Source organism: Cupressus sempervirens, chromosome 10 (assembly GCF_028749045.1).
Source record: "Cupressus sempervirens isolate cs-2001-9-10 chromosome 10, ASM2874904v1, whole genome shotgun sequence".
Classification (NCBI taxonomy): domain Eukaryota; kingdom Viridiplantae; phylum Streptophyta; class Pinopsida; order Cupressales; family Cupressaceae; genus Cupressus; species Cupressus sempervirens.
The window spans coordinates 224,968,368-225,256,725 of NC_143127.1; the positions used below are offsets into that span (position 1 = coordinate 224,968,368).

At 36.1% G+C, this 288,358-nt stretch overlaps 3 protein-coding genes across 4 annotated transcripts; 1 reads left to right on the forward strand and 2 right to left on the reverse strand.

Moving 5' to 3' along the window:
• Positions 1-63,083: 63,083 nt before the first annotated feature.
• LOC149533445 (protein OSB2, chloroplastic-like) lies at positions 63,084-223,938 on the reverse strand. Of its 2 annotated transcripts, XM_089807299.1 has the most exons (6): positions 223,384-223,938; positions 199,692-199,815; positions 179,898-180,008; positions 112,593-112,716; positions 63,668-63,750; positions 63,084-63,542 (listed from the first exon to the last, which is right to left on the reverse strand). In XM_089807299.1, exons 1-6 carry the CDS (start codon positions 223,734-223,736, stop codon positions 63,360-63,362), a joined length of 978 nt encoding a protein of 325 aa, XP_089663425.1. In that variant the 5' UTR covers positions 223,737-223,938; the 3' UTR covers positions 63,084-63,359. The 2 variants fall into 2 exon arrangements, with proteins under 2 accessions (XP_089663425.1, XP_089663426.1); XM_089807300.1 differs by lacking the exon at positions 179,898-180,008 and having other exon boundaries at positions 223,384-223,931.
• On the reverse strand, positions 67,930-69,265 carry LOC149533446 (uncharacterized). The gene is made up of 2 exons (XM_089807302.1): positions 68,799-69,265; positions 67,930-68,669 (listed from the first exon to the last, which is right to left on the reverse strand). Exons 1-2 carry the CDS (start codon positions 69,151-69,153, stop codon positions 68,584-68,586), a joined length of 441 nt encoding a protein of 146 aa, XP_089663428.1. The 5' UTR covers positions 69,154-69,265; the 3' UTR covers positions 67,930-68,583.
• On the forward strand, positions 166,461-167,199 carry LOC149533447 (uncharacterized). The gene is made up of 2 exons (XM_089807301.1): positions 166,461-166,793; positions 166,912-167,199. Exons 1-2 carry the CDS (start codon positions 166,476-166,478, stop codon positions 167,182-167,184), a joined length of 591 nt encoding a protein of 196 aa, XP_089663427.1. The 5' UTR covers positions 166,461-166,475; the 3' UTR covers positions 167,185-167,199.
• Positions 223,939-288,358: the final 64,420 nt, after the last annotated feature.

A 288,358-nucleotide genomic window follows, 5' to 3' on the forward strand; every position in this document is an offset into this window, starting at 1 on the left:
AGTGTTCCTCTCCATTTCTGTATGCTAGCTCTACCCGATTGGGTGGGTATGTGCATTTCCCTATTTTTTAGGATGAGGGTTTGGGGTTAGGCACTGTTATGATGGTTGGTTTTGCATACGAACTCCAAATATAACTTTTATTGGATTTTTCATGGCTTTTGTACCCTAATACCAAATAGGTTTTTATTTCAAAGTTTTTGAGTTTTAAGGTTTTTCACCTTGATTTGTGTGCCACCCAATTTTCTTAGGTTTTCTTAGCATGATGTTGGTTGTGGACATGGATTATCTATAGGATGTCATTTAGACCACTATTGCACTTTTATGTTTGCATTGGGATGTGTGCCACATATGTACTCCCAAATTTGTGTTCAGTTGAGTGAATTTATAATTGGAGTTATTGATTCTTTGGGACAAAGCTTTGTTTTTATTTCATGGACACTAGGATTCATGTAGAATCCATACTCCTAGATTGAGGTCAGTTGAGTGAGTCCATGATGTTTGGTCTTGTTGCATCATTGGGATTAGTGTAAAATCTATACTCCTAAATTAAGGCCAATTGAGTGAATTCATGATGTATGGTTTTATTGTTCCTTGAGATTCGTGTAAAATCTATCCTCTTGAGTCTATTTTCAGTTGAGTGATATTTTGTTTGTGTTCTCATCCAGTCCTTGTGTTATGATCTTCATGATGGTGGTGTGCCACACATGAGTACATGCACGTACACTTGTTGGGTGACTTGTGAGGCTTGATCTTTTGTGGACTTGCCAGAAGTTATGATCATTTGGGGTTAGGTTGGGAATATGCATGCCTACGGGCACTCATCATTGGATGAGCATGGGTAGGTTAGGATAGCACATGGAGGGGCCTCTATCTTGTAACCTGGTGACTATTTTTTGTTAGTTGATAGAGGAAGTTTAAGACAAGTGATAAATAAAATTTAAGATAATTAAAATTGGAATTTGTGCACCTTCTATTGGGGAGTATGTTGCCTAGATTGTGTGCCTTCCATTGGGAAGTGTTGTTGCCAAATTGGCTTGGGCTTTTGGATGCCCAGTGACTCTCCATGATGTCATCCCCTACTTAGTAGCCCATTGAGTGTCTGACTAGGACTTGTTGTACTTGCATTGTTCATGTTCTTGGTTTCAATCATCATTGCTATCTGGCGTGAGTGTTAGCCATGAACATTTTCTTTTTGTGTGTTTGTGGTTGGATCATTATCTCCATCAACACAAAATGAGTGGACCTATGGGTTTCACATGGTTGGGAGGCATAGCTACCTAGACCACTGCTGGGGACCAGTGTACAAAGATGGTTTTTTGTCCTAGTGTGATAGTTGCTAGATGTTTTTACATGATACTTCGAGTTTCAGTGTATGCTTTCTCGTGATTTATGCTTTCAATGGAATGTTTGGATATTATATTTGGATGATGTTAGTTATTTGACATATTCCTATATTATGAGGTTTAGCATATGATTATATGATGTGATTGGATTAGTTGGAATATCTATTACTTTATTGGTTAGCATGTTAGATTCCCTATTTGTATGATGTTTAGCATATGATTAGATGATGTGATTTTCTTAGTTGGAGTATCTATTGCTTATTGGATTAGTGTGTTAGATTTCCTATTCTTATGATGTTATTATGCTTTAGTATGACGTCCTCATAAGACAACTCTGACTATCTAGTTGGTAGTTTTGGATGTTATGCATATGGGATGGCTAGGGCCTTCGAGGTCTCATGATGCTATTATGGTTGGGAGGAACTGTGCACTTAGTTTGTTATTTTAGTACATTGTGATGTTGCTTCTGTACACTATTATGTTGCTTTTAGTTATTTCCCTTTTAGATGGTTAGATGTAGTTTTCATCTTTTAGTTATTTCGTTCGAGTGTCTTTGCCCTAATTATGGATTTGATACTCTTCAATGTGGAGGAGATTTATTTCCCATCTTTTTATCTTTATGTTTTCTAGCTTGTAGTTTTGTATCCTCATGTGAAATTGCCCTTTCTTGCTTGAGAATGCAAAAGCTCATGTGGTGTGTTGGGTTTCCTCGCGCAGCTTATAGTGCATCCTTGTGTGAAACCCAACACCAGTTTGGGGTGTTTTGGTTGCTAGGCCAAGTATGTCCTCATGTGATTAGGTAGATCCTCATGTGGCTTGTTGTACATCCTCACACAGAGAAGTACATCCTCATGCAAAAATCTATCGGTTGTATTTCCTTGCATGAAAAGAAGGGGGCATCTCCACTGGTTTTCAAGGAATGCAAATTGGTTCTTTAAGTACCCTTTGGGTTTTCTTAATTTTCCATGCTTTGGTAGAGTTTTTACCTTTGTTCTATTGTTGTTTTGGGTTTTCATTTCATAGTTTGAGTGTGCTAGTTTGGTTGTGGCATCTAGAGATTCGCTGTTTAATGGAATTGTTGGTAAAGTCTTCTATTGTGATCTTTACACTCTTTGTATGATGTTGTCATGTGCATGCATACTTGTAATATATATATATATATATATATATATATATATATATATATATATATATATATATATATATATAGTCTTGTATTGAATCCTTATTCCAAGGATCTCCGGGCAGGGCATTACATCCAGTATCAGAGCCCATGTTCAAACATTGAGATCTTTGTGTTTATGTTGCCCATATGGTTAATGCTGCGACTGTGTGAGTGCAAGTGTCTTAGTGATGGCTCGTGAGTTTTTTTGCTTTGGTATCTACTTGTGATGGACTTACTTGTCTAGTAGATGCAACTTGAGAAGTGTGAGGAGAAGGAAGTGAGCCTTTCGTTGTTTTGTAGATGGTATCGATGTGCCTTTTTTGGTTGGTTGTGTGTGTGACCCTTTTCAGATGGAGTCACTAAGTGGTATCCAGGTGTTGGCTTTGAGTGCCTCTTTTTGTTTCTCCTCATGGAGTACAATGCATTGTTTCCCTGTTTTCTCCTATTTGTAAGTAAATGAATTAATCTTATTCGTGATTATGTGTTATGTCAATATAGTAATGAAATGGTTCCTTTCATGGAAAAATGAGTGTTTATTGTAAATCATTGCAAATAAGTAGGTTTTGCATTAGATCCTTTGGGTTGAAGACTTAAGTCCCCAATCTAATTGCTTCTTAAAATTATGAAAATTGTATTAAAATTGATGGATATCTAAATGTTGCATTGCATGGAAAATAATTAAGGAAATTAATGTAGTCTACATATGTAAGACGGTATTGATGGTATACTATTTGATGTGTGTGAGTGTGTTTTCTAACGCTGCTAGGATGATGTATTCCTTAGCATCATGTGGTGGTTTATCCCTCTTGTGTGACTATTCCCAGACATCACATGTAATGTGATTTGATTGGTGCCTTATTTTATTTGGATGGATAATTTCCTCATATTGTCAGGCTAGCATTGGTTTTCAATATTTTTCCTTCCTTGGAATAGTCATCAAATTTTCTCTATTGCTCTCTTTATGGCTGTTGTCATACTCAACTTATTGTTGAATTGATAGCTTTTGTGATTTACTGTTGGAATTCATGATTTCCCCTTTGGGCTTTTTGTTTTAGTTCATGGTGACTATTCTGAATGTGTTTTACTGCTGTCTTGTTGTGTGTTGTGACTCTATCACGTTCATCTCAAACTTCTGGTAGTATGTACAAGGGATAATATCACAGAGAACATATTAGTGTACTTGTAATAGATTTAAAGTTTTTAATATAATTGGATAGTTTAAATGGTGATTAAACGTAATGTATTTCTAGAAAGAGATTTGAAGAGATACATACTTGTTTTATGATAAGTGACTCTTGAACCCTTGCATGAAAAATCTTTAGTTTCATTATGCATTAATAGTTTTGTTATGATTAATGGATGAAATTATGAAAGAGAATCAATGATGGTTTCATTGTGTGAATTATCTTTCTTTTCATGTCTTATGTTGTTTTCGGCATGTGTGCTCTTTGGTTGTTTTGGACATTTTGTCTGTTGCTTATCTTGGTAATTGAGATGGTTTGAGTTGCCTATGATTTTTTATCTTGAGTGGTGATTCAAACTCTTAGGTCTCAGGACTCTCTAGGCTCCACCATATTTTAGTTCTCATTGATATCTTTCCAACACTTTTCAAATGGAGTCAATCGAAGTCCGAACATGAAAGTTATGGCTTCTAGAGTGAAGGCAATTTTTGTGCTGATTTGGAATTTTGTGCAAGAAACAAGTGGTCATGCACTTTCTCGCTTGGTTCATTGCATTTTATTTCCTAGTTTGGCAAGAAACTTCATGCGAGACTGTGCTAATGCAAAATTTCACCCAAGGAACAACAAACAACTCTTTCACACTTTTGAAGGTGTAGATTGATGTTCTGTGTACCCTTTATTGAGTAGAGGCCAACACAATCATGACATATCACACTTATGGCCGTTGGAGAAGTTTAACCCTTCATATTATTCTTAGGGAGGTGTTAACAAGCCTTCATAATCTACCAGGTACTTGTTGGAATTTATGCTTAGGTTTGTGTCTTTCCTATAACATCGTCCCACCTTTGTGAGAAGAAATGTAGATTGTGAGCATTCCTTGCTTGAGGTGGATGTTTCCTTATAGTTTGAGAGTAACTCAGTCTTTTTAAGAGTCTAGATCTTCCTTTTGGACATTGATTTTGGTGCATCTCTATATTCTTTTCTCTCTTGATAAAGTAGGATAGCATGGTTATGCCACTAGCTCAGTTAGTGTTGGATGAGTATTTTGATGGTTGGTGGAATTATGAGTTTCCCTAACGCATCTTGGGCTGATTTAGTGCAAAGGGTGAGAGTGACTCCCCCTCAATCCTAATACTCTCTAGTTTCTTTATCCCTAACCTTATATCTTCAAGAGGATTGTCTCAGTCAAGTGTCTCATTGATTGTTGAATTGAGGTTGGAGATTGAGTTTAGCGGTAGGTTGGGTGCAGTATTCCTAGCATGTTGCTAGAAGGACATGGTATCGTTCGACACATGTTACCATCTTATGAGTTGCTATGAAGTTATTACTTGGTTTTGTCCATTAATGAAATTCTTTGCAAACTTGAGGAAAGGTGATATCTTGTCTAGTTGAGTTAAGTAACCCTAGTTACTAGTGATGGTTGAGCTTTTGTATCATAAAGACTAAGTGCTCCTATGATTAGTGGTTAGTAGTGGTGAGTGTCATTTGGAGTGTGCATTTTTGTTGGTAAACCATCATCCTCTTTGTTTAAAGGGTGAGTTTATGTGGATTCAAGGATGCTCGTGTGTGACATGTTAGTATTTTTGGGAGTTTTGGGATTATTTTCCCCCATGATTCCAAATCTTATTGTCAATGTGTAGTGTTTTGACCTTGTTTTGTGGTCACATTGTAGGTGCATGTTTAGTTGGGCATCTCTTGATGAGGTAGAGTGGGTTTTTCTTTACCTTGTATTGTTGACTTTATGGCTAGATGGGTTTTCATAGTGCATAGGAAGTTCCTTGTTGGAGGACCTTGTGTCAGTGTGACACCTATTCTTCTTGTGTTGACCTATTTGGGGGTTGACATGATGGTTTGAGAATGTTGGAGTGATTTGGTTGGACTTGTGAAGGAGTTAGTGAGTCATCCCTATTGCTGACTTTTAATTTTACTCTTGGTGTGTTTTGGTTTCTATTCTTGGATTGCAGGCTTCTAGGAGTTAGCCTAGCCTTTGGAGGGGATGATGTAGTGCCTCTCCCATTTTATTTCTATAAGTCATCCTGATGGAGGCAACCTTGTTGATCTATTGCTATGATGAGATCGTGATTGGGACCATGAGTGGTCCACACCCTTGAGGTGATTGGATTTATGTTATTGTATCAGTTGCTTTGATTATGCTTATGGCTAATTTATGAGATTATGATGTGTTAGATGGTTCACTAAGGTTTGTGCCAGTGGTTACTAGGATTGATGTGATATCATGATGTTGTTCTGTGATTACCTTGAGATGTCTACAGAGATTGCACTATGTACTATTATCTTGCTACAATGGACTAGGTTCCTGTAGTAGTGGTTAGTCATGTATATGACTATTTTTGCTTATGTGTTTTAAGTGCCTTTTCATGTTGTTTAAACAACTATTATTAAATGCTTAAATGATTAGAAATAGATTTTCCATGATTGGATTGATTGGTTGTGTTGCAGATACTTACCTTGCTATATTTGATCCAAGAGATACCTGTTACTCATATTATGTTTTAAATTTGAGATGACCTGAGGGTCAGATGTTATACCTTGATTTCAGTACCATAGATGTTAGATTACTATGTTGTTCACTTGATCATATTTGCATGATGATGCCATTTTGAGATGACACTATGTTTTATGATGATATCTGGTTGTCTAGTATTTGGACATGTCTCTGATTATGTTATGTGATGGATTTAAGCCTATGGTTATTTAATTCATTCTTGCTTCATTATGCTATATGCAAATGTGAGTGATGTAAATAGATTATTTTAGTATAATTGAATAAATAGTTAAATTAGGTGATTTAATGCATTTATTGCTTCAACTAAGTTATTATATGCAATTGCATTTTATTAGGTATTTTAGTGTGCAGGATTTATATCCCTGGTAGTGGCACATGGAGTTAGTGATTCAATTGTTCATATTTACCAATGTCATCACTATATGGTTGATGTATCTTATTTAAATGATTAAATTAAACCTTCCAGTGATTTGATAAATTTGGACTCATTTGCATTATGTGACTAGACCTATAAATGTGTTTGTGCATTTAGAAGTTCACATTATCGCAAAGGTTGTTAGGGCAATTATGTGATTTTGGGGGTTTTGGGCTTTATTTTATTTTATTTTAATTTCTGGTAACTTTTCCATAGATGAATTCCAATTACTTGGAATAGCCTTCTTTCATTTGGGTTGATTTAGGATTTAGGTAGTTCTCCTAGTTGTTTGCCCTAATCCATTATTCATTCGAAAAGTGAATAATTATCCAAAAAGGAATTTAATTCCTCACTTCTCACTTTGGAATTAGAAAATTTGAGAGTAAAATCCAAAATTCTCTTCAAGAGGAATTATTGTTTTGTTTGTTGTGGGAGCTATGGGCATGGGATCATCGTGAGATTAGTCTCGTTGGATCCAGCTTAGGGAGACCTTGGATTGTTGTGATTTTTGGCTACTTCTGTAGGATTTTTATTTTATGGTTCAGATTCTCATTTTTCCCTTTTGGCTGTGAGGTAGGGCTCTCTTGTTTTATTTTTTCAACTCTATTTCTACTTCTATTTTTGGTATCCGTTTGTTAGGAGACTAAGAACTAGTGTTCCCCTCCGTTTTGTATGCTAGCTCTACCTGGTTGGGCGAGTATGAACATTTTTCTATTTTTTGGGATGAGGGTTTGGGGTTTTGCATCGTTATGCTGACCATTTTTGCAAATGGACTCCAAATCCAAATTTTATTGGATTTTCATGGCTTTTTTTCCCTAAGACCAAATGGGTTTTAATTTCTAAGTTTTTGAATTTTGAGGTTTTTCACCTCGATTTGCATGTCGTCAAGTTTTCTCAAGTTTTCTTGGCATAATGTTGGTCGTGGACATGGATTATCCATAGGATGTCAATCAAACCACTATCGCACTTTTATGTTTGCATTGGGATGTGTGCCACATTCGTACTCCTAAATTTATGTTCGATTGAGTGATTTTATAATTGGAGTTATTGATTCTTTTGGACCTTTATTTTTATTTCATGGACACTAGGATTCATGTAGAATCCATACTCCTGGATTAAGGCCAGTTGAGTGAGTTCATGATATATGGTTTTATTGTTCCTTGTGATTTGTGTAGAATCTGTCCTCATGAGTCTATTTTCGATTGAGTGATATTTATTTTGTGTTCTCATCCAATCCTTGTGTTATGATCTTCATGATGGTGGTGTGCCACACATGAGTACATGCGCATACACTTGTCGAGTGACTTGTTAAGCCCGATCTTTCATGAACTTGCTAGAAGTTATGACCATTTGGGGTTGGGTTGGGAATATGCATGCCTATGAGCACTCATCATTGGATGAGCATGGGTAGGGTAGGGAAACACATGGAGGGGCCTCTATCTTGTAACCTGGTGACTATTTCCTATTAGTTGGCAAAGGAAGTTTAATACAAGTGATAACTAAATAAAAATGTGACGTAATAAATTTTAAGATAATTAAAATAGGGATTTGTACACCTTCTGTTGGGGAGTGTGCTACCTAGATTGTGCGCCTTCCATTAGGGAGTGTTGCTACCAAACTGGCTTGAGCTTTTAGATTCCAAGAGATTCTCCATGATGTTAGCCTCTACTGAGTAGCCCATTAAGTGTCTAACTAGGACCTTTTATACTTGCATTGTTCATGTTCTTGGTTTTAGTCATCATTACTATCTGGCGTGAGTGTTAGCCATGGACATTTTCTTTTTGTGTGTTTGTAGTTGGATCATTATCTCCATCAACATGGTGGGAGTGGACCTACAAATTTCATGTGGTTGGGAGGCATAGCTACCCAGGCCATTGCTAGGGACCGATGTATAGAGACAATCTTTTGTTGTAGTGTGATTGTTGCTGGATGTCTTCACTTGATACTTCGGGTTTTGGAGTATGCTTTCTTGTGATTTATGCTTCCATTGGAATTCTTGGATATCATGTTTGAGTTTTAGCATATGATTAGATGATGTGATTGGATTAGTTGGCATATCTATTGCTTTATTGGTTAGCATGTTAGATTCCCTATTTGTATGACGTTTAGCATATAATTAGATGATGTGATTTTCTTAGTTGGAGTATCTATTGGTTATTGGATTAGCATGTTAGATTTCTTATTCTTACAATGTTATTACGCTTTAGTAGTGACATCCTCATAAGACAACTCTAACTATCTAGTTGGCAGTTTGGGATGTTACACGTAGAGGATGGCTAGGGCCTTCAAGGTCTCATGATGCTATTATGGTTGGGAGGAACTGCGCACTTAGTTTGTTATTTTAGTACATTGTGATGTTGTTTTTGCACACTATGTTGTTGCTTTCAGTTATTTCCCTTCACTACTATGTTAGATGGTTAGATGCAGTTTCCATCTTTAAGTTATTTTGCTCGAGTTTTTTTGCCCTGATTATGGATCCAGTAATCCTTGGTGTGGAGGAGATTTATTTCCTAGCTTTTTATCTTTATGTTTTTTGGCTTGCGGTTTTGTATCCTCACACAAAATTGCACTTTATTGCACGAGAATACAAAAGCTCGCATGGAGTGTTGTGTTTCCTCGTGCAACTTATAGTGCATCCTTGCTCAAAACCTAGCATCAGTGTGGGGTGTTTTTGTTGCTGGGCCAAGAAAGTCCTCATGTGATTGGGAAAATCCTCATGTGGCTTTTTGTACATCCTCACATGGAGGAGTACATCCTCTCACAAAAAATTTTCAGTTGTGTTTCCTCGCCTGAAAAGAAAGGGGCATCTCCACTAGTTTTCGGGGAAAGCAAATTGGTGTTTTAAGCACCCTTGGGTTTTCTTAATCTTCTATGCTTTGACAAATCTATGATTCTTTGTTCTGTTGTAATTTTGGGTTTTCATTTCTTAGTTTGAGTGTGTCAGTTTGGTTGTGGTGTCTAGAGATTCGTTGGTTGATGGGATTGTTGGTAAAGTCTTAAGTTGCAATTTTTGTGATCCCTATATGATGTTGTCATGTGCATTCATACTTGTACTATATATATATATATATATATATATATATCTTCTATGCTTTGACAGATATATGATTCTTTGTTCTGTTGTCATTTCTTAGTTTGAGTGTGTCAGTTTGGTTGTGGTGTCTAGAGATTCGTTGGTTGATGGGATTGTTGGTAAAGTCTTCAGTTGCAATTTTTGTGATCCCTATATGATGTTGTCATATGCATTCATACTTGTAATATATATAGTCTTATATTGAATCCTTGTTCCATGGATCTTCGGGCAAGGCATTACATTCCACACCCTCTTAGTTTGTCAAGGCTACATTTTAAGAAGGAGACAATGGTGTAAGTAAAGGAAGCTTATGTTATGACCATTTTTAGATAGTGAGGGTTTTGGCTCCTTTTTAGAGTACTTGGGATCAAATTAGTGGGTTGTCTATCCACTCTCTAACTTTAGAGACTCTTAGGGTTTGGAAGCTTGGAGAGAGCTCTTCTACAACCTTCATTACCATTTTGCAAAATGATTGAAGGTTGGTGTTTCTTTCCATGTAGTTACTTTGTTGAAATTGGTATAATGGTATTGCATTCATGAGCATGAAGGAGTGTGATTTTATGTTGTAAGTAGTTTGCATTGTGTTGTGTTGTGATGTGCATGAAGTTTGGTTGAATTGTCTCCTGCTTCTTTTTTTTCCTTGTATTTTGACATAAGTATTGTGTATGGGTGTGAAGACTTCATTCACCCTTTGGGAAGGGAAGAGAAGTTCAGGGTGTAGGGTTTAGTTGTTGAAAATAATTGATTAATTGTGTATTGTCTTTGATGTTACAAAAAATGTCATATCATTGCTAGTCAGTGTATGTCAAGCTCACTCGAATGATGAAGACAGTTTCTTGTGTCTACCAAGCATTCCAAAGTTTGCATAGTTTAGAAGATAGTGTCTACTGAGTTCACTTGGTCATCAAAGGAAAGTTTGCAGAAGTTGATTGTTAATCGAGATCATTCGGTTAATGAAGAAAATGTTGGATGGAACTAGTGTTAACTGAGCTCACTCGGTTACCAAAGGAACTTTTTGAATATGCACTAGTAACTGAGTTCACTTGGTTAACATAGAAAAATAGTTTCTGAGTTAGTGTCTATCAAGCATGGTCGGCTAATGAATGATTTTCTTGTTTTAGCATATTGAGTTCAATTGATTTAATTATTGGTTCTAGTCGACCGAGGAGATGGATATTAAGTATTCTAAGTTATATTCAAGCTGACTTGACAATGTGTAAGATATAAATATAAGGTCAAGTTGAGGATTGAAAGTGTGGAACACAGCAAAAGATTTGATGATGCTTAGAGGAAGCGAATTAGAAGGATAAGAAAAATATCCTTGTTGAGCTGCAAAGATACATTTGATTAGGAAGGATCAAGTATTCAATCCAGAATTGAGATCTGTAATCAGCAATTTAGTTGCATTAGAAATCAGGTCATTTCATTGTTACTCTCTAACCATTGTAGTAGTGATCAAAATCTCTTAACATAGTTGGCTTAACAACTATTTGTAAATCTTCTAACAAAGTGACATTTCTATTTGAAGTGCCTAAAGACCTCTATCAAGTCAATTCCTAATAGGGTGATTAAATCCTCTAACAGGGTCACACCTAACAATGTATTTTGTAACCTTTAACAGGTTTGGCTCCTAATAGGGCTCACTTCAGAAGAGTGAAAATCAGTAACTAGTTGTAATTGTTGGTTTTTTCCAAATTGGGTTTCCATGTTAAATCTTGGTATCGCTTGTGTTCATGCTATTTCTTTTATGTGTATGCAACTAAGTTAAACTTAAGGTTAATCACATATTCAATTATTACTGAGTTATATCATTTGCTAGTGTAAACCAAGTGCATGTGTGTTTGTCGAGTAAACAGAATACAATTTAATAGAGTTTTGATTTGTATTGACATTTAAGGGATTTGGGATTGTTTTGTAGTAATTGATTCACCCCTCCCCTCTCAGTCACTCCTCTTATATTTCCAACAAGTTGGGATTGAAAATGTAGTTGAGAACCTTGGAGTATGGGCTCCATTGTATGGCATAATCATTCATATCTTGCTTTGGGGGTTGATAAGGGAAGTATGGTGGAGAGAGGAGGTTTATGGAGTAAGGGATCCAAGGAAGCTATAGCTTATGGTATTGTATTTGGAGAATGATTGTGAAAGCCTCAAAAGGGCATGACATTTTTTTATTTGTGAAAGCCCCAAAAGGGCATGGAAATTGTTTATTGCAGATATTGTTTAATATGGAAAGTCTCCAATTTTTAGACCACACCTTCACCCTATCTTCATGGTTCCCTTTGTGAATCATTGTGAAAATACCTTGGGTCAGGAATTGTTCAAGTGTTACAATGTGATGTATAGGCATTTGCAAGAGTAGATGTGATACCCAATTTGAGCCATGTTTCCTTAGCTCAGGGGTGGTCTCTTTGGAGGTCTATGGATGGGAGGAGAGTCTCCATGTTTTTTTGTTGTTTTCTTTGTCATGTATTTGTAGATTTTGTGCTCAAGGGAGCAATGGAAAAAGCTTGGAATGATAATCTTGTAGATGGTTCTTGAAGGAGAAAACTTGTCATTGTGCATTGTACATGTAATGGAGAATCTCTCACCATCTTATATATATTATTGCAATCAATGATTGCATAGTAGAAAGGAAGGGACATGTTATTTGGTAATGCATTTGAAAGAATGAAGTTTTTCTCTATGTTATTGAATATTGCATTCTAAAGGTGAACCCTTCAATTTTGTCATTAGTGTATTGTATTGTAAAAGTGAGGTCTTCATTTTATGTACATTTTTGTGAAGGGAGGGTCCATGAAGGAAATGAAGAAATTTGGATATCATCATATGTATTTGTATTGAAATATTTATTGTCATACACTTAGTTGCATTGAAAGGGAAAGATTGGTTTATCATAAATGGGATAAAAAGGAGATTCATTGCAAAGGGTAGTCATTGCTTGGGATGCTCAAGTAATGACCATGTAAATTTAGGATTGCATTCATCTTAAATTATAAATCAACACCTTTCAAATATTGTGAAAAAGGAAATTTCAAATTAAGTTCACTAACTGATAGGAATGATAAATCTATAGTTCTCAATTGATTTTGCTTCAAATGCAATTCATGTGTCAAATTATTGTTCAAGTTATTTCAAATTAGATACATTAACTAGACACTAATAATGGAATATCTAATTCACATCAAAACAGCACCAAACCAATACTCATAACCTTATAAATGAATAGAGGAGAGTAATTAAATCAATCATAAAGCATAAACCACAAGAGAAAATAAGGTTGTACATGCATATTTGCTCTTTAAAATTTGTACGGGAAGTGGGAGGTAAATCCCCTCCCCAATTACAAATCAATATAATAATCATAAGGGTATATTAGTTTGCATCTTCACATATTAAACAAGTCCCAATATAACAATATAACCCCAGACCTGTGACCCATTTAACGATAGCATTGCCAAGTCAAAAGGTGGGCTATTCTCTAAATTCCTATGACTAAGACTTAGTAGAAGTCACACTCAACCAAAATAATAATATTAATAAGATGGTTACTTAAAAACGTTTACCTAACCCATGTTATCAGCATTAGCAATAAAAAGAAAAAAAAGGATTGTATAGATTAGATGGAAAGTAGGGCTCCCCATGGGTGAAGCACCTTTTTTCTAACCTTGAAAATGATTGGAGGATGGGAGGAGGGAAGTGGTCCCTATCACTCCCAATCCTCACACCACACAACACATAAACCCACCAAGCGGTGTACACTCTGACCTTGGTCAGAGCTCCCCCAACTCATTCACATTTGGCCCACTCAAGTCACGAGGCAACTAGTAAAAGGGGAGTAGCCTTGGTCAAGGCACTCAAGCCATTTGCCTAGGAAAGGCACTCAGGCCATTCACTTGGGAAAGAGGGAGGCTTAGTTGGCATTAGGTGGAGGCTAGGTCAGGAAACTTAAGGAAAAGGGGGTACGTGAGGATGGGAGAAGATAGGGGCCTACATGGTTAGAGGGCTAGGAAGGGGTGAAAAAAAGGTCAAATATGGGGAGTAGTCACGTGGGGTAGTGAGGGTCAGCGATTTGTGGGATGTTTAGAGTGTATGTAAGTAGAGTAGTCAGTACAATAGTTGGGCTTTAATTGCCAATAGGCTTTCACCTGTGGGCGAGAGCCCCTGAAATTTCCTCATGCTGCAGCTTCCAAACTGGAAATTTGTCATCAAAATGTTTGTTGCTGATTAGTGATGGCGGATGCTCTAAATCACAACATCCAAAAACTCGGTGAAAGGCATGTCTTATACATCTGTGGTCAGCTGTCTTCACCACCACTTTGCAAAATCTCAAGTTTTGCTGTCGGGAACCTATGAAAATTGCAACACGATGGATGGATCGAAGTGTTGTCAAGAGACAGAGACTTACACTACATATGCCTTCTCTCCTCTTGTCATTTCATAGACTCCAACTATTCTCATTGTAAATGACTTTGGTAAAGGGGAGAGCGATGTTGGGGCATCTGAATGTGACATGAAATTTCATTCAAATGGCGAGATGATTGTGGCCTTGTCTACCAGTTGGTTTAACAATCTGAGCTACTGTAGAAAGTAGATTACAATTAATGGAAATGGTAGGACCAGGTTGGCTATCATTGTGCATGAGTGTGATTCGACGCATGGGTGTGATGAAGAGCATAATTTTGAGCCCCCTATGGAAATAATATAGTGGATGCTTCCTCTATTGTTTGGGATGCTCTCGGTCTCAATCAGAGCAATGGAGAAGTTGGAATTACTCGTTCAGATTCTTAATGGTCATTTATGCAGCCACTTCTTATATACTGTTGTGCTATTTAGTAAATTTTGAGCTCTCTTTTATATACGTTTGAATGAAAATCTATTTGTTTATAACTCTGTGAGTTCATTCTTTTGCTTCCTTTAAATCCACAATTAAATGGTAGCTATAATCACTAAAACCCTCCTTAAATTTATTGGATGTTTCAAAATCAATTCATTCATAATAGTGATGATTGTTTTTTTAAGTGATAGTTGTTTTTGAAGAATAGATGTTGGATTTCTATCGTTGATCAATAAAAATGGACATGAAATTGTATTGAAATGGATTATCCTATTAACATCTAATATCTAGTGAAAATAATAAAGAACATTGGTAAATTTTATACTATAAATAATGGAAATTAAAAAGAGAGCAAGAATTTCACATTATTTACTAAAATTCCGATGCAAATTAGACATCGGGTAAGTCAAAGTATAGGGTAAAATTTAGAAATGTTTGAAGCGGCAAAATTTCCTCCCCAAATATCTCGTGGAACAGTATATGTCCATTCCAAAATCTTGTGAATGAATCTTCCCCTTACATGATTGGATATTTGACCAAATCAGGTGTGTGTTGCTAATAGTTTAGGGCTACATGATTTGCAATGATTGTAGAGGATGTGCGTAGTAAGTGTTGGGTTCTAGCCAAGTGCATGATGATTATATTTTTGAGATGTCCAGTTGAATACTTAGTTTCTTGGAATGTGATAATGGATGCCAAGGGATCCATAGTTATCTTGGTTGGAATTTAGAATTCTTCAGGGCTAATCAAGTCTCTCATAGATTTTGTGTCCTCTAGAATTATATTTGACTTATAAAGGTGGGATTTTCAAGGGTGTGTGAGTGTGATGGAGTTTAAAGATAGGAGTCTGAGTTTGATTTGATTTTGTGGCTACTCTACAACAGTTCTTATGTTCAATAGAGAGCAGATGCAACATAGGATTTTAGTTATATCTTGCAATGGAGGGAGATGGAGAAGTTTATGTGGATAATACTAGCACTGCTCTTTCACTCTATTGCATCCCAATCAGGTATGTAGTTATTTTTTTGGAAAGAGCAACAAAACATAATTGGTCCCAAATAAAATAACTAAAATCTAAAATTTGGAAGAAAATCCAAATAAACATTTAGATGTGTTGGAAATATATTGTTGGTAAAGATTTTGTTTGTCAGATTAGTTTCTATTATCAGAGCATGGAAGATCATTCACGTATTGTACTGATGGGTGATGGATTATTGGTGAGATTTTAGGAGTCTATTTAAACAGAAATCTCTTGAACAATTATTTTTCTTAGTGTGCTTTTCTTTTGAATTTAAATGTGTAATTTCCATCAAAATCTTTTGAACAGTTTGAATTTTCTTTTTTAATCAGAAATAGGATATTTCTATAATTCATGATAAATTTTGAGATTTCTTTGAATTAAACTATATTCTATTATATTCTATTATAACTAAAATCGATATTTTGAATTGTATGTTAGAGATCAGATTGGTGGGAACTTGCTCGGTTCTAAACTAGATCAATTGCCCAACCAAATATTGATGTTCGGTTATGGAATGCCATAATTAGAGATAAAGCAAGGAGTAAGAGAGGGTAGGAAGCCATTGTTGTTTATCATGCAATGAAGGTGATATTTTTATAATTCTTTCATAGTTTTATATTTGTTGTTACAACCTCTTTTATCATGTGGTACACAATGGCTTTTAAATGATTGCCAATCAGTTTCTACAATAATAATAGAGTAAACAACAACACCCATTCATCCATTACTATCAATGTGATCAAATCAACTAGATGAAATTGTCAAAGTGATTTCTTGAGAATACAATATGGAATTTTTTGTAACAGGCAATTGATTTTTACATGTACCATAATGGCATTTCTAGTGATAAGAAAATCTCCAATGAATGAATAATTAAAATATTGTGAAGAATTTTGCATATAAATTATATACAACAAATCAATCTTTTACAAATCTCCTATTGCCTGGTATCAAATCATATAATTTTTTTTTAATAAAAAATGATTTGTTTTCACCTACACTACAATCACACCAACATGGACAAAATATTCAACTATCGATACACTTCAAACCCAATGCCTATCGGTTGTATTCTTGCACCCTACCAGGGTACAAGAGCTAGTTTTAAATTAGTTCATGGGCAATATCAAATTTGTTAGTAGGTAAGTGTATGGACATTACTTAGAAGTAAATTAATTAAGTAGTTTAACTATTAGTAAGGGAATGATATGCTAGTAGAGTTGGTTAATATGATAGCTAGGATATAATAAAGTTAGTTCTTGATGAATATTAAATTAGATAGGGTGGAGTAGGGAACGTTATTGTTAGTTGTTAGATGATATTCATATATTGATTTATATATTCTATAGGTTCTCTATCATATGTTTTACTATATTTATAACGTATGGCCTATTATATATCTCTAAAATATAATAGTTGTTAGTCTTTTTTTAGAATAAATAATATAGTGATAGGTTATATGTTGGTGGCATATATAACATTTTATACTAAGCCTTATAAATATATGGTTTTAACCTATAAGATATATAATGAGAATCTTATTTGAGATGATGGTCCTTGTGTGTGTGTGTGTGTGTGTGTGTGTGTGTTTAACATGGAATACTTGGTGATGATACATAAGAAAGTACGATGACATGAAGGAAATGTATATATAACATATCTAAAAGTACCAAATATTTTAAATAAATAATCCATATCAATTTAAAATGTATTATTATATTTTGTGAGTTAGGGTTTACACTAGCCAATAACACTTGCAAGGATGTCAATCTAGATAGGTATAATCTTATTCATTTCCTTAACTACATTCCCCCTTGTAAATAGAACTATAAGGTTGAATTACAAGTGTAATATATTGAGTTGTCACATATGAGATACTTAACAATCCTAGACTTACATATCAAATCTCAATAACTTAGTTAGTGCTATGTTACACGTAAAATCAAAGCAATGCACTAATGTTATAATCACCCCTTTTAACTCAACTCTCATCGATGGGTTAAATGCAGGACCTAAACTTTTATAAATGTAAGCATTGAGATATTAGCTGGTAAGTAGACCTTCCATGACGATGTTGAGATAGTATTATGTTTTGGAATGGAATGGCACATCTGACCTTGACACCTAATAGGGATTATTCATTCAATCCTAAACATGCCTTGCACATATTTCAATCACAACCATCTAAAATATTAATATCCAAGGCCTAGATAAATATGATAATGTTGAAGTGTAAGTATCTCAAGTGTACTAAAATAAAAAAATAAAAAAATTATAGTTGTCTTTTTGCTTCGCAAAAGTTGGGCATGACAATCATGCTCATTGATCCTTCTTGCAACACTCTATTCACCAAAATTGTGTTTGGCAACATACTAGGAACACTAATTGTGTAGTTGACATTAATGTCAACAAAATAATTGATCATCATGCAATCAAATCACCATGTCATTGGTTATTCCAACATAATACTAATGAAAACTCATAAAGATATCTAAAATAAATACATCAACATTTATGATTAGAGATATCATGCCTCTCAACATTAAATCACCTTAATCCAAGCTTGCATTACTTAACTCTACAAATATGGTGGCTAGATATCATCTACACTTCTCCCTCTAAGGCTATGCTAGCCAATTCAAGTTGACAAAGAAGGTCCAGTTCTTGTTATTAACTCTCCCTTGTTTGATGACACATTTTGATCTTTTTATTTTTATACCTTCTCATTTCCACTCTTGTTTTTACGTACAAGTCTTAATGATATTCTCATAGTTTACCTAGTTTGGTCCATTATACCTTCTTCCATTGTAGTTGCTCCTCTTGACATTAGGTATGTTAGCATGAATTTTAAGTATATACAAAAGAGAATATTATTGAGTTGTTAGAACTTGGATTGATTTCTTATATGTTGTATCCATGACTTGGTTTTTCATTGATGTCAACATATATGTATTCTAGTTTATGATAGATAGTTTTGTAATAGATTGAAGAGGGTAAAATTTGATCCATGAGGTTTGGGTATAGAGATTTAAGCTATGTGGGATTAGATTCATGTTTTTGGATGTTTTTAAGTGGTACATCTATGTTCACAGAAAGTTATTTGAAGATTTATATTAGTTCCAATTGCTTTGGTAAAGTCTGGTTGCAGGACAATGTGTAATAATCGTTTACTAGTAATTTAGTTATTTTTGTTAAGAAATATGGAATGAGGTTTAACAAGTGTAGATCATGGTTAAAAAAATGTTTTTTATGTTATGTTCATGATAGAAGATTTTGGAGATCATTCTATGGAGGTCATTGGTGTGTAATGTGTGATATGTTCACTAGTAGCCAACTTTGTAGTTAATATTTATTTTGGAAGTTGAAAATTGTATTTTAGTATGTGAAACATTATTATAATATCTTATTGAGGTCTTATATTACTCATTGTACATTGGGAAAGCTCTCAAGGATGACTTAATTAGTTTTTAGGATAAGGTATAGAGAAAAGGTTGTTTCCTTGGTTGTAAGAGTCACATTGTGTTATAATTGTAAAATTGATATTGAAGATGTGAATTTGATTAGAGAAGAGAAGCAGATGATTTTGAGAATGTTTTGAGAACATAAAATGAAATATATTGGCAAAGAAGTTATTTTATTGGTCAGTTTACTATTGGGATATATTACCATCGAGGTCTATTTTGTGTAAAAATATTTGAAGTAGTTTGGATATTGGATTCGACTATCTTTTTCCTGGCTCCAAATAGGACCGGAACAACTCCTAACATGAATGAAACATTCTAATAGGGATTCAAAATATCCTAATAGGGACTCACATGTACTAATTGTATGTAGTTGTCTTCTAAATGGGTCATATCCTCTTAAAAGGAACTTTTACATTAGTATATCATCTTGTGGGCATCATTCCCATCAGGGTTTTCCCTCTGATTAAGGGCTTTCATAGTTAACTAATCTTTGTATCACTTTGTATGTTTCTTATCTTATGGTTGCTTCATTTTTTGGTTATTGGAACTGTATTTAATAAGCTTAATTTGAGTTTTATTGTGCACACAATTTATTCGCTTCCTCACCCATCTTTAAATTTTGTTGGTGGACTTTACTTTTTAACAATTGGTATTAGAGCATCAAGCATCAATGAGGAAGTTTTACAACTTATGGAGATACATGGAATTTAGGAAGATAAGACCAAAATTTGATGAAGGGAACTATGAAAATTGTAAGGATTAAATGAATATTCATTTTCTATACATGGAATTGATTGTTGGATGATCACAAGGAATCAGAACACTATAATGGAGGAAAATTATCTAGGAACTTATTCTACTCAATAGAAGGAACTATTCATGTATAATAATTATGCTAGAGAAGCATTGATTTATGCACTTCCTAAGTTTGAATTTGTTGAGGTAAACAACTTACAAGTGGTTTATGACATTTGGATCAGATTAGATGTAATGGACCTCTAACCTTGACAAAGTATTAGTAGTTTAGAGTTGTAACAAGTACATTTTAATATTTTTTTCAAAACAAGATTACTTTTGGTTTGCCTTGTCCCCAAATAATAACACTCTATAATTCATCTTGACAAATAAGTACATAAGATAGACAAAATTAGAATTATAATATTATATTCGATTATATATTTTCTGTTAAGGACCTTCAAGAATTCTTAATACAAAATGACATTTGTTTACTTGGCAACCTTTTGAAAGTATCTATAAGGTCTTGCAAATTTATTGAATAAATGAATCAACTAGATATAACATGTTAATAGTTTAGATATATCTCTAACTCACATCCTTGTGAGACTCTTTGGAGTTTTATTATGATGTTTAGATCTTATTTTGTATTAGACATTTGATCATGTTTTGCATAATGCTTATGTGATTCTCTAACAATACTCTTAGATGATTAATTATTTTATTTAGATTTTTACCATGATCTATTGGAAATGTAGTATAGACTGGGTGATTGAAAGATGGGTGAATAAGGAAACAATAAATCTTATACTTTGATTTATCAATTAAACATTCACCATATAATCTGATCTAACTACATGCATGAAAGACTGAAAGAAATAAAACATTCATAACACTTGACACAATACTTGGTAACCCAAAAACCTTCCAAATAGAAAGTAAAATTGGGGTGGGGTTGATACCCACAAGCTTTATTATTGTAGTATAAAGTTGGCCTATTAAAGCTTACAATTGATCATTTCTAGTGATCTTCCCTATTAGGAGCAATAAGGACTATTAGGTCAACCTTGTGAAAGGATTTAAAACATGCAATGAAGTATGCATGATGTTAGGAGATTTGCAAAAGATTGTTAAGTACACCTAGTTAAAGGATTTGGCTGATACACCTGTTAGGATGAATCAATGTTTGATCTCTAATCTACAACTCAGTTTGCTGAATGAGATTCCATTGAAATACAATGATCACTGACTGTGATAGATAAGACTCTTCTTTTTCTTATACTTCTTGTAGCCTTTTGAATTCGCACTCATACTGCTTGCTTGATTCACTTATGTGTTACTACATTAGATATGAAAAGATATATTACATATATATACCTAATCCAATGAATTACCTTCTCAAGTTGACTACAACAGCTAATTTCAAAAAAAAAATCACTAACTTAGCTTACTACTGTAACTTGGGTTTTGAAGACAACTTGGGTGATATTCTGACACTTGGCAACATTGTCAACTTGGAAAACTTTGGCATTCATTTGACACTAATGCTCAATCCACATTGATCACTTGGATTAGCAGAAAATTGGTTAGCGTTGGGTGACTCAAAAAATACTGAAGAACTTGGTAGATTCAATTGACATTGAATGGCTTGGTCAACACTACCTTCATTCACTTTGTTAACACTGCCAGCTCAATAGACACTACAGAGCTCAGTTAACACTACACTCATCATTTCTTATACTGAAGATCTTGGTAGCAACTGATAAGCTTAGTTTGCACTGCACTTTTCCTTAGAAGCTTGGTAGACACTATGAAGCATGACTTGCACTACATTCTATCTCAGATGCTTGGTAGATACTGTGAAGCTTGAGAGACTCTTATTTCTACATATGGATCTCTATAGCAATGTAAACAACTAACTAAGTAGTAAGTCACTAATAGACAAATGATTTGACCATAAGGTCAACAATCTCCCTCTTTGGCATTAGTGACAAAAACACTGATCATACCAAAATATGAATACTCAATACAAGTCAAAACACCCCCTATCAACATGTCTGGGTTTGTAACTCAGTTTTGACTATTGTTTGTTGCTGTTGTTATTGGGTAACCTCTAACTCTGTTTTTTTAATTTTTCAAATTTATTTTGGTAAACATATTTTTTTCTTTGTATATGCATCTTTCATACTATACATATATTTCCTTCTTTTATATATACATTCCTTCTTGTGTATGATAATACTATTTTCTCCCTTTTTTGACACAAATGCAAAAAATGCATAACTACAAGGTAATGCCAAAATGTGAAAGGAAATCACTATGTACATACCTTCAAAATTATGGACATTATCTTGTTCCAATTCTCTTGCAAAAATTTTGATGCATGCAAAGCTATTTGCACCTCTATTGATATTTCCATCATGTGATTAGTTATAGAGAAATTGCTATCATGGATCAATGTTTTTGCATGTGCAATATGTTTTTGTATTACATCCATGTTAGGAAGTATCATGCCTTGTATTTCTACTAGTGTGGGCCTTATCCTGGCTTCTTCCCTTAACAATTCTGCCTCTAGATCTGTTAGATATCTGATCTTCACAAAATGTGTAGAACACTATTAGGATCAAGTGACAACTGATGTGTACTTGTCTTCATGTCAGTATCTATCTTGGAAAGCTACCCTATATTTCCTTAGTAAAGTTTGATAAATTACTTAACTTTACAAATAAAGTAACAACATTATTAACATAATCTTCAAATGTAACAAGAATAATGGACAATTCAACTTGGTCAATAGTAATCTTCTGGGCTACTTTCTCCAAAACTTTATTCTCAAATTTCCTTTCTACTCTCTATAGAATTTTGTCTTCCCCATTTAATTCCTCATTATACTCGTGAACTACTTCAACAAGTCTATCCATAATTGGTTTCCTTTCATCAACCTTAATGCTCAGTGCATCAACAAATATGCTCTTAATATCTTTAAGAACTTGGTTTTTCTTTTTCTTCTCTTCTCTAAGCTTTTGTTGTTTCACCCTATTCTTCCACAACTCACCAAGGGTATCCATTTGATAAAGATTCAAATTGGAAAGGTCCCAATCTGGTATTACAATGTCCTCCTCTAGATCAATTTCTTCAGTAGAGGCTTCTACCTCTTTACCCTTTTCTTTATGAATAACAGAAGGAATAATTTTCTTTTCTTTCTTCCAAACTTTAGTGCTCAATTGAGGCTTAACCTTAATTTTAATTTCACTTGTTGTAGATGCACTCATTAAAGAAACAATAGCATAAATAGTATCAATAAAAGTTATAACAGGAAAATTTACTGATGTTGGTTATGACTCTGTTTGATCCATTGTTGTAACAACATGAACTTGTTGCTCGGTAGATGAAGTTGTCAGCATAGCACTCGATAAGATGGTTCCAACTGTCAATTGGGTACTTGATAAAATATTTTTTACCTCAATTGACTTGGTAGTGGCCTTCTCTGAGTTAGATTGCACTAAGGCTTTTCTCAAAGAGAGTGGGAGGGAGGCCATTACCTCCACTGCTATCTTTTCTGGATCTGAGTCTTGACTACTCTAAATTTCAATGTCTCCACTAGCAATCTGATCCTCTTCATCCTCTTCATTTTTGACTTCTTCATCCATATTATCTACTTCATTATCATTTATTTCCTCATCATCTTTCTCAACATCTTCTTTTTCATCATCTATTTGTACAACCTCCTCACTAGGCTTGTACAAACCATAGGTGTTCTTCCATGCAATTATTTTAGACTTCACAATTGATTCAATGTCTTTTGAGTGGATTAGGATTGCATTGAACTTAGGGTTCATCTTTGTTTCATTCTTCTTCAATGATTCCTTCACTTCCTTATCAGATAGACTCGACATAAGTTGTCACATGGTTTGTTCTTTGATGTCCTTGGCAATTTTCAATGCATTATTCCATTGAGGTGCAACTACCTTCAGTAAGACATTGGGAACCTTCTTGGTTAGCTCTTTTGTAGAATATTTCCACTTAGCCATCTTAGCCACTAAGGCTTCTTTGATTTGATTATGCTCCTCCTTGGTTCTTGTTTCATACCTCAAGGATTTGAAATCTGCCATGCCTCCTCCATTATTCATTCTTTTTAGTTTTTCTTAGAAGGTAGGGCAAACCTCTTAAAGACTACTTCCTCTTCTTCATCTTCATCCTATAATTTTAATTTTTCATGGACTTTGCAGATCACCTTGTGAACACAGCAGGGAAGGACTTTGTAGATTTGGTTATGATAACATTCCCTTTCTTCTTGGGTGGCTCCTGCTCTTTAGATTCTTCTCCTTTGTAGGTCCCTCGGCTTCTTTCTCTTCCTCAATGTTATCTCCTTTTCCCTTTATCGGTAGGAGAGGAGCAAGATGATTTGTTTTCCTTTATAATTTTCTCCACTTCTTTCCTTCCTCTCTTCATAGCTTGAGGAAGCTTGATCTCCAATGAAATCCTAGCCTTGGCTTCCTCATAGGTACCAAAATATGGTAACTTAGGGTCTATTGGCTCATTCACAAGAGCCTCAATTATATTCCTTGTATCATAAATGTTAACCTCATATCCTAGAGGCTTAACCCATGCCACTCTTGGCCTTATTGCCTAGATGTGAACTTTGTCACAATCCACAAGAAAATAGATATCTTGTTTATAATCTTTCATTAGTTTATGTGGAATCCTATATCTACCATTCATTTTCTCTTTGAATGTCTCAAAATAGGCTTCCATAATGCTTTCAAAATTGTCACCCATTTCTACTATGAATTTATTGATTTGATACACAAATGGTGTATCCCTCTTCCATGCCACAGTTCATTTGGAAGGGAAAAACTTTTGTACATAAAAGAATAAGTAGGTCAAAAGAGATCCATACTTTTACAAATTATTCTTTGATGACCGGATGTTCTCCATGTCTTTGTTGAGCTGATTAAGTTGTAGCTCGAAAAGGTCAAAAGATAAGTTGTTCTTCACAACTTTGTAAGAAAGGTCAACAACTTCACACAGAATGTTGTTTAGATAGCTCAAGCGATAGATCTTGTAAGCAATAACATGAATACCAAATTTGATCTCCATGTCAATAACTTCATGCCTCTGATATCCCATTTGGAAAGAGTCTTCTTTGTAAGTTTGACCCAACCTAGGGTTTTGGTGGTCTTCGTCTTGTTAAGCATCGACAACCCTATGATTCTATGAATCATCTTCTTGGTGATTTGAATAGGTTGATCGACCATAAATGCATGTCATGAATTTGACATAGGATAAACCTTATCCACTTCCCTTGAAAATCTCTTGGCATATGCAGGATATGCATCAAACCTTTCATTTTCAAGTGCTTCTACTCGAGTTTCAAAGTCACATCCACACATAGCTTGTTATATGCCTAGTTCATCTCTAGGATTCCTAACTCTTGGATAGAATAGTAATAATATGAACAAATATAATGAATTAGTAGTACCTTAGGAGGAATTTGTGATTGACCTCCAGTTAGGTCAAGTTCTTTTTCAATTGCCAGACTCAGTTTGAATGTTGGAGCTTTGTAATCGACTCCTTAGACCAACATTTATGAACCTTGCTTTACTTTTTTGTTGGAGGATGCCATAATGCTTAGTAATACTTCAAATGCAGGGGGTAAACTTCAATGAAATTTCTTTGAATTTCTTGAAGGATTTGGAATACTCTTTTCTCTTAGCTCTAAAAAATTTATGGTGAAACAATAACCTTTGATTTCTCCTTTTAATGAATTTCAGTCTTAAAATCATCATTAGTGTGTCGCACACTAGTTGGCTTGGTGAAAGGCTATCCAACTCGGCTAACTATTTAATACTAAGAAGATACCATCACACTTGGTAAGGTCTCTAAACTCGAAAGGAACTTCAACTTGGTAAGATCGTTGAACTCGACAGAGTCTTCAACTCGACACAAACTTTGATCTTTCCATCTGCATCCAAGCTCAGCTAGGTCTTGCAACCCAACCATGCTTGATAAGATTTAAGATATCAATATAAATTTCATCTTAACTTGGTGATCCCTATGCATCTAGAATGTTGATATGGATCTTTTACTTACTGATTGGAACTAATGTGAGATATCTCCTTCTAAGTCATAGTTCTATTAATCTCCATAAATAACTAGGTTGAAATGGTTGAGTCACCCAACTCATTGACTTGGGTGTCAACACTTTCATTACTCTATTTTGCATCCTCATGATATTTCCTTACCCATTGCTTCCTCATTTGACTTCTAATATTGTTTTCCTTTGCTTTCTTTTCATCTTCAACTCTTCCTCAGTTCATATAGTTATTGGCAAGATGTCCAAGTTTTGTACATACAAAGCATCTCTTTGTTGTGTCTCTCTTCCTTATGTGATTTTTTATCCAATTTTCTCTAATGTGCTCATACTCATCATAGTAGTGAAATCTATACCATGTTTTATAAACCCAACAAAATATAGCTTTGACAATTTTCTTTATTGGGTTCCATTTCTTGGTCTTGCATTCTGAAGATTTGTGCCCTTGTTCGTTGCAATTGAAACACTTTCCTTCAAACTTAGATTTCTTTGTGCATTCACTTGCTCTATGTCCTAGTTTGTTGCAACTGTAACACTTTCCACTTAACTTTGATTTACAATTTCTCCAACACTTGTTTGATGTATGTCCTATCTTTCCAAAATGATTACCTGTGGTCCTTCTGTTCTTTTGAGCTCCTTGCTAAGAGGATTCACATTCTTTTGTATATCCTAATCCAACTTTGCCTTTGTGTCTAAATTGAGTTTTCTCATTCAATTGATTCATGCTTTCATGAGATTTCATCATCCTCTCATTGGTTTATTTCTCTATGCTGAGATCATTCTACAACCTTTCATTCTCTGTCCTTAAGTTGATAAGCTCTTGATTTGCATCATAGAGTTGATCAATCAGATCTATTTGGTGAAGAGATAGCTGTTGAATTTCATTTTCCTTTTCTTCTATTTCTTCTTTGGCTTTGTCCTTTTGTTCCACGATTTCACACAATCTGACTAATCGAATTTATTATTTTCTTTTCAGCTTTTTGACTTCTTCATGAAGAGTATGATTCTTTTCAAGTAGATATGTGATTGTTGCATCAGCTTCATTTGAACTTCTTTCTTGACAAGTATCTTCAATTCTTTCTTCAATGTAGAGATTGTCATTCATCTATTCTATAGGATCTTTTCTTCTTTTTAGGGGTTGAGAGAGTTACTCCTTCATTTTCTTGAATTGTCCCATGACCAATTGCAGATCTAACTTTTCATTTTCAATAGCTTTCTCTAGTCTATATACATCCATTGCCTATAAAATTTTCTCAAGTTGTTAAAATTTTGATGTGAGAACCTCACACAAGGAGGATAGAAAAACTAGGGCCAAAGGCACACCCAACAATCCAAACCAACCTTGCAGAGTTAACACAATGGAAGCAACCAACAAAGAGAACAACACCACAGAGAAAGAGAAAAATATTCTTTTATTGACTCATCAAATGATCAACATACATGCCCAGATGTAAGGCCTTCTAGGTTATAGCTAGATATAAATACATTCAAGATCCAAGATCTAGCTTCAATTTCTCACTTCCAGACACATATGCAACAAAATTTCCCCAAACCTCCCCGTTCTTCCCTAACTCTAAGCCTAAACACCCTATTTATTCTTGCCAAAATGATTTATCAAACATTCTATAACACTACAAAATAGAAAGGCCAAACCGACAATGGTCTGCACACATCTCAAGATAACAACTTATCATAAATGTCATGATTGGAATTAATCTCGCAAGTTGGCTCACATCAAAAACACAGAAAACTCATCCAAAATGCTGACACTCGGCATCAACGGGAACACTCAGCACATGAAGGATTACTCGACACACACTAGATAATTCAATACATGAAGGATAGCTCGATACACATTGCAGAGTGAGATGGGATAACACACTAACTCAATTGCTAACATGACGTGGGATAAATTCAACTCAATTTATGCTGCAAAATTATTGGCACTCGATAATTGCTACAACTCAAAAATTATTGTAACTCGGCAACAACTGGAAGAATGAACACAAATGAGAAAGATAACACGTCAACCCAAGATGCTCTTGCATCAAAACTAGGAGCTCTGATACCAATTGTTAGAAATGTAGTATAGATTGGGTGACTGAGAGGGGACTAAATCAAGAACCAATAAATCTTATACTTTTATTCATCAATTAAACATTCACCATATAATCTGATCTAATTACATGCATGAAAGATTGAAATCAATAAAAAATAACACTTGGCACAATATTTGGTAACCCAAAAACCTTCCAAATAGAAAGTAAAACTGTGGTGGGGATGATACCCACAAGCTTTATTACTGCAGTATAAAGTTAGCCTATTAAAGCTTACAATTGATCACTTCTGGTGATCTTCCCTATTAGGAGCAATAAGGACTATTAGGTCCACCTTGTGAAGGGATTTAAAACATACAATGAAGTATGCACTATGTTAGGAGATTTGGAAAAGACTGTTAAGTCCACCTAGTTAGAGGATTTGGTTGATACACCTGTTAGGATGAATCAGTGACTAATCTCTAATTTGCAACTCAATTTGTGGAATGAGATTCCTTTGAAATACAACAATCACCTAACTATGATAGATAAGACTCTGCTTTTCCTTCTACTTCTTTTAGCATTCTTAATTCACACTCATATTGCTTGCTTGATTCACTTCTATGTTACTATATTAGATATGAAAAAATTTACTACATATATATACCCAATCTAATAAATTACCTTCTAAAGTTGGCTACAACACCTAATTTCAAACAATCTTTACTAAGTCGACTTACTACTATAACTCGAGTTCTAAAGACAGCTGAGGTGATATTCTGACATTTGGCAACACTGTCAACTCATAAAACTCTAGCATTAATTTGACATTGATGCTCGTTCCACATCGATCACTCAAAGTAGTAGGAACTCAATTAGCATTAGGTGACTCAACAAATACTGAAGAACTCAATAGACTCGGTTGACACTAAATGGCTCAGTCAATACTACCTTCAGTCACTTCTTAACACTACTAGCTCGGTAGATGCTATAGAACTCAGTTAACACTACATCCATCATTTCTTATACTGAAGTGCTTGGTAGCAACTGATAAGCTCAACTTACACTGCACTTTTCCTTAGAAGCTTGGTAGATACTGTGAAGCATGACTTGTATTGCATTATGTCTCAGATGCTTGGTAGATACCGTGAAGTTTGGGAGACTCTTATTTTTACCTATGGAGCTCGATAGCAATGTAAACAATTGACTAAGTGTTAAGTCACTAATAGAAAAATGATTTGACCATCAGGTCAATAGGATCATTCACTATATGTTTCTTAGACTTATAAATAAGTATTATGTTTGGACATATTATAACTTCTTTTAATTCATGATTATGATTTAATTTTCAAGCTAACCCATTTAGCCTAGTGTCTTATATGTGTGTGTGTATACTCTACTTGGTGTGTCTTCCACATGAGGGGAGGAATTTGTAGTCATTTCTTTGAGAGATCTACACAATGTTGCATTCGTCCTTCCTCAACTTTCAGTGTTTACACATACATACATACATACATACATACATATATATATATAGATCTCTCTCTCTCTCTCTCTCTCTCTCTCTATTATATATATATATATATATATATATATATATATATATATATATATATATATATATATATATATATATATATATATATATATATATATATATATATATATATATATATATATATCTTGTGTGTTGTCGATCAAAGATGCAAGTACCAAAAATCAACTCCACATGGCTACTCAAGTCGGAGCATGCCTTGAAATCCTTGAACTTATAATTTCTAAAAATGAGATGGAACAATGATCCATATAGACACCCTTGTATCCTTCTAATTCTAATATGAAATAAATTACCTAGTCGAGGAATTATTTTTTTATCATTTTGCTTGATGGTTTGATTAGTGAATGCTAGTGTTTAGAATGATGTGTTCATAATCTAGATATTTGAATTTCCATATGAAATGTCTATGATATATATTTAGTATATTGATATAAGAATATATGAGTTCACATGCATATGTTTGTATAAATATACATATTGGCATAATTAAGGTATTTAATTACTTGTGTATGTTGTAAATTATATATGAGCTATTAATTAATATACTTTGGTAATAAAGAGAAATTTAGTATAATATAAAAAGATAAAGAAATTAAAGGGGTAAAATAAAAAGAATAAGTATTTAAAAGAGGATTAAATTCCCTAACATACAAAGGATGGCTATAACATGCATTCGAGAGAAAAAGGTACAAGTAATTTGTGTCACCCATGTGGAAGAATATGAGACCATAACATAAATACATTGTTGGCATTAAAAAAAATAGGCTATTACACACCAGAGGGGGTATTTACATCACTTTTGGACTATTTATCCATTATATACCCCTAAGGTGACCTTAATATACCTCTAATATGCCTAAACAACTTGTAAAATGGTAGTTAATTACACAAACTAAGGCAATTTCAGGTTTTGAGATTATTTTTATTTTAAAAGGTGGTGTCTTTTCACCTAAAGGTGTATGAAAGATATTCAAGCACATATATATAGGGTGTAAAATATAAATACAAAGGGGGAAGATAGCTGAAACATAGAGGAGATACTGTTTGTACTTTTCATGGATATCTTTTTAGAGAAAAATTAATGATAAGTGAGGGAGAGTATGTGAGTATACTTCTTTAAAGATTTGTAAATTTCTTTTCTTTTGGGGAGAGATTTATATATGATAGTTTAAATAGATTTGAGAGGTGTTGAAATTGCTTCTTCTTTTGTCATGGAGATTTGGGAAAGTGGAGAGGGTTTGAATGATGCATCTCGAGTTGGATTTATTTTCCTTTCTCTCTCTCTCCTTCCTCTTGCTTACACTGAATATTCATAGGACTTGAGATATGGATTGAATTTTTTTATTACATTATTTATCTCATTAAATATAGATTTATTTATATGATCTCATGATGTATTATTTTGTACTTTCAATTCCTAAAGTTATCTAATAGTTTGATTTTATTTTTATTTTGTGAAAAATGTAATGTATTTTCCTAGGGTAGTTAGCCACCAATTTTTGGAGATAGGCTATTTTCTATTAAAGAGTTGTAGGTAACAAGAGGCATGGGATATTGTATTATGGTATCTTTCATTTTTTTTCTCTATACTTTATTGTACATGCTACATGTTTTAATTACATGTTTTGGAATTATATATGATTGATTTAAGGGTTTTTAACTAGTTTGACCTCCTACTTAGGTTTTCATATTCCCAATTGTTAATTTATGACACTAGAGGCATGCCAAATTATTATGTGATGTATAAACATCCAAGTTCTTTTCAAGACATATTCTTATGACAATTTTTCTTTGTGATTGGTTAAGTGTTTTCTGCATTGTGATGCTCATATGCTAAGTCAGGGTTGAGGGTTAACTTAGGGGTATGGGACCAAGTATGCTCCCTAAACCTATATATTTTCTTGTGATTTTTTTAGTAAGATTAGATACCACTAGATGAGTAGCTCGCCATAGGTTCTGGGACCTAGATGTGGTCACTAGATGATCCTATTTGTTAGAGACCAGGGCCCTATATAGACTAGTTCTACATGTGAGTTTGGTAATCAAGTGGAAACATTAATAAAATAAATGGGTTATGGGTATTTGGTAACACATTAATAAAGATATTAGATATGTAATCCTCACTTGTTCTATTAGAGTACTGGGACCATATGTAATTCTATATAAGGCCTAAATGCAATAGGGTGATAATGTTTCAGGAGATGATCTAAACATCAAGGAAAGTGTGATAAACTCGCATATGCTTTGTTTTCATGCATCATTCCATATAAGGCCTAGATGTGAAAGAGTGATAATGATTCAAGAGGTTGATCCCAACATTTGAGGGGTATGCGATGACACTCACCTAGTCACAATCTAAGCCCTTACTCATGCTTTGCCTCAGGTTGCCTTTTTGTTGTATTTTTCATATTTTTAATATTGTTTTCTCGTGCGTCTTAAGATGTGTACTTATATTTTCTATGTATTTTTTCATGTTTATTCTTCTTCTTTTATGTTTTGGATGGGTGACCCCTAGCCTTAGATTGCCTTAGAACTATGTGGACCATGGTCTTATCTCCTAGTTGAAGGGAATGGGTCATTTATGGTTCTACGTGGTTGGGTGGTAAAATATTTTTGAGGTACTATTTGTGTCTTATGGATGGATCTATGTGGATCCTTGCTAAGTAATTGTAGAGGATTATTTCTTGAGTTTGTGAGTCTTTATATTGCACTTCTTAGAAGAAATCTATGTATTATTGTAATGTGAACTCCTGCAAGAGATTTTAATTAAAAAGTTATGCAAAAGGGAGAAGGTTATCTCTAGGATAAAAGAAAGGAAATATGAACATGTTTTATTATTTCAAAAATCTTAATGAGTTAAGGATGATGTTATGGCTTGTATATTTATTTATGTTTAAGTAAAGGTAATGATAATATGTTGAGTAAAAGAACCTTGTGCTTTTCTAAAAGTTAATAAGATGGTATCAAATGAATGGTAGAGTGGAACAAACTAATATGAATTAAATCTACTTAACGTACCATTAAAATAGACCAATACAAGTTAAGTGGTAAATATATTTGAGTCAACAGATCTCAAACCTTAACTTCTAAATTGAAAATGATAAAAGTTATAAGTTGAAGTTGTATCTATCACTTGGATCTAATAGATGAAAAAAATAAGGAAGATTATTTAATTTTATGTCCTTTTACCCCAACTTTTATATAATAATTATGTTTTTACTTAACTAATTAGAAAGTTATTTTTCTCGCCCTAAACTATTATGAGATGAATGAATATTGAAATAAATATTAGAAAATGTAAGAAATGATAACTAGATATGAGCTTGAGAAATGTTTTAGTCTAAGCTTCCTTTCTTCTATAAAAATGGAATTGAAACGTTAAAAGTATAATTAATTAAATGATGACTTAAGTCACAGACAAACTAGAAGTTACATATTAGTTAGTTTGTATGCATAAACACATCCTATGAATTGGAAACCAAGTAATGTCGATGAAGAATAATGTTACAAAGCCTATTAGGAATCTTGCATCTAGAGTTCCATAAACAAGAAAGGAAATTTTTTTTAAAAAAAGTGTTTACTAGACTTACTAACATTTAGTCTTGTCCTTCTGGGTTCCCTCGTGAGTGTTACATTAGAAGCTCTATTTGAAGGTGATTAGTATGCAAAAAAATCTAAATTGTGATATTTTAAGTATATACTTGAAAGTGCTAGAATACATGAAGATGAATCAATAAGGTCAAATTCTCAAAGCATAGCAGGAATTTTTTGAGGAATCAATAGTTGTGATGAAACTATTACAAAAGATGAAGTGGTGTGGAAAATTTTGAGGCCACTACCACCTTCTTATGAGAATAAGGTAATATCTATAAAGGAATTTTTTATCGCCACACCTGGATTTAACATAGCAACGTTGATTGGGAAGCTACAAGAATTTGAGTACAGACTAAAATAGAATCAAACAAGGACAAAGACAACCTTTAGAAGTAGTGTACAAAAGGATAAAAGAACATTAACAAGGAGTGCAAGCACCAATGGAGATTACTCTAGAGAATGGGTAGCTATGCAAAAGAAAGAAAGGAGGATGGATAAAGGTATTGCACTATTCATGAAAAGAGAGCCTAGAGGTAAGAAAGTTGTTTCTTGTTGGACTTGTAAAGATTTTGGCCATTTTTCATATCAATGTCCTAAAAGAGAAAAGAAGGTAAAATCCAAAAAGCCTTATAAGTCAAAGATTACAAAATATTTCTTCTTTTATGTTGAAGATGGTGAATTTGATTTCAAAGAGATGAAATAAGATTTGTTGCTCTCAAGAAAGAAAGTCCAACAAAAGAAGAAGAAAAAATCAGTGTCACGTGTAGAAAAGAAAAAGTCAGATTGGATCATAGACACTGGATTTTCACATCATATGACAGGTGATAGAAATAAGTTTGATGAATTTAACAATTATGATAGTGGGGTAGTCATATTTGGTAACAATACCCCATGTCTTATTAAAGGAAAATGATCTATTACTCTTGATGGTAAAACTAACACTAAAGATGTCTATTTTTTTGATGGATTGAAACATAACTTATTGAGTGTTAGACATCTTGTTAATAAGGGGTATCTTTTTCAATTCGCTAAGAAGACATACATAAGAAAATACAAGGATGGTAAACTAATTGGAATAGGTACAAGAACTAAAGGTAATGTTTTTCAATTGAATCCTATTGAGATGAATTGTCTAGTTTCTACACTAGATGATAGTTGGTTATGGCATAAGAGATTTTGTCATATGAAGTTTAAATATATGTGAAGATCAGTACTATAATGCAATAAGAGATCTACCTAATATTTTGAAACCTTCTAACATTGTTTGCAAGGAATTTTTGATGGATAAACAGGACAAGAAATCATCTCCAAGAAAGGTGTTCACTACATCAAGCAAATTTTAATTTGTGCACACAGATTTATGTGGTCCTACAAGAACAAGAGCATATTGTGGTAAAGGGTAGTTTATTCTTTTCATCAATGATTTCTCAAAGATGATGTGGGTAGTATTACTTAGAGAGAAATCAGAAGCTATTGAAAAATTCAAATTATTCAAAAGTATAGTAGAAAATGAATCATGATTGAAGATAAAACGTTTAAGAATAGACAAGGGAGGAAAACTTATATCAATTAGTTCAATAATTTTTTTGACGACAATGAGATTAAACTGTAACTTTGAGGTCCTAGGACATCACAATAGAATAGGATAGCAGAAAGAAGGAACAAGCCAGTTAGTGAAGCATCTAGAGCTATGATACTTGAAGGAAATGTATCACATAACTATCAGAGAGAAGCAGTTAAAACTATGGTATACACCATGGACATAGTATAGACTAGACAAGGTACTCGTAATACACCTTATGGACTTTAGTTTGGGCATACACCTACTATGAAATACTTTAGAATTTTGGAAGCAAATGTTACAAGAGAGGATCACATAGAAAGTTTGATCCTAGAAATGAGAGGAATATTTCTTGTATATTCATTAAACAACATGGAATATAGATGTTTTAATAAGAGATTGAAAACAATAGTTGAAATTGTAAATGAGAAAGTTGATGAGAAATTCAAAATACAAGAAAGGATATTGGATTTTGATTCTGATAATGAAGCACATACTATTCAAAGGCCTAGTGATTCGAATGCATGACAAGAAGAACAAGGTACACCTGAACAAACAACACCAACATATGTGGCAAAGAATCACCCTAGATCATTAGAAGTACAAATGAAGGACATTTGACAAAAAAATTAGGTAAGAGATGAAATGTGTTTGATATCACAAGTTTAACCTAAAATTGTATATGAAGCATGTAAATATGAGTATTAGATACAAGCTATAAGAGAGGAAATTGATCAAATAGAGAAGAATAAGACATGGGAACTAGTCCCTAGACCTAAATATACTAATATTATTGGTGTTAAATGGGTGTACAGGAACAATATAAATGAAGAAAGTGAAGTAGCAAGGAATAAGGAAAGATTGGTATGTAAAGGATATTCACAACAAGAAGGAATTGATTATGAGGAAACTATTTCCCTTGCTCCAAGACTTGAAGTAATAAGAATATTTTTGGCATATGCATCTAACAAGAATTTCAAGGTATATCAGATGGATGTCAAGTCAACATTTTTGAATTGAGAACATGAGGAAGAGATTTACTATAATATCCCCCTCTAGAATCAAGAACTGGAATTAAATCACAATAGTTGATTCCTCTATTTGAAATAATTAAGTAATCAATTAAAGAGTAAAATGATTAAATAGTTTATAAATAGATATTAAATAAATATTTATTGAATAATAAATGTATATTCAAAGCCAAATTACACATTACCTAAATAATTGTGTTATAAAATTAAATAATATAATATTCACTATGAACTATAATCTTAACATAAATTAAGGTTCATTATTAATTATAAGGTGACAAAGATTTAACATTAAGGGGTGTAAGATATTGTGACCCTTATAAGGGTCACGTCAACAACATGCAATCCCATATTAAATGGACATCGAAAAATATAACAGGATCACCAAAAAAGATCTATAAAAAGACACATCAACATTGACCCATCAGCAGGCAACAAGACATAGCACCAAAAAAAAATTGAATTTTTTTTTTTTTTTAAAAGGATCAAATAAAAAAAAAAGGGAAAGGAACTAAGAGTCGAATAAGAAGAAGACTAATGTATACACATATGAGAAAGACAGTATCAAATAAATATTGCCATGCTTGCACTTATAGATTAAAGGTCAAGTTAAAAGGTTTATAAATAGTTAAAATCCAAGGTGGTGAGCGTAGAGCCAACATAATCGCATTAGAGATATAAGGGAAAATATATAAAAAGGGAACGAAAAATAGTATAAAAGACCCCACCATTGATCGGGCAAAAATGACAGTACATGAACATAATTACACCTACCAAAAAGTATGAAGAAATGGTTCAATCGTGAATATATTGCATGCATCATGGGGAATCCCATATTAAGGAAAGAGAATAACATGTAAAACCCAAATACCATACTTTTATAAGGGTGATTCATAAGCACATACTTATAATTGAGAATATATTTAATATCACTAATTTCTTGTAAATCAATATTTATAGGAAGTGTCCTTTACTATTATTCTCAATAATTATCAAGTAAAGGATTATTTTAAGACATACTTATAAAGGAACTAATAATAGTATTTGAGATATTTCTCATAGTAATCATATATTTAATTCTCTCTAAAAACATTATTATTATGAATATCTTCAAATATTGTTTAACTGAAATTGAAAGGATACATTGTTACCAAGGAGGGGCTTGTATAAATCCAATCTAATGGATTGTATCCCAATAGAGGTTAGGGGTCAGCGTCCCATTCGTGAAATGGGCTTGGATCTGTAAAACTTTGAGGGATTCCATAGATGGTGTCTAGGCAAGTTGGATAATATTTGTATCTTTTGATCATAAATCTAAATAGAAACATCATTTGATAACTAAAATAACTACTACAATTGATTTAAAGACATGGATCTTGATGGACCCAAAAAGGGGACATTGCATTTACATTGAAGAACTTGATGACTTTCCACTGACTAAATACAAAGATATGGTTTGTATGATAAGAAAGGCTCTGTATGGATAAAGAAAGCACCTAGAGATTGGTATGCGAGAATGGAGAAAATTTTGATAAGCTTGGGATTTAAGAAATGTAATGTAGATAGCATCATGCACTTATGAAATAATTTAGATGATTTACTTATTATTGTAGTATTTGTAGATGATATTATTTTTGTAGGAAATGATGAAGTTAGTGAGAAATTTTTAGAGGAAATGAAGAATGAATCTAAGATGAGTATGATTGGTGAGATAAAATATTTCTTGGGATTACAAATAACTCAAAATAGAGATCATATTTTCATATCACAAACTAAGTATCTTAAGGATCTATTGACAAGATTTGGATTGGAAAATTGTAAGCTAGTTGGTTAACCCAAGGTTACATGATGCAAATTATCAAGTAAGGAAGAATCTCCTAGTGCAACTCAAACAAGGTACCAATCAATGATAGGAGGATTACAATATCTAACTCATACTAGACCAGATATAGAAAATGTAACTAGTATTGTGGCTAGATTTCAAGCATATTCTAAAGAGACACATTTAGCAGTAGTAAAAAGGATTTTCAGATACTTAATGGGTATGTCGAACTATGTATTATGGTATTAAAGATCTCATTATTTTACTTTGTGTGCATACACTAATGCATGTTGGGTTGGTAATGCTGATGACAAGAAGAGAACAAGTGGTGGATCATTCTTCTTAGGAGGAAGATTGGTTTCTTGGCAAAGCAAGAAACAAGATTGTATCTCACAATCTACAACATAAGAAGAGTATGTAGCAACAATAAACAATTGCAATCAGATCATATGGATAAAGAAAATTTTGAAGGATATAGGCATTGAGTTTCCAAAACCTATTACTCATTGTGATAACATAAGAACAATTAGTATGTCAAAGAATCCAATACTACACATGATGTCTAAACACATTGCTATAAAGTATCACTTTTTGAGGCAGAAAGTAGTAGAAAAGCAAATCAAATTGGAGTATATCAACACAAAGGAACAAAAATAAGATATCTTTACAAAACCATTGGCTAAGGATACGTTTGAGTACCTTAGAGGCATGCTTGGGGTAATGCCTTGGCCCATTTCAAATTAACTGATCACAAATTGCATCAATCCAATGTCATTCAAAGCATATTTCATTCACCTAGACTAGATATGATCACTATCCACTTTGATTCTCTAATCACCCTTATGAACTAGAGTCGCACATACAAGATCAATGTGCATTGGTGGTCATGGATTTATATCGGTCTTGGTTCCTTTTATTGCTTGACATCAATGGCAACATATTCATAACTAAATGCATCGGTCATTCTATTGGTTTGTCCTCAAGCTTTGAGACAGTTATGCCAACAATGTGGTTGTAAGCCAAAGTGTGTGCAAGAAATAATTTAGTGTTAGTTTAGTTACATTAGTTAAGCAAGATTGAATGAGATTTAGTGATATTAGGTCATTGTTAAAGACATGTTTGTGATTCTACGTTCATGATAGAAGATTTTCGAGATCATTTTGTGGGGGTCTCTGAAGTGTAACACGTGATATGTTCACTAGCAATTGATTCTGTAGTCAAAATTTATTTTGGAAGTTGTATCTATATTGTAGCATGTGAAACATTATTGTAATATATTTTTGAGGTCTGTTAGTGAACAAATTGTCTTCCAAGAAAATATATACAAATATAACCCTGAATGCCCAAATGAGAAGACTAATCAGCACTAACAGTTGGACAAGTTATCATTGGATTGATAACTTTCCTCTAAATTTTATCGGGTACAGCTCCCCGCATATGATTTACAATGAATTAAAATATGGATGCTTTTAACCTGAAAGCACAAAAGAATTACAAACATCTACCTGTATGTACAAAGTAGATGCGAAAACTAGAATTATTGAAAAGAAAGAACAACAAAGAACATTAGATGACACAAAGTTCACATGCCCAAATGCTGCATTACAAAGTAAATGAGATCAAAGAAGTATTTTCCATCCTTTTGAGAAAATGAGGAATCAAAGCTTTAGGGAATATCTTGAAATGATAGCAATAATCTGAAAACAGTGACCATGAAATGTATTTCAGAGAAAACTAAAAACAACACAAAGATTGTGATCAGTGGAAGGAAAATGCATCATAATCAAAGTTCTGATACAATTATCCTCCAACCTCCCTTCTCTAAATGAAAAAGAAACAAAGATCTTCTTACACATTTGCAATCCAAAAATCACTATCTAAAGGAAAGTTGAAACTCTTTTCTTTAACATTACATTAACAAATCAAAAGTTCTCCTATCTCTAACACAAAGTTTAGGAAATAAGCTCTGCCCTCTCTCTTTCACAAGAGATGGAATAAATCTAGAAAAAATCCTTCCTTTCTGTAGCACACAGTCTGCAGTCCAGAAGCAAGAAAGAATGGAACCCCCTTTGCTTACTCTGTTGCTGGCTTATTTAATCTGTTCTTTCCCATGGCTTTTCAGTTTCCTAACTGAATCTTGAAAAACTTTTTGTTTTCCCCTTTCTTTTAGTGTTTATATCATTATAAAAATAGTCTTTTATCTTTGTAAATTCATGGCCCCTATGGTATACTCATGCTGACAAGTGGCATTTGCTAATGATGAGGTTCTATTATGATTTTGTAACTGTCATTGACAGTTTTGATAGTGTCCCACTCAATCAGTCGTAACTCATTAACCAGAAATGAGTTTTAGAAACTCTTTGGTCAGATCATGGATAACTTACTTTTTAGAAACATATCTAAAATTGAGCCAAATCTAACAGTTCGATTGGAAGTTATGCCCCCCGCACTGAGACCCAATTTGATTGTCTGGATTCTGTAACTGTTGTTGCTGAGCTGATAGAGGTGCAAATAGGAACCCATAACTTTTGATCCATAGTGAATATTACAAAAATATTTGGAGAAGATTTATAGAACTAGCATTCAAAACACATATCCAAGATTTAGGTCAATCCAATGGTTAGATTGTGAGATATGACCTCTGCAATATTACTATTTTCTGTCATCTACATTTTATGACTGTTATTGCTGATCCAACAGTGGTGCACTCAAGAACCCGTAACTTTTGATCCATATGAAATATGAAAAAAATCTTTAGTAAAGATTTAGAGAACTAGGATTGAAAACAAATATCCAAAACTGAGTTCAATCCAATGGTTGAATTCTGAGATATGATCCCCGAAATATGACTATTTTTCTGTCATCAGAGAATCCAAGATTTCTTCTGATTGTATATGTTTGTTCCATTTTAAGATGGATGAATTCTAATGTAAGCTCATTGTATGTCACTTGAGATTGGTTTGGCCTTCTAAATACTTTGGTTTCTCAATGTCCAATTCCCATAATCCATTATAATTCTATGCTTTTCCTCGAAAGGATCTTCCATCATGATTGAAGAAATCAACAAAATATTGAATAAGGCTGAATATTGCATTTTTAAACCATTGAACTGCTTCGAACTACTTTGAACTTCAGTTTGAAGTGGTTCAACAACTCTAAACTTGAAGCTTTGAAATTGCGACCATATCAAGTACTAACAAGGTCGTATATTACTTATTGTAAATTGTAGAAGCTCTCAAGGCTGACTCACTTATTGTTTAGGACAAGGTATAAAGGAAAGGTTGTTTCCTTGGTTGCAAGTGTTGCATTGTGTCATATTGTGTAATTGATGTTGAGCATGTGAATTTTATTAGATAAGAGAAGCATATGATGTTGAGATTGTGTTGAGAACTTCAAAGGAACTATATTTCCAAAAAGGTCATTGTATTGTTCAGTTCACGATTGGGGTATGTTATCCTAGAGATCTATTTTGTGTAACAGTTATCAAGCAGTTTGGATAGTGGATTTAGTTGTTTTCTTCTTGGCTCCTAATAGGGTTGAAACAACTCCTATCAAGGTTGGAATATTCCAAAAGGGATTCAAAGTCTCCTAATAGGGACTCGTATGTACTTATTGTGTGTAATTGGCTCCTAATAGGTTTATATCCTCTTATGGGGAACTTTTGTATTAGTACATCATCTTGTGGGCATCATTCCCACCAAAGTTTTTTTCTCTGATCAAGGGTTTATCTAGTTTACAAATCTCTAAGTCACTTTGCATGTTTCTTATTTTTTGGTTTCTATATTTTTTGGTTATTGGAATTAGATTTAATAAAATTTATTTGTCCTATATTATTACACTTCATGCACATAACAACTAAGTTTGCATACCTTGATCCATTTTGATTCGCTTTCAATCTGCAATCTTTAGCAATAAGTCCAAAAATGGTGCACTTGTAACATGTACTCCACTAGATATAATATTGTTACTTCTAATAGGTCTTTTATATCTTGCATTAGATATCATACGTGTTTTCTAATTAGATTTATCTTTTTATTCATGTGATTTTACCCCATAAATCTAACAATTGAAACAATAACTAGTAAAAGTCTTAGTATCAGTATTACCATTGTAATATTTATTTATGTGTCCATACTTGTTTCATGCATCGCATCTTCCTTTGATCTTCGTTGTCTTCTCTTTAGGATCTTCATTCAAAGTGGATGTATGAATAGCATCTTGTATTTCTCTTTCCTCTATTATCTTTGAACTTTTGTAATCATAGTATGTAATGCCCCGCCCGGAGATCCTTGGAAACAAGGATGAAATACAAGCCAAGAATTTTTTTTTTTTAAAAGTATGAATGCACATGACAACATCATACAGGGATCACAATGATCGCATCAGAAGACTTGACCACCATCCCGACAACCAATGAATCTCCAAATGCCACTACCAAACTGACACACAAACAAAGCCAACAACGACAACGCACTTGATGAGGGCACAAGAAACAACCACTCATCAACAAAACACCAAGCTGGAATAAAATGCAGAAACTTGAAATTTGGCTAAGCCTGAAATCCTGAAGCCCTAAAAATTGGCTAAGTCTGGATTTCTGAAGCCCTGATATTTCCTAGAATCTTTAACTTATCTCCGAGAGGTCTAAAACCTATCTCAAAAGATTTTTCGCATATATTAAAATATATCTTAAGTATAAGAAATTATCTTATACTTAAACGATATATTTTAAACCCCAAGAGACAACAACAAAACACGAAAAATTGCATAGAACGAAAACCACCAGAATACAAAATGCAACAACATAGGGTCGAAGAACACCCAAAAGGGTATCCAAAACAACTCACAAAAAGATCGGATCATGAAGAAAAGTGCCCGCTGATGGCATGCGCAGGTTTTTCACAAAAATCGTGTGACACTTTTTACAAAGGGAGGGTGACACTTCTCCTTAAGGCGTGCGACACTCTTCCAGTGTCGTACGACATTTCTCAAGAAGGCATGCGACACTTTTCAACATCGTACGACATTTCTCAAGAAGGCGTGCGACACTCTTCCAGTGTCGTACGACATTTCTCAAGAAGGCTTGCGATACTTTACAGTGTCATACGACATAGTTTGCATGGGCGTGCGATACTTTTTAAAGTGTCGCACCATGCTGAACAAATGTCGCCCATAAAAACACGAAAACACTCCCAGAAGCAAAAAAGACCAAAAATAGAGCAAAAAACCTCCACACTAGGGAGTACCAGATCCACAAAGGCTCGAGGAATGAACACTCGAGTGCAAGAACCACACAGAAAGGAGAACATCTATCCATCTAAACTACAGCAGTAAAGAACACACTAAAATAAACATCGCAGTGAACTGAACAACCAAACTAAGTGTGCAGTTCCTCCCAACCGTCAATAGCATCATAAGACCATCATGGGTCCTAGCCATCCCCCGCGCGTAACATCCCAAGCCACCGACCAAATCGTCAGTACTGTCGTAATAGGGATGTCACTACTAAAACATGCACAATAACAGCATAAGAAAATCTAACATGCTAGTGATAACGCATAAGATAATCCTACAATAGATAACATCACCTATCACATGCTAAACAACAGTAAGCAACAGATATATTACTAAAGAAAATCACATCATCTAATCATATGCTAAACATCATAATAAGGGAATACGCCAAATAAAATAACATCATCTAAACATGATATACAAGCATCCCAAAAAAAAGCATAAATTAGAAGAAAACATACTCTAGAACCCGAAGTACCAAGTGAAGACATCCAGCAACGGTCGCACTAGGACAAAAGATCGTCTCTGTACACCGATCCCTAGTAGTGGTGAAGGTAGCTACGCCTCCCAACCACGTGGCACCCATAGGTCCACACCCGCCATGCTGATGGAGATAATGATCCAACCACAAACACACATAAAGCACAACATCCAAGGCTAACACTCGCGCCAGACAGTATGATGGTTGCAACCAAGAACCTAAGACAATGCAAGGAGTAAAAGTCCTGTTCAGACACTCAAAAGGCTACTAAGTAGGGGTTGACATCCTAGAGAGTCACTTGGCATTGAAAAGCCCAAGCTCAGATCGTGTGTCCTCAAACTTAAACGAGTGCTCACACATTGTGTCCTCAAACTTAATCGAGTGCTCACACATTTACTTATCTTAAGTTTTATTAACAAACACACATTTTATTTAGTTATCACTTGCTTAAAACTTCTTATCCTCCGTCAACCTCCAACGCCATGAATGCCGAGCTACGAGATAGAAGCCCCCTCCAGATGCTACCCTACCCATGCTCATCCTACAACAAGTGCTCGTGGGCATGCATACTCTCATCCCAACCCCAATGATCATAACTTCTGGCAAATCCATGGAAGATCGGGCCTCACAAGTCACCCAACAAATGTATCCGCACGTACTCGTGTGTGGCGCACCACCATCACGAAGATCATAACACAAGGACAAGAATGAGAACACAATGCAAAGAAAACACCCAACTGAAAGCAACACGGGAAGGACAGATTCTACACGAATCCCAAAGCCAAAAAAAATATACATCATGAAATCACTCAACCGGCCTCAATTCGAGAGTATGGATTCTACACGAATCCCAATGATGTAACAAGACCAAACATCATGAACTCACTCAACTAGCCTCAATCGGAGAGTATGGATTCTACACGAATCCAAGCGTTCATGAAACAAAAGCAAGGTCCAACAGAAACCATAACAACAGGTAACAAATCACTCAACCGAACACAAAGTCGAGAGTACGGGTGTGACACACATCCCAATGCAACATAAAAGTGTAGAAGTGGTCTGACTAATATCCAAACGGATCATCCAAGTCCACGACCCACATTGTGCCAAGAAAACTCGAGAAAACAAGGCGGCACGCAAAACAAGGTAAAAACTCCAAATTTTAAAAAAATTTCAAAATTAAAATCCATTTGGCCTTTGGGTTCAAAAACCCCAAAAATTCAAAAATAAATGAAATCAGACACCATATGCAAAAACGGCCAGCATAACGGCATAAAATTCCAAACCCTCATCCCAAAAAATAGGGAAATGTTCATACCCACCCAACCGAGTAGAACTAACATACAAAAACGGAGGGGAACACTAGTTCTCAACCTCCAACCAAACGGCTACCAAAAACAGAAGCTGAAACGGAGCAGAAACAATAAAACAGGAAAGCCCTACCTCACAGCCAAAAGGGCAAAACAAGAATCTGAACCATAAAATAAATATCTTGCAGAAGTAGCTGAAAATCACAGCAATCCAAGGTTTCGCCGAACTAGATCCAACGAGCTCAACCTCGCGACGATCCCACGCTCGTAGCTCCCACGACGAACAAAACAGTAAATCCTCATGAAGAGGATTTTGGGTTTTACTCTCCAACTTTCCAATTTGAAAGTGAGAAGTGAGGAATTAAATTCCTCTTTGGATACTTATTCACTTTTTGGGTGAATAATCGATTAGGGCATTTAACCAGCCAATCTAGTTAAACCCCGAATTGACCCAAACGAAAACAGGCTATTCTTATAAATAGGAATTCATCTATGGCAAAGCTGCCAGAAATGAAAATAAATCAATTAAAAAGCCCGAAAACCCAAAAACACATAAATCTCCTTAATAACTTTTGCGACAATGCGAACCTCTAAATGCACAGACACGCTTACTGGTCTAGTCACATAATGCAAATGAGTTTGGATTTAATAATCACCAAAAAGTTTAATTTAAACATTTTAATAAAAGATACGTCGACCATATAAGGACGACATTGGTAAAATATGAATGGTTGAATCACTAACTCCATGTGCCACTGCCAGGGATATAAATCCTGCACACTAAACAACACGATCAAGTGCAATTGCATATAATAACATAGCCGAAGCAATAAATGCATTAAATCATCTAATTCAACCATTTAATTAATTATATTAAAATAATCTATTTACATCACTCACGTTCGCATAAAGCATAACAATGCAGGAATGAATTAAATAACCATAGCATTAAATCCATCACATAACATAATCAGGGGTATGTCAAAATACCAGATAACCAGATATCATCATAAAACACACTGTCATCTGAAAATGGCATCATCATGCAATATGATTAACTGAACAGCATAGTAGTCTAATATCTATGATACTGGAATCAAAGAGTAACATTTGACCCTCAGATCATCTCAAATGTAAAACATCACATAAGAACAGATATCTCTCATATCAAAATAAAACAAGGTAAATGTCTGCAGCACATAACCAAATAATCCAACAAGAACAATTCATTCTAATTACTTAAGCATTTAATAATGATTGATTACTCTGCATTAAAAAGGCATTTAAAACACATAAGCAAACACAGTCATAAACATGGCTAACCATTGCTACAGGGACCTAGTCTAGTGTAGCATGGTAAAAGAACATAGTGCAATCTTTGCACACATCTTAGGGTAATCACAAAACAAACTCATGATACCACATCGATCCTAGTAACCACTAGCACAAACCTTAGTGAACCAAAAATCACATCATAATCTCAAAGATCAGTCAAAAGCATAATCAAAGCAACTGATAAAGAAACATAAATCCAAACACCTCAACAGTGTAGACCACTCAAGGTCACAATCATGATCCCATCACAACAAAAGATCAGCAAGGTTGCATCCATCAGGACGACTTACAAAAGTCAAATGGGAGAGGCACTACATAGTATCCAATTCTAGTCATGTCACCTATAGGTCTCTGCTCGTCCAATTTATCACTACTTGATAAATCTTCTCAAGAAGTAACTTCACTTTCACAAGCTCTCCTTTGACAATATTGGTATACTTTTCAAATTCTTGATAATTAGATTTTGAATCTTCAAGCTCTACTCTCACTCATCCAACCTCACTATTCAACTTATTACATTCATCTATCTTTCTCTTTAGATCTACTTCAATTTTTTCCTTCTGATCTTTCCCATCTTCAATCTCTTTCTCCATCTAAAGTGACTTAATATCAAAATCATGTTGAAATGTGTAGTTTTCCTTCTAAAGGTTCTCAACAAGATCTGACTCCTCCTAATCTGAATTAATCTCATTTAACTTCTCAACAAGTTCCTTCCACTTTACTCTAGAAATATCAATATGATCCTTGATCTTTTTGATGTAATCTTGTCCATCTCTTAGCTTCAATTTTGGTATTTTCTTATCTCATTTACTCTATCCATATCTTTAAGTGTTGCATCAAAATTACACTATAAGTTTCTTGTTTCGAATACCAATTATTAGGATCAAGCAACAATTAGGAGTTGAATTAGTGTGCAACACTCAAACCAATTTATTACTTTGGAACTCAACCATAAACATCCATAAATCACAATACATGAAAGTAAAACATATAATAAGAAAGAACTCGTAACACTATGATTTTTTCCTTGAGGAAACATTGGCCAAGGGAAAACCTTGGTGGGGATAGTACCCATAAGATGTACTAATATGAAAGTTCTCTGTTAAGATGTCTAACCAAATTAGGATGCATTACATAGAATTTAGTATATGAGTCCTTGTTATAGGATTGGACCTTGTTAGAGGTTTGCAACCGTGTTAGGAGTTGAGAAAAAAAAAACCACACTTGCTCAAGAATGAAGGTTAAATCCACCTTCTGGACCCACCTTCCAATTATAATGAAATTATTACAATAATAAAGAACTATACTTGGCATCACAATGTCTAATTAGTCCTCAGTGAAACTTGCATTTTCTCTAACAAGCATTTAGGATCTCACATATGTCATCTATCATCATAATATCATCATCATACATCATATAATTATTCTAGAATAAAAAATAATTCCTTCCTTTATACCCCTACAACTATTTTATCATGTTGACTTACAAAAACTATTCACAAAATGACTCCAATAAGAAAAATAGAACCATCCTATCCAAGGGTTAATATATTGGATGTTGTGCCACCATTTCCAAGAAATTGAATTATCCAAAAAAATTAATATGCTAGGGCAAAATGCCCTGTCATACAAAGTATCATGTATCTTTACTATATTGCAATAGTTATAGTTCATACTATTTAAACTTGTGCTAATCATCATATAAACACAAGTGACCATACCACACGTATATATACACTATATATACCATATTGCCAAATTTATAGTTATGTTTGATACCTCTATTATTGTCGTTGACCAAAATTATATGATTGTATCTTGCCTGGACTTGGGCTTTTTCATGTTCTATCCTTAACAAAAGTCTTTTTCATTCCAAGTGATCATGCCAATGACATATGTTTCCATCAATGAAAAAACCTAAACTCTCAGTCAATACTCATTTTCCAATACCATCTTCTTGCACCATTTCTATCTTCTAATGATTGACAATCTTGAATACAAATTCTAGCAATTATTTTGATTGTTTGGATTCTTGGATAAAAACTATCTCTACCCTATTCAAGTTGATCCCTTGCTTCACTAGATGTCTTTTGTTGGGGGAATTTAATCCCATAACATTAAAGGATGGGAAGATCATGGCTCCTAGGGAAGGGGGATTTCCTTCCTTGATTACATGAGGGTTCTTATTTTGAGTTGGCCTTTTGCCTATCCTTATTTATCATTAGTTCTTGTAGAGACTTCCCTCCAACCTTTTTGTTAGAGCTTTTTCCATAATCAAGTTTTATTTTTCTCAAAGGAATTTGATGAATACCTAACCCTCATGAACCTAGATCAAATTATTCTCCGTCCTTTATAGGAGACATCTCATTGTGTCTTTCTTCTATCTTATCTACCTCAATGATTTTATGGATCATTTTTATTTCTTTTTTTTTTGGTGTCTTCATTTTCTTTCTATGGGATATGAGAAATACTCATGAATTTTCATGTTGCATCTAATTCAATATTGGTTCTACTTCCTTCATGTTTTTCATTGGTTGCTTCCTGTCTTTGAGGTATCAATATCTCTCCAATCTCATAGTACATCGAATTCGATCATCTAGATCTAGTGGTTTGGCATTAGCCTTGTTTTAGGAAGCTATGTTTCCACTAGGACTACTTGGATTGGGAATTTTGATTATGTATACTAGGATTTCTAACTTGTATCCTTCTGAGACACAAAAATCTATATTATTTTCTTTCTTATCTTCAAGGGTGATTTTAGTAATATGTCTTTCAATTTCCTTGCAAAGGGCTTTTTTTTTTACACAATTTGTCTCAACTTTTGTTGATCTTTAGTTCCAATGTCTCCATAATTGGTGTTTTTTACCCTCATTATTATCTTAATGTGTCAGTCTTTGAACCATGGTATTGTTTGAGGTCACAAGACAATCTCCTATCTTTGCAATTTTCCCTTCTCCAAACTCCTCAAAAAAGATTTGCAAAAGGCATGCTTGTACTTCTTCTTTTTTATAGATATGCTTTAAGTTTTTTCTCTTCTTCCATGTATTTTGATGAATTTTCTATATGTCCTTTCTCTATGATACTTTTTCCCCCAATTCTCCCAAAATTAATTTTTCACCTTTTTCAATTATGAGCTCAAGGTTGTCTAGCAAACTCATATCCATATTGAGATCAACAAGAATTTGTGTCTTTATCCTAGTTAGTCAATAAAGACATTCACTTTAGTTCTTATTAGGGATCCCAGGGCTTCCCTTTTTATCCTAATACATTGAGTCTCCAATGTTCTAAAGGATGGATTTTTACCCAATCCATTTCTGGAACCTCCTAGGTTTATGATTATTCAGGTTTGAAATTTGGTTCCCAACCAAATCTATAAAAACAAAAACACTCAAAGAATAATGACTTTCCAAAAAAAAAAATTCTTGGTATGTTCATCTATGTAATCAATAAGAAAGAATCCATCTGACAAGGATTTGGCACTTAACCTATTGCCAAAAAAAAATCCCGCTATTTAATGATATGGCCCTTTAAGAAATCCAATCATGTCCATTTTGCAAAAAAAATTGTGCTCTTTAAAATGTTCTTTTGATAATTGAAGAGTTTTAGTAGAAAGGGAAAATGCTTATATTTTATTTTATTATTTGTGAAATTCAAACCTCCACATCTCCTCGCATGCCTGGATCCTTTTTCTTCTCATTTTCCTCTTACCATCTTCTAATGGAGGCCAATTTAGGGTATCCTACTATTTCCGTTTTAGTTGATCTTTCAGTTTTCATTTTTACCAGATGGAAACCACCAAGTTCCAGAACTAGAGCCTATGTTTAGAGGGCGATTTCTAACCTTTAAAGTTAACCTTGCTAGATCGTGTATCTCTACTATACATTTGAATCCTTCCATTTCTTTTCTTTTCAATGGTATTGCCTACTCTATACTAACCACTATCAAGTGGGATAAAATTGACTCTATGAAAATTTTTGAGATGACAAAGAAGTATGGGGATTTTACTAGCAATATGACCTTTCATTCGACCATTTTGCATTTTGCATTTTCACTCTTTTTAAGAAGGGTTTTTTTTTTTCGAGCATGCAAATTTTGTTGTATCCTTATTGCAATGGTTGATGAACTTATTTATGAATAATTTTACCTGAAAATTTTCCACATAATAAATCATTATTATTAGTTACTTAGAGTTATATCACCAATATTTAATTATCATCATTAATTATAAATATAATCTAATAGTTCTTAATAAATTCTATGAAGTAAAACGTACCTACAATTTTTAATACTCATGGTGGTTAAAATTTAGATACCAATATTTTTTGGACCAAGGAGAATTATAGAATGTATCTAATAGAACACAATGAGGGTTCCTAAATCGTATTTAAAATTAATGGTAGCAACTAAGTATTGTAGAGTCTAATCCTTAAACACAACACTAGTTTCCACCTTCAAACCTTTATTTTTCTATAAGAATTCTATATTTTAAATGCATCATAATTAATCTCTTTTCCTAATATCATCCAAGGCGCACCAAGATTTTCTTAAAAACAATTGTTATATGAAAAACCTCACCAATAGAAACTAATATTTTCTCAAAAAAATAGAAAGATTTCCCAATGAAAATAATTTTTTTTTCCCAAAAAAATAAAAAATTTGCTAGACTTTATATCATTTTTGAGAGGGGGTTCCTTAAATTTAGTCCTACAAACAATTATCCAAAGGTTTGTAAGTTATTTTTTTGTTAACTAAAATTGTGCATGGGTATTTTAGCTTGAAACATAAGGAGTATGTTTGGATCCCATAGTAGCTAATGTACTCTACATTTTTTTTTAATATGTCTAGTTTACAAATAAACAAAGAGATAGGACGATGTTTCCTAAGTGTAAAAAGTTAAGAAAAACTTCCACAAGGAGCACTGTTAAAAAGAGAGTTTAGTTCATAGTGGTAATGATAAATAACCAAATTCTAGAAATACAAATAACTATTTTTCTTTTCGATACATTAATCAAGGTTCCAAACATTTTGTTTTGAAAGGGTAAAATTTTATAAATCAACAAAGATCAATAGAAAGAAACAAGAGACAATTGAAAAATCAAGGAAAACAAAGGAAAAGACCAACTAAGGCTCACTCAAAATCCCCAAGTAATCCTTCATGTCCTCCTTAGCAAGCTCTTATAAAGTCAGAAAATACTCCTAAGAGAAGTGTGCCCAGTCCTTGACATTCCACAACATCATTTTCTTATAAGCTCATTTCGCCAATCAGTCAACAACCTTATTCCATTCCCATATCCAATTATCGACAAAGTATCACAATTTTATTCACCACAAAAGTTAGTTGCCAATTAGTCCCCTCCACCTACAAATTATTCAATATATCAATCACTATCTATGAATAAAAGTCATAGGTAATCTTTCTCCATTCAAATTCGCAACTTTAAAACATAAAGATTAGCACGAGCTTCTATGAAATTGATGTTACCATGCCCTTTTTACAAAGGAGAGAAGAAATGTAAAACCCCAAAATTATCTCTACAAATTACATCAATTTCTACATGTTTAGAATTATCTCAGGAAGAAGGTTATCAATGTTTATCTTCAACACATCATAAAGAGGAGGTCATTAGCAGTCATCTTAACAAACCTTTCTCTTAGCTTGTCGACCCACCCTAGAAGAGGGGAGCCTAATATCCCATCTCACCAAACCTAACCTCTAAATGATAGCCAAATCACTTGAATCAACATGGGTACACAAATCACATTTTACTATAAAGGTTTCTTGTGCTAATAGCCCACATCCATAATTGATCTCTCGTCATTTTCTTATCCTAAAAAAAAATATTATTCTTTTCCAACAACAATTCTCAAAGAATAAAAGGAGGGTCTATGTTCCAAATTTACCTGGGGAATTCCCCAAAAGAACTCAGAACTCACACAAGGAGCAATCATTGAAAACAAATCTTACTCTAACTCACACACAAAAGGTCAAATTCCCTAGCAAAGGGGTGTAAAATAAATATATATGAAAGCACTCCTTAGTGTTATTATACAAAACATACATAGGACATTGAAATCTTCTCTTGCTCAAATTATCCCAAAATGGGGAACTTATTTTGAACAACTAACCACATGAATAAATTGAATTTGGGCCAAGAAAACTTCTTACGCACTTGTTCCCACTAAGGAACCCTAGTTCTCATGTGAATGTGCTTGACCACCTCAAGAGTTCCTAAAGCATCTCAAAATTTTCCTTTTGGGCTAGAGCCCCAAGCATTAATATCTCAACCCTCCAAAGAGTCACAAGCTCTACCCACAATTTTTTTCTAAGTTCTTGATAATCCTCCTTGAAGCCACCTACATGCCATTCATGAGGTTCTTTCCATCTAAACATTTTGACTTGACTCAAAATCTAAAGAGTTTTGCAATCTTCCACATTAGCCCAACTTTCCTAAAGAAAATTATTACAAAAAGATCGCAAAGGCAGATACATTGATGTGATAGGAGGGAACCCATCCTAGGAATCAAGCCAACTTCTTGATTAATTTATCTCCTCTTTTGAGTTCTTTATGAATCATGAAGCCTTTTCCCTTGGTAACAAGAACACCATTACTCGCCACTCCACTCAGATATTTTGAAGGATCCTAGTCCAATCTTGGTCTTAATGATGGCACCACCTCTAATTGAATTCAGTTGCCAAGGCCTTGCCATTAAGATTTTATTATCATAGACCAAGATCTCCATCCTACTTTGGTCTTCAAATAGAGTCTCCTTGTTTCTATAATGTCCCCGCTACTAGTGTTAACTTTCAACAAGTAGAACTTGCAAAGAGATATTACATTTAAACAATAACAAGATTAACTATTACATTCTAGGTACAAGTGTTACCCCAATTCTAACCTCAAACATTAAGGACGTCTCAAAAATAGATTTTTGGAGCCTTAGTTATTCCACCACCTTCTCTAGAGTGCATATGTTAAATCATTAAAATATTCTACAACATGGAAATTATATCAAACACATCCAGGCATTCATACAGGGTTATACTAACCTCTTACACTGGTACTATTAGCTATTCAACATAGGATGTGCTAACCTCTCGCACTAGCACTAGTAAGTTACATTAGTCCTAGTTTACTCATTCATATAGAGATGATCCTAATTCCTATACTGGCACTTAACCATTCATATAGAGATGAGCACAATCCCTATAGTGGGAGTTTGACCAATTACTTATTTATATCCAACTAATGGACATAATATCAGATTTACATAAACATTAAATATCATTATTTTGAATAAACATAGATTTCTATGTATATGTGCTCATGCATGTGCGCACATATGCTTGTGCGCATGCACGCACACAGACACACATTTAAATATAAATCATGTATTTATTGGCATATCATTTAATAATGTAAAGAAAACTTTGAATATATAACCTACCTCATACAAATACATTCATGATTCCTTTACTACCTTTTAAACTCATTTTGTTTCTCACGTTAAATATACACCAAGACGTATGCAATTATATCTCTTTTGTTATTTTATTCTAAATTCTCATTTTGATATGATTCTCTTTTTTTTCTTATCCAATGATGATTTATAAAACTTGTTTTAAATGTCATCTATGTCTTTCAAAAAGGTCTCAACCCTTCATATCCATAATCCCTTTGAAAAGTAATAACATTTTATAATTACATAATTGCAAACATTTATAATTACAACCATTTTGAAGAGTCGCATCTTTTCATCATTACAACCTTTTGAAAAAATCTCTTTCTTATTTTATTCCCCTTACTTTTCCATTAATTCTTCTTCAACTCTTACCTTCTCCTCTTCTTCCTTTCTCCCTATTTCAAATGAACTTTTTTGTCCTTTACATCTTATTTTAGAGTAGTCACAACTCTTTATTAAATATCTCTTGACCTTAAATTTAGTAAAATTTATATTATTGTATATTATATTATTTATTTATTTTAAGTTTATTATCATAATGATGAGGAAGAGGGGATGGACACAGATAGGGAAGGCAATGTGAGAGAGGAAGGATCTAGTAAGGCATAGGCAAGCAGGAAGGTGGAGAGCTCAGTCAAAAGGAAAAGAGGAGGGGAGAAGGAAGCTGAGAGGGTTCACGGAAAGGGTAAGGAGAGAATTTTTTAAGCTCTGGAAGAGAGGAACGAGGAAGAGGGCTTAGTAAAAACTATGGTTTCTCTGGACACAATGGGAAGAAAATCTGTAAGGAGGAATTTTCATACTAGTACAGTGACAATGGGGCTTGTCAGAGAACATATCAACTCGAAGGTGCTCAAGGGAAGGGATGGAAAAATTCAGTTGGAAGAGCTTATTGATCCAGCCTTGGTGATTCTTAGCGACAATGCTCGAAACAACCTTGTGGACAATTTTCGGTCCATAAAATGGGTCTTCCATGAAATTGAGAAAATTAAGTCCAGGTTGCAGGAAAGGTAAGGCCGGAAGGGGTGGGTGAGAATGTCAAAACTAGCTAATTAGAGTCTTAACATAATTAAAGGTCTAAATGATAACATCATTCAATTGCACGAGATAATGGAGGAAAATAATAAGGGGAAGGAGGATAAGGACAAAGAGGAAACTAGGGTGATCGAGGAGGAGGTGTCTTTGCAGGGGGAGAGCCCGAGCAGAAAAAGGAGAGTGGCAAAGAGGAAGAGGGAAGAGGAGGCTTTTTAGGATTATAGTCACTTGAAGATTGACAAGGCTGAGGCCAAGGAAGAGATGGAGTTAAAGAAACTAGAGTTGGCTAAAGATTTTGTCCCCTAATCGCTTCTCCTGGTTTTTGCTTGTTCCCTGGCTTTTGGCTTTTTGGATTTTGCTTTCATTTGTTGGTCGAGTCAGCACTATTGTTTTTTCTGTTGCTTGGTAGCTAGACCTGAACTTTTAGTTTATTTATGTTGATAATTGGTGGGTTTCAGGAACCCCTGTAAAAAACCTATTTTACTTAATCAAAAACATATTTTTTACAATATTATTTCTTGTACTTAATTTTATTTATTTATTCATTCATTTTAATTTTATTATTATTTAATTGATATTTATTAGTAAAACTTAATTTTAAATAATATTTTATTATTCATTTATTATTAAAATTTTATCTTAAAATGGGGACATGACAATCTGACCTTCTTCAAATTGATTGTCCTTGAGCAATTACATAATTTCCTCTTATGATTAGAAAGAGGTCGGTATTTTAATCCAAATTCTTAGGTTGTTGGCATGGCTATGATCAAACTTCTTACAATCTCCATTGGCTTTCCACATTATGTTTTCATTTGAATATCCTATATCCTCTTTTACCACATAGGATGGCAAGAGCATGCTTTGATACCATAGTAATATCCTCGCTCCTAGTGTTAGCTTTGAACAAGTAGAACTTGAAAAGAAAGGTTATATTTAAATAATAACAAGATTCACTACAATATTCTAAGTGCAAGTACTATGCCAATTGTGACCCCAAACCTTAAGGATGTCTCTAGATCAGGTTTCCTAACATTGGTACTATTAGCCATTCATACAGAGGATGTACTAACCTCTCACACTCCCACTATTAGGTTCCATTAGTCATAGCTTAGCCATTTATATAAAGACAATCCCAAGCCCTGCACTAGCACTGGCACTTATATAGAGATGAGCACAATCCCTACACTAGCACTATGGGAGTATGATCAATTACTTCTATATAATCAATTAATGAACATAATATCAATTAACTAACCATTAAATATCATTATTGTGAACTAATATACTCTCTCTCTCTCTCTCTCTCTCTCTCTCTCTCTCTCTCACACACACACACATACATAAATATATTTACCTAGAAAATCATATTTCTATTAATGTGTCATATAGTATTGTAAACAAAACTTTGAATATGTAGCATGCCTTATACAATACCTTTATGATGCGTTTACCACCTTTTAGAGTTGCCTTGCAAATCATGTTAGATATATCTCAAGAGGTATTCAATTATATCTCTTTTGTTATCTTGTTGTATTTTCTCCTTTCGATACAATTCTCATTTTCCCCTAATTCAATGGTGATTTATAAATCTTATTTTATTTGACATTTTTCTTTCAGAAAAACCCTTCATAATCACAATCCTTTCAAAAGGTCACAACAATTACAATCCTTTTGAAAAGTCCCAACGATTCACAACTACAACATTTTTGAAGAGTTGCAACCATTCATAATGACAACCCTTTTGAAGAGTCAAATCATTCCAACCTTTTGAAAAAGTTTCTTCCTTACTTTCTTCTCTTTGCTTTCATCTTCCATTACTTAACTCTAATTGTCTCCTTTTCTTCCTTACTCTCACTTTCAAGTTAACCCTCCTCTCTTGTATATCTTATTTTTAAAAGTCACAACTCTTTATTAAATATCTATTAGCCTTTCATTAAATCCTGTTAATTAATTAATTAATTATGTAATTACTTATTTATGCTAATTTTACTATCATTGATTCTTAAATCCTATTTAGAAAGGTGACAAATATTTTACAACATTGTTTCTTGTAGTTAATTTCAATTATCCATTCATTCATTATAAATTTATTATTAGTTAATTGTTATTTAATTTTAAATTTAATCTAAATAATATGTTATTGATAATAAATTATATCATACATTATTTTTATTTTTATTATTATTAAGTAAAATAGGTTTTAGCGAGTTCCTAAAACCCAACCGTTTACAAAATATTCAAACATTAAGTCCTGAACCAAAACAAACAAACAAAGATACAACAAGCCAAAGAAGGTCAAGGGAGCCTGACAAAAAGAAACAGCCTCTAAAAGAGTAGGCAATCCACAAGTAAATAAAGGACCCGAGATCGCATTCACAACAGACCATCAAGATTTACATTTTGGTCCCATCTTTTGAGAACATAAAGACATCAAACGAAGGATTGGAGGATTTAACTTGTTTTCCTTTTACTAATGTCCATCCATCCTCCACCTTCCCAGCATCTTTTTGCCAATTAGGACAAACAGCGCCACAACCAACCCCAACCCTCCCATCAGGAGATAAAACTGTTTTAGCAACACCAACAACAATGTTCTGAACAGCAATAGAAAAAGGGACAGCAACACCAATTTGAATCCGAGCTGCCAAAGGGACAACATTTGAATCAACCGTATCAATAGCAGAAGTAGGGACATTGGTAACAGCCTGAGTCACCACCGAAGGGACGGTGACAGAATCATCAAGGCCAGCAACAGAATCCTCCACCAAAGAAGGATCAATCTAAGAAGAGCTATCCAACCCATCCACAACTATGGAAACTTTATGAACCATATAGTGATCATTCAAAACCCCCAACCACCAAAAAGGTCATTTCTTCGATCTAACCTTTTTAGAGGAGCATCGCGTAGCAGGATGACCGATCTTATGACATTTCTTGCATCTAAAGGGAATCCCCTCATAATCAAGAAGTTGAAGCCAAGACCCCTTTGGAGAGGCCAACATTATCATTTCAGGAAGCCCCTTGGAGACATCAATCTCCACAAGAATGCGAGCATACATCGTCCTAAACACATTGGAAGACTTTGAATCAACCAACAAGAAGTCCCCCAAGATCTCCTCCACAGCCTCCAGGATTGAATCCAACCAAAAGTGAAGGGGAAGATTCAGTAACCTTTCTCAAAGAGGAATCTTATTAAAGGATTCAGTAGTCAGGTCAAAATCCTTATACCAAGGTTTGGCCATCAAGGGGAACCTCTCCTCCTAAGAGAAACCAGGGCACAGAATGGAATCTATCTTCAGCATTAGCAAAACAAAACACCTTACCACAGGGTATATCTAAACTAGATCCAAAAGGATAGGTTCCCAATATTTGGAAATCCAAGCACGTAGATACAAAAGAGAAGGCCAGGAACCCCTAAAACGATAAATAGCAGCTGTAAAAGAGAAATTTGCCTCATATATAGAGATCTCATCAACAATTTTTGAATCTAAATGAAGCACTAGTGGGTTACTAACAGAGATAGGCACAACTGAACAGAGTCTCGATTTCATAGCAGGACCCCCAATACCTACCTCATAAGCAACCACATTAGCATAAGAAATTGCATATTGCCCCACAACAACCCGAGACTTAGCATCAGGAGAACGGTTAGTTGCTACAATAGGAGCAACAAGAACTACATCCACAACGATCTGAGCCACCACAGGGGGGGCGGAGAGCTTCCACAACCATAGTTGGAGAAAGAACAACACCCCCAACACTAGTTAGAGAACAATGGGCAAGAGAAGACAAGGTATGAAACCCAACCTGAACATCCTAGATAGGAACAACAGAAAAACAATGACCAACAAGAATAGCAAGGTCAATGGTAGAAGGACCTGCATTGACAAAACAAGCCACCACGGGTGGAGCAAACACAACCGCACCCAGGGAACTAAGATCCTTATTTTTGTTATACTAATAGTTTATTATTATTTCTTACTTTCATAGGTTCATATTAATTTTAATATATCCTTTTATTATCACTATTTATTTAAATATTTTATTATTCAATTATTATTTAAATTCTATCTTAAAATGGGGACCTGACAATTTCTTTGAAAGCAAGTTGCTTACCCGTTAGTATTGTTGAGAAAGGGCATCAAACTCATGCATGAGGCTAGGAATGGCCTACACAACATCTATATAAAGGGAGATCTTGAATTATTGTCTTCAAAGGAGTCACCTCCCTAGTAGTACAAAGACGCTTGCAACTCCAATTGGTAATTCCTTTGAAACTTATCTAAAATGTCCTTCCAAAACTTGTCAAGCAATAAACCTATAACCATAAGAATACAATGGTACACAAAAGGAAGAGCACCAACTTGGAATCCAAGCAATCCTAGTTTGTATAGACTTAGGACTTTCAAACAAGTATGGAGGACTTGTCCTCATGAATCCTTTTCCCACATGCAGCCAAGTAAATATCCAACAACCTTCTTCGATTAGTAACCTCATACACTCTTACTAATCTCATCAAATTGATATCATCCACAAACTTTAAATGAGAGTGGGGAGGCACTCTATCTCCCCACATCTAGCCCTAAATCAACCCTCCCTTAAGATTTTATAAACCTCCCCAAACCTTTTGCCATTAAGATAAATAAATAAGGTGAAAGGGAACACCCTTGATGAAGACCCTCAAAAAAGCTCCAAAGAGCTTAGAGGGCGCACTATTAATGAGCAAAAAATTAGGATGTGATCCACAGCTTATTAGCCACTTCATCCACTCATTGTCCAACCCAAAATTCTAAAACCTTATGCAAATGCATCTAATTGACATGATCCTAAGCTTTGGCCATGTCAAGATTGATAAATTAGCCTTCTCTTTGGAGGTTGTCATAGGGCCTTTATGTCAACTACAACCCCATTCAACATTTGTTATGAGCTACAAAAACTCCTTGCTCTTAAAATCAAATTGGTAAATTTCTCAAGAATCAACTTAGGAATAATTGTCTATATTACCTAGGGCTATAAGAGTAGATGAGTCTAGTAACCCTTTTTCTCTTTTTGAAATAATAGTAAGGAACATAGCATTCACAGTTTTTAGCATTTGTTGATTCCCTTGTGATTCTAAAACCACTTCCAATAGGTTCAATTTAACAATGTCCCAAAACTCGTTGTAAAACTCTATTGGAAAATCATTAGGTTCAGGAAATTTCTCTTTTTAATCTAGAACACAATCCCCTCTAATTCATCTTAAGTAGTCATTTTTATAGTGAATCATCCAACTCATTAGAAATCCACAATTGACTACAATCCAAAATAAGATAATCATCTTGAAAGAAGAAAGTTGATTCTCTTACTTCATATCCTTAACAGAGTTGGGAAAAAGGTAGTGTGTTTATCTCCTTATTACCAATCAATGTGAGCCTTCTACTTCCTAAAAATTCCTTCACACAACTCTTAAACGTCTATTTCTTTCACACTTACTAATTTAATCACAAGGGTTATGCTATAAAGCCTTAAATCCAGATCTAATAAGTGTTGTCATAAATACCACAAAAACATTGTAATAGCACCACCTCCATCTTTTCAACATGCACTTAACATAGTGAAGCCTCTTGGCAAATGAGAACATTGCTATCCTAAATGTAGGCTTTCATTGGGACCACCATTCTAATATTAAATCCTATAAAGATAAAGTCCAATAGTCACATAATTTGGAAGTTGAAAGGACTTTTAGATGTTACGAAAAAAGTATTTGAAAGTTTGATCCACCAATTATCTGAACATTTCAAATCTAGGATCTCTATGCTAATGTAAAAACTTTCTCCAGCCCAAAATTAGACATAAGGAACCTATCTATCCTCTAATCAACACCCCACCTCCTCTTATTCAAAGTAAATATATAATTAGATTGACATTATGTCTAGCAAGTTCAAAACAATCATCTTAATCCTTGAGGGCCTGCAAGAATGCTCAAGCCTAACAACATCTACCCTCTTTTCATCCGTACTTAAAACATCATTAAAATTGGGGCAAGGAACCTATCCATCATGATATAAGACAATAGTATGTATTGGTGAAGAGATTAACTTCTCTTGATTCCAAACTTGAAACTTAAAGTAGTCATGGACATTAAAGATCTACTAGAAATACATCACATATGAACAACTTTGTGTGGGTTCCGTAGACAAAGCCATACCACCTAAGCTACCTTGGACCCCAATGCACCAACATTAACCTCTAGGAAGTCGAGCTCAACAAACCTTCATACCCCTTACTAAATCAATTTAAATTTTGAGTAAGGTTTTTTCTAGAGAGATTATCCATACCCCTTACTAAAAAGACATGTCATTTTTTAGATGGAGAGATGGGAATTCATGGTTTTCACTTAACCAAATTCAACCATCATCTCACCAACTTATTTCATGTTTTCTAACCTTTCTTCCTACCCAACTTAGGAGGTGTCTCAAAGACACTTGTTTTGGGAGAATTTTGTCGTAGCCCCAATGCATACAAGGTCCCCTTAATTTACCGGCATCATAAGGTTACTTCTCTAGATTAGCCACTACACTAGTTACACTTGGGCAATCTTTCACCTCTTTGCATCCACTAGACTCTTAACTTACCTAAAGATGACAAAGGGACATCATTGTTCATTTGAGCATCTAGGCCTCCACCCTAGAGCCAATAGGAAGAATGCTATCCTTCTCGCTAACTATTTGTTTTGTGCTCAAGTTATTGATCAATAGACATCCCTACATGAACCTCATTAAACCAGTCTAATTCTTCTAAAACATCAAATTTATGAAACACCTCATCAATTTCCCTACCCTTTATAGTTCTCTTTGACCTCTTCGCTTATTTAGGGTCTTGACTAGCACAAATCCCTCTTTATCACTCACATATTAATCCCTCCTTATCTCTCCCATAGGTACTTTATATTGTTTAGATGTCAGACAAGACAACCCATTACTTGAAGACCCTATATAATTAGATTGCAAACACATCCACTTCAAATAAGTGTATTCATGACACATCCTACAACAAAATGGACGAGTTCCATAATCAATTTACTAGATCCAAGAGATCAATCCCAAACAAATTTCCATAGAATCTAATAAAAGTTTGCTTATATCAATTTCAAGACAAATACAAGTACCTTTTGTCCATATTTTTTTGTGGCAAACTCACTAGTTTACCAAGCAACAATGCAACAAGATGAAAATTGTCATGCCTCCAAAATTCCAATGAGAACCATGGAAGTCACACCCAAACTAGAAACCTTGATGGAAGCTTCTTTGTACAGTCGAACCCAACATGCCACAACTTAATGAAAAGCCCAACTTAGTCATATAATAACCGTCAACCTTCAAAAGCATCATTTTCATCTTAAATGCATGAAAACACCACCAAAAAATAGCTATTTGCAGCCAACATCACCTCTATCTCACCCTTTGAAATACATGTACAATGAGCTGACTATACCAAAAGGGGAATAAAACTTGAATTCTGTAAAATTGCAAATCAATGCACGATTGTTCCTCAACAATATCACATTGAATCACAAGCACAAGGATGTGTCCACTCCTTGTAAACCATTCACCTTCAAAGCCCATATAAACCTCCTCCATTTTGGCAAGAACATTCCTTGATGTCAATCTTAGCTATAGTCTTCATTCATAATTGGAGAAGAGATCCTCCCTAACACATCTACAAAAGGGAGCATTTGCACCAAAGAAGTTTCTCCATGCAACGTCACGCAAAGTTCCAAAGAGAAAAGGGAAGCTCAAAGAATCCTTGTACAAACTCTATTCAAGAAAACTTCCTACAAACCCATGCACAAAAATTGCACCCAAAAAAGCTAAGGAAATCTCCCAAAAAACTGCCCAAACCAGCCTCAAGCAATTCAAACACCACACAACACCTTTAAACTGCTCGCCAAGCACCCCAAACCACAAGATCATCCCTGAAAACACGTCCAAACACACAAAAAACACCCGCTCACCGTAGTAATCTAACAAATCCACCTCATGCCACTATTGAAGCATTCAACAAGAGAAACACGACTATAAACTCTCGGCCTTAGCCTTAGCAGCATGCCAACCATGCAGCAATTTCACCCTTAAATCCCCCATTTATTTGTCAGAAAACTTGACCTAAAATGAAAAAAATCAAGATTCCAAACACTTATCATCAATGAAGATTTCCTTTTAACCTCAGAGAAATAGAACACAATCTAGAGCACGATATATAGGTAAATTTAAAAAATTGGAATTTCACATCTGCATACAAAATGAAGGATAATTATCTTTCATTTCAGTGAAACAAATTACTGATCAATAGACGAAAAGCTTTTTCCTAATATCCCATATCACACATCAGAATTTGTATATTATTTTATTATGAATGCCCAATTGAATCATGTCTTTAATTTCTTTTATTTTCCAATATACATAAAGTCTAAATGAACACAAAGAAAATTCATTGTACACACTAACAAGCATAACAAATGCTTTAAGCTAATGACCAAATTAGATACAAAGAAGAAAAATTTACCTTTAGAAACTTGACTAAAAAACAATAGCCAGATCAAGGGACCTAACCAGAAACGTCTCTAAACTACAGACTAAGAAATTGTAGAAAAGCTTGATCAAACATTCACAAAATAATTTCTAGTTTAATTACTTAGAGAAACCTTCATGAAAACTTTTCAAAAACTAGATTTGCCAAGTAGAAAGATTTTCAAAATTCATTACTCAGTTGTAAATATCCATTAGATAATTAATTTTCCTAACAAGCAACTCTTTGTTCTCCTAATTTCGTCCTATAGTGCATAGATTTTGTACAAGGATAACATTCGCCAACTCTTCTATTCTTGATCCCCAAAAAACCTCATGTATTCTTGCAACTTTTGACCTCAAATAATATTTTTGGCATATAGATATAATACAATGACAAAATTCACCAAAACAAACCTTTCCTCTCAAACAGTCAATCCTTAGAAAAAGTCCAATTCTTTGTCATCGAATGATGATGATGATTTCTTAGTCTTCTGTGAAACATTGGTCCTTTCATCCAGTTCGTCTAACTTTGAATTAACCCATGGAGGATTAGAATAACTTTCAATCCACAGTGCTTCACCTGTACTCTTGTGCTTGAAATCAGGAGCTCTTGGATTTCTCTGTAGATTCAATTTGCAAGCATGACTATCTCAGTACTCTAAACAGCATTAATGTGGTGGAGAAGAAAATAACCACTAAGACACTTAAATTTCTAGAAGGAAGGTATGGCTACTGAATTGTTTACCTTATCTTTCCTGTTGTCCCACCATTCAGTTGGATTACTAAAGAATGCCAGCCATGACTTTTCACTCTCAAGAATCTTATTGCCTGGAAGCGAACATTAAAATTTATTTAGACACCTTACATTGGAGTGCATGGTTTTTTTTAAATACCAATTGTTGAAACAAACAAATTATATGCCCAGTTCTAAAACAGCTGCATTTTGTGGAGCCAAAAACAATAGTGCTCCTGGAACATAACTCAAAATGCATCCAAGGTAAATACATCTAAGTAGCATATAGCTAAAACAAATAGTTTGCATCTCTTTATTGTGCTAAAAAATGAAGCCATAGTTTATCATTAATCTGATGAACCAAACTCTGCTTTCCATACACAATCATCCCCTCACAATGGTTGAAATGTGTTCTCTAAAAATATGGAACCCAGATAGATCAAAAAGATGTGTAGGCCTTTAGTAGATAGGATATATTTATTCTGGATAAAGGGCATATGTTTTTGGTAGCAAAATGGATTACAAGAGTACAATACCAGGTTGTAATCAGACTTTAGTCGTGCCACTGGACACACAAGAGAGTCATGCATATGAGATCAACTGTTCGACCATGCACACTTAATTTTAACATGCTCCTACTCTCCTAGGATATCTGGATCAACTTTTGAGTACTCAAAAAGTAAGTTCTTGTTAATCAGATGAAATCATGAAACAGAATTCTCTAAAATTCCTCAGAAAATATCATTCGTGTGTTGCAACTTGCATCCATATTGGCTTTCTGCCAACCAGTGTAGCCACTAGTCAAATTCTAACATTCCTCAAGAGAACTGTGCCCTACCTGCTCTCACTGGGGATCCTTGTATTGTGTTTCTAATCAAGAGAGCATTTGCTAGAAATCTTGCTAGCCAAACCTCTATTGCCAGACATTCAAGGTTGTCAATATGAGACAAATACAGTAATATCTTAGATAGGGGATTCTCTACAGGCCTCAAGAGGATAAATTTTCTCTCGTCATTAGCCAGCCAAAAGAATTGTTATGCTGATGAACTTTCCACCCACGAGCATCAACACACCTCAACTGTGCGACTATATTGCAAACTTAGCCTTCCCTATTAATAAATAATATTAATGAGCTCCATTATGATGTACTAGAATAAGTTACCTAACCATGTGTACACTTCATTTTCTATCAAGACTATCAAACTGGAGTGTACGGTTCCAAGGGAGATCTCTGATACCTTAAAAGATCCACACTACATTATGGAGCCAAAAAGCTGAAAAAAGAAGTTATTAGTCTTCATGAAGCTTAACCACTCATGTCACAACAAAATACTGAAGAAAAGAGATTATTATAATCGCATAGTTAACGAAGTTATTAACTAATATTCTTAAATGCAGAAAAAAAACCATTAGCTTATCAAATTTTGTATCAGCGAATCTTTCACAGAACACTGGCCAAAATACCAGCCACAGAGAGGGTTATATTACTCAAAAACAGTAATCAGAATAATCAACACTGACCAATCCACAAAGGGAACACTAGGCCAAATAACAGAGAAGTGGCCAATCCCTCGGACAATGATAACCTGTTTGAGTACTCTGATGTTAACCTTATGATGAACCTATGCAGATTCTATGACACATTAGATCACTAAGAGGCAAACTGTGTGGAGATGGTAAGGATTCAGGATATTGAAAATGATGCAGACAAGCCAATAGTCAACCTCTGACAAGGTGAAAGCTACGATGGTAGATTCCTGTACTAACATAGGAGAAACTAATCCAGATCAAAAAGAAGAAATTTAGCTTCCTCTTCTAGAATGATAATGAGCCCAAATGTGTGAATGTGCAGGCCTTTAAACAAAACAGGATTAGCTATAACCAGAGAATTAGGACAAAACCACTCACCAAAGTACCCCTCCAAAGGCTTTCCCAACTCCTCCTGATGCACATGCTAACAACTTTCCCGTATCCCCTAAGAGCCCTGTTGGATGTATTTCAAAGAGGTGCCCTCTCCTGGTGTTGGAATTCCTGTGACCGCACAAGAAAAGTACAGTACAATGGAGGAGCTCAAAAAGACAGGCCAATATTTCCATGTACAATATGTTACAAAGCTGTCCCAGTTCGACAGAAGCTCTACTTAGATCCTAAGAATGCGAGAAGAATGAACCCACCACATTACTGCAGAAGGATAAGTGTCAAGTAGTGAATTCGGCTGATGCTATAACAACTGTATTCAAAGGAAAGACCAGAGTCCCAACATTCTTATCAAGTATCAAAATATTCAATAAGAACTTTTCTTAAAAGATTTAGGGGCCTCCTGCCCAGGACTCGCGCCGGGGGCTAAGGCCAAAAAATTAAAAAATTAAAAAAAACCAAAGACCTAACTTGCATTTTTTTCAGTTTGTATAACATCTATTTGACATAAAAAGGTCATTCCACCCTTTGTTAATGCTTGTGATAGAGAGGAAAGAGTTAGACAAGAGTATTGGGGTTTTGAGAGAGAAATTAGCGAACCGGTTGGCTCTCCCATATCGATTACTGATGGTTTGTGCAACTTTGTAGCTTGCACTTAAGCATTGAGACGAGGCTTCTACAAACTTACTTGTCTTTTCATTGTTTGTGCAAATTTGAAGAGGTAAGCAACAAGTTGCATTTCTTTGTGTTGTTTTGTAATATGTTTTACACATTTTTTTACTTTCCATTTTGTTTACATTTGTTTTATTCTCTACTTCTAGTATCTACTATTTAGATTTATTCTAATTTATCTAGATGACAAACTTGATGAGTAAGAAGGCCCTAAAATTTAAAAATCTGATTTGATGCTAACTTTTTCCTATTTATTATATATTCATATTGCAGCAGCAAACACATTGACATCATGCCTCAGGGTGGGCCTTCTAGAATTGGAACTAGGGCTGCATTTTACCCTGATTCAAACCCAGCTGCAATTGCAAGGGATAGGGCTTGGAAAATGCCATCCCTGGCCACAAAAAGGGAGTTGTTACTGTTAATTCCATAACTTTATTAAATACTGATCTGATTAATAGATCGGAACGATCTTCTTGGTTACCGAAGTCTCTATTTATATGATCTTAGCCTCCTAATAGGGATTGGTGCGAATCCTCATGTAATTATTAGATAACTAACTAATCTCCTTTTGTTAGTTTGGAACTAAACGATTCCTCTTGGAAAGTCGCCAATCATTAGGAGAAAGTTTTATTTTGACTTTGGAAGGGGCATGTCGTTACAAAGGAAATGCCCCTTGGTTCTATACTTATGTAGGGTGTGGTTGAAGGTTAAGGACACACAAACAAAATTAGAAGTTTGCTCCTTGATCAACTCTGCCCTCAAGACAATTCACAGATACAGAAATTATCTCCAGAATTATAAGTATTGATTCACACAAGTCTGAATATTGAAGACTATACTCTGAAATATATGAGTAAGACAAAAACTAAATCTGATATATATTACAGAATTTCCAGAAACTTTACATGGTATCAGAGCTCTGGTAGTTGAACCTAGGCTCTGCAAATTAATTAATTAGACTTGATATATATCTAGCATCATTCTCCTATCTTCAATGGCATACACAATTAGACCCGAGGATAAGTTTGATGGAAAAGAACACTTTGATGCTTGAAAATTCAGAATCATGATGATTCTTGAAGAAAATGATGTAAAACAATTTGTTGATTTACATCCAAACAATCTACTATTGAACCTTATAAAACTATCTTGAGTAAAGGAAATAGAAAAGCCATTCAGATCAAATATTAGATGGAGTGAAAAATGATATTGTAACCATGCTAACGAAACATCAAACAACATTTGATATGATGAATGCATAACTAAATGCATATGAGGTCAACAATGCAGCTAGAGTTCTCGCATTAAAAAGGCAACTAGATCACATACAAATAAAGAAAGGAGAATCGATAATTTCTTACTTCTTAAGGGTTTCCAGTCTAAGAGATGAACTTGCAAGTATAGGAACCATCATTAATGACACGGAACTAACACTGATGGCTATAGATCATAGTTACGGGACTCGAAATTGCCTCTAACTCGGAAAGGTCAAAATCGGACTCGGACTTGGACTCAGACTCGGCGACCGGACTCAGCAAGGACTCGAAAAATTGAAAATCCCACGAAATTCAAAGATTTTTAAGGATTTTAAGATTGTTTCATGTATCTTTTAGTCAATTAACATCAAATACATAGTAATTGAGATAAATAGAAGCTATAGATCACATAAGTATAAAAGCGAATTTCTGAAGGAAAAAGATTGAATAACACAATATAAAGTTATAAACTATAAAGTAATAAACATAGTGTCACTCCAGTGTCAAAGACTCAAATGTCTACAATATTCATGGATTACAAATTCCATGGTATCAAATTCATAAGTTCAAAACATATATCATAATCAAAATAACAACTAGAAGACTAAGGCTCATAGTAGTCTATGTCCTCCTACGAGTGCGCCTAAGATAAGTCATGGAAGACTCTAGAGCCATCCTCTCTCCTTGTGTTTGTGGCTGAGCCTCATCCTCATCCTCACCCACATAATCCTCGTCATCAGACTGGGATCCATCACTCCTAGCCTCAGGGTCCTGCACTCTATCTCCTCGCGCTGTAACCTCCTCAACTGCCATCGCTATTGCCTCAGCCTCCCGATCCACCTGATCTACCCACTCCACATCTTCATCACTGAAGATAGGATCAGCCATCTCTGTGTTCCACTCTGCATGAGGATCAACATTTTCTAATACAATCGGTGATGTATCGGTGCCAAGGATTTCTCTATGGCGAAGGCGAAGGTTGTAGTGAACAAAGACAAGATCATTTAATTTTTTCACTGCCAACCTATTGCGCTTCTTTGAGTGTATGTGCTCAAATAGGCTCCAATTACATTCGCATCCTCATGCACTAGATGGCTGGCTCAAGATGCGAATCGCAATCCTCTGTAAATTTGGCACCTTTGTGCCAAACATCTCCCACCATGCATCTGAAACAAGAAAATTTTGAATCATATCAATAATTTTGAATTTATCAAATTAAAATGGTAATACTGTAATAGAATTACTATTAGAAATTAGAAATCTAGGATGTAGAATCAAAGATTTTTAGTATTTACCAGGCATCAATTCGGTCCTACTTTTCTTGCACAACTCTCGTGCAAATAAGTCCCCTTGAGCTTTCTTAAACAGCTCACTCTCACGGACTATATCTGTTCCAACTACTGATTCAGGTGACATTCTCTCTATAACATCATAGAGGTCGTTCCACACCTCATCATCAGCCTTAAAATGTGGGCTGAATTGGTATGTTGGATTAAGGAAGTAGGCCACTGCATGTATAGGCCCATGAAGTAGATTGTGCCAATGTCTATCAATGACATCCCATATAGGCCCATACCTATCTCGATTCCCTACAAAAAAAGAGCGATTGGCCTTCTTCACCCTATCCATGCCTCCATAAATATAGCCCATTGAGGGCTTCTCTCCATCAGCAATTCGTAGGAGAACAACAAGCGGCTTTACAAACTGCAATCATTATCAAAGTTGGAAAAGAAATAATCAGCTTTAAGTTTTTCTTTAAAAAAGGAACAATAATTTATAACATAATTTCATAAACAAAATAAAGTTGAAATGAGGACAAAAAGGAAAATTACCGTCACAATATCAGCAATCGATGTCCAAAAAGAAGCCTCATCAAAAACATAATCAGTTGCAGCAATCCCCGTAATGGTCTTTGCATATGATGATGCAATCCACTCCTCACTAACAAACATGCGTCTCAAACCTCCCTTTGAATCAAGCAAAGATTTCAATGTGAGAAAATTGGTTGCAAATCTAGTGACCCCTGGACGAAACAACTCCTTTTGCCCATTGTGTTTCCTCATGAGGTTGAGGATCCATGTATGATTATATATGAATTTGCATACACTCCTTCCTCACTCTATAACTGTTTTTATCCAAGTTATTTTAGCAAGATCCTCTAACATGAGGTTAATGCAGTGAGCAGTGCAAAGGGTCCAAAATAAGTGAGGGTGTCTCTCCATAAGAAGTTTTCCTGCAGCAACATAATTTGCTGCATTATTTGTAACTATCTGCACCACATTCTCCTCACTCGCGTCCTTTATCACTTCATCCATTATCTCATAAAGATATTCAACATTCTTTGTTTTTCCTAAGGCATCAATTGATTTCAAAAAAATCATGACACCTGAAGAAAAAGAAACAAATTAGTTTAATGATTAATCATGAATCATGAATCATAATTTATAAATTCATAATTTATAAACTTAATCACTTAAGTACAAGTTCTACTTCTAAATTTATAATGTCTAAGGCTCTAAGTACAATTACGGTTTACCTGATGAGGAGACAAGAAAGTTGAGGAGTGTTCTACTCCTTTTATCAGTCCAACCATCAGTCATGATGGTGCAACCCTTCCTCTTCCACACCTCACACTACTCCTTGATTTCAACTTCTACATCAGCCACCCTTTGGTTCAAAATAGGGCCTCCTAGCTCTTCAGCACTATGGGCTTTGAACCCTAAACCACAAACAGCAACATCATCGATTCCAATTTGCCAATGTGGGGACCTAAAACAAATAGAATAAAATTTAAAGTTAAACAAATTAATATATTATAAATAAATTTGAAAATAAAATACAAATTAAAATAAACAAAATAAGCATATTATTGTCTCTTGAAAGTTGAAACTTTGAAAACAAAAGAAGACATAAATTCAATTTTAAATAAATAAGTACCTTGTTGCATTGAATGAAATGTTGTTGTAGATGAAGAAGTCTCCAAGTGCCAATTTTGCATAATCATGTTTAGCCTTGTTCCAATCCATGCCCTCAAGCGATGGTTGTGCACCTGGAGCCCTGCATGAAGCAAACATGGAATCGTGTTGATCTTTGCTTACGAATGCGAGGCCCAATAGTCCCACTCGTAGAAGTAGTGGCATCTGTAGATGCAGTAGGGGATAATGGAGAGCAAAAACTAGAAGATCCCTGTTGGGCTCCGGCTAGTTGTGTCATTTCTTCATGTTGCTTCTTTTTCAATTCTCTTTTCTCCATTTTTTCCTCTAGAAGAGCTTGCATGTCTTGCATAACATCTTGAGGTACATCTTTGCATTTTTTAGCATCACATCTAGGTATATGTGCTAGGTGATACTTCAACCTATTTATTCCTCCCCCATTATACACTACACCGCAATGCCAACATGTAACAACTCCCTTCTTGTGCCCCGGGATGGCATGTTTCCAAGCCCTATCCCTTGCTATTGCACTTGGGTCTGCATTAGGGTTAAATAGAGGCCTAGTTCCACTTTCCTCACCTTGAGACATAATGTCAAAATTCAATGTGTTTGCTGCTAGCTTGCTGCAATATGAATGTAAACAAAATTAGAAGTAAAAAATAGTAGATAGTAGAAGACTAGTAGTAGAAAGTAGAGACCAAACAAATTTAAACAAAATGAGAGGTAAAAATACTAAAAAATATGAATGTAAAAGTTTAAAACATAGTACAAAACAAGTTAAACAACACAAAAAAATGCAACTTGTAGCTTACCTCTTCAAATTTGCACAAATAATGGAAATGCAAGTTTGTAAAAACCTCCTCTAAATGCTCTCTTAAGCTCCTTTCAATGCTTTAATGCAAGCTACAAAGATGCACAAACCATTAGCAATCAATACAGGAGAGCCAACCAGTTTGTTGATTTCTCTCTCAAAACCCCAATATTCTTCTCTAACTCTTTTCTCTCTCTTGTGAGCACAAGCAAATGGTGGAATGACCTTTTTAGGTCAATAACATGTTATAAAAACCAAAAAAGTCAACATCAAACAAAGCATTTTTTATTTTTTTGCCTTTTTCCTTCTTAACTGCCGGTGAGAGTCCTAGCATCAGGACTTGGTGAGTCCATGTGGACTCTGCCAGTACTCGGCTAAGTCCGAGTCCAAAGGCAGATTGCCTCGAAAATCGGGACTCTGCCTCGAACTCGCTGAGTCCTGGTCTGACTCGGCGAGTCCCGTAGCAATGCTATAGATGGATTACCAGATTCATGGGAAACATTCACACAAGGAGTAAGTGCCAGAGACAAACTTCATGACTTCAATACACTTAAAGGAGATTGTCCTCAAGAAGAATCCAAAAAACTTAAGAAAGGGGGAAAGTTGAAAATTGAAGATGAAGAACTTCATGTTTTTAATACAAATTCCTATAAAGGCAAAAAGAAGCACTTCAAGAAGAAAAAGGGTAATCAAACGAATGACAAACCTAAGAAAGATCTATCCAAAATAAAATGCTTTAAATGTGAAAAGTTTGGACACTACAGATCTAATTGCCCAGAGAATTCTAAATAGCAAGTGAATTGTACAAACATTACTAGCGAAGAAGATAATAACTATGATCCTGAGAATCGTGTATTGTATTTGTCACTACCAAATGAAGTCTCAAGTAAAGTATGGGTGATTGATAGTGGATCATCTAGACATATTACAAGATACAAAGAAGCACTGAACTCTATATTAGAAAAGGTTAAGGGCGAAGTCACCATTAGTGATAATTTAGCACATTCTCTCAAGGAATTGAAAATTGCACCTTGAAACTAAAGTCGGGATATTCTCTTCTTCTCAAAGGAGTACTCTATGTACCAAGAATAAAAACGAATCTAATCTCGATTACAACACTTGAAGATGATGGACATAATGTTGCATTCATGGACGGTAAAGTAATAACCTGGGCTAAGAACTCCTCATTTAAGAAAGCAAAATTGATTGGTCAAAGAAAAGGGTATTTGTATGAATTAAATTCAGAACCTAGTTGACCTATTCAAGCCTTAATTCATGAAGCTACGGATATAAATGAAATATGGTACAGAAGGTTAGGACATCTAAATTTCAAAACTTTATCAACTATGGAGAAGACGGTTACTGGTTTACCTAAACTGAATAAAGATCACTCAGCATATGCAAAGGATGTGCTCTGGGTAAGAACACCAAAAGTCCATTTCATGATAGCATAGAAAAACTAACAATGTTTTGGAATTAATCCACTTAGATTTATGTGGACTTATTTCTATTCCTTCTCTTGAAGGATTTTGGTACTATATACTTTTTATAGATGACTTCTCTAGGAAAACTTGGATTTACTTCCTAAAATGCAAAGAATTAGAAAAAATCCTAAAAAGATTTGAAAAATTTAAAACCTTAACTGGAAACTTATCAAGACATAAAATTAAAACTCTTACAACTAATAATGAAGGGGAATTCACCTCAGATTTGTTTAAAAGGTTTTGTAAAGAAATAGGAATTAAGAGAGAGTATATCGTTCCTAATAACCCGCAACAAAACAGGGTAGTAGAAAGGAAGAATAGAACAATTATAGATGCTGCTAGAGCTATGATATTTAATAAAAATCTAGAATATTATCTTTGGGCAAAAGCCTCTTGTACTGCTGTCTACATTCAAAACAGAAGTGCTCACTCCTACCTTAGACATAAAACTCTTGAAGTTTTTACTAAAGTCAAATCCAATATAAGTCATCTTAGGATTTTTGGGTGCCCTATATATATCCATCTTCCAGAAAAAAAGAGAACTAAGTTAGGACCCTCCGGGGGAAAGGTATTTTTGTAAGGTATAGTGAAACATCTAAAGCATATAGGATTTTCATACCTGGTCAAAAAAATATTGAACTTAGTCGGGATGTAATTTTTGAAAAAGATTTAGCATTCAAAAGAACTCTAAGTTCTAAAGAACCCTCTCCTTTGCCTAGTTTTGAAAGAAACATTGAATCTAAGTCTCAAAGAGAGAACATTGAAGAAATTGAAGATGAAATTCAAAATATTAATCTTGAAGAAACTCAAAATTCTAAGAAAACACCACTTTGTGCTATTAAAACAATAGAGAAAGCACAAGACTTCGCTCCACCATCTGGAATAGTCAGAGAAAGCAAAAGATCCAAAACATTTTCTAGTTATACAGCAAACATGAATGATTTGTCTAAATCAGAACCAACCAATATTTCAGATGCTATTAAACATACAGCTTGGAAAGATGCTATGACAGAAGAATACCAATCTATTATGAAGAATGATGTTTGGGAAATTGTTCCAAGAACTAAAGGAAAATCTGTTGTTTCTTCCAAGTGGATATTTATATAAAGCATGTTGCTGACAGTAACATTAAAAAATATAAAGTCAGATTTGAAGCTAGGGGATTCTCTCAGAAAGAAAGGATTGATTATGAAGAATCCTTTGCTCCTGTTGCCAGATACACCTCTGTAACAGCAGGTCTAGCTATTGCAACATCAAAGGGATGGAAAGTACATTAGATGGATGTAAAAACAACATTCCTGAGTGGAAAGATTATAGAAGAGGTATATTTGGAGCAACTTGAAGGATTTGAAACTCATGATCCTAATGTTTTGGTTTGCAGGCTCAGAAAAATTCTCTATGGGCTCAAACAGGCTCCAAGGGCTTGGTATGAAAGAATTGATAAGTATCTCACCGGTTTAGGATTATCCAAAAATGAAGCCGATCCAAATCTATATTATAAAAAGGATAAAGATGACATGGTAATTTTGACACTGTATGTTGATGATTTACTAATAATAGGTGATGATCATCTCATCGATCAATGCAAGAGAGATCTAATTAAAGAATTTCAGATGAAATATTTGGGACTTCTTCATTACTTCCTAAGGCAGAATTCTGACAGCATTATCCTTAATCAAGGGAAGTATATAGTAGATATCTTGAAGAGATTTGGAATGTGGAACTACAAGTCTATCTCTTCTCCAATTGGGACTAATCTACATAAACTTAAAGAAGTTGCAACAGAATCACCCTCCATAGATTCTACTTTCTACAAACAGATGATTGGGTCCCTTATGTACTTGGTAAATACAAGACCTGATATATGCTATGTTGTTAACACCTTAAGTCAGTTTATGTGTGAGCCAAAGGAGATTCACCTAGTTGCAGTCAAACACATTATGAAATAATTACAAAGCACTCTTAACCTTGGGCTCACATATGAGAAAGTTGACTTGGCTTTACATGGATTCATTTACTTAGATTGGGGTGGAAGCGTTAAAGATAGAAAAAGTACTTTAGGATGTTGTTTCAGTTTAGGATCAGCAATGGTATCTTGGATATGCAAAAAACAGTCTTCAGTAGCACAAAGTTCCACAGAAGCCAAATACATTGCAGCAACAATGGCCTCTTGGGAAGCAGTTTGGCTTAGAAACTTACTTGTGGGATTATTTAGTCAAGCCATGAATCCTACGATTATTCATTGTGATAATCAAAGTTCCATCAAGCTTTCGGTGAATCCAATTTTCCATGCTAGGTCCAAACATATTGAAATTCCTTACCTTTATGTAAGAGACATGGTAGACAAGAATACTATAAAATTAAAATACATTTGCACTATAGATCAGAGAGCAAATATTCTCACCAAACCTCTCTCTAGAGTGAAGATAGATCACTTCAAAAAAAGGCTTAGTATGGTTGAATTGTAATCCATTTGTATTCTTCAAATTATTAATAAAATAATTTTATTTTTCAGGCTATTGACTGTTATGGGCTCCACCCATTCTTATTCATTATTTTAGAGGTGACGATCTCTGAGATAATGAATACTTATATAAAAGACATTATGAGAGATGATGATCTCTTAGATAATGTGTTAAACAATAGAGAACTACTATTAGATCCAGATTTGTTCAAGATCACATTGTGATATGGACATTATTATGTCTATAAGTCACAATTTGGATGAAGGAAGAATTTCATTATTCTCCAGAGTTTATCCTCTGTTCTAGTCAGGGTAACGTGACGTGCGGCGAGTCATGCAATTCACGCAAGTCAGCGAGCCACAGTGACCCTGCCGAGTCATAATGACCCATGACTCGCGAGCAGCGAGTCATCTGGCATGACTCGCGAGTCACAAGGTGACTCACCTGACTCAGCATGCCTTTACTCAGCCACAGTAGGCACAAATTCGGCCATTAAAAATATAATTTTTTGCAAAGATTTTTTATGTTTTTTTTTTGTTCTTCCTCACTCTTATAACCGTAAAAGGGCTCCCATAACACTCATTTGTGAGAAGAAGAAAGAGAGAGAGAGGTAGAAGAGAAATAGAGTTTCCTTGTTTTGCAACCAGCTGAGAGGAAGAGGAGAATAGCTTGCATTTGTGACATTGGAGCTTGCATTTAGATCATCAAGGAATTTATAGGAGCTCTTCTCAACACTTTCACAAAGCATTTGAAAGAGGTAAGAGTTGATTTTCTATATTTTGATGAATTTTTTCTCTATGTTTATGAGTTTTTTGCATGAATTTTTTTTTGTTTGTTTATAAGTTATTTTTTTTTACTTTAGATCTTCATAAAATACAATGCTTAAATGGTAATATTTGGTCTAAAATGTCTTATTGCAACAATCTTTACATTTTTCCTTACTCATAATGGCTCTTGGAGGTAAAAAAATCCAAGCTCTCTAAAGGCAATAAAAAAGATGAGTGTTGGAAGTTCACCATAGATTTTCCAAGTAGAACTAGAACTGAAACAAAATGCCTATTTTGTGAAACCATTAATAGTGGAGGGATAAATAGATTGAAATACCATATTGCTGGCATACGTGGTCATGATACTGAGCCTTGTAGACTTGCACCTATTGAGGCTCAACATTTTTGTTATGTAGCCTTGGAAAAATATGAACAAGAAAAGGAATTTAAAAAAAACACAATTAGAAGAGTTAGCTCAAATTGGTTCTAGTTCCCTTCCACGCTCATCTGGAAATGTTTCTGAGTCAGTAGGTTGTGTTGGAGAAGGTTCTTCCCTTCCCCCCTATCGTCCTAGTGCTTCTGCTAGTCATACCTCTTCTACATCTATGCCTTGCACTGTTGGTGGTGCTACTGCTATAGCTGTTGCCCCTTCTAGTAGTATTGGGCTTAGTGGCTTTACCTTTCGTCCTAGAGTCAAAAAATCAAAATCTAGGTTAGACAATTTTTTTGAACCCCGTACCACACCTGGTGCACAACCCTCACTTGAGAGCTTGGGCTGAAATAGGGAGGTACATGAAGCTGGAATAAGAGCAATTTGCAAATTTTGGTTTTTCTGCAACATTCCATTTATAGCAACCAGGTACTTCAACTTCATTTATATTTTATTGTTTTACGTTTTAAGTTTTAAAATTTAAATTCAATTTTATGCTTTTAAGTTTTAACTTGATGTTGGAAATTTGAAATATGCTAATTAAAATATTTTTATAAATGTAACAGGACTCCTTATTGGCAGGGGATGATTGATGCAGTTTCCATCTATGGTGTTGGGTCCAAAGCTCCCACTGAAGATGAGTTGAGTGGCCCCCTATTACTAGATATCGTTGAGGAGATGACACTTGAGTTGGAGGACCATAAAAAAATTTGGAGCCAAAAGGGGTGTACTATTATGACAGATGGATGGACAGATAGGAGGAATAGGACCCTTCTAAATTTTCTTGTTTCTAGCAGAGGTAATTCATCATCCTCTAAGTCTAAAATTTAATGTATTATTGAATAATGAAAATTTTGCTTTATTGACTATAAATTCTTGAATGATAATTATTTTGTCTAATTTTCACTTTCAAGATCCACTATGTTTTTGAGGTCTATAGATGTTTCCTCACATGTGAAAAATGCAAAACTCTTATGTGAAACTATTGAGGTCATAAGGGAGGTGGCGGAAGACAATGTTGTCCAAGTGGTGACTGATAATGCAGCTAATTATGTTGCTGCAGGTAAAATTTTAACTTCTAATTTTCTAAGTTCTACTTCTAAAAAAAATGTTTTAGTTTTTCATTAAATTTTGAAAATTAAAAGTTTTTTAATACATCAAAAAATTTCATTCTTTACTAATTTATTTAAAATTGCTGCAGAAAAACTTTTGATGGAGAGGAACCCAAAAATCTTTTGAACTCCATGTGCGGCCCATTACACCGACCTCATGTTAGAGAGTATTGGCAAGCTTGCATGGATGAAATCATGTGTTACCAAGGCCAAAAATCTTTGTAAGTTCATCTATAATCATGCCTTGGTCCTCAACACTATGAGGCAATACACGAAGGGAAAGGAATTGGCTCGTCCCGGTATCACAAGATTTGCCTCTAATTTTATCACACTAAAATCCTTGCTAACTTCAAGGTTAGAGTTGAGGTGCATGTTTGTTGGTTCAAAATGGAGTTCCTCCTCCTTTGCCACCAGCCCTGCAGGGATAGATGCAACAAAATGCATTTATGATGATGAAGGTTTTTGGGAGCCATGTTCGAAGATTGTGGAGGTAATTTAAATTTTAAATTTTAAAAGCTTAAGTCTTAAAATTTTATAAATTAATTTATCTCACACATATTTTTGTTTTATTTTCATTGTGCAACTTTGCAAAGTTTCATCATTCACTAAATTGCTTTTTTGTTTAATTGTTTTGCAGATCATCGAGCCCCTTGTAGCCCTCCTATGAGTTGTTGATGGCGAGAAGCCCTCTATGGGCTACATTTATGAGGGCTTGGATAGGGTCAAGGAGGCTATTAAGGCCAAATATGTAGGAGTTAAGGAAAACTATGGCCCTATTTGAGACATAATTGATAAGAGATGGCAAAATCAGCTTCATAAGCCCATCCACGCAGCAGCCTATTACCTCAATCTAGCATACCATTTCCATGATGATTTCAAGGCCGATGAGGAGGTTCTTAGTGGCTTATACATAGTGATATCGAAAATGTCCCCTTATCCCACAAATATATTGCTTGAGATGGATGCCTATAATAATGCATCAGGGACCATTTTTTCAAGTCAAATTTGCAAAGAAGGTTGTACAAAATTGCAGCCAGGTAAAAATTGCAGCTTAAGCCTTATACAATCTAGTTTGTAAATTTCTAGCTTTAAAGTTTTTAACTTTAAAAGTTTAAAGTTCAAATTTTGAAATGAAGCTAACATTTTTTTGTTTTCCTTTTTTCAAAATTCAGATAGATGGTGGCAAATGTTTGGGCCTTCAACCAAAAACCTTCAGCAAATCGCCTTCCGCATTTTGAGCCAGCCAAGTAGCGCTTCTGGATGTGAGCGCAACTGGAGCATGTTCGAGCACATCCACTCGAAGAGGCATAAAAAGTTGTCTGTGCAGAAAATGAATATGCTAGTCTTTGTGCATTACAACCTGCGTATTAGGATCAGGGAGATTTTGGATAGTGACACCTCTCTGATTACTCTAGAGGAGGTTGATCCAAAGCCTAAGTGGATCACTAAGGCTAATGATCCTATCTTTGATGATCAGGACCTCCAGTGGCTTGACTAGGCAGACAGAGAGGGTCAAGCTGAGGCTGAAGCTATGGCAGCAGAGGACCAGAGAGCTCATGTTGTTTCTAGTGACACCTCACAGGCATTGGCAAAGCCAGAGGCAGAGACTAGAGTTGATCCTAGAGGCACCTCACAGGCTGATGCTATGGCTACTCAGACATCAAGGACCTACCTTAGACGCCTTACTAAGAGGCATTTTGTACATTATACTAAGCCTGAGGTTGAGGTTGGGGATGAGGATGAGGATGAGGATGACGATGTCGATGAGGATGAGGATGACGATGAGGACTTCGAATAGGAGCCATAGTTGTAGACTTATAGTCTTGTTTTAACTTTTTGTTCAACTTAATATATGATCAGAATTTGGAACATTTGATGATGACTATTGATTCATTGAATCTTGATGTGTTGGATTTCATAATACATAATACATATTGCATATTACATATACATTTTGATGGGTTGCATGGATTTATCATTTTATATATGATTCTATGTTTTACTTTTATAATATTTCCTTCAGGCTTCAGCTACTATTTAAACTTTAAACTTTAATTACTAGTAATATAGTATTTAGCAATTTACTTTTGTAGTATTGTACTTATGTAATCGATGTATGTTTGACTTTTAAGTTTTAAATTTTAAGTTTAACTTTAACTATGTGCATTATGATCAAATTATCTTCTATTTAATGATGTTATTGTGTCTTTACGCTTTATTCAATAATGAGTGCATGGAATGTTCTTTAAATCCTAAAAAATCTCAAAATTTTGAGATTTTTTCACTTTCTCGAGTCATTTCCGAGTCCGGGCCGGGTCACGAGTCAAGTTACCCTTGCCGAGTCCGAGTCTCATTACTTTGGTTCTAGTAGATCTTAACTCAGGATCATGTTTTGATATAGGAATACCAGTACCTATGAGTCACAACTTGGATAAATAAAGAATTTGATTATTCTCCAAGTTTATTTTGTATATTGTATTCTTTGCAATACTATTATCACTAGAATCAATGATATGTCATATCACAGGTTTAGTAATATGACATTGTATCATTTGTTCATTAATACCACATGCTAAGAAGATTCAGATAGATATAGAGTATCAATTTTTGCTTGTTCATCTTAATTGATGTTGCTAGATATGATATCTCTCAGTGTGATTATCAAGCTAAGATGGAGTGTTAATTCCATAACTTTATAATATACTGATCTGATTAACAGATCGTTCTGATCTATTCTTGGTTACCGAAGTCTCTATTTATATGATCTTAGCCTCCTAATAGGGATCGGCGCTAATCCTGATGTAATTATAAGATAACTAACTAATCTCCTTTTGTTAGTTTGGAACTAAACGATTCCTCTTGGAAAGTCGCTGATCATTAGGAGAAGGCTTTATTTTGACTTTGGAAGGGACATGTCCACTACAACCTTCACCTTCACCATAGACAAATCCTGGGCATAGATACATCATAAATTGTATTTGAGAATGTTGATTCACATGAGGAGTGGAATACAGAGATTGTTGATCCTGTCTTCAGTGATGAAGACGTGGAGTGGGTTGATCAGGTGAATTGGGAGGTTGAGGCAATAGCGATGGCAGTCAAGGAGGTTAGAGCACGAGGAGACATAGTGCAGGACCCTGAGGCTAGGAGTGATGGATCTGAGTCTGATGATGAGGATTATGTGGGTGAGGATGAAGATGAGGTTCACCCTTAGACACAGGGAGAGAGGATGGCTCTACAGTCTTCCATGACTTGTCTTAGGCATACTCATAAGAAAACATAGGCTACTATGAGCCTTAGACTTCTACTATTCTACACTCGAATTCTTTTTTTCATATATGTTTTGAACTTTTGATACCATGGATTTCGTAATCCATGAATATTGTGAACATTTGACACTGTAGTGACACTATGTTTATTACTTTATATTGTGTTATTCAGTTTGTTTCTTTCAAAAATTCGATTTTATACTTATGTGATCTATGCAAAATTATGTGTGTATTAAGTAGCTTCTATTTATCTCAATTATTGTGTATTTGATGTTAATTGACTAAAAGATGCATGAAAAAATCTTAAAATCCTTTAAAATCTTTGAATTTCATGGGTTTTCCAATTTTCCAAGTCCTTACAGAGTCTGGTCACCGAGTCCGAGTCCGAGTCCGATTTTGACTTTCCAAGTCAAAGGCAAGTCCCAGTCCTGTAACTATGATCTGCATATAATGCACAATACAGCCATTTCACAGTTGTTTCAAACTCTGAAAATAAGTTGTTCCATACCAATCTGTTCACCACAAAAGAACCTCGATGCCGCAATTATTTTTCAGCACTGAGTGACACTTAATAATCCTGATACACTTTATATATCAGTGCAGCCAAATATACCTTTTTCTTTCACCCAAACTTTTTTAACAGCAGACTACATAGACTTTAAGACTGCTGCTCTATACCAATGCATCCACAAGATGCCTTCTATTTTTGTCTTCTTTGCTGCCAATTAAAACACTAATCTTGCTGCATCCATGATTAAATGTTTGTATCAAAGCGGTTATTTTAAAACAAGAACATTACTAACTTCATACCAACAAGTTCAACAATAACCCAGACACTATATATGAAAACAATTCCTTTATTCAGTTCAAGGCATTTCATAAATTTGGAGCTGCACTTTCATAAACTTTTCACACCACAATATTAAAATATTTTATTAAAACGTCTCTCAAGGATATTAAACTAGTGACATGGTAGGGAAGTGGACAACTGAGCAGTTGACAAGTTATTAAAGTAGACACAAAACCAACTTAAGCAAGTCAAGCATGTCAAACAGCTCGAACCAATTCTCTAAAATTTATATAACCTTGATCATCAACCTTTGAGATTAATGAGAACGTATTCAAAGATCTCCCCTTTTGTCATTGACGGCAAGTTCATCTGAAACCAACCTAAAACAAAAAAATGCTGAGAAATACATAGCTCCCCCTAACTTGACCTACTCTGAAATAATGCTCCTCCCCCTAACTTATTTCTTCTCCTTTGACATCAATGGTGAAACGAACCCACATAACTGAGACCAACTTGCATAACTGGAAACGAGGCTGAAAAATATAAAAATGAAAACTCCTATTGAGTCCAAACAGCAATTCAATGATGGAGAGAAATCTATACCAATTTCTCCTTTATAAAATCATCAAGAATGTGTCAATTGTTAGTGTTGGAGGAAAGCTCCCAAGCCGCCATGATCACAAAAACAAACACTTCCACAGAAAGATAAATTCACCAGGATATGAAATGAGATAATTACATAATATACATAACCTTGCATATAAAGGCAAGGAACAATCTAGTAGATAGAAGTAACCGTAAAACTACCACTAACATATGCAATAAATTAACTAATAATGCCTAAGTAAACTTAAGCAAAAGAGTAAATAATAATTTACTCCAACAATTAGCAACCCTGTTTGCATCAACAACATGTTTACCTTCTTTTCTCACACAAGTTTGCATTTATAGCTTTTGCATTACTTTCAAAAGTCTTCTTCCCATCAGCATTTATAGGAGTTGAAGCTGTAGTGTAAACAATTTTCACACTTCTTCAAACATAAAAACCAAGAGACATCATATATGTGAAATCAGGATCAACCTCCAAGTGTTTAAGCTCTGTTTTCGAAAGCACATTGATAACAATTGAGAGCACACAACAAATACTGGCGAGGGAGGGTACATCAATATTTCAGAACTTTTAAACTTTTCAATGCATGAAACAACATAAAGAGAGTAACCATTAAGACATACGCCAAATTTCTCATGGAAAACCCTTACAAATAAAAAACCACGACATACAATAGCTTTGCATAAACAAAATGCGCACCAAATCAGAATACAAATGCAAGGACCACCCCATAGAGAGCACCAACTCCAAACAACTAAAGCATTAACTAACAAATACCAAAATGTATAAACACTTCACAGAAAACACAACACTTCAAAATATTGACCCAAAAATAATATCAAACTTCATAATTGCCTCATCACACTCATTGCCTAGCATATACAAACTTATCTTAGCACCATCATGCTTCTATATCTATGTCATACTTGAATCTACAACATAAAATTGCCTATCTCACATTCTCGACTCCCTAACATACCATATGGATTTATAATGCAAGCCATAAATGCTATATCTTCAACAAAATAGAGCTCCACAATATTTTTTGTATCAATACATACTCTCGTCAAAACGGTGTCATAAGTGTATGATGATCACAATAATCCCCTGAGAACCCCTATTGCTTTTAATAGGAATCAACATCTTTTGTATAATCAGCTAAACTACTCCTTGAATCAACACCACTGTTTTTGGTCTTCAATACCATCCAGAAAAAGAACGCACACCTCTTGAAAATGACATAGTTTTTTCTAGAAGTGGCTCCCTCATTTGTCGATTATTCTTCATACAACTGAAATGTTGTCTCTTGCAAAAATGACTTCAATTTCGGGCTACCACAAATAATACTCAAACTATGCGACTTATATCTTTGAGGAAAGAAGGAATGTCACCTAAATTGGTTATTCAATTATTTGCAAATAGTACTGCAAAGTCCATATAGCCATTTCACAGCAGTATAAAATAAGCCACTTGACACCAATCTCTTCATGCAGAAAACTTCAACACCACACAATTAATTTTGAGCAACAATTTAGGAAAGGTGAAAAAAAACTCAAACACAATTCCTATATTAGTGCACCCATACACAAGTTTTTCTTTCAGCCAATCCTTTTTAACTAAGTAGCCGAATCAGGTATGGGAACAGGTATAGGTACGTGTCTACGAAATGTTGGTACGACAATAATTGTTTTAGGGGATTGGGTACTTTATATACATATATATATACACACACATATACATATACATACACACATATATATACACGCATACATATGTATATATACATATATATACTGTTAGAAATAGAGGTTTTCTTGGCACTTGCTCATATTGTTTATTGTTAGAGTAAATGGTTCTTTCCCATTTCACTCTTCTATTAAGTTTACTTAGGTGAACTTATAAATTAGGAGGAATTATATATTTTGGATATTATTATTATAAAGATAGATATTGTTGAGTCATCTCTTTGACTTCAACTACTCCTAAAATGTCACGTGTGGTTAATTCCAATTTGGAAACCACCCTTCTAGATTGTAAATGGATGGCAGGTAGCTGAGTCCATGAGGACTCTACTTCCTCCAAGCTGAGACACTTGTCTTAATCTTGTCCAGGTTTCCTCCCAACTCATGCCTACATAAACATGCTAGCTCTTTGTATTTCATATCTCAGATATATATCAAATATATCATACAACATATTAGGAAATATTGATGCTATTATGCCTCTGCGCATTTACATCAAAAATTGGTCTCATATTGTTATTATCTCGATTTCATTTCATGTTGTTTAATCTAACCCTTTCAATAGATTCTAGATTTATATTTGTTTTCACAATTTTTAACATGGTATCAGAGCAGTTATTGAAAGATTAGATTATTTTAAGAGGTCTTGGAAAATCCTATATGTTCTTCTCTTGCATTTCTATATGATCTGGAGAATCAGAAAGGATTTATGAAGACCCATTAATCTCTTTTTTGCATATATATTGTTTTTATTGATCTGGTGATTGTAGCACTTTGAAGGATTCAGATCTTGAGGACAACATGCAAAAAGAGCATTTTGCTGTCAGTTGGGCCTACCATCCTATGGAGCCTACCTTCAGTGGGGCCCACACCAAGTAGGGTCCACCTCCAAAACGGACCACACCAAGCGAGGTCCACCTCCAACGGGGCCCATACCAAGCGGGGTCCACATCTAGTAGGGCCTACCTACCTGCGATGTCCCACATCACGTAGGACCCACCTCCAACTAGCCCATATTAAGTGGGGCCCACCTCAAGCAATGCCCATCTTCTTGTGGGGCATAGGGCCCACCTCTAGTGGGGTTCTCTAGTAGTTCTTGATGATAGTCCTTGTACAATCCTAAATTTTGCAACTTCTAAGGCATCATTTGAGCTCATATGGACACTTTTTCAGGTGCTATTTTTTTTTAGTGCATGATTTTGTCTACTTTTCAGCTTTGGTATCAATTTTGAGATATTATGGGTAGACATAGTACTTTATGAATTTGGTCAAAATTGGCCTGACTTGACACTTGTACTCTATTAGATCCTTAAGTGATCTAGTGTCCTAATTATATAAGTTTCTTATTGCTTCATATTTTTAGCTGTAATTATCAAAATTAGAAGTCCACTTTGGTCCATTTTGGCAAGTGGCAGTTGTACATGCACTAAATTATAAAGTGCCAAATCATTGCATCTTGGGGGGGCGGTGGGGGGGGGGGCGCAATTTCTGATCTAGAAAATTTGGGAGGGTGATCTTGTGTTGTGTTGGTTTCATTGGTTCTTACTTGTAGTACAAATGGGAAAATCACAAATATCATGGAAAAAATCAGTATGGAATTATGTAAGGGAAAAAGGTTGCTCAGGATATGTAAATGAAACTATTACCACACATATTGATGTTAATGCTCTTCAAGCATGGGAGATCAATTGTGAGAAAGCTCCTAGCTACGTTTGTTCATTAGTCTCTTTTGATTTACAATTTCATTTAGAATCATTCAAGATACCTAAAGAGGCTTGGGATGCTCTTGAAACTTTGTTTGGTAAAACTGACAAGACTAAGGGTTATTAAATCGATAATGATTTGATGAATCTGGATCCAAAAGTTTCAACAACATCCAAGACTCCATCTCCAAGATTAAACAATTAAGAACACAACTAAAGGACTACAAGATAATTAAGGAAGATATACAATTGATTCTCAATGTGTTATCCAAGCTTGGTCCTGAGCATTCTGTATTTCTTTCTACTTTTCATATCAATCAGGTTTCTATGGAAGTTGCATATGTTGATCCTACTCTTGATTCTTTTTCAAATCTTCTAATCCAAGAGGAAGTAAAGCTATTTCAAATGGGTATCATAAAGACATCCAAGTCAAAAGCATTAATTGCTAGTGAGCCTGAGGTGCAAGCAAGGAATCCTGAACAGAAACAAAAGAATAAACAGAACAAGTCACAGAGAAAATTTGTATCTTCTTCCTCAAATAAGGAATCATTTAAAAAGGAAAAGTATACTTGTGCATATTGCAAGAAAAATGGACATGACGAACATCATTGCTATAAGGACATCGATGAACTCAAGAATATTCTTAAGAAAAATCAAATAAATCTACCTTCAAGAATGACTACTTCATCCTCTTCTTCTCATTCCAATATTGGTAAAGGGAAAGATAACAAGGGAAAAAGTCAAGCCTTAATCGCTACTTAAAGTCATGATTCAGGGAGATGGCTTCTAGATTTAGGAGCTTTTCATCATATGGCTCACAGTCTTTGTATTCTTCATTTGAGCCTTGTAATGCACCACCTATTTTGATGAGCAATCATACTTACATGAATGTGATTGGGAAAGGAACAATTGATAAAGGGGAGGGAACCTTCAAAGATGTGTTGTGTGTACCCCACCTTACTCACAATCTCCTTTCCATATATCAACTCACTGATGGGCCAACAAGGACTGTGGAATTCACTCTTGAATCGGTTCTTATCAGAGAATTGGAGGAGAGAGAGATCATTGCTACAGGAGTGGTTGATCATGCATCTCAAGTATACTACTTTGCAAACTTTGCTTTAGACAATCATAGTGATTCTTCGACATATTCTGATCACACTTCTAGTGTTGATTCAAATATTGAGGAGAAATTTGGCTACCTGAACTTGGGTATTCTCCCATATGATCAAGTTCGTGAGTTATCCATTCCTTCTTCTTCTATTGATATTCTTTCTACCAGTATTCGAGATGATGCTTGCATTCATACAGCAATGGGTTCACATGAATCAGTACAACAATTGGAGATCACTTTATCTTCACATGAATTAGTACAACAATTAGAGGATATCACTTTATCTTCAGAGAAGAGTCTTGATTATTTACATGTTTTGAATTCATCCTTAGTTGATCGAGACTTGTCTTTTTGAGCAAAGTGCCCAAGTACACATTCTCACATGGATCAGTTACTAATGTCTCCTTGTTTGTCACCTTCTTCTATTGGGCTTGATCTTGATTGGTCTATGATGTCTTCTTTCAGCCTTGACATGGGGACACTTGAGCACATTCTAGCAATTCCATACTTTTTGAGGTTTCTTCCTTCAGATTTGAGAGGCTTCATTAATGCACCTTTGGTTTTCTTTCTTCCTAAAGGGAGAAATGATGTTATTCAGTCATGGCACAATTTCTACATTGAACCCGGAGCATCTCCACTAGTCAACATTCTACATTGAAGAAGGGTTGTTATGTCTCGCTTCTTCTCATACTTATTGATAGTATATGCATGATGTAAGTCATAATGGGTGGGTCTTGATTGTACCTTCCATTTATGCATCTTTTTTTTTTCAGTTCTCTCTTTTTGTGGGAGGGTTTTTCCCAATGTGGTTTTCCCTTTTTCTACTCTTTATGAGAGATTGCATTTTTTTATTGGTACATGGGTACCTAACTTGGCTTTGTTGTTAGGACCCGTTAGCTATATATTATATTATATGACTCGCTAAGTCGCACTTGGGGGGGGAGGATGTTAGAGTAAATGGTTCTTTCCCATTTCACTCTTCTATTAAGTTTACTTAGGTGAACTCCTAAATTAGTAGGAATTATATATTTTGGATATTATTATTATTAAGAGGATATTGTTGAGTCGTACCTTTGACTTCACCTACTCCTAAAATGTCACATGTGGTTAATTCCAATTTGTACACAACCCTTCTAAATTGTAGGTGGATGGTCAAGTGGCTGGGTCCATGAGGACTCTGGTTCCTCCAAGTTGAAACACTTGCTCAATCTTATCCTAGTTTCCTCCCAACTCGTGCCTATATAAACAGGCTAGCTCTTTGTCTTTCATATCTCATATATATATCAAATATATCATACAACATATTAGGAAATATTGATGCTATTATGCCTCTAAGCATTTACATCAAAAATTGGTCTCATATTGTTATTATCTCAATTTCATTTCCTGCTGTTTAATCTAACCCTTTCAATAGATTTTGGATTTATATTTGTTTTCACAATTTCTAACATTTATGTGTTGTATAGATAACAAGTTTTGTCATTGATGACAACATATGTAGTACGCCTGAGCATTTACATCAGAAATTGGTCTCATATTGTTATTATGTCAATTTCATCTCCTGTTGTTTAATCTAACCCTTTCAATAGATTCTGGATTTATATTTGTTTTCACAATTTCTAACATTTATGTATTGTAGTGATCAAGTAGTGTACCTGTGCACGTCCAAGCTGGAATTGTCTTGTCTGTATGATAAAGGAAGCAATTGAGGTGTACGGAGGTAGTCACGGTAGTATATCTAACCTGACACCATTCATACAGTGTGAGTTCGTACGCTATGATAGGAGTGACATACGGTGATTAGAGTTAAGGTTTGTACAAGGGAGACAAAATTGACGTACAAATTGACTCGTAGGTGGAATGAGAGTAGGCATACGGATTGACCGGTTAGTGGAATGAGAGTGGGTGTATGGAGGTGGGATAAGGAATGGTGATAAACAATATGATCTAGGTGTACAATTGAGAAGGGAATCGTAGGGCAAGGATGTTATGCCCGTATGGTTTGAAGAGACTATGTTAGTCGTACGTGACAAGGTGGGCCAATGAAGGTGTACGGTAGTTATGGAGTGTGCAGAAGTGTAGCCACAGGTGAGCACTACTGGTTGTACAACAGGTAGGTCATACGATGACAGGAAGATCAATGACTTAATGTAGCCTTAATCAATTAATAGATGCCAAGTACATGCCACATGCACATAACTCATATCAAATATAAGAAAGACTAGTGATTCGCAATCAGAACTAGAATTGTAGATGCAAACAATGATGGTGCACAAATTTGCCAAACCTAAGCAGAGTAATAGACTATTGATTCGCAATCAAAACTAGAATTATGGATACAAACAATGATGGTACATAGATTTGCCAAACCCAAGCAGATTAACATTGAGAACGAAATAGGGTGAGGGTTGAATCTCCTCCAAACCAAAATAGCCAAATAAGGAAGATCTTTCACTTCTGAAATGGCAAATAATACTGAACTTCAACAAGAATTTGCAGTACAATAAAAACAGTCCAAATTGCTTACCTAAACAACTCAATCTCACAAACATAAATACACTGTCGAGGGAGAAAACAAGTGCCAACATGAGGCACGATAAACACCTACCCAAACAATTTTTAAAAATGGGTCCAAGATATGCTAAATCAAACGGCCAATAAACAAAGGTTTTAATAATTTATTTATTTTATGATGGGAACATTACAGTCCTCTCGTCCCAAAGTTAGTTTGTCATCAAGCAAACTAAACGTCGGATGCTCAAGAGTGTGTTCACCATCCCAAGTGGCGTTGTCGAGCGGCAAGTGCTTCCAGCATACCAAGTATTCCTTGATGGTACGGTTCCACATTGTCTTCTCCCGTATATCAGTGATTTCAACCAGTTTCAACACAAGTTTCCCTTCTTTATTGAGAGGTAGAAGATTTGTGGTTATGGTGATGTTCTATCCCACAACTTTCTTCAAGCATGATACATGAAAGATGTTGTGAATGCGTCTTCCCTTTAGTAGTTCAAGCTCAAAAGCATTTTCACCAATGCACCAAGTTACACGATAAGGAGTGTGAAAGCGTGGCCTTACTTTCCCTTTCCTTTTGCCTTTAATGATGACTGTCTATATGGCTGGAGTCTAAGATAGAACAGATCGCCCACCTCAAAACTTCTCTCGATCCGATGTCTATCGGCATAGATCTTTTGTTGATTTTGTTCCCTCTACAAATTTTCCTGCAAGAATCTCAGAATGTCTTGTCCTTCCTATAGCTAACCTTTTGCCCTAGGTGTGCATCTATCACCTAGAATCATGTCCACAATTAAAAGGGGCTCATATCCATAGAGTGCTTTGAAAGGAGCCATCCCAGTCGACATGTGATACGTTGTATTATAACAATATTCTCTGAGATGCAGCCATTTGTTCCATGCCCATTGTTGTGTTGAAACATAGTTCTGGAATAAAACTTCCAACCATTTTCACAATCTTTGTTTGTCCATTGGTCTGGGGATGGTGGCTAGTACTTGGTGATAATTTTTTCCTACCAAACAAAATAATTATGTTGAGAAGGTAATGAGATATTGACCATCTGTCACTAACAATGTTTCGGGGTAACCAGTAAAAGTGAAAAACTTATCTACAAAATAAGTTGGCCACCTGTGCGAAAGGGACATCTGAGGAGATGACAAAGAAGTGTATGTACTTTGTCAATCAGTCAACTACCACAAAGATACAATCCCTTCCATTAACCTTTGGAAGTTCGATAATGAAATCCATAGAGATGCTCTCTTCCACTTATGTTTAGGAATCAGCAAGGGTTGTAATAATCTAACGGGTGAGGTATGTTCAGATTTGTTTTCTTGGTATATTACACGTTCTGGCACGTACCACAAGACATCATCTTTAAGCCCCTTCAATAAGAACCTCACCCTGAGTTGTCTATATGTCTTGAGAAACCTAGGGTGTCCTGCCAATGGTAAAGCATGCATTTCCTTCAAGATTCTTTGCTTCAATTTGGACTCAGGCACTAAATATATACAATACTTGTAACAGAGAATGTCATCAACCACCTTATATCGGTCATCTTGAGTGTCGCCATCCATTAGCTCACATACAAATGTGTTTTTATAGTATTCCACCAATAAGTGTGCTTTACAATCGGTTGAAATTTGAGATAATAAATAGATGGCGAGTTTTCTTGACAAATCATCTGCTACCACATTATTCTTTCCCTTCACATATTCAATGTCAAAATCAAAAGCCTGAATCTTACTTACCCACTTTTGTTGCCTCTCGTTTAGATCCTGTTGAATCAGAAAATATTTCAAGCTATTATGATCGATACAGACAATGAACTTAGCACCCACCAGATATTGTCGAAACTTGGTCAAGGCATGCACGATGGCCAATATCTCTGTCATAGATAGAATATAGATGCTCATCTTCTGTAAGTTTCTAAATCTCATAGGCTATAGGGTGCCTTTCCTACATCAGTACAACGCCAATACCCTCTCCAGATGCATCACACTCTAGAATGAATGGTTGAGTGAAGCCAGGTAAGCCAAGAACTCAGAAAGTGCTCATAGTTTCCTTTAACTTATCAAAAGTGTGTTGTGCCTCTTCATTCCACTGGAAGGAGCCCTTCTTAGTTAGTTAGATTCTCCTCTAACAAACCTTCAGTAGTAACTGCACAACCCAAAGAAACCGCGCAACTCAGAGAGCGATTTTGTTGGAGGCCAATCAAGGATAGTCTTAATCTTCTCCTAGTATACCTGTACTCCAAATTTACTGAAAACAAGTCCTACGTATAATATCTTTGTCATTCCAAATGCACACTTGGATTGCTTGGCAAACAAGGACTAAGCCTCCATGATCCCTAGGACTTCATCCAAATGCCTTACTGTAATTAGGATATTATCAAAGAATATTGACAAGTTCTTACATAATTGTTTGTTGAAGAAGTGATTCATGCAGGACTAAAAAGTACCCGGTGCATTAGTCAATCTGAATGGCATGACCAACAACTCGTAATGCCCCTAGTGACAACGGAAAGTTGTCTCTTCTATATCTTCCTACATGCGGATCTGATGGTATCCGGAACAAAGGTCTATTTTAGAGAAATAAACTACACCATGCAACCCATCGAACAATTCCTTGATCTTGGTAATACAGTATCTATTTTTTATTATTTTCTTGTTTAATGCACGATAGTCCACATACATGGGTAATGTCCCGTCATTTTTCACCAACACCACTGATTATGCAAAAGGGCTAGAGCTAGGACGAATCCATCCCTTCTCGACCAACTCCTGAATTGTCTTCTCAATTTCATCTTTAAATTTTCTATGATAGTGGTAAGGTCTAGTGATAACTGGTTTGGCGTCGCCTTCCAATTCAATGGTGTGCTTGAAACCACGATAGAGAGATATGCCTAGAGGAATGTCTGCAAAAACTCTATCATGTGTATTCAAGATGGCTTGTGTAATGTCCCCATTTTAGCAGTTGACCAAGTGTGTGTGCGTTAGCCTTGTTCTACATGGTCCCGAGGGCTAACGAAGGGTTTAATGGGATCTTGGAGTGTTTTGGCCTACTCATTTCCAGTTTGGGCCAAAACGAAGTTGATTTACTCAGTTTCAGGCATACTTACTATCTTTAGTAAGTCGGCAGGACACAGTGCAGGTCAATTTTGGTGATTGGATTCGATACTCCTCAGTGAGAGCTTTCCGATGAGCTATCACTCGCATTATTCGGAGTCCGATTGCTAATACATTTTAATGCCTAAAGTTTTATTAAAGTAACGTCTAATTTAATTGTAAAATATTAAAGTGTTACTTTAATATTTATTTCATGGTGATGTGTACCCAAGGGAGACATAAGGGGTATTTTAATATATGTTTTATATTACACATCTTTTATCCCACATTGCCCATATGAGTTGAGCGGACCCGTGAGAATAGAATAAAAGGAAGCATTTGTGGCTTCATTAGACAGGTTGAATATGAGAAGAAATTGGTGTGTGAGTTGCAGCTTTGTTCTTGGCATTTGAGGACGTCTATCCTCTCTTGTAACATTCTAGACGTCATTCCCTTGCGGTTTGGCCTTTGGAATTCTTTCTTATTGGCTTCATTATCAGGCAGTTTAGTTGCATTTCCGGCTACAGGCAGATTTGATATTTTGCTCATATCTTCTTCACTACTTGTCCGACGCTTATGCCGCTTGGAGGGAATGGTATTAGGAAGGTAGTGGACTGATTGGAGGACAAAGTAGTGTAGCAGCAAGTTCGTAAGCATGGGCTGGAGTATTATGACAATATTGCTGAAGTAATTAGTGAGTTGATAAATCTGCCATGTATTTGGTTTTATGAATTCTGAAAATAACATTTTATTAGCAGCCGTTCATTTCCACTTTGCATATTATTGTAGTTTCTTTCTTGTTTATGTTGTATGATACCAATCCCATGCACGAAACACAACAAAAAAATAAACGTTTGATTTCCGGAGTTATAAGGGGTTTTAAGAAGTTGAATGCAAACTGTTTGACATAATTCCTTTCAGCAATTTGGTTTAGTTTTTTTTGGGACATCCAGGGGTGCCCATTACAGTGGTATCAGAGCTTTCTTGCAAAGTCTTTCATGAAGTTATAACCGGTGGGTGTCCATTACAGTGGTATCAGAGCTATAAGTCCTGCCATCCTGTGGAGGTCTTATAGGGAATTTGGAACAGCCGGATAGAGGGAAAAAGTGTTTGACGAAATGTCAAAACACTAAAATCAGAAATAAATAAAAAACACAAGCTAAGCATTTATGTTTGAGCATGCGACAGGGGTCTTATAATTTCCGCGATACCAGAGCAAGACAAAATAGGATTTCAGACTTGCAAAGCAAACAGTCTAGTACATCCGTGCAGGGGGACATTGAATCCAACCATACAGACACAAAGGAGATATTCTGTGATCAGGACAATAATATGGGTGATCGAGATGACAGGAATAGGATAAATAGGGGTGAGAGTCTCATTGTTTAGCATGGGATTATTGTATCGGATGATTATAACTTGCATTTGATAAGAGCTTGGATGGGTGAATCACACTCTTTTTTGGCAATAGGGGACGTTCATTCTTTGTTGTAACATTCTAGACGTCATTCCCTTAGGATTTGGCCTTTGGAATACATCTTTTTGTACTTGATTGCAGCATTTTTAGAATTAATATAATTTCAGTAGATGGTTCAACTTTTGGGCATTCCTGGGTGTCCATTACAGTGGTATCAGAGCTTTCTTGCAAAGTCTTTCATGAAGTTATAACCGGTGGGTGTCCATTACAGCTTGTAGCTCATCATTGTGATGGGACACCCATTGCCCTTTTATTGGTTCTGTCGAAACAAAGCAGTGTGCAGCACAAGCAATGTCATCATGCCAAAAAATGGCCTCCATCCATTGTACGGAAACTTCCTTCAATCCCTCATTGGCTATCCCTATGAGAACAACCTTCCTCCTATCGATCACAAAAGTGAAGTCCATTTGTTTGAAGCTCTATGTGTATTTGTTAAGTGACTCCATCCATTGTGATGGAACTCCAAATTTTGGCAAATTTAGAGTCCCAAAACATCATTAATGAAGGGAAGACGGCACTAGAGATTGAGGAGTTGACTATCAAATGAAACCTTTGAGTATTAATCTTGTTTCTCTTGTCAGCCCGAGAGGTGGAGCAATGCAGCAGTCAGGCTATATTCCTTCTGTCATAGTTGAAGAAACCAGATCAAGAGCTAATTTTAGATGCCTCAGTTTCCTAGTGGTTGTTAAAGTTGATAGATATCTATGGCAGAAAGCAATATGTGTCTGGATGGTGATTTAGAAAATCATTTATCTTCAAGAACTATTATAAGTGATGGTGTGATTTACAGCAGCAGTGACAGAGAAATTAATTTCAGTTTGAACAAACAAGGCTCCAGTCATAATATGTCTGTAGGAGACATGTCTAATAATGTGAATTTACAGCTCACCTGCTTTACCAAGAAGGCTTGTGGTGCTACCCTTCATTTTCAGATCATAAACCTTTTGAAACAGATATATTTTTGGAGTGGTTGTAATTCAGCAAAACTGGGTCATTTATATGCAGAAATGTTGCATGGAGCCAGCATCGTTTCTACAAGAAATTGTGTGTTAAAAAGAGAAGTTAATCATAAAGAAACTTTACGGCAAGAACGGATATGAATAGTTCATAGAATCGAATTCTTTATTCTCAGCCTTACGTCTACAGCAGACTTATGTATCTAGTATATATATCGAGCATGGGAGTAACATCAGATGTTAAAAAGATGACAATCTAGAGACTGAAGGAGAATACATCAAAATGGAATGGCAATACAAAATAACTTCATTAATTCTGTAAAAGATTAATCAATTCTCCTTACGTATCAGTGCTGGGATGATATCTGAGGCAGTATCTGTTAGTATTACAGCAAAAGCATTGAAACCATTAAAGTAAAACTCGACCTTTAAATGGAATGGAAAGCAAATAAGGTTATGTTTGAATCACTGTGTGCCTGCGAGAACAATTTGAAAACAATAGAACAACACTATATACCTTCACAAATGCAATATACGTGCAGTTACGTATGGATATGCTCAGTCGAAGTGAAGTCAGAGACGATTCTGAAAAGTCATGCTGGAGGAGGAAATGATTTGTGTGATGAATAGGCAGATTGAAATTCTGTGTAATATGAAACTTTTTACTTGCCGGCAAAGCGATGAATCTAGGAATCACAACGGGAAAAGTTATAAAATATTCATCTTCTTCAAACATTATAATTGTGAGATGCTGACAATAATTAAAAGGACAAAGCCGCTGGAGCAAGGAGATCTTCATCGATGATTGAGGAGTTTTGATTAATACATGCCCAATGGTGTTCTGTTTTGATTGCAGGTCTGTGTGCTGTGTGGAAGGAAAGGGTCGAACGTCCATGTTTCTATGGGTTTCACCATGTCAAGGAAATACTTCGCCTCAGAAAGAAGAAATTATTTCCTCCCACTATAGTCTTGGCCGGAATCTCACCACAAATTTGTACATTGGGAGTTTTATAATTCAGACAATTAAACACAATTAAACTATACGAAACAATCGATTAATCTTCTTAAGAGCCCAATAAGATACATGGCTTAAAATTATTAAACCACCAAGATTATATTAAGATTTTATATTGGTGGTTATTTGTCATGAACGGTTGTGATGTTTTATGAACACCTTTCAAAACTTATAAATATGACATGTAAAATCAATCGAGGGGAACAATATTCATTCTTATATTTTAAAAAAAATTTACCTATCCTACAATTTATGATGTATTACATTTTCCAATTGGCGAAGAAATGAATTTTTGAACTAAGCCTATGGATTTGAGTTATTGGGTGGATTTTGTGCGATCCGGATATATTCGCAATAGATGGATCATCTGTAAGGAATGTCTTTATTGTGATTCTATTTCCGGCATTATTATTTACTTGAAATTTTTGGAGTTCTAATTTATTATTAATAAGTTGTGTCCTTTATAAATGTTTTTTATTATTTTCTATAAATATTTTAATATTTGGATAAGTGAACTGGGTCATTACTGCATTTTAAATTAGATAAACATAAATATTGTGAAATATTTAATTATTTTTGTATTTGTCTCCGCAGGAGTTAAAGTGCATTTTAGACGAGTTTAAAATTGTGTTTATATAATTGATCCGTCGCATCTAAATTATTAAAATTGTTTATAGTTTAAATATATTAGACTTTATAAAGTTGTATGTTTCAACTTATAATATTGACTCTGATTGCCCATTTAATTAAGCACTGGTCTTTTATTCTTGATTCATAATCCATATGCTGGCAACTGTTTCATTTCTTTCCTTTGAAGAATTAATATAATCATTTGTTGTAGTAATCTATAGTTATTCTTTATTTAAAAAATCATCACATTTATACAGTTATTTATTTTATTTTTAATTCATAATTTGCAAGTTTGAGGTTTTCTATAATCCTTGCCCTCTGGGAAACTTTCAATACATTTGCATTCTAATCAATCTACTTTAAGCATCTTGGATTTAAGGTTGTTGTCCAGGATCAGGTACACTCGCCTCAGTTTTGCACAGCCGGAAGTGCAAGGGATTTAGATCGCGTCGATCAATCCCGTCAAGTTGGCCTTAACCGGTTGGATATCCCAACATCAAGCAGGCAAGGCTCGTAGGATTCCAATCTGCGGGTTTGGGAACCAACACATTGTATGCCCAAAATGACCTCCATATGATCCAAGTCTACTATAAAGAAATCTTATGTCACTGTGTGATTAGCCATGGTCATGCTTGGTTAGGTTACAAGGTGTGTGCAGGGTAAGTGTGTTCCTCTGACGACCTTGACTTGGAATCTTGCGTGAGCCTCTTTAGGTAGACCTCTTCATTTTACCAGTGATGACTAAAATGATGATCCTCTATTCATGAAGGGTTTCCCATACCTAGAATACTGTACATCTCAGGCTCCCAACTAGAGCAATAGTTCCCCCATGTCGTACCAATGCGGTGATCTTCTTCATATGGTTTAGGCTAACTATTTTGTAGTCCTCTTGTGGGTGACCGCCATCTATGGGTAGAATTTCTTGATCGTCCTCATCATCAGATACTACCTCGATGTAGTGTTTTTTCTTCTATAGAGATATTTGTACCCAGGTTCCCACAGCTCCTTACAAGTGAAACATCATTTCTTCCTTTGAAGTTCCTGTCTAGTAGCTTTGTCTAACGAAAGTCTCTTGGGCAAAGTTTTGTTATCTTTGTCCCTTGGAACCAATGGCGGTTTGGAGTGGTAGCAACCTCAAGAGGATGATGATGATGATGTCGTAATTTGAACCTTTGAAACGGTGGTAGGATTTAACTTCTTTACCCAATCCCTCAGTGGTTCTGTCAATTCACCCATGAATATTACTATCTGTCTCCTTCTAGAAATCTCTATAACCAGAACAAAGAGTTTCTGAAATTCCATGATGTACTGGTTGACGATCATGTTTGCCTTAATTGTGCCTGTTTCTGAACTTAAGTTTTGAATCTTTGGCATCAAACCAATCTATCAATCTTTCAGTGAATTCCGCATAAGTATTTACTTGGTCATGTCCCAATGTGATGGTGTCATGATGCCCCCATTCATGCGACACTCTCTAAGTGGAGTTTTGCAAATTTAATTGCTTCCTCTTCTGGAATTGGGTTGAGCTAGAAGTAGGTGTCAACCTTCATTACCCATGCCTAGGTAGATATGGATCTAGATCCATCAAATGGTGATAGATTCACTTTACTCAATTTCCTTCTGAGATCATTGCTAAAATATCCTCTATTTCCGCCTCCAAAATATTGCAATCTCAATTCCATGTAATCTTCATTGGATATATCGTGTTCCAAGTTTGCATTCTTTCAGTCTTCTTTCAATTGTTCTTGGACTTCCTCAAAGGTTGGGTGCCTTCCTTCGTGCGGTACCTCTGTTTAGAAAAGGAAAATTGTCATGGAAGGTTGAGAGCATGTTGAATGAGGATTTGCCTTTCCCGAGATCGAATCAGCATTGTGAACATTTTGATCGCCAAATATCTTATTTTCCACCAATTTCCAGAGAGTTTCTTTCATAAGTCGTTGAGTGTCATTGATCTGTGCCTAGTTCCTTGAAAGATCCCTTAGTGGTGCCATGACTTCAGTAGGAGTGGGTTCTTGTGAATCCACCATTCTATCAACTAACTAGGATCTCCTTCCTTTCCAACTATAAACTTTCATTCATTGTCCACAAGCTGGCAGGATCATTGGCTATGATCTGTAGTGTACTTGTGTAAACCCAAGCTGGAATTGTCATGTCTATCCAATGAAAGAAGCAATTGAGGTGTACAAAGGTAGTCACAGTAGTGTGTATCCGATCAAGCACTAGTCGTACGGTGTGAGTTCATACAGGGGAGACAAAGTTGGCATAAACATTGATTGGCGAGTGGAATGAGAGCAGGCGTATGGATTAACCGTTGAGTGGAACGAGGATGGGTGTACGAAGGTGGAATGCTGAATGGTGGCGTACAGTGATCCAGGCGTACTATGAAGGGAATCATACAATAGAGATGTTATACTCATAAGGTGAGAAGGAACTATGTTAGTCGTACATGACAAGAAGGGCCAATATAGGTGTATGGTAGTTGTGGAGTGTGCAAAATTGTAGTCGCATGTGGGTAATGTTGGTCGCACGGCAAGCAGGTCATACGATGGCAAGGAAGATCAATGACTTAAAGTAACCTTAATCAATTAATAGATGCCAAGTACATGCCACAAAAGTAAAGAGCTCATACCAAGTTTAAGAAAGACTATTGATTTGCAATCAAACTACAATTGTAGATGCAAACAATAATGGTGCTTAGATTTGCCAGACCCAAGCAAAGTAACACTAAGAATGGAATAGGGTGAGGGTTGAATCCCACCAAAACTGGAATAGCCGAACAGGGAAGATCTTTCACTTCTGAAATGACGAACAAATATTGAACTCCAACAGGAATTTGCACTACAATAAAAAAAATCCAAATACTATACCTAAACAACTCAACCTCACAGAAATAAATACAATAACACAAAGATTTATGTGAAAACCCAATGCAGGAGAAAATCACTACAAATAAATGCTTCCTTATGTAAATTATTTTTTTACAATGTATTGTAGGTTTCCACCTACTAGAGGCTCCAACCTCTATGTATATAAGCACCGACTACTCGAGGCTCCAACTCCCACACTTTGCAGGCTCCGACCTACTAGAAGCACCAACTCCCTCTGCTTGTCTTCGTGAGCACCAACTCACCGCACACAAACTTCTTTTCACCTTTGCACTGTTGCTTACTCAACGGACAATGAATAGTTTCTTAGCACAATGTGTTCTATTCAAACTAATATGTAAATCTGCTTTTAAATGTACTTTCACTTCTGCAAATATCTTTCTTTATATTTCTTCTTTCTTAATTTGCATCTGCATACTCTTCTTAGTACCATATATGTCTCATTTATATCTACACAAATTTTCTTTTGCATCGGCTTAAATTCCTATTATATCTGCATTAAGCCTCTTTTATATTTATTCATGCACTTCTTTTTCACCGCTTATACTCTCACACTTCTTATATTTTCATTCAGCTTCATTCAACTGCTGACTTTTTATTTTTCCTTTTATAAATATTCCCATACTTTTCTTCTTTTTTTTGGCTATAAGAGACCTCTTATTTGTATGTTTTCATTTCTAGTAAATGATGTGCCTTTTTGAATAGGGACAACATACCTCTTCATCTTAAATAAAAAAATTTCACTATAATTATATGACATCTTGATCGCACCTATTCTTTTCTTATGGTCACATCTTTTAATGGACTTAAATCATTTTTAGTAATATCATTATCTAAGAGTGCATATTATTTTCTTTACAAAGTATGTAACTTCCTTGCTAATAATTATCGTGCACTTCTTTACTTTCTATCATTGTTTATTTGTAATTGTACACATGTATATTTTATAACATCTGCCACATCTTACTCCAAATAACCTTGCCTGCAAGTAAAATCACCAACCCTGCTGCTTCTCAAACAGTTTAATGCAGGCCTCTATTTCTACGTCTTCCGAAGTCACCAAAGGCTCATCCTCAATAGGTCTCACCATTCATTGATGAATATACATGAATAACAGCTGCCAATATACGCTGATTTGGATGCTATTAATGTTGTGTCATGATTTATATTGCTTCTCTTACTTTCGATTTACCTTCCTTACACAATATTGTCATGTTTAATATTCATTGTCAATGTATCTTTTGTGGCTTTATCTGCCATTTCTGCAGTCTTCTATGCTGTTGACCACCAAAACTTCCGTCAAAACTGAATATGTATAGTTTGTTCTTTTTGATTCGCTGGTAATCCACAATGACTTAAATATAAGGTTTTTTCAACATAGTCAATGACACTTGATATTGCTAACCTCACCCATTTTTAATATCTCTGCTATATATATTGGTTGCTATTCCATGATATCCTGCCGCTATTCCATCCATGACACTTAAATATTTTTTGACTGCTCTACACCCAGATTTTAGATTGAATACTTGTTCGATGTTGCTTCTATGCAGTTGCCACTGAATCATTTTTATATCTTTGTGGTCATTTTTTATCTTTTGCATCCCTGAAATATATATATATATATATATATATATATATATATATGTGTGTGTGTGTGTCTTTGGTATTCGAAGGACCATGTATTTAATTGGCATAGGACAGTGTATGAGTACATCCCTGCTCTTGGCATCACGTCATGCATACTCCTGACCTGTATATTTTAATTCTGTTCTGCTCAGGTGTTCTGTGTATTTGGCATATTTAACGGCATTCTTTACATTCAGGGCATCACGTCTGTATTGTTATCACAAACTTGGCAAAGTCGTCATAGATTATCTGACCAAATACGTTTTAGATATACCAATTCAAATCGCTGACATGGAACTCCACGAATAAGGCATATAATTCATTCAATATTTGACACTTTGGATTCAACAATGTAATGTCGCTGATATGATCCATAGCATTCAACACTGCTGATATTATCAACCTTGTATTATAATTTGTCCCTCTAGTCTCGTTTGAATCTGTGTACTTTATACTTGGACAGACACATCACTGGCAGACCCACTTTCTAAACTTCCTAGTCATTGTGACTGTTGATTCATCTACAGTTCTCATCTTCAAAGTTTCTGATACTCTTGCACGATGTCTATTTGCTTTGCATCTTCTGCGAAGGTTTGCTATATAAATGATAAGGTATCTCATTATTTTCTGAGTGTTATTTCTTTCATCATTTTTTCATATCATACTTATTTAGTCATTATACAAATGTCAAGTAATGTCTAAGATATCCCTGATATCAATTAACCTCATAATCACGCCTTTGACATTGACGATGAACACTTGTAGTTTCATCCATGCTCTTTGACATAAATAATAAATAATAATACTTTCTGACAGTACCTTTGCATCAATAATAATACTTTCTGATAGTACCCTTAACATCAATGACAATCTCTCAACATGTGTAAAATACAATATATTTTACTGGCAGCCAACTGTCCTGAGCAAGAGTTTAATTTATCATTTTAAAATGTAATATATGTATTGTAATGTGTGGGAACTATATTGTAACATTCGTAAAGATGTTTATGAAGGCGTGTATGCCTTAGCATGGCCATATGTAATTAATTGCCATAGGCAGGAGTCAAAGATCTTAGAATCTTCAGACAAACTTCATCTTCTATTATAGTTCCTCCAGAGCTTTTTATACATGTAGTAATCTTAGTAGTCCTCTGCACATATATTCTAACAGTTTCATCTTCTTGCACTCTAGTATTGTCTAACTTAGTCTTCCAATTATGCAACTTCACTTTCTTTGTATGTTCATCACCTTCATATAACTTTTCTAATTTAATCCAAATATTATATACAAGATCAAGAACTTTTACCTCAGTGTATTCTGACTTTAATAATGCACTTATCAATTCCCTTGCAATTATGTTACACTAGAAAATCTTCTCTTCATCATCTGTGTTCGAAGATAGCTCACATCCTGTCCTAATCTATACTTTTGTCTTTATAATCAACAAGAGGTCAATTCCCATGCAGATCCAATATGTTCGCATCTTATCCTTCCAACTGTCATAGTTATTACCATCAAACTTAGGACTCTTCTTCCTATAAGGCATAGATCTCCTCAAGCTGCTAAGCTTCCTTTTCCAAGAGGACTTGATGCTTTGATACTAATTGTTAAGAAGTAAATTTCACACACAACTGAGAGGAGGGGATTGGGGAGGTGATTCAGTTGTGACCAATTAAACTTAAAACCAAACTTATAAATCTGAACTCTAACAATCAAAACAATGATACACAACAAGAGAAAACTATACACTATAACACAATGATTTGTTAACTAGGAAAACCCTTGATCAGAGGGAGAACCCCGATGGGGATGATACCAACAAGATACTGTATTAATATATATGTTCCTTGTGAAAGGATGTGACCCTGTTAGGAGCCAATTACAATGCATTCAGTACAACAGTCCATGTTTGAGGACATATCCCTATTAGGAGACTTTGAATCCTTGTTAGAAGGTTCTAACTTTGTTGAAGGTTAAAAAGAAAAAAATAGCCCACTACCTAAATGCTTCAGCAATTGTGAAGAACAAATCTTCAGAATAACATATCCATATCAGTGAACTAAGTGATCTACAATATACCAAAATAGTTCCTTTGAAGCTCACCGCAATCAACCAACTCAATCTCTTCTCTGTTGTGATCATCCAACATGAAAGCTCGCATCTACTAAACACATACATGATGATTCCCCACCAAGAAAACAACTTTCCTTTATACAATCTTGCTTCTTACTTAGCCAAGATACTAACCTTCCTTCAAGAGAAAATTCTCCACCACTTGCACTCTTCCTGTCATCCACATTTCCTCCCCAATCAGCATTAATTTATGCATACAATGTGAAATCATTAGACCTATCATACTGCAAGACAAATTTCAATGTTCATTTCAAATGTCTGGAAATTCTTTCTACTGCTGCAAAGTGTCTCTTTAGGATCTGCTTGATATTTTGCTACAATTCCAATTTCATTAGCAATATTTGGTCTTTTATGAGTCAAATATTGTAAGCCACCAATCATTGATCTGTACCTTGTTTGTATAACATTAGGTGAATCATCCTTGATAGACAATTTGCATCCTGTAACCATGGTGTTCCAATAGGTTTGTTATTTTCTATGCCAAATCTTACCAATAACTCTTTAAGATACTTAGTTTGAGATATGAAATTGCCATCTTTAGTTTGTGCTATTTGCAATCCCAAAAAGTATTTCATCTCACCAATCATAGACATCTCAAATTCATCTTTCATTTCATCATAGAACTTATTACTTGCCTCATCATTACCACAAAAAATGATATCATCAACAAATACTACAATGATCAGTGAACTGTCAAAATTACTTGACAAATACATTTTACCATCTGCATTACCTTTTTTAAATCCCAAACTCAACAAGTGTTTATCCAATCTCACAATACCAGGCTGTAGGTGTTGGCTTTAATCCATACAATGCTTTTTTCAACTTGTATTCTATGTCTTTCTCATCAGTTAATAGAAATCCATCAGGCTGTTCAATGTCAACTTCTTCCTCAAGTTCGCCATTCAAGAAAGTTGACTTAGAATCCAAGTGATACACTTTTAAATTTTTCTTAGACGCATAAGCCAAAAACATTCTTATGCCTGCTAATCTTTCTACAAGGGCAAAGGTTTCCTCAAAGTCTGTACCTTCCTGTTATAATATCCTTTACATACCAATCTTGCTCTATTTCTTACAACTTCACCTTGCTCATTCATTTTGTTCCCAAGAACCCATTTTACCTAGGACATTATTATGTTTAGGTCTAGGGACCAATTCCCATGCATTATTCTTCTCAATTTGCTCAAGTTCTTCTTTCATAACGTTTATGATTTATCCAAAATTCATCCTTACATGCTTCATCAGTACTGTTACGTTCAATCTGTGAAATCAAACAAATTTCATCTCTTACCTCACCTCTTGTCATTGCTCCTTTGTTTGCATCACCAATGATCTGATTATCGGGATGGTTACTTGCAACATATTTAGGTGTTCTCTACTCTTCTCTAGGTGCTTCAATTTGTACCTGTATTTCATCAATTTCAAATAATAGCTTTTGTTCTGTATTTTGATTTTGCACTGGTCTCTGACTTGTACTGACCTGATTTGAATCATCATCAAAATCACATTCAAATGTTCTTTCCTGTACCTGAAATCTCTCATCAATTTTGACATTTGTACCCTCAACAATCTTCTTTAATCTCAGATTATACCAACTATATGCCTTACTCTTAGTTGAATAACCAAGGAGTATACTTTCATCACTTCTAGGATCATTTTTTTCTATTTCATCTTCTCTTTTGATATAACATTTGCTCCCAAAAATACTGAAATATTTAACAGTAGGTGTAAGACTAAACCATAGTTCATAAGGGTTTTTATCCCATTCTATACCTAGTCTGAACTTTGTTCATAGCATATACTACAATATTAACTACTTCTCTCCAATGTACATGTAATACATTACCCTTAAGTAACATCAGTATAGTTGCTTCACTCACTGTTTTGTTTCTCCTCTCTACTATACCATTCTATTGTGGTGTCTTAGGTGCTGAAACTTGCCTGCGAATACCATTATCCTCCCAAACTGCATTGAATTGATTAGAAGTAAACTCTCCACCTCTGTTAGACCTCAAATATTTTATCCTTACACCTAATTTGTGCTCAACTCTTGCATTAAATATCTTTAACTTATCAAAAGCTTCAGATTTTTCTCTCAAAAAAGTAACCCACATCATCCTAATGAAATCATTAATGAAAATAATGAATTCTCTCTCACCATAGAAAGCTCTTGTCTTTGTAGGACCACATAGATCTCTATAAGCAATTTCCAACTTTTCTAAAGTAGTAAATGTTTTGCTTGGAAAAGTAGTTTTCTGTTTAGCCATCACACATAATGTTAGTAGGTTTCACAATCTTAGGTAAATCTCTCACAGCATTAGAATTACTCACCTTCACAATGTTATCAAAAATTATGGGAGAAAATCTTCTATGTCATGGCCAACTTTCATCAACTTTTGCAACAAGACAACTAATTTCAGTAGTATTCAACTATAATACATACCTGTCATTCTTGTTCATGCGGTAATTACGTTTCCATTCTTATCCTTTCTTGAGCATATCTTTTCAGAAAATTGTAAGTCATATCACTTATCAACAAGTTGTCCAACACTCAACAAGTTATCTTTCAAACCATCAACAAAGTATCCATTTTCAGTGTTAGTCTTATCATCAAGAGTAATAGATCATTTTCCCTTTATAGGACAAGGTTCATTGTTACCAACTCTAATACCACCACCATCATAGCTTTTGAATTTAACAAACTTATCTCTATCACTTGTCATGTGATGTGAACATTTACTATCTATAACCTAATCTGATTCCGTTTTCTAAAGATGTGAAATTAAGTGTTTTTTCTGCTTTAATATGTGACTCTCTTCCTTAATAGCAACATATCCATTTTCATGTTTATCATCACTATCTAGGAAATTAATCTTGTTAACTTCAATCTCATCATCACTAACATACAAACATTCCTTATGATCTTCGATTTGTCAGGTCTAGGTTTCACTTAAGGTTCTCTTGAAGGACATCTAACCAGAAAATGACCAATCTTCTTACAATGCGAATAAACAAAAGGAGCTTTGTTCTTGAAAATACCCTTACCTTTAGGTTCCCTTTTTGTAATAAGTGATATAAATTCATCAATCTTCTTTTCTTCTACTTCAGTATCTGTCCAATCACTTGCATAATCTCCAAAACTTCCACTAGAACTTGCACTTTTTGCTAGTGCTCTCTTATCTTTAAGTGCACTAGCTCTAAAAGCAGTTTCAACTCTAGGCAAAGCATCTTTCAATCTATTAGTTTCAAAAGCAATTAGCATTTTTTTGTTAAAATCTAGACTAAGAGGAATAACTTTTGCACTAAAATTTACCATAGTAACACGAGGACGCATCCCCACCATTTTTGTGGGCCACACCCGAGACAGGGACGTGTCCAAAGCAGGGAGACAATGTTCCGGCATCCCTAGCAGCGCCACCAAATCGCCGCCTGGAGGGGGAAGTCCCTATGTCCCCGTTGGGGACTTGGGGGACAAGGATGTGTCCCTAGACCTAGCGAGGGACGGTCAACCATCCTACATTTTTTGACTGGAAAAAGTGTAAAAAAAATCAACTTAAAAGGTTTTGCTATAATATTTGCTAACCCTAGGGTATGTGGGACCCATCTAAAAATTGAAATCTCATTAAGTCTCTTTGCTTTCTCATTTCTATTCATTTCATGGATTTCTAATTTTTACAACAATAGCAAGAAAAAGAGTGAAGAGCTCATAGAAGGGTGATTATTTGAGTGAAGAGTGTGTGGAAGGCAAAAAGGAGTAAGGACGAAGAAGAAGAGAAGCAAGATTTTTCAGCCTGTTCAAGAGATTTGTGAAGCAAAAGGTAGGGTTTTTCTTGGTTTTTAAATTTTATTTTATGATTTTTCAAGTCAAGATCATTGTTTAATGTTTCTAGTTTGTTGTTTTTAGTACGTGTTTCTTGTTTCATTTCCAACTTTTTGTTGCTTAAATTTTACTTTTAAAAATAGTGATTTTGAAAAAGGGCATAGGTTGAAAGCATGTAATTTTTTTATTTTTTTTTCATTTTGTAAAATGCAGTGTGAAAATGAGCTCCCAAGGTCATGACTCAAATGGGTCAAATCACAGCAATGATGAGATGGGCCCATTCTCATATCAGCCAGGAAGATTATAACCTTGAGGCTGAGCATGATGAAGAGAATCTAAGGCTGAGCATGATAAAGAGAATCTGAGGCTAAGCATGATGAAGAGAATCTGAGGCTGAGCATGATAAAGAGAATCTGAGACTGAGCATTATGAAGAGAATGAAGAAACAAAATCAAAATCAATAGATAATTGGCCGCCCGGTCGACCAACTACAGATTGCCCCTCCAATCTTTTGGCAAAGTGGGGTAGGGGTATTTAAGACTCTAAATCTCCTCTCAGGCAGTTTGCAACAAGGATAATTGCACGGACAATTGGAGGTGGTGGTACAAGGAAGTGGAAATGTAACATTTGTAAGACAGAACTGTTTGGGAGCATTACTAGAGTGAATGCACATTTCCTCTTTTAGACAGGAAAAGGTGTGTGTGCATGCAAGTTCTTGATGAAAGCAAAAAACTTGCATTACAAAATTGGGTTCACCAATCTTTGGGGTGTTCCAGGTGACTTAGGGTTGAGGTACCTACCACCACGACTGGTATGCAACAGGTTCAGAGTCTTCAGCAGGCTTATGAGCAGGGGCAGCCACGTTTTTCTACTCCTAGTCCTAGGGGTAGACCACAATAAAGATCTATGGCTACATCATTTCCAAGGACAGCCTCAAGTCCTTCATCTATATCTAGTGCTATGCCTGAAGCATAGTCCAACAAGGGGAAAAGAAAGGTGTCATCTGAAAGTAACCCCATTGCTGATTTATTTAATGCCCACCTAAGAGATGAGATAGAGGAGTTCATTGGTAGATTTCTTTTTTCCAATGGCATACCTCTTCATGTGACACAGTCTCCTTATTATAAGGACATGATACAACTGGTAGCAAGGGGAGGCATCTAGTGCTATGCCTGAAGCACAATCCAACAAGGGGAAAATAAAGGTGTCATCTGAAAGTAACCCCATTGCTGATTTATTTAATGCCCACTTGAGAGACGAGATAGAGGAGTTCATTAGTAAATTTCTTTTTTCCAATGGCATACCTCTTCATGTGACACAGTCTCCTTAATATAAGGAGATGATACAACTGGTAGCAAGGGGAGACATCTAATGCTATGCCTGAAGCACAGTCCAACAATGGGAAAAGAAAGGTGTCATCTGAAAGTAATCCCATTGCTGATTTATTTAATGTCCACGTGAGAGATGAGATAGAGTTCATTGGTAGATTTCTTTTTTCCAATGGCATACTTCTTCATGTGACACTGTCTCCTTATTATAAGGAGATGATACAGCTGGTTGCAAGGGGAGGAGGACCGTCATTTGTGCCACCAGGTTAGCACAAATTGCGAACTACAATCTTGGATAAAGCGTATTGCAAGATTACTTTAGAGAAGGAGAACTTGACGCCTGTTTGGGAGTATTGTTGCAACATCATTATGGATGGGTGGACGGACATTAGGAACCATCCTCTCATCAATATCATCATTCTATGCACAGAGGGGCCATTTTTTCTCAGGGTTATTGATTGTTCAGAGCATTGAAAGGATGTTGATTTTCAATTTCATATACTTCGGGATGCTGCTGAGGAGGTTGAGCCAGAAAATGTGATCCAAGTAGCGACAGATGCAGCACCTATGTGTAGAGCCGCAAGGAGACTTGTTGAGACAACTTACAGACATATTTGGTGGACTCTATGGTGTGTGCAAGCCATGGACAATACACTAAAGGGCCCGGAGAAGATTCCCTGGATTAAGGGAGTAGTGAGTGATGCTAGAGATGTGCAGATGTTTATCGGCACTCACCACTCATCACATGCCCTTTTCATGAGCTTCGCAAGGAAGGAGTTCCTAAAACTAGTTGAGACCCGATATGCATCCTACTTCATTCTTTTGGAAAGAATGATTGAGTTGCAAGAGCCATTGCAACTCATGGTTATGACGAATGAGTGGAATAGGTGGGATGTGTCCAGGACAGAGCAAGGGTTGAGGGTTAAGGAGATAGTGAAGAGAGATGTATTTTGGAGTGATGCAAAATACGTTGTCTCTTTCATCACTCCAGTTTTCCAAGTCATCAAAAATGGGATACGAATGCAAATACTCTTGGAAAGGTGTACAAGTGCATTGATGCTATGCTTGGCCAGATAAGGGCAATTGTGCGAGAGGACCAGAGTTTAGCATTTTACACTGAGCACATTTGGCCTATTATTCAGTGTCGATGGGACAGCCTAAACACTCCCTTAGATATGGTTGCTTATGCATTGAATCCGAAGTGGTATATGCCTATGCTTAGGCCTGGGAGAGTTACACTACTGGATGATGATGAGGTAATCAAAATCTATTATCAATTTTGAATTTAGTACACTTGCACTTGAATGTTAGAAGTTAGTACACTTGCACTTATGAATATTTGATTTGTTACTTTACTGATTTTAAAATTTGAGTTTCAGGTGGAGGAAGGATTCTTCAAGTGCATTGATAAGATGTATGATATTGAGATGGCAGCAAAGGTTCACACTAAGTGAACCAGATTTACTACTCTTAGGGGCTATCCAGCTAGAGCAAAGACCGACATAAAAACAATGGCACAAGAGGATTCTATTTTGTGGTGGAATTGTCATGGACCCAAGTCAACAACTACCACACTAGCCATCCGTCTCCTATCTCAAGTTTCATGTTCATCAACTTTAGAACCTTAACTTTACACTTTCAAATTTCAATTTCACTTTTACTTTAGTCTTTTAGTCATGAATTTCAATTTCAATTTTCTGATTCTCGTACTAGTCATTTGATTGATATGATGTTATCTGAGGTATCTAGTTCGTAAGCTTCTAAGAGGAATTGGTCTACTTATACTTGTTAAATCTGTAACTCTGATCAATATATTGATCTGGCTGTGCAGATCGCACAGACCTTAGCATTCTCTTGATACCTTATGAAAGGCTAGATTTATATTGCTCCTTTAGTTGGCATGATCGACATCTACCTTAGGTTTTAATTGTTTTAGTGTTATACCTTAACTAATCCTAGTTAATACATGTCATTACATCCTTTAGGCACCGATTATGAGAGAGAATTTATGGGCCGACCTAGATAGGGTCATGTCCCTTCAAGGGACATGCCCTTTGGGTAAGGTATTTATGAAGCATGTGTTTATAGTTAAAGGATTATTGACATCTCTTATACAAGTTTGAACAGAGAGAATCTTCAGCAAGCATTAGAGAAGGTATTGTTTCAGTTTGATCACACAGAATTTGTAGAAACTTTACAATAGCTTCATCCACTCTCTTAAGAGGAACAAACTTACCTCTGAAAAAGCAGAGAAGCTAATGGTTGTACATTGTGCCTTGTGTATCAAATATTGCAAGACGCGTGTGTACATGCAGAGCCCTGCAGCACAATGGGATGTAGAGTCAGAGGAACCGTCATAGGTTGATGAGGATGCAGATACTTATGATGTGGGGTTAGTTGGTATTCCTCTCATGGCTCTTACCCTTCAAGAGGCCGAGAGTTTGGAGGATGAGTTTGTCAAGCTTGACTCTCAGGTTGACATGGATGATTAGAGGCCTCTATCACCCTCTATTGCATTTTGGCGGCCCTTGGGCCTTTAGTACTTGAAATTTTGTCTTTTGATTTTGTAGTTTGTACTTGAGACTTTGATATTATCATATTTGTCATTTTTAGTTTGAAAGGTGAAACACTGAACATTGATCATTGTGATCATATCATGGTTGTTGCTATTTGATGTAATTAAGTTTATGATGTCATTGAATGATTTATGAGATAATGATACTCATACTTTGATGCCATTTGAATCTTCAATCTTTCATTATTTAAGTTATTCGATAGAAGTTAGAACTTAGACCTCTTTCATTGTTCAATGCAATGTAAAATTAAACAAGCAACAGCGGTCTTGATTAACTTATACTTCATATTTATGTCTTATATTGTTGTACATTTTTTTTTTATTAGTATTTTAAGTATCATTTATATAGTATATAGTATACACCCCCTGTACCCCCTCCCGTCTCCTGTTGTCGTCCCCAAATTGAGACCACTTTGTCCCCCGTCCCAAAAACTTGTCCCCTCGTCCTTGTCTTGCAAGCCAATGTAACTATGGTTTCAAAAAAATCAAAAAAAATTTGAAAAAAAATCCAGATCAAGAGGCTCGCCAAATTTTATGAAACCACATCGACAGGGTCTGAAACCATGTTGTGGTAAATCAATGTTGTTGTAGTTTTATTAAACAGAGGAAATGAAAACTCCTATATAGATTTACAAAGACGATGTTTCCAAATGAAACAATCGTGTACTAAAGACAGAAATGAAAACTACCTTATAAACTAAAGTCTAAGTAAGATGACCATTAAAGAAACATTATAATATTCTAACACAATTGTTCAAAAGTTGTTTTCATTTGTCCCCACACCCTAATAGCTCATTTCTACTGTTTGCAACCACAAGGAGAGAAAAAGAGGCATCTGAGCAAAAATATTGAGGCATAGAAGAGCAGATCAGCAGATCAATTGAAGACAAGATAATGATTACAAAAACATTTATATGAGTAAGTAGCTTGCTTTCATGCATTTTGAGCAAATCATTCAAACTTTTTGAACTTTTGGTGCCATGGATTTCGTTTCCATGAATTTTGTAGACGTTTGGCACTATTTATATTTCTAATGTGTTATTTAGTTTAACTTATTTCCTCCAGGTAAAGTCTAAAATTAGCATATGTGATGAATATAAACTTGCGTATGTGTTCAAACTTCAAAATAGCTTCTAGTTGACGAGATTATGGTATCTTTAAGGTTTGTTTATTAAAGGATCTGTGACACAAGTTTTTAATCCTTATAAATCTCTGAATTTCTTAGGTTTTTCAATTTGTTGAGTCTGGGTGTCGAGGCCAAGTCTGAGTCAAAAATCAGCTTGTCAAATCCGAGACAAGCTTGGCTCTTGTAACATTGATTAGAATACACAGTGTAAAAAGAACATTCACACACAACACAGAAAGAAGAGGTATAGCCACACTGTTCACAGAAAATAAGGGGGAGAAAATGGAAAGGGATATTTTGTGGAGAACCCAAAACTGGCATGGTTGCTCCATGATCAGCTAGCTTACTAACAACAATAAAGACATCAACTCAAACCACTTTTATCCTACAAACAATTAGAAACTGAAAACTGAATATATTCAGGTAAGGAAAAGGGCTCTAAGGTAGTGACTAAATTACAAACATGAGATGAAATTGCTTGTGCTAGTGCTACCACACAGGGGTTGGTAAGAAAGAGAGTTCAAAAATCTTAATAAAGAGATCGAATGAGCTATATCATATGTAACAAACCAAGTCATAAAAATGGTTTCCATACATCTCACCATTTCTGCATGCAGCTTATATAAACTGAAAACAAAAACAACCAGTTTATACTTTGTGTAAACTTGCCTGAGTTAGCATGTTGCATATGGATAACCTCTTTTTGTGAAGTTGAAATAGTATTTTTAATGTTTACATCCATCTGGGGCGAATAAGATCTCTGTTCAACAAAATTCAGCTTGCTGACCACAACCTGCAAATTAGTAATCTTATTAGTAAAATTATATAAAAAGTTTATAAAAGTAAAAAACTAATTATACCATTTTGCTAATTTATGGCAGCAAGAATACACGAATGAGAAAGAAAATTTATAGAAATAAAATTGAAAAAAGAAAGCACAATCCACCAACACTAAACAATTTTCCTATCCCAATACACACTAGCAAATATAACTCCACTAGAAAATTCTTGGATTAAAGAGAAAATGTATGCAGATATAGAGAAAACAATATATTTTACAATAGATATCTTGCTGCAGCAGGAATTGCATCTTTCATGCACACGTACATACTGAAATGGGTTACCTATGACACATTGTTACATCCTAATTTTTTATCTAATTTAAAATATAGCCGTTGAGGTTCACATGAAGTCAGTTGAGAGTTAAATTTGTTATAATCCTACAATACAGTAAGATGTTTAGTCATTATGATTATTTATCATGAATTCATGAAATTGAATAGGCAGTTAGCCGTTATGATTATTTATAACTTGTTATGATAATATGATTTAACTACGGAGAATTTCTTTGTAGGAAGCACATCGAAGGGGTGGAAACATTGTTAGAAAAGAATTAGGCACAGGAGCATCACCATCACTAGGCAAATGGGTTGAGGACTTAGCGACTTGAACACAGGATATATTTGTGGGACACGCTTGAGCTATTAAGAAAATAATCTAGGAAAATATAAATAATTGAGTTAAACTATAAAACGTATCTCAAAGGATTTTAAATGATCTCTTGCCATATTATTATAATATATATGTATATACGTACATATAGATATAAAAATGAAATGGCATCGATGAAATAGGATCTATAACTTGTAATAGCACTTGTGGATATTTTATGTGTTTTCCAAATTATTATTCCAATGAATATATATATGATATAAAGAGGCATGCCTCTTGAAGAGACATGTCTCTTTAATATATTAACTTACATTAGTTATAGTTATAACACAATTAATATACTCTCAATATATTATAATGAGATATATATAATCACTCTTAAGTTAATTATTCCATATATAACATTGTCATATATTATATATCTCATATATATATAATATAATTTATCCAATAGAATTATAACATTAACACTCCCTCTTAATGAAGAAGGATAAAACACATAGATATTACACCATAGGTAATATTTCAAAAATAATACATATAGGAAATCTTTGATCAGAAGATTTCTAGAATATGATATCATGTAAGTATTGGCCTATCAGAATATCAACATATGATATTCACCAATTACTATCTGATATCATATTTGGTAACATGAGCATTGGCCTATCAGAATATCAATCAAATGATATTCACAAAATACTCTGAGTAATAGCCTATCAGAACATCAACTAAATGATATCCACCAAGTACTCAATGTGGTAATGGCCTATCAGAATATCAAGGCAAGATATACACCAAGTACCGAAAATATATATATACAAGCAACTTGTAGATAATCAAATTAATGATATCAACCGCCTGGTTATTGATTTATAAGATAAAGCCTTTACATGAATCAATTTCGCAAAACTGAATCATGCTACAAGTTATTGTAAGGACGTCACTTTACAACAACTTCTCCTAATACAAGTGATAATCATTTAAAAGTCGTCACTTCTTCATGATGTACACAGGGGACAAGCTCATACATGTATGACATCAAAAGTTTGCATGAAGTCTCCACGAATACTGTCATGTGGTGTTGTCACAACATTCACCATAAAACATATCAGAGAATAAGGTTTCTCCCTCTTAGTTTGATATCAACTTTTGGCACAAGGTTCTCTCCGATGAAGTATCAGACTTCCTCTGAATCTGTTATGATCCTTCTAACCTCTTGGTAGCAAGTCATGTCATGCTTCCTTAGTTCAATGGTTATCCTGATAGCATAAGGCCTTCCAACCTACATACATGAGACTTTATCCCATGAATCATAGTCTTTTAGCTGTTATAGTTTCTGACTAGTGTTGAATCCATCAACAACGTCTACTCCTGAACCAATATCATCAAAAGTTTGATTTAAGCATTTTTATTTTCTGCTCCCTCTCTTTTTCCAAGGTTGCCTCTAATGAAATGTCAGACTCCCTCTCATAATTTCACTCATCAAGAATATTTGCTTCAACAAACTCACATTATCCAACCTAATCATCAGATGATTCGTGAATCCTAAATCATAGCTTCTTTGGAGCTACTATCATAAGATTGAGTCTGCACACTATTTGGTAGCATGCCTAATGTACCAATCTTCTTTTCCTGCAAGAACATCCTCAGAGACAAAGGAAAAGATCAAGGCAAATAGCTCTTTATAGTAATTATAGAAATATAAAATAAGAGAGAGACTACAATGAGTAGATACATGCAATACCCGAGGATAATAAATACTTATCTGCAATAATAATATAAGTTTGACCAATGAAGGTCCATATGCATCAAATCAGGAAATGCCTCCAATAAGAATTTGTCAAACAATTTGAGTACGTCTTTTCTGCTCCCGTATAAGAATGATTCAAATGGGAATAGAACATTGGTTATCATTCCCCCTTACAATGTTAGATTCCCACTCTTATATTATTGAATATACTCGGAGACAAAAGAAAAGAACAAGAGCATAAGGAGATAAAGAACACTTTTAATGCATACAAGGATACATATAATAGCTTGATTGCAAAATAAACAATAAAGAATATTAGTCTTGAGATAGAATACTTATCTCACTATTCTAAATCACATTGGGATAGTTCCAAGTGATTTCAGACCTTGTCTTCACTTGGATCCAAGGCATTTTGGATTGGTTTTCATCGAATAAATACCTCTTAAAATTGTAAATTCCACCATTCCATGCTCCTCTATATCAATTCTACACAATGGAGTAGTTAATCTCAACACTCTCAACATAATATAGTTTTACAATTGTGGCATGAAGCTGGTTGGTATCGGAATATCATCATCTCTATAAATCATTGTCTTATCATATCAACTGCTCATTGTTTTGAGTGTTGTCTTTCTCCTATGGCTGATAATACACGATAGCTGACTTTTGATTTTCCTGTCAATTGTCTTCATTTCTTGTTTACAGAAACTTAAGAGATTCAGATAGAATTCCATTCTGGTTCAAGTGGGAATGGAATATTGTCTATTATTTCTCCCCCACAATACAAAATTCCCACTTTTAAATTTTGTGCTTGTTTAATCGCGGGCAGTGATTTACCCTTCCAACTGTTAAAATTCGGAGGTGGCTGAAAATGTAATGATATTTTGCTTGGGTTTGACCTCATGTGCAGCACGTCCAAGGATTTTGATCCTTGTTGGTGATGAAATTCACTAATATGTGAATGTTTACCCACACTCTTCAGACTATCTTCGAACAACCTACTGATTGTGTGGACGCCATGTCATATATTTCATGAGTTTATTGTTAGGATAACAATCTTTGTGCTCTTCATATTCTACCTTTCTCAGTTATAGCTATTCGTTGTGATTTCACGGTGGAAAATGTAATATTTATCAAATGTTTAAGACTCACGTCAAGCCCAATATAATGTGGCTTTTATCTAGATAATCTCTTAACGTGGTTCTATCAGGAATTCGATCTAACGTGCTAATCCAATCAAACATTGGATGAGTTGCCTCCATCTTTCTGTCTCTACCGAGTTCCAACAAACAATTTTGATCCATTAGCATCCATAAGATCATTACAAAATATGACCAAGCTTTGATAAAGTATATGCACAGGGGGATGTTGACAAAAGTATAGAGGTTGTGGTGTGTTGACAATGTCACTCACACTTCTAAGGTATTCTTATCCTCATGAAAGAATACAATAGACCAGGCTTATTAATCTTGTAAGGTTCATAGATAACCATCAGAGATTGTCCATAGGGTTCACTTGAAAGATTTGTCCACAGAACGTATTCACCTCTGTAATAATGCGTTTGGAGAGGCAATCGAGCAGTGATAAATATTAATCTCTTATTCTTTGAGCTCTATCATGCTTAAGTGCATGGTCTTGATTTGATAATCCATCCTTGATCGAGATATCTTTTGCACATGTTTACTTTGGCCAACCTTCATCCCATAGCAAAGCCACCAATCAATGAAATGCGCAGGAGAACATGCACATGTCTAATCATGGAGTGTTTGTGATACGCTACCATGTCTTTTGAGCAAACGCAATATTACTCTATATGTAATTGATTTATCAGATCAAATCCATGTTGATGAGGGTCCTTCCTCCTTATTAAATGAACGTTGGTAGGGTCCCGTATGTATCTTCAACGAAGAATAATATTAAGGATAATATTGCCTCATTTTAAATGCATTCAGGAATATTGAAAAACAATCTTTTATTTATATTCACGCCAATCTAAATTTAACATTTAACGTTTCAAATATCTAAATCGAACACACTCTTAAATGTTAAATTCCTGCATTTCACAATATTGTCCTTCTAAACTTCACAGGCAGGTAGGGAACTTGCTCTGATACCATGTTAGTGAAATAGGATCTGTAACTTGTAATAGCACTTGTGGATATTTTATGTGTTTTCCAAGTTATTATTCCAATGAATATATATATGATATAAAGAGGCATGCCTCTTGAAGGGACATGTCTCTTTAATATATTAACTTACATTAGTTATAGTTATAACACAATTAATATACTCTTAATTTATTATAATGAGATATATATATATCACTCTTAATATAAGTTAATTATTCCATATATAACATTGTCATATATTATATATCTCATATATATATAATATAATTTATCCGACAGAATTATAACATTAACAATTATATTATAATAATTTAATAAAGTGATGTCACTTCATTAATATATATATATATATATATATAAAATAATAATAATAATCGAACTATACTCTGCCAACTTTATTTTACCATTTTAATATTCTCTGCTTTTAACCGCTTAACAATTGGCATGATAAATTGACAATAATCAAATTATAATCTTTCCAACTCTTTCTTCCAACCTTTTATTTTCCCTCTCTTCTACAATCGATTAAAACACTTGGCTATATGAATTTGCATATAATCTTTTAACCTACGGAAACCAAGAAGTCACGATTTGTTATTTAAATATGGAAGTCGTGAGAAGAGATGGACATATAATTCATACACCCAACTATCTCCAGCTACGTTTTCCAGTCTTCTCTCTACCCTCCATAACACCCGACTTCCAGATATTTCGTGTGCTGAAGTCTCTTTTCTTTCAATCAAAAATGTCCATTATAAGCAGAAGCTCTGCCGTATGTACTTGGCCATTGAGGAATAAGTATTTTTGCATTGATACATCTGCAGCGTCTAAGGAGAGCAGATTTGCAATTCAGATTTCAAGGATCAAACATACTCAGAATATGCTTCAGGTCATGCAATGTCATTTCAGTATTATTTTACTGCTTTCCATAACAACTAGTTAGGCTCCTAAGACTTTCTCTTTTCCAGATTTATTTCAAGATACAAATATGAGTTTTGCTGCATACTTCATGCCCTTTGTTATCAGTCCTCTTCTTTAGATTTTCATAATAAATTAGATACAACCCTTATGGAATCGTTTTTCCAAATGCAATAAAATCTAGTATGAAATATACTATCTAATGATATTTTCCAAATAGTCTCAAGAACATAATTTTTCTGGTCACAGTTCTGATAAGCATTCTAAGTAGCAAATCTATGCATAGAGCAGATTGCAGCAAGTTTCAGTATTTATCATGATGATATCTTGTTTGAATTTACAAATTGAACTTCTTTAATTTAGTCTTGTTCATGGCAAGTGACAACCAAGTAACCAAAGTATGGATCCATAAATCATTATGCCACTGGTTATTAGAATTAAACAATCAATTCTGAAATCTTTAAAATATATAATCTCTCAAATCACAGATTGTGATAAACTGGAATAAAAGTTAATTATGAAACAGTTGAGAATCAACAAAAAGAACCAGTTGTTTTGAGAATTCAAACACTTGGGACTCACCCGGCTGTATAGCCAAGGAAAAGGGTGAAGATAGAGAAAGAGATCTGCAATAACAAGAAAACAGAATCAGATGTGATAGAACAATGTTTATTATTTTGAAAGAAACATTTAATAGCTTATGCGCGATCGTGTTTATTGTATTCCCCTGTTGTCAAGTTGAGTGGTGTGATTAGATACTAGGATGCTCAGTGGATGACATGATGTTCCCTGTCCATTTCAGGTAGGGAGGCCCTTTCTCATTAGAGATTGTGTGGGGATAAGTTTTGGTCCAAGGTTGGGTAGTTAAGCCCCTGACAATGTTTCACCTCTCCCCAAATTGCCGAACGTATAATAGACAAAGATAAGCTATACAATCAATTGTTTGTCGGAAACAGGTATTTTTACTTTTATGACGTATATGCAAGAAGAAGGTAAGATTAATTGAGTTATATCATCATTGCAATTATTTTCAACTTAGTTGCGAGAGATAGATTATCTGATGGATTTTTATTTCAGTCTTTCATTTATATGAATATTGAATATAAGCATATCTTCTAATCTTATGTTATTGCCACAGTTAAGCAATCCGAAGGATAGGAATGATACAGTGGTATCTGGAGCCCTAAATGATACAGTGGTATCTGGAGCCCTAACTGATTCAGTGGTATCTGGAGCCCTAAATGATATAGTGGTATCTGGAGCCCTAATTAATTCAGTGATATCTGAAGCCCTATTTGATACAGTGGTATCTAAAGCCCTAATTGATCCAATGGTAATCGAAACCCTAATTGATACAGTGGTTTGTGATGCCCTAATTGATATAGTGGTATTTAATGGTAATCGTCATTTGATTTTGATATAGCTGTATTGAATGGTAGTTGTCATTTGATATTGTTATAGTGATATTTGTAGACTAACCTGGGTGGTTGCAAAAGAATCCCTAGTTTGATTTCAATCTCGAATTTCATGGTATGTGGATTTTAATTTCTATAGTAAATTCATTGATGGTGTTTTAAGTTCTTAGTTAAGAAATTTTGTTCAACTGATTTTAACCGCAAATCTCATTCATATGAACGAAACCGAGTTAATTGTCTTCCTATGAAAATGAAGTAATAACTGTATTTCTTTGAGTATGTTAGTTGTTAATTAAGACCCGAGAAAACTAGTTGTTACACACAATTATAAATCCTAATCTTGACCTTACAATTTGGCACAATCACTTGCTGGTATTTGTGAGTTACGTGATATGTCCCTACTTAATGGGAAGTTAACATTCAATTTTTTACATCACTCAAAATCATATATGTGGAATTGACTAACACCATCTTGTGGCATTTATTGTATATTTTTAGAAAAACTCGACAAATGAAATCAAATTTAAGCTCTTCCTTGGACACCTTGATATTTCATAGTCGAATAGATTTGAAAAAGACCTAATATGGATACATCTGCATTAACTATGGTGCTTGAGTGACAACCCACAATATTATGTTGTTTTAACAATATTCAACTAGAGAGCTTTTAAGGCAAAACTAATTGAACCATATATCATGAGTAGTAGTTTACACAAACTCAATTTGCATGAGCATGAGTATTCCACTTAAAATTCATCACATCTAGGTGATGCTCACAAGGGTGAAGTATCTAGACTTCCCAAGAAGTTGCCCATCCTAACATTTCTCTAACTCAAACATACTTAACCAATTGATATGTCCAAAACATCATATTTCTAGCTTCATGAATAAAATGATTGGATGCTTATTGTTATACTTATGGGGTCTTTGATGTTTCAACTCTTCTCTTTGCTCATTGTCCATTGATATCATGTCTCTTCATCGGATGATTGTCCTACTTGCAATGGTGTAACATCTATATAGCTTGCTATGATGCTGCTCGCAACCTTCTTCTGTCTTGTACACATAGTATTCCATGATAATGATTATATGATTCTTTATTCGGCTTTCTGCTTTTAGCTAATTCTGTATAGCAGTGATAGAACCTAATGGGTGCCAATGATGGTTTGCATGCCATCTTCTGGGTGATCACGATGATTGCTAACTTTATAATGAAGCTGCCAATGTATCATGATTATACATTTCTTCATTTAGTATCATGATTCTCCTTCTTGTTCTGATGACAATTGACATTGAATGTCATTTTGTCAACATGATTGATTATGGGTTTGCTATTCTAATATGATTGTAAAATCATGATTACATGTTGATTAGGTAACTGTCCTTAAGATTGTCATTCTCAATGACTTGTGATCTTGGTGAAGCTTGATGGAGATATCCATCATCAAGGATTCAGGATCGTCCTTCTATCTCTTAATTGTCACATAATGAAAATTGTCTTATTCGTGAGACTTCACAATTGTACTAATATTTCAACTACCTACTTGCTATGTACATATTACTACTAACTATCATCTAACTATTATACGTGCTCAGGTCTGACACTCCTTGAACACATTAGTATTGTTTCTATTTTTCTCTAGTGGAAAGATGGGGACATCAAATTACTAGATCAGTACATCCTCAACATCTTCCCCAAACCGCACAGCCAAATCATTCACTATGGTAGATATGAAGCATTTTAGTAAGCCAGCTGGAACACCTTATGCTGACAGATTGTGATCTGGAGTTCAAACCCATGTAAGTTTTTCTGCAGAAAATATTGCGACTTGAAAACTCAACAGTAGGCACCTGACACCTATCAAATGCGAAATCTTGAACCCTAGAACCAAAGGATGCAATGCAATAAAATACGGAGCAAAACACCATCTCACACTCATTGGCAAACGCATTGTTTCAACAATTGTAATTTCTTAAATGATTCAATCATTGAGTTATGAATATGAATACAAGTATCGTCCAAAAGCGTTCCAGACCATGTAGACATTAACCAAGTTCATGTAACCAAAGCAAAAGTCAAGTGTATCAATACATAACATAATTCTGGATTGCTATACTGCCATCTGATGAGCCTCCAGACAGACTTCTCTGTCTCTGACCCGTTTGACATGGCACAACTGCTCTCAAATATCTCTCAGCATACATCATCTGAACTGACACAACTACTCTCCAATTTGTCTCATTTGAATCACCAGTGACCACAACACATACTGCATTCAACCAACTCAATGACAACACAAATTGTCAGACATCAAGTTGACATTAATGACAACACATATTGCCAACATACGGATCATAGATCTCATTCTAGCACTCCACTGCTTCAAAAACAACGAAAGTGAGTGTTCAGATATATATTCTCAAGATCGTCATAAGAAAGGAGATTTCCAAATGTCAAGGGTGTACCACTAACTATTCTAATCTCATATTATAATTTGGCATCATATTGCATTCAAGAAGTGTTTGCAAGGAGCACATGGAAGTGCAAGCTCTTTGCCAAGGCATCTCCTTGGGATCCTGACACATGGGTCTGTACATTACCACACAAATATGTGATGCTACAGGAAGGAGACATGATGGGGATGGTTTTATTTATGAGAAAGTGATTTTTACCATAAGAGAAACTTCGAGGAGATCTCCAATATGACACAATAGTATCTAAGGGTTGCTGATTTGATTGCACTCAGTAACATGCAAATGTTTCTAAACAGATCTGCGATTGTCGTATGGTTAATTCAAGTTTTCATATGGCTTATATTGCTGGCACATTAATGCTGTATTACATTTATATTGTCGATTATAATGTTTTCCAACCTTGTATAACTGATTACAATCTTGCACACTTGCATAAGAGCTAACATGAACACTTTAATGAGTTTTAGGTAATGTTCCAATGAGAATTTCAGGTTTGGGTGCGACTGACATTCGGTTTGTGCATACTCATAGAGATATTGCAACCCTTAATGTTTGCTACTCAGGTCAATCACTACTGCAATTATTGCATCAACGATATATGCTTATTTTAGTAACTCTAGTTTTGATAAGCTACAATTTGCTACCGCTTGGATATAGTTAGTTCATTGCATAGATGTTGGCAGGTGGTGTTTTCATTGATGTAAACCCTTTGTTGTCTAACAGTTGAGAGCTTGTTGATCTGGGTTGTGGTGTTGATCATTTGTGTCAGTTATCTACCAATTGTGAGACTGTGAGTTATGATGGTGACATTGACGATTATGGAGTCAGCCTTCTGCTAAAATAATTGTGAAGAAGCTACAAAAAGGTCAGACCGAGAGCTACAGTTTGACAGTTGTATCATCCAAAAGTGTGGGGTCAAAGGTAAGTGGACTTGCCCACGACCTCTTGGTCACTCCTGACCCTCCTTGTCACCCCTAAAGTCCTGTTTCAGGCTGAAATTCGGATCACAGATCAATCACTGTCTCTCTTCCCGGATTTGGTCTCAAAATTGAATCCAGTCTGATGTTTGTCTGTTTACACAAAAATCATTAATCTTTCCATTTGTGTCCTTGATCTTGCATTTTCCACTATCATTTGCATAGTCTTCTTCCATAACGGTTAAAGAGCACTGCATCTGCTCAGCACTTGAGCCTCCTTGAGCCTAGTAGATCATCTTCCTTCCAATGTATGAGAGGATTTAGATGTGAGCTTCCTAGTTTGTCCATCCATCCTAGTGAATACCCCCACACCTATTATCTTTCCTTACATTTTGGTGAACCCGACTCCTTACATTTTCATTCTAAATTGAATGTTTATATGTGAATTTTTTACGTTTCCTATGTAGATATTGTTAAAGTTCTGGTAGCTGCATGAGAAATCAGTCATACCTGTGCTGGTCTTCTCAGATTGAGTACACTTGCTAAAGCAATCGTGATGATGATCATCTCACTTCTTATTCTTAGTTTTTCATTTCGTCAGGAGCTGGTTCTTGTGCTGAGACACTTTGGAGACTATCTATGCTGTCCTTTGTTCATTGTTTGAGGCATTGTATTTTTCCTAAAGATGAACCATCTACCTTTTGTAACCAAACCATCACTGCACACCTTTATGATGTTAAGGTGCCTAACATCGAGCTGTATTTTTTGTTCATATGCTTCCGTCTACATGTCTTTGGTTCTTATTCTTCGAGCAGTTACAAGTGTTGCTTTGTATTACCTCTTCATATCAGGTATGAGATGACATGCCATTGGGACTCCTTTATGTTTGTGGTGGCTCATGTTATGACACACGTGTACCTACCTGGCACCTTGACGATCGACGGTTCACTGTAATAGAAGAGTCTTGTCTTTCAGTATTCCACAAAATAGAGACTATTCATTTCTGGATGTTTTAAGTTTGATGTCTGCAGCAGAAATTATTGTGAATGTATTATTCTCAGAATTTACATAATCGCTGGGTGTGTAGTTGGTGGGTTTCTGTGTTTGGAGAATACATGCTTTAGTATCATGTTGTATATGATCAGTGAATAATAGACTTTTGTGAACAAGTCATTCTCATAGAAGATGGTATTTATCAGATACATGAAGAAATTTTATATTAAATATTTGCATAGCTAAGTAATAATACGGCTGATAGTTTGATTGTTAAGTGTTAACAATCAGAAGCTCGAGATCTCTTTATTTGTTTTTGCATACAATAATTGATCTATATTTTGTGGGCTGGGTTTTTCACCCTCAATTGGAGGGTTTTCCAAAGATAATTTGTGTCCTCTGTTATTGTGTTTCACTGTATGTTGAATTGTAGTGTTCTGGTTCAAAATTTAACAAATATTTTGTTCACCTTCATTACATTTCAGTGAATCAGACTCCTTAAATTGTCATTGTGATTTGGATGTCTAGATCTGGATTTTATGCATTTGCAATGTATAGATTTTGCTCAGCTTAATTATATTTTGAACTCAACTCGTTTCATTTTCATTCTGAATTGGATGATTTGATTTCATATACATGCAATTCATTAGGTTCTATTTGCAACCATGGATCAAATTTTTCACATATATCAGGCCTTGTTTTGTATAAACTTGATGAATGCTTTATCCTTTCATGTTAGATCACATTTACATGATTGCATTACTTTCTTTCATACAATGCTTAAATGATTAATATCTTAGTAATTTGCATTAGACATTACCTTCTTTCCTTGCTTTGTGTATGAACTTCATGACCTTGAGCCCAACCTATAGCATCCCCATGCAAAATTAAGACTTGTGGGTTCCCTAAGGGTGTAGATCCCAAGTCAACTAACATTCTCCATTCAAACGTAGGCAATACCTCTATGTCTACCAATGACATACCTAACATTGTTGAAAATTATTCTTATCATACTTCACATAATGAGGATGACTCCATAACAAGAGTGTCACCTAGCCAAATAGAAAAGCTTGTCAATGATTTGGCAAAGTACGAACACTGCATGGATCAAGAACATTCTAATAGTGAGGCAAACCCCTTGATTGAAGACTTGAGGAAGGTTCAAAATGATGAAAATGGTGTTATTTTGTCGCGCGACACATCACAAAATATAAATAGTAATCTCATGTCTATAACAAGAACTGTCAAAGCCCTTAGTCTTTTCAATCCTAATACCAATGTTGAAAATTCAATCCCTATTCCAACATCCTTGCATAATGTGTCTACCTAAAATTTGCCTATTTTGGCCACTTCTATCCCAAATATCAACCCTATACATCTTAGTCTTGGAGGAATTCCTAATCCTAACATACCTCTTTCATGAGCAATCCATGTATTTCCCAACCATCACCTCTAACCACTTCTCATAACGTCCCAATTTCAAATTACAATGCTCCATTCATTTCCTACAATATTCCACATACTCCATTATCCCACATTCCAATACCAACATATCCACTGAAGCAACCATTAATAACCTTGCTCAAAGTGTTTAACCTTCGCAACAACAACTTGCTTTCATAACCCAATCTAGCTACAACATCCCAACTTGTGACATTGCTAGCCCATTACTCCACGACATCAATTGTGTAATTATCCCTCAATACATGGAAAACCTCAATTAGAGACAGACATTGGGAAAGTTAATCACTTAAACAGTTCAAACCTTATGTATTGACTTCTCAAATGACCATAGACTTTTGGTTAAATTGTTTATTAGGACATTTAGATGTAAGGCCTCGTTGTTGAGTGCACCATAAATTACTTGTGTTATTTGGGAGAATTGCATGAAATTTTGAGTGTTATTCTAGAGAGTTGTTGATTAGATGAATTAAGGATATTGTTGTTGGATAATCATGGCAAAACTTATACTCATACCTTTTGGTACTTGTTGATTGCAAGTAATAGTGTAAGGTTGGTCTGAACTCGTTGAAAGCCCTTAACTTCAATACGTAATATTCATTTGGATTGTACCACACTTGGGTATTTGAATGAATGTTTTCAATTTGAAAACCATCAACACATCCTTAGAAGCTTGCACCCTCCATTACTTAGTTGATTTAGTGAAGCAAGAACTGGTTTAGTTCCACCTCACCATTAGTAGTCTCGTACATTGTTGGAGTTAGCTTAGATTCCTACACCTACACTTTTTACACTTTGTTTATTAATTAGTAGTTGAAGAGCTCAAATTGTCAAGTCATCCACATTATAAACTTGATACCCATTAACTGAATAATGTAAGTCGCTACGTGGTTACCAGTAAATCATGTCATTAACCTAAAGTTATATCTAACACAAAGTTGTTAGTTCGGAGTGTAAAACTTGGGGTTATCTTATTTGATCAAAAAATCACCATATTTTTTAGCTAATGAGATTTCCTTGTTCAAGAGAGGATAGAATACTTCGTATTTTATTCCGTATGAGTGGTCAAAAAACTCACATCAACACTTGGCTCACCTCCATGAAAATTATTGCTTCTCCAATCCACATGTGCATGAAATTTTATCATAATGAAAACTTTATCACAATAAATCATAGTCTCTATAAGCCTTAAGCAAGTCATATAAGTTTTGACCTTGGTGTCTTTTGGACTCACACTCTTCAGCCATTGCAACCTCACCAAGACATTTATTCCTACCTTACTAAAACTATGAAAATCAAATGATTTCCAAATTGAGCAACTCTTAAGATGTCCCATCTCCTTGTCTTGGTCTTGGACTCCTTTCTACACCTTTCATTCCTCTGGTCTATTATTTTGTTCCACCTCCTATATGATATACAAATTCAGCATCTTTTATCTCTTAACCTAATAAGATTCCTTCTATTTCTCACACTAAGGAAATAAAGGAGTCGATGTTGATTGAACCTAGACATTCCCCAATATCAAGAAAATCAAACGAAACTATTGTGCTTGGGATTGACGATATACATGTCATGGTAAGGCCTGTGAGTTTACTTCCCAAACCATTTCCTCCCCTAAAACACCTCATAATGCTTTGATTGCATTTGACCAACCTATGCATAGCCCAAGGGAGGAAGATAATCTTAAACAAATTAAATTGTCTAAACATGATTACAATTCCTTTCATTTGAAGTCTCCTACTATGATTAATTTAGATGCTAGAGATACTCTCGATGATTCTAACGATGTTAATGATGCAAATGATATTGATCCTAATGACTCTAATGATACATATGAATTTACTGAATTTAATCATGAATTATCTTCAAAAAAAATCAGTGTTAACTCTTGCTCCTTGTGACAAACAAAGTGACTCATCTAAAGCATGGTCCTCGTGTCAAATTTGTAATTAACTCAATCTATTGTGCTCAACGTTGCTCATCTTGCATGTTGTCCACCTTCCCTACGTAATGTTCAGTAAGATAAGTTGGCATGTGACATGCTTATATAGCTCCTCTTGTGTGGTGAATTCTTTGTGTGTTTTCTTGTTCATAATGTGCTTCCCCATGATGTGGTTTTATGTGTGGTCAATTCATTACAATTATTCTTAATACATGTGAAATTATCAAATATAAATACTAACCCCTGAGTTAGCAGATTCCTTTCTGATCTTTTTTGTCATGTGTTTTATTTCCCTTGATATGTCCTTGTTAAGGGGCATACCATAATCTTGTTTTTTGAATGCACTTATGCCACTTTAAATCCATTGCTCTCTATAAGGCATATGCAACTACTTTAATGTGGCAACACACACTCCACTCTTTGTTACACATTATGTACACACAAAATCAAATTCTGATCTTATTGTCGTGTTTTATTTCCCTTGATGGTCAATGGTTACTTAACCGGTAATTGATGGTTAGCAGTGACTAATTGCTGATAGCATTCTCAATTGTGGATAACCATCTTCTTGGTGTTCATGTCTCCAACATGTTGTGTTAAGGTGATGGTAAAGATGTCATTTTACTAGTCAAGGTTGTTGCCATGTTGATGTAGTAAGATTGAATGTCAAGCCTCCTTTGTGTTGACAATGATGTGTTAGAATTGAAAGATGGTGGCAATTTTGATAACAAGTGCAACATTAGTATGGATGCTTATATGATGCTACAGTTGTTGTAGTATCCCATTTGTTTCGCTTAAATGAGCAAATTGCACATACAAAGGTGTTTTGATCATTGGAGAATGTTGAAGAGTGTGTTTGCAGAGAAGTGTTGCCTAGAAGAGTGTTTGCATTCGTTCATGTTTGATAGTATGGACCTGCGGTTTTGAACATAAATTGTAAGATCAGTGGATGTTGCTCTCCTATTCATCCAAGTCACTGATGTTGCCACTGACACCTTGTGTATGCAATGTGTTGGTGGTTTCGGAGTCTGTCAGGATTGATCTGAAAATGTTCCACATTGAGATTCACAATGTTACAGCTAGAAGGGAATACTAATAACACATCTAGAATGTCTCAGTTCACTTTTCGGGTATAGTATTGTAGCGTAAGTATAGTTTAGATAATGTGTTTTGTGTTCCCTAGCCTTCCGATAGCCTTCCGATTATGAAGAATTCTGTGTCAAGTATGGTAGTGGCACCGTGGATCGTTGAGGAAATATGATATATGTTCTTGGGAATGATGTTGGATGTCCAAGGAACATCTCTATGTGATCTGCAAAGCAGCATTTGAGTACTTTAAGGCTACAATGTGTCTGGAGTTTTAAGGGTTGTTTGCGGTTATCTGACTGGCAGAGTTTGTTCTCTTGCTATGTCGTGTTGCCGATTGCAGTGGATGATGTGTTGAGTTGGTTTTAGGTACCAACTTGCTGTATGGGGGTTCCCATAAGTGGTTTCATGTTGAAGATGTGTTTTTGGACTGATTAACTTAATGTTCCACATTACCTTATTCCTGACTTTGGACGATGTGCGCCAAACATATGTGAGGTTTAAGATCGTTGTGGATTTAGCGTTATGATGTTTAAGGTCCTCCTTATTTCCTAGATAGAACCAGTGACACCACAATTGTGTTTTGGCAATTGGCTTGTTGGGATCATCCCTTTTTCCTTGTTCTAGCCGATCTAATTGGCATTTAATCATAAATTAGATGATATAAATAGAAGATCAATCATCAAATCAATTGCAAACTAAGGAACGTGTGTAACATGCGAGCTTGAGGAAGCTGCAATGTGTGGTGGAAGTTGAGAAGCTGAATTAATAGTATTTCTTGAGGCATCACGTCAAAAGCATCTCCAATCTAAGCAGATTGTCAAAAGTAGTATGTTGAAGGCTTATTCATTGTAATATTTTTCATGTATATCCTGTTAAGACAATGAGTCTCCTATCAAGTCCTTGTATCTTGTCCGAGAGAAGTGATCTTCAATTTGCAAGTCCTTTTGCAGTTTTCCTTAAGACAACGGATCTTGGTTGCAAATCTGGCATTGAGCCTCTTGTAAAACTTTTCATATATTGCGAGATATTCTCATCGTGGTTTTCCTGTCGTTAGGTTTCACACGTAAGTATGTTCTCTTGTGTGTTGGTGTTGATTGATTATCTTTAATTCTTGTTGATTATAGTTACATGATTTGGGATAAGTAAAAATTGAAGATTGTCAAAAAATGATATACGCTGCCACCCCCTTTATGAATCTCTGGTTGTGTTCAACAATAGAAAGTTGTCATTTTTAGACTCAAAAATTCAACAACCATATCTATCATTTGAAGGAGATTCATGATAGGAGTCTTCAATGGAGAAGATCATATGGATGTGGATGATGGATATAGGACTTTTGATTAATCATCATGGAAAACATTTCAAGATAATAGACCGATGGAGGAAAATGAGTTCAATTTTAGCAAGGATAGCAATTATCTCTTCCTAAATCAAAGATGAAGACAGATTTTGAAGTCAGCCAAAGTGTTGTGGAATAAATAGTGGTAGTGTATATTACTATTGACTAATCACTGTAACTTTTCTCTTACAGATCAGACCATGAAGTTGTAAATGGCATCCCACAAATTAAGATAATGTACGGAATAGTATTTATTGCAGAGTGTGTGTGTGTGTTGGGGGGGGCGGGGGTTGGGGAGGATGTGGATGGTGAAAGATTTATTTACAAAAGATGTATTGGCTCTGATTGTGGATGAAATTGTTGTTATAATAGTCCCGATAGCAAAGAAAATCAGATTTACATCATCATCATGAAAAGTATTAACAGCTTCGAATACAAGTTGCTCAATGGTCCTACATCACTGAGTTTGTGAGTCGAGCTCATGAAAATAAGTTTTAGGATGGAGGAAACAGGAATATAATAGCATCAACACTTTGGTAATGCATTGAAGATGATCACAACCAAGCAACCCAGCATACTTACAAAACAATAGTTCTCAGATGTTCTTGCAGCCACAAAATTGCTGGTCTGTAACTATAATGGAAACGGTTTGTCTTAATAAGGTCCATCTTTCCCATCTCAACAAATAGTCAGGAGATTGTTTGTCACTTGTGACAACCACCAGAATTCCAAGACAAGGATGATGGGCTCACTGATCGCACAAATTATTTGCTATTTCAGGGATGATAGCACATTTTCTATGTTTTTGTCAATTTGTAGTTGGAACTTGCACCGTTTGGACAATTTGTTCTACCTCTTATGTATTAAGAATCTATAATGTATATGAGGAATGCCTTATTAATGTTATTATATGAATATTTGAAATTTCCCTATTTTTTAATTGTCATCCCCTAGCCATAGCATTAGGCAAGAGTTCAACCCACACTCTACAAGCAATATCCCCACTCATCCCAGCAACTAGCTGATCTAGAAACGTAATAGGTGGGATTATAGACCCCAAACCCATCAACTCCTCGGTTGACAGGCAAGCAATAATATTTTCAATGACTAGATAAGAGGACTCACTAGGCAATCAATCACTAGCCTCTGTCCTATCCCACTCAATACTAGCTGATCTACAAATGTAATAGGTTGGATTATAGACCCCATCCACATCAACTCCTATGTTGACAAGACAAGCAGTAGTATTGTTAATTACTAGATAAGATAATTAACGAGCCAATGAATTACTAGACTATGTCCCATCCCACTCAATCCTCGCTCTTCTAACATTGGAAAGAGAAGTAATGCACGAGTTGGAATAAATTGACGTATATCTCCATCAATGCCTATGCCTATGTCTCGTGGCCCTTCTTTTGTATAATTATAAAGGAGACCCTACTCTATAATGGGGAGTTGGTTGGAGCGGGCTTCAAAACCTAGGGTAGATTAGAAAGGAGAACAATAGGGTAATGCCTAATGTTCTCAATCTCTCTAGTCTTCAGCATCAATACCTTCTTGAGGCAAATTGAGGCCAAATGGGATAGTAAACATAAAAAACAATGATTGACCCTCTTTCATCACTTGATTGAACCGCCTATCTACTAGAGGTACAAGAACTCATAAGATAGACCCTCTTCCAATAACTCATTTTAAATTGGCACTAGAATAAAAACTTTACTTTATTGGTTCCACCAGAAGTCAATCTATTTTTTGAAACGAGTGGAATGGAAACAAGAGCAAATGATCTAGTAGAAAGTGAAACGATGTGCCAAAGTAATAATAGAGAGGTTTAGTCCATAAATGCCTCGGTGACTTGTCAAGCATTGTCCCTATCCTACCTCAAAACATCATGGACAACTTCTCCTCACGATGAAGATATGATATGTGCCTCCTAGTCAATTTTATCTAAGAATCTCAATAGATGTTAACATTAAGGTGCTTGTACATGCCAAAAGATAGTAGGGGTCCACTGATGTAGATATGTCTACAATGATTGATTGAAGTAATTGTAGTTAAAGGCTAAACTGTAAATCGATAAATAAATAAGATTAAATGCCCATCAAAGAGGTTTTAAAACTTGATGGAGGTGCAGAGGGATTGCAAACCAATGGTGGCCATTCTCAAGAGAAGCAATAAGCAAGGTATGCCCGCAGAATAGTAGGGGATCATTGCAGATCTATTTACAACATCATGCAAACCATTGTGATGATTGCTACAACATATACAAGAGAATGGCTAGCAATTTGATGAATGGTAGTCCGAGTTGGTGTAGGAACAATCTTGCATCACCCAAAACGAATTGTTATGATTTTCTTTTGTTTTGTGGCTTTCTTTACTTTTTGAGAGCCCACTATAATAGTTGCATTATATAAGATGTATAGAAGCTAAAAATAGCATAAAACAGTGAGACGCTATTTTCCAAATATATTTTTCTGTTTGGGGTTGCGTTTTAGAACACTTTCCATTTTGGTTGCATAGACAAGAAAATTGGTTCTAAAGCAACATAAAAAGCAAATCAAGAGATTAGTGAAAGTATCACCTCAATATCCTGAGTAGTTAAAAGTTATTAATGTTTTTGTTTGGAATCATTTCTCCAATGAGGCATATAACTCAAATTTGAAAACCTCTGAGGCCCTGAAAATTTCGAAATCCAGAAACATAGGTCTTTAGATATGTGTTCCATTGTAGAGCTCTTCAAAAGTTTTCCAATGATTTAATATATAAGCAAATTGGAAGCTCGAGTCAAAAGTTATGGCTTTATCAAGACTTAAGTTTTCATACAAAAATGAAGAGAGAGAAAAACCACTCAGGCGGAAAATTAATCCAATGAACCATTGGGTGCCAAAAGAGGAGAGCTATACATACTAGAATATTCTAAGGCAGTTATTGGTGCTACATATACAAGCGTGAAGTAGGATTTCAAGGCTCAATTCCAAACATGTAGCTTGTGGCTCTCATATTATTCTAATAAGAAGGCCCATGAGGCTATAGCATGTTATTTTTCTGAATGTTGTAATGTCATTTCACTGCAAATTATAGAAACCAAGTTTTTTGTTCTTGCAACTTTTTGTTTATTTTCCTTTTGTGTTATGTGTGTTTGGGTTAGTAAGGGAAGCACATTTCATCAACTGGTATCAGAGCAGAATTTCTTCAATGAATAAATAGATCATAGAAAATGAGGCAATATGCACCAAGACTGTGATTGAGGGTCTATGAAATAAGTAAAGAAAACACCTCCACGAAAGTATTGTGGTGGAAAAATTGCTAGTGTGACAAAAGAAGGTTTAAAAACTCTTTTAAGACAATTAAAAGCACTGCACGAGGAGCTACCTAGAGATGAGAGTGAAGATGAATCTGAGAGAAAGTATATTTTGAGGATGAGCAAGATGCAACAAGAGATCCTGACAAAGCTAGGCTTTTGACGACCATTTTCAAGACATAAAAGAGATTGAAAATTGAGGTTTCCGCATTTTCAGGTAATAATCCAGAAGAGTTGATATAGAAGAGTGCTTTGAGTATAAGGAAACTAGAGATCATGAGAGGGTCATATTCGCAGAGACTAAGCTGAAAGGTTATTCTAAAATTTGGTGGAAAGAAGACCAGTTAGAGAGAAATAGAGGGGAAGGAGAAGATAACAAGATGGGATTGGATGGTGGTCAAATTGAATAGAGTTAAATCAAGTTGACTGTGAGCTTGATACGCTAAAACAAATAGTAAGGGTTGAAGCAAGCAGGAAAATCTATCCAGGAGTACAAAGTAGAGTTCTATCTAGACCTTATTGAAACAAGCCATTTTGAAGCCAACAAGGAGAAAGTTGCATGTTACATAAATAGCTTGTGGTTGAGAATTCAATAAGAGTTGATAATGGTAAGAATGTCTACCAATAAAGAAGCATATCAATTTGCTTTGAAGGTAGAAGAAAAACTAAACAAGAAGTTTGAGAGCAAGATAAATTGAAGAGGTTGTGGGCGAAATTCTAGAGGACGATCTTATGGGGGCCAAAATAAGGATCTAAAGAAGAATGATAACTCTAGTAGAAGGCAAAATTAGAGGGAAAATAATTACTATTGTCCTCGCGATCAAAATAATGGAGATCAAAGTGGAAGACAAAGACGAAGAGAATTGTGAGTAGGAGGTTTTCTGGAAAGTGTTTCCAATGTGTAGGATATAGAGCTTATTAGTGTCCCCAACATCAAGCATGGACAAATAGGAGACATGTAAGATAAGGATATCAAGTCTTCACATTTTGAAGATGCTAAATGAGGAAAGGCCAGTATTACCAAAAGAGCCTTGCTAAATGATGAGAAGGAACTTGAGCAAAGTAAAATATTGTTCGTACTAGATGTAAGTGTAATGGTGAAGTATGCAATGTCATTATAGATGGTGATAGTATTGATAACTTTGTATGAGAGGAAATGGTTAATAAATTGAGGTTAGAGAGAAGGATGCATCTAAATCCCTACTGGATTGATTGGTTGCAAAAGGTTCACAAGCCTTTGGTCGATGAAGAATGTCTACTAAAGTTCAAAACTAGAGACTATCATGATGAGTTATTATGTGATATTATGCCTATGGATGCTTGTCATCTGTTGTTAGGTAGACCATGGCTATTTGATCATCAGGTTGTACACGACGAGTTGAAAATGCCTGCACTTTGACAACGGATGGAATTGAACACAAGCTGAAGCCATTGAAGGAAACAAAGGAAAAAATATGTAGTAATGCAAAAGTATGTCTAGTTGATGAAAGTTTCTAGAAGGCATGAAGTATGAGCATATATGTCCTACTTTAATTCTAAAAGTTTATAAAGAGGATGTAGAAGATGTACCTTTGGCAGTTGCAGATTTGTTAAATGAGTTTTCGGATATTGTAACTAGTAATGCACCTGATAGGTTGCCACCAATAAAAAAGATTAATCATCAAAAGGACTTGATTTTTGGAGCCAGTTTGCTGAATAAGACAGTCCATAAATTGACTCCAACAAAGAGTGAAGACGTGAACAAACAAGTGCAAGAGTTGCTATAGAAAAGATTGATTCAATAACGTTTTAGTCCATCTGTTGTACCACTAATACTAGCACCAAAGAAAAATGGAGAACAAAAGATGTGTATAGATTCTCGGGTTATCAATAAGATTACTATCAAGTAAAAATTTTCTTTGCCAAGAATGGATGACATTATGAATTGTTTAAGTGGAGCGTAGTACTTCAAAAAGATAGATCTAAAGAGTAGATCACCAAATCCGGAATGGAGAAGGAGATGAATGGAAAACACCCTTCAAAACAAAGGAGGGCTTGTAGGAGTGCTTAGTCATGCCCTCTGAGCTAACCAGCACTAAGCTCATTCATGCAACTCATGAACGAGGTATTCAAAGAATTTTAATTATTGTTTACTCAAATGACATTTCAATCTTCAAGGAGACATCTGAAAAGCATATAATGCATTAGCATAGGGTTTTTGAGAAGTTAAGGGCAAAAAATATTGATTAAACTGAAAAGTGAAATTTTGTGGAATTAGTGAACCTGGGATTTGTTCTCTCGGCTAATTGTCTTAAAATGGACCAGGAGAAAGTGAAGGTTATCTTTGAATGGCCTACTCTAAGGAGGCCTACTGAGGTATGATCTTTTCATGGTTTGGCTACCATTTAAAGAAAGTTTATCAAAAACATCAATTGCATTTGTGGACCCTTAACTGAGACCAATGAGAGGGGATAGAAAATAGTTGAAATGGACTGCAGAAGCAGCAAAGAGTTTTGATTTGTTGAAAAGAAAAGTTATAGAACAACCTGTCTTGGCTCTTCCAGATTTTAACAAGGTATTTCAACTAGATTGTGATGCCAGTAGCAATACTATTTGAGTTGTTTCGAGTCAATAAGGTAAAGCCATTGCTTATTTAATCAAGAAGTTGAATTATGCCAAAAGAAAATATTATGTTTCTGATCAAGAGTTTTATGCTATAGTTCAGGCATTGAGGAAGTGGACACATTATCTTTTACCTAAAGAACTTGTTTTGTTTATTGATTGTCAAGCTTTACAGTATTTGAATAGCCAAAAAAAGTTGAATCAAGGATATTTAAAATAGCTTAAGTTCTTGCAGAGTTACTATTTTGTTTTAAAACACAGTAGTGGAAAGTTGAGTGGGACTTCAAATGCCCTAAGCAGGAGGCAAAATTTGTTGGCAAAGATGCAGATTGAAGTTGTTGGGTTCTAGGAACTCGAGAATTTATATCATGAAGATCCAATATTTCAAAGTCTGGAAAGCTCATAAAAAACAAATTATTGTAGACAGCACCAAGTAGTTTGATTTTATAATCCAAGACGGGGTATATTATTCAAATATAGTGAATCATGCATTCTAAATAATTTGATGAGGGAAGACATAATCAAAGAGAAGCATAGTGGAAGATTGGCTAGACATTTTGGTCTGAATTAAACCATTTCTCTGGTTGGTGAGCATTATTATTGGCCACAATTGCAAAAAAAAGGTAAGAAGTTGCACAAAGTTATACAATATGTCAAATGACAAAAGGAACCAAGCATAATACATGATTATTTTGACCATTACCTATAACAAAGAAGCCATGGGAGGATATTAGTATGGACTCTGTTCTTGTTTTACCAAAGACTCACAAAGGACATGATTCCATTTTTTTGGTGGTAGATAGGTTCTCAAAGATGGCACATTTTATTCTTTGCAAAAAGGCTAATGATGCTGTTCATGTGGCAGAATTATTTTTCGAAGAAGTGGTGAGACTACATGGTCTACCAAAGGTATAGTTTCAAATCGAGAAACTATGTTTGTTGGGTATTTTAAGAGGACGTTACGAAAAAGCTAAAGTTACATTTGAAGTTCAACTCAGTGAACCATGCATAGATTAATGGGCAAATAGACGTGGCGAATAGGAGTTTAAGGAACCCGTTGAGATGCTTAGTTTGAGATATAAATTGAAGGGATGATATTTTCTTTTACCAGAAGCAAAATTTATGTAAAATAAATTTGTCAATCATTGCACTAGTATATCACCACTCCACATTGCATATGGAAGTAGTCCTAGAAATGTTTCAGAGTTAAGGAAGGTGGACAAAGGAGATCCAAGTAGTGTCGAAGCTAAAGACTTTACAAGACACCAAAAGAATTTACATGAAGAGGTGACAAAGCTATTAATAAAATGAATATTCAGTGCAAGGCTAAGGCAAATCAGAAAAGGAGAAAAGGAATTTCAGATTGGAGATGAAGTCGTGGTTCATTTGAGAAATGAGAGATTTTCAGGGGGAACATGCAATAAGCTAACATGAAAAAATTTGCACCATGCAAAATCCTAAAGAAGCATAACTTAGAAAATGCTTACAAAGTATTGTTGCCCAGTGAAAATACTTTACTTTGTTTAATATTTCAAATTTGAAAGTGTCGTGAAAGCAAATATTGAAGATGAAAAGGGCAATATGAATACTGTCTGATCAAATGGAAGGGACAAGTCGTTGAAGGTTCCTCATGGCTATCAAAACAGAAGTTCACCACTTAGGTTTTTCTCTGAACTCTTGAGATGTGACAAGGTCACTTCTCAAATTACATTGGTTGTCTGATGCAAGAGCATCTAGGGTGTTGGAGCAATCTTTCATCACCCAAAAAGAAATATTATGTTTTTCTTTTGTTTTGTAGTTTTCTTTAGCTTCCCAGGAGCATATTGTGATAGTTGCATTATATAAGATGTATCGAATTTTCAAATAGCGTAAAACAATCACATGTTATTTTTTGGATACTTTTCAGGTTTGGTGTTATGTTTCAAGACTTTTTCCATTTTGATCATTTGGACACACGAATTGGTTGCAAAGGAGCATAACTGAAAAAAATTCCAATCAGGCTTAAAACTCAAATTTGAACACCTTAAGGTTCACAATTGGCTTCTAAGTCGGTTGATAATAGTGCTTCTTTAGAGAAAATAGTGAGGATGGCGAGCGAAGTGCAAGCCTGCCTTAGGGCCTGGATGCCCTAGCCAACCTTGGACGGGGGGTGTTTGTAGGCGTTCGAGACGGCATTGCTAATGTTTTGGTGGCCAAATTTCCATTGCCGTGGGTGTCGGCTGGTTGGGCAGCTAGCTTGGACGGCTTCAAGCCCGTGGGTGGGTTTTTGGTGCGATCATTGCCTTGGGTGTGTCCACGGAGGGAGACCTGCGGTTTTCTGCAAGTGTGGGGCTTTTGCCTCGTCTTCCTTTCCTTCCTGCTACATCCAAGTTCATTGTTGAAAGGGGGACCGAGGTATAGTTTCATCTCAGATTTCTGTCAAAGATATGGAGATGGGTGAGCCGTCTTCCTTGCTGCATGTCAATAATAAGGCACTGAATGGCAAACCCCAATCAGGGGAAGGTGATTCCTCTCCAAAAGAGATGATTCGATTAAGAAAAGTTAACGGATGCTTGCAGAGATCAAAGGACCGGCTAGTTTTGGTTATTCAACCTGAACAGGTCTTAGAGGATGTTGAATACTGGAGCAACCATGCCCTTATTTGTAAATTTCTGAGCCTTCGCCTTTTTTTGCCTAAGCTAGAATCCTGGGCTCGCCGAGTGTGGAACCCAGAAGGAGATATGGAGCTTTTTTTAGCAGCTAATAGCTATTTTATGGTTATCTTTTCAAGCATGATGGATAGGAATAAGGCTTTCGAAGGTGGCCCCTATTTCTTTAACCAGGTGGAGCTCTTCATCAAGCCTTGGCACATGGGATTCAATTCTGCTGAGGAGATCCCCTCGCGAGTTCTGGTGTGGGTTCGCTTGCAGAGACTTCCTTTGGAATCCTAGAGGGAAGATATTCTCCACTCAATCTCTTTGCTTCTTGGAAAACCTGTGGGTTCGGCTACTCAGATGCAAGATCGTAAGGTAATTTCTTATGCTCGTATTTGTGTAGAAGTTGATTTAAATAATCCATTGCTAGATTCTATGGAGATTTGCCTAGGATCATCTTCTTGGATCCAGGAGCTGGATTACAAGACCCTTCCATTTAGATGCAGAATTTGCCACGAATATGGTCATCTACATCGAAGATGTCCCAGGAACAAATCCCCCTCCTTGGCTACCCCCGGGCTCCCTAGGGAGGACAAGGGGAACACCCCTTTATCTAATGGACCTATTGATAGCGAGGGATTTATTCAAGTTAAAGCCCAAAACAAAGGCAAGGGTGAGAAGAGAACCTGGATGGACAGGCGGACTGATGACACCTTTAACAGGTTTGATGTTCTTGGGGACTTAGTCCAAGAGGAAGGTAATCCAGTTAAGCTCTCTTCTGGGGCCAAAGGTCAGCATGAAATTCCAATTGAAGATATGCAAGAGGATCCGATTCTAGATGCAGGGGACCAATAGGCTGGATAGTTGGATATCGATTTGCCTCCTCTTATTCAGGATGTTGGAGACCTTCGAGGGTCACAGGGTTTGAAGGGCTCAATATTGGTGATTCCTGATCCCCTTATGCCTAAGGGGACTTCAGATTCTATAAAGTGTAACAAGGCGCCTCCTGTCTTAGGCATACAACAGAAGTTTTTCAAAAAGGGGCCTCTAGACAAACCATCAAAGAGTGGTAGGAAGACTGATCAAGAGAAGGTGAAGATAATGGGTGAAAATTTGGTTGAGTCTGCATTTGTGAAGCCCATTGATTCTCATTTCTCCCAACCCCATAAATGATTGTTTTGTCATGGAATGTAAGGGGGTTGAACAGCATCCCCAAACAAAAGGTTGTTTGCAGTTTGATTGAGTCTAAGTCTCTGGATGTGGTCTTTATTCAGGAAACTAAGCTTACAATGGATGGTTTGGCTATTTGTGCTTTGCGAATTTGGCCCGAGGGCTCTTGGCAAGGGGTGGGTGCTTTGAACAGCTCAGGGGGAGTGGCGTACTTCTGGTACCCAAAGAAAGTATCCCCCTTATGGTGGATTTCTAGCCGGTCCTCCATTTCTTTGGTTGCCTCTAGTTTTGAGACTAGAGAAATGTGTCTTTTATCCAATATTTATTCTCCTACTGATTTCTCTAATAAGTCCCATTTATGGGCTCATATCAGATTCATCCAATCCCTGGACCCTCATCTCCCATGGATTATGGCTGGAGATTTTAATGTTGTTACTAGTCTATATGAAAAATGAGGAGGGTTAGCTAGGCTGGACCCATCTTCAAATTTGCTCAAGGATATGATTGGCTCCTTGAATCTCACTGATGTGAAGCCAGCCAATGGTGTCTTTAATTGGAATAACTGAAGATGCGATGGAGAGGCTATCTCAGAAAGGCTTGACAAATTTCTAGTTTCCTGCTATTGGATGAATAACAAGTGGATCACCATTTCTAAAATTCTTGACTAGAGGGGCTATGACCACTGGCCTATTAAGCTCTCCAACACCTCTTACAGAGTCACCAAAAATCCCTCTTTCAAATTTCAATTGATGTGGTTAAGAGACTTCTCTCTACAAGATGTTATGTTGGATTGGTGGTATGAGGGGAAGCCTGCCCATTGAACAGCCATGTTTACCTTCAATAAGAGGCTTCAATATGTGAAGTACAAGCTTAAGAAATGGAATAAACAGTATTTTGGGAATCTACATGCTCAGAAGATTGCTGCTCAGACCAAGCTGGATAATATTACTCGTCAGATTCATGACCAAGGATTGACCTCTAATCTGAGTAAAGTTGAGTCCTCGGCTCTTAAGGGACTGGAAGAATGGGAGCTTCGAGAGGAGATTTTCTGGAAGCAGAAATCTCGTGTTGACTGGCTTCAGGAGGGGGATAAGAACACTGCCTTCTTTCATAACTCAATTAAGGCTCGGAGACAGGGGAACTCTATCTCCTCTCTTGTCTCAATTGATGGAGAACGGATCTTCTCTAGTAAAGATATCTCCAGGGAAGTTGTCAACTACTTTTCTAATCTTTTTACTAGGGAGGATCTTTCTACTGGGTCTCAGGGCCATCTTGGATTGTATCCCCCACCTTGGTACTGCTGATTTGAATGGGGCCCTCTTAAACCCTATTTTGTTACCTAAATTGGAGAAAGTTGTGTTTAATATGAAGAAAGGTAAGGCCCCTGGCCTAGATGGATTTTGGATTGAGTTTTTTCAAGAATTTTGGGAGATAATAAAGTTTGTTCTCTTAGATGTGGTCCAGGAATCACACAGGAATAAGCAAATGTTGAAGTCTTTGAATTCTACCTTCTTGGCTCTCATACCTAAGAAGGAAGGGGCTAATCGGTTGGATCAATTCAGGCCTATAGCATTATGTAATGTTGTCAACAAGATCATCACCAAATTGATTGCTGAGAGACTCAAGCCTTTCCTTGGTTCTTTGATCTCTGTTGAACAGGGAGGCTTTGTTGAAGGAAGACAAATTCTGGATGGGATTGTGATAACAATGGAGGCGTTCTACTCTATGGCTACTTCTAAGGAGAAAGCTATGTTCATTAAACTGGACATGGCTAAAGCTTATGATCGGGTGAGTTGGGAGATCTTACAGAAAATTCTTTTGACTTTTGGGTTTGACGAGGAGTGGGTGGATTGGGTTCTTAGTTGTGTGACCTCGTCTTCCTTCTCAGTTCTTATTAATGGAGAACCTTCAGATTTGTTTGGTGCCTCTCGAGGACTTTGGCAAGGGGACACTCTATCTCCCTATTTATTCATTATCATGGTGGAGCATTTTGGCAAATTCCTTAGAGCTCAAGTGCGGAAGGGTCTTATCCAAGGTTGGAGTTGGAAAAATGATCATCCTTCCTACTCTCATCTTCAGTTTGTGGATGACACCAAGTTGATGGGAAATGGCTAGAATCAGTGTGGCAGTGAATATTAGGAAAGCTTTGGATACCTATTGGATAGCTTTAGATTCTCTTAAGAAGGGAGCCCAACTTGTTAGGGGGGTCTCTTTTGGATTTGTAACAGAGGCTCAGATGCTCTGTTTTGGCAGGACTCTTAGGATGGCCAACCTCCCATTCTCTCTAGCTTTCCCCAACTTCAACCTCTTTGCCATATCTTTACTAATGTTGGATGGTTTAAGGTGGAGCATTTTAAGACTGTCAAGCGATCGAGTCAGGTTGAGGTGACTTGCTGGAAGGGTCCTCAGGAGTGGCCGGTTGGTGGCTCTGATGAGGATCGTGCCATTCTTTCTAAAGCTTTGGAGAATAGGTTTTGTAGCTCCCTCAATGGGAGGGACATTTTGGCTTGGAGTCCTGGCCCAAAAGGTAAATTTATTGTGGCTCAGGGCTATGCTATACTTGACAGGAACTTACATGCTCTAGCTGAAGTGCACTGGTGGAAGAAGGTTTGGAGCAACTTTTCTTGGCCCAAATGTAAATTTTCCTTATGGTTATTGGCTCAGAAGAAATGCCTTACTTGGGAGAATCTTCGCAAACAAGGTTTTCAGGGACCACCTGCTTGCTTCCTTTGCTCGCACAATGAGGAGTGTACCTCCCACTTGTTTTTTCTTTGCCCTTTTTCGAGAGAGATATGGCATAAATGGTGGGAGGCTTGGTGTCATGGCTGTATTCATGCTACCTACCTAACTGATTTTTGGGAAAGCTTCGGCAGACCTCCAACAAAGACTTCTTTCTTGCAGGTTGCCTAGACGGTTGGGCCGATTTTCATTCTCTGGAACCTTTGGCTAGAAAGGAACCGCATAATCTTTTGTGACTCCAAGTTAGGAAGCTTTTAGTTATAGAAGATGATTCTTAATAGGCTTTAGGACACTATTTTTGCAAAGTGTGATATGTCTGTAACTATTGATCCTTGTGATCAAGTTATTGTGAGAAATTTGAACCTGGGGGATAATAGTCGAGACTGCACTCTTGGAAAAAGACCTCATCATGTTAAGCAACGGGTTTGTCGAGATGGGAGGTGGACTCCTCCCCCGGTTGGGTTCTTGAAGATTAATACAGACGGTTCTTCTAGGGGGAACCCTGGTCATGCCGGTATTGGGGCTATTGGTAGAGATAATGATGGTGATGCGGTTTTTCTCTTCTCTATTTATAAGGGTCAACATTCTAATAATCTGATGGAGGCCCTTGCTATCAAGACTATTGCTGAGCGCGGATGCTCTTTAGGGTGGAAGATCATCTATGAGTTTGATTCCCAAATTGTTGTGGATATGCCGAATAACCAGAGCTTGGAGGATGTTAGCTGGCAGCTTGCCTCTTTGGCCAAAGAAATTTTATGTCTTTGTAGTTCCTTGGACTCTGTCTCCTTTCGTCTTATCCCTCGCGACAAAGTGGGTTTTAGTGAATGTGGGTAGATGGGATATTAGAGGTAGGGATGAGTTACCTTCTGAGTATTGTGAGATCATAGAGCAATTGTTACTGGATGACAGGAGTATGTAGTGTTGTTTTCGGCCTTTGGCCTCAGCTCTGTAACTTGGATTTGTTTGAATAAATTTTTACCTCTCTTTTTTCAAAAAAAAAAATATTTGAACACCTTAAAAGCACCGAAAAGTTTCAAAATCCAAACAAACATATCTTTAGATGTATGTGCTGTTGTCAAGTGTCTACCCGAAAAAGTTCTTATGTGATTCTTATCATGATGTTTGGGAAGACATTTTCTCTCTCTAGAAACTCTCTTTCTGTATCTTCAAAACTCCACACCTTCCTCCTCTCATGCTTTAAATTCACCTTGTCACAGTTTATGTTTTATTTTCCAAATCTTGGCCTTTTGTTGTTTATTACCAACATTTCTCAACTAATGGCCACGCCTTGAAGAGGGTGAAATTTGAGATCTAGAGAGAGGATTTTCATACTTAGCCAAATGTTATCTATTCTTTGCAATTACTTTCATGAAGGAGAAATTTTCAAGGACTTAGCTATTTTTCCTTCCATGAAGGAGAAACTTTCCAACATTTAGTCATTGTTTTAATCTATGAAGGAGAAGTTTTTCAGAAAAGTCAATTTTTTGTTTCTTTAAGGGAAAATTTCTAACACTTATCCATGTTTGCATCTATGAAGGAGAAATTTTCCAATGCAACCATTTTTTTCCATGGAGGAGAAATTTTCCAACGCTATGTTCAAAATGCACTCAAGTGCATAAGGAAGGCTTGAGCAAACTTTTCTTGTTTTGAAGGACTTTCCCCCACTTACTCCATTTTGCACCTGAGCGTAGTGTTGGGTTTTAGGCAAACTTTTCTGGTTTTGAAGAATTTTCCTTAAATTCCATAGAATCTATGCTTTTGGCGCAGTTTTCGGCTTTAGGCCGACTTTTCCTTGTCTTAAAGGATTTTCTTTCATTCTATAGAATTCGCACTTCATGTATTTCCTTTATCTGGAGGATTTTCCTTCAATCCATGGAAATTGCAATTTGTGTATTTTGTGTTTTAGGAAGACTTTTCTTGTTTTGGAGGAATTCCCCCATTTGATGGAGTCTTCTACTTTTGAAGGATTTTTCTTCTTTTGAAAGATTTTTTCTGCTTTTTGAGGATTTTTCTATTTTTGGAGAATTTTTTCAGTTTTTCAAGGATTTTCCTTCATTTGCAGGATTTTTTTGCTTTTAGAGGAATTCCCTTCATTTGGTAGTTTTGGAGTATTTTCCTTCATTTGGAAGAATTTTCTACTTCTTCATTTGGATGATTTTTTTGCTTTTTGAATGATTTTTGTTCATTTGGAGTGAAAAAAAAATTGAAAGATTTTTCTTAATTTAAAGTATTTTCCTACATTTGAAGGATTTTTTCTCATCTTGAGAATTTTTCTTATTTTGGAGGATTCTCCTTCGTTTTGAGGATTTGTCAACTTTAGAAGGATTTTCCTTTTTTCAATGTAATATCTGCCCAAGGCAGTCAATCAAAAAAAAAATTGAGACGTTCTTCAAACTTGGCCATTTCTCTGGCATTTTGCATGCCTTTCCACTTTTGGTTATTTCAAAGATGTTTTCAGACTTAACCATTTTCTGATTGACTGCCTCGCTTGCTCATTACCCCACTCTCAAAGATGTCCACTTGGTGAGCAATGCAACATTATAGGTATAACCCACCTAATTTTTCAAATGCATTCAGCTTTTTGTTTTGTTTTTCATGGATCTAGGTCTATGGAGTTAGTTAAATGGATGGGCTTGGGAAGTACAAGGCATGGTTAATGTCTACGAGCTGATTTCATATATGTGCAAAAAGGTGTTAGTTAAATCTTCTATGCTATTGAGAGGAAAGCTTACATATTTTGAATTCTTTGAGTTGTTGTTGTGTTTGACTTTGAGATTGATCATATAGATATGGAGAGTTTTTCTATATAGATATTTGGACGAGACCTATGTTACACAGCCAAAGCAGTCTATTAATGTTGTCCACACATTGTTTGCAATGTTCATTTGCATCAAGTTACATAGAGGATATAAATCATGCCCTCTATCTAATTGTAATCGAAAGTATCCTATCGTTTGCAATAGATATAATATTGCTCTAGCAGTGAGAGTTTAAGAAAGTATATGCAACCATTCTAGACAATGAACATTGGTTTGCGTTGAAGAGAGGTTTCAGCAGTGTTACCTGGGTACATGCACCCAAGATAAAACCTTGATGCACCAAGTGTGTATACGTCCCGAGAGCGGATACGTCACACACCCGCACTCTGCCATCACCGTCGAAGCGACGCCAAACCGCGCTGCACCGTTCAGCACACCCGACAGGTACACGAGTGTCCGGGTGCGTCTCAAGTGCCTGCATAGGTGCGCACAAGGTGCTTCCAAGGACCGTTTGGGGTGCGTCTGGCACCCATGTTGAAAAGTCTTTATTTTTAAGCTTTTCTATTTTATCTTACCCATAAGGAGTCTACTAGTTCTAGTGATGAGGACTTCAGTTTAGGAGATGATTTGAGAGCTCCCACCCTTATGTTCTCATTATTGACATTTTGTAGATTGTACTCACTTTGATATGGACATGATACATTATTTCATTTCACTATTTCATGTTACTTTGCTCATTGTAATCATGAGCATCTTGATCTTTATGATATATCATATTTATAATTTGAAAAATGAATTTTGAATGTTTCATCTTTGCCATTTCATAGTCAATGGTTGACTTACATGGTACTGTGTATGATTTATATTTTTTATTTATCATTTTCATTATGTTCAAAACTTTAATGTTATTAATGTTTCAACTTACTATGAGTATGTTACTAAGTTCAATGGTCATTGGTTATGAATTTTCAAGTTTGAAGCTTGAACTTATGGTTCGTGAATCGCATTTTAATTTTCTATATTCATTGTTCAACTATATTTGGTATGTCATATTGAAGTATCGTTTCATAATTAGCATTTCAAGTCATATATGTATACTATGCAACCTCCCTAGTGTCGCACCCCTGTCATCCCCAAATTGACACCCTTTATTTCCCACACCCGAAACTCGTCCCGACGTCCCCTTGCATCGCCACACCCCCCGCACCGATCTAACACTAGTTTATAGGTATCTTCACCTTTTTTTCTTGCACCCGAAACTCGTCCCGATGTTCCCCTGCATCGCCACACCCCCACACCGGTGTAACACTAGTTTACAAGTATCTTCAAGATACATCTAAATGTTAGATTTGTTACCAAGCATGATAGATCTTTATGGAAAACAATGGATATATAAGGATTTGCCGATTTTGATTGAACTTGTACAAAACAATGGCTATGTAAGGAATTATCAATTTTGATTGAACAAGAGACATAGATAGAAAAAGGTTAGCTATGTTGACAGATTATAGGCATTTGGGGCATTGCCATTACTTTTTGTTCTAATGCCTATAAATATAAGGGTTATATATGTTTATTGTGAGTGAATCTTTATATAACTAACTAAAGGATTACTTAAGTCTAATGAAAATATTTTGAGAAAGATGGAGTGGGGTATGAAGCTCTCCTTTGTTTTTGAATAAGCCTCTTAATGAGACCAAAGCAATTGCATGTTATTGCAAAAGTCGTTTCTTGCATGATTTCTTCTTTAGTTAAGAGCGTTGTGTCAAGTAACATGGATCATTTCTGCAAATGTAAAATCATTGTCATTGTTATTGATGATTTCCAAATGCAGATTTCGATCTCATATAAATATGAGAAGCGGAGGCATGTCTCATTAAGAGACATGTTACTATAGTTAATCATCTTTAGTTAACTATATGTATAACTCACCTTCAAGCATATATGCAATATTAATATATTAACCATATATGTAATATATTATTGTATAATGTATAATATATTTATAGTATATATTATATTACATATATAATATATATATTATTCTTATAAAAAATATAAGACATAAAGCAATGTTCATATAAATGATGAATACAAATACTCAATGTAATTAGTATATCACTTCGACTAATGCTATACTTCAACACTCCCTCTTAGCAAGGGAGAAGTGACAAAAACATTTTACAAGATATCAATATCAAGGATATCTATACACAATATATTATCTAAACTTTAACACTCTGAAATAGTGACTTGTCAAATAACTACAATCATAATGTTATGAACACTATCATAACGTGTATTATGATCTCTAATTGTTTGTAACAATATCTAGAGTAATCATAATGCTTTTGTTATCAATGACTTCCGCCATATCCGAAACAAAAACTGTCATAATAACAGGCCTATCATTTGCAAGATCATCATCTTACAAAGATTACCTTCTGTCTATTCGTTATCATAGTGTCTAGAATCCGACCCAAAGAACGATAATAACAAGTCTACCATGTATAAGATCGTCATCTTATAATGGTTACCTTCTATTTATATGTCAATGAAAGATTGTCACCTTTCATTACATATCATATGTGAAATAGTAACCACCATGAACCAACTCAGAGGGTAGTGCAAAGGCTTTCACCTCAATTCTTTCTCATGGATGAAAATGCATTACAAGGAATTTCACTTAGAACTTCTTCTCATAGAGAAGATATCATTCACAAAGGATTGTATCTCAAAATGTCTCCCTCTGAACATCGATCCTGTGAAGTCAGGTCCTCTAGTTACTTCCTCAAAAATTATCTTCACCCAAAGATGCCTATCGAACTCACTCTGAATCAATTGTCTTATTTTCTGGTGGTAATTCGTCACTTCCTCGTGATATACATAGCAGGAGTAGGCCCATCGTGCAGGCACCCACATGTATTTCTAGACTCCCTCTAAGTGTCAATCTTCTAAGCTCCTGTGTTGCCTTTAGAAGAAGTGTCATACTCCCTCTTAATGTAGAATAATCTTATAATCTCAATCATCAAAGATGTTTGCATCAAGAGGCTCACTTTATCCATCTTGATCATCAGATTCTTTGGAGCTACTATCATTAGCTTGAGTTTGCACAATATTTGGTAGTACAGTACCTTCTTTTCCTGTAAGAATATCCTCAAACATAAAGGAAAAGATCAAGTCAAATAACCATTATAGTATGCATGGAATTAAAAATAAGAGAGAGACCACAAAGAGTAGATAAATGTAGAAGATAAGAATACTACTTATTTGTACATGAAGATTCAGAAATTGTCTTCTTAGATTATTTGAGAATAGAACATCTCCCTTCTAAAGAAGGTTCAAGTGGTAATGGAACATTTGACTATTATTCCCCCCACAATGTGAAATTCCCACTCATTCTTATATTGTTCTGTATCAAGTATGATAACTTCTTTCTAAGTTCTAACTTGCTCTTTTCCTCCATTGAAAATCCAAACATTCGTTTAGCTTAATAGTAAAAGTGAACACAAACTCGTCCACGATACGCCAATATCTTGATTGAGTATGATTGTGCCACTTGAATGACTCTATAACTCATACGTCAAGTATCATTTATCATTTATCGTAGATGGTTCAATTGAAGTCGCCACTTTCATATGATGTACACAAGGGGTAGGCCCATTAAGATCACATAGTTGCATGAATTATAGTCCTCTTGACTGTTACAATTTATCAATCATTGAAGATTCTATCACAACATGGTTTACTCCCTCTAAATTAATATGATCGAGATCACCGAAGATTGACTGAATCATATCCTCTATCTGCTCCCTCTCTTTCAAGGTTGTCTGAAATGTCAGTCTCCCTCTTCCTGTAATAACAATCTCGAAGGAAAAGATCAAGGCACATATCTCTTGGTTGTATGCATACAAATAAGAAATAGAGACTACGATAATACTCAAGGATAATAAATAGTTTTGTATAATTATATAAGATCATTCAATAAAGTATAGATAAATATCTTATATGCTTTGAACATATATACTCAATATCCAATATATATATATAACATATTATTTGATTATCCAATAACTAACAGTGAGTATGAAATTCTTATTCAAATAATGAATAAGAAGTATTACAAACATAGTTATTTACATAACTGAATATATATTAGTCCAAAATGATAATAGGAATTTACATAATATTTTCTCTATCCCAATATAATATAATTATTGTTTTACAATCCATGCAAGTATGTAATTAAGATAAGTACATGTATAATTCAAAATATTTATATTTATATTAATACATCATTTTTATAAAATTAAAAGTAATCATAAGAAATATACCTCTTATTTGGTAGGTGGGTCCCGCATACCTACATGAACAATATGAGGCGAAGGAGGGTCTTTTCCCTTAGTCTGTAGGAGTGAACAGACGCTCTACTCTTGCCACAATGGAAGTGACATTATTATGTCATTGTTTTAGGCCACCTCAGTGCCAACGCAGGGTGAATAGTAGGATCGGTGGGTCCATGCCACGTCTTCACCAATAGTGGGCTCCTCCTTGTAATACGTGGGTGCCATATTGTAAACTTTGACTTCAAATGCCTCCCAAATTTGTCGACGGGAGCTCCTTGTTGTTTTCTCTACGCATTATCATGAGTCGTTGATTTTACAAATGTCTGACTTACGCAAATAAGAAGTGTTCTTATTTCCTCTTTATAACTACGGTCTCCTATTCCATGTGGCAACTGTGCTGAGTGAACTTCACATGGCCTTTATCCCTGATCCTTTATTGTTTGTGTTTGTGGTGACCGCTTATAAGGTAAAGATACTCTTCCTTATCTTCCCATGCTTTGTCAAAACCGACAGTATTCCTTATAGTCGTTTGTTTGCCTTTTCCATATATTCTTCCACGTGTCAACTATGTGTAAAGGCTTGAACTGATAGAAGTTATTCATTCATTCTCATCAGGGGCAGATGGTAATAGGTTTGATGGCTATTTAATTATTTTTGCTAACACATCATTGCAGACATGTTTGATATTAGCCTCACTGTATCATTCGTTCTAACATCGATAGACCACATTGGAGATCACAACAACCAGGTTATTCAATCACCTCTTTATACCTTCTCTTTCTGACAACATATGATTTTGGTCGCACTCCTCTATTGACATGTGATGACTTGGATTGTCCAATAGATGGGTAAAGAGAGGTTTCGTTTTCTTCTACCAACTCTGTAGATTATTTCCTTCTTAATTATTATGATCTCCATATTTATGCATTTCCAATCTTTGCGATCACATTCTCCTTTGCCATGGTGGTATAAAGATGGAAGATGTCCCCTTAAGATATTGTTTTCGGACATATATTAACTTCTACCTTCTAAACGATATGAGTTGCCTCGACCAGGTGGTGGGTATGATGACTCGCGTCAAATGACCTCCTTTGATTTTCTCGCAAGTAGGGTTAAATTATCTAAAACACATGATATTCTTCAAAATCTGCACTTCGTCTAGTATTTTCTACAATCGTGTTCTGCATATATCCAAAAAACTCATGCTATCGATATATTACTTTTGAGATATGCAAGACAAATGTGTGGAAATGTTGATGAAGTCTGTGTGTTTCATCTTTACGTACGACCTCAAATAGCTCGCAAGTGGATATTATCCAAAGAAGTCTCACACCACTATTTTGTTTTGGGTGAGTATTTCGCTCATGTCAAATATTGGTTTCTTCCTGAATTGTTTTGATCATCCCTCTTTTTCCTCATGGATCGTATTGGACATGTCTATTAGAAAATTATTGTGTTTGATATTTTGCATCTATGATTACTTATTATTTCATCTATTGTCCAAGCCCATAGCTTCCGGATCATATTTCTACCCATGATGTTGACGATGATTATCATTTTCTACATTTACAAGCCACTTTGATACCATGTTGAGTAACATGGATCATTTCTGCAAATGTATAATCATTGCCATTGTTATTGATGATTTTCAAATGCAGATTTGGATCTCATATAAATATGACAAGAGGAGACATGTCTCTTCAAGAGACGGGTTCCTATAGTTAATCAACTTTAGTTAACTATATGTATAACTCACCTTTAAGCATATATGTAATATTAATATATTAACCATATATGTAATATATTATTATATAATGTATAATATATATATAGTATATATTATATTACATATAATATATATATATTATTCTTATAAAAATATAAGACATAAAACAATGTTCATATAAATCGTGAATAAAAATATTCAATGTAATGAGTATATCACCTCGACTGATGCTATACTTCAACATGTTGATCTTTATGGTAAGGCTTTAAGTGTCATATTCATATTTTGTTGCTAGAAATGCATTGGTTTCACTACTTTGAGATTGGGTTTCAACCAAAAGGGTTTTCTCAAGGTATATTGGTGTCTCCCTCTTGTGTCCTTTCTTTTATTCTTGTTATTTTTGCACTTTAAAGGTGTGGTTTCATCTAAAGGGTTTTCACAAGGTATATTGGTTTCTATCTCTTGAATGGTTGTATGGTACTTTATTCTTGTTGTTGGTTAAGCCATACAACTGTTGGAATTCCTGTAGATTAGAAAACTTGTGACATCTCTTAATTCATGTAGAAAATTGTGCATATTTCCTTTTAGTACTTGTGTCTGACCATTTGCTAGGAGCTTTGTCCAGCATCATTGGTGCAGCCACTAGGTATGTCTACAAAATGACCACCACATTTTGTATCGCAACATAATCTAATGTCTTGGGCCTCTCCAAAAGGTGAAGACTAGGAGACACCTGTTTTCAAGTATCTAATTTTAATTTTGACAATGTAAGCACTCAAAGTTATTTCAATAAAAAAATTGGCATTGTCATTTAGTAATGATTACAAGACCTTCAAAATAAAAAAATAAAAATATTCCTTTCCCTGCCCCATTCAATGACTTTGCATGCCCACTTTGCATTTGGTAAGCCATTTAGATCTTGTTTTGGCTGCAAGGCAATGTTTATTTCCTGTTTTGGCCCTTACTCTCTATTTTATGTCTTACTAATGAAACCACTACTTTATGCAAGGGGTATTCACAAAGCAGTCATGCAATTGTTGAGGAGTTCACATGACCATTAGGGCATGTTTGGTTGCCAAAATTGGACAGTAATTGGCATCACTAACTCTAGAAAATTTGTAATCCACAGTTTGGGTGTGTCAAACCAGAACTGGAATTTGGATTTGGTATCCCCATTTACCCCCAAATACTAGAATTCAATCTTCCATCTAAATTGGTAGAATTGGACAAGTTCCCACCCTAATTCCAATTTCACAAAAATGAGCATTGGAGAATAAAATGAAATGTAAATTTTTTAAGTCTGCCTTACTATTTTGTCCTTTTGATTGGTTTTTTCACCGTTGAATTTAAAAGATATTCCCTTTGACAAACCAACCCTGGTTCTCCTCGATAGAAAGCTTTTGGCAAGGTCTGCCATAGAAGTTGCTCAAAATATTTACAAGCTTGTTTTTAAATTTACATGCAAGAAAAATATTTGTGAACAGAAAGCATTTTCGTGTATTTACAGATTCGTGTTATAGATGGCAAGTTACAAAGCACAGAAATGGACAAGTTTATATACCATGAATCTCTAGTGCATCCGGCTCTACTTTACCATCCCAAGTATAGTTCAAATACATTATTTACCAAATCAAAAAAGCAGCAGCAACACACCAGCTTCCATGAAAATTCATTTTTTAGCTTTGTAATTGTATTATGATTGCACTCCCAAGAGTGCTTTCATTTGGGAGGTGGGGAAGGCTCTACGGCAAGGGAGATTCTCAGGCACAAGAATATCAACAAAGTAGTTATGTGTGATATTGATGAAGTAAGAAAAAAATCCATTGCTCTTTCTAAATAAATTTTATTCTGTTCAAATCAAGATTGCTTACCATAATGTTTCCCTTATAGAAAGTTGTGGACTTGAGCAAAACCTAACTGCAAATCAAGAAGCATTCACAATATATCGATACAAACAGAATTCACAAAATTACTTTCGGTAACATGTCTGTGTAATTGGTTTGAAAGTTTAAACAATTTGATTATAACAAGATGTGACCCTTCTTGTCTGTTGCATTCTACTTTGTTCGCAGCATGCAGGAAACTCACGAGAGGATTAATGAATCTTTGAAATGTAATACTTATTCAATTGGTATTCCAATTCCAAAAATATGGAATCAAACAAAGGAAATGTATCTTCTCATTATAAATTCTAGGTGAACCAAACGGTACCAACCATATTCAAAAAATCGTAATCTGAATTTGAAATTCTAGAATTATACAAATTCCAAATTTGGATAATTTTAGTATCACTAATTCTGGCAGCCAAATAGGCCATTAGGGAGTCTACGCTACTGCCATTGTGATTATATAAACTACCACACATAATAAACCTAGTCGATTATAGCTTAGATACATACAATTATCCGATGAAGAGCAGTTGTTTGACATTTGGCAAGCAATCCTAACTCCACTGCAAATTTGTTTCTCTCTTCTCTGTATCATTAACTCTGACCTCTTTTGATATAGCTAAGAGTGAGTAGCCAGGCCACAATAGTAAATCCAGAATACTAAAATGAATAAAGCAATGCACTTACTAAACTTTAACTTGCAATGTATTATTCAAAGTTCCTGAATTCGCATATATGCTCTTACAAAGATAAAATGGAATTTTTATTTAGTTAGCTACAGGCTGGAAAAAACAATAATAGTTACAATGAATGAACCTAGTACTCCAGCGTTCCCTCACAACTCCTTCCAGTTTCCACGTGAAGCTGTTGTGAGCAGATTGTGGCCTCCAGCAGATCATTCATAAGTTCCCAATTCTGATCGCTGGCCTGTAAAGTCCATTCACCGGTCCTGATTCCACAATAACAAAACCTCCAATACTCTAACACGGGTCTGCCCAAATCTTAGTGTTGCAGGCTGACTGGTATGGACTGTAAACACCACCCAGATTACTTCAGAAAGCAACTGCAAATGCAGGAGAAAAGTGGAATGGATTCACAAGGGTAGGTGCACCCAAATTATAGAAGAAATTGCCCAGCTGCAAGTGCAAACAAGACACCATCTGTCCAAGAGTTTGCCGAATTGCAGAGAAATTATCCCTGAATTCTTTGACACCAACAAATCATAACAATCTGCAGATTTAAATGTAATTCAATGACAAATTCAACACTGTCTTCCCAAATACAGAATCAACAGCAGGGAAATCACTGACTTCACATTATCACCTCAAAATCTTAAGCTACAACAATATCTCCTAGCCACAAATAAATACAGAAAGAAATCCAACCAAATTCAGAATCAAATCACTATACCTCAGCAGTGATTCAAAATACCTTTCAACTTGAAACCCTTATACTTCAGCAAGGGCAACAAAATTCTGAACCTCAGAAAAGCCACAAAGGCAACAAAAGCAGATAAATATCCAAGCGTGTTTTTTCCAATGAAATGAGCTCATATTTATAATGCTTTGTTGATAAAAAGTTTCCAAAAGAACTCAACTTCAGAGACTCGGAAAGTTTCCCAAATGAACTTAGTTCTTGAAACTTTCCAACACAACATCACTTTAAATATTTAATACTTGGCTTAAGCATATAACAAATGGCCCCTTCCAACGATGTCTCAACCCTCAACTTAAGTGAAATTATGAAGTTAAATTATAACTTCATAATAAGTTGTTTAATGATTTAATAATAATTTGACCACTAAAAATATAATAACTCCCAAAATACTCATCAATTAAATATGTCGTCTGAATTAAGAGTCACCCTAATTATTTCTCCATGTGACCAAAATACACTTTCCAAAAATAGAAATGATCCATCTCAATTAACACTCGTCTTACCACAAATAGTAAGTACACAAAACTAAGCCCAAATGTAGTCCACTCTGAGCCAAACGAAGACCAACAGTAGCTAACTGAATTGTGGAGAAGACAAAACCCTCCCAAGCCAAGCCACTGTCCCTGTAGACCCTCTATACACAATAATTAGCCTACGAGGATCACAATAATAGGCTAATCTCTCAAACTCCAATGTTGGCAAAAGAACTTCATAGTCCATTGAATTGAAATGAACATCATAGTCCACCTGTGTCCCAAGGGTACAACTGTGTACTATACCTGCAGTGTACAAGCAACTCTTGTAGCATCAACGCCCAAATAACTGATATCAATGACAGAATCATCTGAGAACTAAATGTAGTTGTTTATGTTGATAAGAACCCATCGGAACTCAATCAAACTGAAATACCAACTCTGTCCACAACTGAGTCCCCATCAAACTAACACTCACACCCAACTACACTGTGGAGGTGACAACGACCATATCTACCTTAATCACTATCACCAACTCCAACCTCTGATAAATTGTCCTGGGTGTGTGGATATTGGAAGTGGTCCAACTTGCAACTCTCGATCCCATCTGCAGAAGATGGAGCTAACCCATCCCATAATGGATGGTATGAAACTGGAGCCAACCCACACCAACACGAAACCAAATGTTCTACCTGTGGGTCAAACCAAAAGTGATGAGCACTCCTCACAATGTAATGCTAATAAAAACTCGCAATCTCTGTCAAAGGCTCGTCAGTATCAAACTGGGAATCAGAAGATCACTCCAATCTCCAACTCTGAACTACTAGTCGGACAAGATCGTGGGCAATACTCTCAGCAAACCCAACCTCAAAATCCCTGTGGGGAATCATAGTAGACAAAGTCTTCACAATCTTTACCACCAACCTCTGAATGGCACAAGAGCCTCGGATGAGAGAACCCTCAAACACTCTGTATGAATCCTCTTACACATCTGAACTCTGCAAAATATACTCCATGAAAGACTATGCAGTAGAAATTATATGTGGAAGCATCAACCTGCTCCCCTGCGACCCATAGTTGATCCCTCTGAAAATGTGGCACTGCTAAATGTTGTATGCTACTAGCTGTATGAAATGAAGAAATAGATTTGCTTCCAACAGAAGGAAGAAAATCATCATGAGAGCTCGTCTCCACTGTTGCTCTCACTTCCTCTGCACCTATCGCACCCATACCCTGGACGAATGTGTTAGCCACATCATCACATCCCTCATCCCCAACTGTGGAAGCAAACTCACCACCAATCACCATGATATGTAATTGAACAAGGCCTAGGCTTGGTGTCAACTATACCCGCTCTAACTCCATGATAACCTCATCCAGTTATGACTATGACTCCTGAAGAGCCAACTAAGTACATTGAAGAGAGTCCACAGTCACCTCAAGCTCCTGGGTGAGTGCAGCCACGACCTTCTCTTTCTCTAACAATGTCTCACAACAGTGCTACCCCACTCCAGAAGGTTGTTTACCGTACTGGTAAAGAAATCAACGCATATAGACAACAGAACAGAATAGTAGAATTATATTCGCATATGCCAGACATACATTATGCTTGATAAGATCAATGATAAAAGATGATGCTTCACAATGATCCCAGACGGGATATAAATACTATGCGTCGAACCTTCCCGAAGGAGTCTGTCGGCCACAATCATTATGTCCACTACAAACTATTTACCCGTCGGCTACAAAATACAAAACACCGACGACAGTCAATCCGTCGGCTACAGAAACACTGTCGGGACCATCCAGTCGGTTGACACCATCCCCCCAAAAAGAATAGTCGTCTCCTAACGACTAACAAAATTAAGAGACAACTTACAAACAACAAAAGAAATACTAGAGAGAAGGGGGCGTCCCAGAAGTGTGCTGTTGGCAACGTAACTCATACACCTGCTTTGTCCTGATGCGGAGATCTATCTGAATCTGAGAATTAACCTTAATGGCCTCCTTTAGAAGAAGCGTCGCATCCATAGCCTGCCTCCTAGCTAACTGCATCTCGTACTCAGCCGCATCCTTATCTCGGACAGCCGCTTCTGTACCTTGCCTAGCCACGTCCCTCTCCTACACCATTGCTACCACATCTGCCAGTAGTGCTGCCTGCTCTGCAGCCCATGCTGCCTGTTGGTCGGCCAAGTCGGCGGCAAGCTTCTTTCTAGCCTCACTCTCAACTACCAATAATCTCTCTGCTGCAACCCTGTCCGCCTCCGCACGCCGACGACCATAGTAAACATCCTTGTACAATCCCACAATCTCATATGCCAGCTGCATCGGAGGGGTGTCACTGGGTCCCAACTCCGACTCAGTAGCCCAATCTGCCAACATCTCAGCTATCTCCACCGCCAGCCAACCCCTGTCTACAAAACAAGTCTGCAATCGTCGAGGACAGATCCCACGGATATATGCTCTGATCAAATGCCACTCCCTCCGTCGAGTCAAGGCCTGAATTGCTACATCGTGTTCCTTCTTCAACGCAGACTTCATAGTCCTGAGGTAATCCCGGCACCTGTCCTCATCCGACCCGTAATCCTCCTTGGCGAAGTCCTCCAATGACCATTCGGCATCACTCTTCTCCTCCTCATCAGCGGGAGCCATGCCCACATCCGGTGCCGCCTCCTCTGCTGTTGGCGCAACCACAGCATGTGGCATTCCCTCCTCCTGAAGCTGAGGCTCTAGTACTGTTGGTGATGTTATTGAACGCCTAAGAGACTGAATGGACGAACCCCACTTGGCAGGAGTGACTCGGAACTGTTGCCTCAGAAACACACTAGCTCTATCCATCACCTCTGGTTGGTCTGTCTGCGCGAGCTCCATGTTCTCCGCAAGTACTGGCTGGGCTGACTTGACCTCTACTAAAAAAGATGACGAAATAGTGACAACTGCATGACAATCAATGACATCCAACCGAACCTGCGGCTCAAGCTCCGACGATGGCAACTGTGCTCTTTGTGAGACTGCGACGGTGACATATACTGGTACAACTGGAATCACCTCCGCTACACCCGTCGGCAATATCTCAACGATTGTCCACAGGACAACATCTATCGCTATCTGTGGGACCATCTCCGTCATTGTCCGTGGGACATCGGCCTCCACTGGAGGAATCATGAGGACCGGGGCATGGCGCTGGCCAAACGGCGGAATAACTGTCGAAAAGGTAGTCAAGTGCGCCGAAGTTGACAATTGAGGAGGGGTAAAGAATGTGGGCCCACTACCCGCTGCCTCACCGCCAACTTCCGCCGAAGTGCTCTCCTCTTCTTCCACGGACTCAGCCCCGTCACTCACCGAAGTGCCTTCCCGTCCGTTACCTGTCTCTCCGGAAGCATCCAGTCCGCAGAGTACTTTCTTGTGGCCTGCTGCTGATCCTCCTGTATCCAAGTGCCGCCAATAGAATATGGGAGGCTCCCCGTCTGCCAACTTGCCCCTCGGAGGAGCCTCAAAATCATCCAATGGAATCTGGCTAGCTGCAGCCTCCAGAAACAGCCTGATGGGATGGTGCAGCATAAAACATGTTCGTTGCTGAAGGGTCATAGATTCCTCCATCCTGTCAGCCAGGACTGAGGCCCAATCATATACCACTCCCTACATGATACCATTCATAAACACAACCTGCAGCGCTGTTATATCTAAAGCTCGATTGGCACCTGTCAACCTGCTCTTGATGACGTTCATGATACACCGCCAATAACCCTCCCGAATAAAGTCCCTGCGAAGCCCTCTGCACTTTGTCCCCTGAACCGCTGCCTCCCTCTCCATGGGTGTAAGATCCCGGCACACTAGATCTATCCAATGCTCCTTCCATTCCCATGAGAGTTTATGGTTCTTGATCTCCACTTTCTTACCATCGGGGCCAGGGATGCCAAAAACCCTAGTAAAATCTCTAAGTTTAAAGGACACCGTCATCTGCTGCTTCTTGTACAGGAATGTACTTGTTCTGCTCTGCGGGCTATATGTCTTTATCATAGTGCGCAATACTGACTCGAACAAACGGATGGAGAAAATGGGAAGCTAGATGGCCCAATGTACTTGTGCCCGCATCAGAATCTGCTTAATCTGGTCTGCCTTCGAGGTCTCCTGCCACCACCTCCGGCATTCGCTTCCACTGAGACTCTCGAACTGGACGGTGAGATAAGTGAGTTCTTCCCTAGTGTTCTGCTTCTTCCTACTGGAACCCGAGGGGCCTGCAACTCGACTCCCTGATGCCAAAACCCTTGAATTCTTTTCCATATTTGCCGCCAGCTGAGTCTTCCATGGCTTCCGTTTACCTGTTGATTCCATGCAATAACGACTTGTTTTACTTATTATAAGTTTCCTCCGTCCGTTACGAAAAGAAAATCTCACCCCGCGGGGGAGCAAAAGATTATGCCTCACACCTATCCCGTGGAAAAAATGGAGGGCGGGAGAAATTGACTCTCCGGAGGCTGGCTACAGCATTAATACCCTGATCTTCCTACTAGACAGCTGAAATCCATCACCCACATTCTGTCCCAGCAATGTGATCTCAACATATACATTCCGTCGAATTCTCTCGTATGCAGATTACAACCTCCAGAATGAACACGGATACCTGCAGTGAGTAAGTACCACATGGGTTGTCTATGGCCAACACAAGGGTAATGTGAAGTTTCGAAGTACAATAACAATACCCATCTCCCTGATCAATCCTGGAAATGGTGGTAGTCGCCCTCCTCTTCAGATTGCTACTACTCCGCCATTGGATTGCAAGGTCCCTTATAGCCAACGTACTGAAGCTAACAATCTCGCTCCCTTCTTCAGACGCTGGTCACTGCTTGCATTGAGCTCCCCCTCATTTAGTCGTTGGATGATCTAATGCGACGGAGAGTTGAAGTTCCTCCACTGTTCAGACTCTGCGAAAGCTGAAATTGGGGTTCTGAGCCCCTCCTTTCAGTTGTTGGGTGATCTTGTCAATGGGTTGCTTGCGGATCTGGCCAAAGGACAAACTTCTGTAATCGCGGAAGACAGGCTTCTTCCCACGGCACTTTATTGACTTCGTCCCACAGCAGTTTATCCGTGGGCGAGCAGCATTATTCCGTTCGAGCACTTTATCCGCCGCGGGTAATCTCCGCGGGATGCTTTCCGGCGGAGAAGTTAGAGAATTTAAAGCCCGCGGACAGGCTGCCCGCGGGGCTTTTCATTTACCCGCGGACAAACTGCTGCCCGCGAGGCTTTTCATTTACCCGTGGACAGACTGTCCGCGGGGCCTTTTCTTTTTTTACACCCGCGGACAGACTGCCCGCGGGCCCCCTTTTTTTTCAAATTTTTTTTTTTTTTTCAAATTTTTTTTTTTTTTAATATATATTAAGCATCTCAATTTGGCGTTGAAGTCTCGCCACTTTTAAATGACGAAGATGACAGGGGCATCCTCTGGGCATTCAACGACGACAATGACGACGGCATCTTTCTAACATGGTAGAGCTTTAATTTGGATCTGTTGACTACCTGAAGGACCTCTTCCCCGTTCAAGGTTAACAATTTGACTGCTCCATTATCGCCAACCTCTCGGATTTGGTATGGTCCGACCCATCGCACCTTGAACTTTCCTGGTTTTATCTCATTGCAACTGTCGTATTTCAATACTAACTGTCCCGGCTGAAACCTGTTGCGTTTCAGATGTTTATCATGCCAGACCTTGCGTTTGTTCTGTGTGACTTCTCTCGCCCACTACGCCAACAATCGCTTCTCCTCCAATTCATTCAATTTATTTAACCACTGCTGTAAACTCTCCACATCATCCAGTTTGTTTGCTAATGCTATCCGCAGGCTTGGAATCATGAATTCTGCTGGGACTACCACTTCCTGTCCAAACATTAACTGGAATGGTGTGTGCCCTGTCGTCACTTTGTACGCCGTGCAATAAGCCCACAGAGCGATGGATAAGTTTTCCTCCCAATCAGCACCTTCAACCGCACAGGATTTGTAGAAGATGGATACTAAGATTTTATTGGTAGCCTCGGCCTGTCCGTTTGCTCTTGGATAATACGGACTTGACAATGAATGATAAATCTTGAATTGGGTGGTGAGCAAGCGAATGCCATGATTAACAAAATGACCTCCCCTATCACTTGTTAATTGTAACGGGATTCTATACCTGGTAATGATCTGTTCATAAAAGATTTCGCAGTGCTGACGGCCGAGTTATCTGTTAATGCACGTGCCTCCGCCCACTTGGTCAGGTACTCCGTTGCAACAATGATGTACCGGCAACGTCGAGTCTTGCTCACCCTCAGTGGTCCAATGAAATCTAACCATCGCTCAAAAAGTTCCTGCGCATGTGAGGGGTTAAGTGGCATGAAATCTCTCTTCAGCGACTTCCCGGCCCGTTGCCAGGTGTCACATCCGATGACCCATTCCCGCGCATCATTGTACACCGTCGGCCACCAGAGACCTGCGAGCAATATCTTACGAGTAGTGGTGTCGGGTCCCATGTGTCCGCCAGCAATTCCCTCATGTGCTTCTTTTAACACCTGCAGTATCTCCTCTTCCAACACACACCACCGAAGAATATGATCCGGCCTCATTTTATAGAGCAATCCATTGATCAATTGAAATGTGCGACTCCTGATTATCAACTTGCGCCTATCATTTCGTGGCATTGACAGGTACTCGCCAATACTCCTGTACCATTCCAGTAGTACCCCAATCTGAAACAGCTGCGCGTCAGGGAAGTCATCATTCACAACCTCCGTTGGTTCCCTTGTTTTGATCCGCGACAGGTAGTCGGCACTGACATGTTTCTTTCCTAGTCGGACAATGATTTTGAAAGTGAATTCCTGCAACAGGAGTAGCCATCTGTTGATCCTCCCTTGGATGACAAGTTTATTAATCATGTACAACAGGGCCTAGTGATCAACATAGAACACAAACGGTGTAGCAAGCAAATAATGACGAAATTTTTGCACAGCATAGACCATTCCCAATGCTTCTCTTTCAATCGTGTTATAATTCTGCTCGGCCTTTGATAACAACCGGCTAGCAAAGTATATTGGGTGATCCAGTTCGTGATTAACAGTCTGTGCCAGGTTCGCGCCGATCGCATAGTTGGAGGCATCCACATGAACATGAAACTCTTTATTCCAGTCCGGATATGCCAGGATGGGTGTCGTAGCCAGTCGTACCTTTAGCCCTTCAAATGCCTCGTCCTGCTCTTTATCCCATCTAAATGGTTCTTCCTTGCAGGTTAACTTATCTAACGGTTGGGACACCTTGGCAAAACTTTTAAGAAATCTCCTGTAATAACCTATATGCCCGAGAAAAGATTTTACCTCTGTCACATTAGTAGATGGCTACATTTCAAAAATGACTATCACTTTGTCGAGATCCGTCTTTAATCCTTCCTTACAGACAATGTGTCCGAGCAATCTTCCGTGCGGAACCATGAATCTACACTTCTTGGGATTCAATGCTAGCCAGGCTCTGCGACATCTCTCCATACATTCACCAAGTGCTGCCAGGTGTTCATCCTCCGTGCTAAATATTGACCAATCATCTAGGAAGGCTTTGAAGTTTCCCACGGACATCCTATCGAAGATATGCAGTATAATCTGCTAGAATGTGGCCAGCGCGTTACACAACCCAAATGGCATCCAATTGTACACGTAGACCCCATCTTCGACGACAAACATTGTCTTCAACTTATCCTCCTCCGCTATAGAAATCTGACTGTATCCGGAGAACCCGTCCATAAAGGAGTAGATTTCATGTCCCGCGACCTCCTCCAGAATGTTGTTTGTGAATGGAATCAGAAAAGGATCCTTGATCGTCACTGCATTCAGGCATCTAAAATCGACGTGTATCCGGATCTGAGTAGTATCCTTCTTCAATGAAATGAATATCAGCGACACCCATTCACTGGTCTGCACTTTGAAGATAATGCCAACTTTCAGCATCCAATTGATTTCCTCTGTAACCCGTGCCACATAGTTCTTGTTCATCCTGTAGGGTCGCTTTTGTACAAGTACGGCTCCCTCCACCAACGAAATGCGGTGCACACACAATTCCGACGGTACTCCCTTGAGGTCCTTGTATGTTCATGCAAACACATCCTTGTATTCCAAAAATATCTTGAATGCCACGGCCTTGAGTACTAGATCCCAATTATCTCCAACTAGTATGTTCTTCGGCTCTGTTTCGTCCCCCAAATTCATTGTTTGTAGTGTAGCTTCATTATACTTGATTGTCTCCCCTTCACTGAATGCATGGGCGGGTGCAACATCCAACGGTGCCTCCCCCTCCTTTACTTCAGTAAACTCCTTCGAATATTCGTTCTCAATCGACAGTACATTGCAGCTGTGAAATAATTCATAGTCCTCCAATTGCCAGTGGTAGAGATCGTTGACAGAATCCAAGTCGTCATCCGTTGATCCCCCGTCCAATCGGAGGACGCCCTCCTGATCCGATTCCATCCGTTGTCTGCCTTCATCCTCGTCTCCCTCAGAATCTGATGAAAGGGCCTCTCCCCCTACCATTTGGGTATGCAGATCAATGACGAATCGGCGGCCTTTACTTTATAGTGATAGGGTGTTCTTCTTCTAGTCGTGTCGGGCTCTTGCTTCGATAAGCCACCCATAGCCCAAGATGGCGTCATACCTTTCCTCTTCAACGGAATCACCACGAAATCCATCAGGGACGGCTGAGTGCCAATGGTTACCGGCTGTGCCATGAGAATACCCAGTAGTTTAATGCCATGTTTATCGACTGTCAGTAGCTGAAATCTCAGAGGCCACAATGTCGGCTGTCCAAGTTTCCTCCAGGTTTCTTCTGGCAATACGTTTACGCCGGACCCTCCGTCAACTATTGTGTTTGTGAGAACATGTCCAAGGATCCCCATCTCAACGACTGCACGGTGTCGTCCGAATGTCAGCGCCAGCAACATCTGATCTTCTCCTCCTACAACAATCTCCTTTTCCTTCCCTTGACTTGGTTCTCCCGCTGACTTTTCCTTCCCTTGACTTGATTCTCCTGCAATATTTGAAAGAGCAGTTCAAAGTTGAGGCATGGTGAGAAGCAAATCATTTACCTTTACTCGCACCTCCATTTGCAAAAAAAATCATACTATGTTTTGTTCAGTGGAATTCCTCGCTAATGCCGGCGGTGTCCGGAGGTGTTGCTGCTTGGGATACTTTTCCAACCTCCGCCCGTGCTTCTGCAAATTTTCTCTTTTCTTCGGCGGGGTCCGAGTATTCTTTTGCTTGTTGTCGCGTAATTGCCAGAAGTTCTTCCTCATCCGCCCCGACAGTGATCAGGTTCACTCCGAATTTTGGACATTTTGAGTCGTCGTGATCGCCAGGTTTGCACCATCGGCACAATAGTTGACGTGTATTCGCCGTTGGACACTCCCGCGCAAAATGCCCCCACAAGTTACATGCGCGGCACTGAATAATCGGTCGTCCATTTGCATCATACTGGATCCGACTTCTGCTCGTATTGTTATTGTTATTGTTGTTGTTATTGTTCTGTCCATAGATATGAGATAAAATCGCGATTTTTTGGGGCCGGTGATTTAGTCGCCCCAAAAATCGCGATTTTTTTTTGCAGATTTTTTCCAAAAAATCGCAGATTAATCGCCTAAAAAATCGCCTAAAAATCGCGATTTTTTTGCAAAAAATCGCCCGAGCCCAACAGTCACATAAAGTGACGAAAAAACACGTTTTTTTCATTATGTTTTTACATTGCTTAGGGTGTTTTGGAGAGGAGAGGATAGAGAAGGAGTTCTTGGCAAGAAATAGGCAAAATCAAGTACATTTGGAGACCTTTTGATTCGATTTTTTCGTTACTGGGTAAGTGATTTGAATCTTTGTTTTTTGTTTTTGCAAGAGATTGTATTTTTTTTTCTTGCATGTAAATGGATAAAAATACATTCCTAATTAGTTAGGAATGCATTTGATGAATGTAAGCAAGATTAAATGCATTCATTTGCATTTTTTTCCATTCTAGATCGAATTTATGCTAAAAATTTGCCCTTTTAAAAAAAAATTGAAACCCTAGCAGCTAGTTTGTTTGAATGTTATTTGGATTTCAATTTATTGGTGTTGTTATTGGAATGTTGCTTGAATTCTTTGTTTAACTGTTAACTTTGATCTTGTTATAATTTAGTTATAGTTTTTTTTTTAAATTTGTATGTGTAGGCAGTCCGCAGCAGTTTTAAATGGCAGACAAATGGCCATTGACTCCATGCCCCTCAGGCTATATTGGCACCAGGCCAAAGAATGCGAGAGATCAAGCATGGAAATATGCCTATGAAGCACCCGATGAACCAACCAAAGTGATTTGCATTCGATGTGAAAAAGTAATATCCAGGGGCATTTACCGGTTCAAATATCACATCGCAGGGATCTCAAAACATGATACGAATCCTTGTGAGAATACAACAGACGAAATAGAAAGGTTTGCAAATGCCTTGCTCGCAGCTGGAGAGCAAAAAAAATTGCAAAGAGAGCGGAATAAATTGCATGTCAGGGCAGCCATAGCAGAGACCCAGGGCAGTTTCGTTGATGTTCAGGAGGAGGCAGCCATTGAGAGCATGGCTGGCTCTTATCGTGGGTCGCGTGTCCGCAAACAGGGTGTTTTTTCTTTCACGAGTTCCACTCCCACTCCCACTCCTACACCTCCTAGCAGGTGCTTCTGGGATAGGGAGCTATTTTGTGCCGAGGCACACACCTGGTGCACAACCTTCATTAGAGGCCACTAGATGGAATAAGGAGGTCCATGACCAGTTGGACAATGCACTAGCAAATTTCTGGGTTTTCAACAACCTTCCTATTAGTGTTGTTGACAGTCCCTATTGGGAGGCTTTGGCCACAGGGTTGACAGTTGCAGGAAAGGGGTACAAGTCCCCTTCTCGTTTTGTGTTGGGTGGCAGGTAAGCGAATAATTTTATTACACTCGATTTCCTTTTAATTTTTAACTTTTTACTTAGTTCTAAATTTTAATTAATTTATCTAGAAATTAGAATGTTGATTACTAAAGTCTAAATCAATTTTAAATTACTAAGAATCTAAGACATAACTAAATTTTGTTTTTGTAGGCTTATTGGAAATGCTGTTGAGAGGGCCAAAGCATTCGTTGAGGAACAGAAACAAGAATGGACAAAATTTGGTTGCACCATTCTTTCTGACGGGTGGACGGATGGGAAGAGCAGGACCATAATTAATTTTTTGGCCTACTGTAATGATAATGTGGTGTTCCTGAAATCAATCGATGCCTCCAACAAGGTAAAAAATGCTCAGACATTAGCATTGATGTTGGAGAACATGGTCTTAGAGATTGGCATTGAAAATGTGGTGCAAATCATCACAGACAATGCTGCTGCATATGTATCAGCAGGTAAACCGTAATTTTATGTTGCATGTGCATTGTGAATTTCACAACAAGAATTTTTAATAGTTTGATATATTTGAAAAGTTGGAAACTAATTAGTATTTGCTTTTACAATTGGCAGGAAAACTCCTACAGCAAAGGCACCCCACTCTCTCTTGGACCCCGTGTGCAGCACATGTCCTTGACCTTCTTTTGCAGGACATGGGCAAACTTGAGTGGGTCACTCCAATTGTGGAGGATGCAAGGCGGGTGACAAAATACATATACAATCACCCATGGGTCCTTAGCCTGATGAGAGAGCACACTAATGGCAAAGAAATTGTCAGGCCTGCTGTCACAAGGTTTGCAACGATTTTTTTGACATTGCAAAGCATTCTCGATAATTTGGCTTCTTTGAAGCAAATGTTTGTTTCCAAAAAATGGCTTGCTTCCACATTTTCAAAGAAGAGTGAAGGAGAGAATGTTGTGCGGATTGTGTTTGATAAATATTTTGAAGATAAGGCTGATGAAATAGTAAAGGTAACTACAAAACTTTAAGTTTTAGTTTACACTTTACAACTTTATAACACACTAAGTTTGTAACTCAAGTAAATAATAATTTTGTAACTTGTCAACTAATTTCAAATTTATATTGCAGGTGTCTGAGCCTTTAGTCGGAGTTTTGCGTTTGGTTGATGGAGACCAAACGCCAATGGGTGAACTATATGAGGCCATGGACAAGGCCAAAGAATCTGTCAAAAATTACTACAAGGGCGAAAGCATCAAATATGAACCCATTTGGCAGATCATTGATAGAAGGTGGAATAATCAGCTTCACCAACCCATTCATGCAGCAAGATATTTCCTCAACCCACGTTTTAGGTATACTGTAAGCTCATTCTTACTCAAATTTAAGTTAACGAAGACTTGAGTTCATTTTGCTTTCGTAGGGTGTTGGGTGTGTACTAAAATTGGAAGACTTATTTGTTTTTGGTTTTTGGTTTTAGGGCTGATGGTACATATGCAGATCCTGATGGAGAGGTCATCAGAGGCCTAAGTGAGTGCGTCGAAAAGATGGTAACCAGCGAGGAAACAAGAGATAAAATCATCGCTGAGCAGGAGATCTTCACTTCAGCAGGAGGCAAGGTGTTCTCCACTTCTCTCTCCAAGAGAGCAAGGCTTACACAAACCCCAGGTAATACATTTGCAAACTTCTGAATCTCAAATGCTAAATTAATATTTATGTTTCATTTTTTGTTGTCTATTAGTATTTTCTAACTTGTACAATTTTTGTGATGCAGTGGTTTGGTGGACCACTTGGGGTGCAAGCACTCCAAATCTTGCAAAATTTGCTCTCAGAATCCTATCACAGCCTTGTAGCGCATCACATTGTGAGCGCAACTGGAGTTTGTTTGAGGCCATCCACACAAAAAAGAGAAACAGGTTGTCCCAAAAGAGGATGAATGACATGGTCTATGTGCAATATAATCTTAAATTGCGCATGAAAAAGGCGCAACAAGATCCTCCTGGGCCAATCAATTTGGATGAGATAGATCCTTATTATGATTGGACGGCACAGGAGCAGGCTCCCTTATTTACACAGGAGGACATATCCAATTTGGAGAGGGAGGCCGCTGAGGAGGCTGCGGAGGAGGAAGGGGGTGGAACTGGATATGACATCGATTTGGATGACATCGAGGAGGGCAATGATGAGGATGATGACATTGAGCTTACTGCAGAGGACCTTGACATCTTGCGCGCAGCGAATGTGGAGATACCGACATCTAGTTCTATAGCTACACCATCTCCTACATTGGCACAGACACAGACACGGGCACAAACCCTGCGGGGTTCTAGTTCTAGAGCTTTATCCTCTCCCGCACTCGCTAGTAAAGTGACAGGGAAGAGGAAGATGTAGTCCTGTATTTGACATTTGTACTTATTTGTAGTCATGTTGATGTGCTTATTTGAACTCTTTACATTTGACACTTTATTTATGAGAATACTTCTTGTCATGTCCCTCTCTTAGCAACATAATTATAACAGGGGATTTGCCTATCATTGACTCTCGTAGGCAAATAATTATGGGAAGAGGGTCGATTTTGTCTTCCAATTAAGTAAGCGGGGCCTACTCATTCCAATATTAAATAAAGGTTGTATTCTAACTTTATAAAGTTTATTATTTAATTTTATAAAGTTAATGTTTGTAGTGCAAGATGATTCTGGATAATTTCCAGAAACTTCCTGGCAAAAAGATAAATAGAGGGCATAGGGTTCCTTTTGGAGGCAGGCGATTAGTGGATTCAATTTCTTTTCAATTGAGGCAATTTGTAGCCATCGGTCTGCAAGTTCCCATGAGATCTCTGAGAACGGAAACTCTCTTAGATCTGCATAACTGAGGAGGTGGGATATCCTCTGAAGGGTTGCACACTGGACGTGGTCTTCAGCCATTGAGATTATTTGCATATTCGGATTACTGGAAGGGTGACGATTTGGATTCCTGTGGATTGGCACAAAAAGCCCTCTTTCAGTCATGAACAGCAGTTCAAGTATTTGTGATTACGCATTGTCTTACAGCTTGAGAGTGTTATCTCGAAAGGGGTGGTAGAAGAGGCTGGTGTTATTGATGCATCATCGTATTGGAGGACAGTCGGTAATTGTATAAGCCGGCAGCTGTTTTTTCAAGACCCTTCTTTCGATCCTATCTCCTGTACCACAGCGGACATTATCGAACAGTGGAAGTCCGGATCCGCAGACTCTCAAATTCCCAGATCGCATAAAATGGAGGCCTCATCTGATTAGTAGCATTGCGGGTTGAAGTTGGAGGACGGCAGTTCAGAATCGAACCAATATCTATTTTCGACGCAGTTGATTACCCAAAACAAACTCCGCGAAAGGTGGTAATAGTATCAACGCGGGTCTAAAAAGGGAAGATATTAATCGCACAAGGCCAGTAGGTGAAGGCGTCGGCAAACTCAGGCACTCGGCGGTTCGGCCGGGAGCTGTTCCTCGTAGCGGCACCATCTCCTCCCCGTTTTTGACAAACCCACGTGCGGGCACCCTCTACTACGTTTCCATCAAAGGCATAACCATGGGAAGATCAATGGTGGCTCTCCCAAAGTGGCAACAGCAATCACTGGTGAGACGGCAGCAGGGATGAGTTAGCAATCAGAGTGACAGATATCCAGGTTCCTCTGTTATGTACATTTTTCCCGATTGGATATTATCATTCGGTTATTTCCATCTGATAATATCGTAGCACTTATAACCAAATTATTTGAATTTGTTTTTGATATTTGGTGAATTTACTGGAGATCTCATGTACTGAAATTCATGCCCAGTGTTAATCGGAGTCCTTCATTTCAGAACTGTTATTTAGTGACATAAATAGAGCGGGTTACTTGCCAAGTGTTTGACAAAACGTCTAACCACTGAAGTATAGAGAAACTTTGTTGTTTTAAGGATTTTTAACCTATTGGGGTTGTTTCAGTGGTATCAGAGCAGTAGTCCTGCCATCCTGATTGGGTAAAAGTACTCTAATTTCCGGAGTTGTACTCGAAAACCATATTCAAGAACAGGGATATGGGTGAAAGACAGAGTCCGCCAAGATTTCCCAGAGTCGACGATGATGAAACCAGAGAATTTTACAGAGCCATGACTAACGGACAACAAGAAATAACTCAGACACTACAGGCTTTGACTACCATAATGGAAAGAGTTATTCAGCCCAGGATTCAAGATCAAGGAAGAGGCACATCTGATCACGACGATAGGAGTGTGGCAGGATCACAAGGTGCTCCTAGGCGCAGATCATGGACAGCCAATAGGCCTACTCGTCCCACCTTCCTAAGGGAAGAGGCTCAGGAGATAGGAGAAGACGACGCACCAGAAGATTTCCAGGATGATCTCAGGGCTGCTACGGCAGAATGGCAAGCATTACCCCCGCATGTGCGTGAGTTATTAAACTTTGATCGATATCTAAACCAAAGAAGAGAACATATGAGGAATAGCCGCCAGAATCGAAGACCTAGAGGGAGTCATGAAAGTGAGTTACAACGAGCTGTCAGTAAACTTACTTTGCCTTTCTTCGATGGGAGTGGTCAGATGACGGCACAAGCTTGGATTCATAAATTGGACACCTTCCTAGCATTAAGGCCTATGTCTGAAATAGATACCATCAGATATGCTACCTTGCATCTGGAAGGCGCAGCTCATGACTGGTGGTCACATGGAATGGTTACCTTGCAGCACAATCAGGTAACATCATACCAGGACTTCGTGGATAGATTAGTTGAACGTTTTGATAAGAAGGATCCAGAAATTTATTTTCGCGATCTTGCACAATTAAAACAGACTGGCAATATCGAGGTTTATATTAGTGAATTTCAGAGGTTGTCAGTCATGGTACCAGATGTATCGGAGAGGAGGTTAGTTATCTTATTTACAGAAGGATTGTCTGAACCCCTCAAGGGATGGATTAAGGCATTTGATCCACCAACACTGCAGGAAGCCATGAGGAAAGCACGAAGTATGGAACTTACAACTCCTTCTAACCGGTTCACTCCCAGGAGCACGACCTCTTTCAAAGACAACAGGAAGTTTGATAAAAATAAAGGGAAGAGCATTGAAACCAAAGGGAAATCTACCACACCCCTAGATACAGAAGCGTTAAATGACTTGCGAAGGAAGAAACTATGCTTCTATTGCAAAGGTCCATATGACAGGGATCATGATTGTCCCTTGCGACCAAAAGGAAAAGCCAATAGAGTTATGTGGGCATATTACGAGGGATCAGATTCCGACAGCACGGAGAAAGAGGGTGAACATACTGGTTCAGAATCTGAGGAGGAGACCGGAAAGTCAGAACAAAGAGAAGAACCTGAATTGCATCTACAACAAGGGCGCTTGTCTAGCATTCAACAGGAAGGATCTTTCAGGTTACGTGGTGTCCTAGCAGGGCAGAAGGTGATTACATTAGTTGATACCGGAGCTACACATAACTTCATCGATGCAAGATTGGTTGAGCGTCGTGGTATTAAGACAGAAGAATTTGAAGGTCTTCGTGTGCAGGTTGCTGACGGATACACTCTTAAGTGTAACAAGATAGTCAGAGACATGCCTTTACGCCTGAATAATTATGAGTTCAAAGCGGATTACCACGTGGTCAATATGGGTGATTTGGATATCGTTTTGGGAATGACATGGTTACGTTTATTGGGTGAGGTTACTTTCCGACTCAGGGACATGGAGATTAAGTTCGAAGTAGATGGGAGGCAGCATGTATTGAGAGCTATTCGGAATAGTGATATCCGAACGATCTCTCTTAGACGATTGGAAAGATTGGTGAGACATGAGGATCTTGAATGGGCAGCCATGTGTACTCTCATGCCTACACAGGAGGAACAACCTAAGACAGAATATCATTCCGACATACAAATATTGAGGGAAAAGTACAGTAAGGTATTCAGCGATATTCCACCTGGTACACCACCTGATAGAGGGATCGAGCACATCATCGAATTGGAAGAAGGCGCTAAACCAGTCATGATTACTCTATACAGGCATCCCAAAAGGCTTAAAGATGAGATAGAGAAAACCATCAAGGAGCTACTCGCAATGGGACACATCAGACCTAGTAAGTCTCCTTTTGCTTCTTCAGTAGTTTTGGTTAAGAAGAAAGATGGTTCATTACGGATGTGTATAGATTATAGGATACTGAATAAGAAAACCATTAAGAATAGATATCCTATTCCACGGATTGATGAGCTAATAAATGAACTGCATGGGGCATGCTACTTTAGTAAGATTGATTTGAGATCAGGTTACCACCAGATTAGAGTCAGAGAACAGGACATTGAGAAGACTGCATTCAGGTGTCATTGTGGACATTTTGAGTTTGTAGTAATGCCATTTGGATTGACCAATGCACCAGCCACTTTCCAGTCCACCATGAATAAGGTCTTCCATCATCAGCTGAGAAAATTCGTGTTGGTATTCTTTGATGATATCTTGGTATACAGTCGAACATGGCAGGAGCACATGGCGCATCTTGAAACAGTATTGAAGACTTTGCAAGAAGAATCCTTGTATGCCAAAGAATCCAAATGCGATTTGGGAATGACTGAGTTGTTATACTTAGGTCATATTATCAGCCGAGAAGGTGTACGGATGGATCCTGATAAAATTCGTGCTATTGTAGAGTGGCCTACTCCTGAGAACCTAACTCAGTTAAGGGGATTCCTTGGTTTGTGTGGATTTTACCGCAGATTTGTTTGCGGGTATTCACGACATGCGGCTCCTATAACCGATTTGCTTAAGAAGGGAGCTTTCGTTTGGACAGCAAAGGCACAGGCTTGTTTTGACAGGTTCAAGGAGATCATGACTTCATGTCCGGTACTAGCATTGCCTGATTTCTCTAAACCATTTGAACTCCAGTGTGATGCCTCAGGAGATGGTATTGGGGCTGTTTTAATGCAGGATAAACACCCAATTGCATATGAAAGTAGGAAACTTCGTGGGCCAGAGAGATCATTCAGCATTTACGACAAGGAGATGTTAGCTATCATGCATGCACTAGCTAAGTTCAGGCAGTATTTAGTAGGTGGCAAATTCTGCATAAAAACTGACCACAACAGTTTAAGGCACTTCCTCGGGCAAAGGGATCTCAATGATAGGCAGCAGAAATGGGTCAGTAAGTTACAGGCATATGACTTCGATATATCTTATGTTAAGGGCACACAGAATGTGGTAGCAGATGCCTTGTCACGAAGACCACATCTTAGTTCAATGATTGAGATCTCTGAGGATTGGAAGCATTTGATTATTGCAGAATATGCCAAAGATTCATGGGCATCCAAGATAGTTGATGGGACACTTGTTGATACCAGGTACACACTTGTGGATGAATTGATTATTTACAAGAGCAGGGTATTTTTAGTCCCAGGATCGAAGGTGAGGCAGTTCATTTTGCGAGCTCTTCATGATTCACCTACAGCTGGTCACCCCGGATACTTTAAAACATATAGACAGGTGCGAGAACGGTTTACATGGAAAGGACTTAAGAAGGATGTTTTGCAGTATGTTCGTGAGTGTTCTATTTGTCAACAGAATAAACAGGAACACACCTTTCCAGCAGGGCTTCTACAGCCACTTCCCATTCCGAGTCAAAAGTGGGAATGCATATCCATGGATTTCATTACTGGGTTGCCCAAGGCTCAAGGACGCGATTGCATTTATGTGGTGGTGGATAGGCTAACAAAATATGCTCATTTCTTTCCCATCACCACTACTTATACTGCGGTACAGGTAGCCGAAGTATTCTTCAAGGAGGTTTTCAGGTTACACGGGATACCCCGCAGTATTGTCAGTGACAGGGATAGTAGATTCTTGAGTCATTTCTGGCAAGAGGTGTTTCGATTATGCGGCACTGAGCTCACACCCAGTACTAGTTATCACCCGCAAACCGATGGTCAGACGGAGATAGTAAACAAATGGGTAGAAGGCTACTTGAGGAATTACGTAGCCGATCAGCAAAAGGCCTGGGTAAGATGGATTTATTTGTGTGAATATTGCTATAACACCACTTTCCACATGTCTATCCAAATGACACCTTTTCGAGCATTATACGGTTATGATACACCCAATCTCATTGACTTATTGATGAGTGATGTTCGGGTTCCACGTGCTGGGGAATTACTGCAAGAAAGTAAAGATATCATTAGCTCTCTACGTGATAACATCGCTCGAGCACAGAATCAGTATAAGCAATATGCAGATCAAAAGAGGACGGAGAGAAGCTTTGAGGTGGGCGACATGGTTTACTTAATGCTCCAACCATTCCGCCAATCTACTCTCAAAAAGAGTGGGTCAGAGAAGCTTAAACCCAGGTATTATGGACCATTCAGGATCAGTAGGCGAATAGGGGAATTGGCTTATGAGCTTGAGCTTCCAGCAGACAGCAAAGTATATAATGTGTTTCATGTCTCACGTCTCAAAAAGGCATTGGGACAGAATGTGATACCTTCTGCAGTCTTGCCGCCTCTGGATGATGAAGGAAAATTGATCATGGTACCGGAATTCATTTTAGAAAGCAGAGAAAAACAGCTTCGCCGAAGAGTAATCAGAGAATATTTGGTTAAATGGAAGGATCTACCAGCCGAAGATGCTACTTGGGAGAATGAGACCATTTTGCAGCATCCAGCTCTGAGATTGCTTGAGGGCAAGCAATATCCGGAAGGGCGGACTGTCATGTCCCTCTCTTAGCAACATAATTATAACAGGGGATTTGCCTATCATTGACTCTCGTAGGCAAATAATTATGGGAAGAGGGTCGATTTTGTCTTCCAATTAAGTAAGCGGGGCCTACTCATTCCAATATTAAATAAAGGTTGTATTCTAACTTTATAAAGTTTATTATTTAATTTTATAAAGTTAATGTTTGTAGTGCAAGATGATTCCGGATAATTTCCAGAAACTTCCTGGCAAAAAGATAAATAGAGGGCATAGGGTTCCTTTTGGAGGCAGGCGATTAGTGGATTCAATTTCTTTTCAATTGAGGCAATTTGTAGCCATCGGTCTGCAAGTTCCCATGAGATATCTGAGAACGGAAACTCTCTTAGATCTGCATAACTGAGGAGGTGGGATATCCTCTGAAGGGTTGCACACTGGACGTGGTCTTCAGCCATTGAGATTATTTGCATATTCGGATTACTGGAAGGGTGACGATTTGGATTCCTGTGGATTGGCACAAAAAGCCCTCTTTCAGTCATGAACAGCAGTTCAAGTATTTGTGATTACGCATTGTCTTACAGCTTGAGAGTGTTATCTCGAAAGGGGTGGTAGAAGAGGCTGGTGTTATTGATGCATCATCGTATTGGAGGACAGTCGGTAATTGTATAAGCCGGCAGCTGTTTTTTCAAGACCCTTCTTTCGATCCTATCTCCTGTACCACAGCGGACATTATCGAACAGTGGAAGTCCGGATCCGCAGACTCTCAAAGACTCTCAAATTCCCAAATCGCATAAAATGAAGGCCTCATCTGATTAGTAGCATTGCGGGTTGAAGTTGGAGGACGGCAGTTCAGAATCGGACCAATATCTATTTCCGACGCAGTTGATTACCCAAAACAAACTCCGCGGCAGGTGGTAATAGTATCAACGCGGGTCTAAAAAGGGAAGATATTAATCGCACAAGGCCAGTAGGTGAAGGCGTCGGCAAACTCAGGCACTCGGCGGTTCGGCCGGGAGCTGTTCCTCGTAGCGGCACCATCTCCTCCCCGTTTTTGACAAACCCACGTGCGGGCACCCTCTACTACGTTTCCATCAAAGGCATAACCGTGGGAAGATCAGTGGTGGCTCTCCCAAAGTGGCAACAGCAATCACTGGTGAGACGGCAGCAGGGATGAGTTAGCAATCAGAGTGACAGATATCCAGGTTCCTCTGTTATGTACATTTTTCCCGACTGGATATTATCATTTGGTTATTTCCATCTGATAATATCGTAGCACTTATAACCAAATTATTTGAATTTGTTTTTGATATTTGGTGAATTTACTGGAGATCTCATGTACTGAAATTCATGCCCAGTGTTAATCGGAGTCCTTCATTTCAGAACTGTTATTTAGTGACATAAATAGAGCGGGTTACTTGCCAAGTGTTTGACAAAACGTCTAACCACTGAAGTATAGAGAAACTTTGTTGTTTTAAGGATTTTTAACCTATTGGGGTTGTTTCACTTTTCATGTGTTGTGAACTTGTTAGTTGTTAGTAATTTACAACTTGTCACTACTTACTTGTTAGTAATTTACCGATTAATAACTCTTTTTGCATTGATATATATCTAAACATGATTGTTTCTTATGTATTGTTAGTAATTAAGTCATTAGATGCAAAAAAACATTGAATTCTGTTTAAAAAATCGCATTTTTTTATTAAAATTCAGTGGTTTTTTAGTTCCCGATTTTTTCCCGATTTTTCCCGATTAAACTTTTTCAGGCCTAGGCGATTAATCTCCTCAGGCGATTTTTACATCAATGGTTTTGTCCATGCCGATTATTCCTGTAACCTCCAGATGTAGCACCGGCGGTATTCATGTTTCCGCTACTACTCGACGGAGAAGCCTCCTGTGTGAGAAGCACCTGCGGAGATCCTCTTGTCTTCATGTTAAAGGGGCACTCTTTTGTCGAATGGCCCATGATCTAACAAATGTCACAAAATTGGTTCTTTGGACACGATCCTTTAGTATGACCGTCGGTCTTACACTCCGTGCACCACAGTTCGCTGCCTTTTGGCTCCTTCTGCATGTTTTTAAACTCCTCCATTATGCGAACCATATCCTTCTGTAGGGCACAAACCTTCTTGCTGCTACCTTCGTCATCGTTGCTATCATCTCCGGCAGGCTCGTCGTCATCAAAATCTAAGGAGCTAGTTTTCTTCTTCTTTGTCTTCTGCTCACTTTCAAGGTCCAGTGCTCTGTTATACGCATCCGCATATGACGACGGTGGCACAATTTTCATTTTCCTCCGCAACTTCGAGCATAGGCCGTCCACGAACCATCTTTTCTGCAATCCGTCCGCCGGCTTGCTTTCCATTTTGTTTATTAAGTCTTTTAATCTCCTAGCGTAGACGCGAACAATTTCTAGCTTCCCCTGTTTGGTATTGAAAATCACTGCTACGATTTCATTATCATCCCGCAAGAGTTTAAATTTCGCCAAGAAGTCCTTTTTAATGTTATCCTAGCTATTTAACTTTTGTGGGTCCATCTCCGAAAACCAATCAATCGCCACACCCCGTAGGGTTGCCGAAAATTGCCTGACCCATTCGTTGGCATCTGTGTTTCCATTTGCCCGCCAGATCGTATCACATGTCTTACAATGTCGGATGGGGTCGGCTGTACCATCGCCCTCAAACTTCAGCAGCTTTTTTTTGGGTCCCGCCATCACAACTAAATTTGGTAGAGAGGCGTTACTGGGTCCTGCAACACTGGCGCTGTTTACTCCAACACCGGAGGTCTGCACTCCCACACCGGTGGTCTGCACCCCCACACCGGCGGTCTGAACTCCCACACCAGCGGTCTGCACTCCCACACCGGAGGTGTCGACAGCTACGAACCTTGGAAGTTGTTTCCAGCGAAAGTCTATCCCGGACGAAGAGGTCACTCCACGCTCGTGCTCCCTCGACACTGCAAGCCGTGTGAGTTGATGCTCTTCCTTCCGAATTTTCTTCCCTCGGAGAACACAAATTCAAGAACTCCTCCTGTGCTTCTTCCACCAATTCCACCCGCTACCGAGTCTCCAACAATTCTTCAGCGCTCCGATTTCCGTCGGCAATCTTCTGAAATCTCCGTCGGCGTTCGGCTTGCTGTGCCAGAATTAAATTCTCTTGCGCAGTACGAATTCCATCTTTTCCCTTGACCTTATTCCAATCCTTGTTAAGCTGATTTGGCATTAATCTTCATTCCTCCCACCTTCCAGATTCACAAGGCAACCGCGCCAAATGTTTACCGTACTGGTAAAGAAATCAACGCATATAGACAATAGAACAGAATAGTAGAATTATATTCGCATATGCCAGACATACATTATGTTTGATAAGATCAATGATAAAAGATGATGCTTTACAATGATCCCAAACGGGATATAAATACTATCCGCCGAACCTTTCCGAAGGAGTCCGTCAGCCACAATCATTATGTTCGCTACAAACTATTTACCCGTCAGCTACAAAATACAAAACACCAACAACAGTCAATCTGTCGGCTACAAAAACACCGCCGAGATCATCCAGTCGGCTGACAATGGTAATCCCTGTCAACAACTAACTCTGAATAATTATGCTTCAAGACTCTGACAGCATCTTGAAGTGCATGACCCTCTGTTAGGGAAAGACTACTATTATCGTGCTCATCTGACAATGGAGCACCCCAAACAAATGAAACTAGCATCTAACGGATAGCATCATAATGCTCTAGAGATGAAGTAATGTCACTATCACTCACCTTCAGTTGACTAGTCACATGATGCCTTTGTAACCCCTGTCTTCTATGGAAGCTCTCTGTCTCACTAACAACATTGTGATAGGAAACCGAATCGGAACTACTAACCACAAGATCACTCACTGCATGTGCGCTACCGACCTTGCACGCATTTGCAATTGAGGCACAACTACTCGACACCACAACCAACAGCTCCTCTAAAGAAATGGAAGCCCCCACAATATCAATCTCCTCGCATGTCTTAACTTTCACCTAAATAAATAAGGTCCTATAGACATCGATCCTAGAACCCATCAAAAACCTCTTCGAAATCATCACCTAATGTTTGGCAAGGGGTATCATACTCAGTGCAACTCATAGCATCATCAAATGGATCATCAGATGTGTCCATACTACATGCATCCACATCACCTAATAAAGCCTCAACAGCTGACACTTGACTCTGCACACATGACTCAACGTCAAGCTATGAATCAATAATACTAGAGCATGAACCTACATCTACTGACTCCGCTATAACACCCAACTCACCAACATCACAGCTATCTGACTCCATACATGCATCGGGCCTATATGAGGAAGCAATTGCCTCCTGTACTAGAGAAACACTACAACTTACATACAACTCTATAATAGTAATCCCCTCCTCAAAAGAGCTTGAAGTATCAGCGGTAACAACTACATTAATTGTCTTTGCACCAACTGCAACAACAACTCTGGGAGCCTCAACCTGCTAAAGTTCAGTGCCGCTATCCTCTGTTGCCACTGGCACAACAACATGTCCCTCTGAAATAAATCCATCAACAACACTGCGGATAGGACTAGCAAGTGTCGTACTAAATATAGGTACATCTGCATCATGAACACCTATCAAGGAAAACTCAAGCCTCCTTCTCGCCGACCTTCTAAAGCCAGAAACCATATAACTCACTGCCCTCTCAACCGCATTTAGAATCGACAAGCTCTCCGCCAACCTCTGTTGATGAAGCTTAAGTTTCTCCATAGTCTCCCTCAAAGCATTTATTTTTCTGCCATCTTCCTCAAATACTCCGCCAACTCCAAGAACTACAAGGCCTCCTATACCTGTCCATAGCTGGTCAGTCCATATACAACAACAAAACTGAAAATCATAAATTTTCCTACCCTACAGGATGGCAAGAAACCACTCTGATACCAATGTAATAACCCTGGTAAATTATAGCTCAGATACATACAATTTTCCTATGAAGAGCAGTTGTTTGACGTTTTGTCAAACATTTGGTAAGCAATCCTAACTCCATTGAAATGTTGAATGATAGTTTTGTTTGGGGTGTCAACTTATTTATATAACCAGATGCTATGCCCTCTCTACAACTTATTCAAATTTAAATTTCACATACACAACTTAGCTAAAACAATTGTGTAAATTTGTTTCTCTCTTCCCTGTATTATTAACTCTGATTTCTTTTGATATAGCTAAGAGTGAGTAGCCAGGCCACAATAGTATATCCAAAATACTAAAATGAATAAAGCAATGTACTTACTAAACTTTAACTTGCAATGTATTATTCAAAGCTCTTGAATTAGCATACATGCTCTTACAAAGATAAAATGGAATTTTTATTTTTTTGACTACAGACTGGAAAAAAAAAACAATAGTTACAATGAATGAACCTGGTACTCCACCATTCCCTGACAACTCCTGCCAGTGTCCACGTGAAGCTCCTGTGAGTAGATCAGGGCCTCCAGCAGATAAATCATAGGCTCCCAATTCTGATTGCAGGCCTGTAATGTCCATTCATAAGTCATGATTCCCCAATAATATCCAATACTCTAACACAGGTCTGCCTAAATCCTAATTGTGCAGGCTGACTGGTATGGACTGTAAACATCATCAAGATTTCTTCAGAATGCAGCGACAAATGCAGGAAAAAAGTGGCATGGATTCACAAGGGTAGGCGCACCCATAATATAGAAGAAATTGCCCAGCTGTAAGTGCAAACAAGACATCATCTGTCCAAGGGTTTGCCAAATTGCAGAGAAATTCTCCCAGAATTTATTGACACCAACAAATCATTACAGTCTCCAGATTTAAATGTAATTCAACACTGTCTTCAAAGCTACAGAATGAACAGCACGGAAATCCCTGACTTCACAATATCACCTCAATATCTTCAGCTAAAACAATATCTCCTAACCACAGATAAATACTGAATGAGATTCAGCCAAATTCAGAATCAAATCGCTATACCTCAGCTGTGATTCAAAATACCTCTCAGCTTGAAACACTATACTTACCACAAATAGGAAGTAAACAAAACTAAGCCCAAAAGAAGTCAAATCTGAGCCAAACGAAGACCAACCTGTAGCTTACTCAATTGTGGAGAAGACAAGACCCTCCCAAGCCAAGCCACTACCTCTATAAACCCTCTATCCACAAGAATTAGCCTACAAGGATCACAATAATAGGCTAATCTCTCAAACTCTGATGATGGCAAAATTGGGGACATTACACAGGAATACCATAATTTACCTCGTTGTTTCATAATCACCAGACCACACTAATCGGCAATCTCATAGTGCATGACAAGACAAGCAAGGAAAGGGTCGACACTGAAGAAGAAATTTTCCACCTTCCCTTGCAATCTTCTTTCGATCTCTAGCTTACTGCATATGTGCACAAGTCTCAACTCCTCTCATCATATATAAATGCAGAAGTGTCAATGTCTTCTGAGGTTTATGAATTATATTTTTCATACATGTACACAAATTTATGTCTTATAACAATAGCAAGCCCCATGTCAATATCTCATGATGATTTGGTCAAGAGCATAAAATTCTGTTAAAATCGTCCTCAAATTTTGAATGTCTTATATATTTGTTTGAAACCCTATCAAGTTCATGATCAACTTATCCTCTTCATGTTGTTGAAGATTGTAGTTATGATAAAAATCTTTATATTTCATTTTATGAAATGAGAACTATGGCAGTTACGATCGTTATGGTCATATTCAACTGAAGAAGATATCTGTAATAATATTTGAGATAATATTTAATAATGTTGTATATTTGAAATTTGACGAGAACTTCATGTGTAATATGAAGACTCTCATTTCAATCTATTTATGTGATCATTCAATGTATTGTAAAGCAATCAAGTGAAAGCTTTGTACTCGAACCATTTTTATTATCAATAAAAGAGATGTTTTGCAAGTGTGGCTCGGTTTTTTCGTTTCAAGTGGAAGGGTTTTTCCAGGATAAGTCGTTGTGTCTTCTTGTTCCATTTTCAAATTTTCATATGGTTGCTTATCTTAATTTTTTCTGGTCTAAAACATTAACATGGTACCCATGCCTAGTTAAATAACAATAATAAAGAACTTTCTCTTGACCATTAGTTCATTGTAGTTTGTAATAAGTATTTTATAGGCATTCTGAATGTGTTGATTGTTTGTAGCAATAAAAGCTATCATTCGTAACTATTCCAGTAGTTGTTTGACATGATTAAGCTGGTTGTGTGTCTTCTTTCAATTGCTGAGACAGATTTTGGTTATTGTTTGATTCTAGATTTGAGGAAATTACAGGACATAGCAGACATCGAAGATTGTTATTTGCAGCTTCTGGGCTTGGAATGCAACCTTCACTCCAGAGCATTTGGAACTTTGAACCCAAAACTATGTTAGAATATATAATCCACCAATATAACTGAGAGGGGGGGCGCGCGCGGGGGGGTGAATCAGTTATATAACTATTATCACAATTATCAACCTTATTAAATCTTAATCATATGAGCAATATAATCAGAAACCACAACAACATACTCATCCATAATAACACCAGATATATTAACTAGGGAAACCCTTGATTAGAGGGAAAGCCCCAGTGGGGAAAATATCCACAAGATGATGTACTAAATATAAATATTCCTTGTTAGAGGATGGACCCTATTCGGAGTCTATGAAAACATTCAATACATATCGGTCCCTGATAGGAGACTTTGAATTCCTGTTAGGAGATTCCAACCCTGTTAGGAATTGTATAAGGCAAATGGACCCACTATCCAAACAGCTTCAGAGGTAAGACCAATGAACCCACTGTCCAAATGATCTCTATATTATTCCTTGCAGAATAATAGAACTGCATTGTACTGTTGCTTCCTCTTTCTCTGTCCCGTCAACCAAACCTTTGCTCCTTTTGATCTCAATACCAGATCACAAGCTTCGCATCCAATAATCCCTCAAATTGCTTACTTGCATTCACCAAGCACTCTTCTCCTTTTCGCACTTCCTTGATTACTTCGCATTTAGGATACCAACCACACTCACATTACAAACAAGGAAAACATCTTTCCTTTCTACCGTATCTTCAAAATAACTCCTTGAGTCGGCCTTGAGGCTTTCCCAATTAATTATAATAAGATATTTAATTATTTCGTAATAACAATAGCACTGTTGACTCAGAGTCTATACAACTCACACATGCGACACTAGTGCTTGCGCAATCACTGACGTCACCATCAAACTATCTTTTGTCATTGCCTAACTACACTTCTCCAGATTTTATCTCTGTTAGAAGATATAATGCAATCACCAGAAACTACTTCTCAGGTACTTTGTCTCTGTACTACTCACTGTAAATCAGGCATATCTTTCGTACATCTTCGACTTACTTTACACGCATTGAACCTTATCATCAGGACACAGTGTAACATGTCCTTACCCACACATCACCGGAACATTAAACCTCTTTCTGTACGACCTTGATCTCTATCTGCTACTCTGTCAGTCTTCACAGAATCACTACTATGTTGACATCAATGACAAACACAGTCATGAATGAAACATGTCAATACTACCACATGCTCACCAATGCTCAGGATACTCCCCCAAAGGAATACCATCAGCTTTCATGCTAATAAACTAATGAAGAATTATTATATATATTCAAGAAGAAGTATGAGCATGCAGTCACTTATTTTGGAGGATTTACTGCAAGGAAATAGAAGGAAAAGGTTGAACGACAGACTTATTTTATTTTTCCACCTCACAAATCATTTGCTATTTGATTGCACCGAGAATTAGTATCCAAGACTAAAAAAGGGACGAATAGGTCATTTTAGAAACATGTCTAAATGGAGGGTGAACAACGACGAGCCTTTTTCAAAAGTCATGCCATCTGATATTGCATAACAGCTATGTTACCCGAGGTTTTTGGAACAAGGGGACAGGGCGATGGGGAAATGGGTTTCCGAGACGGATTTTTTTCTCAGGGTAGGGGACAGCAATGGTAACAGCTATATAAAAATAGGGAAAAATAATAATATATAGGAAAATTTTAAATATGGGAAATTTTAAATATTCGTATAAAAACATGGATAAATCATGCTTATATGAATTATAGAACCTTAACATTTAATTTTTGTGTTAAATAATTTAAGAGTTCACACAAGACTGGAAATCAAACAAATTATCAAAATTGAAAAATTAATTTTATGGGACAGCTAAGGGAAAGGTTTTTGGAAGTTTCCAAATTTTCGAGACGTCCGAAAAAGGGGGATGAGTCAAATTTTGATGGAAACTCGTCTCCAGGTAACAATGCATTATAGTGAGTTGATGTTTTAACACCTCTAGAGTAGTGCATATCCAATTTCAATAATTCTCCTTATCATCATATATTATTTTTTTGTTGGGTGTGCATCTAGTTTGACAGATATTTTTTGAATATATGAAATCGATGCCTTTCTGCATCGACCGTTGAAGTATGGATGTCTTTTGTCATATTTGTGTGTTGAAAGATATATAAAACTTATGGTGTGAACATATTTTCTAAGGAAGTGAACAAGATGATTCGAAGATTTGGCACATAGTAGTTGTTCAATCTCTCACCATTGTTGTGTAGTTGTAAGAAGGCATTATATCTCCTGCCATGCTGGAGGTGAGTCGGGTTTGTCATCGAATATTGAATTGGTGTGTTCATTCCTTTATCGTAATTGTCCTCTATTTTCTTTCAAATATTTTGTTTTGTTGGCGCAACCTATGTCGTGGCATTTAGCCTTATGTATCTTCCTTCACTCTATAATGTTTTTCTTCCTTGCCGTTATTTTCTCTCCCAATGGTGTTGTCTCATTTACCTGTCTTTTTGTCATCACTCTTGCATCAATTTGTTTTGCACCTCTTCCTGAATTTTTGTAGCCTTATTGTGTCTTGAGTGGAAGCATTTTCATTTTTGTATGGTAAGTATTATTCAATGACAAAGTACGGACTCACCATACGGTAAGTCCACCATGCAATGCAACTGCTCACAGTACGGCAAGTTTGTTGTACTTGCACATGTAGCACAAAATGTCTATCATACTTGCACATGAAGTACGAAGTGTCTATCGTACATGAAAATGGAGTACGATACTACCTACGTCAGTGAGAGATGTTCCCAAAGGTCATGTTGCATGTACGTAAAGGTGAGTGTACCCACATACTCATGCCAAGTGAAGCACAGGTTCCACTTTACAACGTCCACCTAACGGTGATGGCGAGGGGCGAAGACAAAAATTGTTGGTACGTCGAGCATGGTGTCAGTGCTAAGTATGATGCCAAGTACATGCCATGTATAGTACTAGTGTGGTAATGGTGTATAGTACTAGTAGTTGGATGAATGGAAGTCGATTGACCATTCTGTGAAGTGACGATTAACATGTTGAATTCTACAACAAATTACAATGTGCATAAATGGTTGCAAGATTCTTAAGGAGATGTAGTGATGAAAATCAGGTTTGATTGTAAAGGCGATCTAAGCCTGTGAAAAATCCAGAGTTTGTTGTATGTAAGCTTGTTTTACCAAAATACAAAAGTTGCTCGAGAGTTTTTGGGTGGTGGGTTTTTTCCCGAAAGGATTTCCCACATTAAATTTGTTGTTTCTCTTTCCCACATTAAATTTTTGTTTCTTTGTGAATCCTGTGTACTTGATGTTTACATATTCTCATTTCTTGAACATCTTTGTATTTAAAGTCTTACAAGTTGCTTATTTCCATGACAATTTAGCGTTCAAAAAACATATCTGTGCCCTTGCTTTCCTTACAGGGTCGTTTGGCAATGGGAATACAAGTGGATTAGGCATATGTAAATTCTTAAAATTTTGAATTCTCTGTTTGGATGCACCAAATCGAAATTGAAATAGGAATAAAATAGGAATACGTATTCCAATTTTGACCCAAATAATGAGCATTTGCTATTCCACCTAAATAAGTGGAATTGGAATATGCATTCCTATTCCAATTTTATTTATTTTAGAAAACATAAATTTTTGGGTCTGCGAATTCCCCATCAAATTCTGGCTGAACCAAACAAGAATAGGAATACGTACCCCCATTTTGTATTCGAGAATAAGAATTTATATTCCCACAGCCAAACAGACCCTACAAGTATCCGGTTCAACCATACGCATGCGTTATTCATGTTACCTTTCCTCTCTTGTTTTTGGTCTACGTTCGCTACCGGCTTTCTTATTTGATTGATCCATCTATTTATTGATTCTATTTTCATTGTCTGCATGGTTCATTTTTTTATCTCAGATTTGTGTTTCTTTGACTCTTTTGTCTCGAGAACATTTCTATGTTCTATGTGCATCTGTGCCTCGACTAGTTCGGCTACGTTCCAAGAAGTGAATATTATTGCTAATGATTGTCTTCGTTAGATATATCATTCTTCGCTTTTGCTCATTCATCTTCAAACTTCCTTTTGTTGAGGAAAGGCACAATAATGACGGTTCATGTTGTTGTCATTGCATTAGTTTTAGTGTTATTAAAAGGAATTTTGCATGGCAAGAGATGCAAACAAGGTATTTACTATTCAGTCCGTACACAGTGATGCAAAAGTTGATATGGTTCATTCAGCAGGAAAGTTCTCAATTTCATTATGACCGCAGTCTTGGAGATTTGGTTATAAATCAATTCATGCTTAGATAAATATTTTGTGAAAATATCTTTGAATACTGATCATAAATTATTGGGAATAGTTTATACTTTTAGCATTATGTTTCTTGTCATAATAGACTGATTGTATGATTTAATTACTCATTTCTCTTGGATGTAGGATGTATCAAGAAGTAATAAGATTATGAGAGAAGTCGTGAACATAGGAATAGTTGCTTACAGTCTTGGAATTAAATTGATGATATATTTTTAGCTTTAGAGGGAGGTTACCTAACATAGGGAGTTGTCTAATTCTTTGCAAGCTTATTGGAATCAGTTATCTTAATGTGGTAAATGTTGCCCGGCAAAAAGGGTAGTTAGACAGTTACCGGTGCGCACACGGTTGTGTCGTTTCATTGGCACAGTTTTGGACATTATAAATGTCGTGAACAATTATGTATTTTGGCATCATTATCATTGTATGAAATATCATTGTGTATGGAAAAGCATTTGATAATGAATAGTATTATGCACTGATTATATGTTTTCTTTCTTGTTCACCCATGGATTGAACATTTGGCGCAATTGCTTATTCGCATTCGGAGTAGTATGTAAGGACGGAGATAAATGAGAATAATAGTACAAGACAACTGGAAGACGAATGACGACAGCGAAACAGAAATTTTTGAAGGAGAGCATGAGGCAGCGCAAAACTTTCATATTCTGTATCGCATAGGTCTAGAAACTTTCGTATGAAGAGAAATTGTGGAAAACAGGGCTACGACAGATAATGTGTGGGATGCTATGCATGCAAGCCCATCCACAAACAATTTTTTTTACCAACTTCCCCGTCTGATTGCACAAGCGTACGTGTCACAGAAGAGACGTCGAGAGGAAGCAGAACGCAAGGAACGCCATCAGGAGACTCTGAAGAAATTCTACGAGAGAGATGCACGGTGTTGGAAAACTGAACCATGAGTGGTTGCGTCGTGGTGTCAAGGGCACTCAAAAATCTGTAATTGTTACATAAGTCGACACATGATGTATAAAAATAAATAAATAAAAGAGTGCTCTATTTTGATTTCGTTTTATAATGGTACTATATGCAAAGTGCCCAATCTTTTAAATAAGAATAGGAATTTGAGGGAAGAAATCGACGAATTACAAATTGTGCGTGGCGAAGCCAAATGACGGCAAAGAATAAGACAATTCACTACGGAACAAACTGAGGGGCAGCCAGAGGAATCACCTAGTGTGGTGGTCGTAGCAGGGTTCACAGGAACCAACGAAGGGTGCCTCACTTCGCCGGAACAACGAGGATGAAGCAATGAGGAGTTGCTCAAGGAAACAGGGCATCAATTGGCAGTGCTTGAGGAGACAAAGGAGCAATTTTTACATTCATCATGTACACCACCACGAGAGGGAACCTGTAAAGTAGGAGAGGAGGCGAGCCCGACAAAAGACACTGGGGTAAAAGGAAGTGCCAGAGCGGCACTACACAGTGGTTAGAGTAACCCACCGAGATCAACTTTTAATAGTTCAGTGACACGATCTAGTGGTAATCAAAGGGCAAGAAGCACTATGTCTCAAAAGCAAAAACTCCCGAAGTTCACGGGCGACAGAAAGGAAGATCCCGTACAGCATTGCCATACGTGTGAAATGCTATGGACCGCCAACGCAATCACAAATACGAATGAACGGTTGAACCAATTTCCCGCCAGCCTACAGAGGGTAGAGGTTGATTGGTTTTCCGACATGGACAAGGCAAAGATCTCCACATGGGATGATCTGAAGAAAGAATTCCAAGCAAAATTCCGATTGCTCCAAGATGATAACAAGGTTGTAGCAGAAATCTACAACTGTAAACAAGGGAAGAAGGACATTGTTCGAGCCTACAATCGAAGGCTTAAAGATCTTCTTAGCCGAATGGGTACTCAACCGACAAACAAACTAAAGAAACGTTGGTTTGTCGTGGAGCATTGAGAAGAAAAATGAAGATAGTTCTGCCCACATCATACACTAATGCATACGACCATGCCCTAAATCTAGAAAGTGAAAGCAAAACAACAAAGAAGAAGAAGAAGAGAAGTAAATCTTCATCCTCCTCTGAGAGCGATGAATCCTCCGACGAGGGTAGTAGTGCAAACGAGGAGCCCAGCAAAAAAGTACAAGCACTTCAAAAAGACTTAGAACGGATGCAAAAGGAATTCAAATCCATGATGGGAACCAGTGGCCGCACAAAGGAAGGAGAAATCTGGTGTACGGATTGCAAAGAAAAAGGTCATTCAAAGGGAGCGTGCCCCAAAAAGGCAATGTGTGATATCTGTCAGGCCCTAGGTCATTCTACAAAGGAATGTCCGTTCAACATGAAGACTAGAAGCCAACAGATATTGTTCACACAGGAACAACCATCCACTTCTAGCACAAACAATGAGACCCAGGGCAACAATAATGCCACATCCGGCAGCTATCGGAACAACTGCCGAGGAAGTCGAGGAGGGAATGATAATAGATATCGAATACAATATGATTCCAAGGGAAGGCCCATAATCCAATACCGAGCATGTAACCAGTGGGGCCACTTCGCCAGCGAGTGTCCGAAGAACGACACTCCACAAAAATTATGTCAATGGTGTGGTCTAGGGGACCAAGAAGATGCTAATTGCCTGAAACAAGTAAATCTCATTAACATCGACGAAGAAAAAGTTCTAGTTGTCACCCACAACCAAGCTAAGCAAGCCACCTATCCTGACCCCCGCACGGAGAAGCAAAGGCTACAAGAGGCACGAGAGGACGTAGAAAAAGCAATGAATGCTACGAAGGATATGAAAGATGTTATTCCTCGGCGATCGAAGGGAGAAAACAACTTGGTCAATCAAATCCTACAAATGGTGGTGCCCGTTAGAGTTCAAGACCTGTTACGAGCAGTACCGTACCTAAGGACGGCATTACTAAATACCCACGCACACACGTCGAAGACAAAAGGACAACCAACCATACCAGGAGAGTCCGCAACAGATCCCATGTTGCTGACAATAAGCAACGGCCATCATCCGGCGGTGGTCGAGATGGGAATCCTTGGAACCAGCCTAAGGGACACCATCATGGATGGTGAGTCCGGGTAAATGTTCTTCCCAAGAGACGCGGAGGAAATTGGGAAAGCCTACCCTATGGCCGTCCACATTCAACCTACTCGGCGCCAACCAGCAGGGGATAAAACCCCTAGGGACCTTAGTGGCTCAACAAGTAACTATCGGGACGCATCCATTTTTGTTGGATTTCATAGTAATCCCCTTGAAGAAAAAGGGATGTGACGCCATTCTTGGAAGAGGATGGCTGGTGGCCACAAAAGTAAATCACAATTGGAAGAAGAATATCCTATCAATGGAAAGTGCAGGGCAGAAGTTTGCGATTGATTTTCGAACTCAAGTGGTAAGTGAAGAGATGGTATCGTCATCGAAGTCTGAGTCAGACGGAGAGCATCAGATAGATGAGGGAAGAATAGATCCGAATGACGAAGGCATTTTAGAGTTGGAGGAGTGTTTAGAGGACAAGACAAGTTCGTTGAATGGACTTTTTCATTGGCAGATGGAAGACTATGAACTCTTCCATACATACATGCTAGGTGTCGAGGAACCCGAAGATGAGGAGGTATTCCCACCACAGTTCGTGGAATACAAAGAAGGAAATACGGAGATCAATGAGTCCCGCCCATTGCTTTGAAAGAAAAGAGATAAGATACAAAGATCCATCCATAGAGGTTACTAATCTCAGAGACACAGAGAATCCGAGGAACATACTTGTGGGAGACGGCTAGAACCCAGTACTAAAGGCCGCGGTATTCAAAATCTTTTTGGAGTACAAAGATGTATTTGCGTGGTCTTACAAGGATTTAAAAAGAGTCCCACCGGAGATGTGTGTCCACCACATACAGTTGGTACCCGTAGCCATACCTGTGCGGAAGCGCCCATACAGAATGAACAAAAACTACGCAGCCCATGTAGATGAGGAAATACAACAAATGCTGGAAGTCGGCATAATATTCAAAGTTCAAACAAGTGAGTGGGTATCACCAATTGTGATATCGATGAAGGACAGGATCCAAATCCGGAAATGAGTGGACTTCTGGTGCCTCAACACAATCACAGTAAAAGATGCCTTCCCAACTCCGTTCACCGATACAATTCTAGAAGTGGCCGGACACGAGATGTGCTCCTTCATGGATGGATTCTCTAGCTATAACCAAATCTCCATTGCTTAGGAAGACAAACAGAGAACTACTTTTGTAGTGGAGGATGGAGTGTACCCGTACAGCCAAATGCCTTTCGGATTATGTAATGCACCTGCCATGTTTCAAAGGATCATTTTGCACATATTTGACAAAATGTCAGTAGGCAACTTCTGCACATTTCTAGATGATTGGTCCATTTTCAATGGACAAGACAACCACTTGAAGGCACTTCAGGAATGTATGGAGAGGTGTTGATAAGCGAGGCTAGCATTGAATCCAAAGAAATGTCGATTCATGGTTCCTCAAGGAAAACTACTTGGACACATTGTTTGCAAGACAGGATTAAAGACCGACCCCGATAAAGTAAGGGTGATAGTAGAAATGGAAGCCCCGACGGACATATCTGGAGTCAAGTCCTTTCTCGAGCACATTGGGTATTATAGAAGGTTTATAAAGAACTATGCCAGAATTGCTCTGCCCCTAGACAAGTTGACACGAAAAGGAGAACCATACATCTGGACTTTTGAGCAGGAAACCGCCTTCGCAAAATTGAAGAATAGATTGCTAGGAGCGCCCATTTGGCGTATCCAAACTGTGTTAGGGAGTTCCACGTCCACATGGATGCATCAAACTTCGCCATAGGTGCAATGCTAGCGCAAACTAGGGATCATGGTCTCGATCACCCAGTGTATTTCGCAAGTCAGCTGCTGTCAAAAGCCAAGAGGAATTATAGCACCACTGAAAAGGAAGCTCTTGGGATGGTGTACTCGGTACAAAAATTCAAACATTACCTATTGGCTACACCATTTACCTTTTACGTGGATCACCAAGCATTGATGTACCTAATGAACAAACCTATCGTCCAAGGAAGAATTAGCAAATGGTTGTTGCTACTACAGGAATTTACCTTCACCATCATTGTACGACCCAGGAAGAGTCATGTCATTGCCGACCAGCTCTCCCGAATCAAGTCTGGGGAGCCGCCGAAAGGGGTCAATGACGATTTTCTAGATGCACACTTGTTCAAAATCGTCATTCTTCCGGAATGGTATAAGTCTATAGGGGAGTATCTATCAATGTCCCAATTTCTGAGAGAGATGTCGCCAGGCGAACAACGGAAGCTAGTTTTAAGAAGCTGGACTTTTCAGCTAATAAATGGTCTTCTCTATGAGATGGGTCCTAATCAAATACTATGGCAATGTGTAATGGAAGAAGTGCAAAGTGTTCTAAGGAAGCACATGAAGGGTCAGTAGGTGGCTACATGGGACCCGACACAACAAAACGGAAGGTTTTGCTTGCTGGGTTATGGTGACCCACACTTTACAACAATGCACGAGAATGGGTGTTGAGCTGCAATACATGCTAAAGAGCCAACAAACCACTCAAGAGGGACTTCATGCCATTAAACCCATCCCACACCCAGGAGTTGTTTGAACGATGGGGACTAGACTTCGTCGGTCCACTGAAGGTGAGTAGGGCCCAGCGCTACCAATACATGGTCATAGCCACGGAGTATTTAACAAAGTGGGTAGAGGCATGGGCACTACCTGATAATTCTGCAATCAATACAGCTAAGTTCTTGTATGAACAAATCATCACATGATATGGCATACTTATTCAACTGACAAGTGACAGAGGAGGTCACTTTGTCAACCATGTGATCGGATTATTGACAATAGAATTCAAAAAAATTCATTCATTGTCAAGTCCCTACTATCCACGAGACAATGGCCAGGCAGAGGCCACAAATAAAATTTTGGTGGCTATCATATACAAATCATGTGGCCTCGAACAAGCAGACTGGGAGGAAAAGTTGCCTTTGGTGCTGTGGGCCTACCATACCACATTCAAAGTCACAACAGGACAGACGCCGTTGCAGTTGATGTTTGGCCAAGAAGCTATGGTACCAGCCAAATTTATGGTCTCAAGTTTGCAAATTGCAATTGACAATAGACTCGGAGATATGGAGAGTTTACGAGAATGCCTATACCAATTGAACAAATTGGATGAACGCAAATTAACAACGCAAAGGGCGACAAAAGTGGCGCAGACCCGTCGAAAAGCGTGGCACGACAAACATTTGAAAAGGACAAGGTTCTAGCCAGGCCAACTCGTGCTTCAATACAATGGCCACAACGAGATAAAACTAGAGAAATTCAAGGTTAAACAACTTGGACCATATAACGTGAGAGAAGTTGGCAACAATGAATCCATAAAACCATAGAGCTTGGACGGGTGCGAAATTCTCGAGGCCACCAATGGATCGAAGTTAACAATTTATCAGGAGCGACAAGGAGGCGAAGTAAGTAATAATCACCAAATTGGACTTGTGTTAACTATAAAAAACAAATACAAAAGAAAAACAGCAACGGACACCGTGTGTCTCGCGGACGCACGTGGTGTTCCACGGACATGTCCCGCAAACAGCTTGTGTCCCACGAAAATGTGGCCACGGACATGGTGTTCTACGGGTGCATGTTTCCACTGGGAGAAGTAAATATAAGACGCAGCAAATATAAGTTGCTAGAGTTATAAGTTCTGCCGCAGAGAGCGTTTTCCTTTGCCAAGGGTAATTTGCACAAGTAAGCCAGCTACGGGAGGAACAAAGAAGTTTACAAAGGAGAGAAGGGCAGTCCGCGGTAGCCATTGGTGTCAGTAAGGAAGCCATAAGAAGAGTATCCGATGAAGGAAAAAAAGGGAAAAGCTACGGGAACCATATTTCAAAGCATAGCATCCGCGGGAAGAAAAGAATATCCACAGAGAAGTAGAGGACAGCAAGGGCAATCAATGTGGGAAACATTGCCGCCAAGAATCACTGCTGCGGAAGACAAAAAGAGAGAGCAAACCCTAACCATTTCTTGTGGTTACATTAAAAGACAAAACAAAAGACCATTATTATGGAGTCCACAAGAAAAAGAAAGAAGTGGAAAAATCAGTTGAAGGCAAATATGGAAAAGAATGCAAGTGTTGGCTTCTGGAGTCTGAGTTGCAAGGCCGACAGCATCCAACAATAAGAAGCAAAAAGTGAAAGTCGACCTGTCACACCTTACAGTTTAGTTTGAAGGGCTGAATGGCAATGAGTGCCAGAAATGGTGGCAAGAGACTGCAGATATAGAGTTAATCAAACAAATTCTAATACGAGCACAAGTACACTAGGCAATACAACTTCCGGTATTTTCCATTTGGTTGTTTGAATCAATCTTAAGAACTATGATAGAATCGTACAACAAGAACAGCAAAACAAGTACATTTGTTTACAAGAAGCACCATATGACAGTCTCTTTCGAATCGCAAGATTTCAGTAGGGTTTTTGGCATTCCTGGCCAAGGAGGTCAGAAAGTGGAGACCAAGAATCGAAAGTTGTCACAAGAACATAAGGAGTATTGGGTGAAATTGGTGGACCGCGATCTCACACCAAAGGAAATGGATTCTGCGGTGAAGGGTGCCAAGAGTCGAGGACTATGGAGAGATTTTATTCGGGAGGGCCACTGAAGATGTATTATGGATGTAATTAAAAGCAGGTTGATGGGGACAAGTCGGGCCTCAAATATAGCCTTGCCGCAGATTACATTCATGAATGACATCATGAATGATATTGTGTATGATTGGGCCACGGTCCTTGCCGACAGGATGGAGGAGTTTATGACACTCCAGCATCAGACATTTTTCATGCCGCATCATGCTGTGTGCTTGTTTTTGGAGGCAACCCTTCATCAAGTTCCAATTGACAATTTTAAACTTCCATCGAGGGGGAAGTTGGCGCCAGGAGAACCCCCAGTATTCTACTGGAGACATTTAGACACGAGTGGAACCGCAGCCGGTCAGAAAAAAGTATTACAGGGTTTAGAGGCATACGAGGACACAGACAGCGAAAGGGAGGAAACCACGGAGAGCAATGGGGCCGATTTCGAGGAGGAGAGTACCTCGGCAATATTTGGCAACGACGCGGCGACTGGTGGGTCCACATTCTTCACCCCTCCCCAATTGCCAACTTTGACACACTTAACAGCCACTACCTCGCTCATTCCTCCATTTGGCCAGAAACATGCACCGGTTATCATGACTCCACCGACGGCCACGACAGATGTTATGCCTCCACAGAGTTTTTCGCCAGACTCAGTTGCACCAGCAGAGCCAGCCATAGAGATAGTGAAGATGTCAGCGCCAGAGCCTAAACCCCAGGTTCCATTAGATGTGATTCGCTCTGACGTTGTGGTCACCATATCTTCCTCTTTGTTGGTCAAGGCCCAACCAGTACAGCCAGCACAACTAGTTGAGAGCATTGAGCCAACACAGGTAGCACAGTCCGAGAAGATTGAGGTGATGGACAGAGCCAATGCATTCCTATGACAATAGTTCTGACTCATTCCTGCAGAGGTCAATCCTTCCATTCAATCCCCGAGGCATGGAGAGGCATCCCCAGGAGCAACTGCCATATTGGAGCCACAGGAGGTGGGAGTATCATAGTATGAGGATGCGCCCGAAGAGGAGGCGGCACCAGATGTGTACGTCACTATAGCAAGAGAGGAAGGGATGGATACCGACAAGGAGTGGACTATCGACGATGTGGGAGAAGAGGATTATGGGTCAAATGAGGATAGATGCAAGGCATAACTCAAAGCTATGCAAGTTGTGATGGAGAAAGGATGCATCGTTGCATGTCAGGCTTTGACTCGTAGGAGGGAGTTACATTTGATCCGAGCTTATATTCGGGGGGGTGGTCCTGAGCGTTTTCGCTCCTGCTTTGAGGTCAGGGGATGGCCAGCAGTGGAGACATCGGAGATGTTGGCTAATTGGGCTACAAAGCTTGAGTTGGGACCGTGCAACACTCCGTTGGAGAAGCTAGCACATGAGATAGTGGGGTTATATAAAAGCGTCTACTATGCTCATAGGCGTGCAGAGGCACACAGGGCATAAGAGAGGATCGCAACTGAGAGATCTATGACAGTTGAGAGGGAAACTAGGGAGACATTAGCTATTAAATTGGTTAGCCAGCAGGTAGTATGGGCATCCGAGCGTGCAATGCTTTTGTGAGACAAGGAGACAGTTGAACAAAGACTACAAGCGGCCGAGCAAGAATTGCAAACAGCTAAGGCCTAAGCTATGGACACAGCACTTCTTCTGAAGGAGGCAGTAGAGGTTAACACCCAGACTCAAAAGGATTTATGCGTCTGCACTAATCAAGTGTACGAGTTGCACTGCCAACAGAGCACTTCAGGGACGCCACTTCTTCCCTAGTCTATATCGTTTCTATGTTGTATGTTGTCTCCAAATTTTGTTAGTTTCTGAAGTCACCAAGAGACGACTTTTCTTTTTTGGGGGGGATGATGTCCGACAAAAAGGGTAGTTAGATAGTTACCGATGCGAACACGATTGTGTCGTTTCATTGGCACCGTTTCGGACATTATAAATGTCGTGAACAATTATGTATTTTGGCATCATTATCATTCTACGACATATCATTATTGTGTACGGAAAAGCATTTGATAATGAATAGTATTTTGCATTGATTATATGTTTTCTTTCCTGTTCACCCATGAGCTGAACAGTAAAGAGCTGAGAGGGAGTCATTGTTCAGAGAGAATCTCAACCTTTCGTATTCATGTTCTTAATGCATTCTTCTCTAGGAGAAGACTAAGGTGAAAGCCCTTGTTCCACCCACTATGAGTAGATATGATGGACCACCCTCTGCATTGAGGTATGGTGGAAATGCATTCTTCTCTAGTAGAAGATTGAGGTAAAAGCCCTCGGACCACCCTCTGCGAATAGGTATGGTGGACCACCTTCTGCACTAAGGTATGGTGGAAATGCATTCTTCTCTGGGAGAAGTTTGAGGTGCAAGCCCTTGGACCAACCTCTGCGAATAGGCATGGTGGAAGTCGTACGTAACTCCATGACTTTAATTTTATGTGCTTATGGTGAATTATGTTACGCTAAGATAACATGTGTTTTTATAATAATCCATGTGATGAGAATTTATCATTAACATCTTTGGTTGCAGCTATATGTGTCTGCCTTACTAAAGATCTCTCTCTTGCTAAGAGGGAGTGTTGAAGATTGTAGCTACAATAGAGATCTTTCTCTGATTTAATGAAAGAGAAAAATGGCAGTTATGGTAATCTTCAACTGAAGAAGACATTTGTAATAATATTTGAGATAATATTTAATAACGTGTTATGTGAAGAGGCATGCGTATGGAAATAATGAAGTGCTGATTATTTGGAACTTCAAGAGACCTTTATGTGTAATATGAAGAGTCTCATCTCAATCTATTTATGTGATTATTCAATGTGTTGTATGTAATCAACTGAAAGCTTTGTACTTGAACATTTTTAATATCAAAAAAAGAGATATGTCGCTGGTGTTGTTGGGTTTTTCCCTTCAAGTGGAAGGGTTTTCCCAGGATAAAGTCGTTCCCTTTTGTGCCTTCTTTCTCTTCTTTTCAATTTGTTGTTTATCATTATTTTTGGGCCAAAATATTACTACATCTCATGTAAGCATCCATTCATGCTCATGATATTTAGCATGCAAAAGATTACTCTTCTGCAACAAATATACACTTATACTCTTGTATCTATCAAAACACATTCAGCAAACTAACAAAACTTAATGAGCAGATAGAACCCATCCGTGTTACATCCCAATTTTTGCCTAATTCTTAAATTGCTCATATAGTCGTTGTGCTTTCATGTGAAGTCAATTGACAATAAAAATTTGTTATGATCATGTGAAATAGTAAGATGGCTAATCATTAGGATTTCATGTAAAGATGACATGTTAGTTATTAGTTAAGATGTTATATTGCTATCTTGAAATATTGGGAAGCCAGTTATTCTTTCCTAAGAAGCGAAATGGTAGTTAGCCGTTATGATTTATGATTAATAGCTTGCTAAAATAATGTTGAATATTTTGAAGAATGTGATATTATTGTGGAGGATGTTCTTCTTGCAAGAGCACATTGAAGGTGGGAAGCATTGTCAAAAAAGGAGTTAGGCGAGGGATACCACTTCGCCTAGGAGTTGATAGGTATGAAATATAACCACCAAAGCTAAGGGGTAAAATGGCTAGGCAAGCAAGAGTATATTAAACCATGAGCTACCCGGTCAATAACTGTGCATTGTTAAGAAAACACTACACATTTAATTAAAAATGTAATAGCTTTTGATAATAATGATCTCAAAACTTCATGTGATATTGCCATGCTTTAGTACAATAAATGCCATATCATCTACTTGTACTTGCATATAATCAGATGTATGTATCACATAATATAAGACGTATATGTTAAATAAGTTGTGATATACTAAGCATATATGTGTGTGTACATATGTACACAAGCATAGGCAGGTGGCAAATAACACTATTATGCTAAGGTATTTAGCATGAAATAATATTTCTTGGCAATAGTTTGTCTTTCACTTTGAGCGGGCACATTCCTATAATTTTCTCATTGGCCTTTTCATTATTTTATTTTTGGGTGGCCATATTACGAATATTATTTGTGCCACATTGAGTCAATGGCCAAAGAATCTTGTTACTCTTGCCACCCTTGCATCTTGCTCGTAACTGAGCCGAGAAGGCTATGTTTTGTGTGATGACTCTTGATCAAATATATATCTTTTCTTCTTGGCAAAAACGAGTCACTACCTCATTTTCGATCTCTACTTCTGCTCTCAATATTTTTCTGCAACTTGATACACCTCTGTACAAGCGTTTGCATTCAACATTTCCATAACTCAATGTATAGTCGATCTTTTGCAGCTAAAGCCTCTTGGCATTAGGCATTTCATGCATTAGCAAGTGTTGCTCATACCGTGCAAGCCGACCAATAATCAGGTCATGTTGTTACCTTTGTTATGTATAAATATATTTTGCAAATAGATTGTAAGACATGGCAGAAGCCTTTTAAAGATCTCCAATGTTATTTTATTGTTTACGAATGAAACGATGTTTGTTCCTTGTGTATGGCATGATTGTGTCGAATTGTAATGTCACTCTTTTAAGGGAAGTTCTTACTGAAATATATCCAGCAGGTGCAACTTATACAGGAGTATTGGCAATATACTTCTTGCAATAAGAGATCTATACCTTAAAGATTCAGATTTGTAAACGATCAAACTTCTATACCAATGTGCAATGGCAAGCCAGAATGGGCTGATTACTTAATTAATTAAAGGAAACTATCATTATGTTGCTACCGCCAAAATGGCAATTATACTAGTTCTTATATGAATGCCTAATCATATTCAGATTTCCTTTTGAAATGTCAACGCCAAAATGGCAGAAGAATTGGCCATGCATATTAAAATTTAAATTCAGAATTCTCTTTATTAAGCCTAGGCTAGGTAGGCAGATTATTGGCTATGATTACCATTACTCATTCGTCCACCTGATGAATCATCTAGGAAGACCAACATGGTCAAGATGAAGGGTGTCAGGATGAAATTATTGAAGAAAGGATACTCCTGCATGATAAAAGGAAAAAATCATCAGTAACTCAAACAAGAAAATAAGTTATTAAAAGAAACTGTGTCAGCTCATGATAGTCCTTAATGTAGTCTTGTTGTCAAGTCAAGTGGTGGGTGATCGGATACACAGTGCCCTCACAAATCCTTAGCCAAGGTAGGTTAGTGCATGCTTGTTGCTGTGATCACTAGAGGTCAAAGTGCTAGTAGTTAGAAGATAGGTTGACGGAAGGTGTCCACAGCCTTGTCAGCTGACTAGCCGACACTTTAACACCAAGATGCTCAATGACTGGACAGTGGTGTCCCAAGCCTAATTCCGATGGTAGGGAGGGCCTTTCTCGGTAGAGATTGTGTGGGGATACTTAAGGGTCCCCAATTGGGAGGTTAAGCCCAATGGCAATACTTCTCCTCTCCTCTGATAGCCAAGGCTTGTACAACTCAAGGTCAAAGTGATTTGCAATCATCTATAAATCGAGTACATTATTTTATATTAATATCTTGCAATTTTCAATTAAGAATCATAGTTAGATGTAATGATTGTTTTCATGTATATAGACTAAAACAGTTAGATTAGTTGCTCATTTGCTTGTTATGTTAATAGGAAAATGAGATAAATGCATAAGTAGTTATAACTGCCTTTCATGTTACATTGAAAAGAATGTTATTTTTGGATATTTACAGTTATTTATTAAGTATGAAATTTTAGCATGTTACAATCCGCTTCATACAAAACCCATTTCAACTGAAAAAGACATTACAAAATAGGAAATATGCTTGACATAGTCCTTCCAAGCATCTCAACTTTCAATTAAATGACCTTCGGAGAAGAGACAGTAAACATGATTGGTTCTTGATGAAATATTACTTACCTCAGTTTCTTCAGGATTCATGGAACCTGAGACATTCATGGAACCCGAGACATATACTTCGTCACCTGTCTTCACATGCTTGGCTGCAATTTCTGCCATCTCATCTAAAAACTTTAACGAAAACCTGTAGATAAAAAATGGGTCACGTAAAATTAAGAATATAAATTTTGAAGCCATTCACCAATGATTTTACATAAACTGGCCACAATTGTGTTCATTATCTGTAATATATGGAAAATTAGAAGATTCAAAGGAAATTGTATAGGGAGCATGGTTACAGTGTAAAACATTGAAACAATCAGTCCGGTTCATAAAATATAAAAATATAAAATAAACAGAGAGTAATAGATAAATTTAAAAATACACAAAATAGACAAATAGAGAGTTAAGAGAGAGGGAGAATGTGCGAAGGGGAGAAGGAGAGAATGGGATAAGGAGAGGGAGATACAGTGAAAAGGGAAGAGGGAAAGAATGGGAGAGGGAGAGGGAGAGAGAGCCAATTTTTATATTTCAATTTTTTTTTATATGTTACTATATGTGAACTAGTCAATATTTGTATCTTGATCAGTAAACAATTTATATCCTAAGTAGCTGAATAGGGTATAGGAACAAGTGCAGGTACATGGGTATGAAACGTTGGTATAGCAGAAATGTTTTTAAGGGGCTCCATATATGTTGGGTATGTCCACACACACACACACACACACATATCTGTGTGTTTGTATTAGTGTGTACAGGTGTGTGCACACCAAGGCAGGCGTGTGGGCACATGGGTGGGCGTGTTTGTGCCTGTGTGTGTGTGTCTGTGTGTGTGTACATGTGTGTGCTTGTGTGTACACAAGTAAGCTTGCGTGTGCCTCTGTGTGTGGGTGTGTGTGTGCCTGTGTGTGTCTTTATGGCTGTGTGTATGCAACTAGAAAAATACAAAGTTTCTAATGTCACATACCAATACATGTCTATGGCAGGTTATTCCATATATTTGTGTAGCTAAACAAATTTAGTGCTTCACCTCTGTGAGCATCACCTAGATCCAATGAGTGCTAAGTGTTCCATTTATTCTCATGAGAGATGGATTCATGTGTGAATCACTACTCATGAAACGTGAGTCAATGAGTTTGACTCAAAAACTACACATTTAAATCCTAATAGCAATATCACAAAACAAATTTAAGTTAGAATTCACATACCACTACATATGCTAAGCAAAACTATTACAGATTTCAGATTTTGAAACATAACTAATTTAGATTCAATTTTCGATATCAAAAATATCAAACTAGAGTCTCATGTTATATAGTCATTGTTTAACATAGAAATAATACCTGGAATCAGTTCACTAATCAGAAGCATATGGGTCATCATCAATATCAAGATTGTCATCAAAATTGGCATTGGATGATTGACCCCATTGTTACTTGCACTAAAAGTATGCTAGCTACTTGACTTCTCTATTGGAAAAGATTGTGCAGCAATAGAAAGATCCGAGTCAGTATGCTCCAGTTCTACATCCCACAACTTTGCTGCTCCTTCCTCGTACTCATCATTTTTGTGAGTAAGAAGGTGCAAGTTGGAATGCACATAGACCAAACCCTCAATTTTGCTTGATGCCAACCGATTGTGCTACACTAAATGGATGGACCGTGTACTCCGATTTCATTCAGCTTAAGATGAACTAGCAACCTATTGAAGCAAAGGCAGATGTCATTAGAGTCTCTAAAAACTGAAGTAGATCAAATGACAAATAATATTTTCAAAATGACAACCAGATTTAGAGAGTGGAATAAAAACTATAAACTTACTTGTGATAAAACTTTGGTCGTGAGAAGTTGGAGGTATGGCAATTTGTGTCCATTGAGGTACCACCAAGAGTGAACATCCTTCCAATACTTGTCACGAAGAGCAGCAGGACTGACCAATGGATGCAGCAAAATCAGCAAATTCACTTGCAACTACATCTACCATTTTATTATCAGCGAAGAATTTAGTAACAGCTTTCCTAAACCCATCACCTGCTTTTGCATCACAATATGGTGACACCCTTGTTGGCCTAGAAGGAATCTCTTCACTATCATATTTGAGACAAAATGAGAAAGCAAGAAGATGGAGTGGAGTGGTCATTTTGTTCCATCGTTCAACACAAATTGATTGCATCTCTTTGAAGAAGGTTTCTTAATGGTCTTGCTCTTTTGCATTTATAATGGATCTCATATTCTCAATCATTGAGTCTAGTCCATCATAAACCTCCCCCAAGCATGGCTTATCCATGTCAATAAAGGGAATCATACCTAAGATGGCCTCTCTAAAACTAAGAAGGTATACTGCATGATCCCACCAAGCATCATCGAAAATCGTTAGGTTTACATTTGTTCCTCTCTCAATATGGACTGCCTCCATATATTCCATGCTTGGCTGATGACCATACCAAACAGTGCCTCTTGAACACCAACAAGTCATCTTAAGGCAATTGTATTTAATGCAAATCTAGTCTTGGCAATGTATTTGACAATTTAAAAAAAGTAATTAAATATAAAGAATAATATGTATATATATAATTTTGTCGAAATAAATTATCAAAGTACAACATAAAATTGGATTTTTTGAAACTTGAATTACCTTCAATAGATCTAACTACGAGAATGATCTAAAAATAGCTTGCAAAAAGCGGTGGTTTGTTATGAACATTTGGATCTCATGAGATTCAGCATGAGCATGCACTTCTTTAACTCAAGCTATTTTACTACCCAACTTATGTAGCATGAAGTTGAGTGAATGTACGACGCAAGGTGTGCAAAATATATGTGGGAATCATGCCTCGACTAACATACCAGCTGCTCTATAGTTCTCTACATTGTTTGTAACAACTTGGACAACATTTTGAGGACCTACTTCATTAATGCACTATATAAGAATGTCAGCAATCAATTATGCATCCTTCACTTGGCCCTCACATCAATAACTCTTAGAAACATTGCCCCTTTAGGACACATTGCAATCACACTAATTAAGGGTCTGTTTTTTTTGAGTCCTTCCACCCATCGGAAATTATAGACACATGTTTCTTTCCATGAGGCCTTAATGCGAGCTAATGAAGTTTCTATATTTTTGACCTCCTTTTTCAATAAAGTGGTATACACCTTCTCATATCATGGGCGCGTGTGCCTCTTTGGAGCTTTATTTATTTTTCTTACCATGTCTAACCGATAGAGCAATTGAACAACATTGAATGATAACCGTTTGTATAGAAGCACATAGAAATCATTATTTAATGCCCTCTCCATTGGTCCTTTTGCTCTCTTTGGATTACTAGCCTCGTCTTCATTTCTCCTCATATATGGATGGCTTTCTAAATCGTAACATCAAGAGAAGCACCAGGTGTATGACTATGAGATTATGAAGCATGTGACTTCTGTGAGCCCCTTCCTTTAAGCAATGGATACCCCAACCTACATTCAACCCTTGAATTCGTTGCCTCTTGTTCCTTGATATGTGTTGCTACTTTAGAAGCTAGCATAGATACATCACCTTTTCCTAGACAAAACTTGATTCCCTTTCTAGGAATTTCACATAAAAGCCCTTTCACTCATTTGTAGGAACTTGTATAGTGCACACCACACCTTGGACATATCCGCACACATGTCCCTCCACCTAGAGCATGCTCTAATATTTTCACATGACTCCATAGTAGTGAAGTTGTGTTGACAATAAATGGAATAGTGACTACCCCAATAAATTTTAATAGTGCTATAATAATAGCACTCTAACATTTATACAAAAAAAGCTTTTTAACAAATAATTTCAATTAAATTTAAAGAATTATACTTGATATATTATTGAAATTAAATATGATATTTAAAATATTATTATTTTTTATTCTCAAATAGGCACAATAATTAGCTCTAGGTTTACCATTGTAATTGATTATTTATATTATAAAGTTTATAATATAAAATTATATATAAGATAATATAATATAAACTAATTTCATTTATCAATTTAAAAATTATATACAAGACTATTTAAGTTTGAAATAAAATTTATTTAATGAATTAAAATTTAATACTAATAATAAATACAAAATTAATAGTTTAATTGAAACTTGGAACACCTTATATATAAAGAAATGAAAAAAATGAAAGAGATATATTTTATTAAGGGTTTAATACAATATAAATTGTTAAATTAACATAAAACATTTACATTCAAAAAAATGAAAAAATTGAACTTTTATGTTTTAAGGTTTACTTTAGTTTAAATTTTCAAAATTTATTATTTTGAAAATAAATAACACCCTGCCTTTGAATGTCCAAGGACAAGAAGCTCACCGTCACTGTATGAATGCAAGAGCACAAGAAAGGTATGCATGTTCAATGTCAAGTGAAAGGTTTGCACAGTAAATGCTTGTCAACTATACAGAGGCAAATCAATGTCATTTGCATAGAAGCCATCTAGAGTTGTTTGCACTAAGATTATATTTTTGGTTAAACCACACGGCTACTCAACCCCTAACCAAAAGCAATTGAATGTTGTTTGACCATAATGTCGTTTGCAAGAATTGTCAAGCAAAGGAGCCACACAAAATGAAAAAACAAGTCATGTGAATTGAAAAAAGAGCCACAAACAGAATTTTATGATTTTTTCCCCTCTTAAAAGTCAAACCTATGACTTGAGTCAACTTGGAGTCAACTGTTGAATTGACTAGCAACAATTCCAAAATTCTTGATACGATTTAGACAAAAAAATCATACCATGTTCATGTGCACAAGGATTCAGCTCCGATTCTAACTCTGAATCATTTTGTTTCCAAAGTTGGTGGTTGTAGAGAGTCGATTCGGCTACTAAGTTTTTATCATTTTCTGTAATATCCCTTTCCAAGTATTACTAAAAAACAATTGATATAAAACTTACAAATTTAAAACTGAACAGTAAACCAAATTTTGATATAAATTCCAAAACTTTAATCGATTTCTAACCAGTAGATATGCATACAAGAAAGCTTAGAAAAGATTGTTTGACTTCTCCAATATTCAGTACATATATAAACCAATAGTTAACACAAATAGCCGCCAAATACGTTACAGTATTATACAACAGCAATACAATAACATGCAACAATCCAAAAAAATCCAATCTTATAAACAGCAATAATAGTCAGATTGGCAAATGTAGATAAAACCTGTAAGAAGGCTAGGTTTGCATCCAACCTCCAAATGTTTCTGCAAGGGTTTGCATCCTCAAAGAGATAACCAGTCACTATTTCCAGCTCCTAGATTAATATTTGTTTTTAAATATTATAATCTTCATGCCTACCCATGCGGAGCCTATTGTACTTTTATCACTTTTTCTAATGTGATGCACGCCCTTTTAGGCAATGTGGAATAAAGCACCTTTTTTGTCCTTTAGTCACTTAATCTTCATGCCTACCATGCGGAGCCTGTTGAATCTTCATGCCTACCCATGCAAAGCCTGTTGTATTTTTATCACTTTTCCCAATGTGATGCACGCCCTTTTAGGCAATGTGGAATAAAGCACCTTTTTTGTCCTTTAGTCACTTAAGTGAACATAGTAACTTTTTAAATAAAGTGACAAGTTAAATGAACTTTAAAAGTCACTTAGTCAGTAAACCATAAAATCATTAGGCATCAAAATAACTGACCAAATGAACTCGGATAAGCACATGCAATAGCTCGTTGGAAAGCTCTCGACGAGACGCTTCCAAACCAACACTGAGATACCAAGAATTTTGAACTATGTTTACTTACTAAAACTAGTAAGCATACGGACAACTTGGCCAAAACTACTCTAATGGGTCTGAAACTAGAAATGTCTAAGCCAAATCTCAAACTGAACCCCGTTAAGAACTTTTTCGCCCCCGAAACCTAGGCGAAGTGAGCTGGCAACACAAAATTATAATGTCCCAAAAAAAAGGGACATTACATTTTCCCATAAAACTCGTCCAACTATTAATACTAATGTCTTTTAGTTTCTAAAATGAAAACAGCTTTGGAATAACATAAGAGATAAATTAAGATATGGTTGAGGAGCCTTGCACAACCCAAGTTCAAGCTTGTCAAGGACGACAAGCCTTTCAAGGATATTCATGTCCCCAGTGAGATTGGTAAGGCCAAATAAAAATCAAGGACAATGAAATTTCGAAGGCCAAATAAGAATCAAGTAATTTTATCTGTTGTGATAAGTAAGAACACCTCTTGTTTTATCTGATCATTCTCCTATGTTGTCAAAACTAATCTCCATATTCGTCTTCAACAACAATATAAATCCTCCATATTTGTTGTGTATATGTTCTTGACTCAAAGACTATGTAGCATTCATGTGCACCGGAGAATTTTGGTTTTGCATCCTCTCGTACGTTGACAATAACTATGGAGTGAGATACTTATTGTTTCAATCATTTTTTTATTCGCTGATGGAATATGCTTATGGTTTTTTGAAATGTTTATTGCATATTGTCTTGTCTGAGTATTGTCGTTGATGTTTACTTCTTTGTTGACTACACTCTTCTCATTCCATCTCCTTCATACCTCATGAACTAATATTGTCCTATGTGAGTGCAGGCTTCACAGTTATCCTTCACTAAGTTGGAAACATGTATTCGTTTGATGCCTTACTCCAATCTTCTTGGATTTTTTCTTTTTGTTTTTACAAAATGTGTTTGCTTTCCATTATTAAATTTCTTCTTTCCCTCAGGCTGACAGGAACACGCTCTGATACCACTTGTAATGTCCCCTATCGGAACCTCACATAATTTATCTCTTCTTTCTCAATTGGACTTTCTGCACTGTTTCAATATATTTACCCCTGTATATATTTTTTGGCGTTTTAATATTTCTTTGTATACTTTGATATAAGAAGAGGTGTTTCATTTAATTAATTTTATTATAATAACTATTAATATTATTATTATTATGTTATTATTTATTATTATTGTGTTAAAGGATGCATATGTTCACCTGGGCTCTCAATCTTGGTTAACGGCAGCCCCCAAAGTCTCTTTCAAACAACAATAGGTATAAGACAAGGAGATATCTTATCCCCTTTCCTTTTTATCATCTTTGCAGAAGTATAGGGAAGATCTATCACTCAAACCAGATTGAATAGCAAATGGAAAAGGATCAAGATTGCAGCTAGTGTTGATCTTGTCTCCCACCTACAGTTTGTAGATGACACCTGTTTAATGGGAGAAGCTATGCTTACTGAAGCAAGAATTATTCAAAAGACTTTAGATAAATATAGTGTGACCTCAGGTCAACATATTAATTGGACGAAGAGAAGAAACACGGACCCTCAGCTGCAAAGACACATTTGAAGGATTCTGGGCATGAGAACTAGAAAATTACCACATAAATACCTAGGAATTCCTCTGTTTGAAAGCGCTTGTAGATCCAGTATATGGAAGGAGTTAATTAACAGCTGTGTGAAGAAGTTGGAATGTTGGAAAGGTAAGTGGCTCACATATGTCAGGTGAATTTTAATGCTTCAATCTGTAGTTTCAGCAATCCCTGTATTTTCTATGAGTTGTTTAAACATCCCAATTAAGGTCTTGAGATATTTGGAACAGCGGACGTGGAATTTTTTTTTGGAATGGGTCTCAAGCTGTTGATAAAATCGGCTTGATTGCACGGGAGAAGATTTGCAAACCAAAAAAGGTGGAGGGGTTGGTCAGCATACTTGGCAACTAACAAATAAAGCACTAAGTGCCAAACTTGTTTGGGAAATTGCCTCTAATCCTTCAATGATGTGGGTAAGAATCCTCAAAGCTAAATATCTCAAGTCTATGGAAGATAACCGAATTCTCACTGTTAGAAACCCTCCTAAAGGTTCAGTTGTTTGGAACTTCATGGTTGAATGTAGGGAGGTCATTGTCAACCATTTAACATGGAAATTTGGAAATGGCAGATCTGTTTCTTTTTGGAAGGATTCTTGGAATGGAATGACAGGGCTTTGTGATAATGATGAAAATCAAGGAATTATGAATCTTTTCTCAAACTTATGGGGTGATCAACCTATAGATTATATGGAGGAAAAGATTACCCCTTTAGGCCCACAGTCGGTGGGGAAAGATATTTCCACAATTGGATTAAATGTTCAACAACAAACAGTTATGCAAGGGATCTTTTCTGAATGGAATGTAGCCTTGACAAATCAAAGGGACACTTTGATATGTTGTGCACCTAAAAGTGGAAGTTATTCCGTAAGATTGGGTTATTTCTTGCTTTCAAATCAACATAATGATAATTGACCTTATAGGTTATGCTGGAATAGAGATTGTTTGCCTAAAGCAGGGGCCTTTCATGGATTGCTATACATGAAAGGATATTAACTGAGGCACAAAGAAAGAGATATGATTTTATAGCACACAAAGTGTGTTATGTGTGACAAAGCAACTGAAGATGTTGATCATCTGCTGGTACAATGTGACTTGCTCAATCCTGTTGGATAGAGGTTTTAAAGAAGTTAGGTTTGTCAGGAACAAGCTCCTTGATCTTTTCAAGGGATGGCCAATTGTAGGAAATAAGTTTGCCTTTCAAAACTTTGGATCATATGTCCTTCTATTATCATATGCGAGATTTGGAAAACGTAATTGATGCATCTTCCAAGGTAAGAGTGTATCTCTAGAAAGAGTAAGACATAGAATTGATTCGGCTATTGAAGAAGTTACCCACCACTGCTTTCAATTCATGGGATAGTGCAATTCATACAGTTTGGCCAGGGATAAGGATTCAGTTTAAGAACTATGACAAAGGCTTGAATGGGGTGCATGTGGATAGGAAAACTGTGCCATGGCATAAGCCTGCTAACGGATGAGTCAAAATTAATTTTGACGGTCCTTCTCAAAGTAATCGTGGTGCTTCAGGGTCAGGAGCTATTGCAAGGAATTGGGAAGTGGAGATTATAGCCTTCAAAGCTTTAAAATTAGATGATGGTTCTAATAATGTTGCAGAGGCTAAAGCAGCTCTGTTAGCAATGAAATTAGGGATTTGTTTGAATATTGATAAGCTACATTTACAAGGCGATTCAAAAGTTATTGGTGAAGCAATTCAGCAGAGTAAGATACGTGCATGATATCTCCAAAAATTTATTTTTAATATTACAACACAGTCATTTAAATTCAAGGAATTTAAAATCAGTCAGACATTAACAGAAGGCAACCGTGAGGCAAACATCATTTCAAAGTGGGCAGTTTCTTTTAGAAATAGAAACGAGACAGTGATCAAGGAATTTGATAAAATTAAAATAGCAAAGGATGATCAATTAATGATTGAATGAAGTCATGAACAAAATATTGGAATTATGATTGAATGATCTTAGGTTTGTTTCAATTCCTAACAAAGTTGCAGGTGATATGATGTGACAACTCCAAGACAACCTTTTTGGATAAGCAATCATGACTTGAACCTTTTTAAGTGAGGTGATGTTCATTTAGTAATTAGAGCCCCTAAAACAATGATCACAGGAAATCTGAAAAGATAGTAAGTTGATGCAAGTGACGGCAGTTTCTGCCTTGAGAAGAGTAAAACGCCTGGCAATGACATTAATGAACAGGCAAGTTAAACGATGATGTGAAAGGGAAAGCGTGTGACAGTGATGGTTTCTTTAAAAATAATTGAAGGCCCAATTAAAGCATTCAAGTAAGGGGAAGCTTAAGGTGAGTAATTTCCAGCCAAAGTGAAAAGAAGAGAAAAAAGTGGAGGTTGCAGTCATGGAAGCTACATTTTCTGTTGCCACAGACACAAAGCAACAGAAAGGATTCAAAGGGCCTGCGAGTGCAGAAAGGTTGCATGGTTTGTTAAAAATTAACAATGCAAATATGATTCCAGAAGTTATGGAAGTGTTAGGGCCACAGTTTCAAGAAAGGAAGAAGAAATGGAGAGTCAATTTGGATGTAATTTCTATGGTTGTTGTGTAGGTTTTGGAGATAGGGGAAAGCACAGTTGAAGTTAGACAAAACCCAATACAAAAGGGAGATTGCAGCTTCTTGGCAGAAAATGAAAAAGGAGATAGCTTTGCATGAGGAGCATTTGGAAATGGCTGAGAGGATCCAAAATGCATTTGTTCCTCGTCACAGAAGAAGTCAGCGTTACTACAAAAGGAGGGAAATGTAACAAGTTTCATGTAGGTGTCTTCATTTTTGTCAAGGGAGTAATGTGAATTGATAATGTCATAGTAATTTTGAAGTAGTGGAATGCATCTAAGAAGCAATAGAAGCAAATGTGCATGAATGCAGGAAAAGACCCGACCCGAGCATGGCAGGATTTTAAATAATCGACTACTGTAATAGATGATGTTATGTAGTAATGGCTTAGATGTTATAAGCCTTTTTATGGGAATTGTAAAGCATAGTGTATTCCGGCTATTAAGCGGTCATACAAGTCAACAGACATAATGTATCCTTGGCTATAAGATAGTAGGGACATGTCTTTGGTATCACAAGGGATGGTTTGTATAAAAGTATGCAGATGTAAAAAACCAACAAGCTGGTGTAATCTTTTTGGTTATTATTAATAAAATATTATCTGTTACCAATCAAAAAAATATAGTATTATTAAAATTAATATTGTTATATATGCAATGCATATTATATACACTTCAAATTATATGTTTTGATTATTAATTAAATCATCATATTAAATTATATTTTATCGTTTTATATAATTATATCCAATTATATTTAATTATCATTTGATTCATTCTAATACTTTAGCATTAATGTAATATGTTATTGGGATATTATAACATGATTATAATATTAAAATTATATCATTATTAATATTGTATTATTCATTTATATTTTATTTTAATTATATTAGATCTTACTTTGATGAGGATATCACATGAACACAGTGATACTTTGTGTTGATCAAACCATTACTTTTTTCTTTGAATTTGAAAGTCTCCTGCACCAGATGTATGAGGGAAACTGCATAATCATTGCCAATAAACTTATGTATTCAAAAGTGTTTATAAAATGCGTAGCAGCATTGGTAGGTATGAGTTAGAACTGTGGATTAACCATACCTAATAATAAGGTTGGCATACATGAACTGGTTCAGGGAGACTCATTCTGTATTATTTACTGCCAAACAAGTAATGCAAGTCTCAGGAATAACCAGTAATGCATAACTTAGTATAGACCTTAGACTTGGAGTCGTATATTACATGGGATTACCAAGCCAATATACATTGATACTAAAATGAGTAGTCACCATTTCAACTCCAAAGATGAATCTTTTAATTGCAATGACTTGTGGATAATGAGTAGAGAATGATAATCCCTTGCTCGTGCAAATTCTGTGAGAGGGTATTTAGTTTAAGACTCTAGCATGTATGTGCTTGATATACCAAATCAGTTTATCAGTTTCAATATGTTAAACCAATATGGAATGGATGAAATTCAAGATGACTATGGTGTCCATAAAGCATGAATATGGCAATGTTTAATGGTTATGTAATTCAAAGAGGAAATTTTAAGGAATTAAGTAGCCCCATTGCCCCATTTGTCTTGTTGAAAACTTCTCATCTGATTGGTCTATGAGATTTACTATATATAACCTAAGTTACCATGTTCACTCAGGAAATCTGAAAGTCGACATTCAATTCGCCAAAACTCGCAATTGGTTCTCATTCATATCAAATTTGTGCTTTTCCTATCAAATTCCCTGCAGGTTCTATGTTTCGAACCCTGGACGAATTTTGGAGAATTTACAACGAATGTCATGGTCGATGGAAGAGCCCGGGAAGAATGTCGACAACTTTGGAGCGACAAAAAACATTGACTTTTTTTTAATGTTTTAATAATCAAAAAAAGCCATTTGAACTTTGTTTCATTCATAAATTTATAATTTCATTTCTTTGCATAATCGACCCAACCCTAAAGAGTTATTATGACTTACACGGCTACGCCTATGTTTACTTGCACCGCCAATATGGAGAGATTTTTGCAATGGAGGGGTAGTATGCATTGAAACGAAGAGGAAGAGGAAGACCCGTGATTTGAGGTGGAGAGCATTGAGGCAATGGTTTCTTCTGACATCAAAGGCCGAGGAAGACTCGCGATTTGAGGCAATTACTTCTGCTTCTGCTAGCAGTAATCACATCTCCTTCATCCAGTCACTCAATAAAACAACAGTACAAAGTCAACGATTTCTTTTCCAACTCCTGAGATCAAAAAGGAGGTAAGCAAATATAATATATTGCTAGCGACTTGTTTATGCATCATAGTTTCAATTTGATAGTTGATAGTAGTTGTTTAATGTTTAGGGATGATAGTTTCATATTTCTCTTAAATTGTTCTTGAATCTTAGCATATAATATATATTAAATTTAAGAGAAATTAACTATGAATCTATGATAGTAGAAATTTAAGAGAAATTGTTCATTGCTTTTGTTTTGAGATTCTTGGATTTGAACTCGTCTTAATTTTTTCATTCTGAAGTTACTGATAGATACTAAGAATCCATTATAGCTTGACAATAGTTTTTTTGATTTTTAATTTTATGTTTTAATTGTTGTGTATTTTTTTGTAGATTCTATCATGGCTACAAGTGCATCTGTTGTCAATAACCCCAACTTCAAACTCAACAGATGTTCCCCACTTTGGAGACGTGCAAATGATCCGACAGATGCTAGGTGGAGGAGGTTATGTGTGGATTTGTAGCCACTGCAAGGAGGAATTTGTAGCTCTTACAGTAGAGTAAAAGCACATTTGTGATTTATTCCTCAAAAAGGCATCAAATTTTGCACCGAGAAGCCAAGAGTAAACAGAGTGCTACCTAAAACATTTCTTCCAAATCACATTGTAAACAAAAATATTCAAGAACAAAAGGAATCAGAGGAAGTTGTTGGGAAGGCAAATTCTTCACATTTGTTGGAAAGTGGTAGGCCTCTAAAGAAAGGAAAAACATCATCTATGTCTTCAACTACCTCTCCTAGTGAACCACCTGTAGAGGGCCATCCATTCTTGCGTCCTCTTCAACAATAGATTGTAAGTAAAAGAGTAGCAGGACCCTTGGAATCATCATTCTAAAATGAAGCTAGAGACATTTTTGATCAAGCCATAACCAAATGCGTTTATGCAAATGGATTGTCATTTAATGTTGTTCGCTCCCCATATTGGCAATACATGGTGAGGGCAATTAATGTGGCTCCAAATGGGTTTCAAGGGCCCTGGGTATGAGAAGGTACGCACCACTTTATTGGATGATGAGGTGGCCCGTGTAGAGAATGGCATGTTGCCCATCAAGGATGCATGGGTCGAAACAAGTGTGACAATAGTATCAGATGGATGGAAAGATGCAAGGAATCGTCCTTTGGTGAATGTTCTTGCAGTGTCTAAAAGAGGTGCAATGCTTCTAAAAACAGTAGATTGTGAAGGAGAGGTAAAGGATGGTCCTTTCATTGCAAACATTCTCATCCAAGCTATCGAGCAAGTTGGCCCTCAGAATGTTGTTCAAGTAATAACTGACAATGTGAAGAATTGTAGGGCTATTGGCTTATTGGTTGAGAAGGGGTATGAACACATTTTTTAAACACCTCGTGCAGTGCACTCACTCAACCTAATGCTGAAAAAAATTGGGACTAAGGTTGAGTGGATAAAAAAATGTATGAAGAGGCACAAGAAATCCAAATGTTTGTCACGAACCACCATATGAGGCAAGCCATATTCAGACAATTCTCGAAATTGGAGCTCTTGAAGGTAAGTTGAACTGTTTAAAATTTAAACATGTTTTTAGAAATCTAGCCACTTTAGTAAACTTTCTATGTTTTGAAATTTTTAATCTATTACTGTTTTGATTTTTAAATAGGTTGTTGAGACCCGCTTTGCCTCCAACAGCATTGTTTTGAGGCACCTTATCAAGGTTAAAGATGCATTGACTAAAATGGTAACTAGTGCTAATTGGATCATATGGAGGCAATCTAATAGTGATAAAGCAACTGCCATAAGGGGATTGATACTAAATGAACCTTGGTGGGATCGTGCTGAGTACCTTCTAAAGATCACCGAGCCTATATTGCGCATGATAGGATACACTGACATGGATAGGCCTTGCTTGAGTGAGGTATACGATGGCATTGATTCCATGATTGAGGACATTAGAAATATCATAAATGAGAAAGAGCAAGATCCTGATGAAAAGTTCTTCAAGGAGCTACAGTTAATCATGATAGAGAGATGGAATAAAATGACTACCCCTTTGCATCTAATTGCCTTTGTATTGAGCCCCAGGTTCTGTAGCCAATCGGTCCTCAAGGGGAGTAGCACCAGAGTTCCCCCATACGGAGATCCTAACATTGCTCAAGGGTACAAGGCAGCCCTTCGAAGACTCTTTCCTGAGCACCTGCGACCTACAGTGAGGTCTAAATTTATGAGTTTTGCGAGCACCAATGATTGTGGTCTTGACGCTCTTGAAGACAAGACAATGCTAATGCTCATAAATGGTGGTACTTCCATGGCCAAAAATACCAACACTTGCAGCCTATTGCCATCATAATTTTATCACAGGTTAGTTTTTTAATCTTAACATTCTAATTACTAGTTTCTTGTTGGTAAATATTCAAAACTCTAATTTCTAGTTTATTGTTGGTAAATTTGCAAATCTTGATAAGTTGTTAGTTCATCATCATCTGGAAGGAATTGAAGCACATACTCCTTCATCCACTCGATAAAACACAACCGACTAAACTCCAAGAAAGCAGATAACTTGGTGTTTGTGCATTCAAACTTGAGCCTCACAACTCACAAAGAGAATATGTACAAAAAGGGGGAGGCAAAACAATGGGATGTCGAACCAGAGACCGCAGAGTTGGAAGTCCACTTTGATGCACTTACGATTGAAAATGGTGATTCTGAGATACATAGTACTGATGGAGCTGATCTTGAGGCTACAACTAAGACTACAGTTGAGACTGCTAATGCTAGTGACACTAATTGTGCTTCTAATCGGCAACTAACTAATGATGATGAATTCTTTGATGATTTTTTATGATACATTGAGATTTGTCATTTGATCACATATGAGTCTATGACTGATTATTGATTATTGATTCAGTGATTAGTGTTGACATTATTGTTTTAAAGACTAAAGTTTTGAACTGAAACATTCATATGGTATTATGGTGGTATATTTTGACATTTTGTCATGCCAATTGAAAAAATCATTAATATATGTGGTAGTTGAATTTGCTAAATTGCTTTAGATTAGCATAGTGGTGTATGAACTGGTATGCTGCAGCATATTTTTACATACATATATATTTAATTCTTGTATGGACGAACCCGAACCCAACCCAAAAAAATTTTGATCAAATTTCGAACCAAAATGTCGAACTCGCATCCGACCCAGAATCCGAACCGGCAAATTAGTATATAACTATTGATTTATTTATCAATCTTTGATTAAAGTGCTTCTCAATTTCTATGTCTGATTTCAAAATGCGCAGACTCTAACAATTTTTCACACTGTGATAAAGTGGATCACTTTAAATGCTGACGATGATAATATGCTTTGGAAGATTGTTAAAAGTATGTATTCGTCTATCATATTCTCATTGGCAGTCAATTCTATAAATACCACAATGGGGTCATGGCAATCCAACGTGGGTCATGACTCCTCAAAAACAACAAAGTCAAAACAGTAATACACATGATCAATATAATTATGACTTGATACACCCTCTCAACCAAGGTTTACAGTCAATCAAATTATGATGTAATTAATATATATATTTAATCAGATATGCAAGAGTGAGTTTTAATATATATATATATAATCTTTATATTTGAATTCATTAGATAAGATATATATATATACATACATATATATATACATACATACATACATACATACATATATATATACATATATATATATATATATATATATATATATATATATTTGATTGAGTGTATATAATCTACATATATAATAATACAGTGTGTGTGTATATATATAAATGGTTTATATAGATATCTGCAATTAGCTTTATCCAAATTGACTACAAACTTTAGCACTCCCTCTTAGTTTAGAAGGATAAACATGTGAATAGATGTCACTTCAATGTAATATCTGAAATGACAATTTAGGATTTTTTTTATCAAAAGATATACAACGTTTTCGTATCATTTATGATATCATGAGTAACGGCCTCCTTAATATCAACACATGATATTCACCAAGTACTCCAATGATCATAATGCAGTGGCCACCTGAATATAACGTCACATGATATTAACCAAGTACCTATGACATTTCTATACAAACAACTCATAGACTGTCAATGTAATGACATCTATCACTAAGTTGTTGATTTACAAGATATAATCTATCATGATTTGCATAGAATATCATAAGATGTCCATCACAATAAAGGCCATGGTCTATTTAGGGAACTTAATCCACAATGCAAGTTGTCATCTATCATGATTTGCTTAAACATCATAAGATGTCCATCACAATAGAAGATTAAGTTATTGTAAGATCGTCACCTTCCAATAACTTTAACAAATACAAGTAATAATTGTTTGGAAGTCATCAATTCCTCATGATGTACACAGGGGGTTGGCCCATTAAAGTCATTGAATCACACACATGGCCTCAAAAGTTTAAATGAAGTCACCACAAGTTCTCTCGTATGGTGTTGTCATGGCATCACACACATGACATCCATAATGAACCATATCAGAGAATTAGTGTTTTCAACTAAAACTTCTCCCTCACAAAGAAGGATGTATTGAAGTACATCTTAGGTAGTCATTGATGTTAAGTCTCCCTCTCAATAAGGGTTTTGGTTAATAACTCCAAACTTATCTTCAATAATGTATAATCTTCATTGTAGCACAAGGATGGAAGTTCATCTCCTATATCATAGTTCTCTGACTGCTTCAGTTTCTTCATCACTTGAGAATCCATCTTGACATGGTCTACTCCCTCTTGATTGGTAGTAACATGAGTGAATGCACTAAACTTGTGGATTTATCTTCAAGTTTGGCAACACTAGACATTATGGATGATGGGACTCCCTTCTGCAGCTTCATGCATCAACCTCCTAACTTCTTTGTCCAAGGTTTCCTCTAATGCAATGTCAAGCCCCATCTTGATATAGAAGGATACCGCTACACAATATTTGGTGCATGCCTAATGTACCCATCTTCTTTTCCTGTAAGAACATCCCTAGAGACAAAGGAAAAGATCAAGGCAAATGACTCTTTATAGTACATATAGAAATACAAATAAGAGAGAGACTACAGTGAGTAGATAAATGTAATACTCAAGGATAATAATTACTTATCTACACATCAACATCCTATCTACAAGTTGCTCCAATAAAGATCCATATGCATCAAATCAGAAAACGTCTCCATATAATGATTCGTCAAACAATAAGAATGGAACATTGGTTATTATTCCCCCCCGCATTGTAAAATTCCCACTTACTCCATGTTATAGAGTTTTCAGTTACTATCATAATATCAACCTCTAACTCTGTAAGTCATCAACCTCTATATCTGATGTGACCATCAAATGCCTTCAACCTGGAGTAAAAGAAATAGCACTAGGCCTCGAGGAAGAAATCAATCCAAATGCAAAATGATAATTATCCCTAAGGAGTAGCATATGTAGATTTTGTGGAAGGTTTCATGGCATAGATGCTCTTAAACAAAGTGGTAGATTGTTGAACATTTTATCTGTATATGGAATACCATTTAAGTTTCTAATTACTGAGGGCCCGCTTGATGTATTTATGTCCTCCTGTCTACAACCAATAAAGGTCATCCTTGTTTTGGTGTAGTAGGTATATATATATATGGGGTATCATGCCACTAGCACTAGCCTCCATGCACACTCTCAATTGATGACATATTTCAATCCCCTCATTAAAAACTATACTTCTCTCAAATAGGAATGAGGTTGGAAAGTGACATTGTTCCAGTAAAACAGTACTAGATTTGACGGTTGTCGAATCCATGTTTGACCTCCCAACAGGGGAGCTTCTTGGATGCACATGCCATGTATTATTGTTGTATTATTGCTCTTCTTGAAATGTTTGATTTGATTTGTTCCTAATGCCTCTACGAGGACCATCTATTGTCCCAGTCACAAATAAGGCGTTGTTTTGGTAGCCTATACCTAAGCTTCTCATAAGACCAAGCTTGGACCTTCGTAATGTTGAACACAAGTAGGTGTTTAAGCCAAGATAGCTGTTACAAATGACTAAGCAATGCAATCCTGTCAGCAAGGGCTTCAAAATGCAAAGACTCATATCTATGTTAATTAAATTATAATGCCTTCTTTTGAATTATTACAGTATTACCTTCTTAATTATTAAATCTACTTGAATATCTCTAAGCTCCATAAAAAAAATTGAACTTCCCATCTTAGAAAAACTCCATGATATGGTGTCGTTTGATTATTTGGTTTGCCATAACATTAATGCCAAGAAGTAGTACGAAGTCAAAGCAGAAACATCCCAATACCAACCACATGAGCATAAATATTGCCTCTATCTCTTCCTTCATCCAAATCCAAGTTAACCGTGTGGAAGAGGAGTCCATGACATGACTGTAGAGGATTGTGAATTGTGATGGAAAACCTGGTCGTGGTTGTGTTCAGCTATTACTTCACTCATTTGTCCAAATCTAGTCGACAAGATTTTTTGGAGAAATACAACAATGACAATTATTAATGCAAACACGATAATTATTACTATGACAAGGTATCTTATAATGAATGTCACTAGCAATGAATAGTGATTATGACAGTAGTAACCCAATCCAGAGCATATTTCATTAAACTCCTCCTAAGAAGCCTTGACAAGATCACAAGGCATAAGCCATTTGTCCATCCAACAAATGTAGTAATCCACTACAACAAACACCCTAGTCTGCTAAAGCATTGTTCATTATCATGGTTCTAGTTTGACTTCCATGGTAACACGCAGTGTGTTGCATAGTACCATTCAAGAAGACACCAAGAGATTAATCATGCCTTTTCCCACTTGAAATTCTCTCTATCTGCAAATATGTTCTTCCTTATGAAACAACATAACATCCAAGACCCCTGTGAATTCAAGAGTGTGTACACATATATATGAGGCGCCATGTGCATCTACCTACTTGGCTTTGAAATAAAAGACTCAACAAACTATTTCAAAGGTTGTCGGATCATTCAAAACTTCTCTAAACAAAGGCAAGGCCTATCATTAGAAATAGATCCAAATATGAACACAATCTAACTTCCTTTGGTTGTTTTAATTTTACAACCACTTAACATAACTATTGATGGAAAATAAGCAAAGAATTCTCTTCGGTCCCTTGAATCGTGCCTGCTCTAATACTATTTGAAAACTTCTCATTTGATTGGTATATGAGATTTACCATATATAACTATAGATTTATTTATCAATCTTTGATTGAAATGCTTCTCAATTTCTATGTCTGATTTCAAACTATGATAACCAATATATATTCTAATTTTAAACTACACAAATTGTAATAATTCTTCACACTGTAATAAAGTGGATCACTTTAATGTTGACGATGACAGCATGCTTTGGAAAATTGTTTAAAGTATGTATTTGTCTATCAAATTCTCATGGCAGACAGTTGTATAAATACCACCGTGGGGTCACGAACCTTGAAGGAGTCGTGATCCTGTTGAAGTATAGCATCATTCGAAGTGATATACTCATTACATTGAGTATTTGTATTCATGATTTATATGAACATTATTTTATGTCTTATATATATATATATATATGTGTGTGTGTGTGTGTGTGTGTGTGTGTGTGTGTGTGTGTGTGTGTGTGTGTGTGTGTGTGTGTGTGTGTGTCTATTTATTTATAAATGACTTTACTTAACTAATTGGGCCCTTATAATTAGAAGAGATTATTATGTTATTGGGTTCCTAAATGTAATTGTTTTATCATCGCACGATTGTTGATTGAGAAGCAAACTAATTGTATTTGTTTATACACCGACGGTGATCAGTTATGTCCACATAAGGACATGACCCTACGTGACCTGTCTCTACGGGAACATAACTTTGTTGTTAAGGTTCTAGCTTCTGTCAAATAGATTTTATCATGAGATATCTTGTTGATGGTAAATTATCTTTAAGATAAATTTCTTATATATATAATATATTATATATGTAATATAATATGTATTATATACATTATATATTATTATATAATAATATAATAATATATTACATATATGTTTAATATATTAATATTACATATATGCTTAAAGATGAGTTGTACATATGGTTATTTATTAACTAATGATGATTAACTATAGAGACATGTCTCTTCATGAGACATGTCTCCTCCTCTCATGTTTGGGAGCCTTCAAATCTGCATTTGGAAATCATCAATCACATTGGCAATGTTACTACATTTGCAGAAGGGTCCTAGAAAAACAACATGGTATCAAAGCCAACTACAAATGTATCAAAGATCGATTGTAGTACAAAATTCTGCATATTGAATGTGTATATCGTTGGCCATGTTTATACCCTGGTAAATGCTTCAGCAGTTATTATAAATTGCTAAAGATTCAATGATGTTGGTCACGAAAACAATAAAAATCATTTATACAAGAGTTTGCCAAGTCAAAGGTAATAAGACAGATGTGATGCCCTGAATGTACACAAATGACATTAAAGACGCCAAATACACATAACGCTAGAGCAAAACATAGTTTGGAATTCTTATACACATCACAGTGGTTAGTTTTATATATTTTACAACAAGGCGTCATTGATATCCATGTCAACATGAAAAGAAACTAAAAGACGATGAGTTGGAATTTTAAAGTTAGAGGAGTCGGGCAATGGAGATATAGCGGCAAGACTATCATAAAAATATTCACAATGTTCCCATCACTTTGAGATGTCAATCCCAAGTATTACTAGTCCCCATCGAATACTCAATAGATGTATACAAATCATATGCTGTCGAACAAAGAATAAGAAGAACAATATGATCAAAAGCGATAGCAACTCTTTGAGAGGAACAAGTTTTCACAAGAAACAATAGCATCTCTATTCACATACCGTCAGGAATAACCAGTTACTAAAAGCCTACATCAATTGATAATAGATTAATTGTTTGAAACAAAGATTGAGATATGGAGCAAGTTAGAAAGTCAAAACCATGTCAGCAAATAGTTTCTCAGAACAGCGATAAAGTAATAATTTGAGTCCACAACTATAAAAGTGACGTTTCTGATATTGGTCTTTGCACAGTAAGAAATGATGCATTGAATGATTAGTTGAGAAAAACAAAAGGTGTCGTCACAAGACAAGTAATTCTTATTAATAACATATCGTGTGTGTGCTATAGACGGAAATTTCAGTCTACATCATAGAAAGAACAATGGAGTTATAATGGAAGTTTAAAAGAAATGACTCTGCAGCAAAACAAGAACACCTATCGGGTTTCTTCAGTACTATTAAATAAGAAACTCAAACAACAGTGATGATTAATATAATAGCACAGTATGTGTCATCCATATATGTAGAAGATATGAGAGTGGATTAAGATAACATAGTCTTCGGCGATTGAAGTTTATGGGATATGTAGTGATACTATCATATCAATGATAGTTTAAAACAAACAGTGATTACCATTTATCAAAGTGTAATTCAAAAATAAAATATTTAAAATGAAGTAGTATGATGTAGTTGTAAGAGATGTCTCTCTTGCCAATGGACATAACCTTTGGTTAAATAAAACGGTAAAAAGAATGCGTGAAGTATTGAGAAGTTGTAAGTGGTGTAGATACGTGAGAGTATATAGAGCAGATCTGTGGAGCAGAGAAAATCAGATGCGACATGTATGAGTTGATTGGTGGATTTATACTAGGAAGAATCAAAACTAATCATAAATGGTCATCGTGCTTGAATGTTACGTTGCTGCATTATGACATGTGGTTTTAAAATTCAATGAAGGTGACATGAATGCAACGGGAACACCAGGTTAGTTACAAAAAGGCAAATAAAGTAGGCATATGTGTACATAAGGGACCCGCCTACTAAGTCGAAAACTTCTGAGTAGGAAAGGAAACATCATCGAATATCTTTTGGGCAGTCGAAATATCAAAAAGTATTGATCAAGTAAGACATTGATATTCATTACTCACAAAGGGCAAACATCATTTAGATGGGGTAAATGGACATATCAAACATCTACGTTTAACCTCAATAAAGAGGTAGCCAAATCATAGATATTGAGGACGCTTGTTAAGGAGGAGAAAGATATATAAGGAGTTGCATTGACTGTGAATGAGAATTGATCTGATAATGGTTTGCAGTTCAAGATCTTAATTAGATATTGGAACAATTCCAACCTCGTGGAAATGACATCCCACAGACGCCACAAAAGGGACCCCGCTACCAAGGTAAGTAGAGGTAAGAATATGAGATATATTATTATTTTTATATATGGAAATTCATGAGAATAATATTTTTTCAAGGAATGTTATTTACTTGATGTTGTGAATCATAGTATAAGTATGTTCAAATATTGAATAGTAGAATCAATTGCCTAAAACTCAAGAAAATCTGCTTATGTCTAGAATAGTATTAGGCATTTTGTTTTATGATTTGATGCATATGAGATATGTAATTATTATTATTGAGTATTAAAATTGTCTACTCTTTATTTAAATGAGAATTTATAAGGAGAATATCTTAATGATATTTAATAACTTATATTATGTTTTGTTACATATAAATACGTTAAACAATATAAATTATTAGTATTAATGTGAGGTACTAATATTGTTATTGAAATATAAATGAAATCAAATTTAAATATAATTGAATTTATAGGAGAACATGTTATCTAAGGGAAAGTCATATATATAGAGTTTAAGTATTGTGTTATCTTAATTCTATTATCAAAATAAAAGAGATTATAATCATGTTAGTAATGGACATAAGTTGAATTACTAACATTCATGTTGACATTCTTATTTACACAATCAAGAGCTATCTACCTTGATTTTCTCCTCTGAGTATGTTCTTGCAGGAAAAAGAGGGAGATTAAGAATCATGGATGAGTTTAAGAAAATGGAAGGACATGTTTGCTTCTACTATTAAGCTTAATGAATATTTGGAGCTTCTATGGATGAAAATAAAAAGTTGTAACTTCGAAAGAAGTCGCCAAATTTGATGTGATGTGAAAGTGTTCAAAGATATAAGAGTGGGAATTTTATATTGTGGGGGAATAATAACCAATATGTCATTCCCACTTGAACCATCTTTAGTAAGAATGTGTTCCATCATATCATCTTTAAGCTCATTTGTTGTTTAAAGAGAATATAAAAAATGCCCATCCTCATTCTATATCATATAACATGGGGGTAACACGGCATCCAAATTCCTCTGTAAGCATACCACAACAGGCAGAACAAAGCAAGCATCCTCTTGCTGCTTTTATTATCAAAAACAGACAGAACAAGGCAAGGCACAGAGCAAGCACCGGCTGAATTTGACTGAAGCAATGTGCAACAGTAATGGCAGGTGAGCCCAGACCTTCTCACGACCACCCCCATTACCTAATAGTGGGGAATTTTAACAACTTGAAAAAAGATGAAGAAATATTTTAAGAGCAGATTCATAGAGACTCTGAAAACATTATTCTTGAATTAAATGAATAATAGGAAGCGTACCACGTAGTTTCCTGTGCTTTGAAAAATCTGGTTCCCAATCTGGTACAGGCAAAGGTATTTCCTGTTTCAGTGCATTTCAGTTGAACGGGTTTATCTATGACCCCTATCAGATTTACCTTGTTGGATAGTTCCTCCTGCCACGTTATGGTTTCTGGCCGTGGGAATTTGGTCGCCGACTCAATTATTCCAGCGCCGCGTTGTTGGGTGCTTCCTGTAACTGCAGGATTAGCAACAGAATAATGTCTCGGCGTCTGAAAGGGTGAAAATGCATATGCACTTGGTTGACTGGTACGGGAAAAAGGGCGTGCAGAGTAACGGAGAATCATTGTGCGAAAAACGCGTTGAGAAGCCATGGTTATGCCTGCTCACAAGAGGTCCAGAACAACCCACCAAGTTATTAAAACAAGGGTTTTACGTGCAGCATCTTGCAAACGCTGGGCTTTTTTGAAATTTTGAAATGAGTGCTGCGTCCCTCGGAGATACTTAGGTTTAGGGCCCGTTGGGTTGTTGGAATAGGAATAGAAAATGTATCTTTTTGTCTCGTTTGGTTGTGGGAATTGGATGGGAATAGGAAAATCTAAATATCTCGTTCGCTAATTTGACATTTGTTTGCAAAACACAAAATTGGAATTAGATAATTTGACCCCAAAATGAGCATAGCGAAATTCTTAAAAAAAGATGGATCTAGTTTTTAATAACCCCAATTTGATGGGTTGGCGATCCGTGACTTTGTTGTTTGATTGTATTTTGTCACTCAAATGCATTTTTTGACTATTTTGTTCGTTCATCATAAGATATAAACTAGGTCAACATTATTGAATGTTTAATATGTGTTTTTTTTTTTAATGACAAAAAGACTAATATCAGATTTGATATCTTTTATAAACTTTCATAAAATTATCTTTACAAATAAATATTGTGTTTAGTGTTATAATTCAAACTATGTTGACAGATCTTTTAAATATCAAAAAAATGATCTCGACTTATTTTGTATTTTTTATTTCTTTAATATATTTAAAAATAAAATAATTTTAGTTTTGATCTTATACTCATTAAAATTATTTGATTTAATTTAGAATTAAATTTATAATATACAATATAATATGTCATTTGAATTTCAATGAATTTCACAGGTTGTGATATATCATTCACTTAAAAAAATAATTTAAAAAATAAAATAAAGGCTAATTAAAATAATTAGGGTTTTTTTTAATAATTAAAAATGAGTTTTTATAAATAAAAAATCTTGTTTATTTAAAATATTACTAAAAAAAATTATTATTAAAACTTTAAAACAAAACTTATTTCAATTGTTCCAACCAAACATAGAATATGCATATTTCGACTTCTCTTCCAAGTCAACCAAACAGGTCCAAATGATATTCCATAACTTGTTTTAAGAATTCACGAATACTAGAAGAGAGTTTATTACAGCATAGATCAATGTCGCATTTGGCAATTCTTGTAGCCAAATGGGGCCTCTTTGGTATCCTAAATTGGAATAGGGAATAGGTATACATATTTCAATTTTGCCCCTAAAATGAGCATATGTCCATTCCAAAAAATAGTTGTTATTGGAATAGGTCATTCCTATTCTAAATCTGATTTTATTCTATTTTTATTTTTTTTAATACTATGCATATTAGTAATACTAGTAATACTAACCGATAGTGATTTTTAAATTGTCAAATCATAAATGGTAAAATTTTGGCTCGAGTGAGGTATAAAATTGCAAATGATAAGATTTACATGGTTGAGATTAAGATTTCCACTATCTTTGTTGCATGAGGTTCAAGATGAGACCACAAAAATATCGAATTAGACATTTTCAATAAACTTTTATCTACTAAGAAAAAGCGAGTTAAGGAATGATCTAGATTGGTTTGGTCATTTTGCAAGTCTTGAAGTGTATTGTGAATCATTGTTATTCCCTTCCAAAGATAGGAGACTAAAGTTTTCAATCTTCTATTTCCTATTAATCTTGCTTTGCACATCGTGCACATTCCTAAATTTCTTGCTTAAACCATGGTCTGTTCCAATTCTCTCATTAAATGGAATTTTTAGCATTTTATTTTCTATTGTCTTATTGGATGCCTTCCTTTTTCCCGACAGTCTTTTTATTTTTTTCCCAAAAAATTGAATGAAAATTAGACTCCTTGACATGTGGCATTATGAATTCTAATTTATGTGCCCAGTGTTAGATTTCACAGTTGGCTAGAATGAGATTATGTGTCCATTTTTCTTTCCACAATATACATGCATGTCTAACATTTACTCTACATATTTCTGAATCAACATTTGGTAGGCATGCCTATACACAACTGCAAATATGACATTAAAAAATATCCCTCAATTTGTTAAGCTCCTGTCTCTATCCATACATTGTTTCAATCTTCATTTATTAGTGTAAACAAAGAAGATTTGAGGAAGCCAAATGTTTGTCATATTTTCAGGGGCAAAAGTTCGGAAATAACTTCCTTAAATTTAACTTTGTCGTCTTAACTTGTCATTTGGATATCAGATGATAGAATGTAAATATAGATATGTATGTTTTATGATTTCATGTAGTAGCTTGGAGTTGTATGTCTTGTTGTCATTCTATTTTAAAATTTAATTCACTTTAGCTTGAGGTTGAGTTTATTTTTCTTCTTACATTAAAGAAATTATGAACTAAACAGACTTGATTTGTTGTGGTTATATAAATCATTTTGCAAGTGATGTATTTATCTTCACCATTTCACAGTTTCCAAATATGAAAGGGTACTTTAGAAAACATGTCAGACAGAATTGTTGGAAAGAAGAGATCAGACCTTTGAGAACATAGAAGATGCACATAGACACCTTGAACAATAGCTTCTGTAGGTAGCAAAATCAACTCTAGTGATTCTGGATGATGTCTGCAGCAAAGAAAGCCTAGAAATGTTGTTATCTAAAAGGCCAAGATACAAGACTATAATACAAACTAGAGATAGTTCTACTATCCTCATGACTTTTATATTCAGTTGCATCAATTACCTATTGTATTGTTCCAAAATCAAAAACACATTTTTCAAGATTTCTTGTCTACTAAAGTTGGAAAGCATGTTTGTAGTCGAAATCATTTTATCTTAGTCCATATTTCAATATTGCATTCCATGAACCTCTTCTTTCAATTGTTAAATGATTTTACGATTACTAAATTTGAATTTTTAGGACATTTTCCATTGGTCTATGGTTTGAGCTTGGTGGATTAAAATATGCCTATCATAGCCTAATTCAAAGTTGAAGAGGTCAATGATAAGTTAGGCAAGGTGTTCATTCTTCTGCCTTGCACACCTAAAAACACCTTTTAACTTTCGAATTTCTATAATTTTGATAAGAATATCTCCCCAAAAGTGTCCTAAATCCCTTATTTCTAAAGTAAATTCGTTATAAAAAAAATTAAAGAAATATAAAAAAATTATCCAGTTTTGCTTCAAATTTGGACTCGTAGTTTTAACCCTAAATCTATACAATTTTTCTCTCAAAATCTCTCTTACTCACGGTTGTTTTCTAAATATCGTTTTCCATTAAATTATTTGGTGGATATTCTCCTATATAAAATATTTGAAGTTAGAATAGCTATGATGTTATATTTGCTAATAGTTTTTACTCTAATTATTTTTAGACTAACAAGGCTTCCATCTTATGGTAAATAATGAATGACATTCATTTACTTCAACATCATCTAGCCCTTCATTCTACCAATGGCAAGACTTTTCCCATAAAACCTGAATTAACAAGCTTAGTTCAAGAGACCAATGAAGTTTTCTATGATGAAAACTTGTCCCTAAAATATACTAGTAAGGATATTCTTATTATAGTCATGTGTGTGAAGAATAGGAGTCTTTTTCCTTTAATTATAGTGCTCATGGAGTCACTTAACATACAAGTAATGAATATGTTTTTGTCTGTTACTCATAATGTGGCCTTCCATTTCCTCCACCTCAAGATGGCTACACTTTTTGTATAGTTTATTTGCTAATATAATCTTATTTAGGGTTTTCATTTAGAGTTTTATTTATTATTTTATAATGATTTATTAATGAATAATATAATTTATTTGTATTAATATAGGATCTTAAATTTCTTAACATTTCGTTCTTGTTTAATTCTATTTTGGTGATATTTTTAGTGATGATGTATAGCTTGTAACATAGAATCATCAACTTTTACAAAGAAAAATATGACATGTCATTGCCTTCTTAGTTGGATATGAACATTAGATAGGTTTCTTAATTAAATGTTATTATTTGATTTGTGTATATCACATTTGAATTACAAGGATATTATATTTATCATGTTTTAAATGTTTATAGATCTAAATTGTGCTATGTTATTTGGGTTTACATTTGACAATTCATTACCTCAATAAACTAGAATGGTTCTTTCTTTGTTTTGATAGATCATTAAATTATTATTTTATACTAAGTAAATTTTACACAGTTTAATTTGAAGACAATTTTATTGAATATGAATAAATACATTTATAGACGAGCATTGTTCTTTGGGGTATCAAAATTTCAATTTCCCAATATCCATTAGCAAGTTAATTCACAATATATACGTAGAAGCAATGATGATTGTAATCAATGGTTTAGGCTTAATGTTTTGTGGATGACTGTACTTTTCACTTAAATAATTATTAATGTCCATTCACATCATGGATGCTATTGATTCATTTCCCGTACTATCTAGTTTCTAGAAATAGGAAAGTCATCCCAAGCCCTATGGTTAGGGCACTATGAATTCAATAGACAAATAGTTAGCCGTTTGTAGGTGCAAAAACATTGTATTCATTACCACTACATATTTATATTACAATATTTTGTATGTGAATGGTGTAACAGTTAGCCATTTCCAAGTGCATAAATATTGTATTCAATATCATAGCATGTTTCTATTGTAGTGAACATTATTTTGAATGTGAATGGTAGTGTTATCTTGGAATGAAGATTACATATTATAACAGCTAAGACGGGTTACTACAATCTTGGTTATGTAAGTTTATATATATCTATAAGTCTAAAGCATCATGATAGTAACTTTGAATGTGTAAATAATTTAAAATACCCTATTTCTATTATGAAAAAAAAGAACCATAAATGTAATGGAGAGAACTAAGAGTTAGAGGTAGCAAATAAAGTGTTTGACCAAATCTTGTGCATTGTAAGTGTGATTTATGAAGAAATTTTGCATCTAAATTAGTAAGGGTTCTTATAACAATGGAGAACGAATCTCACTATTTGAGAATGTTTTCAATGTGGTGAATGTTGAGGATATGTTTCTACATATTTTATAAATACAACAAAGATAGGACAAAGTAAGGGAATTTAGGTTGTAGGCTCTTGGCATTCTATTATCCCAGTGGAAGTAGTCATAAAGATTCTTAGATGCTTAGGACGGGGGCAAGAGATATATTGAGATAAAAAAAATGATTTTTGGTAGACTGCATTACTGTACACACTAGAATGTCCACTTCTCTAAGTCTTTCTGTTTGAGAGATCCAATGGGTTGAGAGTCCCAAATATTGACCTAGAACTCCCTAGTCATGGAGTGAAAAGGAATGTGAATAGGAATAAAAGGGCTCTCAGCTAAACCTAAGAAATGTAGCCCCTTGCAAGTTCACCATGAAATGGGAGCTTATAAGACAAGCAATAATGCTAGTGTCCAAGAACTACCATGGAATGTTATGCAAAATGCAACTAGATTATATGAAATGCAAAGAATGCAAACTAAGATAACAACATGAAAGTATTACAATCCCTCTAATTAGCTACGTGCGCTATTCTAATGCATAAAGGAAGCTATACTAATTCTATGTGATACTAAACTAGAATGCTATACAAGTATGAAGATGAAGCCACAAGATCCTCCATAAGCTCCAAGAGTACCTATAGAAAAACCTATAGCATAACACTAATGCAAAGAAGATGGATCCTTGGGTGAGGAAAGAACTCTCCATTTTTAAAAAGTGTAAACGCTAGAGATCGTGAGACAAGAAGATCTAATCAAGGGTGGAGAATTGAATTTTGCATGATCCATGTGCAAGATCATTTCCACCAATAAGAAAGAGTTGACTTTTGCATCTCCATATGAGACAAGAAGTCTTTTCTTTTATTTCTAATTTGGGGAAAATGCCTTGTGTGTGCGGCTTAGGATAATAGGTGAAATGGGTCTTTTATTTAATTTAAGGGGGACATGTTCCTTTCAATTGTTTATGGACTTAGGATATAGTGGTCAAACTATAGGATAAAATCAAATAAATTAATTTTTTTAAAGATTTGATCTAGGTAAATGATTTAATAATTTAGCAAAAAATATTGAGAAGGGGGCTAATAGTCTAGGTGACCAGTCTTGGGTGATTAGATTTTCCCCTCTTGGACTAATATTTGATTGATCTAGGAACACGTTAAGTCAAAGAATAAAGAAGCCAAGAAAGCAGTAGCAAATAGAGAGATTTGACTTTGAAGAATGAAGTGCAGAGTGAGATAGCAAATCCTAAATGCACAACCTAGTACAAACAATATTGAACACTAGGAGAGAGAGAGATGATTATCAGAACTCAAGAAGAGCACTAACATGTCTAGAAAAGTAGATAGATTAAGAGAAAATGGAAAGGTAACGTATATGCTCTTGAAAAATAGATAGGTATAGCAAGCAATTTGTAGTAACGATAAAATATTCCTGGCCCCTTGGGATCGAAATTGAAATGAGATAGAGGAGATGCATAAATGAGTGAAATGGGATCAAATCAAGATAGAGCAAGGTCCATGATGACAAATAAGTGATTTAATCCCAAGAATGACTAGTAGGAAGTGATAGAATGCCCCAGTTTGACCAAATTTGACCGAGGAAGATAAAGCATTAGAACTAGGTCAAATCAAGGAGACAGAGGATATGGAAGTGAAATGAAATATGATGAAATGAGAAATAAGTGTGGAAGAGAGTGAAATGATTAAGGGAGGAAGAAATGATGATGCCCCAATGAGAGTCGAAGATTATGCTTCAAAGGGTCAGCTAACTGCATAGAATAAGGAAGAAATTTAAATTGCAATGTTGATCATCGAGATGAACTCAAATTTCAATTTCAATCCCAAAAATGGATGCAAGCCATTAAAATTAGCTAGGAATGCAATTTTCACATAATTATGAGGAGTTCAAAAATTGGGTCAAAAGGTATAAAAGGGGCACAAGGGATCATTTTCAAGTCATCTATCTTCTTGTGATTTTGAGCCTTTTGAGAGAGAGATGATGGCACAAGGAGGTATTCCTATCACATCACATTGTTTCGAGCACCACCAGTTGTATAACTACCCCCCACAGTATGGTGCCCTGATAATTTTTCAAGTTTCTAAGCTTTTTAGGTCATTTTGTTAAGCATTTTAGGCATTTCATAGGGTTTTATAGGTTTTTCCCAAAATGGCGTACAAACTTTATAAAGTATCTCCTAGTAGTTCTATGAACTATCATACAATATTTATAGTGTTTGAAAAGTATCGCATGAGTATTGAACTAAGTATCGTATGAGACCCACCCAATAGTCATACGATACCATGTGAAGTATTGCATGCCTATTGGATAAAGTATCGTATGATACTTAGTTAGCCAACTTTGTATTTGTGAGCCAAATTGTCATTGTGTCTCAATTTGAATATCATTTTTTTACACTTGGATAGCAGAGTGCAGATGTCTTTAGCCATGTTTTGGTCTTCATTTATGATGTGTACTAATATATAAGCTCTTTGTTTGTAGGTGAAGTATCGCATGCCTATTGGATAAAGTATCGTATGATACTTAGTTAGCCAACTTTGTATTTGTGAGCCAAATTGTCATTGTGTCTCAATTTGAATATCATTTTTTTACACTTGGACAATAGAGTGCAGATGTGTTTAGCCATGTTTTGGTCTTCATTTATGATGTGTACTAATATATAAGCTCTTTGTTTGTAGATGGTGTTTTTGATGTTGCTATCAAGGCTCTTGAGGTGGTAGGTTTGAGATTAGTGCATCATCTTGATGAGGATCAAAGGAGGACATTGAGGACCACGTGCTTCGAGTGGTTGTTGCATCTTCCCTATATCCGGGCAAACCATGGCCTTTTTACTACACTAGTAGAGAAGTGGCACAGTGAGCATAACACCTTCCATTTACCCACTAGAGAAGCCACTATCACACTCAAGGATGTGTATCGCATCCTATGAGTACCTTATTACAAGGACTCAATAAGTGTTATGAGTATGTCTATGTTTTCTTTACGTCATCGTGTGATTTTGAGTGCTAACATGAGCTTTGTATGTAACAAGTGTATTATGATCAGGCTCCAATAGAGGGTAGGATAGCACTTCATGCATTATCCGAGGATGTGACCATCCTAGACTGACATCTAACACGGGAGAGGTTGATAGCAGAAAATAGGGATTAGTACCCAGTTATATACATCGTGTGTTCCTTGGTCGTATAGGCACTTGTCATGGATAGAAGCCAAAAGGGCTTCCCATGTGGATTGGGGAGATTGGTCATGGATTTGATAGGGAGGCCATGGCGGATGGCTTGGGGACCAGTGATAATGGTTGATATGTACCATGAGCTACATGAGATTATTTATCGAGAGGGGAAGACATGGATGTGTAGCGTAGTGTTGGCACAAGTTTGGGCTTTGGACCATATAGCAATCATTCGGCCTCGAGTACAACCTCAGGAGAGATTGTACCCTTACATTTATAAACTTTGCAACTTTGTCTCCTAGCCACATAGTGAAGACGTGACATACTACTGACGATTGTTTGATGAGTTATCAGCCTTTGAGTTCTAGCCCTATAGGGGATGCAAGGGGTGGCGGGAGGGAACAATTTTCATGCCCTAGTTTTTTTTCATGGCAAAAAACACAACCAATTTTTTTTAAAAATACTTAGCAACAAACATTGATATGACAAATTATTATTGAATGGACATTACATTGAATTAAAATCAACTACGCCCTAGGTGTCATTGATAAATATATATTAGGTCTAGATGTTTGTAAGATGAGTTAAGATTGCATAGATATTCTTGGTTAGTTAAAATAGTTAGATGAAAGGTGCATCCCGAATAGTAGAAGGTTTATGTATGAAGTCAGTCACCAACACTCGTTTCCTTTAGAGATCAAGGTAGTACATACTTGTTAAATTTCATAGTGATAGTATATCATGTATATTGTGAGTATAACAACTTTGACCTTTTTGACATATATATAATATGTTGTACCTAGTATGTGTATTAGGTGGGGACCAAATATCATACTACTTAACAATAAGAAGTTTTCTAAACAATTCCATTGGATGTCATGCTTAATACTTATAGTTACATTTGATAATTATTTGTGATGTATCAACCATCGCATAAATATTATACATTTAGTGATCAATCATTATTTATGTTGGTAATGGACTTCCAATACACCCTACATGAAATGAGTGTTGCTAAAATTATAGGAAGAATTAATTATATAAGGTTTCTATGCATATATATTATATACATGAATTATACGTATAAATTATTTCATACAAGTAACCTTTCATTAGACAAATATGTATTTTTTAAAATAATAATAATAATAATACGAACTTGCTATCTATCCCAAATAACCACAAAATATCTCCCCAAGTTGTTTAATCATCAACCATACCTAAAGTTGAGTTTAATACAAAAATTTATAAAGAGAAACAATTAAATACAAATCTTATATTTTAATAATCAAATACATTTATTATGCTAATTCCAGCTATGTTTCTAATACTACCTAGTCAATCTCTAACCCGTACTTAATTTTCTTCACCCATATCAACTTCAAGTGATAACACAAAAGCAACATTCATATTTGGCTTAATTTAAAGTCTTGTTTATTTTTTATTTTTTATTTTTTATAAAAGGGAGAGGAGTTTGGTAAGATAATAAGTAAGAAGTCTAGAGTAGTATAGTAGTAATATTAAAATAGTAAGATGTATAAAGGAATATCTATGCAATCTTAACTCGTCTTACAGACATCTAGACCTAATATATTTATCGATGACACCTAGGGCATAGTTGATTTAGTGGATGTAAGCATGACAACAAACTCGACTAGGTGTGTTGAACTTCTATAATGCAACCATTCTATATTCAATGTAATGTCCATCAATAATAATTCGTTATATCAATGTTTGTTGCTAAGTATTTTTGAAAAAAATATTGGTTGTGTTTTTTGCCTTGAAAAAAAAACTAGGGCATGAGAAATTTGGGCTATATGTTTTCAAAGGAAGAGGAGGTAAAGGGAGAGAGTGGGGGAGTAGTTCTAGGGGTGTCTAGGGTATTCAGATGTACACAAGGAGCCATGTAGTGATGGAGGTAGAGGTGGAGGAGGAGGAGAGACCAGTGAAATAGGTGAGACAAGTGCGATGACCTCGAGTGGAGAAGCAACAATAGCAATAAGATGAGAGGCACATACCACCTACCCTAGTTGGAGGAGGGGATGATCTAAGAGATCACTGAATCAGGGCACTGGAGAGTGAGCCACAACATGCACAAATTGCTATAATAGTTTGGGATTAGCAGCTCATAGATGAATGAACATAGAGTGAGGAGTTGATATGAGAGTGAGACACATATAGATGAGAGTCTGAGTGTCATGGTGCAGCATAGTGCCTCCAAGATAGGGGTTACTAGACTATTCAAAGAGAGTTAGGAGATCAAAGGGGGCAGTACAGTCGCCAAACAAGACATAAGCACTACCACCACAACCTCCTTCCAAACATGAGGGAGGTAGTTAGTCCTAATTCTAGGATTAGGTCTTAGATTTTGTTTGATGTCCTTGTGGCACTTGATGTATATTTTTGAGATAGCTATCCTAATTTTGTATCTCACATCAAGTACATGTACTTGATTTATTATTACATATATGAGATACTAGATTCGATTTATGGCTTTGTGTACTTGTCTCTTTTCAAGTGCTCATGTGATGGATGTTTTATGGATTTTTCAACACTTATCTTTATGTTTCCATGTGATGTTGCTATGTAGGCTCATGTTTCTATATGCTCATATTTATGCTTCTATGCTCATGGATGTATCTCTCTCATAGATGTTTTAGCTCTCTTGTTTTTGATGTAGAGTCATGATTTGAAAATGTACTACTTGGATAGATTAGATATGATGATGAGATTAACCCCTTTGTGATGGAAGGAATAGAAGCATTAAGTTTAAATGACTGACAAGGAGCAAAAGGCATGATCGAGAGGAAGCAAAAGAAGGTGAATGCAGTTAGCTGATGTGTCCATGAAAGATAAAGAGAGAGCTCTCTCAACATGCAAAATGCAAAAGTTGAACTTAAAATGAACCCTAAAAGGCAAACTAGTATGCAAGAAAGTGTATTTACAAGGGACACATGATTTAGACTTGAATTTTCATCATCGAGCGTTATTTAGGGACATCAAAATATTATACAATCATCACTAGTATGACTATGAGGATATGAATATGATTTATGTTGGATAGATATATGGGAATCCAACCTAGGCATCAAAGACATATGAAGATGACTATTGCAATGAGGCTCCCTAAGTTTAGTACAACAAGATCACACATGTATCAAGGTATAAGCACCAGGATAACCCCTGAGTATGGTCTTGCAAAAATAGACAAGGATGATACATTGTAGATCTAAAATGTCAAGTAGGAAAAGCATAAATGCTCATGACACTTTAGATGAACAAAGTAAACCCACAAGCAGAAAATAAGTAAAACATGCCCCATACCCCTAGTCTTCTAGTCTATGACATCCTCAAGAGACTATTAGGGAGGGAACACTGAGCAAATCAATCACCGTGGACAACACACAAAGATAATAAAGTCAATCGTATCTCAATAGGTTTAATGTTCAAGTGTGTGTGTAAGTCTGATAATGAGAAATTTCGTAGCATCCTAGACTATAACTAAGGTATTTGAAAAGTGTTGAGAAACATTCAATGTCAAGGGAAAGTGTTGAGAAACATTGTTATACAAGTTTTCCAAAGAAGTACCAACGCACGAAGAGACCCTGATAAGCTAAATAGTTGTGCCTCCTAGACCTAGACAAGAGCCAGTTCCAAGCTAGGCAAGGCAAAATGAAGTGAACAAGCATAAAGAAAGACTAATAGACATAAGTGCAAGGATCTCAAGTAACACGTGTTTCCAAGTTTCACTGCTTGGCAATTTTTTCAGGACTTTTTATAAAAATTTTTGTATTTTTTGATTTTTTTGATTTTTTTGGTGATACATCAAAGTGCCCATTGGTAGGTTTTTACTGAGATGATCATTTTTTCAAGACATTTTCAATTTACTTTTTTAAGGATTTTTTCGGCATCATATATGCTTTCTTGGATTTTTTCAAGATCATAGAATATGTACAAACAACTTAGCAATAAGAGCCTTAGGCATAGAACTTCTTCAAACAGAGAAAATTGATAGCCTCAGAGAGTTGTTCTCCCTCGAGTGTACAAAGTTGATAGGCACTGGATCTAAATGTAGCACTAACAATATAGAGACCTAACTAGTTTGGCTTCAACTTACCCCTCTGCTCTTTGTTCTATTGATTCTCAGAGTTCTCTCTAATAACAATCTCACCCACTTGGAATTCATGAGGATGAGCTTTCTTATTATAATTGGTGGAAATCCTCTTCTAATAAGTTCACATGTGGTCAAAAGAGGCCTTTTGGCACTCATGTAGAGCTTCAAGGTCATGAATCCTCATATCTCTATGGTCCTCATCAGTGATTAATCCATGTAAAGAGACTCGTAGAGAAGGAATCTAAACTTCTAGTGGGAGAACAACTTCAAAACCATAGACTAATGCAAAGGGTGTAGCCCTAGTGGGAATTTGTACAATGGTTCTATAGGCCCATAATGTTGGATTAATCTATAAGTACTAGTCCGTTCCTAACTTGTGAATTGTCCTATGTAGAAAAAATAGCAGTATTTTGTTTGATTCCTTAGCTTGACCATTACCTTGGAGATAGTATATTGAAGACCAGTGTTGCTTGATTTTAAACTTTTTACAAAGTTTCCTTAGGTCCTTATTCTTAAACTACCCCCCATCGTAAGCGACTATGGAAGAAGAAATACCATAGTGATAGATGATGTGATTTAGTATGAACAAGACAACATGTTTGCCTATGACAACAAAAAGTGGGACAGCTTCAACCCATTTAGTGAAATACTCAGTGGCTATGATAATGAACTTATGTCCGCTATACGAGCTTGGATGGATCTTACCCACCAAGTCAGAGGCCCATTATTGAAAAATCAAGTGTGTAATAGAGGAGATGATTTCATGCCTAGGAGCATGAATCAAGTTTTCATATTGTTGACACTTCCTAAATGATTTAGCATACCAAATGACATCAACTTTTATAGTTCGCCAGTAGTATCTCGCCCTAAGTAGTTTTTGAGCAAGTGTAAGGCCATTTGAATGTGACTCACAAATGTTGTCATGGACTTTAGCTAATGCCTTTTTTAGAGTCATCTATCTCTAGACACCTAAGGGGTGTTCAATCTAAGTTATTTCTATACAGGTCACTAGAGACAAGAGTGTAGTGAGAGGCGTTACAGATAAGCTGGCATTTTTAATTGCAGGTGTAGTTTTCAGGAATGATTTGGTCATGTAGATTGGAGAAAACATTGGAATAGTGGGAGGAGTCATGACCGATAAGTGCAAATTACTCAATCATTAGGGGAGTTATAAGTGGGATGGTACAATTCTTCCACCAGGAACTTGAAGCGAGATTTATGCTCTTGTAGTTGCCGGATAGACACTAGAGTTGCCATAGCATCAACAACCTTTTTTTCTGCCCTATGAATTTTTTGGAAGGAATATGAAGTAATTCCTTAAGGAGTCAACCAGTTTCTTGTAAGGTACTAGCTTGTCATCCTTAGTTTGGCATTCATTGTTCACTTGATTGATGACAAGTTGAGAATCTCCGTAGATATGTAGCTCTGTAATCCTCCATTCAAGAGCTAGCTTGATTCCATTAAGTAGAGCTTCATATTCAGCTATATTATTCATTCATGGAAATAGTAGTTTGTAAGATTTTGGAATCGTGTAGCCATGAGCTGTGACAAACATAATTCCAACACTAGCACCATTTTGAGTATATGATCCTTCGAAGAACATCTTCCAAGTTCTTTCTATAACATACATGATAGAAGCATCTGGGAAGTCCATCTACATGGGGCACTATCTATGATGGGAAACTCATGTAGTTGGTCAACAATAGTTTGTCCTTTGACGGCCTTACATTCGATGTATTGAATGACAAATTTAGAAAGAAACATCATCTATTTTTCTAGTCCACCCATAAGCACAACCTTACTCAAGAGATGTTTTGAAGGGTCAATTTTGGCAATCAGCTACGTGGTATGTGTGAGCATGTAGTGGTGAATTTTTTGTGATTCAAACATTTCAACTAGACAAGCTTTCTTGATGTTGTTATAATTAATCTCATAAGTGAAAAATGTGTGGTTGATGTAGTATATGACTCTTTCTTTCCCATTCTCATCATGTTGATAGTAAAGCTTGCGTTTAATGAAGTCATGGTCTACCCAACAAAATATTATATGCAAGGGGGATGTCTAGTGCTTGGAACACCACGTTCTTCTCAATAGGACCCACATAGATAGGAAGGACAATTAGACCATCGGGAGATCGTTCAATCTCATCATATGCTTTGATAATGATCTTCTTTCTAGGGTCAATTATAAATTCTAACATTCCCAATTATTGAATTAAACTAAAGGAAACAATACTTAACTCGATACCATTGTCTATTAGGACTCTTCAGACTCGAGTGTGATAGAGTTCTACTTTAATTTAGAGAGCAAGATTATGGGGATGACTAAGAGATTTGTCATGTTTTTCAGAAAATGTAAGATAGTAAGGTGAGGAAATGTGGTTAACCATAGCTTGAAACTGTTCAATATCAATATATGTGGGAACATTAGTACTACACAAAGCTTTATCTAGATTATCCTTGTGTAAAGGAGACAACTCTAGCAACTTAAAAATTGAGATTTGTGCAGGCATTTGCTATAATTGACTCACAAGGTCTCATAATGTGAAGAAGAGGAATCCCCTACCATAAGGGACACCCTAGGCCTAATGACTTTGAAGTTTTGATGAGGGTTACGTGTTCTCAAAACCACCTTAGATTTCTCATCATCAGTGTCATAATTGGGTTCCTCATTGAGCTTAGGACCCATTATTTAGATGCTTTCACTTATGGGCTCAATCATGTTAATCACATTATCTGTGTTGGCACATGCATAGCTAATCTTGGTGTCATTACCCTTTTTGTTAGCTTTGGTTGTCTCTCCTTTTTCATATCTGGGTAACAATTGTTTGAAAGAATTATGGTTAGAATTCTTAACTAAGCCATCTATGACAACTTTTCCTTCATCAATGAGATCTTGAATGACATCTTTGAGTTTGTAGCAATGATTAAAGTTATGACCCTTGTTCCTATAGTAATTACAATATTGATCATCTTGCCGCCAATCATGTTTCATTGGTGGGTCATAGGGCCATGAATTGTTGGACAACGTGATGAGCTTGTTAGCAAGAGAAGTCTTCAAAACCACTTCATATGATTGGACCATTGATGTGTAGGTGCATCTTGGTTTAGAGGGTCTCTTAGCCTTATCAAAATATTGTGGCTTTGAGGTCTCTTGTTGTTTAGTAGCATATATGGCATTGGATAAGTTAAAGGCTAACTTCTTAGTCTTAGGAGCATCTTCAACTCCATCATTGACTACATACTTTTTTTTATTCCAAGGTTTACCCTTATCTTTACCATTACCATTTCTATTCTTGTCTTTATTGAGAATAATGTCACCTTTTTTTATGGCAACATCCTCAATGCGATAAGCACTTTCGACCATGTTGTTAAATGAGGTCAATAGTTGCTTCCTAATATCATAGTACAACTCAAGCATAAGTGTGTTAATGAAGATGTCAATTTTCTCAATCTTAGGAATTTTCCAAGGGTACCTAGAGTACAGTGATCTCCAACATTATAAATATGTAGCAAATAGTTCCCTTTGTTTTTGTTTATGTTGCACATATCCAACATAGTAATAGGACGTTGCATGTTATAGGAGTATTGTTGGATAAATCATTGTGCAAGTTCATCAAATGTCTTAAGGCAGGGTGACAATTTGGTAAACCACTCCATGGCTTGTCCCCTTAAGCTTCAAGGAAATAGTCTCATGAGATATGTGTCCTCATGCATAAAGTCCATGCTAGAAGTGTAGAAGTGACATACATGGTCATGTGGGTCACCATTTTCATCATATTTATCATACTTGGGAACCTCAATATCCCTAGGAAATGGTACCATGTAGAGACTTATATCAAATGAGAGAGCATATATAGATTTCACAAAAGATGTTTTGGGTTGCTCTTTTCCCATTTGTAGTTGAGCAAGTTGACTTCTTAACTCTTAAATTTCTTTTCTTAGAATCTCAGCTTCAATTGGTTCTCTTTTTAGTATGATCCTTTGAATGTCATAGTCACGAGGGAGTTTCCACCCCCTAGAGGTCATGTATTGAAAGTATCGTTCTCCATTTTTCTCTAAGGCCTTAAACATAAGTTTTTGGAGGAGTTCATCTTGTTGAAATCTCACAAGGTTCTCATTAGTAACTGTGTTATCTACCTCACTCTCATGGTGTAATTATGAGGATCTAGGTGGTGAGGGACATCCCCCAACATGTTTTCTTGGAGATCTTGGTGGAGTGTTATTACCATTGTTGCCACAAGATGGGTTGTTGATGAAGGAGTTATTGTAATTACCATGAGCACGTCTATTCTCAAAGTCATACGCATGAGTGCTAGTCTTAGGATGTGGGCGAGATATTTCTCTGGCACCTATATGCCTAGCCACTTCTAGTCTTTCTCTTTCTAACCAAGCTTGTTCTTCTCTTTGTGCAAAAAGGTCCTCTAAGTGGCAATTAATCTCTTTGGGATTCATGGTGAGTGAAACACTATTGGTAGCCCTAGGGGTGTCAAAGGGGCTATCAAAGAAATTGTCAAAGTGGTGAAGTGGATTATGCCAAGTAGTAGTGTTGGCCTCTTCCTACCTATCAAGGATGGGCTCTTCCTCATAGGTTTTCTTACGATGACATCTAGTTGGAGTAGTTGATTGTGCACAAGTAAACAAGGGACAACTTCCTTGACCAACTTGGAACCTAGTCACAATCAACATGTAAGGATAAGTCTTTAGTGTAGCGAGACAAAATAGAGGCCTTTGGGGTTAAAACTTGTATAGTCATAACGATCACTTGTCAAAAGGTAGAATTGAGCAAGTGGCTTGTCAAAAGTGCTCAGAATGTATAGCATAATGATTCTAGTAGAGAATTGAGCAAGAAGCTCGATAGAAAGTAGCCAAAGAATAAGGTAACCAAGTTTTTGACAAGTGCAAAAAGAGATGTTAAGTTCATATATGAGAGACTAAACCCATCTTTCCAACTTTAGACAATACTAGACATGAAGATTTTAGACTAAACTATGGTAAGACCAGGCAAAAAATACCCCTCATTTGACTAAAATGCAATCTAGACTCAATTATGCAAGTAACAAGAACCAAGCGATAATCTATAGCAAAGCAAGTGATAGAAGTTCAACAAATATTATCGTGCAATAGTTTCTACAATAGGCATGCAATACTTTCTGGGCGGATGATACTTCTTGAAAGGTCAAAAGATAGAACATAGAACAACCATGTGAGAGAGTTTGTGAAGTTGTATGATACTTTTGACAAATAAGAAGTATCGCGTGATATTTCTCAAAATAGACATTTAATAAAGGGCTAGTAAACTCTATAGTATGTGACTCGCTACCTCAAATGTCTATGTTTCTATTCAATTTTTTGAGTGTTTGGAATACAGTTGTGATAGGATATAACTCCAATTTATGATAGTAGATACAAAGTTTTGAAAATAGTTGGGGATATAAACATGTTTTCAAATAGTTGAATAGGGGGCAAAACAACCTTCCCAACACAAGAACTTGGGATATATCAAAAATAAAACCCTATGAACACTAATGTCATGTGTATGTCTAAATTATTTCCACAAGTCTATCACATTTGAAAACACATCAAGCATAACTACCTAGAGGTCACACCTCATTACTCAACAACTTAGCCCATGCTTGATACCCCCTAGCCTCACACAAATTGGTTTCCCACAATAGATGTTGGCTTTGTCATGGAGGTGCCATTAGCACAACCAAAGAGACAGAAATGGTGAGAGTGAAATCTTGAGGTGATCTGGGTAGTCCATTAGGATTAATCCTTGCACCAAGATGTTGAGCGGATAACAAGGGAAACTTCTAATCCTAAGGTGTTTAGAAAGGGTCTCATTTGCAACACTCCTCTTGCACTTGATAACATGACACCTTGTCAGAGACAAGTAATGGACCTCGTAGCCATAAGAGTACCTTAAACATTCTCGCTCAGTGTTTTCCTCATGGTTTGAATTGCACAAGTACTTCTATTAAACAAAGAAGTGCTACACCCCCAAGGATTTGGCCTTTGTCAAGGGGTTTGTGATTATAGTGGGTTGTGCTCACTCCCACTCTGTGTCATTCCTATTTGTATCTTTCCACCAATAGAAGGCCCTCTAAAGGTAGTATCTCACTAGGAGATAGAAACAAAATGGATCCACATCGAGAGGTCAAGATTTTTGATTCACCCAAAGGGTGAAAAGCGTACTCTCATATTCCAAGTGCTTCCCCTACACATGCCAATAAGGATAATTAAGACCACTAAAAAGTGGAACATGCCACTCACTTTTGAAACTCAATGAAGGGTCAAGATTTCTAATTCACCACAACGGTGAAGAGCATACTCTCCTACCAATAAAGAAACCTACTCACAAGCTTTATGTGCCTAAGAAAAGGAAAAAAGTAGCATATATTGTACATAGAAATGAAATAAAGAGCAAGCACACTTGGTTTGTTTTTGCTTTGCTTGTCCAGCCCTGCAAAAAATGTTAGTAGCCCTTTTTAGCAATTTGTCTTTGACATGCATTTTTTTCAATGAGCAATTTAGCAAGCAACCTAGGAAAACCTACAAAACCAATGAGTTAGTACAACAACAAGGGGTTGGCAAAAATCTATAATAAACTTACAAAATCTCACTAGTCAGATAGTAAATAATTTGAAAATCTAAAAACGGAATGCTTCAAGAACTCAAAATTTTGACAAAAAACCTAAATAACAAACTATTTTGGACTAGCCAATACATTCTTCTACATAAGTATCATTCAATACTTCACTATATAGTAGGGCGATACTTTATGCCCATGCGACACTCTGTATAAAGCTAGATGACAAAATCTATAACAATAGTTTGACATAATATCAATGTGCATGTGATACTATTGATTGGAAAAGTATTTCACATAAGTTATAAAAATTGTCGTATGATACTGGAAATGTGCATACGAGAGTTTCAACTAAAAAATTAAAAAAACATATAACAATGAGTAACAAACTACAGAAAAAATGGAAAATCACGATTGTTCTGCCCTATGGCAGGTGCCAAAAATGTACTCACCAGAATGTGCACTTCTCTAAGTCCTTCTATTTGAGATATCTCATGGATTGAGAGTCCCAAATATCAACCTAGAGCTCTCTAGTCATGGAGTGCAAAGAAATGTGAATAAGAATAAAAGAGCTCTTAGCCAAGCCTAAGAAATGCAACCCCCTACAAGTACACCATGAAATGGGAGATTCTAAGACAAGAGAAGGAATGCTAGTGTCCAAGAACTACCATGGAATGTTTTGCAAAAAATAACTAGCTTATATGAAATGCAAAGAATGCAAACTAAGCTAACAACATGAAAGTATAACATCCCTCTAATTAACTAAGTGTGTTATTCTAATGCATAAAGGAAGATATGCTTATACTAAATGATATAAACTATGATGATATGCAAGTATGAACATGAAGCCACAAGATCCTCCACAAGCTCCAAGAGTACATATTAAAAAACCTGCAACATAACACTAATGCAAAGAAGATGGATCATTAGATGAAGAAAGAGCTCTCCATTTTAAAGAAGTATAGACAGTAGAGATCATGAGATAGTAAGATCCAATCAAGGGTGGAGAGTTGACTTTTGCTTAATCTATGTGCAAGATCATTTCCACCAATAAGAAAGAATTGAATTTTGCATCTCCATGTGAGACAAAAAGTCTTTCCTTTTATTTCTAAATTGGGGAAATTCCTTTGTGTACAAATTAGGATAAGAGGTGAAATGGTTTTTTTTAAATTTAATTAAAGGGGGAAATTTTCCTTTTAACTAAATATGGATTTGGTGTATAGTGGCCAAACTATAGGATAAAATCAAATAATTTTTTTTAAAAAAGATTTGATCTAGGTAAATGATTTAATAATTTAGCAAAAATTGTTGAGAAGGGGGCTAATAGTCCATGTGACCCTTTTTGGGTGATTATAATTACAAATGGCTCAACAGCAGGGAATAGAAGGATTTAAAAATTTCCTTATAGGAATAGAGACTAGCCTTATAAAAAAAACTCCAAGCTATGATTTTTAGATAGCTTCATTATGTAGACATTGCTTGTTGTTGGTTAATAAAGACGGTGCTTATGGTTCATTTTTTTTAGTCAAACTTGTTTCTAAATTTTACTTGGCCAATCATATGTAATGTAGAATTATAGAGTCTACCCCCAAATGTCTCAACATTCATCTTATTGAAGATTTTGAATGACATTCTAGAGCTGTGAAATCCATAGGTCTGTTGCAGCGAGAATTCAATTTATTATCTAATTTCAACAATATAGAATTCATCCATGAACTATGTGTTGGAATTCTTTAGAATAACTGGGGGGGAGGGGGGGCGTGAATTAGTTATCCAAGGTCCAAATGTACAAATAAAACTTTTCAATGCTTAGTAAACCCATATACATGGAACCTTGTCATGTATGCATCCATTAGATCATACAATACTTAAACCTTGTAGGTTATTGTCCTAGGTTAAAACAACTTTGCAAAAATGTAAACATGAAACATAATAGATTCAATAACACATTTGACACAAGGATTTTATGTGGAAACCCAATTTGGGAAAAACCACCAGTAACATGCTACTAATTCTCAGTCTTTTGAATTGATGTCATGTGAAAGGCCAACCTTGTTAAAGGTTACAATACACACTATTAAAGGTGACCTGGTTAGAGGATTTCAATCACCTTGTTAGGAGTGAGCCTTGCCAAAGAGAAATTTAGAGCATTCAATTATAATGTCACCCGGTTAAAGGATTTACAAATGATTGTTAGGTCAACCTTAATCCAAAGGATTTACCCTAGATTGATCCAATGATTAGAAAGTAACAATAAACCTTGATCTAATAACAAATTACAACTCACTTGTAGATTACAAATCTCTATTTTGGTCCTCCATTTTGCTTGGCATTCACACACTTCAACTCCGATAGCTTGTTCACCCTTCAAGCATTCATACTCTTAAGCCTTCTTGCTTTGCATGCCAAATGTAGTCTCTTCTGTTTGGCCATTGAATGAAGCAATGCCCTAAACTCCTTGTCTTCCTTAGGTTCTTGCACAAGAAAACCTTTGCTTCTGACCAACTATCTCTATAAATAGAGAATTTATATCTTTTGTTGCTTAACTAAAATCATCCATTTTAGGGTTAGGTAGGATACAATGAATCTACCCATTTTTCCATTAGGTTCCTCTAGAAACTTCTTCTTCAATCCTCCTTGAATTTGCCTCAAAATGGTTACCTTGAATTTTGTGCCACCGACTCATCATAGTTATCATCCACATGCTTCACACAGGTCAAGAAAACAAAATAGTCGGCTCAGATTTGTCAAATCTTTGATTTAATATATTTACTAGCACTCGGCATCAATATGTTGTCACTCGGCTTCTATATTGTTCTTTCACTTAGCCAACACTAGTTCACTCAGAAAACACTAAAGTTTACTCGATGAACACTAAAGCTTACTCAACAAACACTAAAATTTACTGATGCTCGACATCAACTAAACTTTACTCAGAATATACCAACAATCACTCAGCTTGCACTGCTTTTCATCTTTGCTTGACACCTCTTATTTTTCACTCAACTTCCATAGATTTCTGCTTGGCTTGCACTGACTATTTGACAAGGCTCGACATACACTTTTCATACTTGATCTTCTTTTAGTCTTATCTTGAGTAATCTTTCATTTCAAACTTTAAGTAGATAAACAATACACTATAGTATTAATGTCTTACTTGGTCTTAGGGCTTCTTTTACACACCAAATAACTCAACCTTTCTCTAACTTCTATTGTTATCTCCACTTCTCAAATCCACTTCATCAATCAACAAAATGATAGCTTTCAGACCAAAAAGCAATTGTCTCACCAATAGGTAGTAGGTTTGTCATCATTGAAAAAATAATGATCGTTCCATTACAGGTTCTTCACTTCAAAACAATCTTATATCAACATTATGAATATGGGAAAATTGTACATGGTATCAACTAGTGTTGTTCTAAGGGTTTTAATCCCTCTTATAAATATGAGAAAATTATACATGGTATCAATCAATACTATCTCAAGGGTTAAATCCCTCTATACATACTTTGAATATTTTGAGTTATGGACATTTTATAAAAGTATATGGAGCCTTTCCTAGTTTATATATAATTACAACATTATGGGAAATAAATATAGTATTATTGATATATGAAGTTATTGTTGTCTTTACTATTGAATATGGATGCCTTTGTACATTTGCAGATGCAATGTTTAGGAAATAAACCTTCTTTATCTATTGTCACACTTTTTTTTATCTTGCAAAAGATCTTTTACAACATGTCATTCCAATGTCTCATTAACATTTAAAGTGCTTCAAATATCACTTGATGATCAAAAACTATAATACAACTATATTGCAAATGAATTGCACTTTAGGTACATTCGTTAATCCTTTTTTGCTATCTTATGAATTTTAGATCATATCTCAAAATAAATTTTAGATCAAAACTAAGAACACAAAAGTTCTCCATCTTTCTCTTCAGTATGTAATGTAATATGAGCCTTACCATGGCCAGTATAACCATATCATTTATACCACACAATATTTCTTCTCAATTTTTCCAGTAGATGTTACAAATTGCTAAATGGAAAGACAATGCTAAATTATGGAGAGACAAGGTTGAATTGATCATTTGCATTGATATTCACGTTCAAAAATTGATAATATTGACTAAAAAGATCAAACTTAGTTTAGAATGAATTCTAAACTTACTAAAGTAGAAGGTTTAGTTGTGCATACCAAAATTGACATTTTTTAACTCAAATAAGGTAGAAAGTTCATGTGTGCACTTGTTCAAAATTAGTGAACATAGAAAAACTAACTTTTTTCAATTGTATGAAAACCAATCAATTTTTTAGTGCTAATAATTTTTGTCTTTCACTCTTCAGGAAAAATGTTAATCATCTTATTCCCTTTCACTCTTTAGGTAGGATGATAGGAAACTACAAGCACTTCCAAGAAACTATGACCACTTCCAACAGTAACTGCATTTTTGTTTTCTCTGTTATACACTTTTTGCTTGTGCTCAGTACACACAACTGAATTTTCATGCCTTAATAGTATGGAAATCAATCCCTCCACTACAGTCAATTACAACATCTACCAATATTCTTTTATCAAATTAATTTGGTGGCATAATGTAGAGTTTCGTTGGCATGTATGTTGCAAATCTAACAATATTCGTCTATCAAATATGTTGGCATAATGTAGAGGTTTTGTTCACATGCATGGGTGATTGAATTCCATTTTCATATCATGAAGTGGCCATATTATTGTTGGCCAAATGCATTCACTTTCATGAAGCGGTTAGCAATGTCTATTAATCCCAATTCTTATCATTCTCTATTTTTTTGGTTGCTTCTTCAGATACACATAGAATAATATTTCATCTCTTTATTTGGAGTTGATGTTAGTTCAATTGCATATTTTAGATATTATGCTCACGTTAAATGTTTAACCTATACATTTCAAATGGGAATTTCTAACAATCTACAACCTCTCCATGCATATACTAACCACACATTTTTATTAAAAGCTACATTTTTTTTGAGAAAAGAAAGGAACACCTTTGATGTAATTAATTTTTCTATAAAAATATTAAGAAGCCCTTGTCAACTCCCTCATCTTAGTAGTCACATCACATAGCTAAAATTGTAGGCTAGTCTTGTTAAATTAAATTTGTGTGGTAGTTGGAGGAAGGCCTAGAATTTGATGGTAGATTTTTTTAATAACAAGTTGGCAATTTTATTCCCTTTTACATTTTACGAGAAAATATTAACTGTCAAAAAAATTATTTACAAATGATTTATATTAAAGGATTTTTAAATGAAAAAGATTCTAAAATAATAATATAATATAATAAATTTAGAGATAAATAATTTGAAGAAACAAGATTTATTTAAAAAAAGCTTTTTATTTAAATGGATAATAGAAAAACCAACATACATTCATCCCTAAAAAATATTCATCCATCCATTTATTTCCCATCACATAGGTTATAGGTAGGCTTGGAGAATTTAACTTTTCTTGATTTAAATTGTAATAATTTGAAACACTTGTGTGAAAACAACATATAAATTTCTTCAAAAACATAGTGATTTACTGTCCAAGGCCTTATAATTAATCCTGGAAAGAGGAGATTGAGCAAGGTTGGGATTCTTGGATGTTGATCTCAAAGCTGCCAAACACTTATTAGACATTTCTCCAGCAGTAGAAATAGCATCTCCTCTAAATATATCATTGCATAACTCATCACTAACATATCTTCTCCTTGTTTCTCTGAACATAGAAACCTTAGACTAGACTATGCTTGAAAATCCACTTGAAGGTTGCAATAGTGAAGGGGCTTTTTGAGGGTCTCTAAATTGTTTCAATGCAATATAATTGGTAGTCCTTACAAATACATCACTGAAATCATCAGTGTAATCAAAGGACCTTGTATATGAATTCTTTGTTGAAAGCTTGTGTAATACATTTTTAGTAAAATACAACACTCAATAGAATGTAGTATTTTCACAACCTTGTTCAAGAAAAATAAAGTTTGGAATGTTGGTGCCGGAGCACCTCTCAAGATGATATTTGGCCCAATTAAGGGGTCATGTTGCAATAGTGAATGGGCTTTTTGAGGGTCTCTGAATTGTTTCAATATAATATACTTGGTAGTCCTTACAAATACATCACTAAAATCATCAGTGGAATCAAAGGACCTTGTATATGAATTCCTTGCTGAAAGTTTGTGTGATACATTTGTACTAAAATAAAACACTCAATAGAATGTAGTATTGTCACAACCTTGTTCAAGAAAAAGAAAGAAAAATATTTTTTGGAATGTTGGTGTAGGAGCACCTCTCAAGATGATATTTGGCCCAATTAAGGGGTCATCCTAGTTTCATGTTTTAGTGCTTTTTAAGACCATGTGGGTCATTAGGAGAAATGTTTTGGTTTGATAAGTAGGAGTCATGTATGACCCTTTAGGGATTTTAAGGTCCACATTGAGAAAATATAATAAATGTTGCTTTTATGAAGAAAAGTTGAATGTAAATGGTTATAGGAGTCCTATGAGGTGTGAAAGGACCTTAGGATACCTCAAGTTGAGTTTTAGGAAGATTAGACTTTCATGGGAAGTCTTTTGTCAAAAAACTAAGTTTTATATTATGGTAAAAGCAGGTTTTGAGGGGACTCGAAACCCTTTACAACAACAATAAAGGAATAAACAATAAAAGCACCCCTAGGTTTTATAAGGACTTGGAACCTAAAGATTCAATAGAGCAACAAAAACCAGATTTGACAAGGACTTGGAACCTACAAAATAATCGACTAGAGTTTAAAATTAGGTTTTACAAAGACCTGCAACCTAACAAAATATTAGAAAAATAAAAGGTGAAAAATAGAAATTGACATACAAATAACCAGGACCAACAACCAAATTAGTAATTAGAGCCAAAAATTAAGCTAGCTCTTTGATTACCTTAGCTATCTTGTTACTAGCAGCCATGGTCCCTTGAAGGATGTCCTCCATAGTTGAACCAGGAGCAATAACAACAACTTTCTTTGTACTTTTCATGGTTCTCTTACTAGGGCCACCAATCAACTGAACAATAGTAGGGGGGATGATTTCCTTGTTCCTTCTTCTACCAATGCTTGTAGTAGCTGCACAAAAACTTGAGGTACCCATATCCATCCTTTGATCACTATCCTTAAACAATTGACAGAGCTCTATTTCATAGGCCTTTAGCTTCTCAGGGATATTTCCCACTTGGTTCTCTAGCTGTATTCTTTTTGTTCTTTCTTCATCTAGGTTATTCTGAAGCTCTGCCATCTTTTTCTTGAGAATATTAAGTGTCAGCTTGTGGTGACTAATTAGGGAAGTATTGTACATACTCCATAATTCCTCGACGAGGTTCATCGACATTTTATGGCTGACATGTTGTAACTAATTTTAAACCTAAAGTAACAAAAACACTTGTATAAAAGGGCTTAGGGTTAGGGATTGTTTCATTGTGGGTGATGCAAAAATTGCTTCTTGTAGTGGTATTGAGTTGTAAAGCATTATAGATTGTAATCAGGTTGTAATCATTGGATTGTAATAATATTGAACTTGTTGTTTGCTAGACATAGCCCAAGGTTTGGGTGAACCACGTTAAATCTCGGTGTCTTGTGTTCTCTTTTGTGTGATCTATTATTTTTTGATATTGCTTATATTTGCATGTAATTATTATTTGTGTTAGGTTAATTCTAACAATAATCTCATTATAGAGCCAAGAATCAACCTAGAGAGAAGCATCAACTGTATTCTTAAGTTGTTACAATGTTGTCAAATAATTGTCATGCAATTTTTGCAACTTTTGTTGCAAGGTATTTTGACTTTGCAAGATTGGGCATACAACGACCAGGTGCTTATCCAAGTGGGTGGATTAGTTGATAAATTCTTAGAAACATCATAAAAAGGCCTCTAGAAATAGGATTGAGGGTTGGTTGTTGAATGTTGGAGATAAAGGCAATAAACAATGAAAGATTTTTCTTGAGATTCACTCTGTATACAACCTCTAGTGTATGGATTTGGATTAGCATGGGTGGATTTTTGGTATCATTAGATATACTTTTTTTCTTTGTTTTTATGTAGTTGGTTTTAACTTCTATTATGTTATCATTCAAAAGTTACATCAAATCTTTGGTCTTTGGCCTAGTAAAGATTTGTTAGCTAGGGTTTCAAACAAATATGCCTCTAGATTCTTGAAGCACAGTTGGAAATCCATAGAAAATTAGGGATCACAAGTTAAGAGGATGTATTTTAAGATTCTAGCTATTTAGAATGGAAATCTCAAATCAGTGAAGATAAACTACTGCCCTAGCCCTGCATCTTCATGTGCATGGGCAGAGAATTATTACAAAATTGATTGTAGAGAAGGATAGTGAGTGGATGGGTAAAGTTTGAGCCTAGATTTGGTGAATTTGAGGTATTTTGGAGGTGTTCCAATAGTTGGAAAGTTTACAAGAGTCTCTTTTCTCATAGTTGCTTTGTAAAGTGGGACTAATCAAGCATATTAGCCATTTTATCCTTGTCAGAGTTTGGTGGTTCAAAAATAGAACCTAGACTTGATGCTTCGAGGTTTGATGGAGTGTCCAAAAGGGTATTCAAATATGTGGTTAATTGTAGGGGTTCTTGGAAAGTCTTGTCTTTGAGCTCTAAAAATTGTGAAGGAAGACCTACTAGAATTAGGTCTAATTGCTTGGACCTAATAATCAAATTCTAGAAGAAGTCAATGGGAGTATCTTGAGGGATCAAAAATAGTTTGTTTTGTCATTTGGGAAGTAGGAAGGACTCAATCCACTCATGAAGGTGTTGGGAAGTCAAGTTGGTGTTACTTTATCCTAGGAGGGTGTGAAGATTTGTTTAGGTTTAAGTCATTTTGGAGCATTGAAGTGGTGGAAAGCTCTTGGAGTGCAAGGGATCGAGGAAGACTATTAGATAATTATGGTGTGCTTTATTGGAAACCAAGTCAAATATAGGATTATACCCCTATCTTATTAAGAGGGTTGTGTTTTTTTCAGAGGCCTCTCATCATAGTGGTATCAAAGCCCTACTAATTTTAGGGTTTATGTCGAAAGAGGAATCAAAAGGTGAGAACAATATGGTGAGAAATGCGGAGCTTTCCAAGAAAGAGCAAGAACCCAAGGATGACAATAAGTTATTGAGAGAGGAGTTTTTTAAATTTAGGGACCATGTGAAGAATGTGGAAAAGAATGTAAATCAAGACAACACTTCTACAGAGGAAGGATCACCTGAGCCTAAGGATGAATAGGTCACCCCTGTTTAGGTAGAGCAAAGGATGTTTGTGGATGCCATCAAAACCCTGAAAGGGGATGGTACTGATAAGTTTCCTATCTATGGGGGTAATTTGAAACAGGAATAATTTATTGAATGGATAGGATCCTTGACCAACTACTTTGAGGTGAACTAAACACTTAGAATGGATAGGGTGAGCCTTGATAAAGGAAGATTGAAGGGTTCTTCTTTGTCATGGTGGAAGTATATTGAAGGGGGGAGAGAGTTCAAGAGAACAAGGAGATGATTACATCTTAAAAATTGATGAAAGCCAAGGTGAAGGAACAATTTCTTCCCTATGGTTATGAGGTACAATTATATCATAAGTTACAAAATATGAGATAGAGGGGTATGAATGTAAGCTCTTATACAAAGGAGTTTAATTACTTGACTTTGAGGTCAAAAAAGAAGACTATGAGATAGAGAAAGTTGCAAGATATCTAATGTTAGATACAATTGTTTAATTGTGTGTTGTCTTTGATGTTACAAAAATGTCATATTAGTTATCAAACAGAGTCTACCAAGCTCAATTGGTCAGCAAAGCAAATTTTAGAGTCTACCGAGCATTTGTAGAAGTTACTCTGTGTAGACAGTTTCTACCAAGCTCATTCGAGCATCAAAGGATTTTGTGGTAGAAGTTAGTGTTAACCGAGCTCACAAGGTTAACAAAGGAAAGTCAGTGTTTACCGAGTTCACTTAGTCTCCAAAGGATTTCATAGAGTTCACAGTGTTAACCGAGCTTCAGTTGGTTAACACTGGAAATCAGTTCAGGAACAGTATTTACCGAGCAGGGTTGATCAATGAAGGATTTTGTTGTTTTGGGAAATAATGTTTAAATGTTTCATGTAATAATTGTAGCCGACTAATGTAATGATTATTGGTAATTGTAACTTCTAAATGAGCTAACTAGATAATCTAAAAGGTATATATGAAAGGCCAAGTTGAGAATTCTAAAGTGAAATGAGTGAGCATGCAAGTGCATTGATTGAAGAGGAAAGTGTGAGTGAACTTTGAAGGATGGTCAGATATCCTTGAGGAGTAGCAAAATTTATATTCAATTGGAGAGGATCTAGTAGAGAAGAATAGAGATCTATATCAGCAATTCAGTTGCATCTCATTAAGGTCACTTCATTGTTACTTTCTCACCATTGTAGCAGTGATACCTAAATCTCTTAATAGAGTTGGTTTATCGACCATTTTTAAAATCCTCTAACAAGGTGATAGTTCTTTTGAATTGTTCTAAAAACCTCTAACAAGGCCACTCCTAACAGGGTGATTAATTCCTCTAACAAGGTCACACCTAATAGTGTGTTTTGTAACCTTTAACCAGGATGGCTCCTAATAGGGCTCACTTCAGAAGAGTGAAAATCAGTAGCTAGTTACTTGGTGGTTTTTCCCATATTGGGTTTCCACGTTAAATTTGGTGTCTCATGTGTTCATGTTATTTCTTTTATGGTTGCATGTTAATCACTGTGAATGCTTAAAGATCAGTAATAAGTTAACATACACTGCATCTACTGAGTTACAACATTTTTCTGTATGTTTACCGAGTGACAATAGTAACTAGTTTATCAAACATCTAAGGGATCTATTGATTTGTTTATGTAGTAACTAATTCACCCCCCCCTCTCAGTTACTCCATCTATATTTCCAACAATCTAAGTGGTTTGAGGAGAAATATTCAAGAGGAGATTGTCCTCTTAGGACCAAACACAATACATAAGTGTTTTTAGATGGCAACAAGGGTGGAAAAGAAGTTGAAATGGAAAGGAGATTAGAATAATAGAGGTAGAGGAGGCAAAAACAATATAGGTAGAGGTAACTTTGGAGAAAGAGGACTAAACCAAGGTTCCCAAGTTGATCCAATCCCTAAAGAGAAAGGAGGGGACTCACGTAGTAGAGGAGGCTATAGAGGATGGGGACCTAGTGGAGGAGGGTTCAATGGATTAGGCAAAGGATCCAAGTTCTCTAACATGAAGTGCTATAATAGTAGGCAGATTGGGGATCCTGCATATAGGTGTCCACAAAAGGTTTTAACTTCTTAGGACAAAATAACTACTTTGGTGCAAGATGATTCCAAGAGTATGAACTCACATGAGGTTGCTTTGAACTTAAAAGTGGGTGATAAGATGATGTTAAGGAGAACCTTTCTTAAGGATCTAGTAAAGGAAGAGCCAACTCAAAGAAAGTTTTATTCAAGATCAATTATAAAATACAAAATAGGGTATGAAAATTGATTGTAGATTCTAATTCCAGTGATAATACAATATCTTTAGAGGTAGTAAATAAGTTGAAATTGGAAAGAATACCACATGTGAACCCATATAGGGTGTCTTGGTTGAACAAGGGGCATCATGTGATTATTAATGAGCAGGCATGGGTTGAGTTTAGTAGTGGGAGTTATAAGAATAAGATCTTGTGTGATATCCTCATTACAAATGCATGTCATCTACTACTAGGAAGGCCTTGGAAATATAATATGAAGGCTCATCTAGATGGAGATAATAAGTCATAAAGTTTTCATAAGATAGAGTCACTTATAAGATACAATGTCTAACATAGGAAGAGAGTAATAAATACATGGGAAAGAGTGTAATATTTGTCATTAAAAAATAGTTCTTAGAGATTCTTAGAGAGGAAAGGATAAGGTATGCTTTGGTGTTGAAGCCTAAGGAGGAAAATAAAAAGGATTACCTAGATGTAGGTCCACAAGAAGTCAGGAATCTACTAGAGAAATACAAAGATCTTGTTGCCAAAGACATACCAAACTCCTTGCCACCTGTTAGGGATATAAGTAACCAAATGGACCTCATCCCTAGTGCAATACTACCCAACAAGGCTTCATATAAACTCACCTCATAATAATATGAAGAAGTAGCCAAACAGGTGCAAGAACTGCTTGATGAGGGTTGATTAGGAAAAACTTGAGCCCTTGTGTAGTACCCACTATCTTAGCTCCTAAGAAAGGTGGAACATGGAGATTGTGCACCAACTCTACGACCATAAATAGGATAAACATTAAGTATAGGTTTCCTATCCCTAGAATTGAAGACCCAATGGACTATTTAGGGGGTGCATCATATTTCTCTAAAGTTGATCTTAAGAGTGGGTACCACCAAATAAGAATAAGAGAAGGGGATGAATGAAAGACAAAATTCAAAACAAATGAGTTCTCTATGAGTGGTTAGTGTGTACACTAATATGTTAGCAAGAAACACTAATCTATTTAGAAATTAAAGCATTAACCAACAAAATCAATATAAACTTTTAGATGAGACAAAGTGAGGTCCTCAAATGAGAATGTGAGCCATGTATGGGCTCTCTCAATGAGGATGCTCACTTGATTTGGGGAGGTGTCCTTTGATATGGATTTGGGATGTATGCTCAAGCTTCAAAAGTGGCTTCAATGGTGGAGATGGATTTGGGATTTTTGGTGTGGATATGTGAAAATGGTATGAACTTGGCTTCTCAAACTGACATGGTAACTTTAGCTTAAGGATTGTGATTAAAAGGGCTTGGGAGGGGATCCAATTTATAGGCCAAGGGCTTGAGGGATGGAGGGTTAAGATGCAAGGAGAGATGAAAGCTTAGGGAGGGCTAGGATGCACTCAAAGGGGAGCACATGGATTGTGCTTGTTTAGCACCAATCAAGGAGTGACACATGTCACAGGGTCATTGGGTGGAGGAAAGGGCAAGGATGAGTCAACAAAGGAGGCTCAAGGCCTTAAATGGCCCTCATAATGGCTTGTAAGAGCTTTTAAGAGCATGTAAGAGCATTGAAGGCTTTTTGGTTGGGATAAAGTTTTATGGTTGGGATATTTTGAGGGAGGAGACTTTGGTTTGGCTTAGGAAAGTCTTAAGCTTACTTAGGGAATGTGACAAGGTTAGGGGGGGGATTAGGCTTGGGTTAGGATTAGATTAAGGGTGTTAGAGATGTGCAAGTGGATGGTATTGATGAGGGTGGGTGAGTTAGTGGCTAAGCTATGTTAGTATGGGTGGATGGGGTGGATTAGGCTAAATGGAGGTTTAAGGATAGGTTAGGGGCTATTAGATTTGAGGGTTTTATTTATTAAAGTGATTTTAATAAATTTGGGATTTGGAATTAGATAGGAGAATAGGATTAATTGATAAATAATGGGTTATTTGATTTATCAATTAGGACTATAGATGATTAATTAAATTAATCAGCTAGGGGATGACAAAGGATTAATTAAATAGGAATTTAATTAGTGATGCCTTTAGAGATAGCTAAATAGGATTACCAAAGCAGTGTAATCAGATTTAGGTGTCTACAGTTAGTAATGCCATTTGGCCTATCTTATGCACCTATTACATTAATGAAACTAATGAATGAGGTTTCACAGGAGTTCGTAGGCAAGTTTGTGGTGCTCTATTTGGATGACATCATAATCTTCAAAAAAACAAGAGAAGAACACCTTGAACACCTTGAGAGGGTCATGAAGAGGTTGTAGGAGCAAAAGTTATTGATAAAATTAGAAAAAATGAGTTCTTAAAGTAGGAACTAGTCTACTTAGGTTTTGTATTATCTAGAGGGGACTTGAAGATATGTCCATCCAAAGTAGAAGCCATCTTTAATTAGCCATCAACTAATATTGCAAAAGAGGTGAGAAGTTTCCATGACTTAGCCATCTTTTATAGAAATTTCATTAAGAACTTTAGTGAGGTTTGTGCTTCTATCTTAGATACTATAAAGGAAGGAAGGAGTGTGAAGTTTGTTTGGACAAAAGAAGCAAAAAAGAGTTTCCAATACCTCAAGGAGAAGATAGAAAAGTACCCTATTTTAGTGGTTCTAGTCTTCAAAAAAGTATTCACCATTGAGTGTGATGCAAGTGGAGTGACTATAGGCACGATGTTGAGCCAAGAAGGAAGACCAGTGACATTCTCTAGTGAGAAGCTAAATGACTGCAAGAAGAAGTATTCAACATATGACTTGGGACTCTATGCCATAGTGCAAGCCCTTAAGAAATGGAGGTACTACCTTTTTCCTAAAGAGTTTATAATATTTACTGATAACCATGCTTTGAGTTTTTTTAATAGTCAGGATAAGCTCAACCATGGGCACATGAAATGGGTGGAGAGCATTCAAGATGTCAATTTCATCATCAAACATAAGAAGGGACATGCTAATAAAGGGCTAGATGCCTTAAGTATGAGGGCATTTATAGTACAAGAGATTCAACTCCAAAGTGTATGCATGGATACATTGAAAGACGTATATGCAGAGGATGAAGACTTCAAGGAGGCCTATGAGGTTTGTGCTAAGTTTAAGAACAATTTTCATACTGACTATTCTAATTTCATTCTCCAAGAGAGTTTACTATTCAAAGGAAACCAGTTATGTGTCCCTAAAATTTCCACGAGAAAAAACATTGTTAGAGAAAAGCATTGTGGGGGATTTGTAGGTCATTTTGGCCTAAACAAAATATTGGACCTAGTAAGGAGAGATTACTTTTGGACCAAGTTGTAGAAGGATATTAGGAAATTGGTGGAAACATGAATGATATATCAAAGAGCTAAAAGTATGGCCACTAATGCAGGCTTATATCAAACTTTTCCTATTAATCACAAAGCCTGAGAACACTTGAGAATGGATATTGTCTTGGGTTTATCAAGGGAAAAAGTAGGCCATGATAGTATCTTTTTGGTGGTAGAAAAGATTAGTGAGATGACACATTTCATTCCATCTAGGAAGACAAATGATGCCAACTACATTTCCCATTTTTTCTTCAAGGAAATTGTAAGAATCCATTGATTGCCTTTGTCCATTGTCACTAACAGAGATTCTATGTTTGCAAGCCATTTTTGGAGGACCCTCTAAAAGAATCTAGGCACAAGTTTGTCTTTTGGATCTATCTATCATCCTGAATTGATGGTAAGACCAAGGTTGTTAATAGATCATTGGGGAACCTCCCCAAATGTTTAATCAAGGACCATCACCAGACCTAGGATATGATCCTACCTTTGGAAGAGTTTTTGGAGCTTAGAGATTTGAAGGGGACAGATGATAGGACTGGACATGCAGACATTTGTAGAATCTATGGAGGAAATTCATGTCCAAGTGAGAGAGGCCTTGAAGCAAAATTCCTTCAGGATTAAGGCTAGAGTGGACATGACAAGGATAGATGTTCACTTCAAGGAAGGGGACTAGGTAATGGTCCATTTGAACAAATATAGGTTGCCAAAGGGAAGCTATAACAAGTTGAAGATGAGAAGGATTGGTCATTGCAAGATCCTCTCTAAGTATCCTATAAAGTGGATCTTCTTGATGATTTTTCCCTCTCCCCTATCTTTAATGTGTTAGACTAACACCTTACAGGCCTCAAGATCTTGTGGCAGCAAATGAGGAAGTGGTTCATCATGGTAAGGAATTTTTGATCTACCCTTAGTCATCAAACCTATGATGGAGTGCATTCTGGACAACATGGTTGCTAAAAGGACATGATATAGAGAATGCAAAGAGCACCTGGTCAAGTGGAAGGATAAGCTACAAAAAGAGGCTACTTGGTTGAAGGAGGAACTGATCAAGAAAAATAGGGACACCATTGATCACCTTGTCTCTAAGAGGACTTGAGACTTCTTTGCCAAGGGAGTATGGTGTAGGAGAAAATCTCAAAATGATATTTGGCCCAACCAAGGGGTCATCCTAGTTTCAATTTTTAGTTCTTTGTAAGACTATGTGGGTCATTAAGATAAATGTTTTGGTTTTATAAGTAGGAATCACGTGTGACCCTTTAGGTATTTTAAGGTCCACATTAAGAAAATACAATAAATGTTGCTTTCATGAAGAAAATTTGAATGTAAACGGTTCTATGAGTCCTTTGAGGAGTGAAAGGACCTTAGAATACCTCAAGTTGAGTTTTAAGAAGGTTGAAATTTCATGGGAAATCTTTTATCAAAATTTTGTTAAGTTGCCATGCAACTTTGTTGTTGCAAAATCTTGTAACTTTGCAAGATTGGGAATACAAAAACCAAGAACTTATCCAAGTGGTTGGATTAGTTGAGGAAGTTTTATAAACATCATAAAAAGGCCTCTAGAAATAGGATTGAGGGTTGGTTGTTGAATGTTGCAGATAAAGGCAATAAACTGTGAAAGATTTTCTTGATATTTTCTATGCGTGCAACGTCTAGTGTACAGTTTTAGATTGGCATGGGGATTTTGGATTGATTAGATTTTCTTTTTTATTTTTTCTTATGGATTTGGTTTGAACTTATATTCCATTGTCATTCAAAAGTTATAACAAACTTTTGGTCTTTGGCCTGGTAAAGATTTGCTAGCTAGGGTTTCAAACAAATATGCCTCTAGCTTGTTGATCCGCGGTTTGAAATCCATGGCTAGTTGGGGATCACAATTTAAGAGGATTTATTTTAAGACTCAAGTGGTTTGGAATGGAGATCTCAAAGTAGTGAGGAGAAAATTGATGCCCTGGCCTGTACATAAGACATATTGTAAAATTGATTGTAGAGAAGGATGGTGAGTGGATGACTCAAGTTTGAGCCTAGTTTGGTGAAGTTGAGGTAGTTTGGAGATGTTAAAATAGTTGGTAAGTTAATAAGAGTCTCTTTTCTCATAGTTTCTTTGTAAAGTGAGACTAATTAGCATATTAGCCCTTTTAGCTTCATTAGGGTTTGGTGGTTCAAAAGTGGAACCTAGACTTGACGCTTGGGGATTTTATGGAGAGTCCAAAATTGTATTCAAATATGTGGTTATTTTCAGGTGTCCTTGGGAAATTTTTGGCTTTGAGCCCTAAAAATTGATAAGGAAGACCTACTAGAAATATGCCTAATTGCTTAGACCTAATAGTCCAATTTTGTAAGAAGTCAATGGGAGTGTCTTGAGGGATCCAAAAGAGTTTTTTTGATCATTGGGAAGTAATAGGGACTCAATCCACTCATGAAAGTGTTGGTAAGTCAAGTTGGTGTTACTGTACCCTAGGAGGGTGTGGAGACTTGTCTAGGTGTAAGTCATTTGGGAGCATTGAAGTGGTGGGAATTTCTTGGAGTGCTTAGGGGTTAGTGTGAGGGATTGAGGAAACCTATTAAACTAGTGTGGAGTAATCTATTGGAAACCAAGTCAAATATAAGATTGTACCCCTACCTTATTAAGAGGGTGTTTTTTTCCCTAGGCTCCCCATCAAATGTTCAACTACAAGTGATCAAATTCTAATAATTATATTTTGAGGAAGTGGATTTATATACAACACTCATTTGTTGTACATGAATTTTATCTTTATAAACCTGAGCAAATAACGAGTCCTTCATTTTTATCTAAACAATTAAAATACTTAAAAAAAAAAAAAGTGATCTCAAAATCGTTGCTATCCTTTAGAGCACAAAATAAGTGACTTGAAAAAATTGCCACTACCAATCAGATCATTGCATTTTTAGAAATTAGTACAAAACTATTAGTTAAAGGACATTTTATTAAGATATAAGTTGAAATGTCTACAACGATAATTCTGACACTTCAACACAATAATAAACCCTAATCTCAAATTCAAAACAATATTAATTTTCAATGTCTTGGTAGAATCTAAAAAAGGGGAGTTTTACATACCAAATTTTAAGTTGTATGCCAACCGATTTGCTTCAAATTTGATACTAAAATGAATCTCATATACTAGGAATTCGCTTGTGAATCCTTCCCCAATAATCATTCCAAAACTTTGACTAACCACAATTAATTTAACTAGGATTGATTTGATCAATATGAGATTGAAAATAGAGATACAATTTACGATTAGAAACACAAATATAGTTGTGGAAATTTGAAACTCGATAAAACAATATTCACAAAAATGGGTAAGTTTGTAAAAACATAATCTTTGATCTAAAAATTCAAAACTAAGGAGGATTGACAACTTCTTCGATAAAAAATGTATCTAATTGATTTTTTTGTTTTTTTTTGTTTATTAATTAAAATAGCAATTTATTAATTAAAATAGCAATTGTTACTTAGATTGTAATGGGTTTGTCTAAGAGACAATAAAATTCAATTAGAAAAAAATTGATTAATTTTTTTCATGTTTTTTTAAACTAATAAGGTAACTAGATGAATTATTTATTTAATGATGTTTGTGCAAAATAGGTAAGCGAGAGGTATAAAATAACTATGCATCCACTTAATAGGCAAGAGCCTACAACACAACAATAACTTGTGAGTCTATCATGTAGGAGGTCTTTGTTTCAAGTTTACTCAAGCTTAACACATAATAATAATTAATGTCAACAAATAATAATAATAAATGTAGGCTTTGACCCATTACCAATCCCCAAAAAAATTATGCATCCACTTAATTCTAACCCTAATTGGAACTCTAATTTTAATCATCATAAGAACAACTGTAAACATAACCCTATTTATAATCATGACATAAATGCAAACCATTATTCTAACCCTAGCCCTAAGAATCATCATAACCCAAACTCTATACACAACCCTAACCCTGATATAAATTTGATTCTAACCCTAACCCTATCAAAAATCTAAATTTAACCATAAAATTAATCATTATCATAAATATAACTTAATACTAACCCTGATGTAGGCAAGAGCCTACAACACAACGGTAACTTGTAGTGCCTGCCCTCGTTCACATCTTTCTGGACAAATTGTTGCTATTATTGTCAGACTATGTTAGACTAGTTTTATGTTGATGGATTAGTAGCATTGTTTCGAGACTATCAAACATTATGTTATGGATTCAATTGATGTATGATGAGATTATCTAGACTCTACATTTTATGTATGCATGATGATTATTACATTGCTTTCAGTTATTGATGATGATTAGTTAGATGGTTTATTATCACATGTGTTTTATTATGGATACTTACCCCATACTTGCATGTGTATGGTGTGCGTGTTTGTCCTTATGTATGGCATTTCTGATGTGGTTAAGGAAGGGAGTCGTAGTCACCTGCTAGTTAAGATCTACACAATGCACCACTTCCTGCCATTGCCTGTTTAGCTTAGCATTATATATATATTGTATATACATGAATGGTTTTTATGCAGGTTGCAGGTGTAGACACCTAAATTTGATTACACTGCTTTAGTAATCCTATTTAGTTATCTCTAAAGGCATCATTAATTAAATTCTTATTTAATTAATCCTTTGTCATCCCCTAGCTGATTAATTTAATTAATCATCTATAGTCCTAATTGATAAATCAAATAACCTATTATTTATCAATTAAATCCTATTCTTCTATCTAATTCTAAAAATCCCTATTTATTAAATAAATCTATTTGATAAATAAAATCCTCAAATCCAAAAACCCCTAACCTATCCCTAATCCTCCATTTAGCCTAATCCACCCCATCCACCCATACTAACCAAGCTTAGCCACTAACTCACCCACCCTCATTAATGCCATCCACTTGCACATCTCTAACATCTCTAATCTAATCCTAAACCCAAGGCTAATCCACCCCCTAATGTTGTCACATTCCCTAAGCAAGTTTAAGACTTTCCTAAACCAAATCAAAGTCTCCCCTCAAAAATCCCAACCACCAAGTCATGAGTGCTCTTACAAACCATAAAAGAGTCTTACAAGCCCACTCATGACTCTTACATCCATCTTCCACACTCATTCCTCTTACATCTCTCTTACATACTCAACCCCACTCATCATGCCTTTAACCAAACCTTTACCCTACCCTCTCACACTCATCCTCCTTGTGACAAGTGTCACCTTCCCATTGGTGCTAAACAAGCACAATCCATGTGCTCCCCTTTGAGTTCATCTTAGCCCTCCTTAACCATCTCCCCATCCTTGCATCTAAGCCCTCCATCCCTCTACCCCTTGGCCTATAAATTGAATCCCATCCCAAGCCATTCAACAACAATCTTTGAGCTAAAGTTACCATGCTATTTTGAGAACCAAAGTCATCAATCTTAACCTTATAATGCCAAATTGAGAGCTCGCAAGGCTACCAATTTTCCATTACCCATCTCCACCATTGAAGGAATTGGGCAAGCAATTGAGCATACATCCACATCAAAGGACACATCTACAAAATCAAGAAAGCATGGAGTGTTTTCTCTTTTGAGGTTTGCACTTCTTGTTTGCTTTTATTTGTCTAAGCTTATATGCGAATTTAGTTTTATTTTGTGAACGTTTCTCTTATTGTTAATGTTCTTTGCACACTAAATCTTGTTCTACAACAGCTACCGAGTATCGACTTCCCTAAATTGCTAGGATGAGCGTACCCCATTACACTATCTCAATGATAAGAGAAGGGAGATAAATTCTCAAGTCGAAATCCCAAACCCTTAAACCATTGTCCTAGAGAGATAGGACAAGTATCTGGATATTTTACCCATCGAATGTGTCGGATGACATAATTTGTGATTTTTAACCCTTTAGACTGATTTTGTATGGATTGTTCTATGATGGGTTTTCATATTTTATCTTGGAGGTCTATGGTGAATTTCCTATTAATTAAGTCTTAATAAATAGATTTAATTAATTAATTAATTATTTGGAGAAAATTAATATAATATCATGATCTTTGATATTTTGACTATAATTAATTAAATGAGAATTAATTGAGAAAAGAATTAAATAAAAGTAATTAATTAAAAATTAATAATAATAATAAAATAATAACAAAGTAATAAATGAATAATAATAATAAAAGTTATAAAAATTAAAAATAAAAGTTATAAGATTGCCTAGGAGTTAACGCACCTTTTTGATTTCTCATATGTCAACAACACAGGAGTTAGTGCACCAATTAAGCACATGGTGTCTACAACCTTATGACTCATCTAGAAGGTTGGAAAGAGCTCATGCTTAGTTGTCAACACCTTCTAGTTGTTTCTAGAGACATTCTAGGTGCTTCCTGAGAGCTCTTTATATTCAGGCACTCCTAGAAGCTTAGGGAGAGCATTTTGGGGAGCATTTTTGGAGGACTCAGGAACGTGGGAGAAGGAAGGAGCTTACTCTGCAGTTTCTAAGGAGAAGTGAATTAGCATTATAATCCAGGTAGACTCTTGTGATTTTGCCCATGATATTTTTGCTTCTCGCACTTCCTGTCTTCTTCATGTCTTTTGAATACTTTATGAGGATTCTATGTGTGATTGTTCCAATTATTTCAATCTAGTCTTGGATCCCTTAGCGGGGTGTTACATTTGGTATCAGAGCCTGAGTTTCTACATTAGGAGCTCTGGGTATTTTGGAACAAAACTAGGAGTTTGAACTATTATGTGTATATTTCAAACTTGAAAACTATGTGAGCTAAACAAACTTGAACTGTTACTAGCATATTTTTCATGCTTCAACACTTAGGTCAAAAATTTGGAAATTCTACTTAAACCTAAACATAGGTAAAACTGAAATTGAACTTAGTCTATTGTAAACATGTGTCTTTTGGTTGTAATAGTACTCTGTACTGTTCTAGGATGGTATCTGGGACTAGGTCTTCTGTTAGAGGCCGTGGAAGAGGCCATGGTCGTGGCAGAGCTATCAATGTCCATGAATCTGTTCGTGGGGAATCTGCTTATGAAGAGAGTAGAGGAGAGCACATTAGTGAGCAACAGGAAGAGAGTCGTAGAGAGGACCAAGCTAAGTTTGAAGAGGTTAATTTGAGACAGATGATGTAGACCATTCTTGACTATCTACCTCCTGTTCAAGATCATCTCAAAGCATATCAGATAGAACAAGAGCATAGACCCAGGTCCAGGAGCCCTCAGAAGGAATGATAGAGATCCATTGTGTCCACTTAGATGAAGGATCTTTCGAGATCCAAGGTCAAGCCCTTCAATGGGCAAGGTTCTAGTTATGTGGTCGAACAATGGCTTATCGCCCTTGACAGGATTTTTGCTATGCAGGACTTTGACAGTAATGTTAGGGCAAGATTCATCATTACTAATCTAAATAATTTCGGGGCCACTTGGTGGACAATTGAGGAAAAGAAGCTGGGTATTGATATGAGCAGTGTCACTTGGGAGATTTCTTAGAAAGTTTCTGTGAACGATTCATACCAGAGGAATGGAGGTAGCAAAGGGCAGATGAGTTCCATAATCTCAGGCAATATACTATGACAGTGATCGAGTATGAGCACAAATTTTATGAGCTCATGTCCTTTTCAGGATTCAGTGAAAATTCAGCTTAGTTTAGACAACACTTTATTAGAGGTTTGAACAACCGTATAATTGGGGGTGTCAAGGTATTTGAGCCAAAAACCCTCAAGGATGCGGTACGTCGAGCCATCCTTGTTGAAAAAAGTGTCAACTTTGGTCAAGGAGGTTTTGTAGGAGTGCTAGCAGCGTTAGGATCTAAAGGCAACTATAATTCAGGTGGGAATAGGAAGCCTTCTTTTTCTAAGGGGAAACAGTATCAACAGTAGTCTCAACAGACACAATAGCAGAAGGGATCAAATTCTCAGGCTCAAGGTGGTGGAAGAGGTTCTAACTCCAAGAACAATCACAATACTCAGTGCAATAAACAAAATCAACCCAATCGGCCAGCTTAGAGTAGTCAGTCTTTTGTTAGCAGGAACAGCCGTCAGCAATCAAATGCACCACCCATGGGTAAAGGATTTGGCAAAAATACAAGATGTTTTTCATGTGGACAAATTGGACATTTTGTAGCTCACTGTCCATAGCAAGCACCTCAGTATTCAGGCCCTAGGCCAACAACATTTGAGCCTATAGTAGGAGATGCAGGAAGAGCTCATAGAGTGTTTGCAGTAGTAGATCATCAGGGAACAGTGGTTGAAACCACATGAGCTATTCGAGGTACATTTCTTTCAGTGTTGTTTGATTCAAGAGCTACATTTTCATTTATTTCACCATGTATAGTTTCTAAGTGTAAGCTGGATGCGGTGAAGCAAGATCATGGTTGGCAAGTGGAACTAGCCTCAGGCATTAAGGTCTCCACAGATTCTGTAGTTCATAAGTGTGGGCTTAGTTTAGGAGGATTTGATACTGCAGTTGACCTTCGAGTCATAACCCTTGGTTCCTACAATGTGGTTTTGGGTATGGATTGGCTTGGCTCTCATAGATCTAGTATATATTGCAAAAAGAAGATTATAATGTGCCAAGATGACCAAGGGAATGATGTGAAGATAGTTGGGATACCAAGGCCTATATCTCTATGAATGATTTCTACCATGAAAATGAAGCAGAGTTTCCATAAGGGATGTCAGATATTTGTTGTTATGGTAAATGATCTTGATGAGGAAGATCTCATGAGGAAGACTTTAGATCACTCAATTTTACAGGAGTACGCAGATGTTTTTCCAAGTGAGATTCTAGGCATGCCTCCAAAGAGGGACATCGATTTTAGGATTGATTTGATTCCTGGAGCGGAGCCTATCCCTAAAGCTCCTTATCGTATGACTACACAGGAATTGGGTGAGTTACATCTTCAGCTAGAGGAACTTCTAGCCAAAGGGAGCATTCAACCTAGTGTATCACCATGGGGAGCTCCAGTGCTCTTTGTGAAAAAGAAAGACAGTTCTTTGCACCTTTGTATTGATTACAGATAGTTGAATAAGGTGACTATTAAGAATAGGTATCCTCTACCTAGGATTGATGACTTATTTGATTAGATGAAGGGAGCTATAGTATTCTCCAAGATTGACCTTAAGTCAGGATACCACCAGCTTCGCATTAAGGAGGCTGACATTCACAAGACTACTTTTCGAACTCGCTATGGGCATTATGAGTTCACAGTGGTACCTTTTGGGTTGACTAATGCTCCATCAGTTTTCATGAGTTTGATGAATGGTGTATTTTGATCTTATCTGGACAGGTTTGTACTTGTGTTTCTTGATGACATATTGATATATTCTAAGTCTCAGAAGGAGCATGAGGAACACTTGCGATTGGTTTTACAGTGTTTAAGAGATAATCAGCTTTATGCCAATTTAGCTAAGTGTGATTCTTCAAATCAGAGATTCAGTATTTAGGGCATGTCATTTCAGGTGATGGTATTTTAGTGGACCCTGCAAAGATTCAGGCGATAGTAGATTGGCCTACACCAACTAATGTGTCAGAGATTCGTAGTTTCATGGGTCTAGCCGGTTATTATTGCAGATTTGTCCAAAACTTCTCTAGGATAACACATCCTATCAGTTCTCTTTAGAGGAAAGGAAAGAAGTTTATATGGATGGAGCAATGTGAGGAAGCATTTCGAAAGCTCAAGGAGCTTTTAACCAGTGCACTGATGTTAGCAGTACTTGATCTAGAGGGAGATTTCATGGTGTGTACAGATGCTTCCCTTGAAGGGATTGGAGCAGTTTTGATGCAGAATGGACGGGTGATTGCGTATGAATCACGCAAGCTCAAGGATCACGAGCTAAATTATCCTACACATGATCTTGAGTTAGAAGCAATAATTCATGCTTTGATAAGGTGGAGACACTTCTTGTTGGGGCATAGATTCGAGCCACATAGTGATCATCACAGTCTTCAGTACATTTTCACTCAGCCTAGTTTGAATGCTTGCCAGAGGTGATGGATGAAATTTCTATGCGAGTATGATTTTGAGGTAAAGTACATTCAAGGAAAGGAGAATGTGGTGGCAGATGCTTTGAGTCGTAGGAGACATGTGATATCATCTATGACTCTTAGTGTTGATTTGAGGAGTTAGATTCTTCAAGCACTACCTACAAATTCTTGGTATCAGGAAGTGTGCAGAGAGATAGTTTCAGGAAGGCCTTTGGAGGGTAAGTTTGCAGGCTACTTTCAATTGAATGTTTGTTATTGCTTTTGCTACTAAGTTATGAATGGTATTACTTTCATGTTTAAAAAAAAATGTTACCAAACTTAGTGAAACTTTAGGTTAATTCTTTGGATCTCTTGGCGGGGCATTACATTATATATATATATATATACTGAAAAATCTAATATAGAATCGCAGTCGAGAATTTTCATTAAAAATTCGAATTTTATTTCGCATTTGTGAAATGGGATTTCAAAAAATGTTATAAAGAAAGTTTATATAAATTTGGGTGGGGCAGATTGCACCCCCCTGTACCCAATGCCCTTTAATGGTTGCTAGGTACTTGCTTACGTAGAGTACCCATGACAGTGCATTTAAATGCATTAGTCGCAGGGTACCCGTGACGGTAGTCACATTAGTGACAGTCGCTTGAAACGACAACGACGTTTTTTTAAATTTTGATTTTTTTTTTAAGAAACGTTTATAATATATATAAATGTCATCCGCTTTTAATATATCCATTTCCATAGTTATGATATTAAATATTAATATTATATATATTATATTTATAATTGTTAATTATTATATTAATAATTGTTGATTATTATATTAATAATAAATGAAAATTTTATTATTAGTTTTCCTTTCAATGAAATTAGTTATTTTAGTTATTAATATAAATTAATTCAAATGTAATTTGGAGGAAATTTGTAATTATCTTTATTAGGTTTTCAAATGATCTATTGAACTTTCTATGTGTTCTATTGGATAAACGACGGGGGGGTCATTATCAACAAAACACACACACACACACACACATAATAGATATTTAGAACATTTAGAAAATTGAAATTTTAAGAGTTAGAGGGAAAAAATTTTATTCCATCAAAACAATACATGGGTTAGGAAAACGTACAAAATGATCCTCCACTCAATATCTAAAATTTAAAACAAAAATTGAGACCCCCACAATTTATTCAACAATGTAATTTTAGCAAACCAAAACATGTGCTTGCATTGTGTATTCTCTATGCTATTTGTTTTGGGTTTTGGGTTGACTAGCGTTGACCAGTATAAGACATCTACCAAAGGCTCGGGGTTTATGATTGTGATGTCATGATGATGTCTTAATTCTGATCTTTATAAACCCAACCATGGTTATGTGATGGAATGCTCTATGAAATGTTTGTATTTACTAATTGTTATTGTTTTCTAGTCTTCTTGTGTGAAGCTAAGATTCTTATGTATGAGACACTTGACTTAATCATTTTTGAGTCATCAATAAGTTATCCTTGGATTACTTTCCAGTCGCCATGATGGGACTGAAATGTTGATTTATGATGTCATGTTGTGACATGTTTTGACTCGACCATTTTAGAGTCTTCGATCAGTATGATTTTGAGATATATTTTGGTTATTGAGAACCAATGGATACTTTTGATTATCAGTGATACCTTCAGTTGCCAATAGAGAACTGTTGTGGTCATGATTATCTACGGATGCTTTTCAGTTGCTGATGGAGGTTTGATACTTTTATTATGGATATTTGATGTTCTTATTGTGGATTATCTTTTAGTATTTCTTTCCAGTCGCTTGTATAGGACTGGGGTGATTATGAGATTTATGATTCCATGAGCTAGGTTATCTGCTTGTAGTGTCAGGAAGTGGCTTGCAATGGGGGTCGGGGCCCTAAGTGGCTGCCAGGGTAACTCATTGTAAGTTGTTTTAATAAGTGAAAACATTCTCACCTAATACTGACTAAATGAACCTAATAAGATAATTGTTTTCTTCTCACCCATGCCTCGAGTGCTAGTACAGACTAGGATGGGAGTAGAGAGAACACTTGGTTGCGACCTTGCATTCCATAGTATGCCTTGTTAGTATGAGAGGATACTAGTGGCCGCATAAGGATTAGTAGGGACCTTGGAGTTCTAAGCTAACAGCCAGGGTAACTTTTACATGATTTATGCAATGACACTTGCCCGCTTACAGAGTAGGTTCCCTACATGTCATTGTGTGCCTCTGGGATTAGATGTTAATTTTGTGATTGAAACCTTTGAGTTAGTATACTTTTAGGATTCCTGTACTTAGAGAGTATTTATACTTTGTGATTGTTAACCTATTTGGGACTTGAGATTATCTCCTTAGCATGGTGGGAGTGGACCACTTAGGTTCCATGCGGTCGGGTGGTAGTGTTTTTCTACTCTTATCATTTGAGATCCGTATGAGACACTGTAGCTGATGCATTCTTGGATTATGATGGTGGATATTTATCCTTTCATTAATGATTAGTATATGTTAGATAATGATACCTTATGCTTTACTTTGTATGTTAGATTAATTTCTGCATATGATGTAGTATGAATTAAGAGTGACATTCCTACTATGTTAATACCGATGATCTCTTCAGTGATTTGGAATGTTACACACGGAGGGATGGCTAGGACCCACAATGGTCTAATGATGCTATTAATGGTTGGGAGGAACCGTGCACTTAGTTAATTATGCTTGATTACTTATGGTTATCTCTTATGATGATGTATCATGTATGATGTATGGATTCATTTATGTTATTGCATCATGGATGATAATTAGGATGATGATGTACTTTATTTACACATATGTATATTCTTTTATGCCTTTCATACCCTGTGACATGTACAGTGGATGATTGAGCAATCTGAAATGTAATCACTTAAATGACACTTGTATATTGTTTAAGTACGTTGGATGTATCATTATTTATTCATGAGGATGTGATGTTAGATTATTAGTTGGTTTAGATGTAACTCAACATTAAGGGATCCATGAAGAATGTAACCTGGTATGTATGCTATGTTTACTTTCACTTGTACTTTTACTATTGCTTCTATTATTATGTATAAGTTGTAAATGGTTTTACTTCCATGTTTATTTAAAAAAAAAAGAAGTTACCAAACTTAGTAAAACTTTAGGTTTATTCTTTGGATCCCTTGGCGAGGCGTTACATAACTTGTGAGCCTCTCATGTGAGAGGTCTTGGGTTCAAATTCACTTAACACATAAAAATAATTAATTACAATAGATAACAATAATTAATCTAGGCTTCGGTCGTTTACTGATAAAAAACAAATACTAACCATGATGTAAATAATAATGATGTAAACCTTAACCATTATTATATTTATAATCTTAATCCTAATCCCAAACTCTAACTTAGCAAAACCCTAATTCAACTATGATACTAACCATTATATAAAGCCTAAACTTGACAATAATTATAATCCTAAACTCTAAACCCTAACCCTATATTTTAAACCATGACCTTAATATTAAATAATTATTAATAAATAAGATTTATAAGTTGCTATTATAAATTTATTTTAATTAATAAATTATTTTCCATTTCAATATTAATACTATTATAGAACTAATATTTGAATACTAAAAATATTAAGAAAATATTTAAGAAAATTTGTTATGAATCAATCTTTTTACTTTTACATGAAATTTTAAAAAAAATAAAATTTATATATATATATTAAGTATAATGTGAATAAGATAAATAGTGTTAAATTAAATTTATTATTTAATAAAATTTAAAGGATAATTTGAAATTTTATAAAAATATTATAAAAAAAAGTAAATTCCAAATTCTTTATGTTACTATTTATATTATATATTATTATCCAAGATTTCTATTATCTCAAATATTACTTATTCTCATTTTTTTCAACTTATATTTCAACTTAGATATATAATAAGGTGGTTTGGAGCATTTCCCCCAACAACATGAATTAGTTTAAGTAGAAGAAAGTTAATTGAAAGAACAAAAGGGAGGCACATCCACAACACAAATAAATGGAGTGAAGACATAGAATATAAAAGCATAATTCTAAGCCTAACTATACTACTAATCATAAACATAATCCTAACCATTATGTTAATAGTTACAATGATGTAAACAATATGTTAATAGTAAGTTTGATGGGGTTGTTGAAGGTAACCCTGGTAAGGCTGGGGTGGGTGGAATCATAAGAAATGCCCATGGAAAAGGAATTGCTGGTATTTTTGCACCTCTAGGTATGCAAACTATTCACTATGCATAGGTGACTATGACACATCAAACCATCAAACTTGCTCGGGACATGGGAGTTAGAAATCTATGGTTGGAAGGAGATTCTAAGAATATAATAGACTATCTTAATGAGAAGAATGAGTGTACGTGGATGATTGTGAATATCATTGAAGAGTGCATTCAGATCCTTAAGTCCTTTGATAATATATATGTGCCTCATGAGTATAGGGAAGCTAACCAAGTGGCCAATAGGCTGACCAACTAGGCAGTCAAGAATGATGAAATGAAAAGATGGATGGACGAACATAATATTCTGTGGGAAACCTTAGATTTGATAGAAAGGGAGAGGATCCCAAGTAGATTGGGAAACATTAAATGTCAATTATGAAAAGTTATGTGCCATGGGAAATGTGCTAAAAATTGATGTGTAAGTACAATAGCCAAAGCATGAAACACCTTATTAATATTCATCAACACACTTTGAGGCCTAATTTTGGGCATAATTTACATGAGGCTAAAAGAATTTTTATGAGAACAATACATATCAATTGGAATCAAGCTTCAAAAGATATCACTACAAGAAGAAAAGCGTGTAGAGAGGACAAAAATATGGTGGGGGAAAGACACAGGAGAGAACCTGAGAATGAAGCAGATAAGTGGCATCAATGCTCTAAGGTGTGGAGTATTTTGAAAAAAGGTGAAGTTACCATGTTTATCGAACGACTTCATGGGTGGAAGTCCTTTGTTACACGTATCATGGTTAAGAGTTGGAACAAGGGTATTGCCAAAATTGATGGGGTGGATTTCATGATGATGGAGAAGGTTATCTCTGCGGTGACGGGCATACCCATTATTGGGAAGAAATACTACAGAAATAGACATTTTCCTGGGCAAGCTATGATCAAAATTAACAAGGATGTGGAGGAAAATAAGGCTTTAATGAAGAAAAGTACCTACTACTTGCCATGCTCTATCATGTCATTGTGGAGGTTTGTGTTAAGGCTTATTATCAAGTACATCTCCCTAGACATGAGATTTGACCGCCTCTGCACTTACCACTTCATGCTACTTAACCATTTTAGGTATGGGGTGAAGATTTCAATTCCTTTTTTCCTATATTCATCAATTAATGAGAATATCAATGACAATAGGGAGAATCCCATTGGTAATCCAATTTTTCACAAGGGGATTTTGCTATTAATTTATGAATTTTTTAAGGCTAGGACAATGGGGAAAGAAATTAATAATAGGAAGGTGGGAAAGGAGGGTAAAGATGAGTCAACTAAGTTAGGAGAAGATAATATCCCATCCAATATTGAGGATAGTCAAGAGATGCATTCAGATACGGATGACAATGCTACCCCAAGCACAAAAAGGGGAAAAAGAAAATCAAAATGGAGAAAAAGGAGACTACTGACCCTAAATAGAGCATTGAGATCTTCTCTGATAGAGACTACAATGAGAGGGTAGAGGGCATGGATACAGAGGGTGACAACGCTGATGGGAAGGAATATACCAATTTCAGAGAAGAGGAAAATAAGGAGAGGATGGGAGGAAAAATAAACATTACTATTAAGATGCTTTTCAATAGAGAGGAGAATTCTACTAGCAAGCCTTTTAGGAGGCTAAAAAGAGGGAAAGATATCAAAAAATAATCCAAGGAGGAAAGGTAGGAGGAGGGGAAGGATAGTGATGAGGAGGATGAGAATCAAGGGAGTGGGGAAGAGAATGAGCAAGGTTTTGAAGAATATGGGTATGGCCATTACACTTGTAAGATTTTGGGCAAAGACATGAATGTGGTTTGGAGGAATTTTGATAATGTTTCTGTGAGGATGGGGCTCAAGAGAGAGATGATGAAAACTCTGGTTAAGGAGAATAAGGAGGGTAAAATTCAAATGGAGGAGCTTATTGATCCTGCCCTTGTTATTTTGAGTGACATCACAAAGGAGAACCCTCAGATGGATGTGCTTGATAATGAAAAGAACAATGTAATTGATAGCTATAGAACCACAAAATGGACTTACCATGAAATCTAGGAGCTTAAATATAGAATGGACAAAATTAAGAGGGACGATTGCAACAATCAGAATAGGAAAACTGAGGAGGAAAAGGATATGGAAAACAGACTAGAGGAAGTGAAGAGGAGAGTTTAGAGCATGGAGGGCACCCTACAAAATATCGTTGAGCAAAGCTATAACATTCTTAAAGCTTCTAATGACAACATAAAGGTGCTAATAAACAAAATTGAGGAATACAATATTAGTAAGGAGGAAGACTAATCTCCCAATTGTGGTAAAGATAAGTCTCCTAAGGATGCATCAAGGAAGAGGACTAGATCCAATACAAAGAAAAAGGACACCTAGGAACCTGATAAAGATCTTTCTGACCTTAAGGAGGTGGCTAAAAGAGTGTCTAAGCTAGAGATTCGTGCTATGAAAATTCTCAGAGAAATTGCCTAAGTTGTTCTCCTGCCTTTGGGCCTTTCCTAGTTTTTTGTTATACTTCCCTATTTTCTTTTTCTAGTTTTATCTTGTTACCTTGTGGGGGGGGTGGCTTGGCTATTGTTTAGCCTATGGCTATTATGTTGTTGATACTTTAAGTGCTTTATCTATGTTGATCTTTTAGTTATGTAGGGTTTCAAGGCTCCATCAAAACTTGTTTTCCATAATAAAAAATAGTGATCTAAATGGTAACCATTATTATAACTATAATCCTAATCTTAAACTCTAACCTTAACAAAAAATGTAACTCTAACAATGATATTAACCATTAATAAAGCCTAACTATCACAATAATTACAATTCTAGACTGCTATGAACTTGAACCTAAACTCTAAACCATAATCTTAACAATAAATAATTATTTATTGTTGATATATGATTGAAAAGATCATTTTAGTAGAAAAATTGTTGAAGAAGTGTTTCAATCATTGTTTTGTCACTGATGTCAAACCTGCTACATGCTGGTAAGATAATTGCTTATATGTTTCAAGCACTATCACTTACTTGATCGATCAAGAGGATTTGATCAACAAGATGCAACAAAAGTACCTAAAGGAAATGTTGAGTTATGATTATGTATTGAAGTGCAAGAATTAGTTAAGATAGTGATAACATAATGTATTGATAATCTACTTGAGGTTACAAAATGATTGGCTACACTTAGAAAGATCAGAAGAATAAAGTTGAACAAAGTTCATTTGCCAAGCTTGACCAAGTTGATAGAAGGTGCCCAAGCAAAGTTAGTGCAAGTCGAGCAAAAAGTTAGTTGAAGCTGAGCGAAAGTGATTTCTAGAGGATGTTGAGTAAACTAGTAAGTGCCGAGCAAGATAGTTGATGCCAAACACTAGTAATATCTAGCTAATGTCGAGTGATTTAACAGTAGATGTCGACTAACATAGTATGTGCCAAGCATTAGTATATTGATAATGTCGAAGTGCTACATTATAAAAAAGATCAAAGATACACCAATTAAAAGCTAACAAGTTTTTTTTCTTGGAACTTGTGAATCAGGAGGATGATAAGATTGATGAGTTGGAGGCATAGAATCTTAAATAAACTATTTTGGAGGCAAATTCAAATGGACTCTAAGAGAAGACAAGATATGGGGTAGATACATTGTATCCTACATAATTCATGAAAAAACCTAATTTTTACGATGGATAATGAGCAGGAAAAGAGTTCTAATTTCCTATATGTAGGGGTGTTTGGTCATTAAGCAAAGAGGTTAGAGGTTGGAGAGTTTTGATGCAAAAATCTAACAAGAAGGAAAAGGGTTTGCTTCATCAAGTGACCCAAGAGAACAAGTCTGCAATGGCAAACTAAGCATGAATGCTTAAAGTGGATGAATGCTTGAAGGCTAAACAAGCTATCAGAGTTGCAAAGATTGGAAGCCAAGCATAGTTGAGGACTGAATAGTGATCTGTAATCTGTAAGTAAGGTTGTAAGTTGTATCAGATCAAAGCTCTACTGTTACTTTCTAACAATTGTATCAGATTAGGGTAAACCCTTTAGAGTACAATTGACCTAACAGTAATTAAGAAATCCTTCAAGTGAATGGCCTAAAGTCCTCTAGCAAGGCTCACTTTTAATAGGGTGATTAAAATGCCTTAACCGAATCACATGACATGAAGGGTAATTGAGAATCACTATAAGAACAAGGCTATTGTTTCTTCCCCTCCCTTTGAGAAAAAGAAGGGCTTTGTTAGTGAAACCTATTCTAGTAAGAGTAAGGGTGAGGAAGGGGTTAGTGGGAGAAGGAGGAGTCTGAAGCAAGAAACTCCTCAGAAAAAAGAAGAGGAGATTACTGAGTTTGAGAATTCAGATAATAATGATGAAAAGAATATGGAAGAGGAGAATATGGATGTGGGATATTTTAGTTCAAACTTGGAGGGTTACCATGTTAACAAGGGTGAGACTGGTAAGGATGAGGCTAATGAAAGCAATGATAAAAATAGATGGTCGGATAATGTTGGAGAAGAGGAAATCAATCAAAGTGAGCATACCCAGAGAGTGAGGGATGAAAAAGAAGAAATGGCGAAGGAAAAGGAGGACCTCATTGGCAAGGATGCTATGAATGTAGAGGAAGATACAAGGAAAGAGAAGGATGAGTCTACTAGTAAGGTAGAAATGGGGAAGGAGAGGGATGAATCTACTAGTAAGGACACTATGCTTTCTTTCTTGCATGTTGCTAAGCTTAAGGTTGATTCCTCTCTTCAAGGTGACCCCTGGATGTATAATGAGTTAATGAATTTGAAAAGAAAAGTGGGCAAGATGTAGTAGGACTAGGAAGCTAACCTAGTAAAGATCATTCAGATGGAAGTTTAGGTTGGTAATATACCAAATAAATTAAAGGAGTATGAACAAAAAATTCATCTTTTGATCAAAGAGAGTGGCAATAAGATGGAGTAGGTTACTTCTAGCATTTATGTAACTGTTGCAAGCTTAGGGAAGAGAAATAATGAAGACATAATGTCTCTTGGTAGTCTAAGTAAAAGAACAAGATAGAGCTTAAGAAAGAAGGTGGCTGAGGTAACTGGGGGATCTGCTGTTGATACCATCCAAAGCACTTTAGAGGTAGGCAAAGAGGTGGTGAAAATGATCAAAGAGTTGCAATAGTAGCCAGTGGTGTCTATGGTAACTAGTTTCTATTCTGGTGGTGGTCCTGGTAACTGGCCTCTGGTCTAGGTTTTTTATTTGGTTTTTGTTCATTTTGTTTAAAAACTAGGTTCTAGGTCCTTGTAAAACCTAGTTTCATTTTATGGTCTTATTTTGTGGTTCCATGTCCCTGTAAAACCTAATTTTGTAACTTTTAAACTATAGATTTTAGGTCCTTGTAAAACTTGGTTGTGCTTACTGGTTTATCTTTTGCTTTTCTGTTAAGGGTTTTAGGTCCCTTCAAAACCTGTTTTCACCTTAATCTAAAAAGTGGGTGGTTTAACCTTTAACAGGGTTGGCCTTTAATAGGGCATCACTTCCAAAGAGTGAAAAAGGAGTAGCATGTTACTAATGGTTTTTCCCAAATTGGGTTTCCATGTTAAATCATTGTGTCAAATTTTCTTATGGATATGTTGTGTTTTATGCTTTACATTTTGGCATGTTAATTTTATAGTTTCATATCAATTTTGGTTAACATACAATGAATGCATGCATGATTAAGAATGTTATATGGGTTCACTAATTGTGAAAAGTTTTATTTGTACAACTGGACCTTGAATAACTGATTCACCCCCCCCCCCGCCCTGCTCCCTCAGTTATTCTAAAAGTTTTTCTGACAATTGGTATCAGAGTGCAGTTGCTTAAGAGGATTAGTTTTAAGGTACTAAAAGCATAAAGATCAAGATGTCAAAAAGAGAGGTACCCAAGCTCAATAGAGATAAATTTCCTACATGGAAAAGTTTGATGAAGCTAGACCTTGGAGGACTTGGAGATTATGTACAATCTTGCATTTCAGTAGCACATGTTGACCCAACATGAGCCCTAATTTTTGAAGACTTGAAGAAAAAGAAAGAGCACAACAAGACAATGTTGGAGATTGTCTTTGCCCTAAGCTATGCTGAGTTTGATGATATCAAAGAGCTTAAAAGTGCAAAGAAGATGTGGGATGCCCTGGACACCATCTATGGAGGATACAAAAATGTTCATAGAGCCAAGTCAGAGAGCCTCAAAGGTTACTCAATATGTTTCTAGAATAAAAGAAGTTGTTAGTGCAATAAAAGGTGCCACTGGTAAAATAGATGATGATACTATGCTAAGTAAAGTCTTGAGAACATTGTTTCCTATGTATGCCATTAGAGTGTCTGCAATTCAAGAGTTAAGATGTATACTAGTAAATGATCTAACCCTTGAAGGTCTAGTGGGTAGACTCACTGCTTTTGAGTTATCTAATTTTAACAACTATAGACCAGAGAGTATTGAATCAACTTTCAAAGTGAAATTTTTATTGAAGGATTCTAAGGAGGTTAAGCCAAAGAAGACAAAAAGAAAGATAAAGTATGTATCCAGTGATAGTAGTATAGATGAGGAAGACATTGAACAATTGGAAGCATTGTTGGGAAGAAGATTTCACAAAGGAAAAGGTAAATTCAAAAGTAAGCTACCTATCATTTGTTTTAATTGCAATGAAGTTGTCCATATTGCAACAAGATGTACACAAAAGAAGAACTTTAGAGAAGGGAACAAGAAAAAAAATAGAAGAGAAGATGATGGAAGAGACTACAGAGATAAATGCAAGAAATCATGCTACATTGCTGATGAACATGACTCTGATGAAAATGATGGGAAGTGGTATATGTTGGAATGAAGGATGAATCAGATGAGGATGAGGCTACTGCACTTATGACTTGTGTGAACAAGAATGAAAAATAGACCATTGATAGTGGATGCTCACACCACATGACTAGAGACAAAAGTAAGTTCATTACCTTAACCTATTATGATGGAAATAGTGTAATATTTGGTAATGATGCACCATGTTTGATAAAAGGAAAAGGGTCTATCAAACTCACATACAAGATTTCATGTGATAATGCTTATTATATTGAAGGACTAAATTATAACTTGTTAAGTGTGTCACAATTGAATAATTTGGGGTGCAAAGTTGAGTTTGAAAATAAATCGGCCAAGATATATGATACAAATGGAAATTTGATTGGAAAAGGCGATCAAATCAGGAGTAATCTATTTTATTTGGATATAGAAGATGCTATTTGTCTTTATGCAAAATTTGATGATGTATGGCTTTGGCACAAGAGATTATGTCATGTTAACTTTGATCATCTGATTAGTATCAACAACATGAAAAGAGTTAGAGGTTTGCCTAAGTTGAAGAAACCAAAAAATATAATGTGCAAACAATGTCAACTAGGCAAGATGACAAAGTCAAGCTTTAAAAGTAAAACTTATACCTCTAAGGAAATACTTGAAATTGTTCATATTGACTTGTGTGGACCTATTGAAGTGCAAAGCTATAAAGGAGATAAGTATATAATGTTGTCTGTTGATGATTACACTAGAATGATGATAATCATGATTCTAAAACAAAAATCAGATGATTTTCAAATGTTTAAATGGTACTTGGCAAGAGTTGAAAAAGAAACAGGTAAGAATTTGAAATGTTTAAGATCAGATAGAGGAGGTGAATTCGCTTCACATGAGTTTGAGATGTTTTGTAATGATAGAGGAATCAAGAGACATACATCAACACCTAGGACCCCTCCACAAAATTGAATTGTTGAAAGAAGAAATAGGTGAATAATGGACTAGGCTAGAACACTCATGATGGAGAAAAATGTTGCTCTAAAATATTGGAGAGAAGCTGTAAGTACTACCATATACACCTTGAATCGTGTGCAAGTAAAGAAAGGTACTCACTCAACACCTTTTGAATTATGGTATGGTCATCTAACTTATGTGAAATATTTTAAGGTATTTGGAAACAAATGCTATATTCTTAAAGATGTTAGGAGTGGAAAGTTTGATGTAAAGAGCGAAGAAGGTATATTCCTTGCCTACTCCACAAGAAGTAAAGCTTATAAGTATTTAATTATTAACACTAACAAAATTGTGGAAAGTGCAAATGTGAATTTTGATGAGTTTACAAAAGCACACGAGGCTAAAACTACAAAAGAACCAAAAGATTACAAGACATTTGTTTACTTTTATGAAGGAATGCCTACTGAAGAAGATGCTACAAATCATGCATCAAGCCAACAACAAGTCACAACAACTGCCAAGTCACATCCTATAAATGCCGAGTTGCATTCAGATGCCGAGTTATAGAATAAGGAAAATGTACAATCAGACTCTGATGCTAAAACATCTAACAAAGATGCACATAGTGATACTAAAACTGAGAAACAAAATGCAGCCACAAGAATTGAGCCTAGACTATCCAAATATGTCAAAAGACACCATCCTATGGATCAAATCATTGGAGACAAAGATGCAAGGCCAATGACAAGAAATAGTTTGAGAAGTTAATCATGTTTGTTAAGCATGAAGGAACCTAAGATAGCGAGAGATGCATTGGAAGATGATGATTGGTACAAGGCTATGGAAGAAGAAATTCAGTAGATAGAAATGAACAAGACTTGGAGCCTAGTTCCTAGATCAGAAGACAAGAATGTGATTGGCACAAAATGGGTATTCAGAAACAAGCTAGATGAGAATGGTGAAGTGACAAGAAACAAAGCAAGACTAGTTTGCAAAGGGTATGCACAAGAAGAATGAATTGACTATAGCGAAAAATTTGCCCCAGTTGCAAGAATGGAAGGAGTAAGAATTCTACTTGCTTATGCTGCATATAAAGGTTTCAAAGTTTATCATATGGATGTTAATTCTACATTTTTGAATGGTATATTAGGAGAAGAGGTCTACACAGAATAGCCAGAAGGATTTGTGGATAAAAACAATAAGAACATGGTATGTAGATTGCACAAAGCCCTATATGGATTGAAACAAGCACCAAGAGCATGGTATGAGAAACTTCATAAGATTGGATTTGAAAGGACATATGATAACAATAATTTGTACATGAAGAAAAATAAAGAAAAAGGTATACTATTGTCAGTAATATTTGTTGATGAAATAATATTTGGAGGACAAGATGCTTTGTGTAAAGATTTTGCAAGTTAGATGAAGCAAGAGTTTGAAATGTCAATGTTTGTTGAGATCAAATTCTTTGTGGGATTACCAGTGTATCAAATGAAATATGGTGTATATATGAATCATTCAAAATATGTCAAAGAGATATTGAAGACATTTGGACTTGAGAATTCAAAACCAGTACGTACACCTATGGTAACAACACTCAAACTATCAAAGAATGATGATTTAGCTGAGGTCAATCAAACATTATATAGATCCATGATTGGCAAATTGCAATATGTATTACACAATAGACCTGATATTGCATTAGCTATGGGGATAGTTGCTAGATTCTCTACTAGCCCTAGAGAGAATCACTTGATGGATATGAAAAGGATAATGAGATACTTGAAAGGAACAGAAGAGTATGGTTTATACTATAAAAAGAATGAAAAGTTTGAACTGAAAGCCTACATTGATGCTAATTCGGCTAGAAATATTGATGACAAAAAAAGCACCATTGGAGGAGCATTTTTCTTAGGCAAAAGACTTGTTACATGGAAAAGAAAGAAGCAAAGCTCTACTTCCTAATCTACTATTGAAGTAGAGTATGTTGTTGCTACTATTAATTGCACAAACATTGTGTGGATCAAATAGCTACTAAAGGGAATGAAGGAAGAGATCATTGAACTAGTGACACTTTATTGTGATAATACAAGTGGTATAAATATATCAAAGAATTTTGTAATGCATACAAAGACAAAGCACATTGCAATAAGGTATCATTATGTAAGGGAGTTGGTTCAAGATAAAGAGGTGAAGATGGAATATATCAACACAAAGGAGCAAATTGTTGATATCTTCACCAAAGAATTACCTAAGGATTCTTATGATACTCCTATCAAAGGCTATGTAAAAGGCAAAGGGAGTACCCTGCATCAAACAAGCTGACACTCATTTCATACAAATTGATGTAGTGGATCTTACTTTAGGAAATTGCTTAAAGTAATCACAGAGCTAGAATTTCCAAAATAGTAAAGCAAGGTGACAGAGGGAGAAAATTGAAGAACTTGAAAAAGCTTATGTTTGCATATATCAAGCTGCCAAGTGTTGAGTATATGTCTTTGACATTGTTTTCAAAGAGGGAGAAAGTACAACAAACTGATCAAGTGCATACTGATCAAGAGGGAGATGATCAAAGCAGCTGATCAAGAGGGAGATGATCAAAGTAGAAAATCAAGGAAGAAAGTACATTAAAATGATCAGTGCAAAAAAGGAACAATGAAGTGAGAGTACATTATTAGAAGATCAAAAGACTGAAAGAAAGAAAGAAGGAGAAAGCAGAAAAGAAAAAGAGGGAGATCTTAAGCTATTTAGCTGATCCATGTAAGGAGAGAATCAGATAAAGAGGGGGTTATATTTTGTAACCTAATCAAAAGAAGGAGTACTAATAGAGGGAGAAGTTTTATTTACAAACTTTTTTTTGGTATTGCCTTACTTTTTTAACCTAGTTAGTTTGGTGGAACAAGATGTTCATCATTTGTTTCACTGGTTGATCAATTTGGTTTCCCATCAATGCCAAAGAGGGAGATTGTTGATATATGATTGAAAAGATCATTTTAGTAGAAAAAACATTGAAGAAGTGTTTCAATCATTGTTTTGTAACTGATGTCAAACCTGCTACATACTGGTACGACAATTTCTTATATGTTTCAAGAATTATCACTTAGTTGATTGATGAGGAGGATCTGATCAACAAGATGTAACAAAAGTACCTAGAGGAAAGGTTGAGTTATGATTATGGATTGAAGTGCAAGAATCAGTTAAGACAATGATAACATAATGTATTGATAATCTAATTGAGGTAACAAAATGATTGGCTACACTTAGAAATATCAAAAGAATAAAGTTGAACAAAGTTCATTTGCCAAGCTTGACCAAGTTGATATAAGGTATCGAGCAAAGTTAGTGCAAGTCAAGCAAAAAGTCAGTTGGAGCTGAGTGAAAGAAATTTCTAGGGGATGTCGAGTAAGCTAGTAGGTGTCAAGAAAGATAGTTGATGCTGAGTGATTTTCAATTAATGCCAAACACCAGTAAAATCGAGTTGATGTCGAGTGATTTTACAATAGATGTCAGGCATCAGTAAATTGATAATGTCAAACTACTGCATTATGAAAAAGATCAAAGATTCACCAATTAAAAGCCAAAAAATTTGTTTTCTTGGAACTTGTGAATCAAGAGGATGATAAGATTGATGAGCTAGAGGCATAGAATCTTATGTAAACCATTTTGGAGGTGAATTCAAATGGACTCTAGGAGAAGTTTATGGAGAAGACAAGATATGGGGTAGATACATTGTATCCTACCTACTCCACTAAAAACCATAATTTTTGTGATGGATAATGAATGGGAAAAGAGTTCTAATTTCCTATATGTAGGGATGTTTGGTCAACAAGCAAAGAGGTTAGAGGTTGGAGAGTTTTGATGCAAAAATCTGACAAGGAGAAGGAAAAGGGTTTGCTTTATCAAGTGACCCAAGAGAAGAAGTTTGCAATGGAAAATTAAGTATGAAGGCTAAAAGTGGATGAATGCTTGAAGGGTGAACAAGCTGTCAGAGTTGAAAAGATTGGAAGCCAAGCAGAGTTGAGGACTGAATAATGATCTGTAATCTGCAAGTAATGTTGTAAGTTGTATCAGATCAAAGCTCTATTATTACTTTCTAACAATTGTATCAGATTCGAGTAAATACTTTGGAGTAAGGTTGACCTAATAGTCACTGAGAAATTATTTAATAGGGTGGCATTCCAAGTGAATGGCCTAAAGTCCTCTAACAAGGCTCACTTTTAACAGGGTGATTACAATCCCTTAACTAGGTCACATTTAACAATGTGTGTTGTAACCTTTAACAGGGTTGGCCTTTAATAGGGCATCACTTCAGAAGAGTGAAAAAGGAGTAGCATGTTACTGGTGGTTTTTCCCAAATTGGATTTCCATGTTAAATCATTGTGTCAAATGTGCTGATGGTATGTCGTATTTTGTGCTTTACATTTCTGCATGTTAATTTCATAGTTACATATCAATTTTGGTTAACACACAATGAATTCATGCATGATTAAGAATGTTATATGGGTTCACTGAATTGTGAAAAGTCTTATTTGTACATCTAGACCTTGAATAACTGATTCACCCGCCCTCTCAGTTATTCTAAAAGATTTTCCAACATTTATAATTGAGATTTAATAACTTGTTGTTATAAATTACTTTAACGAATAAACTCCTTTTAATTAATTATTTTTTTTCTATTTTAATATTAAAATTATTATAGATAATACTAATACTAAAAACTATCATAAAAAACATTTAAGAACATTTTTTTATGAATCAATCTTTTTATTTTTACATAAAATAAAAAAAAATTTCAATTTAAAAAAAAAACATAATGTGAATAAGATAGATAACTATAAATTAAATTTATTATTTAATAAAAATATTATTATTTAAAATTTTAAAAAAATAAAAAAGAAATCCAAATTCTCTACATTAATAATAATATTATATATTATTATGGAAATACATTCTCATTTTTTTGCAATTTAGGTATCCTTACAATAAGGTGATTTGGAGCATTCATCAAACAACATAGATGAATTTAAATTGAATTATTTTGGTGGATTGAATAGTAAAACTATCAATCGGTATGATATTGAATGCATAAAGGTTTTGTTTTTATAATTTATTTTCTAGCAACCAACCTTTCATCAATGAACTTTTGTGTTTCTCCATTGTTAATTAGAACTATAACTTTGTGTTTTTGTACAACTCCCCATACGTTGAAAGGATGATGTTTAGGAGCACTAAATAATGTTCTAAGTTCATCTCGTGGATGTTCACTTTCCTCTATCACCTCTAGTTTAGGTTCACATTCATTGACTTTTGGATTTAATTCTTTTTTCTTTGAATCCTTGTCAGAGTTACTTCTAGTTAATATACTTGATATTTTTCAAAACACTTATGTTTAGGCTCATAATGATATTTCTTGAAAATAAAATAATTTGTTTCAATGGAGCTTTTGTATTTACATTTATTTTTTCTAGCAATCAATTGTTCATCAATGAACTTCTGTGTTTCTCTATTGTCATTTAGAACTATAACTATGTGCCTTTGTAAAACTCCACATACATTGAATGGATGATGTTTAGGAACATTAAATAATGTTCCAAGTTTACCTCTTGGATGTTCACCTTCCTCTATTAGATCTAATTTAGGTCCACATTTATTCACTTTTAGATTTGGTTCTTTTTTCTTTGAATCCTCATCAAAATTACTTTTATTTAAATTATTTTATCTTTTCCAAAATATTTATGTCTACACTCCAATTATATTTCTCAAGAATAAAAATAATTTGTTTCAGAAGAGCTTATCCTTTATCACTTCATAAAAAAAAACCTTTGCTAGTAATGCCTTTGGTTGTGACAATCCTTTTTTAAAGGGTTCTTATTTTTCTCTACAGTATGTTTTTCTAATAAAAATTATGTCTAGGTGTTGTATTTTCTGAATTTAAAGCTCTTTTAGTGGTCTCTTAGAGAGTTATCATATCAAATTCCTTAATCAGACTCATGATATTTCCAATTAGCTATTTGACAAAGAGTCCAAAATTAATCTTCTTCTTACATTGTACAAGGCATTGTTATAAATAATTAATGCACATACTCCTTGTAGGAGATTGTTGTGATTTTGATCACATCGATGTAATTGTATACTCTCTATAGAAAAAGAAAGTTTCATTGTATCATGTCATGAGGATTTGTTAAATAGTGATGTTTAAGTTATACTACTTGATGTTGTTTATCATTATGTACTTGTATATTAAGGAATATGTAGACATGAGGTTTAAAATGACTATATATTATTATTGATTAAATTGTGTATTATCTTATTATGGTTTATTAGATTAGATCATTTGTGTTTCTTAGTAGTGACACCAGGGAATGTAAGAGGACATGGTGTAATATTATGATGTATATCATTTTTAATGTTAATAATGTATTACATAGTTTTATTTGATTTTCAAGGTGTAACAACATAAATTATTATAGTTAGAAAAAACATGTTGTTTAGGGTTTATTTGTAATCCTCTCATTTCTCATGGTGGGGCATTGCAAGTAGTATTAGAGTGCAAGTTCTACTCTAGGAACTTGGTGTTCTCATTAGGTCTTTCATTGTGTACCCTCTTATTTTATTGTTTCACATTTATTAATTTTAGCCTTTTGATTTAATGTGTTGATAAAATATAGCTTATAAAGTTAGAGGCCAAGGAAGATGTCATGGTAAAGCTCAAGGAAGCGATTGAGGCCGAGGTTAGGGTGGGGAAGTCATCACAAGTACTCTTCTCCAAGTTTTCACCATGAGGGTTTGTAAGAGGGACATAAAAGGGATAGTTAGTATGAGGAAATAGTGACATGAGAGAAAATGAGTCAACATGATGAATATGAAGGTGCCCAAATGTGTTATTTATTCTAAGAGATTATCAATTGGTTGGATCATAAAGAGGATAGAGGAAAATAGGACAAGTCTCATCACTCTCAACAGAAGGAAGGGGAGATGACTTAGATTCATATAAAAAAGGACTCAACAATTGAGGAAGATGTTGTAATTACAAGTCACATTAAGGATTTTATTAAAGCTTGAACTCCTAGTATGAATGGATCCAATATTGGATTTGCGGTAGAGACATGACCCATTGATCTAGAATGTTTTTAATCCATGTGGTATGAATATCAAGGAAAGGTATGCAATTATCTATCTCAGGTATTTTGCCTTTGCCTAATGGTTCATGAAGGATAAGCTCCACATTGACATTTCATGTCATGGAAGCTATTTTTAGAAAGATAGAAACAAGGGGGAGCTACGGAGTCCCATGATTTGAGGTAGATTACTATGATACTAAAGGAATACGAATGTCATTTTATGAGCTCAATCCATATTTGGTATGTACAAATGATGAAGCTACATTGGTATAATATTTTATTAGATACCTCAATGGCTATATCATAGGATAAGTTAGGGCTCTTGAACCCAAATTAGTTAGTTATATAGTTATTAAGGTTACCCTGGTTGAGAAGAATTTAGGCATGGAGTTAGAAAGTCACATTGGTATTTAGGTTGCCTTTGCTTCACATTCTATACTAAGATTAGATAGGGAAAAGGATCATCCTTCATTCTTCAAGGGTGGAAAAAACCATCAAAAGGAGATTCTATATGGTAAAGAACACAATTCTATGAGAAATCACAACTTTAGTTATGTGATAGACTACAAATGGATTTTTAACAAGTGTCATCAAGATAGCCAACTTGTGTAGAGCACTAGAAAATATTCAATAGTGGTAGTTTCTAGAAATCAAGTGCTCCTTTGGTAGGGAGAGATTCTGGGGAAAATAATATATTCTTACTCTTGTGGTGATCTATGGCAAATATCAATGTATTACCCCTAGAGATCACTTCATGCATATAGCTAGTTATAAAGTTATTTTAAATCCTATAGTAAGTGATCCAAGTAGGTCACACAAATTTTTTGTAACAATAAATTATTTCTAGGGTGCGCATCAAGACACATGGGCAAAGACTTTATATAGAGCACCAACAGATGGTTTTGGAGCTCATAATCATAGTGTAGTAATAGGGATTCACCCTCAAGGGTACATAAGGGTCCAATATGATATGAATGTTGAGGCATCATCTTTGTGTGAAGATGAGAAACTTATACCCTTCCCACTTATTTTTTGTTTCAATATTCCTACTCATGATATTGATGGATTATGATAAAACAATCAATAGTTGATTATGATGATTGTTAGATGAGTCTTGAGGAGATGGATACATTGGAACTTAAATGATAATTGTTCATAAATATCTCCATGATTATGGTTATCTTATGACTATGCCTTATGCATATGTTTCATGATGTGCATATATAAGATCATCCTCTAAGCCCTAGTTATGTTAGTACTATTTATGATGATTCTTATTTCATGATTATTAGATGGTCCCATGGTTTATAAATGAAGGTTTAATGTGACCATGCTTCATGCATGTGTTATGATATATTTCTATGTGGTGTGTTTGTATGAGGAGAGACAAAGTCATGTTCCTTGCTTATGAGAATGTCTTGATGCCCTTAATTATCTATACTATTTTACAAGAGATATATGTTATAGTTTAGGCATACATGAGGGATAAACACTATTAAGCTAATGCAGAATAAAGAAGACAAAAAAACAAATAACATAATGATGTAACATTGTTTTCCCAATTTGGGCTACATTCAGTAAAGAAATAATTTCCCATTAATTTTATTATCCAACAAAAAAAAATTGCAATATGATCATTTCACATCACACCACTACTTATTAATGGGTCTTTTGGGTGATCTACCAATATTAGTTTTAAAAGGTTGGTTAACAAACTAACCCTAAAAAAATGCTTGATGAGTTAACCTAAGAAAATTCTTGACAAGTTAAGTGGTGAGTGTAGAATACTTGACTAATCAATCACAATAAACCAAAAAAAATCCCATTTTAAAACTAATTATAGTCCACACGAAAAATCTCCAACTTGGACACTGGTCTTGTAGCAACACCACTACCCTTGAAGCTCCCATTAAATAGGTGCACCCTAGATT

What these genes read in the sequence shown, in the direction of transcription:
- LOC149533445 (XM_089807299.1), bottom strand. Translation starts at nt 223,736, where the DNA reads ATGGCTTCTCAACGCGTTTTTCGCACAATGATTCTCCGTTACTCTGCA. An exon ending in TGAATCCTGAAGAAACTGAG is followed by an intron (nt 180,009 to 199,691) that starts GTAAGTAATATT and finishes TGGACATTACAG; the next exon opens with GCCTGCAATCAGAATTGGGA. An exon ending in TATGCAACATGCTAACTCAG is followed by an intron (nt 63,751 to 112,592) that starts GCAAGTTTACAC and finishes GTTCGCTTCCAG; the next exon opens with GCAATAAGATTCTTGAGAGT.
- LOC149533447 (XM_089807301.1), top strand. Translation starts at nt 166,476, where the DNA reads ATGGGCAAACTTGAGTGGGTCACTCCAATTGTGGAGGATGCAAGGCGG. An exon ending in AGGCTGATGAAATAGTAAAG is followed by an intron (nt 166,794 to 166,911) that starts GTAACTACAAAA and finishes TTTATATTGCAG; the next exon opens with GTGTCTGAGCCTTTAGTCGG.
- LOC149533446 (XM_089807302.1), bottom strand. Translation starts at nt 69,153, where the DNA reads ATGGGCTATATTTATGGAGGCATGGATAGGGTGAAGAAGGCCAATCGC. An exon ending in TAGGACCGAATTGATGCCTG is followed by an intron (nt 68,670 to 68,798) that starts GTAAATACTAAA and finishes TTCTTGTTTCAG; the next exon opens with ATGCATGGTGGGAGATGTTT.